The sequence below is a fragment of the Amblyomma mixtum genome, chromosome 3 (assembly GCF_055824585.1).
Source record: "Amblyomma mixtum isolate Tamu chromosome 3, ASM5582458v1, whole genome shotgun sequence".
In the NCBI taxonomy this organism is placed as follows: Eukaryota; Metazoa; Arthropoda; class Arachnida; order Ixodida; family Ixodidae; genus Amblyomma; species Amblyomma mixtum.
This window is the reverse complement of record NC_143014.1, coordinates 244,730,352-244,961,276: the sequence shown is the minus strand read 5'-3', so window position 1 is coordinate 244,961,276 and position 230,925 is coordinate 244,730,352. Positions and strand designations below refer to the sequence as shown.

The 230,925-nt window shown below is 47.6% G+C and overlaps 4 protein-coding genes and 1 pseudogene across 7 annotated transcripts; 4 read left to right on the top strand and 1 right to left on the bottom strand.

Annotated features, from left to right (window-relative positions):
- Positions 1-29,586: 29,586 nt before the first annotated feature.
- On the top strand, positions 29,587-38,765 carry LOC149354224 (uncharacterized; annotated as a pseudogene).
- Positions 38,766-49,667: 10,902 nt separating this feature from the next.
- LOC149354223 (uncharacterized) lies at positions 49,668-51,628 on the top strand (the record flags this gene model as incomplete). The annotated part of the gene is made up of 1 exon (XM_089575951.1): positions 49,668-51,628. A coding segment is annotated over exon 1 (1,662 nt), but the record flags the coding sequence as incomplete, so codon positions are not given.
- A 13,759-nt stretch (positions 51,629-65,387) lies between these two features.
- Positions 65,388-73,995, top strand: LOC149354222 (uncharacterized). Of its 2 annotated transcripts, XR_016291242.1 has the most exons (5): positions 65,388-65,466; positions 68,108-68,652; positions 71,753-71,962; positions 72,040-73,622; positions 73,832-73,995. XR_016291242.1 is itself a non-coding variant. In XM_089583184.1 (4 exons), the coding sequence occupies exons 2-4, from the start codon at positions 68,110-68,112 to the stop codon at positions 72,748-72,750; spliced, it is 1,464 nt and encodes a 487-aa protein (XP_089439310.1). In that variant the 5' UTR covers positions 65,388-65,466; positions 68,108-68,109; the 3' UTR covers positions 72,751-73,995. The 2 variants fall into 2 exon arrangements, 1 of the variants encoding a protein (XP_089439310.1); XM_089583184.1 differs by having other exon boundaries at positions 72,040-73,995.
- Positions 73,996-88,644: 14,649 nt separating this feature from the next.
- LOC149354220 (uncharacterized) lies at positions 88,645-229,891 on the bottom strand. 3 transcript variants are annotated; one of them, XR_016291241.1, is made up of 8 exons: positions 229,209-229,891; positions 202,097-202,271; positions 198,062-198,294; positions 196,179-196,349; positions 104,674-114,168; positions 100,343-100,400; positions 99,773-100,045; positions 88,645-88,825 (listed from the first exon to the last, which is right to left on the bottom strand). XR_016291241.1 is itself a non-coding variant. In XM_089583183.1 (5 exons), the coding sequence occupies exons 3-5, from the start codon at positions 198,137-198,139 to the stop codon at positions 190,845-190,847; spliced, it is 270 nt and encodes an 89-aa protein (XP_089439309.1). In that variant the 5' UTR covers positions 198,140-198,294; positions 202,097-202,295; positions 229,209-229,863; the 3' UTR covers positions 174,932-190,844. The 3 variants fall into 3 exon arrangements, 1 of the variants encoding a protein (XP_089439309.1); XR_016291240.1 differs by having other exon boundaries at positions 202,097-202,295; positions 229,209-229,872; XM_089583183.1 differs by lacking the exons at positions 88,645-88,825; positions 99,773-100,045; positions 100,343-100,400; positions 104,674-114,168 and adding an exon at positions 174,932-190,865 and having other exon boundaries at positions 202,097-202,295; positions 229,209-229,863.
- Positions 169,458-180,171, top strand: LOC149354221 (uncharacterized). Its single transcript, XM_089583171.1, has 5 exons — positions 169,458-170,359; positions 173,208-174,154; positions 174,895-175,133; positions 175,813-176,017; positions 176,790-180,171. The coding sequence occupies exons 2-5, from the start codon at positions 173,447-173,449 to the stop codon at positions 177,183-177,185; spliced, it is 1,548 nt and encodes a 515-aa protein (XP_089439297.1). The 5' UTR covers positions 169,458-170,359; positions 173,208-173,446; the 3' UTR covers positions 177,186-180,171.
- Positions 229,892-230,925: the final 1,034 nt, after the last annotated feature.

The window sequence follows — 230,925 nt, the reverse complement described above, 5'->3', positions numbered from 1 at the left end:
ACATGCCAACTTGCCACCGGTGCACCCCACAGTACGCTATGATCAAGTTCTGTGAAATTTACAGAAAGCAACAACGGGAGAGGAAGTAGGTTGTATAGGCATATCTAGTGCATGCTGTACAGATAGCTTCCTGCCTTATTATAGCCTGGCCCCTCTGTTTATTATCCTTCATCACCCAGCACCTATGGCCCTATTTGTGTTATTGGCATGTGCTGCAAATCACCAAACACATTTCATACTCTTGACCCTGCTAGATTGTTTTGGCCCATTAAGTTGTTTGATTCAAATCGGCAAGCTTTTAGAAGACATTTCTGCAATAGCCAACTTTTTCTTGTTCTTCACGACATGCACCGTGACTGCAACATCCCCCTATGATGCTTTTGTTCTTTGCTTTGAAAAAGCATGCATTTCCCCTATTTATGTGAGGCTGGTTTTCTCGTGCTTTAACTTGCATCCAATAGCTCTAAACTGGATCCAAGCTTAAACAGCCAGCCTTCGGCAAATTTCCCTTGCCAATTCTTATGTATCTTGCCTTTTCCTGCAATCTCGGACGTCCGCCAAGGCACTCCTTTGGGCCTCAGCTTTTCATTACTTGCATTATTACCGTTCCTTCAGTGTTTTGTCATATGCCTTCACTGACAGCCATATGGTGTGTGCCATATTGCAATCAATACCAGCATTTCAGTTGTTCAAAACAACAATTAGCATGCCCTGGATTGTCCTGTTTGCTAATGTTACTAAGAATGCAGTAATATTGTTTTTTATTGTCAGCATTACATTTTGCCAACTTATAAGGCCTTCGATAAAGGTATATTCACTGTATACTGGTTCAAATACCTAATAATCCTCATACACCCACCCACAACCTAGGATATTTACACCATGACGTGTTGTTAGTATCACCGTCTTCCAAGTTACTTGCATTCAATTCCCCTGTGTGTCATCAACTTGGGTATTCTAATGGCACATGGCACAAATCTAACTTAACTAGAATCCTTGAATTAGTTCAGTCCTGAGCCGCTTGTTTTATTTTCTCAGGCCATTTTTGAAGGTCCAGTGTGACAGCACCAAAAGTGCATATTTGAATGTCTTCATCTTATGCAGGTTTTTTTTGCTCCTTACCAACACGTCCCCAACTAATCAGTCCCAACTTGTAGTCTCTCGTGCACTAGGTGCACTAACACTCTTGTGCCTCGTTTAGCTCATATGCCACTGAATTTCAAGATTCGTTTTTGTTCGTGCCACAGAAGGCTGTAACGGTCTTGCATCCCACAAGGCTGTGTATCTTACTGTCCTGCGAAGTGGTTACTGCAGAAATCATGCTATAAATTACGAACTCACTGAGCTCCTACCTGGCACACCATTTTAAAGCTCGCTACTAAAGTAACGTCATTTAGGACCATTGAGGTGTGATAAATATGAAAACAAATAGATCTGATATAGTGCTCAGTCACTCGGTCACCTCGGCAAACCAGTACAATGCTCTCTTATGCATAACGTGTTCATTGAGAACTATCGGGGCAGATTTACACAATAGTAGCATTTGGGCTAACTTTGCGCAAGCTAGCTCTAGCTACCTACATTCGCTCACTGCAAAGCTAAACATGCATTAGTGCACCCACCTGTTGTTGACCAGGCTTCTCTTTGTGCTTGTCTGTTCTGCTCAGCTGAGCAACACACTGACTTCATGATGTGGCTCAGTGAGAATTCTACATCTGTATGCTTATGCATGTAACTTGTATATAGTCACATGTACTAAGGATAGTATTAACTGGGCAATTGGTCATCATCAGATTGCAGCAAAGAGATAGCAATAAAAGACAAAAGTCATCACTGCCTTTCTGTTTTTCTTCGTCATCCTTCGGCCTGACTTCAACTTGGTTTTTTTCCAACTTCCTTATGACTACTGATGGCTCAGTTAATTCGTTTCCTTGCAACCCAGACTGGCAGTGGAATAAGGATATTTTGCTAAGAAATTGGTAATTAGTAACTAGTACGACATCATTCTATATATAACAAGTGGTGCGGATATCGATTAACAAATACAGATTCTCTCTTTTGCTTGCTGCTTTGGGAATCATAGTTGCCCTTAAAATTTCTCATATTATTTTTTACTGATCAGAAAGGACGTACCTTCAAGATTGCTGTAGAGCTTTACTGGAGAACTTAAGCATCTATGGCCCACACATACTTCAATGGCTTATTTTCCAATTCATTCTGTCCTGAGACATCATAGCTCTTATTTCTGAAAATTAGCTTTTTCGCATTCTGGTTAATATGATTGTGTTTGTTTGAGGTAACTGCAAAATATGAAGCAGTTCCCGTTCCCTTGACTATACAACGCATTCTATCCTAGTCTCCGCCAATATTTGCTATGTAAACTTTCCAAATCGGTTCTTGCATTTCCTTAACCTCTAGGCCAGTGTACTTACTCCCTTATCTAATTATGTATGGATTAATGAGGATGGCACATGTATACTTTTCTGAAATATGAAGCAACCACTTTGTTTTAAATTCATGGGACAGTTATGAATGCTTTGTGGTCGTACGCACAATACGCCACCTTGTTTCTGTGCATGTCAACATTGATTGGCTCTCAACAAAACTTTCCACACTTGTTTACTATGCTGCATACTTGTTTGCACAATGTTCACTGCAATGTCACCTCAGGAAGCACTGGTAAAAGGAAGCGGCCTGCCCACTGTCACTGCAGAACAAAAGCGTGCACTTTAGTACAGTGATGCGCACCATATCCGCTTTGAAGCCACTGAGCGGTATTTCTATTTCGATTTTCGTAATGGTGTGAAAAACATGACGAAAAAAAATCAGAAAAGAAATCAGTATTATTGCGTCGTCATTTTTCTGTGATATTGTAAACACCTGCGGTTAACACTGACCTTCCATATTAGTAAAGGTTGAGAACATTGTAATTTCCTCATGTATAGATGCATTCATATCTGATGGTAACATGCTAAAATATGCTGATTTTTTCATGCATGCATAATACACACATACACATACACCTTTTCTTTAATGAGAGACAGTGGCGTGTTTGATGTCATTTGACCACACATACTATGATGTGGATAGAGTTGAAGTACGGCGGGAGTGAACAGGGACACAAGAAGAATGATATACAGGTGATGCTGGATTTCCCACAGCTGAAGAACCAAGCTGGGCAGAAATGATCTGGTTTGGTTTGGTTTATGGGGTTTAACGTCCCAAAGCGACTAAGGCTATGAGAGACGCCGTAGTGGAGGGCTCCGGAAATTTCGACCACCTGGGGTTCTTTAACGTGCTATGACAGAGCATTGTTAAAGGCTGTGAACAAGCAGTCCACATCAGCAGCAGCAGATGCCCTCTCTACAGATGCAACAACCAATCTTGTCAAGGTCACCTTGACGTCAGAAGCAGTAGCATGGACTAAGCCTCGGTACTATTCCCTTTTATCTAAGAGCACACAGAGGCATCTGCTCTACGTCACCTCTTGTGTAGGACAGTCCAGCATACACTGTTCGTGATATCGCTTTGGACAGTTGGCAGTATCAGTGAGGTGTTTGTTGCGGGTTGTCTCTTTTTGTTTCATGTTAACTATGCGTATCTATTCCTACAACAAATATTTTTGTTTGCATTGAATTGGCATCTAAGCTCAGTCAACAACCAATGTTCAGTTTTGGTTTTTGGCTGTCAGAACATGTTATCACCGAACACAATAGTCAGATTCAATTTAAGTCTGCAGTGAAGCTCTGCCATCTGGACCGCCGCACAGAATTCTTCTGCGCCAAAAAAAGTAGTCCGCTGTCAAAACTTTTATTGTATACTACCATAAGAAGCTTATTACAAGAAAAAATGATAACTTCTAGAATTCTGATACCTGGATAGATTAATAAAGTCAAGCATCGAACAACTAATTTTGTTATTGGTTAATGGAGTAATACAGGATGCCTCGGGCCATGACCGAGTGCTAACAACTGCTGTTTCTTTTAAGTTTTATCCTACTATACATGAGGTACGCGGTATGTGAACCAGAATCATAAAATTTCAGTCACAGCAATTTCATCTTGCTCAGATGTTTGATGTGTGTTCCACAAGGTCACCATCCTCAAATCCAGCAAACCATTGTCATGAAATGCACCATTATTTTTTTACTTGCAGTTATGTTGTAGGTAGGTAGCCAACGTCTGTGTTAAGGTACTCCACTCAGGATGTCGGTTTGCTTCTGCAAACAATGGAAACTCACTAAAAGCATGTGTTTGATTGCACAGACGGTTACCAGTTGAAAATAATAACAGTCATATTCACCCGACATCACTGCTATCATTCAGCAGCACAGAGAACCCTATGCAACAATTTTGTGGCAACAAACGACAGAGTGCAGGAACCACTGTGTATACGCATGTATGGAGTGCATGCTGCACGTACTGTTTCTTACTTCAGAATGCTGGCCTTTGCCAGTTACCACCCAGCAGCTATTGCCCCATTTCCATCACTATGCAAGATCAATGCTCAAATGCATGTGCGGTAATTAGTATCCAACTGTACAGCACTGCATACAAGAATTCCCAGTAAGTGTCAGCAGTTCACCCATGATGGCTATCATTAATCCTGCTTTTCAATTATAACCTCAGGAATGCCTTCAGGTACTTTCCCTGGGCCTTTTCACACCTCTGTCCCATTATGGGGACAGTGCTTCTAATTAGCCCCCTCAGTTCATCCATCAATAACTGTTCCCTCTTGAGGCTGTTCACTGGTACATGTTCCTCCATAATGTCATTTTCCACCTGTCTTAGTTGTTTTTTGGGCTTCTCCCAATAAATGCAGACTTCATAATCTCTTTTGTCAGTTAAATTGTTATCCTTTGTCATTGTATGACCGTCGCAGCATTCCTTTCTGAAAATTTGACATCCTTCATTTTAAATACCCCTAGTATGCGGTCTTGACATTGCGCGCATCCATCCCGGCATCCGTGGGATTGGTACGCGTTACAGATTCCGCAAATATGTGCTTCCGAATTCGCTCACGCGGATATGTACAGGTCACAGCCTGCCTTAATTTCGAGTGCTACCATACTGTACATGCGCCCGTTTCTTCGCCCTCCATCACGTGCCCCAGTAGTACGGAAGCTCTTTCGCAGCGGCTCAATGCGCGGGCACAGCGGGGAATCAAGGCATCAACCCACGAGACGATTCACTTTGAAACCGGTTCGCATCTCCGTGGTTCGCCGCGTGGCGTCACCTTTGCGTGTGCAAAGTTCTTCGTCCTGTTGCCGGCTGAACTTCGGCACGCCATGGCTATGCCGAAGTTCAGCCTAGGTGCCGGTCGCCGAGGAGCAAAAAAAGACCACGTTTTCGCGCCGTCTAGGTTGCCAACAGGAGCATGCTATTGGACAGACGGCAATCCCGAGCGCGCCAATCGGAACGCTTTAAACCATCCGCCTCGTCCGCCAGCTCCAAAATGATCGTACAACACCCATTCCGCCCCACGCCCGAGCGAAAGCCGAAAGCGAGCGGTTCGCTCGCTGGCGGATCCGCCCAAAAACGATCGTACAACGGCCTTAAGTCTCTTGCAATGCAAGTATGTCGCGCTCGAAACGCGGGAGGAGCTGCACCAGTTCAGCGTGACAGCGGCGCAGGGAACGGCAGTTCCAGTGCCTTATGCGCGGCCTGGGAGTTCTCGGCGGCCAGTGGCCAGGCCGCAACCTCAGGAGTCGGACGAGTTGAGATTCTCCAGTCTCTAGCACCAGCGGCCCGCTGCATTTATACGGCGACGCAGCCTCCTTGCACATGCGCAGTAGCGCCCACCGTGCATGCGCACAGCTGGCGAGGCGGCGGCGGACGTAGTGACGTCACTCGGCTCCTCGCCCATGCGCACAGCTGGCGAAGCGAAGCGGTCGGAGTGGCGGCGAGGCGAGTGGCGAGGCGCACGGCGGCTGCGCGCTGTGTCGTCACTCAGCTCCTCGCTTATGCCCAGGACTGCACCAGTTGGAGGCACGCGAAACGCCGAAACTGTGCCCAATGTAGCTCTCGGTACAAAAATATTAGTTTACTTATATTTGTATGCTTTGTTGATCCCGTTTCCTGAGATTTCACGCGATCGGAACGGCACTGAGGTTGTTTCTTACTCAAGAAAGGAAACGAATATATATGAGCCGCTGAGATCTGCCAAATTTTTTCTCGAGATCAGTGGTTGATCCAGCGGTGGCTTTTGAAAATGTAATGCTATATGCTTGCGTCGAATTATTTCTAGCTTGCTGATGTGCAGTTTGATTTCAAATTTTACCGTGAAGAGAGCAAATTGACATAGTGATGACAGTGAACAGGCTCAATAAAATTTGGCTTATTAAGAAGTCTTACCGAGAGAATTCAATGGATTCTTTTTTGACTGCGAACGGAGCGATTTCATTTAGCGAAGGCACGAAACAAGCTTTATAAAACAGAAGCATTATGAAGCCTTACCGAGTCAATTCTACAGAGCTTGTTTTGACTGCGAACGGAGCCAGTTCAAATACACCTCCTTCACCCCGCGACGTCACGAATATGCGGTGGCACTGATGTCAGTAGCGACTTTCGCGCGGTAGACGAAACAGGTTCCGCCTGCCCATGCCTACCGCTGCTGCCGCAGCTAACGGCGGCTGCATAGCTGCATCATGTCTGCGCACTGCAGAAGCAGCATGTAGTGACCAGCTGCGTCACTGCTGGATCCGCGTAGTATCATAAAACGGAAAATTAGATTAGCCTTAATAGGTTTCTCGCAAATAAATACCGCATTAGGAAATCTCGGCCGCAGTAGTAAAAGCGCGAAGCCTGTGTGTCGACCGGCGCTGCCAGTCAACGTACTTCATAGCAGGGAAATTGCCGCGCTCATCCACGTGAACAACAGCATGGTACGCTTAAAATTGCGCAAGGAAAAAAAAAGCATGTATGTAGCTGCGCACGCATTTATCACCGTGAGCTGGTGTGCACGCGGCGCCGGCAGGGTCACTCACCGCCAAGCATCGCGTTATTTTGTTGATAGCAGATAATGTTTTAACGTGTGTAGAACTTATACAAACGTGTAATGGGGGGTTTAGGGCATTTAATATATACTTGAAACTATTTCTTAACAAGCCTGATATAATTATTTGATTCTAGTAGAAAGAAATCTGGTAAGTTGTGACAATCTTGCGCGGTCACGTTGGCATGCTTCGAACAGCGAAAAGCCACATGCTTTTCATTGCATCATCCATGTGTCATAAGCTGCAAGATCACGAAGCCTGTTTGGAAAGAAGCAACCGCAGGCGGGCTGCCAACAGAGGCACGTAGCGAGATTGACAGGGGATGGGGCAATAGAAGTGTTTTCTTTATTGCATGAGATATGTAACCAAATTTGGTGCAAATATGAAATTCCTCTGCTAGCTTCAGTAATGCGTTTTATTTTCAGCTATACCTGGTACAGTTATTGGGTAATTATAATTAACACCGTCGTCAAATCACCCCGGGTCTTGAATAATTAAGTGGAAAGTGCGGAAATTGTTTATGCCAGCATGTTCCCAAAGCCCTGTTCTCTATTATGGCGTTATTACTTTTTTTTAGGTTCTCAGTACTTATGCACGCATAGTCACATGAAAACTTTTTTTATAAAAATAACTAACATACTACTGCTCCTGTAGGAAAAAGTCTAGAGATTTGTTGCACTCCTCAACGTCTCTGGAATCGTTCGTGTCAAATAGAATCATTCTGTTTCCATTCGTTACAAATTTACGAAGGGGCGGGTAATGCCAATCGCAGAAAATATGCTAGATCACAAAACAAACCTTTAAGTTTATTCCCTCGTTTACGGCTTTTTCGCTTTCGCTTTGGTTAAAGAAGTGCTGCACTGAAATCAACGAAACCGCTGATCGCTCTTCATCGAAGTGATGCGACCATATTGTGGTGATCCGTCGTCGGAAACCCGCAGCGTTCGCGACGTGCCAGGACGATCAAAAACCCCATTACCTCACAGTTTTTGACGAGTACAGATCTAAAAACCGTAATTTTATGAATTTCTACTGAATATTTTGCTGTAATTTTTCGTCACCAAACAGAAGATACAGGGCTAGGAAAGAATATAATTTCAGGAATCCATACATTTCACCAAATCGGCTAGTTAAAAAAGGGGAGAAGTCGGCCTGGCTGGTGCCTGATCTGACGGCTAAAACCAGCGGTTACGCGAGACAGATGAGATCGGGACACGGCAGACGCTGTCCCCGCTTTTCGCACTGCGTGACACGTGCCAACAGACGGTGAGCACACGTAGGCTCTGCCGAAAAAACGCCAGTGCTACCTCACTACAGTCCCGAGGTAAAATCATTCTGGCTAGTGCAGAGTGTCAAAAACATATTTTATTCCATGCCTAGGGTAGAAACCAACTGCAGAAACGCTTTCTAGCTATAATACAATACACTGTGGCGAAATACGCCGTACATGGCCAACGCGAGCACGTGTACTTCGAGGTATGCTAAGTTGAAAGCATCACCCATTGCTATGATTCCCAGAAACTCAAAACGCGCCTACAAGCCTTGAAAACCGGCGCTGCAATACCCCAACTCGACTCCACTCCCTGGCTTCTTGCCTATTGCGAGCCTGCTAGCGACTGCAGCGCCTCCTCGCTTGTTTGTAAACATGGAGGAGGTCTATAGCGAAGGCACAAAACACGCTCTATAAAATTCGACGCATTTTGAGGCCTTACGCAGGAGATTCTGTGGAATTTGTTTTCACTGCGAACGGAGCGGGTTCGCATAGCGAAGGCACAAAATAAGCTCTGTAAAACTCGGTTCATTATGAATTTTTACCGAGTCAATTCTATATAATTTGTTTTGACGGCCAACGGAGCCGGTTCACATAGCGAAGGCACAAAGCAAGCTCTATAAAATTCGACTGATTGCGAAGTCTTGCGGAGGCGATTCTATACAATTTGCTTTAAATTCGAACGGAGCGAGTTCATTAGCGAAGGAACAAAACAAGATCTATAAAATTCGACTCATTATAAAATCTTACGGAGATTGAATTTGTTTTGACTGCGAACGGAGCGAGTTCATATAGCGAAAGCACAAAACAAGCTCTATAAAATTCGACTCATTATAAAGTCTTGCCGAGGCAATTCTATTGAATTCGTTTTGAATGCGAACGGAACAAGTTAATATAGCGAAGGCACAAAGCAAGCTCTGTAAAATCAGTCACATTACGAAGTCTAACGGAGGCAATTGTTTTGAATTGGTTTTACCTGCGAACAGAGCGAGTTCTTATATTGAAGGCACGGAACAAGTTACATAAAATTTGGCTCATTATGAAGTCTTACTGAACCAATCCTAAAGAATCCCTGTTGACTGCGTCCAGAGCAAATTTTTATAGTTAGGACTCGTTAAAGAGTAAATGGACTACTTATAATGGGCTGGCTCGATAGCCAGCGAGTTCATATAAAGACCCTTTAGAATAATTAGGCTCTTATACATGTCCAAACATGTCCAAAAACAACCTTATGTTCATTTTCCCGCTAAATAATGGCAAAGTCGCCAGGGTTCTTACCTGCAGTAATGGATAAGCATGGTGCCAACACGTTTCCGTCTGTCACAGACAGTTGCATCACAGGTACACTTCGCGTTGTCCACGGTGGATTCCGTAAAGACGTTCGTCTGTAAGCGCGATTTTGCGAGGATCGACAACCACGCCGTCGCCACAAATTCGGCCTGAGAGTCTGTGGTGCCCTTAGAGAATGTAAAAATTAAGTGCTGAGCGTGAAACACGCGGTTAGCCCCCACAAAATAGCGCAAATTTTGAGTAAAGCAAGGAACGCCCACAAATTCATAAGCGACGAGCTATGCGCGGACCTCCGCTAGGGCCATGTTGCCAGGCTTCACAACACCCCTGAAGTTCAGTTTGCTCGCGAATAACCCGGATTTTTGTTGGTTTGATACAAAATAAACAACAGGAAAAATTTAGGCGGCGGTACATGTTGATTGTGACGATAGGCATGCTCTGGATCCGCCGCGGTGGCTCAGTGTAATAAAGAAAAAAAAAAGCCGCGGTGGCTCAGTGGTTATGCCGCTCGGCTGCTGATCGGTAAGACGCGGGTTCGATCCCGGACGCGGCGGTCGAATTTTGATGGAGGCGAAATTCTAGAGGCCCGTGTACTGTGCGATGTCAGTGTACGTAAAAGAACCCCAGGTGGTCGAAATTTCCGAAAACCCTTCAATTACGGCGTCTCTCATACGCTCAGTCGCTTTGGAACGTTAAACACCATAAAAAGCCTAAACCAGCATGCTCTCGAACACAGCGTCGTTCATGGATGTTTAGAGTGCCGCGGGGCTGCAGCTAAGGAACAGTCGGTAGCTCCTTCAGCGCTCTCGTTTTAGACGGATGATTGAAAAAGGCAACCCTTGCTGATGTCTGAAGACTAAAGTCCGAAGACGACTGTAAGCCGGCACTCACAACCTTTTATGGCGCGATAACGTAAAGGTAGTGTTATCAGACCGTAGTGATATCAGAATGTGCTAATTGGTGCTGTACCCAGCTCGTTTAAAGCACCACTAAAAGTAGAAGGCAGAGCGACAGAGCGAAGTAATTATGAAATGGGGATCGTCTTCCGTCGAAATCCACTTTAATTAAACAGAACCTTTAGGATCCATCCCAGCTATTTCCACAGTGCGTCTGACAATGGGCAGAAGGGTTTGAAGAGAAGACGGAGAGGAAACCTGGAGAGGAAAAGGAAGAGGAATTTACTTTAACGAACGATCATCCCTGGTTTTAAGCCTTTTTTTTTGGTGTCTGATATCTCTACTGTCTACACGAAATGACATCATGCCCTCGACGCTTCATGACACCTCGGCTACGGGAAAGCGGCGGCCGCAGTAAGGCGTTTGCCGGAACGGTGGATCTTCGGTAGTGCTGCTGCGTGCGCTCATCGCTCGTTGCTGTTTCGGTCTGTCCCGGCCGGGGAGCCAGAATTACGGGCAATGCAGCCCCAATGAGAATTGCGTTAGTGAAAATTTATTGCACCTCCAGATTTAAATCATTGAGTGCAACGAGGTGCCCAATTCTGCTGATAGTTAAGAATTAACTTTTGTAATTTAGTTAACCAGCTTAAAAGGACACGACAGCTCAATGCAGTTATGGTTTTCATTGCATATTAAGTCTCTGGCTCCTTGTGGCTATTGTGACGCTCGTCCAGCTACAAAATACGTGCGTAAAGCATGGAAATTGCATTTAAAGATACTCGCGTAAGTCAATTTAAACTCGTGGCGTCACCGAAAAGGCACCGTGATGTCACCGTAATGAAGTGAATGACGGTGGAGTGTAGCCTCCGAGATCCGCACCGAAAAGGCCCGACACCCGCGTTGCATTGCGCAATCGTGGCGTGGTGGCGACACCTGTATTTCATTCTTTGGTCTTTTCTAGCTTGAAAAAAAAATAAAAAAACATTTTTAGATGAGAGTGGTCCGTTTATGATTAGAACGTCGTGCCATGCCGATAAAGCCTGACTACATCCGCTACTGCTGACAGGCTAATAACGAAGTGACCGTCTTTTTACCCCCCAAACTGTTGTTACGGATTGCTCTTGACTAATTTTTTTTCACCGTGTTATTTTGTTGCCGTGCTGTTTTGTCAACGCGCTGCTTTTTTCATCGTACTGTTATGACGCGTGCTATTTTTTCATGCCCTGTTTATTCACCGTGCAGTTTTCCGCCTCGTGCTTTATACGCCGCCAACGCCGCTGCTCAGTTTGGTTCTGTGCTATTTCGACGCGTGTTGTTTCTTTCCATGCTGATTCCTTACACACTCCAAAATGGCGAGCTAGCTGTCGAGGGAGTTGGTGTGACAAGCCGAAGAAATTGAGGCGGGCGTGGTAGGCCAGTTCTATTCGCCAGCGTTTCATGAGCTATGTAAATACATCGAGTTGCTGACCTCCGCCATTCGCCTCACCGGGACAGCGCCTGCCTCTGGGCCGCTGGGCTCCAACGCCAGGCGGTCCACACCGCCCCGAATCGTCCGGATCAGAGCGCCGCCATTTGCGTGAAATACCGGGCACCTTAGCTCGCGTCCACGCATAGACTCTGCGGGGGTATCGAGCCGAGCGTGCGCTTTCAGTGACCGTTCGGCAGACGCTTATGTTCGGCCTATTGCAACAGCGAGTCTGTAAGGTAACTTCGCGGTTCGTCATCCAGCATGAATCGCCCAGTGCAAGCGCTTGTACTGGTGGGCATACGCTGCGCTTGCAGTTTTAGAAACATTGCGGAGATATGAGGAGCGCTTGTGTGTACGCATGCATGCGGGGTTATACGCAAAGCGCAGATCTTGAAGCTATCGTATTTTCTCTTTTTCATCTAATTTCAAATCAGCATGTCGGCAGAGGCCCGCCAAGCCTGAGTCGCTTTGGGACGTTAAACCCCATAAACCAACCAACCAACCAAAATTTCACGTACGTGGTGATTGATATATCTCTGCTTCTGTCGAACATTGCTCCCGTAACGTGGCCAAGCGTTTCTCGAAAGCCACTGTCGGTCAACACAGTACCTCGATTCTAAACTCCGCTTCAGACATCAGGTGCAGCGCTGTCAAAGCTAGCGCTCTTGTTTGCGCTGTCTGCATCCGCGACCAGAGTAATGCGCTCCTTATGGTGAGCGAAACATAGTAAATGCTTTGCCTGCAGGCTTACTACATGGTACTTTTGTCATGAGCTTGATATAAACCCACTCTTATTGCTGACGACACGCTGCCGCTTTCTCGTGTTATAGACCGCTGCGATACAAAACAAGCGCGGAGTAACACGCCTCCCTTTATTTTTCTGCGCGGACTCCTTCCGTACCTTTCACAGCGTTACACCTGATGCATGAAACGAAGTATAGAGTTGGACTATACACGCTCTCCATATGGCTGAAGGGCTATATGCTGACGCGATCTCGTCCTGGACAGCACACACGCCCAAGACAATTTTGAGGTGACCATTCAACGGCCGTTTTCGACTACTGGAGCTGCCGCAGATGCGTCGCCAGTCAATGCCACCCGAGCATGCATATAAGCGCCACAGGATGCGCCCCTCTGAGCTTTGGTTTCGGCGATGTCGGTGTCCATCTGACTGCGGGTGCTGACATGGACCGGCTGCCTGGTCGGCTTCCTCTGTCAGACAAGCTCCATGCTGTCTCTCTTCTTCGAGTAACCGTTCTCAGTGCCACTGAGAATCTACTCTTCTATCCTCTACTGTTGTATCCGGCTTGAAAAATTCACCGCCGGGATACTACTGTAACGTTATCAGGATGTTTTAGCACAGCGTTCCTACCGGTCAGAGATGTGCACGTACTATCGGAGACAAAAGTCTCGAATTCACCCTAGAGAGGCAACCATAGAGCATAAGCTTTGTTATTAAGGCGAAAGCCTTTAATGCCGCATCGTTGTCGTGAGCAAAATGTGTCCTGCTTTTGACGGGTGTCCACCGAGATATGTGAGACAGTTACTGCGTAATTTCCTTTCCTCAAATACAATTTTCATTTTCTTCATTACGGCCCCTTTTTTCTCTTTCTTTTTTTCGCTCCCACTTCCTCCCTTCCTGTACGGTGCGGTTCAGGTGTCCACCACGATGACAGAGGATTACAATGCCATTTCCTTTCCTCAAAAAGCGTTGCGTTCGAAGGGCCAGGCATCGCGCCGAACGGGTGGTGGCGTACCGTGGACTCCCTGGCAGCGCTACAACACGCTCTCGCGTTCCACTCCTAAAGGCGAATATTAAGCGTCATTATTTGGCAGTTAATAAATGTACCAACAGAATGTGAAAGTGTAGTCGCTCACTTTACTCGTGGCAGCATTCATCGCTACATGCGCAACAATCGCGTAGCAGAATGCAGCACTCAGGCTTTCGCCTTTCACCACTTTAGTCGCTAAAGTTCCTCGTAATTGTTTGCCTGGTGTGTTTAGAAATTCCACTTGTAGAGGCGAAAGTTGGACTTTGCTTCCTTAATGTGCTGTATAGTAAAACCAGGCCCTATTTCGAACCTATCGCTGCAGTATCCCCAGATCGCTATTTGAGCGTTCAGGATGCTTTTCTCCCAGATAGGTGCAAAGCTGCAGGCACGGATGGTAACAGAACACTAAAACGTTATGCTGTTCTCTTTTCTTCTCGAGGCTCCCAAGGGGGACTTCAAGCACCTAAGTGCGCATTCGTGCCTGACTCCACGGAGCTGTCCTTTGCGAAGAGGTGCGCTCAGGGTTGAATAGATAAACCTGAGCCGTGATTGAGACTGGGCAGTAGCGAAAGGCCCTGGGGCGTAACGTTCGGAGCACCATTCCGGTGATACTTGGGATCTCTCTGGAAGGTACCCTTGAGCGGTCGGGCGTTTAATAGGCCTTTCCAGAAGGACTTCCGTTTTTGTTTTTCCTGTGACGCCACATCCGCAAGCAAGTGCATCGCGAAAGGGCACTGGGAGCTCAGCGGGCGAAGACTTAAAGGTGCACTGAAGAGGAATCTGAACTCGTCTTTTTGCCGCGGGAAGTCGATCTACACGTTCTGAGCATTCTTAGAAACCTCGATTTATTGCCCTGTGTGGCTGATTTTCCTAATGAAATCGAATTAACGTCCGGCTCCCGCCTTTTTTTTTAATTCTCCCTCGTACGGTCTCCCTCACGCCCAGGAGATGGATGAGGACGGCCTCAACACCACTGACTCCGGGAGCCCGGTGAGCAACGCTGACGCGGCGTCCGCCGAAGTCGACGCCGAGTGCTGAAGTCGACACGAGAGCCTTCGATGACGTGTCTTTCCCCCTATCCACCGGTTGGGAAACGGCGTGGCATTCCTTTCCCACGAAGGCGCTGGACCGGCCAATTCGACACGACAGTGTTCGGGGACTGCTCGCTTTACCTCTTCCCACCGACCGATCTGCAAGAGAGCGACAGGGTTCAGCACCGCCCCCTGACGTGGGTGGTATCGCCAGTGCCCACAACTGACCACCTGATCGGACATCGATCTCCGAACTTTATTCCCCAGTCAGGGATCTGGGGAATACGAAGGGTATTTAACGCGATGTTGTTTGGTGACCGAAGCATTCCCATCTCGACTGCAAATACGTAAAATAAACCTTCTGTACAGTTTCCTCGATAACGCAGTTCGACTCCGTCCTTCGGAGCCGGGACCTGCGGGGCTGAACGAGTCAGTCATCTTCAGGGCCCCTCCGTCTTCAAATGTAGGAACCGTCCTTTTACCTCCAAAACTATCTTTACACATTACTAAAGGTCTTTACTGTTCCTTTTTCTTTCGCCGTGTTATTTTGTTGCCGCGCTGCTCTGCTTTTTTCTACGTAGTGTTATGACGCGCGCTGGCTTTTCATGCCCTGTTTATTCACCGTGCAGCTTTCCCCCTCTTGTTTTTACGCCGCTGCGCAGTTCGGCTCTGGGCTCGGTGTTATTTGGGCGCGGGCTGTTTCTTTGCGAGCTGCTTCCTCAGATACTAGAAAATAGCGAGCGAGTTTTCAAGGGAGTTAGTGTGACAAGCCCGAAGAAATTGAGGCGTGCCTGGTGAGGCGTGCCTGTTTATGTTCGGCCTATTGCAACAGCATGTCTCCAAGATAACTTCGCGGTTCGTTATTTCAGCACAGATCACAAGCGCGTGTACTGGTGGGCATACGCTGCGCTCGCATTTTCAGAAACAGTGCGGAGGTGTGAGGAGCGTTTGTGTGTACGCATGCATGCGTGGTTATACGCACAGCGCAGGTCATGAAGGCATCGTATTTTTCTCCTTTGCATCTAATTTAAAATCAGCATGTCGGCCTAGGCCCGACAAAATTTCACGTACGCGGTGATTGATAGATCTCTGCTTCTGTCGAACATTGCTCCCGTAGCGTGGCCAAGTGTTTCTCGAAGGCCACTATCGATCAACACAGTACCTGGATTCTAGAGTTGCCGGTCTCCATATGGCTGGAGGGCTATGCTAACGAAATCTCCTCCTTGGACAGCACACACCCCCATGACAATTTCGGGGGGACCGTTCAATGGCCGCTTTCGTCTCCTGGAAATCGCCGCAGATCGGTCGCCAATGCGACCTTCTGAGCTTTAGTAGCGGCGATGTCGGCGCCCATTTGCCTGCGGGTGCTCATATGGACCGGCTGCCTGGTCGGAATTCCTCTGTCAGACCAGCACCATGCTGTCTCTCTTCTTCGAGTATCCGTTCTCAGTGCCAATGATCGAAGACGTCCGCAAGAATCTACTCTTCTATCCTCTACTCATATCCGGCTTGACAACTTCCCCCCACGGATACTGTTGCGTTATCAGGATGTTTTAGCATAGCGTTCCTAGCGTTCCTAGATGTGCACGTACTATCGGAGACAAAAGTCTCGAATTCGCCTTGCAGCCAACCATAAAGTATAAGCTTTGTTATTGGCCGGTGTGTTTCGAAATTCCACTTCTGGAGGCGAAAGTTGGAGTTGGCTTCTTTAATGTGTGGTACAGTAAAACCAGGCGATCTTTCGCACACATCGATGCAGTATGCCCAGGTTTTTATTTGATCGTCCACGATACTTTTCCCCCGGAAGGTACACATGTGCAAAACTCCGGGCACGGACGGCAACAGAACTCGAAAACGTTGCCCTTTTCTCGTTTCTGCTCGATGCTCCCCCGAGGAGGACTAAGCGCCAAGGTGCGCATGCGTGCCTGACCCCACGGAGATAGCCTTTGCAAAAAATTGCGCTCAGGGTTGGGTGGATAAATCTGAGCCATGATTCAGAATGCGCGAATGGAGGGCGGAACGTTCGGAGTACCATTCCCCTGCTTCTTGGGATAACTCTAGATGGTACCCTTCAGCGGTCGTGCGTTTAATAGGCGTTTCCAGAGGGACTTTCCTTTTTGATGTTCCTCTATGTCCCATCCGCAAGCAAATGCATCTCGAAAGGGCACTGGGAGCTGTGTCCAGTGCCTGCCGGTGCTTGTGTCCGCTGCTTGCCTCTAAGCGATGGAGAAAAAAAAGTCGCCTAATTCTACACGTCACTCAGTCTCATTGCAAGGCATTGCAACATTGCTATTATCTGCAAATTCCGAAAACGCGATTACATTCGGCGGTAGGTGACCAGTAGTTAGTAAGCTGCGTCGTTAAATTCAAACTCATCAACGGTCACTCTTGGGCACCTCATTGTAATCAGAGATTTGGAACTGGACAGCAGTGATAGCCCGGTTAGTTTTTGGAATTATGCGCACTTTAATTCTCATCATCGCGGACATGCTAAGTATCGTGGCTTTCCGAGTGCGTTGTATAAAAACCACACTGCCAAAAAGCGCGTCCTGCCACATCGAAGAGCACACGTCTCTGGCCGGCGTACTTGTTACTCGCCGTTTCTCGCGGCACCTGAGCAGAAAGGGAGAGCCGCAGACCTGTGTCTATTTCCACGGTGCCAAGCAGCCAACAATATGACAAACGGCTCGCCGTGCCAGCCATGTGTCACCGGGAACGGCGCATGAAGGGCATGTATACACGGTATACACATTGCCGAGTGGCGTGTCTTTGGGGGCGCGGTTGCGTGCGCTCCTCGGCCACGATGTCTCGGATTATCTGCCATACCCAGTATGGAGATCGACCCAGCATCATTATTTTCTCTCTACTTTCACCTGAAATCGGAGGCAACAGGACAGCCGTAACTTACCGTCTGAAGTGATGGGCAGACGTTGTTTGACACGACAGTTGTTTTAAAACTCTCCTATTGTAGAAGTGGCCTTCTTTATAAGTTGACAAGATTTTCAACTCTGCACGGTTTTTAATCAACATAGCCGACTTCTGTAGAAAAATGCTGTGCATGTGGTATGAGTGTTTTGATCTGTACAAGCATAAAGAAGGTCGAAGAAAAAAATTACACTCAAGGATATACAGTTTATGAAACCTGTTTTGACTTAGTAACGAGAGCTTAAACGTCATACGTGATTTTAATGAATAAGACGCAATCGTAAAGTTTTTCCTTGTGAATGGCATTCATTCAAGACGCAAAAATTCAAAACTCTTCATTATAACTTCCCACGAGATGCTGGTGAAGAATCAGGAGTCTATAGGAACCATTTATTGGTATAGTCGGAAGCAACCTAAGTCTGCAGTGAAGCTCCGCCCAAATTCAGCCTCCGTGCACAGAATTCATCCACGAGAAAAGAGTAGAGCGCTGTTTAAACGTTTTTTGCTTTCTAAACAAGAAGCTTATCACAAGAAAAAAATTATGAACTCTAGAATTTTGACGCGTGGATTCATTGGTATAGTCAAACATTAAAAAGCTGATTTCGTTTAATGTTGCGATTGGCCTGCGGAGTAATACAGGGCGGCGCGGACCGCGGCCTGGTGTTGCCAGCTGCTGTTTTTGTAAGTTATATCCTACTAAGGGAGTAATTACTCATTGGCATCCACCCAAGCGCAGCCATACGGCTACAAAGGAAAGCTATACAGCTTTCTCAGAAACTTCGTAGTTAAAGAAAAATTCGTCCTAGTCCGGGGTTCGAACCCGGGACCACCGCTACACCGGAGCAGTCGCTCTACCAATTGAGCTAACCGGGACGGCAAGCTTATGGTAGGGCGAGAGCGAATTGATCAATAACTCGAAGTGGGAACAGTGTTGGTCAAATGTTTAGGGGAATCCCCCAAGGTGGAGAATCTCCTCCAAAGACCTCAAAATGAGTAGACTTTTATGGAGCTTGTTCTGTGCCTTCGCTAAATGAATTCGCTCCGTTCGCAGTCAAAACAGAATCTATTGAATTCCCTTGGTAAGACTTTTTAATAAGCCAAATTTTATAGAGCCTGTTAACTGTCATCACTATGTCAATTCGCCGCCGCGGTGGCTCAGTGGCTATGGTGCTCGGCTGCTGGCCCGAAAGACGCGGGTTCGATTCCGGCCGCGGCGGCTGAATTTCTTTGGAGAAATTCGAGGCCCGTGTACTGTGCGATGTCAGTGCACGTTAAAGAACCCCAGGTGGTCGAAATTTCCGGAGCCCTCCACTACGGCGTCTCTCATAGCCTTAGTCGCTTTGGGACGTTAAACTCCATAAACCAAACCAAACCAAACTATGTCAATTCGCTCTGTTCGCGGTAAAAACGCGGTAAAATTTTAAATCAAACTGCACATCAGCAAGCTAGAAATAATTCAACGCAAGCATATAGCATTACATTTTCTAAAGCCACCGCTGAATCAACGACTGATCTAGAGAAGAAATTTGGCAGAAGTCAGCAGCACGTATACAGGGTGTCCCAGCTAACTTGGGCCAAGATTTATAAAAAACTAAGCGTCCTTCAGAACTCAAATCGGGTGGATGTTGTTAAGGTTTATCTAAAGTTACAGTACAATTTTTTCGGTCCTCCTATTTTAATAATTAGTCGAGATAAAAAATAACTTTTTAAATATAGCTTGAAACGTTCAGGCGTCAACAGGAAAGTTGTGGAGCTCCACAATATTGTCCAACCCAGGCACTTCAAACGAGATAGACTTAGCGTGGCCGTTTTTATTCGGGAATAACGGAAGCCCACGGAGTTTGAAAAATACGTGACCGCGCGCTCCGTGAGCCCGGATGCGCCGCGATTACAGCGCTCTCAACCGTGCTTTGTAAAGAACTTAATTCGCTTCGCGCCTTTCGTGCTGCCCAGGACAGGGCTTCACGTTTTGCTTGGTTCTTAGATAAGCGCCAGTGGGCTCGGGTGACAATTGAAAGAAAGTGCGGCTCCTATTCTTCAGCGTAATTCACACGACGTTATCAGGCTTGTTATATGCGTCTTTGCTTGTTGGGATCTTGCTGCCGAATTCCAACTCATGAGATTGCCATCGTTCCTCCTCATGCATTCTGCTAAAGTGACAGCGCAATTATCGCCGCAGAAACGGGAGCCGTGCTTTCTTTCAACTGCCACCCGTACCCACTGACGCTTATCTTCGAACCAAGCGCAACGCGAAGCCCTGTCTTGGGCAGCACGAAAGGCGCGAAGCGAGTGATGGTTGTTACGAAGCACGGATGAGGGCGCTGTAATCGCGGCGCATTTAGGGTGCCTTGATGCCAGCGCCGCTTTTCAGGGTGGAGACACCCACTCCTTTCGGCGCCATCTTGGTTCTTTCTAATGCGCTGGGTGTGTTGCAGCGGCAGGTTATCTATCGATCAGAGAGAAGGGGACGGGCGTGCAAAGCCAATACCACCGCGATGTAAATGTAAATTTTCTTCTCTCTCGTCTGGTTAGCAGTCTGCTTACATAAACAGTTGGTTTCCAAAGAGGGTGTGCGACACATGTCCCGTGTACCGCAACCTGAAGGTGGCAATATTTTCTTGCGAGGTTACCCCTTTTTTATGAACATTTTTCACTCGTATGCTTCTCACAAGCATCACTGGAATTATTATTACAATTATTATTACACTTGGATGGAATTTCGTGTTCGCAGCACTTTTACTAATAATTTCATTTCATATTATAGATTGCTAATCATATTTATGTGACTATAAGAAAAATGACACGCTGCATAAGTAGGCCGACAGCAGTTAAAGTGCCTATTGCAGAGGAAAAAGATTACCAAGAACATTTTTCAGCAATCAAACACAATTTATTTGCAATATTAAGTAGTCATTTCACATTATAAGCTCTCAGTAAGATTATCTGGTTAAAATGTGCTACAGTGTTGCTAGCGTAACACTCGGCTGGTTTTTCAGGAGTGTTAAGCCATCGCAGATAGATGTTGCCCTTTCACGCTCGATCCAGTGAACAGAGGGACACAACAGCCAGTCATGTTGTGTTAACAAGCACGCACATCACAAGGCGCTACACAAAACACGAGCTATCGCTCCACAACGCCACCAGGACAGCGAAACAGAACGCACGCACGCAGGTCCGTTCAGGTCGACGGCCGGCCGGAAAGAACCAACATGGCGCCGAGAGGCGGCGCAGGGTGATACAAAGGGTGTCCCCACCCTGAAAAGCAGCGCTGGCATCGAGGCACCCTAGGCGCATTCGGGCGCACAGAGCGCGCTGTCCCGTGGTACTTTTTAAAGACCGCGGGCTTTCGCATTTCCCGAATAAAAACGGTCACGCTAAGTCTATCTCGTTGGAAGTGGCTGGGTTGGACAATATTTGTGGAGCTCCACAACTTTCCTATTGACGCCTGAACGTTTCAAGCTATATTTAAAAAGTTAATTTTTTTTATCTCGACTAATTATTTAAACAGGAGGACCGAAAGATAGTACTGCAACTTTAGATAAACCCTAATAATATCCACGCAACTTCAGTTCAGAAGAACGCTTAGTTTTTTTTTTAAATCTTGGTCCAAGTTAGCTGGGACACCCTGTATATTCGTTTCCTCTCTTGAGTAAAAAAACACCTGAGTGCCGTTGCGATTGCGTGAAGTCTCTGGAAACGGAATCAACAAAGCATACAAACATAAGTAAACGAATATTTGTAGCGAGAACTACATTGGGCACAGTTTCGCCGTTTCGCGTACCTCCAACAGGTGCAGTTCTGCGCATGCGCGAGGAGCCGAATGACGTCACAGGGCGCAGCCGCCGTGCGCCTCACCACTAGCCTCACCGCCGCTCCGACCACTTCGCTTCGCCAGGCAGTGGAACTGCCGTTCCCTGCGCCGCCATCACACTGAACTGGTGCAGCTCCTCCCGCTTTTCGAGTATGACATACATGAATTGCAAGACACTTAAGCGCGCGCGGAGGAGCTGAAACTGCTAGGAGTCATTGGCTAGAGCGGCCCAACGAGGTGTGCACTGGCGGCAAGCCAAGCAGTCCTGTGTCGTGACCTCACTCACCGTGACGGAAAACCTCGCACAGCCCTATATGTGAAAAACACGCTCCCGCACGTTATCATCCGGGTCGAAGACATTGTAAACGACGCACTTGAGTGCTGTGCTGTCATAGTGTGCATTCGTAACACCGGCATCACAGAGTCAAGTGTATACGTTCAAGTGTATACGCTACACAGAGGGATGCAAGTTTTCTCACCGCGCTCACAAATCGACTCGGAAACGATTCCATCTTATATTGGGTCTTCAATGCACAAAATGCCACCTGGGGATGTGCTAACACTGACCGACAAGGACGCCAACTCCTAGCAGCCGCTCACCAGTAAAAACTAAACATTATGAACACTGGAAGCCCCACTCGCGTGCAGAAAGTGGTCAAACACAGACTTAACTCTTGTCTCCGGAACGTGTTCCTACCAGTGGATGTACGAAAGAACCGGACACTCAGGGCTCTGATCACCTTCCCATAGTTCTCGTCCCTTCATACAGCGCCCATGCAGCAACTCGCACCTATAACGTTGTGAAGTGAGATGTGTTTCGCGGTTTGTGCAGTGTTCCGCAACTCATCACGACAGACATTTTCACCCACATCGCTGCATGCGCGCGTGCGGCAATCGTGCGCTACACAGTCCCAGCGGGCGCACCGGCGCCAGACATAAAGCTCCTCAACCGAGCGGCACGAAGAGTAGCGCAGCGTAGAGCTTTGCACACTCAAAAACCAGAGCATTGGACTTTATGCAGCAGGCTAGATGCCGCCTGCCACTGGGCCCACCTGTGTCCAACTCTCAACCACACCCGCAGACCTGGACGGGTATGGAAAATTCTTCGTGCTATGTTGACTGCCCTGGCCGAAGTCATGGCAGACCACTTCTGAACACCGAACGGTGCGTCGTACAGCCTTGCGCCACAAAGCTCACCTGTCCCGGCTATCACTGACCAGCTTGCACACATCATTGATGATTTGTGCAGTGTCGAAATTGCCCCGCGCCGCACGAGCTCAACAATGTCCTCGAACGCCGCCGAAGATGCAGCCGCAGTGCCCCTGACGCCGATGGGATCACGTATCAAATGCTTCTCAACATTGACAGCAGCAACGACCAGCAACGACCCTGTTCGCAGCATACAACAAAGTTTGGAACACTGGCAGCATTCTTGGGAAGTGGCGAAACGCACTCGTCGTTCCCATTCTCAAACGAGGGAAACCCGCCCGAGCATTGGCATCCCTGACCGTCCGTTGCGGAGAAGATGCTTGAGGCTGTCGCACTGCGCCGCTTGGAGTGGATAGCTCACGCCCGAGATGCCCTCGCCCCTGAGCAGAACGGATTCCGAGCAAGACGATGCACCGCCAACTGCATAACACAGGTTTCATCCATTATCGAAGAGGCTAAAGCAAACCGCCGGGGGGCCTACCTCGTGTTGTTTCACATACGAAGTACCTTTGACCTCCAGCCTCATGAAGCTATCATCTCATCCTCACACTGGTTGGGCATCAAAGGGAAGCTCCTGCAATACGTCATGGCATTCCTCAGCGACAGGATATTTCAAGTCCGAACTGGCAGCACACACAGTTCTACTCGCGCTGTAAAAACAGGGGTACCGCAAGGCAGTGTGTTCAGTCCCTTTCTTTTTAACATGCCGCTTGCACAATCCAACACTTTATGGCCTACAGATACGGCGCGATCTACAAGCAGCTCTAAATGCCACAGTGGAATACCTGAGCAAAAGTGGGCTTTCTCTCTCTCGCCAGACAATCTCTCGCTATAATGCTCCACCCTCGGGCGGCAACTTGCAAAACGACAACACCTCTCCGTCTCCAAGGCAACCCCTTGCCTTGGAAAGTCAGTTCAAAATACCTGGGCGTAATTATCGACGTCAAGCTTGCCTGCAAATAGACAATAGACAGTCTACGGACAGACAACAAGCGCATTGCAGCAATAGCAGCACACATCCTAGCCAAGAGAAACGGCACCACCCCCTTACTACCACTCCGCCTCTACGAAGGCATCGCCTCGGCTCGCATATTATATACGCTCCCACTCCTCCGCCTGCGTTCAACACAGTGGAAGCACTTTGAAGTTGACCAGCGCAACGCTATGCGGCGATTTGCGAGACTCCCTAGCACCTCGCAAATAGGCCTCACACACACACACACACACACACACACAGCTCCGAGTGGGGCCCATTTCACTTCGCGCTGAACGCACCGCTCTGAATCACATCGAACGATTGCACCGCGCCCCTGGAACCTCTCACCTTCTCGCTGATTTGCGCGCTTCGTCGCGATCACGCATGGGACAAGCTCTTTGTGACTTCGAAATCGTCATTCATGCAGATCATGCACGAGTTCCGCAAGGCTTGCCACCACATATGAAGCCTTCATTGAAAATCTGCCTATACCTAACTGGCGTCCGCTCGAAACTGCAAACACCACACTGCGGACTGGAACAACAAGCGGCGCATCGAATAGAGATTGACTTTAATCAAAGAACACATCTCTACACCAACTCCTCTGTAACTCAGGATGGCAATTCTGCTGCAGCTGCATGAGTCGCCCCCACACTGGGCATTGAGAGGCAGTGTCGCCTACCTTTCTTTGCCCCTTCAACGACAGCCGAAATCGCTCCCCTTCACCTCGCCGCGGACATCATTGCAGAGCAACCTCAACTGACGCGGGTGGCAATGTTGACCGACTCACGCGTAGCTCTCATGCAACTGCAACACCCGGAACTGCAACCTGTGTGCAATGGCTTCATCACAAACTGTGTGCTACTTGTGCCCGAGGCAGTCATCCTATTCTTCAATGGATACCGTCACACGTGGGAGTGCCTGGGAACGAGTCTGCTGACAGACTGGCCGAGGCAAACTCCTCTGCCCTAAATTCGGACGCTATTTAGGCCTTCGATGTGGCTCGCCACATCATCCGCTACAATGCAAGCCTCTCCCACCCGGACGCACGCGTCGCATCGCGAAGGATGCCTTGTCCTCTCCCACTCCACGCGTTCGGGAACGCAGCCCTTTCCGTCCTCCTGCGGCTTCGAATTGGATGCGTGTGGACGGCGGGACGCCGCCAACGCCACACCGGAGAGGGCGACTCTCTCTGCGCGGAACGGCGGCGACATCGAAACTGTGAGAGAGAGAAAGGAATTTTAATGAGGGAAAGGTGGAGAGGTCGGCCGGTGGTAACATGGCCCTGGCCTGCTACTCCACACAGGGGAAAGGGAAGAGGAGGAAAGTGCGACTGAAGGCTGATGATGGCATAATACAATGAGTTTCACGGGTGATGTCCAAACACACACACACACACACACACACACACACACACACACACACACACACACACACACACACACACACACACACACACACACACACACACACACACACACACACACACACACACACACACACACACACACACACACACACACACACACACACACACAACACACACACACACACACACACACACACACACACACACACACACACACACACACGCGCGCCACACTGGCTGGCACTCGCATCGCGGTTAGTAGACGCACATAAAACTCGTAAAACTGGTGTCTGCAACACAAACACCGACACATGTCATTAACTATGTAGGTTGTGCACAGGCAGTCACAGACGAGTATTCAGGCCTGTTTCACACAAAAAGTTGAGGAGGGCCTTTATCACACGCCACCAATCAGAACGTCTCGTCCTGGCGCCCAGAAGAGTTTCCTCAGAGAGAGGGCGAGAGTCCAGTTGTTTCACGGTCGCCTCCAATGTTCTTGCAGCAGTATAGTTCGGGCACTCGCAAAGAAGGTGTCCAATAGTCTCTGCAGTGTGGCACTGTGCGCAATTTGGGTTACTTTCGATGCCAATCTTGTGAAGATATTGTTTGGTGTAGGCAACGCCAAGCCGTAGCCGGTGGTGTAAAGTCCCGACGTCGCACCACCATAGATGGCAAATGTAATCGTGAGCCAGCGTCAAGCTTACAGACGCGGTCCTGTTGATGACTCGAATCATGTCAGTGCGACTGCATTGCCGCTTGCATTAAATGCGCCAACAAGGCTCCAATGTCTGATCTGGAAAAGGCTATCTCAATGAAAGCACCATATATGCGCCGGGTTCGTTGGGGCGCGGTGGCAGCGGCCGGTTACGAACGGCGCTGCAGCGCGTGTTGTTTTGCCAACGTAACGCAGCGTGTGCGTGCGCGCGTTACGTCGGACTACATTGCCGCCTGTCGTGCATTTCAAACGTTCATGCTGCGAGTACGCGGGTTAAAGGCCAGGTCACATAGATGCTCCAGGCTGGACCTAACAACACTCCTTTAATACGCGAACTCAGGGCTGAAGTAGCACAAGATGGCTGAAAATTCTGCAGCGCGACACACCCGGCACAAAAATTGGCTGCGGTTTAGCTCTGGTTAAACCTGGAGTGACGCGGGATTTCCGCCGAGCCGCGTACTTACACAGCTGTGACACCTCTCTCCCACTCAACACAGCGCATGCGCACAGCTGTTGCAGTTCGGTTTTGCCGGCGTGCCGCTTCGCCGGCAGCCGCAGCTGCTCCCCACCACGTGAGACACCGGCTCAAGGGGTGCCACGCTACAAAACAATACACGTAGGCTGCTGCGCACGTACGCTGCTTTAGCCAAATATCAGCCTAGCTTGTTAGCGAAGGAGATTGGGTAGGAAGGCTATAGAGTAACACTAAGCGAGATGGACTCGCACTACCATTTTATGAACTGTGGCATGTGGCTCCATCTACCGGGTGGCACGGACTTTGCACCAACCAGCCGCTATCTACTCTCGCTTGCCGACTGCGGCAGATGCCACAATAACCCGCCAGGTGCCAATGAAACTGGTCACGTTTCGGAAACGTGCATGCAAGGCTTCGCTACACGCTTTCATTAGAATGCGTTCGGAAGCTTGTGCATGTGCCGCATGTGCATGTGAAACTTGTGCATGTGCATGGTGCTGCGCGTAGTGCCGCATCCAGCGACAGTGATTTCGAGTCCAGTATGGACTAACTTAAAGGTCAGTTTTCATGTTCCGTTGCTGGGCGCAACAGAACAAGAAGTTAGTTTCACAAATATGAGATTTATATGTGCGTACTTGCTTGAACTTCGGAGCATTATTATTCCGTTTTCGTCATGTTTTGCAAAATTTCCAATTTTTCAAGGAAAAAAAGCCCTGAAAATAAACTTTTTTTTTCAAGCCATTCAAAGTTTCCTGATATCTTACATCTCTAGTTGTCATGCGCACGTTTATAAAATTCGTTAACTAATATAACGAGGAAATATACCGGATATAGCGAAGGTGCCTGTAAATAGCAATAGTAGTGCAAAATCCCTGAGATAGATGACGCTGCTTGGGTCATAGAAGTGGTTTTCCAAAAACATTCGCTGATGTTTGGATTTGGCCTTCTTCACGTTTGCTGAGCACATCGATGTAAACATTTGAAGCTCCCGTAGCTAACGCTCTCAATTCGAACACTGAGGCAGTGTTGGCAGAGAATTTTTTCAACCTTGACGCTAATAGCAGTCCTCCAGCGCAGCTTAGCTGAAACATCCACAAACGTCCCGTGCTCCAATCTACAGCGTTACAAAACATCTTTAGTCAAACGTCGCTGTCCATGACGGGCGAGCTTCCATGGCGAGCGAGCGTGTACACGTAACAAGCGATGCACACCTCTCGGTGAACAGCACTTCATGCTCAGGACAGGCGTTAACGCAATTATTAAAAAAAATAAACCTAATCCACCTCAGAATGGGAGTGTGCATTTCCAGAGTCGCCAAGAAAATCAAGCTCACCCAGAATTAACGCATAGTTCCATTTCGGCCGTAATTCACGGGCTAAGAGATACTTCCATCTACATTGCAGCACACACACATGCAAAAAACAGCAGACAGCTCGCGCGGAGCGGCTGGCCATCATGGGTTTCTCATCGACTAAGTTAGAGCCAAAAAACATTAGTGATCACTGCGGCATTGGCATTGGAGAAATGCGTAGGCATGACATCACATTTTATGACGTCACACCAAGACGTCGACGTAAAAAAAAAAATGACATCAGTTATAGGGCCAAAATCTACCATCAAAACATTGGAGGTCACAGTGCCAAGCTTACGATTTTGTGAAATATATTTGCTCTTTCAGTTGTATACAAAGCGTTCTATCTGCTCAATTAATTAGCCTTAAATGAAACAATCTAAGCTACGCAGGCTATGCTCCAAGCTTTGTGAATTTGCAGTGCACCTAATTGTGTAATTGTGACTACTATTTAATACTATGTATTGTGCTCTATTATATTCACAGGCCACTCGAAATCAAGTGGGGACCTCTCCAGAGTAGGCGTCCGCCATTCCTCATTTTGCTTGGATTGTGCCTGCACCTTGGCTTTGTCACAGTGGTGGGGTACCTGACTGGGTAATAAAGATACATAAGAATAATGGTGGTCTTGCCCAGTGCTTTGTTATATTGACACAGCATCATTACATTCAGCGCAGAACACCCGGCACCTCCCTCCACAACCCACAAAAATATTGGATGAATATCTATTCAGCATCCATTAAATATCTCAGAGTGACCATATGTGGCCAAAATATGGACATTATATAAACATCCACTGTTATCAAAATGAAGCTCATATGGATATTTTATGGACATAATATGAACTTGTGAGAATATTATATGGACATCTGATATTTTATAAATTATATTATATGGATATCCCCTGAACATTACTTGGTTGGCGAAATTTCCGGAGCCCTCTACTACGGCGTCTCTCATAGCCTTAGTCGCTTTGGGACGTTAAACACCATAAAACCAAAAGCCAACCAACCTTCCTTCCTTCCTTCCTTCCTTCCTTCCTTCCTTCCTTCCTTCCTTCCTTCCTTCCTTCCTTCCTTCCTTCCTTCCTTCCTTCCTTCCTTCCTTCCTTCCTTCCTTCCTTCCTTCCTTCCTTCCTTCCTTCCTTCCTTCCTTCCTTCCTTCCTTCCTTCCTTCCTTCCTTCCTTCCTTCCTTCCTTCCTTCCTTCCTTCCTTCCTTCCTTCCTTCCTTCCTTCCTTCCTTCCTTCCTTCCTTCCTTCCTTCCTTCCTTCCTTCCTTCCTTCCTTCCTTCCTTCCTTCCTTCCTTCCTTCCTTCCTTCCTTCCTTCCTTCCTTCCTTCCTTCCTTCCTTCCTTCCTTCCTTCCTTCCTTCCTATGGGAAGCATCGCGACTGATCGACTGATAGTATCAAAGAGCTGACATCTGCCTAGAGGTAAAAAGAAGTGTTTTCTTTCTCCTCGTCCACTGTGGGCGAACAAGTGATACTGGAAGCTGCATTGTGGCCACACAGTATGAAAGCCCCCACTCCGAACAGAAAATGAGCCGAGGTATCACATGACTCATATGCCTAAAGTCAGTCTGCAATGAAATGCACTCGTGAAACTTCCGGGGTAAACGCGATCGACGTAGGGCGGGACCACAGGTATCAAATTTTTTAGAGGCACATCTGGTTTAATTAAGATTTATTGCACATTAGGAGAACCCGGGAATTCCGGCTTTCAAAACATTAAACTAAAGTGTACACCGACAGTTCCAATCAAAGAACAAAGGTTAATCGAAGTTATCTAAAACAGGCGTGAAAAGTGGGAATTACTGTGGTTATTCTGTCTTAATTGCGTCTTTTGTGACAGTAATGAGATAGGTAAGAGACGCTGTTCTTTTTTTTTTTCAGCCGACAATGAAAATCATGGAAGAGTAGCTCCGGCGGCTGCACGAGCCGCATAGCGGTCAACTCTTGCTCCAGAGGGCGCTGTTTCCCCACAGCGACACGCGCTCCACGAGGGCTGCCTCCAGAAGAAGCTGAAGACAGCTACGATGGAAGCTAGGCCTCCGGGAGAAGACCCACTTTCCCCCGATGACGGCGGTCGCCCCGCGACTCGGACTCCCATCCTGCGAAGTAAGCGCCTGCAATCGGCAGGCACCCGCCTCGGCTGCGCATGCGGGGTCGCTGTGCCCACAGCCATCGCCGCGCTGGCCTGGTTCGCTGTCCACTGGTCCGCCCAGCGGATCAACACGAGTGACCCCGGGTCGACGTTCTGCTGCTCCAGCGAGGCAGCCACGCTGTTCGCCGCCATCGACAACAAGCAGCAGCCCTGCACAGATTTCTTCGCGTACATCTGCAAGAACGCCCTCGAGGACGGCCTCGTACAGCGTGACGTGGCACGCGATCTTGCTGGTAAGCCATTTGCGCACGGGGACTACACTTGCTAAAATGTTTAGGGGAATCCCCCAAGGTAGAGTAGGTAAGTAATAAGGGAGTAATTACTCATTGACGAGGACCAGGGCGAATTTTTTTTAACTATGAAGTTTCTGAGAAAGCCGTATAGCTTTCCTATGTAGCCGTTTGGCTGCGCTCGGGTGGATGTCGGTAAGTAATTACTCCCTTATTACAAATCTACTCTACCTTGGGGGATTCCCCTATACATCTGACCAACACAGTTCCCACTTCGACTTATTGATCAATTTGCTCTCGCCCTACTTTAAGCTTGCCGTCCCGGTTAGCTCAGTTGGTAGGGCGACTACTCTGGTGAAGCGGTGGTCCCGGGTACGAACCCCAGACCAGGACGAATTTTTCATTAACTACGATGTTCCTGAGAAAGCTGTAGAGCTTTCCTTTGTAGCCGTTTGGCTGCGCTCGGGTGGATGTCAATGAGTAATTACTCCCTTATTACGGAGACTACACTTCTTGAAGAAACGCAGCAGCAAGAAAAACGGAGACGAAATAGACACATATACGACAGGACGAATGCTGCACTTCCGACTGATTTTTAGTTGGAAGTCCAGCATTCGTCCTGTCGTATGTGTGCATTTCGTCCCCGTTTTTTTCTTGCTGCTACGTTTCTTCAAGATGGATCAATGCCAACTGGCCCAAACTTCAATGCTTTTACTACACATCTAGATTCAACGAGGGTACACAAGCAAACAAAAAAGAGCAAAAACTAGAATCGGATACAACTCAAGAACGCAGCGGGTTTCCCCGCTCAAAGTACCCCCTTCCAGCCAGTGGCTTTGGCCGATTATCATGAGCCTGCTAACGTGACAATGCAGAGGGGGTCCCTTTTTCTGTCCGTCCTTGTTTGGTGTGCGCTGCTAACACCTACATCATGAAAAACCAACTAACCCAAGAAAAGACGATTCGGGTGTGTCCCCGTACATAGAGGAAAGAGGAAGAAAGCCAGGTGAGCGGATGAGACTAAGAAGTTTGTGGGGGTAAGGTGGATGGCACAAGAGTAGGTGGAGAGTTATGAGGTAGCCCTTTATCCTGCAATGGGTGTAGTTAATTAGGCTGGTAACTATGATTTAGGAATTTTAATTTTTCTGCGTACCGCCTGCGGCATACTCGGTAGTTCGCCAAAATGAAATGGAGAAAGCGAGTTCCCTGCTAGTGCTAGTTGGCAAGTTCGGCCGCAGTTCTGGAGTGTTTAAGCGCCCGAGTTCAAAACTTACGCTGCACTTCACTCTAAGCCGCCATTTCGAAGCCGTTGTTCGCGAACGTACTACGGTCACACGACCTGAGTTGACCAATCGCAACTAGCGCCCATTTCCTTAACCACGAAGGTTAGGTTTTAATTTCCTACCAAAATGAACGCGGGGGTTTTCTCATTTGGCATGGAGTAAGGTTGGCAAGGCCCTTTTTTACCCCGGGCAGTTTCGCGGAAGTACTGGACAGTGCCCTTCCCGATTCATATCAGTCAACCATAACATGTATGGACGTCTCATCAACAGACTAAAAAGCTGCTACAAACAGGAACGTCTGTGCGCTGCGGAATGAAAGGTCCAATTGTTGAGACACGTGGCAAACGAAAACACTATCTTCGGTTTAGCATTTCTCAACCTTGTCCTTTTGTTTGTACTGCGCTTCCTACAAAACACCACACAAAAGATTGCTTTTGGCGTCTATGTTCTTGATCTCCACTAAATACCTTTACCTCAGTGAATGACCCAATGATGTAACGCGAGTGTCCTTGAGGGGCCGTGTTTCGGTAGAGGTCGGTTCCTGCAGCGCATCTGTGTAAGTTTCTTAACAGATCTTTAATGAGGCACTTGGCTCTGGGCCACTGTTTTCTCTCTGTAGTGGGACATCACCTCTGACATCATCAAGGGAACCCAGGACTACGGGAGTGAGGCTGCAGCCGCACTCCACACCCTTTACACATCATGCGTCAAAGAGATGTGGCAGGAGGACCTGCGAGCCAGGGACGTTGCGGCGACCGTGCTAGAAATCGCCAACAGCACCACGCGAACGAGTGGCAAAAGCTTACTTCGCTTGGCCCTTGCAATGGATAAGCGGTACCACCTGCCGTTCATCTTCGAAGTAAGGAGCTTACCCGGCCAAACAACCCGGCTCACGTTCGCTAGGGGGACACCTCGAGTCGCCGACCACAAACGTAAATGCGATGCTTCCTGCTACGGCGTCACGCTCTCCGCCCTTAATTCGCACTTTGACACTAATTACACCAGTGAGGACATCTCGAAGTGGGAACAGCAATTGCCTCCTAGTGTCCGAAGACGAACATCCGTGTCTTTGAGAGAGATTAGCGAAGCTTTGGACCATCTAGAACCGTCCCAACTCAAAGCCATACTCTTCGAGTACTTTATTGATGTTGACCGTGTGAAAACAATCTTGGTCATAGATAAAAATGGCCTCTTTGCGGACATTTGGCTTCTGATAGACGCGCAGCATCAGCCGTTGCCGTTGTTCTACTCGTTGCTTCTTGTCGCTCTGGAAGCCATGCACTACATTCAACAGGGCAGCACGCTAAGTTCACCTAATATGCGTAGCGAGAAAGTCTGCCAAAATCACGTGCACTTCAACTTCCACCTATGGCGCATTACGTACGTGGCGTCGCTAGCGAGTCCTGCTAAAGACAACCAGCTGCACAACATCTTCGAGGCCACGCGGCGACGATTCATTGACTATGGCCCACTTCGGCGGTTGGTGGCGGCCGGAAACGACAGAGCACTTCGGTCAATAGTCGGTAACATATCGCTCATGCTGCCTGGCGACCTGGTCTTCCGGGAACCAGCCGGGCCGCACATGACCTCCCGGGGCTTCGCCCGGAACTTGTTCTTGGCTCTGAACTTCGAGTTGAAGCTAAAAAGGAGACGGTGCGACGAGGTGTGCCCTGGTTTCGAGACAACCCCGACAACAAAGCTGCGGACCGCATGTTCTTTGCGGATGAGACCACTCTGTACGTGTCATCACTGGGCTACGGGTGGCTGAGTTCGGGTGCCGTCGACCCGCTGCTCGCCGACGCTGCCGTGATTGCGAGACGCATGGCCGCCATGCTGTGGATTAAACTGGTCGGCTGGAAGGGCTGGTCACGAGAGACAAAGGCGGCCCTACAATCGCACAGGTGATGTATATTACTCGGACGTTAATTCCGAAAGAAAACAATCGCTGCGTGCAAGAACGCTGAAAGAAAGGGTTCTTGTACTGATCAGGCTGTTTTTGTTACGGCTTCCATCACATTCGAGATGAAATTTGGGCTATTTTTAGCATGCTAGAACGTGAAAGCCGTCGCGCTGGCTCAGTGGTTATGGCGCTCGGCTCCTGACCCGAAAGACGCGGGTTATATCCCGGCCGCGCCGGTCAAATTTCGATGGAGGCGAAATTCTACAGGCACGCGTACTGTGCGATGTCAGTGCACCTTAAAGCCCAGGTGGTCGAAATTTCCGCAGCCCTTCACAACGGCGCCCCTGATAGCATGAGCACGTTTTAAGCACCCATAAACCGAACCAGCTAGCTACGTGAAAATGGTTTAGAGTTGGTGGTGTCGGAGATAAGCACCTTCGCTTCCGACGTATATTCGACGCCCCTCGTGCATCGCTTCTGGCCGATTATAGAAGCTTGACATTATAAAAGCCACGATACACATTGCGTTGCTATAAGAGCTAATCCTTAATCGCTTAAGATAGCATGCTTTGCTTTTGAGCCATGAAACTAAAACATACTTCGTCTTATAAATTGTGGCTGTAAAGCAATCAGCTCTTCCTTTCTCTGTTTTGTCTTCTCGCCTTTCCCAACAAGCACAAGACCTCCCCATGTGCTCCTAGCACGGTGTAGCTCCTAGAAAGGATGGAATGTCCCAGTCCCAGTACAACGTTTCTCAAACGTTTCCAGACCATATAGGCAAGACAGAAACACAAGCAAAAAGGCCGTGCTCCCACTAAAGGTCTAGAAACGTTTTTTTCTGGAGTTTTAAGCAGCAACAAAAGCGAGTTAATGGATTTTGGTGCCAGAAAGGTAACGGGGCATAACGTTTTCGGGACCAATGATTTTCAACAAGAAACAAAAATCGACTGCTCGCGTTCTTTTCTCTCTCCCTCGCGCCACAAGCTGCGGCGAGAGGAGGTTTTGCTCTTGCACGCGTCGTTTTGAGAGATGAAACGGCAGTTTCATTCGAACAGCCGAAGGAAGCGGTCAGCCCCGCATCTCTCTCGGCGCATGCGTTTCTTGCACGTGGGCCGTCGGCTCCATGCTGCAGGCAGGTGACGGCGGTCTCCATTTTCATCGCGCCGCCGTAAGCGGCGGTCACCAACTTTCCCGTCTTCTAGCGTTTCCCCTGCTGCCGTCCAACTGCAACATTGTGTGGTGGCCCCTCCAGGCATCTCCGGATATCGGCGCTCCTAGCTGCGCCGCTGTCTAGCAGAAGTGCAGTAATGGCCTCCCGTCGCTCGCCCGGAAGCCATTTTGCGCGCTGTTATTCGCGCTGCTTCAGCCGTTCGAGCACAAGCCCCAGCGCGCGGCAGTTCTTGCTCTTCTCACTACGCCAACTGGGCTGTCGTGGACTTCGTAGCTACGGATTCACGGCAGTTTTCCCGCGCATCTCGGCGTGCCCATACCATTCCTTTTGGAACTGATGCAGCGGCGGCGCATCGCAAGATCTTTGCGCAGCTTCACGGCCCTACTGATGCCGCTGTTCGAGGCGGCATTGGCGGCGGCGGAGTTCGTGGCAATAGGCGACTCCTCATACGCACCTGGATTCCTCAGCGCCTCCGACGACTGCAGCGCGTTGGTGGTGGAAACGTGGCCCTCTACTACGGTCATAGGCGGGAAGGACCCTCGGAGACCCACCACTCTCTTTCTGCGAGTGCCCATGGATTAGACTGCTCTACCTACTTCGCCACCGCCCAGCCATCCTGTCGCAGCGGTGTAGTTTGTGCAGTGTTCGCGTGGCTATATTGACTCTCCCGCACCGGATTAATCGTGCCTTGATCTCGACTCCCACGCCGGACTGTGCCGCATGCGCGGTCTGCCGCACCATGGATGCAGCGCGCCACCGCACCTGCCTCAAGACGTCCCCCCTCCCGCCTAGCTTTAAGCAGTCTTATCCCCACACTTAGTCACAAGAAAATAAAACTCCCAGAATCGTTACGAGGGTGTAACGCGTATGTTTGAGCCACGACTGGCTTTATTACTTCGAGTAATAAAGCCGGTCGTGGTTTGAGCGTTCGCTGTGCTGTGAGAAGGCGCAGGACAGAAGGCTGCGTATAATTCATGGTTTCAGCTGTTGCAGCCTCCTATTTCATCCCCGGGTTTCCGTAGGCAAAGTTGTCAAGGTATGTTGGTTTATTTTATTTATTTATTTAAACATACTGCAGGGCCTTTTCGCACTTTTTTTATTTTCGCCTGGTAGAACTATTTTTTTTCTGTTTTGATAACATGTCGCTGAAGCTTGTTCCGAGAGAGGGGGTTTCAACTTGAAGAAAATCCATGACCTGAATCTACTGAAACTGCGTGTCTGCAGCGTACGCTCATCTCGCCTTTTGTTTTGTCATCCAAGTTGCTATTTACGTACGTTTGCTTTTGTGTGTGCATGTCTGCTTTTGTAGCCCTTAGAATACTTGTTTAAGGTGCATCAACTTCCAGCCCATGTTCTGTTTTACTTTCTTCATTTTGCAGATTTCTCAGAGCTAGAGAAAAAAGTGGCCATCATTATATGCATGGCGCCATAGTGCTATGTACAAATTGTGTATTAAAAGGTGCCTACGTTTGCTTCTGCTGTTTGTATTCATTTTTGACCGGAAGTTTTGTTCAGCACGGACTTTCAGTTCTTCTGTATTGTTTTTCTTTGACTTGCATTTTGATTGTGGTGGTGTACGTATAGTGCTGTTGTCGCCGGTATACATGGACAATAGGCTACAAGTCGCATGGGCGTCCGGAAGGGGGGGCAAGGGGGGGCGGTCGCCCCCCCCCCCCCCTGGAATTACGGATATTATTCATGCACTAGTTTCTTTTTGGTGCTAACCTACCGCCGCCCCCATCCCCGGACTTCAGGTGCCCCCCCCCCCCCCCCTGGAAAAAGTTCTGCGGACGCCCTTGACAAGTCGTGCTAAGAGTACGGCTAGTAAACGGAAATGACTTCTGTGTGGTGCTGCTATTTGTTCTTGTATAGGCAAGATGGCGTGACTTTTTGAATTCATATTTCCTGTGTGTAAAATGCTAGGACATTTCACAGTGCGCAACGGCCGAGCCAGCACGCATTCACACAAGTGGACAGGTGAATTACATCACCTGTAAAGTAAGTATGCGCCTGAAATTTGGCAAATATGTGCACTTGGATGTCTGCAGGCTGCATGAAAAAGGAGGAATAATTTTATTGAACCAGAGCCGAGAAATCGAGCATTAACCTTTTGGGGCTTTCCGTGGGACGCACAACTTTTTGGACATCGCTAGTTGTGGGGACGTTTTTTGGATGTGTTCGGGAAAAATGAGCACCTCCTGGGGAGATTGCAAATGTCCGGATGGGTTATTTTTGGGAGATTTTGAGGAGGTTTTGTGTTTGTTGGGTTGTAATTCGGCAGTGTAGACCATAGTGTATAGATTCTTTTTGCACAATGATCGAATGACTAGACATTGCGTGCAACAGAAAACTGCCCTGTGTATTGCGTGGAACTCAGCTACTCACGAGACCGTGTAAGAGAGTTACTACAATCAGACACGCAGTGATTGAATCTAATTGAGCTCACAGTTCGCTCATTAAGGCTCTCGTACGTAGCGCAATGACGAAGCTGATCTGGTTGCGTGAAAGAACCTCTGCCAAACGCAAAGAGAAAACACGTCGCTCCCGCTCTTATTACTATATAACGTCCGTGTGCTAACAGCGCTGCATGCACATGCGGCACTGCGGTACTCTGAAATCCACTGAAAGCTGTTGGTGTTTCATTCCGTGACTGTACAAGCGGATAACTGCCATTTCAGCAGCCTTGATGACGTTATATTGTCACGAATACTACACGGCACACCGTTTGATACACAAGAACTGTTCCAGTCTGCCGAGCGGTCACCAGCAAGAAGGCGAGGCACTTTTTCCTCGTCACAAGCGAGATGGCGGAGCACTTCTTCTTCGTCCACTTCTGACCTGTATCAATATTAACCTCGCACACCACCCACTGCTTGTAAAAGCATACAGTAATACATCTAGCCGCAAAATATGTCGCCTAAAGACGAAAGTTATTAATTTAGAACCTACGGAAAATGAACACAGTGAGAAGCGCCCATGAAAGCTGTTTGTTGTTAGTGGCTATTTATTAATGAAATAAAATGGAAGGAAAAGATTTTGTTAGCCTTGGCATCTGCCATCGAAACCTGAAGCTCCTGAGCTGTGGCTAGCGGGAATAAAAGGACAAAAAAAGAACAGATGGCAAACAATTACGCCCGCAACAACTTCTGACGGAAGAAGAGGGCATTATTGCACTATAATATATTCAGAAATAGCTAATAAGCCTTTTATTTCCGGGATATTTTCAATTTATACGAAAACATTTTAAATATCAGATCTTTTTGTACATTACCGAGCATCTCCTTTCACTACAAGCCACCTATGCGGTTTCAAGACGCCGATCGATCCCGAATTAGGTATAAGGAGCGGCGATGCTCGCGTGAAGACCCTGATCTTTCCCTGGCGTTTTTCGAACTGCGTTCTGAAGTAGTGGAGCCATTACAGCAGGGCTCGCAAGCCCTCGGCTTTTTCTAGCGCGCACGAGCTTTCTACAGAAACATCTTTCCTTGACCTCACCTCAGAATCATGGCACAGGAACTCTTTGGGCCGTACGCTGACTTTAAGACGCGCATTCTTTCAGTACTTGTGTATCCCATTTCCGGTTCCGGACAGTGAGTTCAGGAGCCATTTCTTGTGAGCCATGTCCCATTTTGTTCAACTATGCGGGCAAACCGCTCGAATCGCGTACGAGACGACGGCAGGCTGCCGCCGGAATGGTTAGGATTTCTTTCAGCTCGTCAGTAAACAGGAGCAAGCAGTACGTGAGAGAAGACTTTTAAGTGCTACTAAACAACCAAATTCAGGAACAAAAAAAGAATGCTGAAATGCATTCGAAATATACACAAACAAGGTTATTGATGTTTTCACTCGGCAAGGAATCGTGTAGTGCGTGGTAGGCTATACGAAATGGGCAATGGAACTCTTTCGCATGTCCTGCGGACGTCTTGAACGTCCGCTGTACATCCATGGGAGTTTTAATGTCCAGTGGGCAGTCTCTCATTGGCAGTAACTGGAAGGTGCTAGTGACAGCAAAGTGTGGAAAATTGAGTGAAGTATGCGCATGTTTCAAACTATGTTAAGGTTATCTCTATCAATGCTTTTCATGCAGGGAATGCGTGCTGAGCGCCTCACGCGCAAAGTACCTCGTGTCCGTGCACCCCGTGGTGGAGCTCAAGATGGGGCTACAAGTCGCCGCCATTGTCGGGGCTACAGGTAGTGGCCATGACGAGGCCGCCACACCAGCGGCCGCCAGAGCTAGCTGGTACACGATGCAGGACGCCTGGAGCCTCTAACGGATGTCGGAAGCCCAGTTCTTCTGCGCCCACTTCGCCTACTACCGTTGCAGCACCTCATCGCAGGCTAGAGCCTTAGTGAACGAACTTGTAAGGGGCAACATCGACTTTGCCACAGCGTTTCAGTGCCCGCGCAACAAGTATGTGGTTGAACAATTAAGGTGACTGCGTGAACATTACCGTGCAGAACCGTTGACACCGATTGATGTGAGCGTGAGGTTGTGAAGAACCTAAGCGCCTTGTTATGTTACTGGATCTTTTTCAGTGCCCGCCTTGCGCATCGTTTATTTTTGTCTTCATTGGATACGATCTGGGTTACTTTGCAAATGTGTGAACACAAGACTCTAGTAGATATCTAGAATAGCATTATTATCTCATTGCTGTTTCCAGTTCATGTATGCTGCTTACCATTATTCAGCTGTATTTTTTTACATTTACGAGGCATCTCTCATTTGTTATATCCACGAAAGTTTATTCAGACAATTGTCCATTTCTCGTCACGGGCTATTCCACCCCTTGAGGTTGCTAGAAAAACGTATCTGCTTACGTGGTCAACCGCACGACGGAATATTGCAGCATGCAGTTTCCGGAAATTAGGAGTGTGAAAATAACTCTTCACTTAAGTTAAGATTTGTCATTTTTTTTCAATACAGCTGTTCTCACGATTCAGCTTTAGTGACCTCCTTTCTTATGAGGCTTCAAATATGTCAAATTAATTTTCCCGCTTTTGCAGTGTTCATGTGCTGTCGTCGAATTCTGCCTCGTGAACTTCCGCTGGCTTAGGACGTCCAGCGTCAGAGCGTTCCAGTGAATCTCATCCTTGTTCCTTAAATAACTTCTATTCGCGCTGCCTTTCAGGGCTCGTTTAGTCGCAGGTACTACTGGACCTTATGTGGCTTCAATAATGCAGGTTACACGTAAGATGGAAGGGACATATTGAGCCTTCCACTAGATCTGGGTTTTAGGGATAGTGGAAGCAAAGCTGACACACCTGCTATAGAGACGAGCAAGAGAAGGCTGGAGTATTTCCCCAGCAGCGCAGATAATCGATTCAATATTGGAAATGTATTGGCAAAGGCCGGTACTACTAAGAACCAGTATAAAACCATATTTTGATATAATAATAATAATAATAATAATATCTAAGAGCACTTGCTGCTGGGCTAGTTGGTTTTGGTTCATATTTGAATAGGTTTTAGGCGCAAAAAACAGACAGACACATAGGTAGGTAACAGGACGAAGCGCCACTTCGTCCTGTTACCTACCTATGTGTCTGTGCGCAAAGTGAGTGCGGTGCGCTGTTGCGAACGGCGTCGCAACGTCCGATCACAGCTCGTCGCCTGCGTGCAACTTGCTAGATGTCAACGACGAGCCGCGCCCGGCAGACACAACGACGGGAAGCGGGAGCCAAAGCGAGCGCGGAGAGCGGCAGCGTAGGGATGACGTACTACAGCGCGCCCCTCAGGGCGCTCGACGCCGAGCCACGCCGGGCCGGCCTGCTGCAGCCTTGATGACGGCCGCCGGCGACTGAAAAACGCGCTAGTATTGTTTGTTCACGTTCATAGCAAGCCCTGGGATAGATAAAAATTCATCATTTCTGACGATCGTTGGCCATTACCGAGCTGATCGTAAAAGTGATGAATGCGATACTAGCAAATTTCATCCCATAGCCGCGTTGGTGCTGCTGCGGCGCTTCGCCTGCCGCCTGCTAGCGCCGTTGCTGAAGGTGTGGAAATCGAACATATCTTCTATTATGCGATGAGTTCGCAGTAAAGCGATGTGAAGAGTAGGCCTTTTGCTATAGCACAGCCTGCACAGGCGACTTCCGAAGCGCCGTCAGCAGCGGCTGCGATGCGAAACCAGTTAGGCCTAGCGACGACTAGGGCAGCCTGGGATCAGCGCGCAGTTCGTCGCCCGGCGTTGCCGCAGTCGGTGTCGTTGCCGAAAGATCCACTTCTGAACAGACACGTTGTCGTTGCTCGAATCTAGGTAGCATCATCTCTGGTAGAATGGCTGTTTTTTATTTCCTTGTGCGAACGTCAAGTACACCGCATGCCGGCCGGCCGGCCGACCAGCCTGGATCCCGTCTGCCGGCGTCATAAAAAAATGAGCTAAAGATAGTTCTTGACGTAGATAATAAATCCTGGGACAAGAAATGTGAAAAATGTGGCATATTTGAGGATCGCTGACCAATACTGAGCTGCTGGCACGGAGATAGAGGCTGCTGGTAAAGGTAACAACTGTGATAGGAGCAAATTTCTGGCCAGAACCGCTTTGCAGCTGCCGCTGGCAAGACGTTGGGGTCCGGCTCGCCTGGCAACCGTTAGCTCCGCCGCTGAAAACGCCACGGAAATTGACCATACTATTACTTTATTGTGAAATGATGTTGCTGACAGTAAAGCGATGTGTAGAGTAGGCCTTTTGTTATATCCCAAGCAACCACGGATATCCGTCGGACGTACGAGCTAGATCCGAACGTCCTTTGCCGAGATCGGACGTCCATCGGACGTACGAACGCAATCCGATTTCGGATATCCGTATTCGTACATCAGCCGGACGTACGGACAGTGTCCACTTTTGTATATCCGCATGAGAGACGAGGTGTACGTCCGAAGGATGTAAGGCTGAGTATTTTCCCAGGCCATGAGTATATATGGACGTTTTTTATTTCACAGAAAATTCGCGTCTTTCGTGTATGTATACTGTTTTATTTACATCAGTTGGAGGGTTTGACCCGAAGATGTTTGTAAATTGGTGCGATTCCACTCCTACCTGCAGTGCAAGAGCCGCCAACGAGCTAAATTTATCTAAGAGGAGAAGCAGGTGCTGCACCCAACAAACACAAAACCTCCTCAAAATCTCCCAAAAATAACCCATCGGGACATTTGGAATCTCCCCAGGAGGTGCTCATTTTTCCCGAACACATCCAAAAAACGTCCCCACAACTAGCGATGTCCAAAAAGTTGTGCGTCCCATGGAAAGCCCCAAAAGGTTAATGCTCGATTTCTCGGCTCTGGTTCAATAAAATTATTCCTCCTTTTTCATGCAGCCTGCAGGCATCCAAGCGCACGTATCTGCCAAATTTCAGGTGCATACTTACTTTACAGGTGATGTAATTCACCTGTCCACTTGTGTGAATGCGTGCTGGCTCGGCCGTTTCGCACTGTGAAATGTCCTAGCATTTTACGCACAAAGGAAATATGAATTCAAAAAATCACCCCATCTTGCCCATATATAAGAACAAATAGCAGCACTACACAGAAGTCATTTCAGTTTACTAGCCGTACTCTTAGCACGGACTTGTAGCCTATTGTCCATACCGGCGACAGCACTATACACCACCACAATCAAAATGCAAGTCAAAGAAAAACAATACAGACGAATTGAAAGTCCGTGCTGAACAAAACTTCCGGTCAACGGCGCAAATTTGAATGAATACAAACAGCAGACGCAAACGTAGGCACCTTATTTAATGCACAATTTGTACATAGCACTACGGCGCCATACCGTAGTGCTATGATGGCCACTTTTTCTCTAGCTCTGAGAAATCTGCAAACTGAAGAAAGTAAAACAGAACATGGGCTGGAAGTTGATGCACCTTAAATTAGTATTCTAAGGGCTACAAAAGCAGATATGCACACGCAAAAGCAAACGTACGTAAAGAGCAACTTGGATGACAAAACAAAAGGCGAGATGAGAGTACGCTGCAGACACGCAGTTTCAGGTCATGGATTTTCTTCAAGTTGAAACCCCCCTCTCTCGGAACAAGCTTCAGCGACATGTTATCAAAACAGAAAAAAAAATAGTTCTACCAGGCGAAAATAAAAAAAGTGCGAAAAGGCCCTGCAGTATGTTTAAATAAATAAATAAAATAAACCAACATACCTTGACAACTTTGCCTACGGAAACCCAGGAATGAAATAGGAGGCTGCAACAGCTGAAATCATGAATTAAACGCAGCCTTCTGTCCTGCGCCTTCTCATAGCACAGCGAACGCTCAAACATACGCGTTACACCCTCGTAACGATCCTGGGAGTTTTATTTTCTTGTGACTAAGTGTGGGGATAAGACTGCTTGAAGCTAGGCGGGAGGGGGGACGTCTCGAGGCTGGTGCAGTGGCGCGCTGCATCCATGGTGCGGCAGACCGCGCATGCGGCACAGTCCGGCGTGAGAGTCGAGATCAAGGCACGATTAATCCGGTGCGGGAGAGTCAGTATAGCCACGCGAACACTGCACAAACTACACCGCTGCGACAGGATGGCTGGGCGGTGGCGAAGTAGGTAGAGCAGGCTAATCCATGGGCACTCGCAGAAAGAGAGTGGTGGGTCTCCGAAGGTCCTTCCCGCCTATGACCGTAGTTGAGAGCCACGCTTCCACCACCAACGCGCTGCAGTCGTCGGAGGCGCTGAGGAATGCAGGTGCGTATGAGGAGTCGCCTATTGCCACGAACTCCGCCGCCTCGAACAGCGGCATCAGTAGGGCCGTGAAGCTGCGCAAAGGACTTGCGATGCGCCGCCGCTGCATCAGTTCCAAAAGGAATGGTATGGGCACGCCGAGATGCGCGGGAAAACTGCCGTGAATCCGTAGCTACGAAGTCCACGACAGCCCAGTTGCTGTAGTGATAAGAGCAAGAACTGCCGCGCGCTGGGGCTTGTGCTCGAACGGCTGAGGCAGCGCGAATAACAGAGCGCAAAATGGCTTCCGTCCAGCGAGGAAGCCGGGCGAGCGACGGGAGGCCATTACTGCACTTCTGCTAGACAGCGGCGCAGGCGCCGATATCCGGAGATGCCTGGAGGGGCCACCACACAATGTTGCAGTTGGACGGCAGCAGGGGAAACGCTAGAAGACGGGAAAGTTGGTGACCGCCGCTTACGGCGGCGCGATGAAAATGGAGGCCGCCGCCACCTGCCTGCAGCATGGAGCCGACGGCCCACGTGCAAGAAACGCATGCGCCGAGAGAGACGCGGGGCTAACTGCTTCCTTCGGCTGTTCGAATGAAACTGCCGTTTCATCTCTCAAAACGACGCGTGCAAGAGCAAAACCTCCTCTCGCCGCAGCTTGTGGCGCGAGGGAGAGAGAAAAAAACGCGAGCAGTCGATTTTTGTTTCTTGTTGAAAATCATTGGTCCCAAAACGTTATGCCCAGTTACCTTTCTGGGACCAAAATCCATTAACTCGCTTTTGTTGCTGCTTAAAACTGCAGAAAAAACGTTTCTAGACCTTTAGTGGGAGCACTGCCTTTTTGCTTGTGTTTCTATGTCTTGCCTATATGGTCTGGAAACGTTTGAGAAACGTCGTACTGGGACTGGGACATTCCATCCTTTCTAGGCGCACATGGGGAGGTCTTGTGCTTGTTGGGCAGAATTTTGCAAGAACTAATGACTAGTTTTGTATTTATAAAACTTCTCCAAATTAGTGGAGTTGTGCGACATGTCCACCGTTTTGCTAGCTAAACTTGCCATTGAAATCATTCGTAAGTATCAAAACTCCCGTGCATTCTGCTATCACCATCATCATAGATGTCAGTTCGCGGTCAGTCCAATCCAATCCATCAGTACGGCTCCGTAGCGCTGCGCTGTTGTTGATTTGCTGCGTAGTGCTGTCGCGCAGAGCTTTATAGCTCTGTTATTATAATGTGTGGCTTTGTTCGGTCTGTGGACGAAAGTAGCATGTAACTTAAGCAATTCGAAAGATACGGGAAGCGCCTGAAGCTCTTGTGGAACACCGGAATCCCGTACTGCGTCGACCTTGGTTTGAAGAAGGCTTAGTGCACATGGGATTGCCTACGAAGGTATGTATCCAGTACACTTCTTGGAACTTGCTTCTAGGGCAATGCATGCTCATATAACATTCGTTCACAGGACAGTGGGAGCAGTAAGCGCGAGGAGATGGCTTCCACAAGTGTGTGCTGTTCTCACTTTTGGGAGCCTACATCACACAGCTGCGGGAGCCCTCAACTCGCGCGGCTAATTCCCACTCCTCTTCAAAGTTGCGGGACGGAGTATTTTAGCATCTTGTTAATTTTTAGGGCGTCGCTAGGTTCACTGTGCCTATATAAAGAGTGACAACGCGCGAAAGGCAGACCATATAGGAAGCACGTGTAGTTCGCAGTGGTTCGCAACGGAAGCTTTGCGGCTTTCTGTGCACAGTCGCGTACAGTGCTGCGCTGGTTAGTGCCCTAAGGCCCATGAGAATAAATAAAGAACAGATACATTGTCAAATATGGTGTGGAAAAGTGAGAGCTGTTATTGCCTTATACTTATTGAGGTGTTTGTTAAAGTGCATTGTCTTTTATACTTGCAGCATTAAACACTTCTATTAATTGGTTCCAATATGTTTTTACTTGGGCTGCTGCATTGTGCCATTTATTTCACATGACTGATGTTTGCTGCGCTCTTTTTATTTCAGAAATCCTGTGGGTGGGAAGATTACGGATATGTGTCCCAAGCTTGCCACATTTGAAGAGTCACATTTAAGAAAATTTCCGAATGTAACCCATTGCTCTGCTGGTGTATCATCAACCAGAATAAAATATGCGTGCTATGCATCAAATTGTTTTTGGTTTTATTGCATTGCGCGGAGTGAAAAAAGCACTCATGCACCATATATGCGAATATTCGAGGAAGATCCGCCAATGGACGTACTCAAATGGACGTCCGTCTGCGGGCGAACCGTATACCTTTGGCCACCTTTCGGACGGCCGACGGACGTCTACCGGCTATTTGCGGATGTTCAGCGGACGTACAGAACATCCGAAATAGACCTCTGTCGGCCGTCCGAAGGATATCGGTGGTTTCTTGGGATCGCAGGCGACTTCCGAAGCGCCGGCCGCTGCGGCTTCGACGCGATACGAGCTATAGCCCTAGCGACGACCACGGCAGCCAGGCAGCAGCAGAGCTCGGAGAGCGCGCGAACGGTGCCGTTGCCGAAAGCTCCCAACATAAGCAGGCATGCTTTGTCGCTGATCGAGTATAGCTGGCAGTCTTTCTGATGACGATCGGTGCGGCGCGCCGGCCACGTTTTCGCACATATGTCTCCCGCTTGCTGCTCGAACGGCTTGGATCCGGAGCTCGAAGCGCGGCTGCGTGCAGCCACCGCTGAGATGGGCTTCGAGCCTTTCAGTACACGCCATATCGAGACCCACAGGGCGACGACAGCGGCGACTCGTCGACGCAGCTAGGAAACTCGCAAAGGCGGGCGCAAAGATTTGACGAGAACACGTGCTTTTGTGAGCAGACGGATTTCCTTCTCCACCGGAAGTACTACATTAATTTCAAGAAATGCGCTGGATTCTCACCTCTGTATACGTGTGTTTTAAAAAGTAATAAGCATTCAATAAAATAGTATTTCAAGGAGCATCAGTGCTCAGTTTCAAATGAATTATTGCAAAAATTGCGCGTGACGTCATTGGGCAGAGCCAATGGGCCTCTTCGATTAACCGCGCTCGGGCAGCCCGCTGGCGGCCCGCAAGTTCGTCTCTGACAGGAAAACACATCATGGTCACGTGGGCTGGCGGCCACCGGAACCAGCTTTTCCCGGCAATCACGGCGGCAAGCATGTCGCGGATCACGGAGGGCAGATGTTCTCTAGTTTCGCGTTCTGCTGCGTCTCATTGCTACGCACGCGAACGGCAGAAATAGGCTGCTTGGTATCGAAAACAACGACTTGCAGTTATTGAGGGCTGCGTGCCGCAGACTGCATAGCAAGCAGCTAATCAAGCTCGCACTCGTATACATCGGCAACGACAACGCGAGCGTGTGCCTTCGGTGCATTGTGTAAGCTTCAAGAAATCCTCAAAAGCATGCGATGAGCAATCGCAATCTAACGTGTTTCAGTCGACACCACATAGGACGGAAAAACTGCCCGTGCGTTGTTTATCAAACGACAAGCCGTACTCTCGGATTATTGCGTGTTTGCTTACTACGCAGTAAGTATATATGACTGGTATGACCGCCGACGATCGACCCTGGTGGACTCTGCCGTGGTCGTTGCGATTTCTACGCTCGTAACCTGCTTCCTGTAAGCTGTAAGCAGAAAAGAATCGGGATACGTTTCGTTCAACTGTAGTCTGTCGGCCGCCGGCTTTTGCTGCGGGCAAGGAACGCATAATAATCTCGGCAAAAGCGCATATCAGCTTGTTGAACGTCCACCTAGAACAAGCGGGTGCACTGTATAAATTTAGCTGCGTATTATCGTTTCTGTAATAATACAGCTTTATAGCAGAGAACTGGCACTGGAATGAAAGGCGCTACAATAAAGCCCTGCGTGTCGGCGCCTCACGTTCCGCGTGTGTTTGCATGACGATCAGCGCTAGAGCTCATCTTCATCTCTTTTTTTTTTAAATGAGCCAAACGCGAGGAGGTGCATGCCTGCGGTACTTCTCAGCTATTTTGAGAATGTGTGGCAGAAGGCCCGAGCAACGACAGAATCAGCACTTATTGGTCGGCGCGACAACTGTGTGGCCACATATATGCCCGCAGCATGGAGGAGTTTTTTTTCCTCCATGGCCCGCAGAGATGTCTCAAGCAATGTGCTCGTGAGGGCTTTTAATAAAGGACATATGTTTCAGTCAAGCGTTTTTAAAGCATATCCACTTTTGCACTGCGCCAAACGCAATGAAGACCGGCCCGTATCGCGCTCAACCAACACTTCGTAAAACACGGTCAGCACATGCATATATGCGCGCGTCTGAACGCGTACTCGGAACTGGAATCCGGCTGCTCTCGTGAAAGGCCTCGAACACCATCGTAATATCCGCCGGGCGCACGAAATTAACAGCCGAAATATTTTGTGAATCAGAAGTATGCGATCGTAATATGAAGCGAGAAATTGTGCTTGCGAGGTGGTGAGACGATCGAAATATGGTCGCGCATACGCACGCAAAACATATCAATAAACAGCGAGAACTACCACAAAAGGTGCCATTGCAGGCGACACAGTGGATATGCACCTTGGCCTAGTCGAAACAAGCGCCTGCATCGCGCAAAACATCGCATGAAGAACCGCGGTCCTTCTAGTCCTTATAAAAATGGCCGCGCGAGCTTCCCGCTACCATACACCTCTCTGTCGTCTGCTAGCTGCCCGAGCGCTGCCAGCACAAAATCGTCCTGGCGAGTTTGGCCGCCGGCTGGCAGCCCGAAACCGCCCAGCCAGAGAAAAACGAACGCGTTCCGGGCAGCCACCGGAAGTGGGCGGAGCAACCCGAGAAAATCGAGCGCGCTCGGGCAGCCCGCAAGCAACCCGCGGGCTGCCAGAGGCGGATAATCGAAGAAGCCCAATGATAAGGGCCGCCCAGTCCATGGCCAAGACTGCCCAGTTTACGTCACAGTGGTAGGGGCGGCTAAAAACGCGCGGTGAGGTGTCGCCCTAATCGGCTGTGAGCGGCAAGTTTGAAAAATTGTTTGCAAATTAATGGTTCTACGCGCAGCTTTCTGAATCAGACTAGAATACTCGCAGAGACTTGAGCATGTAGAAAGAGCAACTGAGGAGGTTCAGGTAGATGACTCCCAAGATAGAATGGACAGCAGGCTCTTCAGCATGTACAAAAGGAAGGAACAGCTAAATAACCAGCTGAAATGCCAAAGGAGGAACAGAAACCTAAGGAGGGAAATAGCTAGACACAATGTAGAATTAGAAAGGTATGCTCGACAGTTGGAATCTCAGAGATGGGATAATAGATGCGAGGAAATGGAGAAAAGCATGGGAAAATCTAGTACATGGCAGTTGCTCAAATTTCTTATAGACCCAAATAAATCTAAGACGGCTATGAGAACTGAGCAAATAAAAGCTAGGTATAAGTTTAATGGCACAGATGAGCAACTTATTGACACGCTCAAGTCACTGTATATTGCTCCCCCTGGGGCCGCTAAATATGACGACTATAAGGGACAACCAAATGAGGAGTTGGATGCCCCCATATTAAGAGCCGAGGTCAGGATGGAACTGCTGAAGCTAAAACGAAGGTCAGCCCCGGGGCTCGACAGAGTAGAAAACAGAATGTTGAGAAATCTGGATGAAGAATCAATAAACAGCCTCACTAGGTATCTCAACCAAGTGTGAAAAGCAGGCGCTGTCCCCGAGGAGTGGAAGAAGGTCAAGATTACGCTTATACACAAGCAGGGCAAACCTCCGAGCTTGGAGAACCTCAGGCCGATCTCACTAACATCATGTGTAGGGAAACTGCTTGAGAAGGTCATCCTGACCAGACTGACCAAATACATGGAGGATAACGGCCTCTGGCCAGATGAAATGGTCGGATTTAGGCCTGGGCTCACCACCCAAGATACAATGCTAAGACTCTATGGAGATATAGTAGATCAGCTGGACCTCGGCAGCCTGAAGGCGATCTTAGGTATAGATCTTAAGAAAGCCTTTGACAATGTCAGCCATGACGCCATCCTTGATGGGCTAAATGAGATAGCTGTAGGAAAAAACACCTATAACTACATCCGATCGTTCCTAAGGGACAGGACAGCTATCATTACCTTTCAGGGCATCACATCCGATGAGTTCCCCATGGGATGCAGAGGAACCCCACAAGGGGCTGTACTCTCCCCATTTCTCTTTAATCTGGTAATGAGGGACCTTCCCCGCAAGCTTAGAGAGACAGAAGGCTTAAACATCAGCCTCTACGCAGATGATGTAAATGTCTGGCTAAACAAAGGAGGCGAATCAGAAATGAAAGAAAAGCTACAGAAGGCAGCGGATATCATTAACGAGCATGCGAAATGCGTGGGTCTCAGCTGCTCTCCGCAAAAGTCGGAGCTATTTGTAGCAATGAGCAAGCGCAGTCAAAGGATACCGGCAATCGAGGTTACACTTGAAAATAGAACGATACCAATTGTCGAGGAAATAAGAATACTAGGCATGTATATTAACAGAAAAGGGAAAAACAAAAGTACGCTAGACAAGCTCAAAGCGCAAGCTGAACTTGTCGTCAGAACCTTCAGAAAGGTATCTAGAAGGGGGGAAGGACTCTCAGAGTCCAGCAAACTAAGACTCACGCAGGCCTTCATCGTTAGCAGGATATGCTACGCAACCCCATTCCTGAAAATAAACAAAACCAAAGAAAAGGCATTAGACACAATCATCAGGAGAGACCACCTGTGGTAGCGGAGGAGTGCGGACGTGCGTCGCATGGGCTCCGCAGATTTCAATCCCCACGGACTATCTCGACCCACTGGGCCACCAACGTTTTGTTGGATCTGAAAGAACTCACAAGCTGGATCACCCGGACACCGGTTTCAAGACGGTAGGACCATTTTTGGCAATATTACCGGACTTTGAAGCCCCGCGTGGCTCGGGCGACTTTTTGGTGGGAAACGCTCGCCGCTGAGCCTACTTAGGCTTAGCACGACTACGGGCGTTCGCGGGCAGCCACGCCCGCTGAGCAACCGCGATGCAGCCTGGAACCGCCTCCCGCACCGCAGAATACCAAAATTTTGAGCCCTCAACGAGCAGAATAGCCCCGAATTTGCTAGAAGCACAAGAGATGGACGACGCGTTCCTCGACATCTCCGACTCCGAGAATTCGGCAGGCGGGGGAATCGAGGAATCCGCCATGCAGGAGCAGCAAGACACCCAAAAAGAAGACGAGGCAAATTGGGAATTGGCCCTGACCAAACGCCAAAAGAAGCGACAGAGAAAAAACGGACGGAACGCCGCGGCAAACGCCCCAATTTCCCCGGCCGCACAAGGTGACCTCGGAGGGGTATCCCCGGCGTCTACGCCCACAGCTGGCGTTCCAGCTGCCGGCGCGCTGAAAAAAGACGGGAAAGGAACGCAACGGCAGCTCAGGCGAAGGCTGCCCCCGCTCCCCAGGGACGATTTTAAGATTATTTTGCGACCGAAGGGACTTGTAGTCAAGTCGCTCCAGCAATTCCAAGTGGCCCGGGCCGTAGCCGCGGCATGCAGCAACAAGTTCGAAGGACGAGACCTGATCACCAGGCTCCGTACAGAATCGAATATTATAATCGTGAGCACGCCGAACGAAGAGGCCGCCCAGCTCGTGAGACGCATCACTAGCCTCAAGATCGAAGGACGCTCATACGACGTGAACGCTTACGTGGCCGCACCGGAAGACACCCGGCGTGGCGTGATACACGGAGTTGACCCCGGAGCGACACCGGAGGAACTGAAAGCCGATTTGTGGACGCGCACACAGGGTGTTACCATCCACAGTGCTCGAAGACTAGGCAAGACCAAGACAGCTGTCATCACTTTTGACGGACCCATAACACCGAAACATGTCATCTACTGCGGAGCCGAGTACAAGTGCTACCCGTATCGGCCCACAAGACAAATCTGCTACGTTTGCTGCCAACAAGGTCACCGCTCCGACGTGTGCCCCACACCGGACGCCAAGGCTTGCAAACAGTGCGGGATGCAAAACCCGCCAAAAGACCACCAGTGTACCCCGAGATGCCTGATCTGCGGGGGCAACCACGCTACCGGATCGAGGGAGTGTCAAGACCGATTAAAGAAAGCCAGGGAGCCGCGAGGCAAGGCCAACAGCGGCAACAACGGCGGCGGACGCGAGAGCAGACGTCGCAGCCGGAACGACCGTGGCGAGAAACCGAGGTGGTTCAGCTCGGAGGGGGAGTCCTCCCAGAGCCGCTCGAGATCCCGGACGTCACGGAGCAGTTCACGGAGCCGGTCACGGTCCTTTCCGCCCCTGCCACCCCCGGCCATCAAGGGAGGGAGCCAGCAGCAGCAGCAGCAGCAGCAGCAGCAGCAGCAGAACAAGCAGAAGCAAGCCCGAAAGAGCGGCGGCGTCAAGGTGAGCTGGGGAGCCGAAAACCCCTGGTTTGCTCCGCACTCGGGAGGGATAACTAACAAACAGAACACAAACACAAACAGCAACCGCGACCAACCTAGACAGGAGGACGCGGAGAAAACAGCGCTGAGACGCGAATTAGAACTATCACGCGCTAGGCAGACAGAGCTAGAGCGCAAAATAGCAGAGCTCACGAAGGCAGTACGAGACCTTAAGTCGAACAGCCCTCCGCAGCCACAAACATTACAAACCCGAGCCCAGTCGCAAACAGGCAACGAGGATCTCAGTCAATTTAAGGCAGAAATCCAGCAAATGATGCAGCAGATTGTTACGTCCTTTATTGCTGGTGGCAGGGTACAGACTGGCGGGGAAGCCGCCAACACGTGACACATGGTAGCTCAGGGTTGCTTGGCCCTAAAGATTGTCCCGCTATAACACTCCTCCCCCCTACGTCACGAAGTCCTTCAGATACGCAGGGCGGCTGCGTTGGCGCTGTGGTCGCTGGACTTGAAGGGAAGCACTCGCTTCACGGTCCTCACCACAGGAAGCAGATTCGGTACTGGGCGCTGCAGCCTCCTCCAGTCTTTCTCCTTGGTCCCGTCTTCCAGGGTCCTCTAGGCTTGAAGGAATGCCAAGCCCGGAACACCCTGCCGGGGAAGCAACCAGCGGTTCCTCCTCTTCACACATCCCAGAAGCGAAACTGTCCAATGCGTAGCTGGCAGAACGACTTCTGAGTTGGTCAACATGACGTCTCCATCGACGACCGTCCGTGGTGACGACCAAGTACGACACTGGTCCTGTGACAGCATCCACAATGCCCGGCAACCACTTGGGCCCATAGAGATAGTTGCGCACAAACACTCGATCCCCCACATCAAACAGTCGCACTGCCTGGCTACGGCGCTGCATCACCTGCTCTTGTTTCTGCTGCACACTGGACTGCAGGTCAGGATGCAGACGCTCTAGCACAGTTGAAAGTTTCCTGCCCATTAGCAATTCGGCCGGGCTCTTGCCTGTTGTAGCATGAGGCAGGATATGCTGGGTCATTAAAAACCTAGCCAGACGTGTGTCGATATCGCCTCCAACCATTCGCTTGAGTACTCCCTTGGTTTCGCGCACCATGCGTTCTGCTTGACCATTCGAAGAAGGGTGATATGGGGCAACGGTCACATGTCGGATTTGATTCCGGCACATGAAGTCTCTGAACTCCTCCGAACAAAAGGCAGTGCCATTATCAGAAACAACAGTTTCTGGAATGCCATGGGTAGCAAAAAGGAAACGAAGCTTCGCACAAACTGTAGCTGTCGACATGGAATTCATCCGGCACACTTCCAACCACTTTGAGTGAGAGTCCACCACAATGAGGAAAACTTTGCCTTGGAAGGGCCCAGCAAAATCGATGTGTAGTCTTGTCCAAGGACGCTTGGTGAATTCCCAAGGGTGAATCTTTGCAGCTGCTGGCGCAGACCTGGATTCCTGACAACGTGCACAGTCTCTCACCTTCTGCTCAACATCTCTGTCGATTCCTGGCCACCACACGGCTCCTCTGGCAAGCCCCTTCATCTTGACAATTCCTGGATGAGCTGTGTGAAGAATGTCCATGACATACGGTCGAGCTGGCTCTGGAATGACCACACGACTGCCCCACAGCAAACAACCTTGGTACACCGACAGTTCATGCTTGCGGCTCACAAACGCTGCAAACTCTTCTGGCAGCTTACCCTCTGGCCACCCATGCTGCACCCAATTGCAGACTCTAGCCAACAGCTTATCCCTTGACGTGAATCTTGCCACCTTCCTAGAGTTCCATGCTACTTCCGGCGCCATTTCCAGCATCCCTACTTCCCAAAGACGCTGCTCCTCTTCCTCTGCCCTACTGGCTCTCAGTGGTAAACGACTGAATGCATCAGCATTGGAAAGCTTCTCCGCTGGTCGATACTCAATTTCATAGTCATAAGCCGATAACATGAGGGTCCAACGCAGCATCCGTGGTGATAGCACCTGGGGAATGGGCTTGGCATGGTGCAACAGTCCTAAGAGGGGTTTGTGGTCTGTCACAATTTTGAAATGTCTCCCATATAGAAACTGATGATACTTCTTTATGCCAAAGCCGATGGCGAGCGCTTCTCGGTCTGTCTGGGCATAATTCCGTTCTGCCGCACTCATAGTTCTCGACGCATATGCAACCGGTCTCTCGCTGCCATCTTCGCACACATGACTCAACACAGCACCCAGTCCGTACGGGGATGCGTCACAGGCCAGCACTAGGGGTTTGTTGACATCATAGTGCACCAGAACATGTGATGACTGCAGCAGATCTTTCGCCTGGCGAAATGCTTCCGCCTCAGCTTCCATCCAACGCCACTCGCGACCCTTGTCCAACAGCCGGTACAGTGGCTCCAAGGCATGAGCTGCTCCTTTAAGAAACTTGTTGTAAAAGTTCAGAGCTCCTAAAAAGGCTTGAAGTTCCTTTTTGCATGTCGGCTCTGGGGCCTTGTGAATAGCACGCACCTTGTCTTCTGTCGGCTGCACACCTGCAGAGTTCACACGGAATCCCAAGTAACACACTTCCTCAACACCAAATTGACATTTGTCAAACTTTAGTCGCAGACCGTCTTCATGAATTCTTTTGAGCACTTCTTGTAAACGAGCATTGTGCTGCACCTCATCCTTTCCACCGATCAAGATGTCATCCAAGAACACAAGAACACCATCAATTCCATGCAACAGTTCTTCCATGTACCTCTGAAAGATAGCCACTGCCACTGCCACGCCAAATTGAAGACGGGTTACGCGGAACAGTCCCCGATGTGTTGTAACCGTCAACAAGTCAGCTGTTTCTTCATCAACAGTCTTCTGTTGATACGCCTGTCCGAGGTCTAGCCTTGAAAACTTCGAGCAACCTGCCAGCCTGGCAACAGCTGCTCCGGTGTCGGCAGGGGATACGTCTCCCACTGCACTACACGATTGACTGTGCTCTTGTAGTCCCCACAGATCCTTATCGATCCATCTTTTTTGACAACTGGAACGACAGGTGTTGCCCACTTCGAGTGCCGCACAGGCTGGAAAATGCCTTGGCTCACCAACTTGTCCAGTGCTTCGTCCACCTTCGGTCTCAATGCAAACGGTACTTGTCGTGGCTTCAGAAATCGCGGCGGAGCTGCCGGGTTCACCTCTATGCGTACAGGAGGCCCTTTACTTGTCCCAAGTCCAGGCTCAAAGACTGAAGAATACTTCTTGAGCAAGGCTGTTGTTCCCCTACTGCCAGTTCGACTCGGCTCGTACACACTGTGAACACCACTCAGACTTATTCCCAAAGACTTGAACCAGTCCCGACCGAGAAGTCCGATACTAGCACCCTTAACCACCACCAATCGCAGGCGATGTTCCTGCCCCTTGAATTCCACCTTCACGGTCAGTTCACCCAACACTCGTAGTTCCTTGTTATTGTAAGCTCGGAGATGAAGATTACTTGGGCGCAACGCCCTTTTCGATATTCGCAGCTTCTGCATAGTCCGGTCGTTGATGACTGAACACACTGCACCAGAGTCCACCTCCATCTCTAGGGGACTTCCGTTGACGCGCACTTCCACTCTCACGGCTGGCTCTTCACCAGACAGCACGAACACGTCGTAAACGTCCGACGCAGCATTCTTGTGACGGCCTCCACTGGCCCGTTTTTTGTTCTGAGAGTTGGGTTCAGCCGAAGCGCGAGCTGCCGCCTTCCTCCTGCATGCTCTCACTATGTGCCCTCGTTGCTTGCAGAAGTGGCACTGCATATTCATGAATGGGCAACTGCTTGGCGAATGCGCACCCTTGCAGCGGAAACATACGCTTGTGCTTCCAGGCGAACCAGCCTGCTTATGGGTACCCTCCTTGGCTGTCACTGGCGCAGAGACCTTCGCAACACACGGGTCGAAACGCTGCCCGCTCACGCTGCCAACTTCACACGATGCGGCACTGCCGCGAATTTGCTCGGTCTGTCGCTGCGCAGATTCCATTGCAATGGCTTTCTCCCGAGCTGTAGCAAACGTAAGCTCCGGCTCCGCCAGCAACCGACGCTGAAGGGTCTCGCTTCGCACCCCGCACACTAGCCGGTCGCGCAACATGTCATCGAGCGACGCACCGAAATCGCAGTGTTCCGAGAGACGTCGCAATTCTGCGATGTAGTCGGCAATTGACTCACCGGGCTGCTGTTGACGTGTGCCAAACTTGAAACGCTGTACAGTCACCGACGGTCGCGGCGAGAAGTGGTTTGAGAGACGCCTGACGATCTCATCGTAGGCCACGGCCGACGGCGCATCCGGAGAACAAAGGGAGCGAACGATGGCATACGTTGCTGGGCCGCAAACGCTGCAGAGCGTTGCTCGCTTCTTCTCGTTACCGTCGATGTCGTTTGCTTGAAAGAAAAATTCGAGGCGCTCCAAATACAAGGGCCAAGACGTCGCCTCTGTTGGAACGAATTCCTCAATCGTGCCCAGCGCAGTTGCCATTTTTACCTCGTCGCCAATTATATGTTACGTCCTTTATTGCTGGTGGCAGGGTACAGACTGGCGGGGAAGCCGCCAACACGTGACACATGGTAGCTCAGGGTTGCTTGGCCCTAAAGATTGTCCCGCTATAACACAGATGATGCAGCAGATGATGCAACAAGTGCAACTACAAGTCACAGAACTCCGGAGCAGCATCCGCAAACAGAAATTCGCCGATAACATTAGAGAAAAGGCCTACCACCGGCCCGCGCTAGCAGCCCTCGCCAACTCGGCCACAAACAACACTGAAGCTTAAATATGGCCAACAAAACCTTAGGCAACAAAGAAACCCTAGACATATGGCAATGGAACTGCAGAGGCTACCGCAAGAAGCAGGGCCTCCTCCAACAACACATTCATACACAACAAGCACCGCCCGACATCATAGCGCTTCAAGAGACGGGCACTACGCCAACACTCGCAGGATATACGTGCTACGAGACTCAAGAGAAAGGAAGAACGGCAACCCTAGTCAGTAAGGCGCTCATCGCCATAAACCATGACAAGATTGCCGACACCGACGTAGAACACGTGATAGTAGAAATTATACCAAAGAAGAAAAGAAAGAGGGGCAGCATCTTCCTTGTGAACGCATACAGTCCTCCAAAACAGAGGAAAGCAAAATTCCATGAACTTTTCCATGGCGCACGCAACCTAGCAAAAAACAACACGCTAATCATACTAGGAGACTTCAATGCCATGGACAAAAGCTGGGGATACCAAACAGCTAACCCAAAAGGCAAAGCACTAGCAGCGGCAGCAGAAAACACTGACTGCACCCTCCTCACAGACTCAGACACTCCAACCAGAAACGGAAACAGCGTCAGTACCGACACCTGCCCCGACCTCACATTCATACGGGGAGCGGAACAGGCAGTGTGGGAGAACCTGTTAGAAAATCTGGGCAGTGACCACTATATACTTAAAACACAAGTAACCTCAGACAGGCTAAAGCGCCAGCTGGGATCGGCAAAAATTACGGATTGGAGCGCTTTTCGAGAGGCATGCGACGGGAATCTCGCCGCGAAAGGGATCCAATCGATAGAAGAGTGGGGAAACATGCTGAAAGAAAAACAGCGCAAGTACACTAAAGAAATCGCGCGAACGACGCAGACACCCGAGGTGGACGCCAGGCTGCTCAAGCTATGGGAAGCTAGACGCGGGCTCACCAAGAGGTGGAAGAAACAAAAGTACAACAGAAAACTAAAACTTAAGATCGCAGAAGTCACAGCGAAAGCAGAAGAGTACGCGGCGCAATTGGCAAGGCAAAACTGGCAACAATTCAGTGACTCCCTCAACGGAACTTTGAGCACATCGAGGACGTGGCATATACTCAAGGCTCTCATAGATCCAACAAAAACCAAGGCAGAAAACAACAAAGCCATCTACCGGTTAATCCACCAGTTCAAGGGACCAGATTCAGCACTCCTGGAAAAAGTACGCGTTAAGTGCTTCGGGGACACACACCCAGCAGCTTACGCAGAGCGCTATCGAGGAAGTGAAAACGACACCTTGGACAGACCCATCACGCGAGAAGAGGTCTACGCAGCGATTCGAAACACAACCAGAAATACGGCCGCAGGTGCAGATAAGATCAATAACGCACTCATCCGCAACCTCAGTGATGAGCTAGTCGCCGAATTAACGGACTTTCTCAACAAACACTGGGAAGCGGAGACCGTCCCCGAGGAGTGGAAACATGCGGAGGTTGTCATGATTCCTAAACCAGGCAAGAAACTACAAATTGAGAACCTCAGACCGATATCGCTCACATCGTGCCTAGGAAAACTGTACGAACGAGTGGTGACGCTGAGATTACAACAGTACATGGAGGACAACGAACTGTATCCCCACAGCATGTTCGGTTTCAGAGCAAAACTATCGACCCAAGATGTACTTCAAATCAAAGAAGAAGTACTTGGGAACGTCCCCAAGAGCGGAGAAAACATAATACTGGCATTGGACATCAAGGGGGCTTTTGACAATGTCAGTCACGAGGCTATCCTTACGGGCATGAACGACCTGAACTGCGGAAGGAGAATCTACGGCTACGTCAAAGCCTTCCTCTCAAATAGAACGGCAACGATTGGCCTGGGGGAGCTCAGATCAGACAAATTTCTTACTCCAAATAAAGGAACACCTCAAGGATCGGTCATCTCCCCTACGCTCTTCAACATAGCCATGATTGGCTTGGCAAAACAGTTAAAAGCAATCGACGGCATACACCATGCCATGTATGCCGACGACATCACCATCTGGGTCAACACAGGCTCGCTCGGAGAGAAAGAAGAGAAATTACAAAAGGCAGCCACCTGCGTAGAGAACTACGTCAGAGAAAGAGGGCTAGCATGCTCCACCGAGAAATCAGAGCTCCTAAGAGTTTGGAGAGGAAAACAAAATCGCACAGTCCCCACTAGCGACGACTTAAAGTTGAACGTCTACCTCGACGGGAAGTCGATACCGGAAAAAACACTCATCAGAATCTTGGGGATGTGGATACAGTCAAACCAACGCTGCACTCACACTCTCGCCCTACTCAAAGCATCCACTCTACAAGTGGCCCGCATGATCACGCGCATCTCACACAGACGTCATGGCATGCGAGAGGAGGACACACTTAAGTTGGTCAGAAGCCTGGTAGTCAGCCGAGTGACATACAGCCTCCCCTACTATAATCCCATCAAGAGTGAGGTACAACAGGCGGACGTGATTCTACGCAAAGCCTACAAAACCGCACTCCACCTTCCTCACAGCACTTCAACTGAAAAGCTCCTAGCCCTAGGACTACACAACACTTTCGATGAATTGAGAGAGGCACAACTAGTCTCCCAACTGCGCAGACTACAACAGACCCCATCTGGCAGGGAGCTCCTAAAGAAACTGGGCCGCGCCGATCAAATTCAAGAAATACAGAGGACAGAAACAATTCCGGACGAATATCGCAACACACTAAAAGTAACGCCAATACCCCGGAACATGGATCCCAACCTACACAAAGCACGCAGAGAGGCAAGGGCTGAATACCTACAAAAGACATTAGCACCCCAAGAAACGACGGTATACGTGGACGCAGCCACATACACCAGAACAGCGGGGCAGCACAACAGCAATGCGGTAACAACGGTGATTGACTCAACCCTACGCGAGATCACCAGCGCATCACTACAAGACTGTACGATAGTCGAGGCTGAGGAAGCGGCCGTCGCTCTAGCGGCAGCGGAGGGCTATCGGTCTAAACCCAACAAACACAAAACCTCCTCAGAAACTTCAAAAAAGGATGGAATGTCCCAGTCCCAGTACAACGTTTATCAAACGTTTCCAGACCATAGAGGCACGACATAGAAACACAAGCAAAAAGGCAGTGCTCCCACTAAAGGTCTAGAAACGTTTTTTCTGGAGTGTTAAGCAGCAACAAAAGCGAGTTAATGCATTTTCGTCCCAGAAATGTAACTGGGCATAACGTTTTGGGACCAATGATTTTCAACAAGAAATAAAAATCGACTGCTCGCGCTCTCTTTTCTCTCTCCTTCGCGCCACAAGCTGCGGGGAGAGAAGGTTTTGCTCTTGCACTCGTCGTTTTGAGAGATGAAACGGCAGTTTCATTCGAACAGCCGAAGGAAGCGGTTAACCCCGCATCTCTCTCGGTGCATGCGTTTCTCGCACGTGGGCCGTCGGCTCCATTGCAGGCAGGCGGCGGCGGTCTGCATTTTCATCGCGCCGCCGGCAGCGGCGGTCAACATCTTTCCCGTCTTCTAGCGTTTTCCCAGCTTACGCCCAACTTCAAAATTGTGTGGTGGTCCCTCCAGGCGTCTCCGACTATCGGCACTCCACGCTGCGCCGCTGTCTAGCAGAAGTGCGGTAATGGCCTCCCGTCGCTCGCCCGGCTTCCTCGCTGGACGGACGCCATTTTGCGCACGCTTATTCGCGCTGCCCCAGACGTTCGAGCACAAGCCCCAGCGCGCGGCAGTTCTTGCTCTCGTCACTGCGCCAACTGGGCTGTCGTGGACTTCGTAGCTACGGATTCACGGAAGTTTTCCCGCGCACCTCGGCGTGCCCACACCATTCTTTTTGGAACTGATGCCGCGGCTGCGCATCGCAAGTCCTTTGCGCAGCTCCACGGCCCTACTGATGCCGCTGTTCGAGGCGGCGTTCGTGGCAGCGGAGTTCGTGGCAATAGGTGTCCTCGCACGCACCCTGCATTCCTCAGCGCCTCCGACGACTGCAGCACGTTGGTGGCGGCAGCGTGGCCGTCTACTACGGTCTGAGGCGGGAAGGACCTTCCGAGACCCACCACTCTCTTTCTGCGAGTGCCCATGGATTAGCCTGCTCTACCAACTTCGCCACCGCGCAGCCATCCTGCCGCAGCGGTATAGTTTGTGCAGTGTTCGCGTGGTTATATTGACTCTCTCCCACTGGATTAATCGTGCCTTGATCTCGACTCCCACGCTGGACTGTGCCGCATGCGCGGTCTGCCGCACCATGGATGCAGCGCGCCACCGCACGTACCTGAGCACGTTCACCTTCCCGCCTGGCTCCAAGCAGTCTTATCCCCACACTTAGTCACAAGAAAATAAAACTCCCAGGATCGTTACGAGGGTGTAACGCGTAGTTTGAGCGCTCGCTGTGCTGTGAGAAGGCGCAGGACAGAAGCCTGCGTTTAATTTATGGTTTCAGCTGTTGCAGCCTTGTATTTCATCCCTGGGTTTCCGTAGGCAACGTCGTCAAGGTATGTTGGTTTATTTTAATTATTAATTTAATTTATTTGTTTAAGCATACTGCAGGCCCTTTTCGCATTTTTTTTATTTTCGCCTAGTAGAACTAATATTTTTTTTCTGTTTTGATAACACGTCGCTGAAGCTTGCTCCGAGTCTCTAAGCGTGAGGGGGGTTTCAACTTGAAGAAAATCCGTGACCTGAAACTGCGTGTCTGCAGCGTACGCCCATCTTGTCTTTTCTTTTGTCACCGAAGTTGCTCTTTACATACGTTTGCTTTTGCATGTGCATATCTGCTTTTGAAGCCCTTAGAATGCTCGTTTAAGGTGCATCAACTTTCAGCCTGTATTCTGTTTTACTTGCTTCATATTGCAGATTTCTCAGGGCTGGAGAAAAAAGTGGCCATCATATGCATGGCGCCGTAGTGTTATGTACACTGTGTATTAAATGGTGCATACGTTTGCGTCTGCTGTTTGTATTCATTCAGATTTGCGCCGTTGAACGTAAGTTTTCCGGCACGGGCTTTCAATTCGGTCTGTATTGTTTTTCTTTGACTGAAACATGAATGCATTTTGATTGTGGTGGTGTATGGTGCGGTCGCCGGCATGGACGACAGGATGCAATTCGTGCTAAGAGCACACCTAGTAAACTGAAATTACTTCTGTATGGCGCTGCTATTTGCTCTTATATGAGCCAAATCGGGTGACTTTTTGAGTTCATATTTCTTTGTGTGCAAAATGCTAGGACATTTCATGTAAACGGATAAGTGCAGAACGGCCGAGCCAGGACGCATTCAGACGAGTGGAAAGGTGGATTACACCATCTGTAACGTAAGTATGCACCTGAAATTTGGCACATATGTGCGCTTGGATGCCTGCAGGCTGCACGAAAAATGAGGAATAATTTTATTGAACCAGAGCCGAGAAATCGAGCATTAACCTTTTGGGGCTTTCCATGGGACGCACAACTTTTTGGACATTGCTAGTTGTGGGGACGTTTTTTAGATGTGTTCGGGAAAAATGAGCACCTCCTGGGGAGATTCCAGATGTCCCGATGGGTCATTTTTGGGAGATTTTGAGGAGGTTTTGTGTTTGTTGGGAACGGTCTCTAAAAATCCTTACAGACTCACAAACAGCATGCCGCAACTACCTACGCGGCAGAATAGGGCACAGAGCGCTCCGCATACTCCGCTCTGGGGGCCACATAACACAACGACAAACAAACGAAGAACCAATCAGGCATACGATAGTATGGACGCCGGGACATACGGGAGTAACAGGGAACCAAGAGGCGGACAGGATAGCTCGAGGGTACACTTATTACCGAGCATCCAACGTAGGCGACCTCGAGGGGAACGAACCTGTACCCCAAGATTATTCGGCGATTCTAAATTATTACAAGGGCTGCAGAAAGCGGTATCCACCACCGGACAACTCCCTTAGCAGAGAGGACTCTGTCGCGTGGAGACATGCAGCTACAGACGGGCTCCTACCCGAACCTACACGTACTCAACAAAATATATCCAACACAATACAATGACAAATGCCCTTGGTGCCAAGAACCCCCCACGCTGTACCACATAACGTGGGCATGCCAGAGGATAAGCGTGGTACCAGTGATAACAAACCCGAGTGCGGAGCAATGGGAGGGAGTGCTCTCCAGCGATCGTCGGGTCGACCAAGAAGGTCTGATTCGGCGAGCAAAACTGGCAGCAGCATCCAGCGGAGCCCTGGACTAAGGGCAACCGACCTTTGAGCAAGATGGACGAAGCCATCTCAAAACCGCCGAACACAATCCGAATCTAGAGAAGTTTTCACTCACTCACTCACAATCATCAGAAAATGTGTCAAACGAGCGCTAGGGCTGCCCATTTCCACGTCCAATGATATACTGGAGAAAATGGGCCTGCATAACAATTGGAGAGAACTGACTGAAGCGGTTAGAACATCGCAAATCGAAAGGCTAACATCCACACCCGCAGGAAGGAAATACCTAGAGCTAGCGAAATGGGCAACCGTAGATAGCACAGTGAACACCAGAACAGATCTGGGAAGAGAAATAAGAGAGCATCTTATTATCGCTCCCATACCTAGAAACATGCATCCCATGATCCACGACAAAGGCAGAAGGAAAAGCAGGGTCGCACAGCTGGCTGCTAAGCTAGGCAAGATGCCACAGGGAACCGTGGCCTACACTGATGCCGCGGTAGGCACGCTAGGAGACACCGTCTCCGTAGCCGTCGGGGACTCAGGCAGAACGTTACGCGTTGTAAGACACCTTGACTTAAAACCCCTTGTGGCGGAGGAGGTTGCAATAGCGATCGCTCTAACTCAGCCAGGTACCAAATACGTAGTAAGCGACTGCAAAGCCGCAATTAGAAATTACAGCAAGGGACGCATCCACGAAATGGCGGCTAAATATCTAAAAGACTTTATCCCAGCCCACAATATTCTAATTATCTGGACCCCAGCCCACTCGGGTCTGGTTGGAAACGAGGCCGCCCACAGGCTCGCCCGCTCCTCTTTACCCCGGGGAGCCGTGGACACCTCATACGAATTCAGCACTAAAGAGGAAACCAATACCTTTAATAGCATCACAGACATTCAGAAAAAGAACAAAAGGATCTATCCTCCTCCGGATAGATCGCTTAGCTCGGCTGAGGCCTATGACTGGAGAAGACTCCAAGCTAGAAACTTCGCATCCCCGCTCTGGAGGAGCTGGACAGGAGGTGACACGAGGGAGGATGCGGAGGTGTGCGACTTCTGCGGGCATACCGCTACACTCGAACACATACTATGGAGATGCCCCAGTGCCCCAGGATATGGCAGAATCAATAATGCAGAGGAATGGGAGACCATACTCAGAAGTGCCGACCTTAGCATACAACGATACGCTACCCGCCTGGCTGGCAGCAGAAGCTGCGCGACTATATCGTTGCTAGTCTTCCAGCTGCGACGCTGCCCCTCCCCGGACGCCTGCGTGCGGACCCGGAGGGGCACGGGTCTTCTTCTGGCGGAAATAAAGTTTCTTCACCCCCTCACCTCTACAGAGTTGTTGCAATAAAATATGACCCAACTGCCTTATCTCTCTATCAGTGTGCATGCTTGATGCTTGCGCACTTTCGGTGCGCGATACGCGTTATGCTAAATGTCTCTAATGGCGACGTTAGCAAAAATATGGGCGGCTAAAATTTAAGGCAGAGTGTAAGGAGCATGCATACGTAACGCTGACGCAAAACACGCCATGACCAAACGCACAAAGCTGGATTTGGTGCTTGGGAAGGAGTTTCGACTGTCTTATGTCTTTTAGTCTCCTGGTTTTTTAGTCACATTAGTCTTTTACCTTGCCTGTTTATTGTTCATTTGCTTGTTAATGATGTTCCAAACAGATGTTCTTTCACAGTCCCCCCCCCCCCCCCCCGCCCCTCTTGTACCCTCTAAGGATGACCATTGGTGTGCTGAATAAATAAATAAATCTGTTAATTGGGCAGTAATAAATTTCGAAAAGTGCTCAGTCATGTGTTTAGAATTAGAAAAGCGCTCGTGTATTGCAGCAGTGTTCCGACAGCCTATGGGCTGTCGCCACTTGAGGAGGTGCGTATTCGATTTCTCGCTCGTGTTGGATTCCACATGGGCAGAAACACGCTCAGCTTTGAGACGCTGAAGTCACGGCATACTTCCCAAAATAAACACCAGTCGGCCTTGCTCAGTGCATTATGGTGTTTGCAGCGCAGTATACGATACAGATGTAGTGAGGGTATACGTATCCCTGCGTGTCGCACGGCACATCTGCACGCGTAAGCAGCCGCTTGTGAATGAGCTGGTTGGCTGTGTTTCTTCCTCACTGGGCTTGTCGTTAACTCGCATGTCCTGTATATCATAAAAAAAAAATTAGGCGGTGATTCGACTTGGCCAAACCGAGTGAACCGTACCGAAAGCTGTGGTGCGAAGCTCTCGGTTACACAGGGCGTTCCAGCTAACTTGTACCAAGATTTATAAAAGAACTAAGCGTTCTTCAGAATGAAATCGCGTGGATGTTGTTAGGGTATATCTAAAGTTACAGTACCATTTTTTTCGCTCCTCCTATTTGATTAATTAGTCGAGATATATAAATTATCTTTTTAAATATAGCTTGAAACATTCAGGCGTCAACAGGAAAGTTGTGGAGCTCCACAAATATTGTCCAACTCCAACGAGATCGACTTAGCGTTGCCGTTTTTATTCGGGAAAAACGAAAGCCCACGGTGTTTAAAAAATACCACGTGAATATCCCTGAATATCTCGCACTTGGGGCTCCATGCAGCCCTTGGGCTCCGATTATTTTTCTAAATCAACGGAGCTGCAACGCTTGAAGCGGACTGCTATTCGAAGTGTCCCAGTCTGCTTGGACAACAGACCAACGTCAACAGCGATGTTTACTTTTTCACGATTCAGCATGTCAATGACACCAGACGTGCTCTCTAACCTGCAGACAGGATGGGTCAGCTATGCTCCAACCCCGAGTTTGTATAGCCTAGTTCATGTTCGCTAACAATATCAAAAGGGAAAATGAAGCGGTGCTCGACACCACTTTCCGGTGATAAGTCAGGCGAAACTTTCCATTTTCCTCCTTGAAACTTTCAAGACGAAAACACCCTAGCGCCAAGCTGTAGGACAAGAGAAAGGGGTCTCCGGCGCGCGCCGCTCCGCGTCCGAGCCGGGAGACGTCAGGTGTGGCATGAGCAGTGGGATTACGACGCCGTTAGACAGATGGCGCCACATACCCGGGCGGTGCTAAAGAGCACGGAAACTTGTACCGGCCGCGTTTTCCTAACCGCCATTTCAAGCGTGGTCGTATTTGTTCCGCAGAGAGATTTCGGCGCGGGTACCCTGCGGAAGCGGTGAGTTTTCCATTCTTTCTTTCACGGTTGTACTGTGGTCACCGCACATTTTACTACCAGCAGGCGCTGGTAACACCATGGGACATGTAAAGCGCGAATAACGGCGCTCCCTACAAAGAACCGAGAAGAGCGAGCTGCGCTGTTCATTCAGTTTGACGTCTTTTCTCACGTGCGCTGTGCTCCTCAAATGGTTATATTCACCGCAGAGGAGTTTTATGGTATGACCTCTTTAAACCGCCATGTTAATCAGAGGATGGATTGCGCGGCTACACCTCGCGAACTCGTGTTAGTCGCGGACTCATGTTGATCGCGGACTCGTGTTAGTCGATGTTGTCGAAGCTACAGTGAACTAGAAGTGTGTTCCTAAAGGCGTAGTGCATGAATATTAGTGCAAGCGCTTTGAGCAATGCGTACATGCGAGAGCACTCCGTGTTTCTGCCACAACGTTGTCAATGCCAAGACCAATGAACCCATTGAACGCCGGCTGCCTAAATTTGTGGCATTTAAGTAAATCAAATGGCGCAGTAATTGTTTCATTTCTCGGTGGCCGCTTTTCTGCCGGAACGCCTGCCTGCCACCGGTTTCTGATAACGGCAGGTTTTCGCACAATGAGCCAAGTAATGCTCTCTCATTAGTATACGTCAAAACAGCACAGGAAAACAGTAGCGCTGTGCGGCGCAGCGTTGTAGTATAGTGCTTATTGCGTAACTATATAGGATACATGCATTGAAAAAAAAAAGAACAGTAGTGTGTAACAGTGAATCAAACAAGCCAGATGTATCAAAATTATTCTGCTTTTTATTTCTTCTAATGATTAGCTTCTTGTTTATAGGCAAGGAGAAGATGTGTTCTGATTTTTGTTTTGGAGGAATTCTGCTCGGTGGTCTCGAATGTGGTTGTAGCCTCACTGCCTGGGACTTGAATTGTATCCGACTATAATGCTTATGCAGTCCTCGCTTGCTGGTTTTAATATTGTTTTTCTTTCTGTATTATGAAAGCAGAGTCTGGCAACGGAGAAATCAAACTGGCACGGACATCCGCCTACATTTAGAGAGAGATAGATAAAGGAGAAGAAGGGAGGCAGGGATGTTAACCACAAAGGTGTTCCGGTTGGCTACCGTGCACTGGGAAAGCGCTGTGCTTCCGCCTTGCGGCGTGAATTTTGGAAACTGATTTTGATTGAGACAGCAGCGCGCAGTTCGTTTATCGTCGAGTACCCGGAATCGTAGTGGTCTGATGCTAACGCATTCACTCTGATTTAAGGCACTAGACGATAACGAAAATGTGAGGTTGTGCTGTCGTACTTTAGATTACGTTAGATTGGACTGCCTAATTGGCGTAGAATGTCCGGAGTGCTATCAAACGATTCAGCGCGTTACGGAGCATAAGATTACTAGTCGAATCAAAGCGTAGCCTATCTTAGGGATTCGCACCGACGACCTTAGGTTCTCTAAGCCTTGACTTCTTGAAACTTCAAATGTCCATAATTGACGTAGGACATCCGAAGTGCTATCAAACGATTCAGCGCGTTATGGAGCATAAGATTACTAGTCGAATCCAAGCGTATCATAGGGATTCGCACCGACGACTTTTGGTTCTCTAAGCCTTGACTTCTTGAAACTTCAAATGTCCATAATTGACGTAGGACATCCGAAGCATTGTCAAACAATTTGCCTTCTTGCGCTGTATACGTTGGCATAAAAAAAATGCATATTCGGACATAACGAAAATTGTGTACCGGATATAGCGATTATGGCTAATGACTCAATATTCATTCGATATTGCTAACGCCCGATACCCATAAGCTGCCTCAGCGTATTGCTCTTTTTATTGCAGATTAAGCGCCCGTCACGCCAAGAAAAATGTATTCGTTTATTTTGGTCGAAACGAACCCGACAAACTTCAAATCATGCTGCACTGTACACTAGCGCAGCCGGCAGTGTCCTGACCCGCTGCCAAGTTCACCGGAGGGGGGTGGGGGGTTGGGCCTCATTGCAAGCGATCCCGTCAAAAGTAAAACACGCCACGAAGCGCCTCGCGCCGTAGCATCTTGGTGCCCTCAAAATCTATGTACTGTGGACTGGGCCGACAGGCACAAAACTGAGGAACGAGCGAGATGTAATGCTCTAAAAGAGACGATTAATCATTACTGTACCTATACGTCAAGACAATTTGTTCTAAGCTGTGCTCACGAAACCTTCTAAAATTAGGAAATAAGAACAGAACCAAAAAAAAATTACAATAGCTTGCGTTAATTTTTTTCCCCTTGTTTTTGTGTCCCCTGACCGGCCTTCTTTTCTCGTTTTTCCTTTCTCTTCTCACCAGCGTTTCTTTTTTTTGACCTCTTTCAATCATCTGCTCCAAGCAGCTTCTATCTATTTTCTCTGCCTACTTCTTCCCTTCTTTCTCTCATTATCCGCTCCCCTCCGTTCGTTATCTCATATTTATCTCCTGGCCGCTTGGATCAGTGACCTCGGACGGGCTTCATCCACGTGACTGCCCAGGGTGGGCTCCGTATAGCCGCTCACGCCGTGAAGGGTTCATATTCACACTTTTACATGTTCTCCTCTATGCATGTCTATCAAGCTGTCTGCTTACGTATGTATATACATCTTGACACCAGATTTCTGCGTCTTCGCAGCCATGGAACGAATTGAACGTTTCGGAGACCCACACGCCCTCCTGGACGTGGAGGACCACGTCGTCCTGAAGCTGGAGACGCCGTGGTCACGGGACGCTCCGCTTCCTCGAGGATGTTCCTTGGGGGACGACAGCGGCTCCCTGCTGGTGACCGACCGTCAGTCCCTGGTTGCTGCAAGGAGAATTCTGCGCGGCACGAGGATCTCGGGGGCTCTCTTCGCCGGATGCATCGCCTTCAATAGCTCAGACTTATTCGAGACCGTCGCGAGAGACATCCTCAGAGATGCTGAGGAGGTGTGCATTGTCCATAACAGGGACAAGGTCTGGAAGCTAGTTAGAATGTTCCCGAACGCCAAGGTTCTCGCCCTACCTCACGACTTTGTCACGCACGCCGTGGAGTTTGACGAGCCTTGCAGGGACCATCGGGCACCGCTGGTCGAGTCCTCGCAGTTGAGACAACTGGTGGGAGGCATCGAGGGTGCGGACGACGAGTGTCTTATTCTCTCTCTGGAAACAGTTCGAGCAATCCTGCTGACTTGTCCCCTGGTATGTCCCATTGTCGCTGCTGTGTGCATGATCTTGACTCCGGTCGAAATTCGTTAACTGTGGTGGTACTCGGCAAAGTAACATTGATAATGGATAGCTAAAGGGCGGAGGAGCATGCCGAGTCTAGTTGCAATTAAAACACATGGCTTGAAATGTGGATATTAGGCATAGCATGTCTTGCTGCATCTAGAACAAATGGGTAAAACATGTGGATATTCATTATTGCATGACTTGCGTTGTAAAATCTCAAGTTTCTGCACAATTTCGTCGCTCAGAGGCCCGTGTACTGTGCGATGTCAGTACACGTTAAAGAACCCCAGGTGGTCTATATTTCCAGTGCCCTTCACTATGGCGTCCCTCATAGCGTGAGTTGCTTTGAGACTTTAAACCCCCAATAAAACAGACAAACAAGTGCTGCCGATAGTGGGAAAATGTTCTGAAAACACTGCAGTGTCTCTACGACTCGCACTTCACAACGGTATGTGAAAAATTGCTGTGTTTTCACGTCTTGAGTAGCAGCTTCGCGTGGATTTGGATGGGGGGGGGGGGGGGGCCTCTGCCAACAAATCCGCCGCAGTGAGATTGTGAAACATTCAACAGACCCAACCTTAAGTAGTGTCTCCTTATGCAGCCTCTATCGAAATGCACTTGGTCCTCCCATGTATCGAGCCAGACCTCGAGCAAAGAACATGTAATCCACTGTATCTACGGAGGACGGTATTTGTGTCGGGTACATGAGACGCACGCAGCGACTGGCGTAGACAGATATGCCATCCGCAAAAACTTTGAGATCACTGCGGCGACCCGCATTGGAGCAATACAAAAGCAAAACGTCGACATACCATATCGACGTCCGTGGCTGTTCTGACGTCCGTGTACTATATCGGGGTCCGTGACTATTTTGACGTATAAGTGTATTTTTTGCATTTAATTAATTAACTAAATACATCTCATCAACCAATTTTTTCCCACAGCAACATTTTATCACACACTATATGTCACAATTACACATTTATCTTCAGAGAACGACGCAATCGTGAGGACAAAATTGCGGACATGTTTTGATGACGTGACAGCCATGTAATGCGCTCACATTAATAAAATGGCGATAAAGCGGGCAGATCTTTGTTTGTTTGTCAGCGTATGGTCTACGGAAACTATCCTTTTTCTGTGGAGCTTTAATTCTTAAGTCGAACTAGCTCGCCTTTAGATATGTACCTCTGCACTCACGTCCACAGATGCTGGACAGAAGATGGTTGCCCGGAAAGAGCTAACAGTACGGGACTTTCCTCCGCCTCGCAATTTGCACTTGTCTCTGCGAACTTTCCACTAAAGCAACTTCAAGACTACCCTTGCCACTCTAGATTATCTCTGTGAAATTTTCACTGCAGCAAATCCGAGTTGCCTGAATTTCTGCGATTGTGTCATTCTGGTTAACGTATAGGGTAATGTACAGGTTGCAGTTCGTAATACTATGTACAACGCCTCTGTGATGGTTTTCTTAATAGCGGGCACCTTCTAGCGGTCTGTCCGTTATTATCTCACGGGCATAAAAAAGAAACGGTTATGTGAATGTAAAACAATTTAGCGGCGATCAGTCGAGATGATGAGGAACAATTGCGATGAGTTTTTCTTTCACTCGCCAATCTGTTCTAATTCTCATTCTAGTTCAAGTCTGATTCCTTTGTTTTTCGCTCACTAATCTATTCTAATTTTGCTCTATTCCAATTTTTATTCGTTTCTTATTCCAGATATAATGTAATCGCTTCTTTTGTTCATTTTGTTTCATTTTGTCACCTGCCAACCGTGACAAGAAGAGAGAGAGAGAAATCTTGCTAAGCACCACCTGCTTCTTGCCATGGTTGACAGGTGAGGGCTCCACACAGACACCGATGCCGGACAGTTTTCGCCTCCATCGCCTTCCTAATCACGCGCCGCAAAACCCGCGTCCGCCTTTGCGACGACGCTGGTTAGAAAAAAAAAGCATCGCAGGAGCAGATAAAATTCCAGCAATGTCATCACTAGCTGTCCCTAGTGTGGTGGCAGTTTCCTCAATGTGTTCACCAAAATTTTGAGCAACCGTTTGTCTTACAGCATTCTGCGTGGTGTCACAGCATATCTATTTGCATATAGCTTACATGTTTTAGTCAAATTGGAGGGTAGCTTGCGACTGGGGTTCGGTCCAGTGACTTCAGTTGCATGCTTTCTGAGACTACATTTTCTATTATGGTGTGGTTGAGGTGTCCACCGAGATGTTGAGATGTGTAGTTGGGGGCTAACTTGCACCAGCCACGGTGGCTCAGTGGCTAGCGCGCTCGACTCCTGATCTGGAGAGGGTTCTTACCCGACCGCGGCGGCAGCGTTTCGATGGAGGCGAAATGCGAAAGGCGCCCGTGTGCTGTATGATGTCAGCGCACGTTAAAGAACCCCAGGTGGTCGAAGGTATTCCAGAGCTCTCCACTACGGCACCCCTTTCTTCCCTTCTTCTCTCAGTCCCTCCTTTGTCGCTTCACTTACGGAGCGGTTCAGGTGTCCACCGAGATGTGAGACAAACACTGCGCATTTTCCTTTCTCAAAATCCAATGTTCGATTTGGTGGGGGTTATGGAGTTTAACGTCCCAAAGCGACTCAGGCTGTGAGAGATGCCATAGTGAAAGGCTCTGGAAATTTCGACCATGTGGGGTTCTTTTATGTGCACTGACATTGCACAGTGCACGGGCCTCTAGAATTTCGACTCCATCGAAATTCGTCCACCACGGCCAGGATCCAACCTGTGTCTTTCGGGTCAGCAGCCGAGCATGATAACCACTCACTGAGCCACCGTGGTGGCTGGGTGCTTCAATTTCTTTTCAATTTCTAACTTGTGACAGGTGTTTAGACTGACGACATCTGCACATTCAGTTGCATGCTTTAAGGTTCATTTGAGGTGTCCACCGAGATGGAGATGTCGAGATTTGAGCGCTTCTGCGCCCTTTCCCTTCCTGAAAAGACATGCTTTGGCATTCCTCCACGGAAGCAGACTTAGGTGCCCTCAGAATTGTCTTCTTTTCTGATTTGCATAACAATCCCCACTCCTGATCCCTAACCTACATCTGCCCAGTTGTGCCGCATTGACTCCATCCACATCCTGGAGGCTTCCGTGAATCAGGGATGCACAGGCGCGCCTGCCGTGCGGTCGGAAATGAGAGGTTTCACCCATCTCCCTCTGTACATTTCGGAGGTCTCTTACCGCTGTGGGCATGCAGTCATGGCGACCGTGGAAGACGTCCGTCATGCAGCAAGGACCTACAGGCACGTGGAACACTTGGTGGTACGTGCATCCGATCTTCACGCATGGTGGTGTACAGCCTTTAGCCCCGGTTTTAATGGTGCACCCCCTCTTTGCAGGTGGTCATCACATCCCAGGAAGCACTGGTTGCCGTCTCATCTTTCCGAAACCTTCGCAGTCTGTCGCTGAAGCTGGGACCTCCACTCTTCCTCACTGATGTCAGTTCGACCCTTCAGCAGGTCTTGGAGACATGGCCTCTGCTGGAGAAACTATCCTTGAAGTTCTTCGCTGGCCTGCGGCTCCCTGCCATAGCAAGGCTTTGTCCACAGCTCAAGAGCCTAAGCTTAGTGGATTGCGAAGGACCCATGGACGAAGTCGCCTTGGGACTCGATGCTTTCCCCCGCCTCGAAGCCGTCAAGTTTAGCATGCGACTGTCAGTGGCGTGTTCCCAGTCACTGTTGGTGGCCACCAGCGGTAGGCTGCGCCAGTTGCACCTGCTCAGTGAAGGGTGTGCCTCATATTTCCTGAATTTCTGCAAGCTTCACGGTGGCCGCATCTCGTTTCCGCGTCTCCAAGAACTGACTCTGAGCACGGATCTGACGGTGCGCAAGTTGGGACTGGAGCCTGAAGACTTGCACTACGTGATGAGGGCCTTGCCCGCGCTGCGCCGCCTGGTGACGGACAGCTACGATGTGAGGCTCTTCTTCGAGAACTACAGCGTTCCGCGCGACCGTGTCTCTCTGTCGTGGTGTGCGTGCATTCACTGCGCGGTACAAGACAAGATCTGCCAGCGCGTAGCCTCTGCGCTATTTTCTCTCAGTGTTTTGTAGTACGAAGGGTTTCCTAAAGGAGTATCTAGTGTTGCCTGTTTTTCCTCTTTGTAATGATGCGCAAGAGAAATGCGCTATTCGCCTGTGAATTGTACGTATATAATAAAACTTTAACGATGCACTCACGACACCGTACGTGCATCAATGCAAAAACATTCATGCAGTCATGGCGGGCGGGTGTGACGTCACCACTCCTACCGAAAGTCGGCAGTCAGTTTCGGTACAGTGAACTAGAATCATCAGTGGCTTGTTCCGGATTCTGTTGTATTATGGATTGGATTGTGGATTTTTCTGGATTGGATTATAGACTTTGGATGTGGATTGGCCAGTATTTCGATAGTTATGGGCCGGCGTTATTGCGACCGGGTGAGAATAACGCAAATCCAAGCCAAAGCGTTATTGCGACCCGGTGGAAATAACGAAAAGCCAGCCCAAAGCTAGGGTGGCTAGACTGGGGAGGTGTGAAGACCGCGGCGCTTTTCCTCGGGCGCGCGTGACCCCTCTGCGCACCGATGCCGCCAGGGGAAATGAGGCGCTGCTATTAGCGGCGCGGTAGGGTGGCTAGACTAGGCGCGGTAAGCTTCGCCTGGTCGGCCTGGCTCAACCTCTCAGCTGCGTCGGTGTTGCGCACATCGTAGCAGTTGTCAGTGCAGCGTTTTCTCATGCGAGATGCCTCCACCAGCAAGAAAGATCGAGCGTTGGTGCTTTGTGCCTGGGTGTGACACGGGATACAGGAAAACGTCAGAGAAAGTCTCTTTGTTCCGTGCCCCTGCCTGCCAAGAAATGTTGGCCAAGTGGTCTCGAGCGATCCCACGGGCCGACAAGGCGTTGGAGGAGAATTCTGCAGTTTGCGAAAGACACTTCGACTCACGGTACGTAGCCAACATTTTTAGCTGGGCTTGTGGGTGAGACTTATTGGAATGTAGAAAGCGTCTAGAATAAACAGAAGTGTGACACGTGTTATCGGCGTGCTGTGTGACGGTACATAACGCATTGCACGACATTCTCGCAGCATGCCCATCCTGCTCTTTCACGCTAGCTCAAACTGATCACCATGGTCTGTTCTTTCTGTTGCCTCTAGGTTTATCGTTCGTGACTTCAAGCACATTATTAATGGAGCTGAGGTCTTGATACCGCGCTCCATTCCTGCCCTCTCAGAAGACGCAGTACCTACTGTATTTCCTACCCTGCCGAAATACATACAGTTTCCCCCCTCATTTGTAAATAAATGTTTTCATGACCAGATATGTGTTGCTTCATTGTCTACAATCGTCGGAGATTGCTTACGTGAGCGTCAAGCTGGCATACATGCTACAGGTTCACAATCGGGGACAACTGGTTTGCACGTTGGGGCGCCTTCAGCCAACGCGACTGCAGTTTCGAGGTCCTACGGCACGCATTACAACCTGCTCTTCTCGCCGTAGTGGCTGCGTTTCGATGGCAGCGCAACGCAGAGTCAGTGCACGTTAAAGAAACCCAAGTGGTTGAAGTTATTCTGAAACCTTCCACTACGGCGTACCTCGCATCCTGGGCAGCGTCTCGAAATGTGCACGCACAAAACGCGCTTCAGTACAGCTATGCAATGCAGACTGGGCTTGTGAAGCAGCATATTCCACGGGAATAATGATGCGAGTTGACGAAACATTATTTTATGGTAAAGATTCATTCTTTGACACTCACAAAAAACGCGCGGTAAGCGAAACAAGCCCATTTTCGCCTCGGTGCTAGAAATTTAGCCTACGCTAGGGTGGCTACCTACGCGATGCGCACATTTCGGCTGCTCACCTTACCGCGCCTCTGCCGTCAGCGCCGCCACACGGCATCGGTGCGCGGCGGGGCCAAGCTTCTCCGGCCGGTTTTCACACCTTCCCAGTCTAGCCACCCTACCAAAGCGTTATTTTCACCCATGGATTGCCTTGGCTTCATTTATTGTTGTCGGACGCATTTGGGCCGCCGTTTTTGCATCGTTGGCTTGTTTGATGGGCCTCTGTCAACGCCTGGGCGTGTGATTTCGGTGTCGCGCTTCGATTTTAGGCGGTGTAGTAAAGTTTCCAGTGGTCATGCAGGCATTCTGCATCATTCTCACCGTGTATATGTGACCTTGGCTTTTGCGTGACGCGTTTTGATCGCTTCATTCGTTGTGAAAGGACTCTTGTGTGCTTGCGTTGTTTGGGTGCTCGCGCTTGTGCAGTGCCTTCTAAGACGCTCCAGCTTTCTCCGGAAAATCTTGTTATAATTAATCGACATGAATATGTGCGCCCATTCGTTTCGAGCATTCAACCTGATTTGTGCAGAGGATATGCAAGTTTATAATGTGAATTCATTGCAACATGGGGCCAGGGTCATAAATACGATCCAGGCACGGTGGTTTTGCAGTCCCCGAGGCATTCGTCATTTGAAGCGAGCAGTGGTTCCGTATGTACAAGGTCGTCCACCCTTAACACGCGAGTGCGTGGCCCCACTCTGGAGGGCCACTGCGTCCGGCACGGCCGCTCATCGCAGCCAAGTGGCGCAGGAGAAGTTGGACCTGGACGTGGTGCTTCACGTCATCTACCACTTCGCTTCGATGCGCGGCCGTGTCCTGCGCAGTGGCTCTCCAGAGTGAGGCCATGCACTAGCGTGTTCGTACTAAGAGTGGACGACCGTGTACATTCTAGACGAAGGGCAGGAGTTTTCAAAACGCACCAGGTGAATATTGCCCACGTGCTAACTAGTGAATTGCGCGGGGATTTTGCAAATGTTGAAGATGCTCTGCCTCGCTCGAAGTTCCCTGGAATCGTTTACCTTGCAACGTTTAATTCGGTCTACATCGGGGGAGACAGCTAGAAACATACCCAGGCGGCTGAAAGAGCATCGCAGTGATGTCGGCTGGAATCGAACAGCTGCTGTGGCAGAACATGCACAATCAGGGCGTGAAATTGCTTGGGAGAATGTGGAAATCTTTGCCATTGAAATAAATTTGTAAGTGTGGCTGCACCTGGAATCCTCTATAATATAGATGATGCTGAAGACAGTCATCAGAACAAAGGGAAACCTTCACCATGCTGCTTTTTCATGACTGGTCCTTCATTTTGAATGAGCAACCTGTTAGGGTTCTGAAATGTCAATCAACGTGTTCGACATGGTCAGTGACCAAAGTTTCATTCTACTATTAAGGCAAAATGGAAACTTCACGACAAAGTGTGCCCTATGCACTGAAGCTAACAGCAGTTGTGCCCTAAGCCCACAATATATTCCACAATTAACGTCAAAAAGGTGGCCAGCTGGTTCGGAATCCTTAATTGTTTTGTACCACTTCTCTCAAGCTGTCTTGCCTGAATCCACACACATTTTGTGTTAGAAAGCATGGGTGGCAGAAAAGACATTCCAGACAATTGGTGTACTGCAGTGGTGTTCTGTGGGAAATCTGTCAGTAGGTCATGCTAGATGGCATGGCAATGGAGTATACCCCCCTTTTAAGGCACATTCATTTACCTATGAGAATGAACGTCTTTTAAGAGATTAAGGTACCGGTTATAATAGCATAGACATGATGGCACATGAACAACTTTCATAACTGGCTTGTCTTGAATTTCTTATTTAATTGCAGTATTGCTTTGCATTGAAGCCATACTAATAATGATTCATTTCTTCCTGTGTGCAGAGCTTCAGCCATGAAATAAATTGATTGGTTGCAACTCATTTCCCATGTTTTCATTCCTTGTTTGTGTTCTTAAACTACTCAAACTGATATGCTTTCCTCAATTCTAAGCCAACTTTCTCAATCATAACTCACCTTGTAAGCAATGCATATAAGCAGAAGTAATTCACAAGGCACATTTCACTTGGCCGTAAGTGTCACAAAGAGAGTCAATATCGGTGACTTCGTATTGGTTAGCAGCAAGGAAAACCTTTTTTTCGTTGTAATAAATCTTGCTACTGTGTAGATATTTGTGTATGTTAGTTGCTGTTGAAATGAGGTCCTCGACGTGAGCATGGTTGGCCGCAATTTCATGGCACTTTGTGCACTGCCAACTTCGTGCTTCCGCTAACAAGGTTTGTTGAAGTGCTGTTCAAAGAGCTGGGGTCATGTATTGTTGGGACCAGCTTAGCAAGAACCACTGGAACTTGCAGAAGCACAATGAGTCCTTCAACTGGGGCTATTTGATCTTGCAGTTTAATGATCATTTTAATGTTGGACAGCTGTAATTCAGCTCTTGCTGTCTTACTAATATGAGTGGTAAACACCTTTGACCATGCCCCGAAATCTCAACTTTACAATCCAGAGGTATGGACACGTTATACAAAAAGTGTTTCAAATTGTGCTTCTAAGTATTACATGTTTCGAGAAAAATTTTTAACAATTTTGGCATTGGCAGAGCAGCAAAGGCGGGTATTAAATTTGAATCAAAATAGTTATTTTACCACTCATTCTAAAACTGTCTGCAATTCTTGTTAAAATTTGGGAGTGATATTAGGATGGCAAGATGTTTTTAACATTTCAAATGCCCTTTTTTTGACGCCAAATTTGTCACGACAATGTTGATATTTATTTTGCTTTACTATAAATTTTTCTTTCTTTTTACCATTCAGTTTCAACACTACAGACAGTCTTGTTTTCTGTTTTACAACTTCTATTTCTTTACTCCGGTGCACTGATGTTCAGCTTTTCACGAGCACTACAATGAGCCCTATATTTCATCACGTAATTAATGACCACATGTTTAAAGTCTGTGTTCTCGCATGTCATATGTTCATTTTTTCCACACACCAGTAGCGACTGGAACCACTCTTTTGCCTTTGTCACTGCGATCGCCAATAACATCGCCTTCAAGAAAGCTGCAGCTGATTTGTTCTGTTAATAATTTGTTCTGTTCACCCATTTTTCTAAATAATGCCCTTGAGCCTTGAGAGTGAATAAGTAAGGTGATGGAACAAAATATTTTAATGCATAATTTCTTCAAATTCTAATTGAATTTTCTTTTCGTGCAAAGAGGGAGCAGCCACAAAAAGCTACTGCTGTCAGTGGCTTGACAAGGTGACCCAAAAGGTGATGAATGCAGTGTATATACTGAAACACTGAATGAAAAGCATGGGCAAGCCGCCATGGTGGCTTAGTAGTTGTGGTGCTCAGCTGCTGACCTGAAAGATGCGGGCCTGATCCCAGTCTTGTTTGCCTCATTTCAATGAAGGCGTAATGCTAGAGGCCTTTTGTACTGTGTGATGTCGGTGCACGTTAAAGAACATCGGGTGGTCGAAATTATCCACAGCCCGCCACTACGGCGTCCCTCATAGCCTGAGTCACTTTGTGACGTACGATAAACCGCATAAAACCAAACCATAGACAAGCATGGGCTCATTCTACTTGGTCATAAACTGCACACACATACTATACCTGAATCACACTGCGCTACCAATTAAACCAGAACACAAATTTTTAGCTGAAACTTTGACAAGAAATTCACATTTCTATCACACATTAACAACCTTAAAAAGAAAGCTTCTCAAGCCCTCAATATCTTAAAAGTGCTCTCACGGAAACGGTGGGGGTCCGATAGAGCAAGCCTTTTACAAATATATCGCTCTCTGGTGCGCTCCAAGCTGGACTACGGGTGCATAGTATATGGTTCGGCAACAGCATCCTACTTAAAAAGATTAGACCCCATTCATAATCTTGGTCTGTGCCTATCATCTGGAGCATACAGAATATCACCAGTAGCCAGCCTTTACGTTGAATCTAATGAGCCTGCTCTTAAGGACCGAAGAATCGCACTTACATGCACATACGTCTTAAAAATTTGTTCTCTTCCGAAACATCTCTGCCATCCAATTGTCACTAAGTGCCCATCTAAAAGGTTATTTATCAACAAACCACATTCTATCAGGCCACTACTACTGCACTTTGAAGATAAATGCAAAGAGTTAGCAGTACTAGAAGATGCCCTACCGAATATTGCACAAAGGAATGAATATTTGCCACCATGGTACAGCCTGCCTTCACTATGTGACTTCACAATGACACATTTAGACAAAAAGCAAATGCCAAATGAGTACATATTACAGGAATTCTTTACACTGCAAGAAAAGCAAATGCCAAATGAGTACTTATCACAGGAATATTACAGGAATCCAATCGTTGTGTGTGCCTTGTCTTTCCTTTGTCCCCGTCTTTTTGGCTGGTTTTTCTTAAGTAAAAGTATGACACCTACATTGAATTTTATACCGATGGCTCAAAAACAGCAAGTCATGTTGGAAGTGCAGTAATCCAAGAAAAAATAAACAGATAATGCAACTACCAGAATGTGCATCGGTTTTTACTGCTGAGTGTTGTGCCATCTTCGTAGCTGTAGAAAAAATAGTAAGAGAGAACATCAAAAAAGCATCATTTACACCAATTCCCCGATTATGCTCAAAGCACTGCACTCCAGAAATGCTGCTGAACCCATAATAGGAAACATCATACATAACATAGTTAAAATCACCAAACAAAAACATAACATTAAATTCTGCTGGGTTCCTAGCCATGTTGGAATTGTGGGTAATGAAAAAGCAGATGTATGCACTGCACAAGCCCGGAATGGCCAAATAAAACAAGTGAACATAGCGAGCGCACAGGGATTGATTGAATTTTATCTACAGTAAACTCGGAAATCAGTGGCAGGCTGCATGGGAAGAGCACGTAAACAACAAATTACATTCTGTGAAGCCCATTTTAGGAGAATGGCAATCATGTAGGCATCAAGAACGTTTTACCGAAGTTATTTTATGTTGGCTCCGCATTGGACACACCCACCTCACGCACAACTTTCTGCTAGCCAAGCAAGACAAACCTCTCTGTGAAATGTGTGGTGCTGAACTCACAGTGAACCACATTTTAATTTCATGTATAAAACTAGAAGAACTAAGAAAGAAATATTTCACAACATTTTACAGGGAAAGCATCCCATTACACCCCATGTTACTTTTAGGTGATCGAGCACTGCTTGACTTCTCATGTATTTTTAGGTTTCTCAAGGAAGGCAGCATTTTAAACAAACTCTGAGTATAAAAAGCTTCACCTTTAACAAAAACTCTAACCTTGTGTTTGGCGCATCATAGCCTCAGTTGCTTTTGCGCCAATAAAATCAATATGACTAACTGCACACACATACTCATTACAACATATTGAACAGCAGAACAAAAGCAAGTGGTCAGCTGTCCTATATACGATACAAAAAAGAAGTAGGTGAATGAGCAGCATTATTTAAAGACGTGGGGTGAAGCAACAAATCATCCATTTAATTTACTCAAACAGAAGAAAGTTGATATATGGCACCCACCAAGCTAAAGAATAGACAGGTACTCCAACATAATCACCAGTAAACAAAATATATTAAGAGGAAAACGAGCTTTCAGGCAAGTTTGTTTGACACTTCAGATGTAACTGCAGTGCAAACACTCACATTCAAATTAAGGAACACACGCATGCATGGATGCTGCAGCAGCCGCATGTGTGTCTGAGAGAGAGAGAGAAACAGATTTATTATGATGCAACATGAAGCGCTGTGGATATCTTGTGCCAGGGTCACCAAAGCCATCTGGTCCATATCAGCTTGTCTGATGCTATGGGTAATGCTGTAATTGAAAGACAATGGGGTTCAGCTTAAGTTAAGGACAGCGCAGCGAGCTATGGAAAGAAAAATGGTAGGTGTGACGTTAAGAGATCTGAAGCGGGCGGAGTGGGTGAGGGAACAAACGTGGGTTAATGACATCCTGGTCGCAACCAAGAGGAAGAAGTGGGCTTGGGCAGGACATGTAATGCGAAGGCAAGATAAGCACTGGTCCTTGAGGGTAACGGAGTGGATTCCAAGAGAAGGCAAATAGATAGCAGGGGGCGGCAGAAAGTTAGGTGGGCGGATGAGATAAAGAAGTTTGTGGGGATACGGTAGCCGCAATTGGCAAAGGACAGGGTCAATTGGAGAGACATGGGAGAGGCCTCTGCCCTGCACTGGGTGTAGTCAGGCTGATGATGATGATGATGGGGCAGGAAAAGAGGGAACGTTCCAGATTAGCATAGGGATCATAGCAAATGGGGCATGCAGGGGAAGCTCTGAGATGGTAGGATTCACTGAAGAAAACGAAGTTGGGGGGTGGTGAGAGGTTTGTCAGGAACAGGAAGGCTGCAAAGGAGATCCTCTCATGTTGTTATTTTGTGCCTTCATGCGAATGTGAGTGCTTGTGCTGCAGTTGCATCTGAAGTATTTTAGAAGCATTTCTTAGACATAGAATTGTTTTAATGCATACAAAGCATTATCATCATTGTTACTGTTATTATTAATTAAACAAAAAACTCTACAAAGGAGTCGCAGATTAACCCTCTTCACAAAAGAGATAAGGTCTCTCAATGCACTGATGGTTTGCTGAATAATCCATCATAAAAAGCTGATAATTTCAATCAATATCTTAGGCTTGCAACAAGAATGGCAATAACTCAACATGACACCACTTGCGCACTAGCAGAAACTTTCACCTGCTTTAACATACATTCTGAGGCTCTCGAAGGGCGATCTGGCCAGGTTAGTGCACTTTTAGGTGAAATAAGCCCACTTCATTGCTACCATGCTCTTGCAAACATTCTGTTCTTTTTGACTGAACGGTTTCAGGAAAATTCTGCCATATGATTTGATAAGCTTTAAGGCCACTATTAAAGGGAAGGCACAAAATGCATTGAGAACTACTGATCAATTTACCTGTTATTGACTCCATATCAAATACTAGAAAAATTCCTATTTCAATGCATGACAAAATTTTTTAACATTCTCTGTTTTTTTTTAATCATCAGGAAGGTGATATTACAAGAAGGGGCATTGCATTAATTCTTGACAAATTTGCAGCTGAGCTGTATTCATCATTTGACAAATTGTTTAACTGTGCTTTTTTTCTCAGTGTTCAGAAAATCTTTGATTTGATGAAACATAGGATTTTACCAAGCAAACTGTACCTGCTTGGCTTTTGAGCTCCCTTTTTCGCTATCCTTGAGAATTTTTTGTATAGTCGTTCATTATTAAATTAAATAACCAAACTGAGCCTGGTGGTGAACTGCCAATATATAGAGGCTGGTAAACCGCTGTATTCTATTTCATCTTCCATACTCTTTAAAAAAATTTGATCACTAATGGTTTCAGCTCGATGACTTCAGGTGCTTGGTCTTCCAGTGCATGGACAGCACAGTTTTGCCCACAGATCAAGTACACTTTGAGACAGCAATGCATTATTACAGGAAAACATAAATCATATGCTTAAATTGTTTTCTGACAATGGAATTTCAGTTAATGCAAAAAAAATGATCTTTTTCAGGAATATTTCAAAGGCTAACAAATAGAGTGGTATGTTACTTAATCGTGGTTCTCTCTCCTGCAGCTGTAGTTCAATAGAATATGTGAACTGAATCAAATATCCTAGCATATTCTCTTATACTATAGTGGTAGCTTATTATGGTATGTTTGTGTCACATTACAGAAGATTCTGTGGTTGCTCTTTAATGTGAAATCCTTGGCTCTAGTATCCATGAAAAAAACAACAATATTAGAAATCAGATATGAGGTATTACAATATTTGTTTCAACTCCTTGATGTTTGCCATGTGGGCAATATAGCTCGAAGAATGTTTGAAATGTGTTTTGAATAGCTGTCTTATGTCACCAAGTGTTTGCATTTTCCTGTTTCTAGGTCTTTCCATAGTCTTTTTTTTACAAACAGACATCACCATTTTTTACAAACAGGCATTACTCATCACCATCTTTAGATATGAAACTTTTCAATAAAATCCACTTCCCTTCGAAAGTTGCGGAACCACAAAATTTAGCTAGGTACAGGAAGGCAGCACACTGGCATATATGTGCCTGACAACTTTGGTGGATCACACAAAGAGCTCTTTACTGTACCATCTGTGCACAGCCTAAAGGGCCAGCTGAAGCTGCTGTATTATTCTTCAGTGTTTTGCTGCATTACCACGTGCAGTCTTCTGGCAGTGAAAAAGATGTGCGTGTGTGTGTGCAAGTTAAATGAAAGTGCCTTTTCGAGATGGCATCTTGGGCAAGAACATAAATAAGGTGAGGCTGAAAATGTTTTATCACAGCACAATAGAATCTATGTCATGAATAGCAATTCTACTTGATAGCACACTTCTTGAAAAATATCATTCTCATTATTGACACACTATATGATCACTGTAACATTTCAAAAAGAAAAAAAATTAATCTGTATTTGTTGTGCCTGTAATAATTGTTTCTTGTAGCTTTTGCTTGTTTTGATTCTTTTGCTTCCGGTAGGAGTAATTGCACAGTTTGCCCCAATTCTCAGGCTGTTTTAATCTTTAATTTAATATTGTGTGAATAGAAGAAAAATAGCAAAGAGGTCTGTTACAGTGTCAGGTATTCATGCCTTTTCAAAAATGTGTGGACAGAACGAGTGCAGTGCATTTTATTTGTTCTGCTCAGTAAATAACCTGATTTGAAACTTTGCAAGCATTGTTCTGAACATATTGAATTATGATTGATTTCTACTGCAGTCTGGGCATTTAAATTCTTCTAGAGGGGCTGTTGGCACTTATTGTACTGTCTGCATCATTTTTTCATTGAGCACAGGTTCATCTGATGGTATGCTCTTCCATGCTTCGCCTTCAATGGGTTAAAATGTATGCTTTACACAATTTTCTTGCCTCAGCAGCTTTGATACCAACTAAAGTCAAGAGCTTTCAACCTGACATCTTAACAATAAGCAAATTATTTCTACTTCTATTTAATAAGAAAAGTTCAGCTTTCTGATGACCAAGTAACCATACGACCCATATCCCACATTGCAGTTCTAATCCCTACTGTATCTCTCTGCTTGGTGAAAATGCCATCATACCTTTCAATGAAAATTAAGTCTGTCTTGTACTAACATTGCACTTACTTGAAGGAGCTTTAAACCTTTTTTTCTACAGTCATGAAGGCAGTAGCTGATAAGCTATAGTTCAGGTGAAATATAATTTGCTTTCACTGGGCAATTGCCATCTGGATTTACATATGTGCAAGGGAAACATCCTAAACTTAGAATTCGACATAGTTGCAGCTGATATGAACTAATATCACCCAGTCTCAACCAGAAATCTGTTGGCCACAGTTTCAAATTAAGAATCATAGCTGTTTGCTAATATATGATGCCACACCTTCTCTAGCAAAGCAGCTTCATTGTTAAAGCTGGAACCAAGTGAAACTGTGTAATCAAAACTGAGGTGTGCCTGAAATATCATTGCAAATAGTTCTAGTTAATGACATAATAAAAGCCAAATGTTTGTCCTGGACCAATAGCAGGTCAACTTCACAAGCATGGCAGATTTCGAGTGGTCACCAGCTATGAAAACCACAGGGTTGTGTGTGATCTCAGCAGGGGTCAGTTGGGATTTGTGAGACTAAACTGTCTACATTTTCAGTTGATACCAGTCAAAAGCCTGCAGGTATTTTAAGGCTTCTGCTGTAATCTTTCTGTGCATGGTATGTCCCAGCTGGGATTAGTTCTTTTATAAGGAATTAACAGCTCTTAAAGGGATCTGCTTTTACACTGGCTAAGCTTGAAAAACAGTAGTAGGGAATAAAGTGTGTATACACTTTAGTGACCGCAGTGGGAACTGCTCGAGGAAAGAGCTGGGTATGCATTCGTAGGCGTGGCTGCGAGTGCTCCTGGCCTATGCAGTTTCGCCCATTTGGGCACCCCAAACTCGGTGCACTGCAGCCGCGATGAGAATCACAATTTGAGAAATCTCAAAAGTGATGCGGATATTACGGTCAGCTATAATCAACCTCTCAATAAATGAGGTGCATTACTGTAACTGGTAAAAAGTTAAATATTATATATTAATTTACAAGCCTGCGGGTTAAATAAATATCTTAGCTGTATTTAATCTATTTAAAAAATTGCCACATCTTCAGTGAAACACTCTGTAGGCCATCACTTTTGGACTAATTATAGCTTGTAGAGTACTTTCTCGAAGATAAATTAGGATTGGCATATATACTTTGCAATTGAAAACTCTCACATTCACCAGCTGAATTAATTTTATTTTATTTTTTTTGTTTCTGCTATACACGCTTTTCTTATTTTCTTCTTCAGTGACTACTACAAATTTCACATTGCAGTAAAAACCAGTTCAGCTGCAAATGTCGGTGCACATACTACGACACATTTCGCCAGTGATCAACCTGTGCCAGCTCGCCCCGTTACCCCTGCTTCTGGCCGAAAACCTCAACTGCAGCAATGAAATCAGCATTCTTGAATTCTTGAATATGCATGACATTTATGGTCATGTTGTCCAGGTGGTGATGTACGTGATTTGTGTGCATCTGGGAGAGACAATATGAAGTTAAATTTTTGGGCTACATATATGCCTGTACGACCTAAAGTGAGAGTTGAGAGTGCACTCAAGTGTCCACATATAGTTGTTAAATGCACCAGAGCATCGAATGCAACAAAACACATTGCTGCAGAGTTTTTCATAGGGCCATAAAAAAAAAAGTAACAGCCAGGAAACGTAGCAGATGAATGTTTAGCGTGAAAAAAAATTGTACACCGTTGCCTGCAGTTTTTTTTATTATTATGACGTGTGCGCCATATTCTTCTCTGGAATTAGCAAGGCTGTGGGTTCTCACGATCGTTCTGCATGAGCAAAGAAAACCAAACAACACAAGTGATGAGTGTGCTATTTTTTCCATGATGCTATGCCAACTATATATACAGCTCAAATGTCGATTCCGTTTCTGAGCAGCTGTCTGTGGAAGGGTTTTAGCAGGTAAGAAGGAGCAGCCTAGAGCGTGCGAAGCTGTGGTACGCGTGCTCCTCTTCGCTGTTATAGCGGTGGCCACATTAATCCCATAGGATCATCGCCTATTGGAATCTCGAAATTGTGTATCTTAAAGTGCAGGTGACAAGAATAAAGCGGATGGCAAAAACAAAACCGTCGGAGCCAACGCGTGCAACCGCATCTCGTAGAGTGCTGCTTGTGCCGTCTGCCGCGGCATAGTTTCGTTTTCGCGCGTTAGGGTCGTTCGCGCTGGCATCACAGCGGCGATGTAACTGTGCCAACAGCCGCACCAAAAATCACCTATTCTGTAAGCGTGCTCGCTTTGGCGTGGGGGCTTCCCGCCAGAAGTTGCCTAACACAGCGGCGGACAAGCACCGATAGAGTGTATAGTTTCGCTTTTTCTACCCGGCCGGCACTGACATTGCACACGCATTGAACAAATGCCGGAACGGTGTAAACTATCACCGCGAGGCGACTTCCGCGGCATGCGATGCGGAAATGATGCAACAATTGCATTATGTAACAGATACAGGCGATCGAGTTTCAATTACGTATACATGGGCTTCGATCTATGGCAGCTGGACTGGCTCATAAAAACGAGGTAAAACGCAGCAACCGCGAACGTAACAGTGGGGTTCTACTCGAGGTTTGTTTTGCAGAAAAAAAAATCAATCCTTCCACTTTTGATTGTGATGATAGAAGCGCCAGCTGCGGAACAACATATAACGCGTGCTTCCATCTCGTATCGATATCACCGTTTAGCTGTACCGCATGCAGGCACCACGATCAGTGCTTTTAGTGGCAAAACCTATTGTGCACGACCCTTCCTCAAACACACGCACTCACGGTGAACTCTCGTTGTTTCGTGCTCGCTTTCTTAGCTCAAACTTTTGGTCAAATTCTATTCGAACTGAGGGTGCCAAGAGTGGACACGTGTGTGCGGCACAGTGGTTTTGTAGCCGCGTGCTCTCTTTGAGCAGTCTTATATTTATGTTTGTTGCGAGTAAACTTTTGAGATTTGCGCCAAGACTTTTGAAGATGAAGACAAGGACCATCACGTTTAGAGCCACATTGTGCGCGCGCCACGAAAAGGATATATATCGTTGCAACGCCAAGCACCAATGGTCGGGCATACCTCGACGTCTAATACTTCAAACTGTTAAGGGTCTGAAAATTTGTTCAAATCATGCCGATTTGAAATTAAGGGTAAGGGGACCGAAAATAGTTCTTGACACAGAGTTCGAAATAAAGAGAGCCCGACCAGAGGGTTTAATTCATTCACATTATGCGACCGCTCATCAGCACTGGCAGCATTAGCGGCGCCTCATGCGATGCCACTCGATCGGCCTCGCATGTTCTAAAATAAACTGGCCCCACGTCGTGACAGGAGCTCAGGGGGAAAAAAAAGAACTGCAGTGAAGCAGCCGCAAAGACCACAACCCACACCAAGCAACGCGCGCATAGTGCATGTAATGGCCTTTCATAGGCTATCGGTCCGGGGGCTGTCGAAAGCACGATGGCCGCGTGCAGCACGCTGCATTGCCATGCTTCATCATCGGTCAGGACAGGTAAACTGTACGGCCGTTGAATAAGCGTGTACTACCGGCAGTTTTGTCGCAATGAAACACGAGATTTTGACGGGACCGAAGTACCTTTTCGTAAATACCGCAGATTTGAATGAAGCGATTTCCGTGTGTGTACAGTACACACCGTACATACCTCTCGGGCAATAATGGCCCTTAGTAGCTGAGAAAGGCTAGAGCAAAAAAAAAAAATTAAATCTGACATTAACAAGTGATGCGAATTCAATCAGCCACTGTTCTGTTTGAGGAAAGATAGGTCAAAAACGGTAATAGAAGACTGTAAATCGAATTTACCAAATATCATTCTAATCATTTAGGGCCTTTTATTAACATGTGACGACCAACATTACCCAGTTTGTGCACCCAAAGCATCTGCATGAAAACAATTCCTGCTCAAAAAGTGCCTTCAAAAGAAATATAGTTTGCAAGAGACTGAAGCTACCGTATAGAAATTGGCAGATGTCTTGAACCTGAAAACAATGGATGAACTAGCCACGTGATGTTTTCCATGTCATGTTGCATGGCATGAATTAACATGGAAGAGTTTTCTTTATGCTCTGTCAGAGTGCAGTTTAGGGAGATACCAATTTCACTAACTACCAGCGAGAGCCAAGCGCTACAGAATCTGCCTCATTTGCAGTAGGTCTCTTCGATTTGGCAGCACCAGCTGCACCAGTTCAAGGGGTGCAGCACCGTTGTCCTCGTTTTTCCGGTGCCGCGCGCGCCCCCTGCACTTTCCTCCTCGTTTTGCCAAGGTGCAGGCCTAGTTCTGCACGAGTTCTTCGCCGCCTTGCACTCGGTCAGAAGGTAGTGCAGCATGGCGCGCCTGCACTTGCGCCTTCGTTTTGCCAGTGGCTGGTGCGCGCTAGTGTACGGGCTGTATCTGCACTTGTTGAACTGGCGCTGCACGCTCACGTGACTGCTTGGTGCCGCTGCAGAACTAGTACAGCCAGTGCAAGCCAAATCGAAGAGACCTAGTGGGTTGGAACCCCAGTAGTGCTAGGACGGTTGCCTAGCCTTATTGAAATACCTACAAAGACCATCCAGTTAAAAGCACCCAGATTACAATATTCAGCAAGAGCTTTCCTAGCACTGTCAGTGCTGAATGAGGTGGAGGTATAGGCAAAAGCATCCGACATCAAGGGATGGTGCTATCAGAAAAGGTGTACCTACCTGTAAAAAAAGTTGAAATTCGTCCCTCCTATGCATTGAAAGTACACGTGCAGCACCCACAAACATTCATTACCTGATCTACATTTTCACTGGGCTTCAGTACCCATTTAGCAGTAGTCTCAGAGCAGCTTGCCAGTGAAATTTCTTTTCCTCTTTAACTTTGTGCAGCATTTTCTGCTGCAGGGGCATAAACAGAAAGGCAATATGCGGCTCTGCAGAGGAAACAATGTGGAGGCTGGGTATGGTCTCAACCGACTGTTTTGTAACATGATTTTTCTATAGGGCCAACCAAGTTGTTAGTAACCTATTCATATGCTTCATTAATCACCGACAAGGCACGTTGGTAGGAATACTTTATTTGGCACAGCAGTTCTGGCAGCAATGGGTATATTGTCATTCTGCTTGTAGGCCAAGGTGCAGACTTGTGAGCACGTTCTTGAGCCAGTAGCCTGGAACGATGGATAGGTGCCTTGGACCAGAGAATGCTGCGTCATGCAAGGTCGGTTGCTGCAGTCCTTCCCCTAGTGTCAGCCATATGCAGGGTTGGATGCCATGAAAAGAGAAAACAAAAGTGGGCAAGCTCAGAAAAGTAAAATGCAACTAATAAACCACTAAGAGAAACCACACACACACAAAAAAAAAGGAATGCATGCAAGAGAGAAAAAAGATAAGGGCATCTCCCAACTGTGTTCAGGAAAGTAAAAACAGCGCTAAATTCTACACAAACCACACAGAAAGACGGACAGGACGGACGCTGCCGTCTTTCTGTGTGCCGTCCTGTCTGTCTTTCTGTGTGGTTTGTGTAGAATTTAGCACTGTTTTTACTTTCCTGAACACAATGTCACACCAACTAGCCCAGCAAAAGGTACTGTTAAACATCTCCCAACCGACTATCGCAGCAGCCTACGCACTCCTGTAGTGGCCTTGTGCATGGACATTTGAAAGATCCTAAAAAAAGGATAAAAGCAACATTGTTGAAGATGTGCTGGAAGAACCACACTCAAAAAGAAGTGTGCACAGAGCTCAAGAGAGAATGAAAATAGTCAAGACAAACAACGAAAGGGTTTCACTGGGTCAGACCAGTACTCATTAAGAGAATGAAATTATCAGGTTCCAAGCCTTGGCAGTTAAGCTTGGCCAGCCCACAACACTGCCGCATTTCCTTTTGCGGCTTCCGACGCTGGCACCACGGTGGAAGAAAGAGACTAGGTGTCTGAACGCGGCTGCCGCGCCGGCGACTTTTTTGCTCGTAGTTTACGCCTCTCTCGGCAGATGGCGTGGATCGTTGGGGGGTGAACTGTAGCACCCGATGCGGCACGCGGACCTCCACAAACATTCACACGCATGTAAGAATGACAAGTAAATTGCCCGATATATGTCTGTATACTATATTAAACGTCCGGCAAGCCTTTAGAAGCAAGCTTAGGTATATGCTCATGATTATTTCAGCTTAGAACTGCTATTCATACCTAAGCGTGCTTTGATACTCGTAAACGTCCAATATATCGACCACAGTGGAATCGCCCGCGTGTTTACTAGAGCTCAGCTTGTACAAACGCAAAACAATCTGGCTTGTGCGGAATGCAGAATTCTTAAAAAGAAATTTTCAAATACGCGCTATTAAGATGTCAATAAATCCTAGTCACGCATGTCAAATATGCTAGCTTCCGATAACGGAAGGTGATCGTTGGTTCCCGCTTGGTTTTGTGTCGGGCATTATTGCTCACGTAGATGCTGGCTTTCCAATTCCATATCTGCGCGAAAATAGTGGCCCAACGCAAACTGCGGGCTGCCGCGTGTTCCTGAAATGCACTGTCTCCACCTCTGCTTTGCCGCCACAAGCATACAGGCACGCGAAGTAAAGTTTGAAGGCCGTGCTCTCGAAATGTCTCATAAAACAACCGGCTAAGACGGATTTTATTTTTCAGATTCATGCAGACGTCGCCAGCACAATATCACATCGGCGGCCGAATTTCGATGAAGGCGAAATTCTAGAGGCCCGTGTACTGTGCGATGCCAGTGCACGTTAAAGAATCACAGGTGGTCGAAATTTCCGGAGCCCTTCACTACGGCGTCCCTCATAGCCTGAGTCACTTTGGGACGTTAAACTCCCATAAACCAAACCAAACCTAAATTCAGGACTGCTGTGCTTTTCAAGGTGTTTGGCATTCTAGACAAGCCTTGAAGGCTTCCTAAGATGTACTGATCAATTCGCGCTACAAGGGACATACACACGGAAACACAAACGGACGAAGCGCATGCGCTTCATCCGTCTGTGTTTCCGTGTGTATGTCCCTTGTAGCGCGAATTGATCAGTATGAAGCACCAACTAGCCCCCGCTCTTGCATTCCTAAGATGTTGCATTTTCACTTTCGAGTCAATTTTTGTCTGTTTGCAGACCTGCGTCATTCGCATAGCAATGTAATAGTGAAACAAATTTGCCATCATATCTTCTTTATGCTCCACACATGGGAACGAGAATGTATGCTTTGCTAGCATTGCTTCAATTATTACCTCATACGCATTCATATGTGTGGCATTTTGCTGAAATTCTTTTTCAGCGATCTGCAGCAAAGAAAAAATCCTGAGATTTGGGTGCAGGAGCCCACCTCTTGTCTTACATTGCACAAGTATGCTTTCAGGCTGAGCATGGACCTCAGTTTCTTCAACAGCCCTTCAACATTTTTCTGCACATAAACCCAGCCAGGTAATACACAATGCAGTCAGCAGCCTCTGGCTCTGCGCATACCTCACCAAACGCTTCATCGCACTCAACCTCCGCGGCAACCAATCCATCCAGTTTGCATTTTAGCTGCTGAAGACGAGTCTCTTGTTTTCTGTCCATTTGGAACGCAAGCTTTAGATCAGCCAACGTAAGCACATGTGTTTCCCGAGCTTGCTGCTCTACCTCGCAGTTCCCAAGCTTGGGTGGTTTGATCAGGCTATACACTGAAAGCATGTTATATAGCTGAAGAAATGTGGGTAATAAGGGATGGTCATTCTGACCGCCTTCTTGGCGGATTGTCAAAAAAAAAACACTCTAATACATCCTGGTTAAATTTTCCAGACAGTACGTACTTGAAGCCACACTGTTTGAGCAAATATCTTGTCAGTTCTAAAGCTGACAAAACTGTGACACGCAAGCCTGCTACAGTCTGCTCTGTCAGAAAATGATCGCGAGATATCCTTCCAACCACCACTTCCCCCTCCCGCTTGTTGAACCAGTACAAGAAGGAGGCGAGAACTGAGATCTTTGCTGCCTGCACTGATGCCTTCTTTGGAATGATTGCGATTGAGTGCGTCAAACAGATCGTTAAATTACAAGGTGAATTCTACTGTGCCCTTAACATTCTCCAGTCCCACTTTTTTTTTCTTTGCTAGTAAAACTCCAGCCCGCTGGTCACACTTCAACTGAACAGTTGGGAGCGAGTTTTACGCGCATCTCAGATTAATATGGGTATGCATATGTGAGCTTGTGGCAAACACGCAAGTGTCCAGGCTGCTTTTGGTCTTGAACAAAAAGCTTATCATAGTGTGTCCATTGTACACGGCCACCAGGAAAGTTTAGAACCTTTTGGGAATGCAGACGGTTGCGCAAACATTTCATAAGATGCGGAGCATCCGAAAAGACAAATATGCTACGCTTGTCATCAACAGGGAGGGACGAAACAGCTTATATAATGGGCAAAGAAAGACACGTGGCACAAAAACAAGCGCAGCGATCACTCCAAATGCAGTTGCCGGCACACACGCCGCCCACACGCCCGCTGACCCCCTAATCTGCTAGCGCCATCTCACGACGCTCCCAGTAAACACGAGCGGATGGTCGTCAACATCACCTGCTGGAAATGCACTGTCGTTCAGACACCTAGTATATTCTTCCACCGTGGCTGGCACACAGGAGGTCAAAAGCTCCATATGCTAAACCCAAAACCTTAAAGGGATACTGAAGCAAAATCTGAAAATTGAACAAAAACGCTGAAAATAGATTCTCGGAATGTGATTACACCGAAATCTAGTCGTCACTGCGCATATTTTTCAGCGGATGGTTTTATTTTCGATGTTTCATGAGCGCGCGCCAAGCCCTCCCGGTCAGCGCGAGGTGAAGAGCGTGACGTCATGGCACCCTCCCGCGGCGACAAGTATGGCGGCGCCCTTCGATGCATGAAACTAATGAAACCTCGCTTCGGACTGGTTGCGTCGTTGTTACTGGCTTCTTCAGCGCGGTCACTGGCCATAAATGGGCCACCGGTCTTTCGCTTCGTCTCCTGTCGCCCATAAGAAAACTTACGAGTAATAAATTTGCTTTATTTTTTACTTAGAGTGACGATTCTGCCTCCTTTAGGCTAAGCGGGGTGTCGGTTTGTTGACAACAATGCTTCTCCTCCTAACCGCCAGATGGCGCCACTAGTCTGAACATCGTCGCGCTTCGGTTTTAAAAGTGAGAATGTTAGAAATGGCGTAAGGTCCGGAAAAAGTTGCTGCATTTAGCGGACGTAAGCGTGCATACGGTTATGGTATGTAAACAGCATCAATTAACATTTTGACATATCTGTGTACGCCGTGAGTAGCGATGGCAATCGTGCTTCTGCGGGAACGGTGGGCGCGCGGGTGTAATGACGTCTAGTCGCAGCTTCCACAGGCGGCCGCCAGGTGCAACAATACGGCAATAAATAGTGAAAAACAGTATGTCATCCACCTTTTTCGCTAAAATGCTTGTCATAATTATCAATTTTAGCAGACAAGCTCTTGTTTACATGCAAAAGAGCAGCTCCAAAAGTTTGGTTCAGTATCCCTTTAAAATTATGGGGACACCAAATTTTTGGTTGGCGTCTTTGTTTCAAATATTGCATTGCCCCAGGGCACATACACATGACACATGCTGCACGATTCATATATGCACTATAAATAATTTATTACCGCATTACTTATACTGAGCGGTTTCGCTTTCCGAGCGCTGGGGTGCGTTATGACGTCACTCTCAAAAGCAGCAACCCTGGTCACGCGGGCTCTAAAAGTAGACAAAGGGACTGCTGCGTCGTCTGCTCTCGTACACATGCTGTACATAGCAGGGCTTTTCGAATTGCCGGCCGGTACTATGACATGCTTAGCAAAGGCAAGCGGGTGAGGGGCAACGTCGAGTTCTGAAACCAAGCAGCTCACTTGGGACGATCTCAGTCAGAATACGCGATTTCAGCGTTGTATTTAGCTTTGGAACACTCCGCCCATTCCAAAGGGATAAAAGGGTGCAACAATTTCTGGGAGTCTTTGGTGATCTCGCGAGTATATTGTGTATTCATAAGCAGATAAAATTTGTTTTGTACAATGCATTTTTAAAATAAATATTTGCTTTCCTTGTGCTTTGCTGCGTATGAAATTAGAGCTAGTTCTCAGCAATGCTGCTGTTCCTGTTGCAGCTTGAATAAGCCCTTGTGATCTAGATGCCAACTGAAAGCAGCATCTGCTTGCATTGGATGAAATGCTCCCAGTGCAGTGCATTGCTGCTATCCACATTGCACATAAAAGAAGAATCTAATCCCACTCAAACAAATATCTTTCCGCGTGGTTTACATAGTAGAGTTTCCTTGTGGTGTGGACGGAATAACAAAAATCTGCGGACAAAAAGACTAAAATGTAGCCGTTAAATGCATTCCTGAATTATATATGCTATCTAGGCGAGCTGAAGCATTCAACAAAAATTAAAACTGGACGTCCAGCAAGCTACTCATTTTGAATTCCCAACGGCCGAAGCGAGAAACATAGTGGCGATAATAATGGACAGTATACATGATCAATTCACAGAAAAAAATGAATGAAGCCGCAAAAGCTGCATTGAAAAGAGATTTGCTTCCCGTGTTTGAGAAAGCTCCTTTTATGAAGTCAATCTTTTTATAACAGGTGGCTACCCTTTTCTTCTTTCGTCCCAGCATTTGATGTTCTCTGCGAAGTGCGTGTCAACATCAAATTTTTCATTTTGAAGCAGATAATAGTAATAAAATTCAGAGCAAATACAACTGAATAATCTAGAGTAGTTCAGATATCAATACAGGTAGTTAAAATTACAATACAAACATGCTTCCTCAAAATGCAGCAATGAAACAGAATATTCCACACCAATATTTTACTCCTCATAATTTATCACATCCTAATGCTTACTGACTATCTCAATGAATGAGGGGAAATCATGTAGAATGGTAAAATTTGCCTAAAGCATAACTGTGTGCAGGGAAAAACCTGACAGCTTGAATTTGCAAGCTGGCAAGTGGAGATGCTCTTGCCACAGTTCGCACTGAAAAGGAGTAGGACGTGATGTGGCACACTGCTGAGAAACAAAAGATTATACAAAAAATCAATGAACAGCAGCTTAAGCCACAACGCGAGTGAGAGCTTTAACACGACTGCGTCTTCCACGCTGCCTCGTGACACCTAGAGACAGGTCCAACCGTGAAATGCTGTCCCAGATGCATCATTCTTGACGGGACATGGCCCGCTGAACTCTTGTGTATGGGTTTAACCACACTGGAATCCCTAGCCATAACGGGCCCACAGATGCTGGCACATTTCAATTCGGAATCTCTGCAGCAATTTTGGCAGCTGTTTTCCTTCTCACCAGACGAAAAGTGCCTCAGTGATCTGGGCTCTTAGATTTGGAAGTTGCTTAAAATTATACTCACAAGTTCCTGCTCTCTTTTAATGGTTCATAAGAGTGGTGGCCATATGTGCTTTTACAGAAGAAACAAAGAGCACCACTTTGAGAAAATGCTGGAAAATTATCTAAACGAAACACTCCGCATGCTTTCATGGGATTCATAAACTGCTCATTATACTGCCAGAGATTATTTCTGGCTTTCAAAGGTTGATTTTTCCATCAGTGAAAAGTACTGTCGTTTCCTGCCTTTCTTTCCCATGAAGGCATCCTGTGCTCACTCTGGCATCCCTTTAGACAGCAGCAGTGCCATGGGACAAGCACCAAGAGATTTCCATAAAAAATATCAGCTTTCTATGACCTTATCACAGCTCGAACCGCAAAGAAACTAGCCTCTATTTGTTTGTTTCTGCAATGGCCTACAAGATTGACGAGGCCTGAGAGCAAGATTTCCAGATTGATTTTGATGCCACACTAGGGTGGCGTGGCTCCTCGCATGAGTACATTGAAAGTGCATGAATTCTGCACATTGCTATGACTACGGCATATTCCACAGAAAATACTTTTGAATGCAGCTATGTCTATCCATATGCACCAGCCCAAATTTACTGTCGAGTCCGGGAACCAGTACAGAACGAACCAGTATATACAATGCTCACATCATGGACGACAAGGAAAAGACACCCAAAACAGACAGGCTGCCATGCCTTATACATGTTAGAAGAAAAAATATGCCACGCCAATGTGAACAGACCGTGTGCTGGGCACTCACAGTACCAAAGAAACTTGCGGCAGACCACTGCGTTAATTTCAGTCAGTCCTTTTTTCCAACCTGGCCACTTTCTTGATCGTATCCCTCAATTCACTCATTTTTACAGGTAAAGAACATTCCCCTGATGATTCAAGGCTGCTACACACCCTGTAAAGCCATCACAGCCCTTCAGAGAAATATAGCAGAACCTTGCTATTCTGTTCGTGGTTGGTCTAATCTGCCGTATAACAAACCCAAAACTTATGCGTGTAACGCTATTTTTTTTCACAATATAAATCCTGGATAACTTTCTGAAACGATTCCCTGGTGTACATGTCCATAATTTCATCAAATTCTGACGGCATGGTGCATTCAGAGACCAAGAGGACATGCCAGCCAAGCTAGTCATCATTTTTCGATACTTTGCCCAAATGCACTTGAGCACTGCGGAGAAGGCTATGAAAAAAATGAAGGAGACAAAGCATCTTAGAAGCAGCGGCGGCTTCTCCACACTACACAAGTGTAATGGGACAAAGTATCTGAAAATGCCAAGGAATAGTTGATGGACTGGATGTGCCATGAAGCTCCAGCCCCATGAAAAACGAATATATGGAAAAAACTTGCAAGCGCTAGAAAAGGAGCTTTCCAAAATTTGTGCCACCACACACACACAAAAGTTTTAATGAAGTGAAAGTGCCAATAAATGCCAGGGTTAGGAAATGGCGCAAAACCTGGACATGGAGACAATCGTGTGCAGACCAGCAATCAAATTTTGCGAAGCTCCTAATTTAAGCTTCTTGCATAAAACAGCACTTGCAACATCCAAGAAAAAATAATAAAAGAAGGAGACAAAAAAAAGGGGGAGGGGGGGAAGGTGGCAAAAAAATTTGCAGACACCATTGCGTCAGGATTTTGCATTCATTGAAAAGCAGAGTGCAATCACCTTGAAATCAGTGGGTGGCCAAGCGGCTGCCTAGGAAATTTCTCAGTGCCCTTAAGTTCTTACGCAAACGATGATACACCACCCAGCTTGCCATATGTGACAATGCCCATGGAAAAAAGGAATATTACACACCACACAACATGTGCAGAGGAGGGAATGGCCACGAGCATTTTGGAGCAGTCTTTGTCGCAAGCCAAAATTCCATTAGGAGCAGTTTTCCAGTTTTGTAGCAGGTGACCAATACTGAGAGAAGGTAAAGATACGGATGTGCCAAGGTTTAAAAAACTACTGGCTGCACTGAAGACGAACAGTACACCGTTTTTTTTTAAATGCATATTATTTAAAAGGAAAGTTCACAAGTGCTCTTAATGCATACACCACAATGACATAATAAGACATGTTGGTGACATGCCTAGCCTACTTGCAGCTGCTTGACTGTCTGGAAAGAGAGCACTCTTCCCTCCCATTTTAAGGAAAGGGGGGTGCCTGCCTGTCCTCCCCACACCCAAGGCCCGTCACTAACCTGTTTGCAGGTGCTGGTGTACGAGCAGCCATGACCCTAGCCATGCAGATGTGCCCACTGCTATAGCTACTGCTTCTCGCTGTCACATGACTTGGCCTTTCTGCAGCAGATTTCAGTTTTCCTCCATGCGCCGCACCTACCATTGCTGTGCTGCTGGCTGATCTGCGCCACTGTGCAGCTGTGGTCCAGCCCCATCTCATTGCGTTCTCATATTACCAACATTTTCATGGATAGCGTGCTTCCCAAATGAAATAAGCTGCAGTGTGTCTCACATCAGGACGAAGCTCTCAGTATTGACAGCCACGCTGCCTGTGAAGGGCTCTTTGCAGATGTTCTGCAGCAGGATGGCGGTGTCATCATTATCATCAGCTTGACTACAACCACTGCAGGGCAAAGGCCTCTCCAATTAACCCTGTCCTTTGCCAGCTGTGGCCGCCATATCCCGGCAAACTGCTTAATCTTATCCGCCCACGTACCTTTCTGCCGCCTCCTGCTATGCTTGCCTTCCTTAAGGACCCTTAAGTACCAGCGGTTATTTTGCCTTCGGATTACATACCCTGTCCAAGCCGCGTTCGAGGCTGAACGGTAGCTATGCAGTTAAAAGGTTTCATGTGCACATTTTAGAGCGCAGCTCTTTGGCGTCCGTTCCTGGGTTTCGCGTCGTCGTCGGCGTTGTCGTCGGCGTTGGCCTCGTAACCTGCTCCGCCCCCCTTTCATCCGCAGCTGGGGTTGACTCACTATCGGCGTCAGCGGCATCAGTCAGTCGCTGCTATCTCTTCCCTCCTCCCTTTATCGTGTTGTCCGCTTGCTGCGCGCGCTTCTGCCCCCATCGTTTGCCGCTGGGTGTACACGCCGCCCCCCTCCCCCCTCTTCCTGCGAGTCTCCGGTTGTCAAAGCGCCGGCTCGAACTTAATTCCTTTCTTCTCTCCTCCTCCAATGCAACCCCTGTGCGGTGGCAATCAGAGAGCCAGATCGGTGGCGGCGGATCTGTATATGTGCACCGCCCGAGCCGAAATTGCCGCTGCCGTTCGCCCTGTGCGGTGGCAATCAGAGAGCCAGATCGGTGGCGGCGGATCTGTATATGTGCACCGCCCGAGCCGAAATTGCCGCTGCCGTTCGCCACTGCGAAATTATCTGCCAGTTCTTTCTGAGCCATGAGCGAGACGACCGATGGAAGTCCTCCGTCTGCTAAAAAAAAAATTCTGTGATAGCGCATACATGTGTTGCTCGATTTCTTTGCCTCAATCTATCGAAAAGGTGAAACAGCTTATTTGCTGCGCTCAAATTTCGCATTAGGAAGTAACGTAATCGTCGGTAATTTTTTTTTAAAAATTGATCAGGAATCATTTTTTACCAGGTAAGTGGATGTATTCAGGCCACTTTCAGTTTCGGCATACTGCCGCTTTGCACATAGTTTTTCTGCAGTGCTGCGAGGTGCGCCTTAACGAGGTTTCACTGTACTTATCAGTAGTAAGGTTGCTGAATTTGATGCGTCTCAATGTGAAATCTGAACTGACTGATACAGCTCCAGCAGTGAGGCCCATGACCCAACTATAAAAGTGAAGTTCTGATCTACTGCTATACGATGCATTCAGAACAGGTGCTGCCCTTGATGGCCTCACAGATAACTTTGACAACAATGGCAACACAGACATCAAAGTTTGCTCTCCACCATTGGTGCCATGTTTGCTGCTGCTCTAATGTCATTTTCCACAGTGGCCCACTCACAACTCACCTCAATTCTGACCGCGGAGCCAAACCAGCAAACAACCTATAAGTGGTACTGTGCGGATGGATCTTATGGCCATGCCACTGCTCTAATAACATCACATCACTTTCTCTCAGTCCCATGGAGGCATTCCTAGCAATGGTGGGGGAATGAGGAAGTTGGAGCACTACAAAAGCCAAATGTACAATGACCTCGCTCAAAGCTCTTGCCCAGAACTCAAACAGCACAGGCATTTCTGGCTGAGCTTACAACTTTTGTCACACCCAAGTTGACAGCTCACCAGCCACACACACACCGCAACAATCACACACGCCAACAATGCAAGATCTGGTGATATGATGTTAAGCCATCTGTGTTTTAACCAACCTGAAATTCTTACCACTCAGTCCAGTAGATGAACTCTGTTCTCTCCGGCGATACACCCAGCCATTACTGTTCACAGCTATGGTAAATTATCATTTTGATGTCTCAGATTTCCTCATCAAGAGGCATGAGGGCAATTGATTAACTGTTTGGTTCTTGGGACCAAGAGGCATTAAGCAATAACTACAATTTCTGGGTAAACACTCCCTGAAGGGCCACAGAAAATCCTCCACCAAAGCTGCAAATTATACTGTTTGAACAGGAACTAGTTTTTGTTGTTTATCAGTTTATCTGTACCTCAACGGCCCACCTCCTTCAGGCGTCTCTGCAGCATCACCTGTAAAAAGGCTTTAAGCTTAGAGGCCTCAAAAGGAAGCTTGCTTTTCCAGTTGCCTCATGCGCTCCATGCTAGTTAGCTACCTGGGTCCAAGCACCTTCCCCATGTAAAGCCGATGCTCAGTGCAGGTGGCACAGCACTCGAGTTATAAAATTCACAGAAGGTGGAGAGCTCACCCTGTGGCGCCTTTGCTGCTTCCACATTTTATCGCCTCATTTGTTCAGCCTCTGCACCAGCAAGCGAACGCCGGACTCGAAGCAGGAATCGGGAAGGTCCGTGCATGCGAGTAAACTGCATTTCGGTTTTTCAAGTGCTGCTACCTGAAATGAAAATAAATTTAAAAAAAGAACTAGTTTACGCGCTCCAGACACCGCAGCGTAATCGCTTATCTCGCCGCAATTAGTGTACCTGTTTCGGAAAGCGGCTCGTATGGATTCACAGCAACACAACTGTAAAATGAACCATTAAGTCAGTATTCGACACACTTTCCTAGCAGCGGGGCCACAAAAAGTAGGACCCCGTACAAAACTCATCGCATAAACGGTTAGCTCAACTGGGCTGTTAAAAGTTTTCCGCCTTTTATTCACGCGCGCGCTGAAGCTGGTAATCATGCGTGTTTTACATGAACAAGAGTTACGTTGGGTCGTGCTGACAAAAGGTACAAAAACATACTCGGCGCATATTCTTTTCTGTCGAACTGCACTGAGCTTTTGAGCAGAACTCTGGATAAAAGAGACGAGTCTCACCTTTAGGGCCTTTGTGCCCACTGCCGGGCAAGCGGGCTCAGTGCTAGTCCTAGGTTATCTGCAAACACAAAATATTTGGGCGCAAGGAAGTTGACAACGAAATGCCGAATGTCAGATAACAGGCAGTCACTCAATGCATACAGTAAGTACAGGGGTAGTCAAAAAATCCCAGGCCGCTCCGAACAGCCGCGGAGCGGCTGCTTTCCGCGCTCGGGTTGCGAGGGTATCCGCTGAAAGGAAGTGACGCTCCCTCTCTCTCTCGCTCTCCATGATAACAAAGCAGTGAAAAAGACAGTGAGGCGCGCGCCTTCACGCCTGTGCTGTTCGAGATTTCCGCACTCGGCTGCGGTGCAGCGCGTCGCGGAGCAGACGACCATTTGCGCAAAGTGACGCGCGCTGGCGGCCGTATTTAAATGGATTTCGCCTGCTTCTCCCAACTTCTCGGCTTCCTGGCATACGATATAATGCATTTACCTTCACCTAAGCTCTGTTGCGGCTCTCTGAGCACTCACTTTGAGTTGTGACGTGCTATATTTATAGCAGTCTTGTTAAACTTTCTGGAAATTTAGTACACTCGAATACGATTTCAGGACGCATTCTCTGCCTGAAATTCTCAAGGGTTTTTATTGCTCCGTTATTGCCATGTCGCCATGTCGAGTCTTGTATTAATGAGTAGGTTTAATGCTTTAGCGCAGGTAAAGCAGGCAGAGTCGGTCGTGTGTTGGGGAGTTAGCACGTGTTGCTGAAGCTTTGGCGAGTATTTCATGCAATGCTATGCAGTATGCTCCAGCTAAGAGGTTTACGTTTCCGGCACTTGCACTCCTCCCTCGGCGCTCGCGAATTCGTAGCGAGAATGAGTATTTTGTCACAATGTCAGAATATAAGCGCCCAAGCGTGGGTTTCACGACATGCCGTCATATATGGGCAATCAAAATTATAGAGATTCAGCCAGATATTCTTGCACCGTTCCTTCGATTTCAGGCACCGCGCTGCTCTTAGACGCGCCAATATACTCGTCAACTCTGGATAGGCGTAAAGTCGGCATCTGTGATTATCTGCCTGTACTCGGATGTGTTTGTGGTTGGCTTGCCGGACTGCTATCCACTTTGCATTCAAAGATATTGCGTTCGGCTTCGGAAAAAGAGCGAATCATTTCGCGTCTGGGCACTTGTACGCATCTCTACTATTTACGCGCGGTGTCCCTGTCAGGGAACTTTTTTTGCTTCTGCGTCCTCACTGTTTCATTCAGGAGCGCAGAAATGGTAGGAATTTAATATGTTTAGCCGAATATCATATACGAAAACAAGCTGTTTCTTTGACAAACTTCCAGTTTTTTATTCTTCAACGGCGGACTCCCGCTGTATCTGTCGTGGAGCTCTTACTATAAGCCAACTGTCTCCGCCGTTGACGTCAGTATCTGGCCTTGCGTGCTCAGCTGTAGTGGAACTAAATTGGTCATGAAATCTGTGTAGCTATACTCCATCCGCAGCCATCGTCCGGCGAGCTGTTCATAGCGTCAATTCATTTCAGAGGTAAAAATATTAAGCTAACATAATTGAATTTTCAGCGCCAACTGCCATTTCCATCCTAAGACAATTCCATCAGCACGCGGGTAGCACATCCTGGTTCATCATATTTCGTTCCCATCTTGGTTCTATTCTATAATTATAAGTGGTCGCGGACGTTATTTCATTTCATTTCATTTTAATACCTTAAAGACCCACTGGGGGTATTACATAAGGGGTGGGTACAAACAGTCAAATGAACAAGTGTTATGTTGAAAAATGGTTGGTAACAGCTTCGGCGAATGTGGATGGGCATGAGATGGTAGCGATGTCATTGGAGAGGTCGTTCCAGTCTACAGAAACACAGTCTACAGAAACGTTATACGTATAATTACTGTTCAACAACTTTTTTTTACCTCTGAAATGAATTTACGCTATGAACAGCTCGCTGGACGATGGCTGCGGATGGAGTATAGCTACACAGATTTCATGAGCAATTTAGTTCCACTACAGCTGAGCACGCAAGGCCAGATACTGACGTCAACGGCGGAGACAGTCGGCTTATAGTAAGAGCTCCACGACAGATACAGCGGGAGTCCGCCGTTGAAGAATAAAAAACTGGAAGTTTGTCAAAGAAACAGCTTGTTTTCGTATATGATATTCGGCTAAACATATTAAATTCCTACCATTTCTGCGCTCCTGAATGAAACAGTGAGGACGCAGAAGCAAAAAAAGTTCCCTGACAGGGACACCGCGCGTAAATAGTAGAGATGCGTACAAGTGCCCAGACGCGAAATGATTCGCTCTTTTTCCGAAGCCGAACGCAATATCTTTGAATGCAAAGTGGATAGCAGTCCGGCAAGCCAACCACAAACACATCCGAGTACAGGCAGATAATCACAGATGCCGACTTTACGCCTATCCAGAGTTGACGAGTATATTGGCGCGTCTAAGAGCAGCGTGTTGCCTGAAATCGAAGGAATGGTGTAAGAATATCTGGCTGAATCTCTACAATTTTGATTGCCCATATATGACGGCATGTCGTGAAACCCACGCGTTGGGCGCTTATATTCTGACATTGTGACAAAATACTCATTCTCGCTACGAATTCGCGAGCGCCGAGGGAGGAGTGCAAGTGCCGGAAACGTAAACCTCTTAGCTGGAGCATACTGCATAGCATTGCATGAAATACTCGCCAAAGCTTCAGCAACACGTGCTAACTCCCCAACACACGACCGACTCTGCCTGCTTTACCTGCGCTAAAGCATTAAACCTACTCATTAATACAAGACTCGACATGGCGACATGGCAATAACGGAGCAATAAAAACCCTTGAGAATTTCAGGCAGAGATTGCGTCCTGAAATCGTATTCGAGTGTACTAAATTTCCAGAAAGTTTAACAAGACTGCTATAAATATAGCACGTCACAACTCAAAGTGAGTGCTCAGAGAGCCGCAACAGAGCTTAGGTGAAGGTAAATGCATTATATCGTATGCCAGGAAGCCGAGAAGTTGGGAGAAGCAGGCGAAATCCATTTAAATACGGCCGCCAGCGCGCGTCACTTTGCGCAAATGGTCGTCTGCTCCGCGACGCGCTGCACCGCAGCCGAGTGCGGAAATCTCGAACAGCGCAGGCGTGAAGGCGCGCGCCTCACTGTCTTTTTCACTGCTTTGTTATCATGGAGCAAGAGAGAGAGGGAGCGTCACCTCCTCTCAGCGGATACCCTCGCAACCCGAGCGCGGCGAGACACGAGTGCGATAACAGCGCCCCGATAGCGGAGAGCAGCCGCTCCGCGGCTGTTCGGAGCGGCCTGGGATTTTTTGACTACCCCTGTACATACCAAAAGAAAGAAATAACAGAAATTGCTCACGGGCAAGCGCGCGAGGCTCCCACCGACGCACACCGACCGGCCATACAGCTACTGCAAGCAATGCTCGGCTTGGCTCAAACATGAATCAAACAACAAAAAAATGGCCGGACGTGACGTTTTTTTAAACCGGATGCGACGTCACGGATGGAAATAACGCTTGCGTTATTTCGACCGGGTCGCAGGAGACACTTCCCAAGAAATGTTGCCGATGAGTTTCGCTTCAAAAATAACTTGCTGATCAGTCTCCGGCGTTGTTCGCTCATAGAGAGTTTTAAGCATTTTGTATGCACTGGCTTTGATTAATTGTTTTTTGTGGCATTTCAAGCATACTTTGAACTGGTGCAGTATGAACCTTTACTAAGAAAAAAAATGGTAACACACTTTTACACCTTCCAGCATGTCGCTGCACTGCGCTGCGAATGCTTTCATTTTTGTAATTGCGAACTTTGGGCTGCACCATCGCAAACTGCATGTAATGTTTTTGACTGTGCTTTTAAATATTTTTATTTCTAATACTCTATGCGTGCAATGCTGACGAATGCAGTTTTGCCAGAGTTCTTCAATGAGAGAAGTACTGAGACTTGGATTTCGCAGAGATGTGTAGTTGGAGCTTCCACTCGCTATAGTGTCGTGCTGTACAAAGATTACTATTTTACATTGTGTTTTGACGTGTCTGTGCTTTTGGCACTGATTCATTTGCCTGGCTATATTATCATTGCTTTTCTGCAGCAACTGGAACATAGTTTTATTGATCTCCCTACCAGAGCTTGAGATTGTGGGGTTTTAATGTGTGTCTATAACAGAATGAAGTCATTTAAATGGATGCAAAGGATTATATTGGCTAGCAGTTTAAAATAGTTATGTGACATTGTTAATACACATTCTGTCTTTCTACAACTGTGTCAGCAGTGTCAACCCAGCATCTGTGGAGAAGGAAAAATAAAAGTTTTCTAACTGTAGCAGGATCAGAATCCATGAAGTTCTCTCCAAAGGGGGTCGTTCGGTGTCACCATCTTGTCAGATGCTTAGTGAGTGCAGTTACTGTGTTTGAGGAGAAACCCAGATGTAGACGCTTTGTGCTGCCTGTGAGCTTTTCAGGTTGGGTCACAGCTGTTCTCACTGTTCCTAATTTCTTACTGCAATTAACCAGTCACTTGCAAGACGCAGAAGGTGAATTAGATTTCTAAAACAGAAGGTGAATTAGTTTTCTAAAAACAAGCGGTTGTGAATGTCGCTGCATTATAGTGGCAATAAATATTGTTATGCATTAGAAGAATAGTGTTATAGGCAAATGTAATAGTTATTATTTTTTGTAATGAAATATTCCAATATGGCAGGGGTAGTAGTCAGAGCTGGATGGTGTTTACAGTTCTTTTGCAAAGGAACATTTCATTTACTTTGAAATAATATTTTCTGTGTTGTGCTGTTTGCACTCTTTGCAAACCTAGATGACCAGAGTGCTACTGCTTGGAGATACTAATCTGATTGCTGCTTCTGTTTGCATTAGTGTGAAAGCAGTTGTGTACTAGGTCTCACTGACCGTTTTTTCTTTGGCCTATATGCAGACGTCTGGGTACTTTAGACTGGCAAGCCTGTGTGGTGCCTACCTGATACCTCCTCGTCTCTGCACAGACAACAATGATGCACCTAATATTCTACCAGCCAGGTCACATCATTGGCTTACTGCAAGTCATCAGAGCATTTTATGAAAGAAAATACTGAGATCTATGCAATTGAATGATTGTACTGTGGTTTACACACAATGAAGATCACATCCAAAGCTTGGCTGGAAGGGCCGATATGAATTAATAACTGCCTCCTTATGACCAATGTTTATTTTAAAAATAATGCACTCATTTAAAAGATATCAAATACAAGCTAAATATGTCTGCTGTACCATGGTTAGAAAGGAAGGCCACATATTGGGCATATGCATGTTTAAAATGTGTGCTTTGAGTTCTTTTTTAATATCCCTGCACACTTATCATCCTTACTATTTACTACAAAGGAATGAAACGCACATCAAAGAGATTGGTTTTTGAAATTTTTTATGAAATATTTCCTTTTTTTCTCCTCTAGACCGTGTATTCCTTTTGTTCACATTTTTCTTTTATTTCACTTGATGACTACAACATGTCATGCCTTTCTTGAGCAATAAATTTGGCAACCTGCTTCTGATGACCTCAGATTGGTGCAAGCAAGCTACCCATTTTCAATCCAGGCAGCACTTAAACGTAGCTTAGGAAAGCATGTGCATAGGTATAATATTAGTTGCTTGGTGACAGCAGGAGCTCACTGAAAAAAGGGGGCTGTAGAAGATGCATAAACAGCTTCTGTTGTCACCTAACAAGGACTATCGAACTGCTCACTGTAAAGCGTCCTATTCTGGCTGCCCTCTATTCCCTATGGTTATACAAAGTTGTACATGTAAAGCCATGCAGGAAAAGTCAAGTGATGGGTACGTAAGAAAAGAAACCAGAAATTTTGTTGTGCACAGTCAGGGATTTTGTGTACAGCTTTTTGTGGTTAATAGCGGGTAGTGAAACAAGGCATAATTGAAATGCCAAACAAGGCACACCCTTTTACTATTGAGTAATATGCATGATGGTTATCTGGCTTATTACTGCTCAGTATCAGACATTAAGTACTCCTTGAAATTTGAATTCTCCTGAGATGATTTTTAGTCATGTAGAGTAGAAATGATTATTGCACTTTTTCTTTTGCTCTAATTAATAATTTATTCCTGCTTAAAGAACTATAGATGCCTTAATTTTGGGTGAGCATTTTCTGCTTTGTAATTATGAATAAGGCATTATTATACATGTACTATCATATGGTATTCTGGTACGACCACTGAATCATTTTATCGAATTTATTTCTCTTGCTGTTTCTGTTTCAACTTCTGAACGATGCCTGTGACATCAATGTGTGCTTATAGGTCACATGAGACAAACTGCGGTATAATCACTGCAATGCCTTAGCCAGCCGGTCTCAACAGCCGGAATGACAAGAAATGGAGAAGCAGTGATTTGCTGTTTTTTTCATTTGACCTCTGCGCACACTTTAACGTTACATTCGTTGTTTGGCTGTTCAAACGAAGCAGCATGACAGAAAAATTCAATTATAAATTATTTATTGGGCTTAGCTGAATACCAACCGGTGATCCATGCCTAGTAGTGGCTTCCGCATCATTGTAGAGAACAAAACATTCCACCAAATTAAGGTGTCTTTACTCTTTTAATAAGAGGCAGTTTAATACTGAACAGCAGAGCTTGCATGTGCTCGTTAAAACAATTTTGACCCCTTCATCATGTTCAGTTCTTTATTGTGCTCACAATGCTTGAATAGCTGTAAATTTTATCCTTTCAGAATGCTACGTAAGGGTACAAGGGTACACAGTGCTTTCTAACTATAATTCTCACAGAATGAACTTGCAGCTAGCCTTTTGCTGTGGTGCGCCACCGCGGTGGCTCAGTGGTTACGGCGCTCGGCTGCTGACCCGAAAGACATTGGACCCCGGCCGCGGTAGTCGAATTTCGATGGAGGTGAAATTCTAGAGGCCAATGTGCTGTGCGAGGTCGTGCAGATTAAAGAAGCACAGGGGGTCAATTTCCGAAGCCCTTCACTACGGCGTCCCTCATAGCCTCAGTCGCTTTGGGACTTTTAATCCTCATAAACCTTTCGCTGTGGCTCTGACTAGGATTTTGCACGTTATGTAGGGCATAAATGAATAAAAATTAAGGTAGGCTCATTCTAAGTGGTATCCAAGCCGAAAGGCTAAGCAGTATTTGTTTTCAGTTGGTACTCCGCTGCTTTTTCACCAAAACATGCTCCCTTTAAAATCTGCTCTTTGTAGCACAGTGGTGCAGAAAATAATTGTAATCGAAGTTACTTGGTTGTCTCAAAATAAAATGTGCTGGTACTGCTTATATGCCATGCCTCCTCTCAGTTATTTCATCATAATTGCTGCAAATTACTAAGGCTCACCAGGAGCTGTAAACATTCATTTCCATAAGCTTCTATATAAGTTGCTAAGTGAAATATAGTTCACATCATGTGGAGTGCTGTAGCTCCGTATAATTTCTTGTATGCTTGCAGCAATAACAGTGGTTACGTCGTGTATGTACAGGCTCTTTTTCTTCCCACCAGGAAACAGAGATCAATGTGTAATCCCATTCCAGAGCAATGCAGTGACCAAATGCCTTGCAGAATTCCTTGCAGATTCAAAAGAAGCAGTCTGCAGCAAAAAAAAGTGTGAAAAAGGATTCATAAATAACTCCCCAGGAACGTTCTAGAGTCTTACAGTGCGTCTCTTCAAAGCCATTAGCTAAGCTTCTACAGGAATGTGGTGGCCAATTAGTTACTGGAACTCATTACTCAAATAATATTCGGTCAAAAGTGTCATGTTCAGTGAAATGAATGCTTTTAAATGGATTCCTATGAAATACTTTTACTAGTTTCAAAAGTGAGTTGTTAGTGTTTCTTTTAAAGGGCATCAGCCATGCTTGTATAACAATATGTTGACCTGTTAGTTATTGAAACATTTTGCCGAAATTCTACATAGATTCATAAGCAGAACATTAGAATGAGACGAGTACACTGAAAAAGGTTTCTACACACACTCTCAAGGAGGCTCTAAAGCAAGTCATTGCAGTGTTTCTTTTAAAGGACGTTAGCCGTGTTCCTATAACACCACGATGACCAATTAGGTATTGAAACTCTGGATAAAATTCTGCTCAGATATAAAAGATACACATTACATACTAATTTTTAAATTTGAAAGATTGTTCTAAGCAATTGCTAAAGCAATTTTTGTAAGGGGTGACTCCAGTTGTGTTTTGATGTGCCGCGTTTGTTGTTGCTAACTTTTTGGTGGCAATTAGCAATGGACACGTCGAGGCGACGGCCTGTTGTGTTTTCAATGAGACTGCGGCTATGTGGAGGGAAGGGCCAGCGGAATAAATCAGGATATGAATGTGTGCAACATGTTCCCACAATGATATACATGCTTTCAAAGTGGTTAGGCCTTGTGCTTGTTTAGAGCGTTCACCGTAAACGTGGTTTAAGACATCCTAGTCTAACAGAATGGAAAGCTGGGCTAGTTGTAGGTTGTTCACGATGAAAATTTGTGAGCGCGAGCAAACAAAAGATAAGATAAGATAAGATAAACTTTATTTCCATCAAAAAAAGACAGAGAATAAACCAGAAGAAAGGCGCTTGTCCTGTGGTTTCCTCTTTTTCTTTTGTTTGTTCGTGCCCACAAACTTTCATCATGAACATCCTAGTCTAAATCAAGAGGAAGAAATAGGCTTCTGCAGGCAACCATAGCAGGTAGCAGCACCAAGTTAGGTAGCCAGTTGAGATTAAGAAGTTTGCAGGGATATGGTGGCCACAGCTGGCAGAGGATAAGGTTAATTGGAGTGCCATGGGAGAGGCCTTTGCCCTGCAGTGGTCGTAGTCAGGCTGATGATGATGAGTGTGACAAAATTTTTGTGTGATCAGTTGTGTCAGTTTCCTCTCTCGATATTGTGAGTTTGCCTGTATTAATGCTAAAGCCGAAATGGCTACCCTTCAGAGAAAGTTGACAATGTGGAGGTGACAGAGGTCAATCAGTATACATTGTGGATGTGGGCATATGCCGTGACAACGCGAATGTAATAGGGGACACTCGCCAAAAGTCCATGTTCTATGTAGCCTTTTTTTTTCTTTATATATCCATCATAGCTATCGGACAACATATACATGTTCCCAATCGAGGGTCTCAGAAGCTCTCCCGCATGCATTCTGCTAAGCAGCCCACCAGTAAACGGATGTTCACATGTGACTCGAACGACATACATCGAAACATACAGGGTTTGTTCTGAAAGTAGTACGACTAATTTTTTTTTTACAAAATTTCTTCGAGAGAATAGTACAAACGATTAGAATTTTTCAAAGTAGCACCATTCCACACTTACACGCTGCTGCCAATGAGTTTTGGAGTTTTCGTGCGCCCCCAGGAATGCCTGAACCGGAATGCTGTTTAGCTCCTTCGTCACGGCCTGTTGAACCGCCTCTACCGATCCGTGATGTTTCCCCTTGAGCGTCGATTTTATTCTCCGGAATAGAAAAAAGTCTGGCGGGGCCAAGTCGGGGCTGTAGGCGGCCTCAGGCAGCGTTGCCGCCTTGTGCTGAGCAAAAAATCGGGGTCCTCATTCACATGATGAAGAAGATCCTGGCAGATCGCTTTCCGGTTGCCTTTTGCTCCTCTGACAACACTCCCGGCACCAACTTCGGGAACACTTTCTGCATGGCTAAGTTTTCTGTCACAATCTAAAAAACTTGGGTTTGAGGAATGCTCATGTCATCAGCAATCATTCTGAAACTCATCCTACGATCACTGTTCAGTAAATGTTTCACTCGCTACACATTTTCTTTGGTCTTGCTGGTCGAAGGGCGTCCGGAGCGGTCGACATCTTCCACTCTTTCCTGACCTTCTCGGAACCGCTTGTTCCACTCAAAAAACACCTGATCTACCCATGGCAGCATCACTGTTAGCCTCCTTAATCATGTCGTGAGTCTCTTTGCCCGTTTTACCAAGATTTACAGAAAATTTGATTGCGTATTGCTGATCCAGTAAACGCTCTGTGATTCTGCGTGACAAGACGTTTCGACAGGGGTTCACAGTACAAGCGACCTGCTCTCTTCAACGGCCGAGAGCCGACTGCCGATTTTCCCCATCATTCCCAATATGCCCCTTCAATGATCCTGCACACGCAAACCGCCTCTTGTCCGCCCGTTTGCCCAGGAAAAAAACAGTCCTACTACTTTCAGAACAGACCCTGTATGTTGACAGAAGCTTAGAGAAGCATAAGTCTATTGTCTGTATTGTGGGTGGACCTATGGGGGCATAGTCTGTTGTTTTTCTTTTCTGAAACTTCACATAATTTTGGTGATGAAATTACAAAAAGTCATTATTCATAGATACCCCTCTTTTCCTAATTGTGTGTAAGCAGGGACGGGTTGCAACGTGGAAAAAAGATCATTAGTACAACTCATTTGGTTACAAAACAGTTAGTTCCACACTGTTATGGTTCTTGCAGTAATGAATTTACGTAAGCGTTTGTTCACCAAACCAAATTTTTTCACCGAATCCACTTGCCTACCTCTTCATGGAGTTTTTGGGTGTGTAATGCATTTTTAATTTTTATTAGCCATGAAAGCAGACAGGTTATACGCCTTGATTATTTGCCGAGGTTTTCTTCAGCCACAAGTTTTTTTATGCAATTTTTGCAAACCGTAGTGCTCTTTCGTTTGCAGGTAACAATTTTCAATGTTCTGATTGTGACTTTTTTTTGACAGTGCAGCTGAAAATGCCTGTCATTCATGCCCGACTACTTTGCTAGAGGAAGCTAAATAGCATATACAGAAGACTGGAAGATATCCTGAGGCATGTGTATGAAATATATAGCACACAAAGTGGCCAGAGGCAAATCGAATTTGTGACATGTAACATTCTGTAAAGTGGCTCAGATACCTAAAGGGCCTCTTCACTGCAAGTACTGCTTATAGATTTTTTGTTTGTGCAAATATTCTTCCTGCAAAATTCACATCACGCATCTATCTATTCCTTACTGAGATCAAAAGAAGTGAACCTATCTGCACCCTAGCTGTGGCTTCTTGAACCACGAAAGATAACAGTGTATCTGTTTCATAGAAAAATGGCAAGAAATAGAGCCAAGGTCTTGAGATGTGCAAGATAGGTATCACTTCAGTTCTCTTGGGGGTGCTCTCCTGATGGCGTCGGCCATTTCTCATGGAGGTGGTGTGGGGGGCAAGAGATGGTTTGAAGACCATATGCCCACTGAAGCTGCAAAATTTCTATAATAGTTACCTTGAATGGCACCATATGGAAGAGGGCCCTCATCTTCTGCAGTCAATACCTTTGCTATAGTGGTGTACATTTTGAGGCCACTCCATTCCAGGCATTGAAAACCTTGATTGACGAAACGTACATGGTACAAGTCATGTCACGGTTCCTTAAGGAAGTAAGGTATTTGGCATCCCTAATTGATGCTGGCTTTCACACAGGTAGTTCATAAACTATTAATTTTTCAGTAGCCATCCTGCACCTTAACACAGCGTGCATCCACATTGGTAAATACTGCATAAATTTACCCGAATATATGCAAATTGTAAACTAGGGCCACGCTCCGCGTATGAGTTAAACCTGTACAGCATACACTGAAATACCACCAGAATGAATGCCAATTTATCAGTTAAACATTTTCTGGAACCTCATGTCCATCACACGTTATATCTGGTAGGCTGTAGTTTGGCTTCATAACTTCAGAATGACTTATGCTGTCAAGAAGACTTCATGTGGCTGTATGAAACCTGATGTCACTTTAATGCCCCTCAAATTTCTTATCTCATTTAGATATTTTAGATATTTGCTTTCAATCTGGTCGCTGTTTGTATTCTGTAGCTCTGCAAGGATTCACATCAACAATGTTTTCGTATTGGTGCTCTGTAATTCGTTCAACTGAGGTTTCACTGTGCTTGGATGTTCATCAGTGTTGTGTGGATACTGTTGGCGATGATTGGTATGCATTCTCTGCACTGGGCTCAAATAAGTGTGTTAAAGTTTTGCAAGTGAATGTGTGTGATTGCTGTGAAGTAGTGGTTGGAATGGTTGAGATGAGAATGCCATAAGACGGCAGTGTAATTTTTTCAATAATAAATATCACTTTGCACTTAGTGTGAACACTAGTGTCATTTATTTATTTATAAAACTCTGCTGTTTGATGCAAATGATATCACTGACACTTAACTGTACTGTTCCCTCCCTGCTTAAAACTAGGAGAGGGCTTTGATGTGTTTGGCACAGCCATATAAGTGAAAACTGGTGTGTAATTCTTCTGTGGTTTATATTAAAAATATTCCATGCATAGTGTCTGTGTGAATATGCTTACTCATGAAAATACAACATAATTTCTTCTCAGTACAAGCTCATTATAATGGTACTTTGGTCGAGGCAGCAGAACACTACTATAAAAACTGAAAATTCAAGAAAATAATCCTGTGTACGTCAACTCGAAGTGCAGGCTTAAGGTAAGCGCAGCTTCAGTGGTGGTGCAGACTATGTGGGTAAGTAGCAGCCATTAGCAATGTTAATAACCTTGTCTGTGTGTGGTTAAGTTTTTCATTTGATGTAAGCTACTGTAGAGCAAGCCATAACACATGCTTGTGAGTAATGCCACATGGCTTCTGTATCTTATTTTCCCCAAACTTACCATTTTATTCTCAGGCACAACTCGAACATTGCCACACTTGCTGCAGTTGCCCACTAAACCTTAGGGAGAAGCAAACTACGAAAGTGAGACTAGCCTAGGAAATGATATCAAGAGAAGTACGTTGGATGCAGATGCATTATTATGTACAGCAGGTCCCTACCATGGGGACACAGAAACACCAGTGCCTTGTTACGACAGTGTGCAAATCTACTGACAGGAATTCCTGACAGCCTCCTTGGTTAACTTGCTGCTGAGACAGTGTGCCTTATTATTCAGTGCTTAGCAGGTTTTTAACATCAAGTGTGGCTTGGTATGAATGTTAGAACTGTTCTGCTTGTGGGCGCACATCAAATCTTGAAGGAGCTCCTCCATGCCACCGTGACACCTCCTTCTCAGCGAGTAACGCATGCCTTCCAGCGCGCGTCTCTGCTTACCCACTGCCGTGTGCGTGGACTTGGCTTCTAGGCGTGCCGTGTCGGCTAGTCGTAGCTTTGGCGGACTCCACGCAAAATAAATACGCGGCTCATGTCTCAAGGGCAAACACAGTCCGTCGAGCGGCGCCGAACATGCGATCGATCGCGCAAGTGACGCTCGTCACAGTTACTCGTGCAGTCCAGTATTGAGCCCTGTGCCACTGGCTCGTTGAGAATATATTCGGTGAAATAAGCAGACAATCATAGATTGCTCCCCTGCACGCATTTAGCGATCGCTTTAACTTAACAGGACGAGCTTGAAGTGGGGTATGATCCGTGTAGTTCCAGTTCTTTATGTGCACCGACGTTGCGATCGCAAAGGTGAGTATGAGCACAACAGCTTGCAAGAGTTTCGGACCTTAGTAACCTTAGGGAGGGGATATTAGATACTAGGAAAGGTGAAATCGTACCCCCAGAAGTGGCGAAAATAGTACGGTTGGTGTGACTTTTACCAAATCTGTGGAAAATTGCAGTACGTCCAATCCTCCGGGGCCGATCGTTAGCACGAAGAAAATTTATTAGACGATGTGCCACTGCGTCGACACGGACTGCGGAAGGGTGCAGATTTGTGTTTCCCTTCAATTTTTTCGTATTGTTTTTTTAGCTCTATGAGCATTATTCTAACGTGAATCCAATAGGCTCCCGATGGTCGTCTGCTACTGGACCTCCACTCTTCGTTTCTTTTGCCTGCGCCGCCAGGTGCTGCATGGACAAGTTCATTCGCGAATACCACTCTAACATTCTGGAATCAATGGTACACTGAAAAGAAATTAATAGAAGAATCGAATAAAAATGAAAATATTAGGCATGCAGAATGATGGCAAAAAAAGTACTTGTGTGGTCATCTTCCAAGTGTAACGAATAAGAAGCAGCAGCAAAGTAGCGCGTGGCCACGCAGCGCGTGCATCACTCGCTTCATCATCATCATCATCACTCGCGCGACAATGTGTCATCGTTCCTTCGACTCGAGTGCTGCGGCCGTCGTCACTCTCCAACGGCCAGTGACTGCAGCAGGACTCGATGTGGGTGAGTGGCATTTCTCTTCTTGCTGGTCCTCAACTGACTGCCACGGCGGAACCGTTAGCACCGTTTCTCAATTCTGCGCTGTCCTAATTATTCGTGCTGATTTAGCAGCATTCCCCAAGGCAAACTTTCGAGGAGTCTTGCTTTCTCGTACCGCGAGTTCGAACGCCACCCTCACCATCCTATTGTGATGCAGTGCCACGTTTCACAACGCATGACAATCGACTTGAGCCTTTAGCGCTGAGCGCATTGGCCTCTGTTCTCAGAAGCTGAATGTTTTTCAGATGAGGCAGCGAAAAGAACTGTTAGTTCTGCAGAGCACTTTGAAAAGGGACTTCGCGTTCCGGTGGTCGATACCGGGCGCTCTTTTTACATTCGGCTGCCTCGCAGCATCGCCCTCCAGCATGCAGCGAGGCAGACTGGATAATTTCATAGGCTATCTCGTCGTCTATAGCAGATCTAACCTTGAAATGCAGCGCAGGAAAAGCGTGACGTATTATAGAACTGCTCATATAAGTTGGTACCCACAATGGAGTCTTGAATAGCAGCAGATATTAGCCATTTTGAACATTCAGGCTTATCTCTTCGTTGAGAACAGACGCACAGAATGCACTGCAGGAAAAGCGTATCGTATTACAGAACTGCTTACAGACACTGGTAGCTGCAATGGAGTCTTGAAGAGCCTCCGCGATTACCCACTTTTTCTTTCGCACATTTTCTCTTGCGAGCCAGAGCGCGAACGGTGGCATCCTTCGCCGCTTTCTTTGTGTGGCGACGCGCGTGGCAAGCTGTCGCCACGTGCCGAAGAAGGGGGTTGGCGCCAGCATGTGCTGCACAGAACGCTGGGACGTTCGCCTAGGGCGGGCGCCGCCGGGGCTGCGTCGACGGGCTATAGGTCGCGGTAGTGTGGTAGAACACGAAGTGATCCAAATTAATCATGAATCATGCACTACGGCACTTAATTCATCCTTTCTCTTCTTCCCCTCCTTTCCTGATAGCATTCCCCACGGCGTGTTCAAGGCATACACAGAAAAGAGACAGCTGCCATATGTGCCCATTCCTTTAAAAACCAAATTTTTTCGTCGCGGTCTTCGCGAAAAATTACTGCGCCGAATGAACGGATGAAACACAAACTTTTAGATGGGCAAAAGCTACCCTGCTTAATAATTAAATAATTCAAATGTTTTTTTGGGGAAAGGAAATGGCGCAGTATCTGTCAGACTTACCTCTGTGGACACCTGAACCGCGCCGTAAGGGAAGGGATAAAGAAGGCACGGAGAGAAAGGCAGGAAGAGGTGCCGTAACCGTAGTGTAGGGCTCCGGAATAATTTCGACCACCTGGGGATCTCTAACGTGGACTGACATCACAGAGATTACGGGCGCCATTTTGCGTTTCTCCTCCATCGAAATGCTGACACCGCGGTAGGGTTCGAACCTAGTACTCTGGATCTGTAGCCGAGCGCCTTACCCACTGAGCCACCGCGGCAGGGCTCGCTTGCTCGCCCGCTTCGGAACGAATACATGACGCCACTGGATTCCTTGACGCCATAGCTCGCTCAAATGGTAGCGGTTCGGTTATATTACGCACACGCTCGCCTGCTCATAGAGGTATAAGCGATAAGTTAGCCCTGTTTTGCAGATAATTTGGCGAATTTCAAGCACTTACGCGTAATTAAATGCAGCGTTTTCCTTGTAGCAACGACACCTGGCGAAGCAGTTCTGATTCAGGTTCTTTTAATTTTTTACATTTTCTTGTAATCGTGTAAATATTCTTCTTGGAACAAAAAAAAAAGGCTCGCAATGCACCCACTCTCGTTATCAGTAATTTAAAGGGTCAGTCTACTCACCGAGATGAGTGTATAAATAATGGCATATTCTGGTAGTTGGCACCCTATAACATCAATAACGAGGGGGTCTGCGACCGGTTTAGGCAGGAATTTATATTTTATTTCAGCGTTAAAAGTCGCGTAAAAAAGCACGGTGGCGACCCCAAACGTTCATTTTGTTCAAGAAAGTGGTAGTCTTTTTTTGTAGAAGCATAAGTGAATATACTACGTACCATTTGTATGCCCCAATGTCAGAGAAACGCACGTTTTGTTCTAGTAAACTGTAGAAGGCGTACCGCTCGCTTTTTCTGTAAATCACATGAATATTTATAGTTACACGTACGCAAAACGCAGGCACATTCCCACTTTTCGTTCAGTGTATGCTAGCAGAGACGCAAAAATAAACTCAGCCTATAGTGGCGCCATCTGGTCGTCAGGACGGGAACCATTGCTGTAAACAAACCGACTCTCCACTTAAGCCTAGGAGCGGCAGAATCGTCACTCTAATTATTAAAATAAAGCAAATTTATCTCTTATATGTTTTCATATAGGCGAGATGAGACGAAGCGAAAGACCGGCGCCCCATTTATGGCCAGTGAACTCACTGAAACAGGCAGCAACAACGAGAATTCAGTCCGAAGCGAGAGGTCCGGCTTCGACGGGCGCCGCCATGTTTGTCGCCGCGCGGCGGAAATCCAGATGGTTGCCAGATGAGACTACCATCTCATACATATGTGTTCCCACATTAATAAATTCTATTTTAAAATGTTCTACCGCACTCCTTGGCACTACAGCTGTCTAAACGGTAATTTGAGTAAAGAGCTATCGGTTGCCGCAAAGAAAATATGGTCGATAAAATTCAGTAGACTGACCCTTTAAGTACGACAATTTCTTCAACACAGCATTGATGCGCTTTGACGTGTTATCACTAGATAGGGCTACCATTTACCCAGGGGCTTTACCCATGCCCATGGAGGAAGCCCATGCCTATAGAGTTTCTTACGATTACCAAGAGGGAAAGCTGACAACCCGTCTATGGTAGTTTGCATGGAGGCCTCGATACCACTTCAGCCACCATGGGCGCTCAAAGCATCATGGGGCGGTGAGCTACCGACTGCAGAACTACAACTTTTGGCCAAAAAATAATAGAAAAATAAAGCTGGTCAATAACTACGAATGTCCTAACTTCAATATCCTGTCTGCAAATTGCAACAAACGAGCAGAAAAGCGTGTAAATGCAAAGTTTGCCCAAAGTTAGAGATGGCTAGCTTTCCTTTGGGCCAAGTAAGGCAACGTTTCTAGATAAAGACAGTTGGGAAACTTCGCCGGCGAGCCAGGGAGCAGAGAGGCCCCACGCGATCGCCGTCTAGGCGGTGGCGCTGCGGTTGCTTTAGGATGAGCGCGTCGTCTGCTACTCGCAGCTCAACGTTTTTAGATAATATTATCAACATAAACTACGAGGAGGGAAGCGGTACGTCATGTTTCTCTAAACCGCGGAAAGAAGGGCTTCCAGTTTTTTTCCGATATTTACAGCCAAAAGCTCAACCTCGAGCATCCTGCACTCACGTACCCCAGACGTAGAGCGCACGCGGACTTCGCAATTCGTGGATGAGCGCGGCTAGAAGCAGCCGCCCCCGGCGCAGGCGATGCGAGGCACGAGCTAACGTTAATCATTCGCGAAGAAATCGTGGCCTCTGAGATCAAGCGCCATGTTAAAGTACCGATGCCTGTGCTGGTCACGGCGGCCATGGGAAAACAAACGCGGTACTCCCACCACCCGCGAGATGGCACTCGCATCTTTGAGATGAAATCGGCGACAGAAAGGGGCCACATACCCGGAGCAAGTTTCCCAACTGTCTTTATCTAGAAACGTTGAAGTAAGGAACACTACAAAAACTAATATTTCGTAATTAACAGGCGCGCTTTTAAAAGTGAATATGTTTTCAAAAAAAAAAGTTGTTGCTTAGACACTTTAAGAGGTTTTTTAATGGTACTTCGGAAAAGTGAAACCTTTCATAGGCGTCGTGTGCTATTGCGGTTTCACTACTATGGCTTTTGCACACTGCGTTCGCGGGAAAGTCATCTGCGCCATGGGGTGCGTTCCAATACTCCCAAGTAGACGTCTACTTGGACGTCTTGCCGGACAGCGGCCATTTTGAGACTCGTTCCAATTTTCACGAAGCCGTCCAAGAAGACTGCTTCGCCGAAGTCATGGAGGAAGGAAAGAAATAAGGAGAGGCCCTGACGTCACTTTTTGTGAAGCCGCTCCGCAACCGGAAGTTGGCTCGGCTCTCCTCACTATCTTCTTTCTCCACCGAGCTACGGGGCGGGGATCGCGCGCGGCTCGCAAGCGCTTCGTAAAAGAAAGGTATCAAAAAACCGCGCCGCTTGCCGCTACACTCCTACACCTTCCTCCCCACAAACACGCACCTAGACACAGACCGGCGCACAGGTGCGGTGAACCTTTTCCGACGCCAGGCGAAGAAAGACAACCTCGGGCTACCGTACACCCGCCGTGTGGCCTTCGAAACGCAGCTCAGCATCGCCGAGAGCGGCTTCATGTTTCTGTGCTGTTTGGTGAGGTGCGCAAGTTCGCTGATCAAAACAATCAACGCTTCTTCGCGTGTCGAAGCGCGGTTCCGGAGTGCCACCTTTTCGCGAGATTCATTTCAATGCATCGATCGCTCCGCGTAGCGACACCAAGTTTGACCAACAAAATATCAAATGAGCGGTTATTTGCTGCATTTAAAAGCAATCCTAGATGCGTGCGTAACGTCACGACGCCAGGCATGTAGACTTTAATACGCAAGGCCGAACACACCGTGCCGAAAGCCCGTCCACCGCCACCGAGAAACACTCGGGCCCCTAGCAACAACGACGCTAACGACGCCGTACGCCGTTGCTAGTGGCCCGACTTTTTAAGCCTAAATTTTGACGTCACTTCCGCCACATTTTCGCCAATGCATTGGGAATACGAAGGGCCTCTCCTTAGTTTTCCTTCCTCCATGGCCGAAGTCCACATCGATGCAGGCTAACTTCCTGTCTAAAGATGGCGGAGCAGTTGGTGCAGTCAGAGCTGAGTGAGCCGTGCTCTTGGCGGGCACTGGAGCCCGGAGACGCACCATCTTTCAAGTGTCAGTCATTCCGTTAAGTTGATTTTTATAGGAACTGGTGGCAAATAAAGCCGTCTTTGTGGACCTACGATTATATTTGTGAATCGAGCGAGAGGAAATCGTGCGGGTGAGATCGTCTGCTATGCAGGTGAGATCGTCTGCTGAAGCGGTAGCGATGAACGCACCATTATTGCAGAAAAAAAAATAAAATAAGAACTAGCAAACTACTAACAGCGCGTTTTTAACTTGTTTTATTAAGAATTTTTAAGAACATAGGAGTGCAGCTATTCCCAAATGTTAGTTCAGTTTATATGCCGCAAGGTGGCGCGTGAAGTAGACACGTTCCAATATCTAGACATGTAGACGGCTTCCTAGACGTCACACTAGACGTCTTGTCGGACGTCTAGAGAATTGGAACACACCCATGGTCTGCGCCATAGACGTCTGTGCACACACGAACAGCATTTTCGGAATGACACAGTTTAGTAGTGCCACTCTGTGTTCCCGAAAAAATACGACTGTCCCGCAACAAGTAGCTCACCGCCCCATGATGCTTTGAGCGTCCATGGTGGCTGAAGTGCAGCGCCGCAAGCTTTCCCTCTAGGTAATAGTAAGAAACTCTATGCCCATGCCCCTGCGGGACGTCACCCACGGCCAAGAAAAAGTTTCGTGCTAACGCTATTTACAGCGTACGCCCGTCTGCTGCGCGATGTCAGCGCATGTTAATGAACCTCAGGTGGTCTGAATTAACCCCGAGCCCACGCCAGGGCTGGGGCATGTTGCAAGTTGCGCGTCCGCGCCGAGGGTGGCGCCCCGGTCGAAACGATTGCAGCGATCCTGGTATCGGCGGTAAACGGGGCTGCAGTTAAGCCTAATAAAAGTGAAATTTTTCGACCACTATCACTAATAAAAACATGCTTATGAACTAAATTATAGCCAGCCATAGGTATTAAAAATAAGACATCAAAGAAATTAGTTGCGAAGATGACGACGCGGGTAACGCGGCAGCAGACGACAAGCAGACGACGCACGGTCAGCCGCGCAAGCGAAAACGGCGACGTCGGCGACATTCGCACTGCAGCAGCGTCATTGGCGTCATGTCGAGTCACACAGTGAGCTTTTCTTGGAGTCTTTATACTAAGAACTAGCACTGCAGCATATTATGTTGTCCCTAGCCCAACGCACTGTGATTTCTTCTACACGAGTCAAAGGTTGAAATTTTTCGCTGCCTTTCTCTGCGTGTGTTTATTCATAGCCACAAACTGATACGTTTCAATACAGGTCAGATGTTTTACTTCCCTGCTATTTACCTAAATCTCTTACAAAGTCGCGTACAAACGTATATTCAGTCATGTAGCATTTTATTATGTATACTGTACCTTGATACCTTTTTTATCCCCTATATATTCTCTGTGCGCTCATGTCTTCTAGGTTTACATAATGGCGTTTTTTTATTTTGATTTTTAGGATGCCTGTTACTGATACTGCAATGTCACTCATACTTAAAATCCTTTTTGGACATCGATTGTCACTGCTGATGTTCTTTTAATAAATTGTTCTTTGTACAAAACCATGTACGCTTTTCGTTCTCGATCGAGCGCAGCTGCTAAGCAGTCGCGCCGCTCGCCACCATACACCATGCTACATCAACAGACACATCGAAATACAAAAGCGAGTGAGCAGATTCCGTAAGTACTTAGGAAATCAAGCGTGAATGCAGCGCGGGATCAGTTAATCACCACTATTTACAAAGCTTGGAACGAGCTAGCGGCCGCCAGCACCAGGAACGCACGAGTACAGTGCACTGTAGCGCGAGCAACCGGCCACAACCAGCCGCCTAAAAGCGCGCCGCCATATTGGATTTTTGATGCGTTTACCGCCTCTCCCAGGTGCCGCCACCATCGCTTTCGAAAAAAACGTCCCCATTGGCTCTATGAGAGTGTCACTCCCTTGCCCACGCGTCCCTCATTGCTCGCCTGTCACTTCAGGGTTCATTCGAATGCACGTGAAACCGGCGGCGGAGATTATGCGCAATTCGAACCCGCTCGGCGGCAACGATAGCACGGGCATTTCGTTCGTCGCGAGACCGCCAGTGTTCATTGAAGGGCATTCACGCTGCTCGTTCACCACTGTTTTAATACGGCGTGCGCTACGCAGCGGTTGTCGGTGTATTGTGCGGACGTTTCGTGCCTGTGTGCAGTGTGTTTGTGCCATTCGCGCTCTCGTATCCGTCGCCAATGAAACCTCGTTGCTACTTCTGAGTGTTTTGCAATGCTCCGGCGATTGTGACTGCTGTTGACTATAATAGAACTGCCATTTTTTGCTCTTCGGCGATTGCGCTTGCTTGAGCGGCGAGGGTGTTGACATGGACAGAGAGTGAAATTGTAAAGGAAGCAGCTGCGCTCGCTTTGTTATTAGCATACAGAAACGTTGTTCTATGCCCGTTTTTGAAGCGGGTAACGTTTGAAGCGTCTAGCGAGCTATTTGCCTCTGGGACGTGCCGGGCTCAAGTGTATTCGTTCATATCGAGGTCAAGTCTGTATTTTTGGTCGCGCGCGGTTTTTAGATCCGTTCCTTGTCGAAGGTTTTGCAATTGCTTTTCTGGCTGAGGTCATGATCAAGAAGTGCGAAAAAGGCGGAGCATTTTCGCACATTATGACAGCGAAAATGATTCAGCTGTAAATAGTTTCTGGGTTGCTCTCAGCTTTAAAAGTGTAATAGAGGCCTTTTCTCACAAGTGTTTATTGCGCCCATGTCCTGTGATAGTGTTATGTACTGTAAAAAAATACCTGAAACGGGAGTGCACATGTGCATTAAATTTCCATGGTTCCTGTGGTTATGTTGAAGCCATTTCATATTGTTGATCACAAGCAGCTACTGTGCAGTGACATTACCAGCTAGTATTTCAGCAAGTAAATTAAATCGGTGTGTACAGCTACAGCTCTGCACGTTAAACATGAACCACTGCACTAAAATACTGCACAACGCCGTGAAATTTTACTACAGCCACTTGGTACCCATAAACTTCTAGAAGCAGTCTGAAAAGCTGCGGTCATATATATTATTCAGCAAACTATTTGTGCCAGTGTGAAACATGCTATGTTGCAGTGCTGCAGGGTGGATTTATGAGTCATCCTTAAAGGGGAGGCTGGTTAAAAAATTCCAGGCTTTCGGAGGAGGGTAACACCACCCCCATAAATCCTCTGCCGTGTTACTATATGCACTGTCGCCCTCGCCGTTTTTGTCACCTCTATGAGTGCCTCTTGGAGTTGTAATTGTTGGCACTGCCAGCATTATCAACCCATTATGATACGAAATTTTGCATTCAGGGATGAGAACCCAAACTTTTTAGTATATTTGCCCATCCTCTCTGCTATATGAGAAAGCATTCCTGTCATGGCGAGCCACACAAAAACATGCTCTGAAGATAAATACAGTACTCAAGACCAATAACAATATACTGCAGGTTTTTCTTGTCCTGACTGCTGCAGCAGAAGGCACTCTTGGCACAGCAAGCTGCCCAAACATACCCAATGGAGGCAGGATGCAATATTCAACATCAAGCGCAGCATTATAAGGCAGGCTGATTTTTCTAAGCTGTGGTGTGACCAGGCATGGCAGCATTGTTGATGACCTTGCCGAAAGCAGGCCCATGCACACTTATTCAGCACAAAACAGATGGTTATGCTATCCACCAGAGAGCGTGATTAAAGTGTGGCCAGTATGTGGGCCACATTTAGGCGTGCATAGCAGGCAAACAACCCGAGATCAAAAACCTTGCTCAATAATCTCATGCATGAAGTTCTAAATTCATTCTCGCAAATCAATTTTTTTTTACAACCTCACGGGCACATTTAACAGCTCTCCTCACAAATATCATTATGCTCACAAATACGAAGCCTCCTTGCTTCGAAGCTGGACATGGAAAGCTTCCAGGACAGCTTTTCAGGAAGCTTAAGCTTAAAAGCAGTACTTTTCACTGCATTAATAGTTGGTTCGGAAGCATCATAAAATACACGGCATGATTTAAGACGCACAGTATGTAAAGAAAAGGAATGAAATATCATACACAGCACAGAGTAGCAAGTTCGATATGAGTGGCACCATCTGTAACAGTTTTTTATATAAAAAAAAACACAAACAAGCTTTCTCTTCAAAGTGTACGCTAAATTTTGTTTCTTCCCATCTTCTATATTTTGGCAGCAGCTGTGTATTTATGCACAATTTCACTGAGCGATAATTTTGTGCCCTTCACCTCATTTGGTGAAATGAACCTGCTAGCCCTGCGATTAACACGAGACTACGATGAACCTGACGTAAGTATAGCAGCATATTTCTTCAATTGCGGCCTGCAAGGACCCCAGGGAAGCATACCTCCACCGTCGCTAAACGAAGCAGGCAAAAATGGCTGAAGACATTGCGCACCATGGTGGGCTACCGCAATAAGTGAAATTTCCTTCCCGCGCTTGCCGCATTTGCGATAAGTGCCTTCGTCGAATGCTACTTGATTATGACGAAGAGCGGACTGTTTGGTTCGAATAAGAGAGAGAGAGAGAGGGGATGATGCCTAGGCGACGCTGCCCAGAGCAATAACTGGAAGCAGCCGAGTGTCTCGTACGGATATATTTCCGGGCCTACCGTGATAAAGAACGGCCACAAACCAAGCGTCCCTCGCACTGGAGTGTAGGATAGCTCCTTCGCTTGGTTTGAAATCCAACGAACCGTCTAATATCAATCATTAGAACTTCGGTTTTTCAGTGTTCAGCCTGTTGAATGCATTTGCGGTGTATAACGCATGACTGAAATTTCTCGTAGAGCTTTTCCTAGCGAGCCGAGGTAACAGCGTTGAGGCGGACATGCAGCAGTTTCTCGACGCCACTTACAGTCGCATAGCTCGAGGCTCCGGCATACGTGCCCTGGCCCAACCTTACGTGGCGTGCTCGCTGTCGTAACGTGTAAAATGCTGTATAGTGTTGGTTTCCCGAAAAGCTGCTCTGGATGACACATTTGAGGGAAACAGTGGAATGACTGCAGCGCAGGTCCTTGCCATGTCTACAATGAATGTCTTATAGATGCCCGTGTGATTTGCTGGTGGCTGGCGAGAGGTGCTTCTGGAGAATAGCTGGCTTTCCGACTACGTCCTTGAATTCAATTTCGTCGTCGCTTTTGATACGGCAGCATTTAGGTCGTCGTCACACTATACAGAAAGGAGAAAAAGGGAGTAAGCTCTTCGCCAGCGCACACCCTCGTTTAAAAGGCTGCACCCAAGAGGAGAGCTTACTCTCTTTTTACGCCCATATAAGCGTATTCCTGTTAATAGTGGGCGCAGCTTCCGGTGTCTTCGCAACGAAATTCCCTGATTCAGTCACGTGACCGACCTTGCGGCAATCATCATCAACCCGCCCACCGTGGCAGGTGGCAACCTGCTCACCGGGTTGTGAGCAAACTGCCCACCTTTGCCAAATTCAATGCATTTGCCGCCTGCCCACCGAGGCGCTGCGCATGAGCCTTACCGGAGCTTGGTAAGAGCAACCTGGGTCTGTTTTAAACAGCCACCTGCCGGAGCAGTGGGGCTTCGCTTAACCGTCGAACCACTGCACCAGTAGTGAGTGCTACGCAGACTCACCGCGATCTAAGAATGCGTTTCAAAGGGTCGTGACGTCTTCAACACCACAGGACCATCGATGGACTTGTCACAAGGCACCGCCAAATATGAAAACCTAAGGCCTTCAAAATATCAAGACAGCAGTTCGAGAGACTTAGACCTACTTTGAGACTCGAACCGACGGAACTGCGACTGAAAACATACACAGGAGAAGTTGTCGAGTCGTGCGGCGTCTTCAAAGCAGCTGTAAGGTACAAGGATCAAGTCTGTGACCTTCCGTTGTACATCGTAGACTACGGCGGACCAGCTCTTCTATGACGCGAGTGGCTCGAAACTTTGCGCTTGGACTGGGACGAAATCTGCCATTTGCACAAGCTGAACAGGTTTTGGTGCGCAATTTCAGGAGCGGACCAAGATGGCTCAAAGCAACTATCGGGCAGCGCACCGGGCCAATGTCGTACGAGGTCAAGGTGCAGACACCCCACGGATCCTGCATGTGGAGGCGACACAAGGACCATTTGCTACGAGCCTCAGCTACGAACACGCCGTCACCATTTGCGGTGGGGGAGGAGACCGACATCTGTCATCCAGAACTTTCAGATTGTCCGCCACCCTCATCAACCGCTGTCTCCGCAACTAGCCCTGCACCCGTGGCCAGTGGAAACAGCCCTACGAAGCGGTACCCTCAGCGAGTCAGGAAGCCGCCTGACCGATAGCAGCCATCGTGACTCTCCAAATTGCGGTGGAGGAAGTGACGCGCGTTCCGGCGTTCTGTGGGAGCTGAGAGAGACGCGTGCCGGCGTTCTGTGCGAGGCGAGACGCGGGCGGGCGTGCTGTGCGAGCCGCGTGAGACGCGTGCCGGCGTTTCGTGTGGACCGAGTGAGACGCGTGATGACGCGCCAAGTGACGTCAGGCGTGGCTCTACAAAAGCGAGCACCTGCATGAGCGCCGCCGGGAGAAAGCATCTCAGCTGTTGCCCAATAAAGCACTACGCAGTGTTCTTACCGCTTCTTACTTGCCGGGACCCGAGAACACCACAGGCGGGCATATTGCACGTACGGCCTCTGTCGTCCGTTGGTGTGCAAAAACATCAAGGCAATCCGACAGACGATGCACAGACATTTCCTGCGCTCATTGAAGGCAATGGCGATTGGTAAAATTATAAAGAGCGCTGGTTTTCTCGATGGTTTCCTCACCCAACTGGATCAAACTTGTCGATCGCGCTCCGCTAAAACTTCCTGCTAAGACACCTGTCCTGCCTGCGCGGCGCTGCGGTTGTTCCAAGGCACAAGGAAACCCAGAGCCGTATATTCCCTTCGGGAAGGGAATATACGGCTCTGAGGAAACCGATAACTATCGCCGCAACCATTTCTGAAGCGACACCACGCGTCGTATCTAGAGGCGGCCCCGTCGTGAACTCTCGTGCCTCGTGTTCAGGTTTGACTGGTGGCGCCACGGTGATAGTGGCTTTTACAATGGAAATAAATACATTCCCTTTCCGCAATGGACCACCCAGTGTAAGCTCTCTAGCCGTATACAGCTTCAGCGAGACTATTGGGGCTATGTATACGCTCGGTCAAAACTAGTCCAGCCGCATGGTCGGCTCTTATGAGCATTATAACTGAGGATTCATGGCATGCTGCTGGCAACGGCTAGATTAAACGCTCCTCTTGCCTTATATAATTTTACAGCTGGAAGGGTGCCTAAAATCTCCTACGTACAAATAGACGCAAAGCAAACCCTGCGGGCGGTAGACTTTTGCCGGGTATTGTACAGGTGTGGACAAAAGTAAACGGAGCACGCAACTGTCTTCGAATATTTTTCACGCGTCACCTAACTGAAATTTCCAGCAGTGGTATGCGCATGCTGGTAGCGGAGATTAGTGGGCTTTCTTGTAGACAAACAACCCTTCTTCATTACCAGTGGAGAAAGCGTGATTGCACTTCGAACGCAATAACGTGCTCCGTTAACTTATGGCCGCGCCTGTACATGTCGCCTCCTCGCTGTTGCATGCAGTCCTTGCGCCATTTGCGTTTGCCACACGTGCGTTTAGATTCGCTCTGCCTACCTGTCGCTGCTCTGACCGCACGGCCTGTCGTACACTGTAAATTTCCCATTGGGCAACGTGCACTGCAGTTCTGGCGGTGAGGCGGAGACTTTTTTCTCTGCTTCTTCATCCTGGCGTTCTTCTGCTCGTGCAGACCGCTGGGAGCACTAAGCGATGCGCTCGACCTCGCACTCTTCGGTCTGCCGGACAGGCCGTGTGCTTCGATCCCCCCGTCTCCGTTTTTGGCGCCATTCACCCTTTACATTCTGTATGCATACTGATCGCATAACATTCTATGCGTGCTTTCAAACGCATCAAACTGTACCCTTTATTCTTCGTTTTTGTACTTGGCGCACCGCTCACACAAACGTGTGCAACATAAACATGTTTGTCACTGTTGCTTCTCGACTTCGACGTCATTCCTAGCTTACGAAAGCCTCGTCATTTCGGAACGCTGTCCTTCCAGACTAGCTTGAACTTGTGTTTGCCTATAACGGTGCTTTAAATTAAAGAAAGATAATTGGTTCTGCCAGCAGATGAGCCCAATTGTTACACTGCGCTCATGTGAGTCTGTTCAAATTTTCAGGTGCTTTTTTTCCCTTTGCAAGCCGTCGTCGGCATGAGCCCCCATCACCACCGACGGGACAGGCCCAGTGAAGAATCCACAGAGGGGACCGTCCGCTCCATGACAAGTCATCATCTCATCTCCAGCAAGACGCGGAGGAGTCGGCTGGCGCCGCCTCTTGGCTCCCAAGCGCCAGCCACGGAGCCCGTGGCGAGGGCCAGCCGACCAGGCAGGAAGCTGATCCCGGAGTTCCTTCAGAGGCAAGAATCTCGCTGTATTCGTGGGATGCTTAAAGGGTTACAGACGCAAAATTTCGAACGCACACAAGCGACATTTGTTTCATGGGCGATGCCTTCTAGAAAGCTTCGGTCGAAAGCATTAAAGTCGAACATAATTTAATATGATATTGAATGTTGTCCGAGGAGCCGCTAAGGTTTTTAATCTGAATGGAGGGACGTCAAGGTCCACCTGCTCCAATTCTGCTGACGTCACCGAAGCCAGTGGTTGTTCGAAGGAGCAAGCAGTGGTTGCCCGCGATGCCGGCTTCCTTCGAAATGTGGGAGCCCACGTTGGCCGGTCGACCGTGATGTCAACGTGCACTTGAGCGCTAGCGCCGACCACGACCGAAACGGGCAGTAAAAAATTGTTTGTAATTATTAAATCTGCGCCCTGACATTTTAAGCCAATTTTCATTGTTACAAGCCCGAAAGGCCTTTTTACAAGGCGAATATATGGACGCCCCAAAATCATGTACCCTTTTCTGTGCTCGTTTAAAGGTGTACTGAAGAGGAATCTGAACACTTTTTTTTTATTGCTGGAACTCGATCTACACGTTCCGAGCGTTTTTGGAAACTCCGAAGTATTGCCCTGTGCGGCCGATTTCCCTAATTTAAATCCGATTAAAGGTCCCGGCTCCCGCCTTTTTTAATTCCGCAGACGGTGGGAGGAGTCAACCAACCTTTTAACCAGTCCCGTGGCGGCTTGCCGCTCTGCCATCGGCGGAATGATACGTAGTGATCAGCGAAAACAGAGTCCACGGGTATTTTATTTTCGTGGGCCTAATTTGCAGCTATGTAGTCTCTGACTAGATCTATTTATTCACGGAAACCTAAAAAACACAATAAAAGCGAAAGCAAAGCCACCACGCGACTGCCTGAAACGCACTCCATGCGCTGGTTGACTCCTCCCACCTTCTGCGGGGTATTAAAAAAAATGGCGGGAGCCAGTCGTTAATCCGATTTAAATTACGGAAATCTACGGCACAGGGCAACAATTCGAAATTTCTAAGAATGCTTGGAACGTGTAGATCTAGTTCAAAAAGACTAGTTCAGATTCCTCTTCAGTGCACCTTTAAGAGTTCCCGCTGCAAAAAGACGAGTTCAATTCCTCTTCAGTGCACCTTTACAGGTGCAGTGGAGAAGAATGTGAACTCGTCTTTTTGCCGCGGGAGCTTGATCTACACGTTCCGAGCATTCTTAGAAACTTCGACTTATTGCCCTGTATGGCTGATTTCTCTAATTAAGTCGGATTAACGTCCGGTTCCCGCCTTTTTTTTAATTCTCCCCGTATGGTGGGCGGAGTGGACAAACGCGTGGAGTGCCTTTCAGCCAGCTCTCTGGAGGCTTTGCTTTCGCTTTATTTTGTTTTTTAGGTTTCCGTGAATAATTAGTTTCATTCGCAGATAATATAGCCGCAAAATAAGCCTGCAGAAATAAAAATACGCGCCGACTATTTGCTACTACGGACTACTACGCATTACTCCGCCGATGGCAGAGCGGCAAGCCTCCACGGAGCTGGCTGAAAGGCACTCCACGCGTTGGTCGACTCCGCCCACCGTACGGGGAGAATTCAAAAAGAAAAAGACAGGACCAGGCCGTTAATCCGACTTAATTAGGGAAATCGGCCACACAGGGCAATAATTCAAAGTTTCTAAGAATGCTCGGAACGTATAGATTGAGTTCCCGCAGCAAAAAGACGATTTCAGATTCCTCTCTACAGCACCTTTAAGCTCGTTGTGCCTGCAGGCTCTCACCGGCGAGCTCTTTTGAGAGCGTTAGAACAACGCTGCTTCTTGTGTTTGATACACGTCGGCGGCACAAGCACACTGCACAGGAAGAATAGCTTGCTGGAGGCTGCGCCTCGTCTCTTTATTTCTTCCAGTATAGGCAGCGTACACGACTGCAAACAATAGCCAGCTATTCTCACGTGGTCATGAGCATTCCACACTTCACATAGTCTGGAAATCCATATTCGCCTCCAGCGCATAGATTTTGCCCTTCGTAAGTGGGTGGAGGCGACACTGGCTCGGGGAGGTCAGCGTGCACTGCAGTTCTTAGCCACATGCTATGGCCTATCTCCTAACTGTAGGCGGCAGCTAAGGGCCTTGAAATTCTCGACCAGAGCGCGCTCTGGAACCCGACTTCCGCATTTTGTCGCATCTCGTAAATAACTGAACACAGCCAGCCATGGTTCCGTGCTGTCGCCAACTGAAGTAACGGTGTTCTAAGAGAGAATGGCTATTTGAGAATTTGATGCTTTGTGAAGGCGTGACGTTAAACATTTCGCTTAGCGCTGGTTTTACTTGCAAGGTTCGCCACTGCGAGTTGCGCCATTGCGATTGTGGTACAAAGCATCCATGGGGCGGTGGATATACCGATTGTCGCGCGTCTCTTTTATTTCGTTTCTTTCTATGAACACTGTACATGAATTGATCACGTTAGAACTCGATTTGGTTAGCTAGATTCCGTTCACCGAGGCAATTAAGTCGCTTGCAGTTCGTGGGTAATCGCTTGCATCTGACCTGTGATGTATTTTTTTCTAAATTTTCCAGAAAATTGTATCTATGCGAAAACACTTGTTATGCGACGTACCTGCTGATCACTGCCAGATTAAATAGTAAGAGTGGATTCTCGGTTATCGAATCCAGTGATAAAATAACCAAATGTGGACAGAAGTTAGCAGAAGCAATGAAATACGGAATGGAAAATCAAAAAGGTGTCCATTACTCTAAACACATATAACGCCACAGCAACATAATAGCTCTTGTTCAGTCTGTACTTGTGCCCTCGAGAGCTGCTAATGCACTGTCGAGGAGGTCTCTAATAGGGGCCTTCGGTGGGCCCTCCCCCCCCCCCCTTTTTTTCATTTTTTTTATTTTCTCCTTGCTTCACTTCGTTCAAGCATTCTTAGGATCGTAGTCAGAATATTTTAGGGTGCTCCTTTAACAACTATTTTTGGGTGTGCACTGAATGTTGTGTACCTAAATCTATCTCATTTGAGAACGTACAGTACACTTCCCGTGTGGTTCGGGGAATCAGAAGAGCCCAAACATATTGCAGCTGCTCAAAGGTTCTAAACTCGAACCTTACAGGCAGTTTTTTGAGCCAAACATATACAAGCAACAAAGCGTCCTCCGTTTCGAACGCCGTACGCTTTCTGGCACTCTGCCTTACAGGTGGCAGAAAAGAACTGCAGCAGCTTCTGCCATGTCCACCGCTTTCTGCTGGTACACCCGTTCGACACGGAAGCGGAACCGTGGACTGCAGTCCCTAGCGGGGCGCAAGACACACGCCTTTGCGGCTGTGGCTCCAACGGGTTCCACGGACGTATGTGATGTGGCGTCATCTGGCTTCTATTGGGCCCCGTCTGGGGCCCCTGCCTTCCGTAGACGCTTTCCCTCTCCTGCCCCAAGTAAGTGAACGTTCAAGAAATGGGTTGCACACCTTATACCCGTGCCACACGGGCAGATTTAATGCCATTAAGGGCTTACTGCCTTAAGTTTTAATGGCATTCGTGCGGTGCCACACGCGTAAATTTAATGGCATTAGCCTTACTGCCATTCGCGACCTACTAAGTTCGCCACAACTCATTCGCCTGTCCAATGCGTACTCTCGTCCCATTCCACACGCAGAAAAGCATGCAGTCTTGTTAGTAACAAATTCTTAACCAGTAGGAAATGTTAATTCTTAACATGAGGCATCTACACCGTATTTTCGATGCGAAGAGCGCCATTTTCACCAGCCTTATTGACAGGTACTCTCGACTTGTGTGCTGACATACGAGTTTATGGCTACTTTTTCGACTTGTAAAACAGGAACAGCCGTATTTTCTGGAAAATCGTTTTTACATTACATTTGAACAAAATTCTCGATGTATTGTGCTAATTAGCAATGTTTATATTCAGATGAAACTTTTGACTACCTTGAAAGCGTTATCGTCATCGCCACTTTCGATAATGGCATTAAATGTGGACGTGTAGTACCAACTCCGAAAATAATGGCATTAACAAACTTAAGGCCTTAAGCATTTACTGCCATTTCTTGTGCGCGTGTGGCACGGGTCACCTTAGTCTGCTTTCTTCCAGGACACTAAACGGTTCATATGAACACAGTTTAATTACTGTAACTCTTATGGCTGATTCGTAGCATATGCAAACGAGTTATACGCCGGATTAATTAGGCTGAATGGGCCGTTTTTTCTTCTTGATTTTATTGCGTAAGCATATTACGACAGGTTTCAGCCCTTCGCGTCGGGGCGGCCGCGAGGCACGTTTGACCTTGAAGGGTGGCGCAAGGCGCGGCGCACTACAGCTGTAGCCGCGCCGCTGCCGAGTGGAGGCGCTGCCCTCGCCGCACTCTCACCAGCTGCGGAGTGTGGAGAGGAGGCTGGAGAACGAGGAGGGGGGGGGTATAAAATGCGTTTGCTCGCTAGGAGGAGGTGAGGCGATTCGGTTTGCAGCCTTCGGGCTGCGGCCGTGTATCTGTTTTTTCAGCCAGCGTCCGTTCTGGCGGACGCGGTTGTTGCGACGCGCGTCTTTACTCTCTCTTTTACTCTGTCCTCTTATATCTTTCAACTCTCTTCTATCTGCACGCGGCAGCGGTCGTGTCTCGGCTTAAGCCAGTTGGCAGGCCCGTGCACTTTTCCTTTTCATTCTTCTTTCAGTCGCAACCAACCAACCAACCGCCTCCGTCGTCATGCCGCCTGATAAACAGAAAGGGAGGCTACATCGGCTTGACGAAGCCAGGAAACAACAACGGGCTTCGGAGACAGACGAAGAACGCGAACAGCGCTTTGCTAAGCGGCGCGCTCAAGACGCTGCTAAACGGGCGCACCGTGCCTCTATCGAAAACGAATCGTCTACAACCGGTGATGATCCCGAATCGAACGCTATGGATGCTTACGCAACCTACCAAGTTTAACCAAAGCTAAACCCCAGCAAGTTTTTTATTCTGCATTGTTAGACTTTTGGATGTCCATTTGCAATCTGAACCCAATGGAACTCAGATTTTAGGATATAGTGTTAATGAAGTCTGAAAATTCTCCATCAGATGGTAACAACGTTGATCAGCTGGCTGGACTGCAATGTTGTTATTTATCGAAGTTATTTCGTGGATTTGCTTTCTCTAGTACATTCTAGATCATCACTGACTGTTTCATTCGATCAGGGAAACGTCTTTGTGGGCGCGCATGGGTGCGCATCATTGAGTGTTGGTAGGCAGCTACAACCGCTTGTGATTGGTGAATATGCTAGGTTTAGAGGTGCATAGAAAGCAAAATTTTGCTGGCGTGTCTTCATGTGTGAAATGACAGTTTAGACACTAGTATACTTGGATCACCCTGTGGTACTCCCGTACGATGGCTAAATTAACTATATTTGTATTTCTTGATACTTGGATCACCCTGTGGTACTCTCGTACGATGACTAAATTAATTATATTTTTATTTCTTGATACTTGGATCACCCTGCGGTACTCCCGTACGATGGCTAAATTAATTATATTTGTATTTCTTGATGCTATTTCGTTTTCAGTTTCATCGCTCATATGTATTATCGCTAGTATTATCGCTCATATGTGATTTCAAATTCACTACAGCAGTTTAGCCAGCCTGCTTCAAGAGGAAAGACAACGAACGACGCATCATCGATGATATTTCTAGTTTTTTTGTGCTTCACGTTACCTAAAGCCACTTTTCCCGCCACATTTATTTCGGTTGATGAAATCGAAACCTAAATTTAATGGTCGCAGGCTAATAACACATGACGATCCAGGTATACTAGCGCTTAATGCGTCATTACAGACAAGAAAACATGCAACCGAAACTAGGTGTCTTTAATTAAAGAACCACAAGTGGCCAAAATTTCCGCAGCCCTTCACATACGGCGTCCCTATTTGCCTGAGTCGCTTCGAGACGTTAAACCCCATAATCCCAGTCTTTTAACAATTTTTGAGTAATAAAAATCAAAGCACTAACATCAGTAGCTCCCACTATGCACACCAAACTTCTCGGAGTCATTGGCAAAGATATGCAGACGAGGATTGATGTAGTTGCAAATCAACTCAGGTCTAGCCGCTCCTGCTGCTGGGCTAAAATAGAAAACGTCGTTTTCAGATTTTCATGTCTGGTCGTCGTTAATGGCGCTTCGCGCCGGCAGCTGGATATTCTGTGGAAGGATGAATCAGCGCGAGACGCAAGGGGCAGAAAATAGAACGGGATGCCATGGGATCTCTTGCTTTATATTCCTTGTGTAATTTGTTCTTAATTTTCGCAACACTTTCTATTTCAACCCTAATCTAGGGCGTTTCCTTGGAGCAAGCCGACGTGTACCAGTCGGTGCTACTCCGAGCTGTACTTCAGCAGCACAGGGCTACAGCTCGGGCCGGATGACATGTGCTGCTGGCACGCAGCCCGACTCCCGACCTCGCACTAGCGCCGTAACAGGAGCGGGAAGAATCCCTGCCATCCGTGCGTGCCGTGCGTGCCATCCGACTCCATGCGCCGGCCACCGATTGGGACTTCATGAGTGCTCTGGCCATTCCTTGTGATTTTCTTCCCCTGTATTAATTGCGACAGCCAACGAGAACTGTCAGGAGCTGCTACGGGGCACCTCGCCGGTGTCTTGCTCGAAGTTTGATGTCTGGCTAGCGAAAAAAAAGTCACACAAAAAATTACCGAATAATCAGACAAAACGACGGAGACCAAAAATAATGGCGTCCTAGGCACGAAAAACAGTCGCGTAAACCTTTTTTATAACCAGAAATTTATACAAAAATTACCACTTGACGTTTTGCCAGAAGCTATATCAGCGGCCAGAAAACCGGCGATGGACTTCGTGAAACGAGGCGGGATCTAATATTGTGTCCTCCTCCTCCCGATCAACACTAAATAACACAATGAAAAGAAAGAAAGGAATACAATGCGCACCCTCCTCCCCACACAGTCAGCTTGCTCAAGATTGGCTGGAACACACAAGACTCGACATGGCGTCGGCGTTCCGTTTTGGACCCCCTTTTGGTGTCGCACTTTTGCAGGGCCAGCGGCCATCGAGTGAGCATACCGTATGCGGACTTGGTACGATGAGGTAGCGGAGAAGATTATGATTGGTGATGGTCGCTCACACCTTAGTTCCAAACAACAACGCCTCGGGCTTTTCCAACACTATGCGGTGGCTCATGTGGTTATGGCGCTCGGCTGCTGACCCCAAAGAGGTCGGTTCGATCCCGGCCGCGGTGGTCGAATTTCGATGAAGGCGAAATTCTAGAAGCCTGTGTACTGTGCGATGTCAGTGCACATTAAGGAACCCCAGATGGTCGAATTTCCGGCGCCCTTCAATACGGCGTCCTTCATAGCTTGAGTCGCTTTGGGACGTTAAACTCCCTTAAACCTTTTCCAACGTCCGAATAATTGCGTAAGCCTCCCTTTCAATGGCAGTCCAACGATCCTGGGCCGGCCTCAGTTTCCTGCTCAAGAAAGCCACGGGGCACTCGTTACCCTCCTCGTCGAGTTGCGCCAGACACGCGCCGACGGCGAAGCCGGACGCGTCGATGGCAAGAACATATCGCGTGGAGACTGGTGTGCGTAGGGTCGTCGCAGGACTCAGCCTAGCCTTGACTTCGTCGAATGCCTTCTGGGCCTCGTTTCCAGGGGAGCTGCTGCGGCGTCCGCCTCGTAGTGGGGTTTGTCAAGGGAACCACCACCTGCGCGTAACCCGGTGCATACTGACGGTAGTAGTTGGCTAGCCCTAAGAAGCTCATCAACTCTCTCTTCGTTTGGGGTGCGGCAATTGCTTCGATCGTTTAGCCTTGTCTGGATCAACGCGGTGTTTACCCGATCCCACAAAGTGCCCCAAAAACCGTACCTCCCTCTTTTCGAAGTGCCACTTACTCGCATTCACGGTGAACTCCGCTGCTCCGATATCGCAGCGAACACATTCTCTAAATGCTCGAGATGATCTTGCCATATCGCAGAAAATATCGAAAGATCAATAATATAGGTGGTATGCACTGGCACACAGCCGGGCCGCGGCGCTGCGGTGCACCGCCGCCGGCCGCCATGGTTGAGGTGCACGTAGCAGACGAACTCCTGCTCCGCAAGCACATTTTCTTCGCGTGTCGCATTCACACTGTCGTTTGAAACCAGCATGCATCAGAAATTCGGCCGGTAAGTCACCGAGCTCTACAGCCGCACGAAACTACGTCGTAAACGAATACCAGTTGGGAAGCTGTGCTTGTTAGCGCTGCTCGAGCCGGCCGAGAAAACAGGCGCAGCGACGAAAGTTGGTCGCATGTTTAGTTCCCCTCGATTCTGGGATAGAAGCTCGGATAGCAGCCAATGACAGCAGCGCTTCCGTGAAACTGGAGAGCCGCATGTAGTTCAGGCACATGGGGTCGACTTCATGAGCCCACGAAACGAGTGCCAGTTGGATGGTCTTGTCTGGCCTTCTGAGGAGTTGGTTCCATCCCTCCTCGGAGGGAGCTGGCAGTAAGGTTCGTGGGGGCGGTTTCCCGCGCAACTCCAGGGGATATACGCCTGGCAGGCGATTTCTCCGTGGTTACAATTTTGGCACACGGAGTCGTATTGTCGTATTCTCCCTCTGTGATGAGTGATAGTATATAATGGCTAAGGATCGAGTGCGTCTGCAACCTGCGGAGCATGGTGGCTTGCGCTCGATTTAAGTCGGGGTGGGTTGGCAGGAACAGGCGCCTCGTCTCTCTGTGGAGGTTGGTTATTTCGGCAACACTCAAGGCAACTGCATCGATTAGTGTTCTCAGGAACAGTTCACTCGTTGGCTATTTCCTGCCAAGTTGGGGTACGAACACACTAGCGGGAAAACTCGCAGCACGCTTCTGGCGGCAAAATCCCCGCCGCGAAAGGGACGGCCATACCGGCGGCGAGGAGTACGCGGAAAAGCGCCACCGGGCAAAGCTCTCTTCATGCCAAACCGGTTGAGGTCCGTGCAAGGCGCTTGCCGTGAAACATGCCGGTTGATCTGCCGCGCACTTGAGAATCACGGACCTCGACCGGTTTGGCATGGAGATAGCTTTGCGCGGCGGCGCTTTTCCGCGTACTCGGTACTCCTCGCCGTCGGTATGGCCGTCCCTTTCGCGGCGGGGGTAAAGCGGGGGTTGTGCCGCCAGAAGCGTGCCGCGACTTTTCCCGCTAGTGTGTCAGTACCTTTAGTCGTCTGCTACAGTGCGCGGTTCGCGCTGTTTGTGGACTGCTTTGAACGTAAACCTTGCCACCGATTGAACGGCAGGACTATTTGCGAGGATATGCTGCGTGCGGGGCAAAATGTCGGACTACACCAGAAGGTTGCGCGATTTGGGGAAACACCCGCTTGGTTGTTCTTCACAGAGTGACATCATCGATGCACTGTGAAGTCATGAAGCAAGTTTGAAAAAACCCGCCACGGTGGCTCAGTGGTAAGGCGCTCGTCTACCGAGCCGGAGTACCCGAGTTCGAACCCGACCGCGGCGCCTGCGTTTCGATGGAGGCGAAACGCAAGAAGTGCTCGTGCGCTGTGCGATGTAAGTGCACGTTAAAAATCCCCAGGTGGTCGAAATTATTCCGGACATCTTGACTACAGGCACCTTTGTTTTGTTAGTTGCTGCCAATATATGCAATCAAACAAACCTTGAAACCTTGTACGGGGGCGCAGGCGCGCAATCAAGCTCCAGTGAGAGCTTTTTGTCTGCGCCCCTAACATCTGGATGATGTAAATAAAGATTTGATTTGATTTGACTACGGCACCTCTTTCTCTCTTTCGTCTTTCACTACCGCCTTCCTCCCTTCCCTTACGGCGCGGTTCAGGGATCCGCCGAGATATGTGAGACAGATACTGCGCCATTTCCTTTCCTTAAAAACCAAATTAAAACTTTTGCTTCCATGCACTTCCTATGGGCGCTAAGCCTACTTTTCACCCCCAGGCGAGTCCGCCTTCCACTCTGTTTGTAAACACGGTGTTGGTCTATAGCTTATGAAAGCCCCGCTTTCGATGTGAATGGTCTCTTTGTTATCAGAACGTGGTGCTGTATGAATACACGCCGAATTCCATTTTTCCTCCGTGTCCCTTTAACCATTGAGCCACCGCGGTGGATAGCAAAGTCACCTCGCTCCTTCGAGGCACACGTTATTTGGTGCGGGAAGTGTCGCAGACATCTAGACGATGGACGGACAATACATGGAAATGTTGAGGAACTGGGCATTATAAAACTTCTACAACGATAGGGAAACATATTCATACAAAAGCTGCAAAAAATTCACAGCCAGCTACCACAGCAGAACTCACAATTTCCCATAAGCCGTGGTTGTCTACTTCGCTTCTTGAAAGACTGACGATTGGCCCCTACTACTCAGATACCGAAGCAGTAATAGTTGCGCTGGCTGTCGTGGCTTGGTAGGGGTAATGCTCTTTCTTCAGCTTCCGCTTCGCTGTGATCACGGCTCGGAGCCAAAATACTTGTGCCAAAGGCTTTCACTTCACCACAGGGCCAAGGCCGTGCGATGGGACGCACTCACTGGCGCGCGTGCGCCTTCGTGGGTATTCCACAAAAGGTCTGAGGTTCAATCCGGCTGAATCTAGTAGACGTGCGAAAGAAAAGCTGGCGGTATTTATAGCGAAGAATGGTGTGACGTCATTTCTGCGTCATCGCATGACGTCACATCAGGCGATGCGAATCCCAGCTCTAAAGGCTTTAAGGTGAAAGGTCAGGTGACCACTGGTCTTCGGTTGCGTGGTTGCTGGTCATTAGCTATGACCATACCATATAAACATACCATGGCTACGCGCAGCAAGACACATAATCATACATTGTTAGTCTTGAGGGTATGCGCTTGGTTTGACCTTTGTCGGGCTTTAAGGTCAAACGCGCAAAGCCAGGCGAATCTCTGAGTTGTACCTCGCGCTTTCGCTCTGAAATATTTTTTGATTTTCTCCGGCGACTGAGGGACAATACTCACCAATATTGCTTTTTTCTCTCTTTTTTTGTGAAAATAAAAATCACGCAGTTCCTGGTCGATTTTCGTACAGGGTGGTCAAAAGTTCCCAGGCCACAGCGTCTGCTTTATTTCTGTACATCAAGCTTATATCAGCTATCAAGGGTGTCAGAGCTTAGAACATTGCTTTTATTACCCTATACAAATATTTGGAGCCTCGCAGGTGTCGTAACTGCCTGACTATGCTGCTCGAAAGTAGACCCTGTTGCCTTGGAAGTTTTGACCGACCCCGTACATTCGATTTTTGCTTTCTGTGCCCCGACTTAATGTCTACCGGTAGGTATTTTGCTCTAAAGAAAGCAAAAATGGGGAAGTGGTCTGTTATGTAATGACGTCATATACGCCAGTTTTGATGTTTTGGTCACACAGGATGCGGTCTATGATGGTGACGGATGTTGGTGCCTTCCTAGTGGGTTCTGTAATTAAGTTTCCGAAATTACACGAATCAACAGCACCATATAATCAATGTTTCCATCTCCTGTAGTATCAATATCATCTGTAGTTGTTACAGGCCGTCTGTGTTTTTTGTTCCGAGTAGCAAGAATGTTTTTCATTTCGTCTAAAAATTTGTCTACATTTGAGTCAGGGTGCGGGAGGGGGGGGGAATAGGGGGGCTGTACACAACATAAGCCGTTATACCGGGGAGCAATGTGATGAAAAGATTGGTTTGGTTTATTGGGGTTTAACGTCCGGAAGCAACTCCGGCTATGAGGGACGCCGCAGTGAAGGGCTCCGGGAATTTCGACCACCTGGGGTTCTTTAACGTGCACTGACATCGCACAGCACACGGGCCTCTAGAATTTCGCCTGGCGGATCGAACCCGCGTCTTTCGGGTCAGCAGCCGAGCGCCGTAACCACTGAGCCACCGCGGCGGGGAAGTGTAATGAAGAGATACTATGTCCTCATTATTGAGAGAAATGTCATCGTGAACAACGTATCGGAACGAAGACTTCACAAGAAAGCACACACCCACCACGGGTTCTGCAACTTCTACAGCTGGAGACCAGGTGAAATCCGAAAATACGAATGTGTTCATGTTCCAGCCAACTGAGGTTTGCAGTTGTCTCCGGGCAACTTGCTCAGATATGGTTAGGGACTTATGCGGATTCGGATAATAGAGAGTGATCTCATGATGTGTAACCGTGCCCTCTCTCGCCGTCGGAGGCGCGGGTCAACGAATCCTCGGGCATGGTTGTGGGCTGCGTGTTTCCCGAATGAGAGACGTGGCCGGGGACCCACATGATGTGTATTGCCTGCTTTAGTGGCTTAGCTTTGGCTAGGATGGACAGAGCTAGTGTGCGAATTCTTCTTTCAGCGAAATTTCTGATTGCAGATTTGGAATCGCTAAGAATGCATTCGGCCTTCGAAACGCTTTCCAGATCGTGATATTGTCACCGATGCGGAGCTCGCCTTGTGTTCTTGACTTCATGAAAAAGGCTTTCATTGTTCCTCTTTGTCTTCAGCGTGATTTTTCCAGCGTCGTATACGTGTTCTCGAAGTTTGCTCTGCCGCAGCATGTCGTCATAGGTGTTCCGAGCCTTCGTTCGCTTGTCTTCTTTTCTTCTCTTAAGCTGTTTTGCCTACCTTTACCACACAAGCGTTTGGCAACCGCTTTTGCACCGAAGGTGTTTATACGGACAATTCCATTGGCGAATGCCATGATGTATACCGCCAACACCCGGTCACGTGACAGTCACGGGTTCCTGGTCACGTGTCATCACGTGACCAGCGCCAGCCACGTGACCGCTCGCCCGTTGCGGCAGCACAGGTTGCCACAAAGTTTATGTCACAAACTTAACTGTACGCCCGAGGCAAAGCGACAGCTTCGTCCGAGTTCAGCACGTTATGCTGCGCTAAACTCTTATTTCTTTCGCATTAGGCCGTAGCGCTAAGTTGTGTCCTCCCTTTCTTTCTGCACGTGTTTCGTCGTCCTAGAAATTTTTCACCGCACCGCTTATAGAAGATTGTGTGATCAGCTAGCTCACGGTGAACATTTTGTCGCCGAAGGAAAGAGAGCGGCTGTGGCTGCCGTCGCCTGATGCTACCAGCACATCGAACACCCTATTACGCTACCTCTTTGGTACCCTCTAGAACGCTTATTGGTGCACTATGTACTTTTTATACGGGATTCTAAAGCCCAGTCATGGGTGCCAGAAGGCTAAATGAAATAAAATGATATGATCTGCGGGGCTACCTGGACCTCTTCGAAACGAGATCGTTGTAAAAATGGCGTATACGAACGCGTTAGTGAGTTTAATTTGCTTGGTATGTGAGGTATCAGCGTGTGTAGAATGGCAGCGTCACAGTCCGTTCACTTCGGAAAAGTAAATGATGCCCCACTCGTAGAAATTTATACTCACAACGGAGCGGTTTCGTTAGAAATATCGTATCTGCAAGCCAGAAGACCTAGAAGCGGGCAGACTGTTTGTCGGCTGTCTTTTTACTTGATGGAAATTCCACACTCGGATAAAATGCACGAACGAGTTAATCGATGGTCGGCGAGCTATTCGTGGACTGCTGTTGTTCCAAAAAAAGTTTTTGGTGAAGCCACTGAGCGTCCCTCTGAAACAAGGTGACTTATAATCGACTCTGTGTGCGTGTGTGTATGCGTGTGCGTGTGTGTGTGTGTGTGTGCGCGCGCTCTCTCTCTCTCTGAGAGGGTTAATGTGGCACCACTTCGGGCAAACTGGTGGTTGCGGCTGTATGGGTGGTAGCGCTTCTGAGTTGCTGCAGAGTGACAGCGGTTGAGTGGGCAGCACCTTCCGCGCATCTGCCAAATTCTGCATACCTGAAGGCCCAGGGTGGGCTCCGGATAATATAGCAAAAAAAAAAGAAAGATCCTCTACCCATGCATTGTGCATAAGCAAGGTAAGCGCCAGCAGCTATAGTGCCCTGCAGGAGCGGCAGTAACTGCAGCGTGCAGTTACATGATTCATAAAACGTTCTGTTATTTATTCACTGTGTCTGTTAAGTTCTGTTTCTATATGCTGTGTTGTTTCGAGAAAACTCCAGGCGAGCGTCTACAGAAAACAGTTTTGAGTTATACAAAGTATTATAATCTGACCTTTTTATGCTTGCAACCTTATATTGCTTTCTCTTGTGCTCTGTCAGGTCGATTACAAAGTTGATTTTGAAGTTCTTCTACTTTTTGTGCTTACCACTGCAGCTATACACCAGCCAGTAACGCTTGAAAAAGACGCTGAGGTTCGGATTTTGCATTAAAATCAGTGCTTCTTTACTGCAGGGATCGGTTTGCCATGCGCACCGAGGAAACAGGCTCGTCAGAACAAATGCCCTGGTCGCAGAGCTGCGATGCCAGCCATTCAGGAGAATCACGCCGACCCCCCACTGCTGCCCACGCCTCCATCGTCAGCCAGCAGCTTCCAGTTTCACCGCGGTTTGATACCAGGCCAGAGTCGCAGTTGGCAGCTTCACTGTAATGAAGGTGCTAACGACACTGAGGGGCTGGAAAAAACTATTGCAGTTTTCAACCATGGTACAATGAAGACGCCGAAAACCAGGGTCAAGATCATGTCAATTCCTCGCCACGGTGGAATGAGGAAAACAGTGAGGAGCCCTGTGAAGGTTTAAATCATGTAGGTTACCCGCAATAGTGGAATGGGGGAAACAGCGAGGAGCCCTGTGAAGGTTTCGATCATGCCTGTCCCCCGCCGTGGTGGAATGAATATTGTGAGGAGCCCTGCGAAGGTTTCGGCTGTTCTCCTTCATGGTATAATCCGACCACTCCCTACAACAAGTGGCATCGTCGAGGTCTCACTTCCTTCCGTGCCGGGGAAAACGGGACCGTGGAATGGAGCCAAGAGCCGAGCGAAGATTACGGTCCTATGCGACTACGTTACAACCGGCCCATGGGCTGGAGACCACGTCATGGTCGCGGCAGTTTCAGACCACGGTTGAATCGAGCTCATGGCTATGACGGGAGACGACGTGGAGCTGGTGGGAATTTCCTGCCTTACTGGGATAAGCGCACTCCGCACAAGGACTGCTCATATTCAAAACAAGTTGACCAATGACGTGAAACGACTTTCACTGCCGAACAAGAAAAGCCTGCCGAAAAGCAGCGTTCTGTGGGAAATAAAGAACCTATTGAACAGCAGCAGCAGCAGCTTTGCATCCATGGTTCCACAACCGCCGATTGTCAGGCATGTGACAGTCCTGGAGAGCACCCGTGCGCTACTACGAAAGAGCATCAAACCACTTCAGTGTACTTGGAAGGCAATAATTCAGGATGCGTACAGGCAGCATGTGAGGAAGATAGTAAGGTTGTCTCAAAACAAAAGACGGAAGTTCCGGAGGCCATGCCACATTCACGCCTGTTCAAAAAAGTGGAGCAAGTGGAACTGGAGTGCCGTGATGAGTCGCTGGCTTCTGCATTGTCAGTCGAGTCACTACTGGATGATCGTGAGCCTTGCGCGATAAAAGAGCAGGGACATGAGACGGATCAAGGAAGCACTGCTGGTTTGCCAAGCAAAGACACGCAAAATGAGTCTCTGGTTTCCGGAAAGGCAGAGGCGGAGCTTGAGAAGCCACTTGGAATGTCTATCGCCTCAGCAGAGCGCCAACCTGTTTTGGGAAATCAACAGAAATGCCTCTCAAGCCAAGAAGACAGTTCCATTAGTCCGCCGGCGAATGCAGGGTCGTCCCCAAACGCACCTGTTGTGCCTGGCGACCCGACATGACTGCCGTGCTCTGCACTCGAGCACCCAAGTTCAGTGTCCGTCCGAGACATCGACGATCCAAGTGAAGCTGTTGACGTAACCGAGAAAAGACAGCACAGCGCAGACTTGTCTCCAATGCCAGCTTTCATGGCCGGAAGCCAGTCATCATTGCCATGCACCGTAGACGAGTGGCGAAGCCCAATGTCCGTCCCAGTGGTTGAGAATTCAAGTGCGGGTTCTGACGTGGCCGGCTGGAATGTACCAGTCATAGACTAGAAACAAGTGCAGAGTCGCCTCCAAGACCAGCCGTCGTATATGGCGACCTATCATTATGGTCATTCTTCTTTCCGTGCCAGGCAATCCCGATATCCGACGAAGTTGTTGATTTACATGAAGGTGCTGACCTACCGTGCTGGAATGCATGTGGAAAAGACGGGGAACGAGTGCATAGTGCGCGGTCGTCTCCAAGGCCAGGCGTCGTCGCTGATGACCCGTCGTCGTTACCATGGGATGCACTGGAGCAGCCAGTTCCGACGTCTGCCCTAATGGCTGACGAGTCAAATGTAGATACCAGGGTGTCGAACCGGAATTTTTTTGGGTTCGGTTCAGGTTCGGGTTCACACCTTTCGGGTTCAGTTCCGGGTTCGGCTCCAGAGTGACATTCCGTTCCGGTTCGAACCGGTTCGGACCGTACTGAACCGGTTAAAACGGGTTAAAACGGGTTTAGAGGAAAAAAAGTTTAGAACGTAGATGTGTTTAATCAACCTTGTTATGGTGTTTACTTTTTCTGTGGCATCGATATATAACATAAAAATGAAAAAATTTGTTTAATGCAAGATGTTCTCACTTTACCCACTTTATGTATTGTCTGCGGCCAAAAGACGAATTACGGCAAGAGCCGAACAATGAAATAAACTCGAAATATAATGTACAGCTATGTGTATGCTATAATCCTTCTGATGATGTATATTGCGAAAAGCCGGTGGATTTTGCATCTACACAACTCTCCAGCTTGGCACGCTAAAAAGTGGTCTCCTTGAAGCTCGAGTCAGTCCGGAATTTTTCGTACGCAGTACACTTACGCGGGCGCCGACATGACCGCTGCACCAGGCCTCTACGTTCCCGCGCACTATTGAGAAACGAAGCTGACATGTATCGACACCTATATACAGACAGACACCTTTTCGTCGTCCCAAAATCGAATTGCAGCCCCCCCCCTTCTCCCTTTCCTACATGTTACGAGAATATGCGAGAACCCCTCCACCACACATCCCCCACCGAACGAGAGCCTCGTGGGAGCACCAGCTCTCCCTAACACCCTGAGCACACCAAAACATATTTTATTGAAATCTGCTCTTCGATATAGCCTTTGTCACTCGCTTTATATATCTCGAGCCCCTGTTTCTCAGTATCTTCAAAAAGACAGCTAGTCGTGGATTCTCGCTAGTACAGTGAGAAATTACGGCTGACTTATTATGATGACGTCGACCTGTTTTATTCTGATAAAAAGAATATGATAAAAGAAACACACTTGGATAGGTTAGGTTGATACGCTTCGTTTCTGCAGACACAAATTGGTAAGATATTCGTAAGATATTCGTTGCAAGTGCAGCATTCTGCTAGGAAAAAGGTGTACTTGCACTACGTAGAATTTTTGTAACTTTTCCTGGGGGCTATGAAAGGGAGCCTGTGCGTTTACAGAATCCTTTGCGCCCTTGATGGAGTGTGGTGAACCTGTCGTGCACCATTTGTCCACCAACTTGTTTCAGGGCATTTATTTTCAAAACTACAAACAACCACTTTCTGGGAGCTGTGCTTAATAGGCGGTTAAGTGCTCGTCTGTCTTTTCTGGACATGTTCGTGAGATAACTTTATGCTGATACATTCGGTTTTCTCCCTCTTCGCTTTTCCTTGGGATACCTGTACGACCTCTCCACAAGGCAGACGATGAAGGTTGTGATCGGTTATTACTTCCTCTACCCATATATCTGCAGCCTTACCTAGACTTTCTTGATACGAATTCAGCGGATGTAGTCCAGCCTAACGGCTGAAGATATAACGAACGCTCACTTATTACGAATGGGTGCGGTGTTACCGTGAAAATATGCATAAGGGAAACGGCAATTCGTCGCAGATACAACGAAAAACTTTGGCCGCACCACTCGGTTATAGCGAACGAGCAGGCGCCGTAAACTACCCCCGAATTTTAAGAGGTCGTGCTTCCAGTAAGCGCTCAGTGAAAGAACGTCTCTCAACCTTCACGACACCGCTTCGGAAAGAACATGTCGACCGAAAAATGCGATAAAAGACGGCACTGCAGTGCGCAGCACTAACCGGAAAATCCAGCGTCTGGGAACACTGCAAACGGTAGCGTAAACACGGTAACGATATGCTATAACTCCCTATTCAAACAGTAAATAACCGCAGGCCAAGCCCGCATCGATGGCCTACGAGGGCAATCATTGCCTGCGTGTTCGCCGGCTGGGCAAAGCCTCTGAAGTGGAAGCGCGGTGCGTGTGAGAAAGGGGCATCGTCGAAAGCGAAGCTACTGACCATGGTCGTGAATCAAGTAACAGCAGCGATTTGAGAATTTTTAAAGCCTTGCTAACCATGCGTGCTAGCCACGAGCTGGTCACGTGGCATGCATAGCCTGCCCAGTCGGCTCCATCTTTTGCGCGGCTACCATGTGCAGGCAGCTTCACACAGCGGACAGTGCAACTGATGCACTCAGTGCCGCGAGCGCTGCGCTACTTTTGTCGCTTCATGAGTACACGAACTATAGAAGCCGCTCGAAAACACACGTGACCGGACGCATGTAGATGTGTGACAAAGCTTCGTTGATCCATGGCTGGCCAGATGTTTCCTCAGACAACTACGCTCCTGCGGACCACAAAATTTCAGAAGCGCGGGCTGTGACGAAGACGAACACCAAGAACAAGCACTCCCGTACTCTCAGTAACTTTGTTTATGTGGCTGACCTGCCACCAGCTGCCGTCGACACTTCAACCACGATTAGTTATTCCCCGTCGCTAAATTTGATAGTTAGCAGCAAGGGTCTCCACCAGGATTGACTGACCACCCTAGATAGCCTGGAAAGAGTCGCTGGAGGATCTGCTTTGCACAAGTAGGAGCGCATAAAGTAGTTTTATAAGAAATAAATGCCACTTTTAGTGACCTTAGTATTCTTGGCTATTATACGAAGAGTCCACCTACTACGAACATCAGATATAATGAACGGAATCCGCGTGACCGTCAGGTTCGTTATAAATGGGCTCGACTGTAGTTTTAATCGGCCGCAAAAACCTTGTTCACGCTTCAAACATGGACCTTACACGTTAGGACGTACCTTCGCCCTAAGGAGGCGTTTGTGCCGTGGTCAGTGAATTGCTACCTGTGAGAGCAACGAGAAATCACTGAGCAACAAAATAATTGTTTCTTTTTGTCGTGATGCTGCCTTTTTGGGGCATACTTCAGCATTGTCTTAAAATAGAGATTGAGATCATGTACTTCACTACAAGATTTCTGTGTGCGACGAAAGACTCCGGAATTCTGTGCGAACTTTTGGTGTTCGTATGACAGCTTAGCGTGTGGAACACCCGCATGATGGATCAACACGCAGAACCGCCGCGTTCAGTGAGGTCGCTGTTCAGAGAACAGTGCTCTTTACCACTGGAGGACTATATGTTGTTCAATTTCAATCTTCTGAATCATTCCGAAATTTTGATGTGCGGGCGGAGTAAGGGAGCCACGGTGGCGTAAGGACTTATGCTGAGATCTTTGAATTCGACGAGATAAAGCAAGGCACGAGGAGGGTCACAGAGGTTCCTAGTACTTTATGCAACAACGATAAAAAGAAGCCTCGGAGACGGCAGAGTAGCCTAAGGCATCTCTAAACGGAGCTTTTCTGTTGCGCCTCCGCTGGTACGAATCCAACTCGGAGTATGCATACTCGTTTAGTTGTCCGTTAGCAGTATAGCATCCCTTCCCAAAAATAACCGCATTGGTGCGTGTGCGTATGCGTGTGCGCGCGTGCATGTGTGTGCGTACGCGTGTGTGTCGAAATTGAGCGCATGCATTTGCCCTGTGGCCGTCCGGAGCGCCTTCCCTCGACCCTGCATCTGGGGACGCAGCCTCGGCGAAGGACTTCATCGGAGGGAGGAGTCTGTTGCGTTGCAAGACACTGCTGGCGTGTGAGCCCGCGAACTCTGGAAAACAGTTTGTGCCACGAGCGTTCCGGCCTATACTCGGCGCCGAAGGGGCCGGCCTCGTCGCGGACGCGGGGCTCATGTTCAGCCGAAGACGCACCCCTCTCGAACTTGACGTTTATGAGGGTCACGGCCCTCCCTTATCCTCTCGCAATTTAACTCGGGGTGGTCTGGATTCGGTCCCCAAGGACGGTTTCTTCCAAGAAACGCGGCTTGGTCACGTAACCACGGCGTTCGAAAACTCGACCGTCAATGGACAAAGCGAGTCTTCCTCCAGCAGCGGAAGAAAGCAGCTGCTCGGGGAAACAATCTGTAGCTTCCAAGGGCCTGGGGCCCTCTTTCCTTTTGGGTCAAAGTCTCTGAATAAAGACCCAGTTCCTAGCCTTCACTGAGTCCGCAGCCGGCACCTAGCAACAGCATTCTCAACCGGTGCTCGAAGGACTGTGCAAACAAATTTTATTGCGTGTTTTCTTCTTTCAAACGATGACTTACGTATTAGGATATCTGGATCACTATGCGGTATTCGCCTACGGCCGCTGAATAATTTAGAAAAGAATTTATTCTCACATGTTGTTTCGGTTTCATCAACCGAGAAATGTTGTGACTTGTAGTTGAACTGTCACGTGAGGCGTGCAAACCTGTGACATAGACGCTGATACTTTGATTTGGCTCACTACTGCATATAAACCAGCCTGCGTCAAAGGCTAGAATTACAACAAACGAGTTATTGCCGTTTTATTTGGTGCCTCATGTAACCTAAGTTCAACTACATGTAACAGTACTCGTTCTGCTGATGAAACTAAAACAACGTCACGAAGAAATTCGAATATAAATTATTTATTGGCTGTAGGCCATAGGTCGGCACCATGAGGAGTGGCTCACTCACACTCGCACTCACGACCAATCGCACTCATATCCACTCACTCACACTCACAACCACTCACATCCATTCACACTCACAACCACTCACACTCACATGCACTCACTCACACTCACACTCACGGCCACTCGCACTCACAACCACTCACATCCACTCACACTCACAACCCCTCACACTAACATCCACTCACTCACACTCACACTCATAACCACTCAAGTCCACTCACACTCACATCCCCTCACTCACACTCACAACCACTCGCACTCATAACCACTCGCACTCACATCCACTCACACTCACGACAACTCACACTCACAACCACTCATAACCACTCACATTCACAACCACTCACGGCCACTCATAACCACTCACATTCACAACCACTCACGACCACTCATAACCACTCACATTCACAACCACTCACATCCACTAACTCACAACCACTTACATCCACTTACTCACAACCACTTGCATCCACTCACTCACACTCACGACCACTCACGCCCACAACTACTCAACTTCACGACCACTCACGCTCACAACTACTCACATCCACTGACACTCACAACCACTCACATCCACTTACTCACAACCACTCACTTCCACTCACTCACACTCACGCCCACTCCCATTCACACCACTCACACTGACAACCCTCACATTCACTACCACTCTCGCTCACAACTACTCACATCCACTGACACAACTGCTCACACACACATGAACTCACACTCAGCATTACTCGCACTCAGAGCCACTCATAACCACTCACATCCACTCACTCACACACGACCACTCACGCTCACATCCACTCACACCCACGACCATTCCAGCTCATACCGCTCACATCCACTTACACTCACATCCAATCACTTGCACTAACATAGGAGCACTTACGCTTACAACCACTCACATTGACTCAAGACCACTCACGCTCGCAACCACTCACATCCACTCACTCACATTCACAGCCACTCACACTCATACTCTCACTTACGATCACACTCATGTCGACTCACATTAACTTCCAATCACCCACACTCTCAGGCACTCATACACTCGCTCACAACCTATCAGATTTATATCCACTCACCCATACTCTTAGTTATTGGTATACACTCACTCACATCAAACTCACGACCTCTCAGTGCGCTCACGTTCACAGCTGCTCAAACTTGCATCCTCTCACACAGCCACTCACACTGGCATGATCACACTCACATCCACTCACTACTGACGATGACTCACCACACCACTCGCAACCACTCTCACATGCATCCCCAAAACTCACGTGCACTCACTCCCACTCACCACTACTGACACTTATCAATGGACAACTTGCAGAATAACGAGCGCCCTCTACAATTTTCCAACCAAAAACCCTCGTACGCAGACGGCAATCCTGCATTCTTCGAAAAGGGAGAGGAGAGGCGTCCCTTTATCTGTACTGGAGGGAAATTGTTGAAAGGACACAACAGAGCCGAGGCGCGAACGACATGAGCGAGTCGAGACAGGTACTCGTCAAGGGAATGCATCATTGTAACCTTTGCACCACTTTCCTTTACACTCTACCTCGAAAGCTGGAAATGTCCTGCGGGGCTTCAGGTTCACGAAGATTTGGCGGCAGCCGGCAGACTTTTTCGAAGAAGGACACAGTGCAGGGCTGCTGACTCATCTCCCCTCGCGGTAAACCCTTCATGCAGCATTGCAGGAAGCGAAAACGTGTCTGTGAACGAAAGTTTTTGGCTGGAGAACATCTTCCTGTAAGTCAGCTTTCCCGCAATTTGGAAAGTTGTCCATTCACCAGACCTGACAGTAATTCAATTACTGTAATGAAATTATAGTAAATAATTTACTCTTCTCGGCAATTTGCATTTAATTCACTACTTCTCTGAGCTGGTAATTTAGAAATGTAATGAACTACCCCCTCCCCCAGGTAATTTGCACGCACGCGCACCAAGTACTCTTGACGACCACGTACGCACGGCGTAGCACCCCGCATGTATTTCCATATCTTGTATTTGTACATAGTGTACACTGCCGCTCTACCCTTATCGTTTCTATACTATCGCTCCCCCCTTTCCCTTTTCCTGTCATTTATTTCCGCTAGCCGCAGCTCATGCTTCAGGTTTCGATGGATGATGCCGCGGCTAGGAACATCTTCCTTACATTGTTATCTTTATTATTAAATAGCCATTAACAGCAACAACGACAGATTTCTGTTGGAAAATTGCAGAGGACGCTATACATTCTGCAAGTTGTCAATGGCAGGCATTAAAACCTAATCAACAACACGCTTGTTTTGATTCATATTGTGGACCAGCGCAAAACGGACAAAGGACTAAGGAAAGAGAAGACGACACGGGCGCTTCTTTCCTTGGTCCTTTGTCCGTTGTTGCGTTGGTCCACAATGTGAATTACTTCCAACTTGCCCTGCAAAACGTATTGCTAAGCCTGTTTTGATATCGCTCAAAGTGCACCATGTTTAAATTTAGGTTTATGGGGGCTTACGTCCCAAAGCCACTCGGGCTATGAGGGACGCCGTAGTGAAGGGCTCCGGAAATTTCGACCACCTGGGGTTCTTTAACGTGCACTGACATCGCACAGTACACGGGCCTCCAGAATTTCGCCGCCGTAGAAATTCGGCCGCCGCGGCAGGGATCGAACCCGCGTCTTGCGGGTCAGCAGCCGAGCGCAGTAACCACTGAGCCAACGCGGCGGGGCAAAAGAAAGTGCGCCATGTATATTGCGCGAACAGCGAGAGCTTGTCGCCGGTGTATTCCCACGGCGCAAATTGCGGCTTGGAGATTCGACTGGTTAACCGAACAATATGCCTACATTTTTTTTTTAGAGCGCAGCTCTTTGGCGTCCGTTCCTGGGTTTCGCGTCGTCGTCGGCGTTGTCGTCGGCGTCGGCCTCGTAACCAGCTCCGCCCCCCTTTCATCCGCAGCTGGGGTTGACTCACTATCGGCGTCAGCGGCATCAGTCAGTCGCTGCTATCTCTTCCCTCCTCCCTTTATCGTGTTGTCCGCTTGCTGCGCGCGCTTCTGCCCCCATCGTTTGCCGCTGGGTGTACACGCCGCCCCCCTCCCCCTCTTCCTGCGAGTCTCCGGTTGTCAAAGCGCCGGCTCGAACTTAATTCCTTTCTTCGCTCCTCCTCCAATGCAACCCCTGTGCGGTGGCAATCAGAGAGCCAGATCGGTGGCGGCGGATCTGTATATGTGCACCGCCCGAGCCGAAATTGCCGCTACCGGTCGCCACTGCGAAATTATCTGCCAGTTCTTTCTGAGCCATGAGCGAGACGACCGATGGAAGTCCTCCGTCTGCTAAAAAAAAAATTCTGTGATAGCGCATACATGTGTTGCTCGATTTATTTGCCTCAATCTATCGAAAAGGTGAAACAGCTTATTTGCTGCGCTCAAATTTCGCATTAGGAAGTAACGTAATCGTCGGTAATTTTTTTGTTTGTTTTGCGTTAAATGGAGTTGGCCTTAAAGGGGCTGCGAAACACTGCTTGGGGGATACTGGCTATACTTCAGGTGGGTTCTTTATGTCACACAGATGCTGACTTAAAGAGAATTACAGGAATCGATGCACTGGAGCGGGAGTTTTTCAGTGAAGAAATTTCAAAATACAAGCAAACAAAACGCTGCCCTCAACTCGATTTTGCCGGGGCTTCCCACTCCTATTTCGCTCTCCCAATGACGGCACCTGGCGCAACCAATCAAAACAGCCAGCCAGAGCACGTCGCGGAAGTTTGTACTCCATGGTTGCCTGCTCCCTGTAACTCGTTCTTGCTGAGACTGGCAGCGTCGTTTCCTGGCCAGAGCGCCCCTGGTGGTGTATTTTTATTTTACTTGCTTTGCAGGGCTTTTATCTAAGACAAACAAGTTGTTTTTGTTGATCTAATATAAAACGCAGACAGGTGCAAAATGTGTCTATTTATTCACACAATTTGCAGTATATTTACTGTTTGTCCGATCATCAAGCTCGCGCCAGGTGATGTCATATCCGCTGCTAAAAAACCGCCACTGTGTGGCGACACCATCAGAGCCATGATGTTGTTTTTGGGAGGACATTAAAATATTAAAAAACGGAATATACGCGGTATTACCGACGCTAATAGCACCATTATAACTCACTGTATGCAATCAACAGGCAAAACAGTTAACTAAGATTATGTTTCTGGGCCACTTTAAGGACATATTGACCAGTCTACGAAGTGTATTTTAGAAAAAAAAATATGTAGATAAAAATCGGCGAGTACCTTTTATCTGCAACAATAGAAAGCAAGAGTGCGATGGACTTCTGCCATGTGGGCGGGCACACTTCCAGAAGAGAAATTGCGTCGTTTATTTGGAAATAGCTGCCTTCGTCACGGACACCAATTTGTGGTGCCTGTGGCCCGCGACTGGTTAGGACATTCACTGCAACTCGTGCTGCCAGTAGGTGTCCCAGCTAAAATTAGCCGAAGACTAAACATATACCAAGAAAACTTAGACCATATTGTTGATCATTGTATGAGTTACTCAGTCCTGTTGTATTTTTCAAGTGAATAATGAAATAAATTGAAAAATCAAGCTTTTAGTTATGGCGCATCTGGCAATAATTCTGGCGCCGAATTTTATAGCGTGCCAGAAAACGTCTAATCCGTCGGTTTTTAATTTCATGTGTGTTATAGATTAGTTTATCCTGCGTTGAAAAGACGTGCCTCATAGCCCGTGTCGCTTTGGCAAGTTATAATCCCCAAACCAATCCACGTATAACACTTCTCCCCTGCCGGTCATTTTGGCGTGTCTGTCCGGGCACGTCGCCGGCGGAGCACATTGAGCCAGCAGCCTGTCGACTGGTACGCGCGTGCTGCTCGCGCAGCTGGCACTCTCTCTTTCATTGTGAGCACGTGCCGTCCTGCTCGCGGGCGCACAAAAGTGGTGTTGCCGCTCGCTGTGAATTTCGCCACGTTCTAAGAAACTTGTTGTGTCTGGGGCTGTCACAATAGTTCTCTGAACGTCAACGGCCAAGGACTGCCCGTGTAATTCTAAAGATTTCCTGGTGATGTCCTACATTCTTGGGAAAAAAAAAATAATATTGGAAAATTGTAACGTACAGTAACGGAAATATTGAAGGTAATGGTCCACCCTTTCTATATGCAGCAAAATCTTAAATATTTTTCATCGCTCGTATCAAGCAGTTGACGATAGGAAAAACGTTAATACGAAAAAAAATGCAAGCCTATCGATGGGAGATTGCTACAGTGAAATCTTCCAGTATATGAAAAAAAATGCGGTCATACATTTTTTACTATACAAAAATGTTTTTGTCCGGAATTGTTGGGTATTAAATGGATGAGAACGAGAAACGGCAGGCCTCGATAATTGCTATGGGCAGGGTGAAGTAAGCTTTTTCCTGTTACTAAACGCGTTGGGTATGTTGCACGCGTAATATTATTTCTGAGCAGTTTTTGCTGTAATTCACTAAGCATGCAGTGCTTAGTAAAGCTCGCGCTAACGAAACTCATTTTTTTTGCCGTTTTTTATTTTGGAGACTGACTACAGCTAGCGGCATTATGCAGACGTGTGTGAGGCAAGGTCAGTGATCGCCTCAATGTTCCGACTTGTGACGCCGGGCTCAATTTTCGAAGTGGCTTTACATGTAAAAAATTTCAAAACATAAAAATAATCAAAATGTGTGCTTGCACATGAATGAGCGTTTGCATATGAGCGATGACTCTGCAAATAAATTGTTTTGGGGATGCGCGTGCGCTGTAATCGGAATTAAAATAAATATACCAACCGCTTATCTCCGTTGTAGCGATTGACAAACTAGAGCATTTTTTCTCTTAGCCGTATATAGCAAGCAGCTGGTAGGCGCATTTCGTGCGTGTTTTCGTTTTTCTCCTCAGCCTCGCGTGTCGCCTTGAATCCACTTTATTTTAAGTTAAAATAAAAATTATTTCCATTATTATTCATCGAAACACGTAACAAAATTCTTATTATTTGGCCAGCAAACCTGCATACACCGAAGTGCTTAGTCACCCAACGAAATTAAGCATCTTGCGAAGATGGCCGCGCCAAAAAAAAATGGTATTTACCTCGAATTCCACGTCTTAAATGATCTCGTCATTTACTTGCGATACACATTTCGCCGTTACGGTACCGGTTTTTTCGTCAACAATCTGCTTCACGTAGTGGGCCTGATCCACTAGCAGTTCTTTTTTCAAGTTCGCAGCGAAAAAAAAAATCAGTGTCCACTATTTCTTTTAACCTACATCTCAGAGCGTACTGCCGCGACCGAAAGAAATGCGAACAGCGCAGTGCCTAGGCGCTCCGCTGTTGGAATTTATTTTCGTCACGCTTATACTTGGCTTGCAACACAAATACGCTAGAGACATCCGTGATACAATAGTGCACCACTCTAGCGTCTTTTTGTTACTACCGAGATAAAAACGCATTGAAGATCAATTCCGACTGCGCAGCGCGTGGGCGCCGTGCTGTTCGCATTTTTTTCTAGCGCCCCTGTACATTTTGCTAATCCTCTGAAGCTCGTCAGCGTTCAAGCACGAGGGAAAAAGCTCGGGACTGCACAAAGAGATTTGCAGGCTGGCCAACACGTGCAAAGTACGTGCAGAACTGGCTTTTTTTCAGGGGAAAGCGCGCTGCTCGCGCAGCTACTCAATGGGAGGGGTGACCAGTTTGCCCGGACAAAAATACGGAGTCGGCCGGAGAGGGCGCTTTTCACTGGAGTCCGCAGCGCCCCCCTGCGAAGCTGCAGTCCCCTATACCGGGAACCTGCGCGCCCAGTGTTTTTTCGGCACTGAGCGAGGTCAGACGTGCGACTTTTCATTTAGTCCACATCGTTGTTTTCCGTCCCGTTACACTCTCGGCACCATCGAACGCGGCGACGTTCACGATTTTTTTGCGTGTGAGAGCGCTGCTGCCTCTTCATGGCATTGGGCCGTGCACGACGCCTCCACTCCAGGGAGGCCAGACGCCTCCCGCCCAACTTCTGTACTGCCGTTTCTCACAACAACAACAGCAATGCATTAACGGAACTTCCAAACGCGTCTGTGAAGCACGCAGTATCGGCAGAAAACATAAATGCAATCGCATATTTAGTCTACTGCAAGGGTTTAACTTTCCAATCAAAGGCGAGAAGGGGTGGATGATCAAGTTGATCAAAATCTCAGTACGAGAAAGTCAGTTAGTCATCAATAAAATTTTAGGCAGCGCGTTGAAACAGGGACAACGAAGAAACACAAATTACAGCAATATCACCGTAGCTGTCCTGATGAACTGCGTTCAATCATCCTCGTTTTTGCCTATGGTTTTGAATTTGCAGCATAATTAAGGTTATCACTGAAAAACCTGTGTCCAAGACTGTGACAGTTTTCAGTGCGCTATGTCCCAATTATTTCTGCTAGTGTGCCACTGGTTAGCATAGACGTTGATTGACGACAGCCAGATGCGACGGGGCCACTGACTGCGAACAACTTGAAACGCTGGCGTCCACGAGAACCATGATTAGAATAAAGCCGGAAATTTTCACAGTATATCCGTTTTCTCCTTTGATTAGAGCAGCTGGGTTACATGTCGCGCACCTGCCGCTCAACACTGTCAGCACCCGAATGTTTTGCATGTCAGACCCGCCACACATGCGTCCAGCGATTTCTATCGCCCCTGCGGTGCCTGCGCACAGGAGGCTTGTTCGCTGACTGGTGATATCGGGCACATCTTAGAGCCACAGCACAAAGCAGGGCCTGTATTGAGAGCTGCTTCGCCTATAAGAAACATACTCGCGCGAACATTTCAACGCAGCCAGCCTCAGGCAGCACAACACAGCTTAGCATATGGCTAGCTCAGCCGCCGGACCATTTCCGCCGCGGGATCATTCTTTCGGTGATTCTCGAGTGTTCACAGTTAAGCCGCACGTGTGGGCAGGCATGCAGCATAAAAGAGTAGAAAGTTGGGCTAGTTGGTTCATATGCATACTGAAAAAAATTGCTCAGAAACACGAGGACACAAGGACCAGCGCTAACTCACAACTGAAGTTTTATTCCAAAAACGTGCCCAAATAGATAGGAAAAACGAAATAAGACCAGAGCAATGCTATCATAATGAATATCACGTCTCGCCCCTAGTATACCCGAGTAAGTTGGCCAGAAACCGAGACTCCCAATTAGAGAATCGGACGGAAGTCTGACTGACGCATTTATCTCCACTGATACGCACATGAAAAGCTTCCATGAGCTCAATCGCGAGTTGATCCCTGTGCCTGAATAGAATTGCTGTTTTGTCGAAGAGCAGTTTACATTGGATCTCCTTATTGTTCGTACCACACGTGCGGCAATGTTTTGGGAGGTTATCAAGGGAAGCTCACCGAATAATCTTCGGTGTTCTCCCAATATTTCATTTACTCATCGCCTGGCTTAGGGAGTTTCGGTTTTTGGCCAACTCACTCGGGGGTGGCTCGTGATGTTCATGATGATAGTCTTGCTCTGGTCTTGTTTTGTTTTTCCTGTTTATATGTGCATGTTTTTGGAATAAAACTTCAGTTATCCATTAGCGCTCATCCGTGTGTTGTGTTTTTTCTCTGCTTAGTTGTCGTGTTTCTGAGCAATTTTTTCAGTATGCAGCTGAAAAGTGGTTTCCCTTCATGCCCCTTTACTTCCCCCGGCCCCAGGACACTTGCAAACTGTTTAGCGCTCTTTACAATATAGCTCATATTTTTCAAATCAAAACCCTCTTTCACAGATGGCATTTCCGTAGTCATGTTTCAAAAGTAAGGGAGAGACGCCTCTTCATCTGTATGAGAGCGAAGGCGCTGAAAGGACACGGCAGAGTAGTCCACAAAGCCTTCCAGTGAATCCAAAATTTCCATTGACTTAAGGGTGTCATTGCCCCATCCCCTCAGGAGCACTGGTCACTGGCTTATGCCCAAAAAATAGAGACCACTGCGGCGACCCGCATTCAGAGAATGCGAAAGCATTGACGTCTCCACGGCTCTCCTTGCCTCTCTTTATCATTTTCTATTTTGTTAATTTAATGTAACTACTTAATTACCGTAATTATCTTATCATTAAATTAAACATCGACTTATTTACTCTGATTATACCTTTTTTACCTCGATAAACCATTTTGGTTTTCAAATTTGGCGCCGCGGTTGCTTACCCTTCCATTTGATATATCCCCGTCCAGCCTATTCAACCATCCAATTGTTTTAGCTGATAATTCATTAATCTATGGCAATAAAAATTTTTGACCGAATAATTATCACTCATCAAACGCATTTGAATTCATTTCAAACTTTATTTCGCTCCTTCGCCTATTTTTTCACTGTTTTGCCATCCACGGCTGTTTTCCCGTCCGCTCACAATATCGACATCCGCACTATTTCGGCGTTTTTCGTCAATTTTGGCTCTAATTAATTAACTAATCATCCTATCAACATAGTTTTTTTTTTTTTGCGCAGCATCCTCAGACCGTCGTCTTTTGATTACAACCATTCGTTTGATGCATTGCTACCTCTTCTGAGAATGTCACAACTGCTGCGGAAACGTTTGGTGACAGGACCTAGCCTAGAAATGCTTTCCCATTAATAAATGTTCGCTAATAAAGAAACGCGAGGAGTAGGTCTGGTGCAAGCGAATGCACCATTGTACCCTTTCCACAACTACACTCGATCTCGAAAGCTGGTGGTAACTAGTGTGGCGTCACGTTCATGCAGATTAAAGGGGTACCTAACTCTGTCCTTTTCTAGAAAGAATACAGTGGAGGGTGATTATCTACCCTCGCGTTAACCCGTTCTGTTGGCAGAGCAGGAACTAAAAACGTGGTCTTTAAAACATGGATTTCTGGTTTCGAAAATTTTCCGCAAGTAAGCTTCCTTGTAATAGAAAACCTTAAAAATCGCAGGAAATCTGACTTACATGGAAGTTGTTTTCCCAACGAGAATCCTAGTTCACATACCACGTTTTCACCTCCTGCGCTGCTGAGCCTGACTGAAAAGGGTTAATGCGAAGGAAGAAGAGTCAGGCGCCCTCCACTGTATCCTTCTTCGAGAAGGTGAGAGCGCTGCCCCTTAATCTGCGTGAACCTGAAGCCCCGAAGGTGCCCACCAGCTTTCGAGATAGAGAGTAAAAAAAAGTGTTGGAAAGGTTACAATGCTGCATTTCGTCGAAGAGTACCTGTCTCGACCAGCTCCTGGCGTTGGCACCCCCGCTCTATTGTGTCCTTTCAGCAACTTCCCTCTCATACAAGTGAAAGGGCATCTCGCCCTCTCCTTTTCGAACAAGAATGTGAATTGCAGTCTGTGAAAGAGAGTTTTCGGTTAGAAAATATTTTCCTGTAAGTAAGCGTTTCTGCAAACTTGAAAATTGCCGGTTCCGCATGACTCAAGGACCAACTTCTTCGCTGGTCTGACTCGGTCTCTGACTCGGCGGCGGAACCGGTTTCCAGAAGTTCAGAGAGGAGGCGCTTCGCCGCTTCCACCGCGCTAGCGCAAGGTGCCCACTGCTGTCCAGGGAACAATATGGCGGCGCCCAGGGAACCCTTTTTGAAAAGGTCTTATAGACCTTTCCAATAAGGGCTGCACTTTTTTGCCGCTGGCGTGTGCTTGTGGTGGTGGTAATAGTTTATTTTAAATAAAAAGAAAAAAGTGAAGGAGTAGCAGTTGCTAACGCCATGCCAATAACTTCGGTTTCATAGATACTGCAGTGCATGTAACAATACTGTAGAAACATCACAAAATCTTCGCTTGATGCCGTCTATTCGTGCGTAGGCATGCCTAGGCGGAAAGAACATTCGCTATCATAGCCCTAAATATATAACTGCACAGGCTCGGGCCGGCCCGAAAGCCCGTGCCCAGCCCGGCCCGCGGGTCGGGCCGGGCCGGGACATGAGCTGTTTTGCCTGGCCTGGGCCCGGGCCTGAAGTTGAGGGCCCGGGTTTGGCTTGGGCTTAAAGCTGCGGACCCGAGCCGGGCTCGGGTACGTACACAAACGGCTGGTGTCCGACTTTTCATCCACTATTGCAGAGTGAAGTGCACAACTGCGGCATTGGAGCAGCGACACGTATGAGCTATGGGCTATAGGACGCGCTGAGAAAAAAACTAAGCTTTATTCATTGACTTATTTATATCCTTATTTGCACGCCGCGGTGGCTTAGTGGTCAAGGCGCTTGATTACTGAGCCGGGGAACCAGGGTTTGCTCCTAGCCTCGGTGGCCGCATTTCTATTGAGGCGGCAAGAATGACAGACATGTACTTTGTAGTATCATTGCTCGTTGAAGAAACCCACGTTGTTGAAATTATCCGGAGCCCTCTGCTTCGGTATCTCTCACAGTCTGACTCCCCTTGGGCCCTTAAGCCCCAAAAAACATAGCTTTTATTTAATAGCTATATTTTTCTCACGTGAGCAAATCTACAAACTAAAGCGCGTTTGGTTTTCTTTTTGATCTGCTGACCGGAACGTCTCGTAAATGAAATAGCCACAAAAGCTCGCGAGAGTTTGTAAATCTCGTCTCATAACCACATCTATCCCTCCTCGCTTCTTCAGCCTGGTTGTCATGACAAGTGTTTTGCCCTGTAAGTAATCACGTGGCTCGCGCGTTATCTTCTGCTCCACCAGTAAGAGTAAGATTCAACCGCTCTTAATTGGCCATTGATCGTGAGTCATCCCAAAACATACCTATACACTATTAGAAATGCATTAGGGAAGAACATATTAGTTTAGGACGCTTATCATCTTCAAACACACACCGTGAAATACTCAAGCCTTTTAGCTTTTCGTTTCTGCTGAAAGGCGACCAGTTTGGCTGAGTTCAACCTGTGAGATGGCGTTCACTAAAAAAATGTCATCTCTCTGCTCACTGGGCAGCTTTAATATTTATACTTCGCGGGCGGCAAAATATAACTGACTAAAATCATGGGGGAATGCAAAGTAGTCTATTACGCGTGTATGCAGCCCTTTTTATTTGCCTCTCGGAACTTCCCAGTTTATCTTTGCGCACATACACGAGGTCATTGTCCAAAAGACGGGCCTTGCGAGTGCTACTTTTAATCACTTCCTTCTGGGGAAAAAACAAAACAAAAAAAAACAACTTACTTCGACCCAAACTGCGATTTCAGAATCTTTGTCGGCCAGTTCCTTATCTGTGTAGTAGCAGTCTATTTGCTCAGAGTGAGCAGTAAACCTCAAGCGTTACTGTGAAACTGGCTGGGCTTCACTCCGGGATTCACGGGCCGGGCCGGGCTCGCTAGAGCGATAATTTAGCGGGCCTGGGCCGGGCCCGGGCTTGAAGCCGCAGGCCTGAGCCGAGATCGGGCTTCAGGTCTCGGGCCCGGGCCGGGCTCGGGCCTCAGATTGAGGCCCGTGCAGTGCTCTAGGCCGAACAGTTACGCGCTTCGTTTGAGGCGATATCCTTATTGGAGAGCGCCAAAGTTGGCATCCATACAAAATTCTCTCCCTCCTAAAACTGCCTCTATTGTTTTAGAATTAGACTTCTTTTGTTGTTATTCAATAATTTGAGCATATTGCATAGTGACTTAGAAGGACAGCCGCCGCGGTGGCTCAGTGGCTATGGTGCTCGGCTGCTGACCCAAAAGACGCGGGTTCGATCCCGGCCGCGGCGGCTAGAATTTCTTTGGAGGAGAAATTCTAGAGGCCCGTGTACTGTGCGATGTCAGTGCACGTTAAAGAACCCCAGGTGGTCGAAATTTCCGGAGCCCTTCACTACGGGGTCTCTCATAGCCTTAGTCGCTTTGGGACGTTAAACCCCCCAAAACCAAAACCAAACTTAAAAGGACATCGTTTTAGGCCAGTTGGTAGTCGCAACTATACTAATAAGTCATGATATCTCTATCTCTGATAAGCGCGGCAACGACAGGCAAGATTAACATGTGTGCAGGCGCCGTAGTATAAAATTTCACAACGCAGGACAAGGGAAGGTACTCTATCAAATAAAGCGCAATGCCGGCCAAAAGAGGAAAAAAAGAAACAGCACGATACATGCTTCTATTGAAATGAAATTTAAGCGCACACGAAAAACGCACACAAGAGGAGGATACACACAGGACAGGCGCTAGGACATGCCTAGGACAAATTCGACGATACGAGACAGAAACAGGTAACACATTTTATATTCAACAATGCTCTTGGAAGCCCATTCCAGAGTGTGGTAAAGCCTGAACTTTCAACCCACGGATACATCAATGGAGGTGAAGAGGTACAATGTGCAAGTTTTGGTTTATTGTGGAGTAAATGCGAAAAAAAATTATAATTTTGCTGCTCATCGACGGCTTAGACATATATTGTTTCCCAGCCATGGTTTACTTTAATTACTGTAATACTGCTGAAGCAGTTCGCCAGAAACAAACCTGTCGATGGGAACTTAGATGCGTTCAAGTTTTTCTGTAAGATAAAAGTATTGATGGCACCATGCTGTGCAAGGTTCTTTTGCGCTTTTTGGGGCTTTATGAAAATCACTTTTAATGAGACCAAGCATTGGCGATGATTATATGACTTCATGTCAGAGATTCACTGTGTCTATTCCATGCAAAGTTTTCAGAAAAATAGTCTGAAATATTTGTGATGCTGTACACTTTCAAGATGTGGTCCGTCTATTATATGCCGATCTCACCGGCAGATGTATGAGGCTGAATGACACGCGTTGATATTTAACACTATTCAAAGACGTGCCCTCCTTGGTGCACCACCAACCAAGAATTGTATTGAAATTGTCGCGTAGCTAGGCTGTTGACAGGTGTCGAATTGCTCACTTGTCTTCGGCTTTACTTCGGTAATCCTTTATATGTGTCGAATTGCTTAGTTGTATTTGGGCCTCACTAAGGTAGTCCTTTTTTTTATCAATGACTACGAATTAGTCGCGCCACGGTGGCTCAGTGGTTACGGCGCTCGGCTGCTGACACGAAAGACGCGGGTTCGATCCCGGCCGCGGTAGTCCAATTTCGATGGAGGCGAAATTCTAGAGGTCCGCGTACTGTGCGATGTCAGTGCACGTTAAAGAACTCCAGGTGGTCGAAATTTCCGGAGCCCTTCACTACCGCGTCCCTCATAGCCTGAGTCGCTTTGGGACGTTAAACCCCCACAAACCAGACCATAACTACGAAGCTCCGCCTTTGTTCGCTAACTTTACGTAAGTGTCCAGTCAGTCCATAGGCGTCTGCAGTGCTTTTCGTTCATGCATCGTCACGTTCGGGCAGTAAGAGCAGAATTTCTAAAACTACGAATGGATGCCTTTTTGAACAAGTTTTTTAGTAGCGCTCACGAGATGGCGCCAAATTAGTGGTTGATTGGAGTTATACGTTCAATCAGGATTTCGGTCTCGGCTAGTTGGTTCATTGTTTTTCGTCGACAGATTAACACAGCGCTACGAAACACGGACACAAGACACGCAAGACAGGACGGGCGGTGACTACCCATTATTCATTGCATCGAAAGAACAAGCTCGTTTTATACTATTTACATTGGACCACGTGATACCGTCAGCCACAGATCGGCGAGTGGAACGCCTCCAAAAACGCTTTGAAATCGCTGCAACGCGAAAAAGCACTTATGATTATGAAGCGTGCTAACAAAACTGGCCAAACATAAAAAAAAAACAACCACAGAAGGCAAGGCGCGAACAGAAATCAGTGAGAATCCCACATTATAAAGAAAAAGAAAATGTGGCAATCTATGGAAGAAAAAAAAATTGATGGGAGCACAAATGCCTTCTTTAGGAGTGTAGGTGAGGCTGGACAAATCTGAGGCCCTTTGACAGGGCCATGTATTCGTTCTCACGCGGCTCCTTAGAGAACATAATTACAACATGGTTACGTGTGGCAGGTTAGAATACTTTTGCTATTTGCGATTGCAGCCTGAAGGAGGTGAGGTAGTTTCTAACTCAACAGTAGAATTAGACAAAGCGTTTCTCTCAGAAGCAACTTTTCCTCCTCAAGGACCGAAAATAGGCGTTTTCTGGTTTGTACAAACAACAGTATTTAGGGATTTCAGAATCCCTCAGATGAACGTGGTTTCATCATTTGTGTTCTTTTTGTAGCAGAATGAAAGGCTAAACTTCTCATGCTTGGCGGAAATTAAAAAAAAAGTTGGTCGGATGCCTTCTCAAGTGCTTTTTTGCTGATCTGCGTTCTGCGAGGTTAGAAATCAAAGGATTAATTTTAAAGATAATCCTAAGCCTAAGTATTAAAATAGAGATAACCACTGAAGATTTCTTTACATTTTTACTCATTTTTTCCCACCTCGATTTCTTTAATTTTGTTTGTTTACGAATTCATTTTCCATTTGTTGTTCCCTATCTTCGTCATCTTGGCTTCTCAATTTTCCAGCGCGCCCTCCACTACGGCGTCTCCATAGCCTTAGTCGCTTTGGGACGTTAAACCCCATAAACTAAACCAAACATAAGAAATGTTCATTTGTCTCTGTGACAATATGCTGCTGTGAAAGAGATCTTGGGATTGACGGCAGTTACTTGGGATTGAGGCTCTAGTTACTGGAAACAAGTTACTGGTACCGATAGCAGCCGGCGAATCCACTCTCACGAGACTACTACCCATTGCTCTTACTAGATGAAACGCGGCCCTGGGGAAATTGTGACCACGCCCGCGTGTCGCTGTAGCGAAGCGTTCAGATTTCTCGAGAACTATAACTGCCGCTCCTCAGAGTGATAAGATGAATCCAATTAGAAACCGCCAGATAATTCCAAAATATACTCTAAACATAGCTGAATGTTGAAATGCTTCGCCTCTGCATCGTACCTTTTGTGTTTCAGCTCTTTCGGGTGGGTTACCTAATCCGTACATAAGTGTTGGATGCGCGATCAATGGCTATCTCGCCATGAGCACTACCATGCACCCATGTGCATGGTACTTTATTCGACCCTACTGTACTCGACCCGGCTAGCAGTGCGGGTGCGACATGATGGGAAACAGGGGGTTTCAACGCCCACGCAAGAGCAGTATTTTACGTTCATCTAGTAAGGGTGACCCCGGCGACACGGGCTAAGCATTTGACATCATTTATTTCCATGAAAGAAATAACAAATGTTCTCAATAAAACATCATGAACTTATTTTTCTGCTCTCTGGGATGTGCCCCAACCAAGAAAAAAAATACGCCAGACCAACTAACTAGATCCTAGCGTAGTAGTTTTAGTAATTTATTTAAAGAAACAAAAGGAACGAAAAGATGTTGCCAGCAGCGGCAATAGCTACTAAGCACTTGAGCTGCGACCGGTGGAATCAAAGGGACAGGGAGAGGATATGAAGGAGAAGTACAGAAAGGAGCGATAGAAAGGACAGTAGGGAGCAATATGAAAGAAGCCAACAGCCACAGAAACCAAGGGGCACAGGGGATTTTTTAAATTATTTATTTATTTTGTGGTGTTGATCAATTTAGAATATTACTTAATATGTTATCGCTTAAAGCTAATTGATTAGAAAAGCAGAAGAAAAAACAACCACTGCCGCCGGTGGGATCCGCTGATGAACACTCTCAAAGTTAGGCTACTTGTAAACATAAATACCCCCGAAAGCAGAAGATTTGACAGCCGTCACCGTAGCTCAGAGGTAGAGCACCGGACGCGTAATTCGGAGGTCGTGGGTTTGGATCCCACCGGCGGCAGTGGTTGTTTTTTCTTCTGCTTTTCTAATCAATTAGCTTTAAGCGATAACATATTAAGTAATATTCTAAATTGATCAACACCACAAAATAAATAAATAATTTAAAAAATCCCCTGTGCCCCTTGGTTTCTGTGGCTGTTGGCTTCTTTCATATTTATAACGAGCCCCTCATTCCCCTTCCCTAGTAGGGAGCAATGTACATTATCTGCATAACATAAAAAAACGAAGCGTTGTTCTTTGCAAGTAAATATTGCGCGGAAAACAAAATTAGGCATACAATACTGTGGGGTTTAAAACTGGGGGGGATAAATACGTATTCCCCGCTTAAGCGCGGCTGACACAGTTCAAAACCGCGCTGACCCCACCCCGTGGTCGCGTACGCTACTGAGCGCACGCCGACCACGGCGGGCCGTGCTCTACGGGAACAAAGGAACGACACACTGGCTGACACAAACAAGGCATTTATTGCTATAGCAACAATAACGCCAGCTAGCAACAAAATACACTGAGGAATCTAGGATGTCCGACTCACCAGCACGGCTACGAGCGAACGTCCGCCCACGGTAGGGCAAAGGGAACTCCGAGTTCGAGCGGGACGGTCTCGGCGGGAGTAAGTTCCGACCGAGGCGCCCGTCGACGAAGAGCGAAGCTGCGAGCGAAACGTCCGTTCGCTTCCCGTTGCCGAGGGAGAAAAGGCCCCGTAGCTCCCCGCGAGCGCGCAGCAAAACGCCATCCGTGGCGCTGGTGTCGCTGCGACGCGAGCGCCCTCCCCTGTTAGTGGAAAGTCACCGAACCGAGAGGAGTGCTTTGCGGAGGAGCTAACCACAGGGAACTAGCGCGTTGAGGGAAAGCGAACGCAGGGGACGAAAGCGTCCCCACATCCCCCCAACCTTAAATAGACCTACGCGCCTGCAAGTTACATGCTATGGAGGAGTCTCCTGGTCTTCATGCACTTGAGGCAGGTCGTGCAGCGGAGGTCACGCCGACAGGGTGCACGCAGTCTTCCGCGGTATTCCGAAGGCGGCGTGAAGGTCTCCGCTGGGACGACTCGCATGGCCCGCGGGCTAAGTGCCCGCAGGCCCGCGAAGAGGAGGGCCGGTTGACCACTGCAGGCCAAGATTCCGCAGTAGTCGCCAGGGCAACAGCAGCCAGACGTGGCTGCTGTCTGGTCTCGCCACGGCTGCCCCGGATGGATGCGGCGAACAGGATACAGGCCGCTCCGTCGCAGCAGGCGGCAGCGAGACGATGTGCACAGGACAGCAAGCCGCAGTGGCTCCGCTGGATCTGAAAGATTGCCAAAACACACTCCGCATGCCTTTAACGTAGGTCACGGGAGGGGAAACGGCGTACACAAAGGCCTGGTGGCTCAATGCTCAACTCGCTAGCAAAACGTGTCGGGCGGCTGTGCAACGCAAAGTTCGAGTGAACAAAGCCCTTTCTTGAGTTGAACGAGAATGCTCGGTTCATGCGAGGTTAAAAAAAACGGGTGGGCCAGCAAAGTGCGCCCCCTCTCAATACCACGGTCCGGTGGTCGTGTCACTTTTGACAAGGTGCAGGCAGCTATGAATAGCCTTAGGCCTCACTACCACTGTGAAGGTCGACGACCCCCAACAAAAAAAGGACCCGAAACGGGTTTCGTGCGCGCAGCCGCGAGGAGACATCAGCGTTGTGGGGTGGTCCTCCCCGCTCACTGCACAAAGCAGCTTGAGCGATCGGCGCCCACCGTATCGGACGGTGTCGGAACGCCCGGTGCCGAGCTGCAATACCAGCGAGCTCGTAACTGCACCCGTGGCCCCAGGCCACCCGGCTCCCAGAGCCGCGACTCTTAGAGTCGAAAAAGAGACAGCGAGAAAATATATACAGAAAACTCGGACCACCCACGCGGCTTCCGTACTCACTCGCTTCGGGCTCGGCAACTCCGCGGGTGCTAGGCCTCGCGCTCCCTCGATGCGGACCAAGTGGTTCTTGAAGTAACTCCAGGAAGAAAACTTCACAAAAAAAACATGCTGAGCATGTCGAAAAGTTCAAACATGCTGCAGCGCAATACACCTCGCACTCAAGAAAGCATGCCGCAGGTCCTAGCGATCAAAATTCACTCTAGGCCTAGCACTTGTCAAGTCCGGACAAAGAGCGTTCCTCGAACCGAACAGACTGTCGTCCAATGTTCCAAGAGCAGGCCCCACGTTGGGCGCCAGATGTGGGGTTTAAAACTGGGGGGGATAAATACGTATTCCCCGCTTAAGCGCGGCTGACACAGTTCAAAACCGCGCTGACCCCACCCCGTGGTCGCGTACGCTACTGAGCGCACGCCGACCACGGCGGGCCGTGCTCTACGGGAACAAAGGAACGACACACTGGCTGACACAAACAAGGCATTTATTGCTATAGCAACAATAACGCCAGCTAGCAACAAAATACACTGAGGAATCTAGGATGTCCGACTCACCAGCACGGCTACGAGCGAACGTCCGCCCACGGTAGGGCAAAGGGAACTCCGAGTTCGAGCGGGACGGTCTCGGCGGGAGTAAGTTCCGACCGAGGCGCCCGTCGACGAAGAGCGAAGCTGCGAGCGAAACGTCCGTTCGCTTCCCGTTGCCGAGGGAGAAAAGGCCCCGTAGCTCCCCGCGAGCGCGCAGCAAAACGCCATCCGTGGCGCTGGTGTCGCTGCGACGCGAGCGCCCTCCCCTGTTAGTGGAAAGTCACCGAACCGAGAGGAGTGCTTTGCGGAGGAGCTAACCACAGGGAACTAGCGCGTTGAGGGAAAGCGAACGCAGGGGACGAAAGCGTCCCCACAATACACATACACACAGTGTACTGTACATAGCTCTGCCCTGGGCCCTGCCCTTTCTCACTGATCACTCTCCTCTGTACATCACATTGGGTGCTAAACATATTTTGGCGATGCTCATTTGTTTTAATAAATCATTGCTCTTTCTACTACCACATGCTACATACTGCAGTACTATCACTCAAGTAAGGAGTGGCATGCCGACTATGCACCTAAGCCATTGTGCGCTCAGACCGATGAGGGCTTAACAGCTTGCAAAACAAAGAAAAAGTATTTCTTCAGCTTCTGCTACAAATTAGCTCCTACAACTCTTTCACTTCCTTTGGCTTTCACTCACTCCTTCATCGCCTCCCTCACGGCACGGTTCGGGAGGCCATATTGAGTGGCCAACTGCTGTGTCTTAAATTCCTCAGGACCGGACCTCTCTCATCCCATCCTGTCTTTGCTTGTTCATGTGCGCGTCAGCATAGCTGTGTTGGCATGAATGCCACAGAGTGCGTCTTGAGTCGAATTTTCTAGAGAAAGAGCAGGTTTTTTGAAGGAAAGACGTGACACTTCCTCTAGTCTTTTACTGGACGCGTTCGGCACTTTCCTTGAAAAAGTGGACTGGAATCCAGTCAGTCGACTTCTGTCGCATTCATGTATACGCGACTGTAGGCAGTGGCAATGCTGTGGATTCGAGTGGCTGGTGTACGCATTCAATTTGACAGTGGTTATTGTTAACTCAGTTGTAGAAAACCAATTCCTGCTTCCAGCAAACTGCTTCCTGCTAGTCCACTGCCTCCTCCCTACCCTCGGTCGTAAAAAAATGAGTAGGAAATGGACAGTTTGCAGAAATCTGTTCAAAAAATCTCGTTCCAACTTTTTGACATTTTTCAAGCGTCAAGTTTCCCCTTCAGAGTAAACCTCAGGAATGTTCCAACTTCCGACGAAAAGGTCGAGACGAAACGCTCACATTCTTTGAGGAAACGAAAAGAGTCAAGTTTCCCCTTCAGAGTAAACCTCAGGAATGTCACCAGTCAAGATGGCTCCGAGAGAGCCCTCACACTAAACTTTCTAAAAATTTCCTGCTGAACAATACCGTCACTGCAACTTCCTCTCTGCACCCCCCCCCCCCTCCCCGCCTCCAGCTATAACAAGGCACAACTTACTACACACGGCACTGCACTGTGACAAAGGACGGACTCTCTCCTTTCACCATCCGGAGCTTTCATTCGCTCGAAAAATGTGTGTGTGTCGTCTGGGAGAGAGACCTTTTGGTTGCAAGACAAGCCTTGCAGAAAAGGCGTCTTACAGGTGTCCGCAATTGGTCAATTCCAAAAATTTTTGGCGCCAACCCAAACAAGACAATAGACCTCTCCCGGCCTACGTCATCAACGCACGTGTTTCTGGTCCGATGGGCAAAACATGCGCCGTACCAGGTGGGAGAAGAAAGGCTGACAGGCGTTTCGAATCAGGGAACAAAGCTGGTGGGGCAGTGCTCGGCACCTGAAAAACCGGTTCAGAACCGAAAGTCGACGATTTTGCCCATCGGGGCACACCTTTTTGACGTCACACTGTTTACATCAGGGAGAGGTCTATTTGGCTACAGCTACCGCAAACCGGTAGCACTGCCGCTGGGCCTTCTCATGCGCATGGGAAGAGACAGGCTCTATGGTGAACCTCACGCTGACGTCGCAGCTGTTTCCTGGAATGTTACCCTGCAGGATTATAGGCATGTTTACGCGAATGCGACACAACATGTCCTAGCCGACTTTTCCAGAGAGAGAGAGAGCAGGTTTTAAGATGGAACCTTCTTGACACTTTTTTTTTTCCTCGACACTTTTGCACTTTCCATCAAAGTCGGCTTTTGTTGTATTCACGTAGACCGGTAACTGGACAGCGGACCAATCCGCGCCACGGAAAGAACAAGGTGACAACGAGCATGAGAACCCCGGGCGGATTGGACGAAAAAGGCGGGAACACGCGACAGAAGCATATTTAAACACGGACGATCGAGCCATTTCTATCATTTCTGCAACGTGTTCCCCTGCGAGTAACTTAGGAGTCATCGACCACCATGGCTGCACAGAGTGCCGCTGAGAACCTGATGCTAGACCCAGGACATCGAATTCCTGCTGACCTGAAAAGCCATTACGACTACGTCGGCAGCACGACCGACCGGCAAAGGACCTTGTACAAGTGCCGGCACTGTGGGCAAGACAAATGGGGCAAGAAGTCCAACCCAAGTAATTTCCGACGGCACCTCGAGGTACGTACGCCAAGTCATCTGATTTGCTTTCCTTTTACGGGCGCAGCCTTGCACATTTAAATTAGGCTCGGCTCGAACTTGGCTTTTGGAAACGACAGCGCGTTCTCTGATGATTCGACTAGGGGAAAGTTGTAAGCAGCCGTCTTGGCCAGGCCAGCTACTCAACATTATTTTCAAACGCAGTTTATTGACTAATTCACAGAAAAATTGGCTACCGTTTGCACTGATTTCAGTAAACGTTGCTCAGCATGTCGAGAAGTCTAACTTTTTCCTTGACAACCTCCGCGTGATTCCTTTTCTAAACCTTTAAACAAAGCGCTAGTTCCATGACGAGCCGGGAACTTCGTTTTGCAGGAAAGATGCGGACACCACAAGCGTTCGTGGTGTCCGCATCTGATGTTTTGCCCTTCGCACCATTTTAATTAAATATACACTTTTGAAATTGTGGAGGGTTTTAAGGTATTTTGGAATGTATTTTTTTCAGTAAAGAATTAGACAGGACGTAGGAAGACGTGTTTGTACTCCGTGTCTCTTTCCTACAATTCTTTGATGAAAAAATACATACCGATTTGTTGCTAATCTGTACTGCTATTATGAATATGAGGCGCATTTTATAACATGCTCATCTGGTGAAAACGAGTGCATACTAACTCTTCAAACAGTCCACAGCACCAGCTTAAATGAACTTCTGCTATGTGGTAGCTTGTCTGCGTTTTTTCAGAGTGGTTATTTCGCATTGACATACAACTGCTAAGCTGCAAGGTGGAATCTGCGTAAACGTAACTGTTTTGAGGATGTTTAATTTCTATTTTTTTATTATTGCTGGTTATTGTTAATAGCTTTCAGCCGTGCTCTAATACCCGTGCCATACTCGTGCAAGAAATGAGCGCAAACGCTTTAGGCCTCAAATTTGTTCAGGTAATTATTTTTGGAGTTGATGCTACCCGTCCAGATTTGATGACATTAAGCGAAAGTCACGATGTTGAAAACTTCTGCAAGGCCGTCAAATTTCTCCTGAATATGAAAAGTACTAATGAGGACGGTATCTCGGCAATGTCAAGAAGACATATTAACCCGGAAATGCCGCTGTTCTTGCTTGATAAATCGAAAAAGTAACCATCACCTGTCGTGTCAGAACACAAGCCGAGAATATCTGTCACAAGAGCTGGAGTACCCTTTGCATCGAAAATGCTGTATATTTGGTTATGAATTAGCGATTTGCGATTGGCTAGGAGATTGTTTTTCATGCCTGTTAAACACGCTTGCGTGTGAACCAGCCTTAAAAGTGGAATGAGGACGAGAGGTTGAGAGGCAGGAATGAGCGGTCAGTATAGTTAGCGAATCCCATGTGTGGCACCGCGCAAATGACAAGGCAGTAAGCAGTAAGAATAAAGGAGCTAACAGTAATATCAACTTTTCAGTACCAGTTAACGAACCTGCTATTAGCACGCCTTGGCTGTATTCAGATGTACTAGACCGATGACAATGCTCTGCCGAAAAAAGCGCTCTTCTCTAACTCAAAAAGCCGATTTTTACAAATTGCGTATAGTATTAGGTGAAGAACTCTGTGTGCTAATGACCAGCCTTCATTACTGATGATTTATGAACGTCAAAATCTGTTCAGCATTGTTCAATGTAAAGAAGCCAGACGTTATAACCAGTGAAATAGAACCAGAAGTAAAAATTGCAGAAAAATCCAAAATATGGTCTAAAAGTAGAAAAACCTTCATTTCCTGCTCTGGGGAAGTTTTTAAAAAATGAGAAAGCTTCGACTGTGAATTCTAGGTGAGGCTGGGTGAAAGGTGAGGCTTGGTGCTTTTGACGCTAATGGGAGAAGAGGTTTTTTTTTATAATTTTAATGTACATCCGTGTTGTGATCCCACTCACCCCGACTGAAGACCTCGCGCAGCCATATATGTGAGAAACACTGATCATTCCGGTCGAGGGCATTGTGATAGGTAGTCAACCAAACTCTAAGCAGCAAATCATTATTTTATTGATTTGGTTTGTTTGTTTACTGGGGTTTAACGTCCCAAAGCAACTCGGGCTATGAGGGACGCCGTAGTGAAGCGCTCCGGAAATTTCGACCACCTGGGGTTCTTTAACGTGGTCTGCCATCGCACAGTACACGGGCCTCTAGAATTTCGCCTTCATAGAAATTCGGCCACCGTGGTCGGGATCGAACCCGCGTCTTTCGGGTCAGCAGCCGAGCGCCGTAACCACTGAGCCACCGTGGCGGGGCATATTGATTTGGATAGCAACTTTTTAAGGGACCTTGCAAAATTTTCGTACGACAGAAAACTGAAAAAAGCCGTGAACGCGAACAAAAACTAATGAAACCAATCGCTTTCAGTTTCGCGCTACACTTTCATGGCAGCGAGCGTTACTGCTCAGGCCGCTGCTAAAGCTGGTCGACACACCTGGCCAAGAAACTGTTTGAGAAAAGCCGAGCAGGCAAAAATGAAGGCAAAGATAGTGCCCGTGGCAACAGGGCACCAGTCACGGTCGGGGGAAACACGGGGAGATGATAGCAAGAAGTATAGGGGGGAGCGATAGCGACAATTTACAGGGGATTGCTTTATGCGCTTTTATAAGCGAGTTCTCGGCCACTGTCCGAATCATAACCGCGCGATAGCGCAGCGTGTGCAAGGCGCGGTCCTGCTTAGCAGCGCGCACTCGCGCCCCAGGTAACTCTTGGGCGCGCAGAGAACTAACCATTAGATCACGCATATTCCTCTCCTCGTCGCACTCAACACATTTGTAATTCAAAGTGATGTTTCCTGGCCCCATTGTATATGCGTACATATACATGTGCGTTCAAAGCATGTCTTTTCTACTTCTCTTTCAGATAGTGCACAGCGATAAGTTCGAAGAACTTCAAGCTAAGCGTCAGAAGACGCTGGATACAGCTGTGGCTGTTTTCAAAGAAAAAGAGCGACAGAAAGAAAAGCTTCCGCCAAGTGACACCATGCAGCAGACATTTAATCGGTATGTCGCCGAAATGGTGGCGTTAGATGGAATCCCATTAAGTGTGACACGAGGCCATGGTTTCAAGCGCCTCGTGGAGTTCTGAAGCCAGAGCTTAACATGCCATCCCCCCAAACAATTGGCAGGCAGCTGGAAGAACTTGCAAAAAAAACTGCCCTGCCCGCTCTTCAGAAACAGCTCAGTGCTGCACCGCCTGGCACACTTCATTTTATTGTGGACTTGTGGTCTAGCCGACTGCGCGAGTCTATAATGGGAATTAGAGTGCAGTTTGTGCACAACTGGGCACTCTATCTCCATACTCTGTCATTCAGACACATTGAAGGCCGGCACACAGGGCAGAACATAAGAGAGAGTTTCCTTGAAGAGCTCTCCTCGCGCGGCATAAACGCCAATCAAGTTGGCACGGTGGTGTGCGATAATGCCTCCAACATGACCAAGGCCTTCAATATGAACGGCAACTTTAACGAAGAGTGGGCGGTGAAAACACCGGATGTAGAAGACTCCGAAGGCGAGGCGGTCGAAGACCTGACGGCGGACGCAGAAGAAGACGGCGATGCAGTGCCCCTGCAGCTGCAGTTCCATCGAGTAAGGTGCGCTGCGCACACGCTCCAGCTCGCAGTGAATGGCTCACTGCGGGCAGATGACAAGGCCCAAGCGCTGCTGTCGCACGTCAACACGGTAGTAAACATATTCCGGAGGTCAAGCTTCTGGACGGAACGCCTTAAAGAAATGTGCGGCAAAGACCTCGTCCCACCTGCGGGCACAAGATGGAACTCCATCGTCGCAGCACTGAAACGGCTCACGGAGGTAAATGTGGCATACAGCGCTTCCCGTGCTGAGTAGTATCTTATTAGCGGTCTGTGTCTGTGCATGAAACCTCCGCGTAGCAAATGCAGCTAGCTCGCATGAGTGACTCCCTGAGTGACTCCCTGGGTCAGTGGAAACCTCATAGCGGTGTTGTCCTGCTGCAAAACGCGCTTTCATCCAAGTTTTCGTGCGTTTGCACGGCGTGTTGCTACTCGGTTCCACCAAGCTTCTAGTAAGATGAGATGAGAGTAATCAAACATTAGTTTCCGTACAGGTATATAACAGGCATAGCTCAAAATGAACGGTAAGGGGGGGGGGGGGGGGGGGTGAAGTGCGGACTATGGTTTACATCTCGTAATAGGAGATGAGGTGCTGAAAGTGGCGAAGACTGATATCTACACTTATAAAGAAGCCTCATTATGCGCTTCAGCATATTAGTCGCTATTAGTCAAGTGGTAGGGCCCTCGGAGTGACGTGCGAAGATTCATTCTTCACCTATACTTTCTGCCTTCTGCGTATGCAGCTTGCGCGACGCAGCTGCAGCCCATTGCGGCAGCCCATATGCTGCAGCTCATGCGATGCCCCGCCGAACTAACTTGAGCTTGCCCGAGTTACTCCAAGGCTTCAGACAAGGTTCTTGGTTGGGTTTGACCGTGTTAAGTAGTGCTTTCGCACTAAAAGTTGGATGTACATATATGGGTATACCGTCCATTCTTACGCAATAATTTATTATTTTCCAGAGTGACGTCTTCAGTTCAGTGATGAACGTCATTGCCGAATACAATGATCATCCGACAACAAAGCATGTCTCGCTGCCACCACGCGAGTTCAACCTGGGGAGGCTGCAGGCCCTTTTGAACCTGCTAAAACCCCTAGCCGACGCCACTGACCGACTACAAGGAGACGGCGTGACGTCAGCGGAGCTGCACCTGTGCCTCAGCAGTTGTTATGCTCAAGTTAGCACCTGCCCTGCTGCCGAGTGAGTGTACACAGAAATATATTTTGCGTTTTGTGCATCTTGTGCTGCTTAAGAACACCTATGTCAGACATTACTTAGTGCACAAAGCTTCCATTTTTTCTATTCTGTTTTTTTGTTGTTTTTTTGTTTTTACAATAATGCGCCAAACACTAGCATACATGAATCGCTGTGTCCAGTAGATTAGAACTTCGTTTTTAGCAGGTGAACAGTGTCACTAGTAGCCACCGTTCGACCCTGAAATCGCAAATGAATCCAGATTTGAAAAGCAGCAAAATCGTAATTATTTACTGGCCTGTTACGTGCTCGTCGATTTTCGTCGAACTTTTAATTCAGATCCAGAAGAAAAGTGAAACAATTTTTCACGGTTTCCCTGCATATCCTTCGAATAATATACTGTTGCGGTTAATGAACCGCATGAATTTAATATATATGGCGCGAGCAGGCGGACCAGGCAAGCAGAAGACATTGATTCTTCTCAAAGTGTATTTATCTAGGATGCAGATGTTCTCGTTTCACTACTTTACAGCAAAAGTGCGCTAAAGGTACAGCGTGTGCGTCACATCACGCTTAAAACTTCCGCAGTGCAGGAATGTGATGCCCTCGGGTAGAGAATAAGCCTTTTTGCCTCCTCTCGTAACCAGTAGCCACCCTAAAAGTGATGATCTGATCCTGGTTTCAGGTTTTCGAAGTTGAGGCGGACGCTGCTCGAGGAAATGAATGAGCGTCTACAAGGCATTCTTGCAGACATCTTCGTCGCAGCAAGTGTCCTGCACCCCCGGCAAAAGTTGCGGGTTTTCCAGCCTGCCCTTGCCCCAGGCCTAAAAAAACCAACGACGCAGGAAGCCCTCGACGCCGTTAAAAGGCTCTTGGAAAAACACACGCAGGTATGCTATGCACTCCGCGCTTGTCCCTTTTTCCACTCCTTGGCGGACATTATAAGTCACCTTGCCTTCAGCTACACAGGCTGTCCCTACTATCGTCACCAATAGATGAGGTGCAGAACATGCGCGTTACCTTTACTCACCGGCAGAAATTCCTGCAATATAACGGGCTACCCGACTCCGCGGCGGCGGCCACCCCTCAAAGTCAATAGCGTGAAAATATTTTCATGTACTCGGAGTTCGATTTGATTCCATTGCTACCCTTTGGGGATTAAGTGACAGTGCTCGGTTTTGGCAGTGCCAGTGTTGCACTTCACTGTTGCCCCAAAGTAAGGCGACGCTGGCATAGTAGAGGAATATCTGCCACGCAGAAAAACTGACTTGAAGGTTTTGTAAATCGTCATTTCAAAAAGCGAACTGTGGAACCAATGTCTGCTGCTGAGCATCGCGTGTCGAGGTTGGGGTACTACGCACGACTAGAAGTAGGCACAGTGTACCACCCTTCCATCTGCAAAATGACGCCGCTAAAAGATGCTCTGGGACGTTGGTACGATTGGGCTTGTACAATGCCGGCGCCGATAGTAAGCCTCGCTGCAGAGAATTTTAACCTGAATGCATTGACTGAAATTAATCTCGGGTAGAAAATATTGTCTCTTGACACTGAGCGCTCGCCAGCATTTGAAACCCTCGCTAGGCGCATTTAAAAGGGAGGTTTGGTATTCTGAGTGATTCTGTGGCTAGGTCTGAGTTCTGACAGCAGTGTTTTATTCCGCAGGTGGATTCACCCGATTCTGCTGCACCTGACGCCTGCGGGCAAAGTGAGCAAGCAAGAAGCGTCGGGTACACACCAGATCCATATTCTGTTTTGGATCTCGTGTGTCCGGCTGAAGAGAGAGAAGAGGTGTCGGAACTCGACTCCTATATCGCCAGTTCTGCGACAGCAGAAAATGTTCTGCAGTTCTGGAGGCAGAAGGAAAGCACGTACCCCCGTCTAGCAAAAATCGCCTCAATTTGCTACGGAGCGCCAGCCTCTTCGGGCGCCGTTGAGAGGCTCTTTTCCACAGCGGGGGCTCTACAGAGAGCCCGAAGAGCATCCCTTTTACCTTCAACTGTGGAGAAGCTCGTTCTGATAGCAGAACATATAAAGTGCAAAGAGCTCCGAAAGGAGTGAGCATTGTTACGTTGCAAGACACTGCTGGCCTGTGGGCCAGAGATTCGGAAACTGTTTGTTCGGAAACGGCGTTTGAGGGAGCAGCAGAGTGAACGCACGGGAGCCAACAAGGAGTCTTCCTCCAGCAGCGGAGAGAGCGGCTTCTAATGAATACCCATTTCCTAGCCTTCACCGAGTCCACAGCCCGTACCTCGCAGCAAACTGGTTGGCAGCGGCGGGGTAAGGACAAGGTTGGTGGACAGCTGCTGACGAGCGCAACGTGAAGGCCTGGAGAGAAGACAACCGCTTAAGGCAACCTCGACGATCTGGGATCGACCAGGCTGCACGATGGTGTAGCTTCTTTAGCGGCGGGATAAGGACAAGGCTGGTGGACAACTGCTAACGACAGAGCGTCTTCGAGGATCCGGGATCTACGGAGCTCCGCTACGTGGATCAGGGAGTCGCCTTCGTCGCAGTGCAGCGTGAAGGCCAGGCGTGGATACAACCGCAAAAAGGCAACATCGACGATCTGGGATCGACGGACTTGGCACTTTCTGTCTTCGGAAGACACGGTGGCCATCGAGGGCTCCTGGTTGGGTGAGTGCCGAAGCGACTACGTATTGCCAGATGATTTAGAACTGGGTTCTATCTGAGCAATCGACTGCATTTATTCACCACAGGGTGTGTTTGCAGATTTTGTAGTCGGCTCTCGCCAACCATGGATTTAAAGAAATTGAGTAAAGACGACTTGCTGCTGTTGGCAGCTGAACTTGGTTTAGAAGTAAACCAACGTACGCGGAACCCAGAGATTCGCGATAAAATTGAAAAGGAGGAGTCTGAAGAGTACGAGATAACTGATGCTTGGGAAAAGATATGCCGAGTGCAGAAGGAAAATGAGCGGAAAAGAATACAAGAGCAACGGGTAGCGGCAGAGCAACAGAAGCGGGAAATAGAGGAACAAGAGCGGGAGTTGAAAAGATTGCAGCTTGAAATTGAGAAGCTCCGAGACGCAGTCAAGAATGAAGGATGCGTAACTTCGGCAAAAGCGGAGAGAGAAAACAGTGCCAAGAACATGCACAGGAAGAATATAGTCGTATACTGTGCGAAAAGGCGCAACAGGACAATCCTGAGAGGCACGAGTCGCATAACCTAGAGGGAGTGGAACGTCCGAGGGTCGTTTGCGCGGAGTTAGTGCTTAGCTGCGATGCTAACGAGATAGTTGCTTGTCAACCCGGAGTGAAGTGTACCCTTAGTGAGTGTGGGGAACCTAAGGAGTCGGTTGTTGGTCCCGAGGTGCACGCGGGAGGCTCGCAGCAAAGAGAAAAGAGGAACGTACCACTGCCGGAGCAAAAACAAATGAAGGGCTATTATCTTGAGTTGGCAGGGCTATCTGTCACTGATATAAGGAAAGATGGGGTTGTCTTAAAGCCTAAAGAAAAGAACCGCATTGCGTGTCAGAAAGCATGTTCTGAGCGTGCGACGCGGGCGGATAGGTCCGAGAACAAACCCCCCAAAATGCCAGGAAGTTGTCGTCCAAAGGCGAAAGTGGCAGTAAGGCCACAAAGAGGCCTCGACATGTAAAAGTAGCACAGTTGTGTTGTCTGAAGAAGTACAGTCAGGATGAGAGTGAGCCTACCTGCTAGAAACAGGGCATTGGCTTCTCGAAAAAAGAGAATAAAAATAACATTAAAGAACCCTGACTGCACATACACTCAACCGAGAGATTCTTTGAAAAAGTGTGGTCAAGGAATGACTAACGCGAAGGGTGACGTCATTCGGCGCGCTTCCGCAGCTGAAGTGATCAGGCGGACGCGACCCCGAAGGGCACGGCTGAAATGTTAATCCCTGAGCACAATAGAGGGAATACTTGTGCTTATCATTTTCTTTTGTGACCACATTGAAATGCAATGTTGCGCGTCGCTTTTGTTGTGTTTTGCCATGTGTTGACGGGAGCCGAATACTTGATTAGCAAAAACAGGCAGGGAGAGTTTTTCTGGCAATCGCCGTCTGGCAGTCATTCGTCGCTTGGGCACCGTCAGCCAGGGGTTTCCGCGAACATGTGTGTGTGTGTGTGTGAGCGCGCGCGCGCGCTCAAAGTGAGCGCATGCATTTTGCCCTGTTGCCGTCCGGAGCGCATTCTCTCGATCCTGCATCTGTGGACGCAGCCTCGGCGAAGGACTTCATCGGGGGGAGGAGTTTGTTACGTTGCAAGACACTGCTGGCCTGTGGGCCAGAGATCCGGAAACTGCCTGTGCTGCGAGCGTTCGGACCTTTACTCGGCATCGCAGGGTGCCGGCCTCTTCACGGACGCGGGGCTCATGTTCGGCGTTCGAAAACGCGAGCGCAAATGCCCAGGGACGCGAACGCGTGGACACGGCGTTCGAGAGCGCGACCGTCAGCACAAAGGGACGCTTCCTCCCGAGAACGCCCAGCTGGGTCACGTGGGCACGGCGTTCGAGGGAGCAGCAGAGTGAACGCCCGGAAGTCAACGAAGAGAGTCTTCCTCCAGCAGCGGAAGAGAGCGGCAGCTCGGGGAGCCAGCCTGTACCTTCCAAGGGCATGGGGCCCTCTTTTCTTTTGGGTCAACTTCTTCTAATAAAGACCCATTTCCTAGCCTTCACCGAGTCCACAGCATTCTCTGGTTAGAGTATTTTAGTTTTTCATTTTTGCTGAAATAAATAGCTGCTGAATACGACGAAGTATTGTCATCAGTATCATTCTTTGAAAGTGAATGAAAAATGCTGACACATCCTACGATTTCAGTTGTCATGCGACGCCCTTTGGAGCATTCATTCATGATGACTTCCAAACTCAATAACCTCGCATGGGTATAACAGTCCTGGTGGTAGTAACTCGCCAAGAAATCGAGTAGGCGCTGCACCGGCCGCTCACGTCAAGGCGTCCTGATCATCCAGGCCGCATACACCTGGCTTGTTCCTGCTACGGAGGCAACGCTGGATCCCTTATTCTGAACCTGAGAGCGACATCTGCGCAGCCAGGCCTGCCACCCGAGCCGAAAGTTTGTGCAATAAAAAGACTAAGTGGCAATTAAAATATGCTGGGGCACCGTAAAGTTTCCTGTAGTCCACTCACCCACTCACATGCACTCAAGTCCGCTCACATGCACTCAAGTCCGCTCACATGCACTCACGTCCGCTCACATGCACTCACGTCCGCTCACGCCCACTCACATGCACTCACGCCCACTCACATGCACTCACGCCCACTCACATGCACTCACGTCCACTCACATGCACTCACGTCCACTCACGTCCACTCACTCGCACTCACGTTCACTCACATGCACTCACTCGCACTCACGTCCACTCACTCGCACTCACACTCACGACAGCTCGCACTCGCATCCACTCACTCGCACTCACACTCACGGCCGCTCGCACTCGCATCCACTCACTCGCACTCACACTCACGGCCGCTCGCACTCGCATCCATTCACTCGCACTCACACTCACGGCCACTCGCACTCGCATCCACTCACTCATACTCACACTCACGAACACTCGCACTCGCATCCACTCACTCGCACTCACACTCAGAGACGTGAGTGTGAGTGTGAGTGAGTGGAAATGAGTGCACTCATGAGTGAGTGTGCCGACCTATGCTGTAGGCAAATACCACAGGGTGCTCCATGTATACCAATGTCGAAATCATCGTTTGAAAAGAGAAAATACGCAAGCAAAAATTTGGTGTCTATACTGCTTTATTGAGTTATATCAGTGCTAACAATTTGATTAAAGCCATACACAAACATGAAAAGGAGGAGAAGTAATAACTCAAGATTTCACATAAACCTGACTTACAATGCTTTAGAATTGGCGCTAGTACATTACAGAAGAGTCAGTTAGGTTCCTTCCCACACATCATACTTCATTCAATTTTGTTGTCTCATATACTGGGCGCCATTCTCCCAATTTCCAGCGCAGACAGCTTTGGATGGGTAAACCTACGCCCTAGGCTGTCTCATTTTGTCTGAAAAAAAAAGAAGTGTGCCGGGTTGCAAAAAAAGTGGGGCTGAACCGAGCTCCGAACCGGTTCGGAACGGTTCCTTTGAATCGTTCCGGTTCGGGTTCAGTTCCAAGATGGCGAAAAAAAAATGGGTTCGGTTCGGCTTCGGTTCCGAGTGAAAATTCGGGTTCGGTTTCGGGTTCAGGTTCGGTTCCGGTTCGACACCCTGCCTAGGGTTCTTTAACGTGCACTGACATCACACAGCACACGGGCCTCTAGAATTTCGCCTTCATCGAAATTCGGCCGCCGCGGCCGGGATCGAACCCGCGTCTTTCGGGGCAGCAGCCGAGCGCCGTAACCACCAAGCCACCGCGGCGGGGCAGTGTGATGAAAAGAGATACCATGTCCTTATTATTGAGCGAAATGTCATCGTGAACAACGTATCGGAACGAAGACTTCACAAGAAAGGACACACCCCCACCACAGGTTCTGCAACTTCTACAGCTGGAGACCAGGTGAAATCCTTGAATACGAATGTGTTCATGTTCCAGCCAACTTAGGTTCGCAGTTGTCTCCGGGCAACTTGCTCTGATATGGTTAGGGACTTAAGCGGATTCGAATAATAGAGAGTGATCTCATGATGTGTAACCGTGCCCTCTATCGCCGTCGCAGGCGCGGGTCAACGAATCCTCGGGCATGGTTGTGGGCTGCCGTGTTTCCCGAATGAGAGACGTGGCCGGGGACCTACATGATGTGTATTGCCTGCTTTAGTGGCTTAGCTTTGGCTAAAATGGACAGAGCTAGTGTGCGAATTCTTCTTTCAGCGAAATTTCTGATTGCAGATTTGGAATCGCTAAGAATGCATTCGACCTTCGAAACGCTGTCCAGATCGTGATGTTGTCACCGATGCGGAGCTCGCCTTGTGTTCTTGACTTCGTGAAAAAGGCTTTCATTGTTCCTCTTTGTCTTCAGCGCGATTTTTCCAGCGTCGTATACGTGTTCTCGAAGTTTGCTCTGCCGCAGCATGTCGTCATAGGTGTTCCGAGCCTTCGTTCGCTTGTCTTCTTTTCTTCTCTTTTTAAGCTGTTTTGCCTACCTTTACCACACAAGCGTTTGGCAACCGCTTTTGCACCGAAAGTGTTTATACGTACAATTCCATTCCCGAATGCCATGATGTATACCGCCAACACCCAGTCACGTGACAGTCACGGGTTCCTGGTCACGTGTCATCACGTGACCAGCGCCAGCCACGTGACCGCTCGCCCGTTGCGACAGCACAGGTTGCCACAAAGTTTATGTCACAGACTTTACCGTACGCCCGAGGCAACGCGACAGCTTCGTCCGAGTTCAGCGCGTTATGCTGCGCTAAACTCTTATTTCTTTCGCATTAGGCTGTAGCGCTGTGTTGTGTCCTCCCTTTCTTTCTGCACGCGTTTCGTCGTCCTAGAAATTGTTCACCGCACCGCTTATAGAAGATTGTGTGATCAGCTAGCTCACGTTGAACATTTTGTCGCCGAAGGAAAGAGAGCGGCTGTGGCTGCCGTCGCCTGATGCTACCAGCACATCGAACACCCTATTACGCTACCTCTTTGGTACCCTCTAGAATGCGTATTGGTGCACTATGTACTTTTTATATGTGACTCTAAAGCCCAGTCATGGGTGCCGGAAGGCTAAATGAAATAAAATGATATGATCTGCGGGGCTACCTGGACCTCTTCGAAACGAGATCGTTTTAAAATGGCGTATACGAGCGCGTTAGCGAGTTTAAGTTGCTTGGTATGCGAGATATCAGCGTGTGTAGAATGGCAGCGTCACAGTCCGTTCACTTCGGAAAAGTAAAAGATGCTCCACTCGCAGAAATTTATACTCACAACGGAGCGGTTTCGTTAGAAATATCGTATCTGCAAGCCAGAAGACCTAGAAGCGGGCAGACTGTTTGTCGGCTGTCTTTTTACTTGATGGAAATTCCACACTCGGATAAAATGCACGAACGAGTTAATCGATGGTCGGCGAGCTGTTCGTGGACTGCTGTTGTTCCAAAAAAATTTTTTGGTGAAGCCTCTGAGCGTCCCTCTGAAACAAGGTGACTTATAATCGACTCTGTGTGCGTGTGTGTGTGTGTGTGTGTGTGTGTGTGTGTGTGTGTGTGTGTGTGTGTGTGCGCGTGCGCGCTCTCTCTCTCTGAGAGGGTTAATGTGGCACCACTTCGGGCAAACTGGTGGTTGCGGCTGTATGGGTGGTAGCGCTTCTGAGTTGCTGGAGAGTGACAGCGGTTGAGTGGGTAGCACCCTCCGCGCATCTGCCAAATTCTGCATACCTGAAGGCCCAGGGTGAGCTCTAGATAATATAGCAAAAAAAAAGAAAGAACCTTTACCCATGCATTGTGCATAAGCAAGGTAAGCGCGAGCAGCTATAGTGCCCTGCAGGAGCGGCAATAACTGCAGCGTGTGGTTACATGATTCATAAAACGTTCTGTTATTTATTCACTGTGTCTGTTAAGTTCTGTTTCTATATGCTGTGTTGTTTCGAGAAAACTCCAGGCGAGCATCTACAGAAAAAAGTTTTGAGTTATACAAAGTATTATAATCTGACCTTTTTATGCTTGCAACCTTATATTGCTTTCTCTTGTGCTCTGTCAGGTCGATTACAAAGTTGATTTTGAAGTTCTTCTCCTTTTTGTGCTTACCACTGCAGCTATACACCAGCCAGTAACTCTTGAAAAAGACGCTGAGGTTCGGATTTTGCATTAAAATCAGTGCTTCTTTACTGCAGGGATCGGTTTGCCATGCGCACCGAGGAAACAGGCTCGTCAGAACAAACGCCCTGGTCGCAGAGCTGCGATGCCAGCCATTCAGGAGAATCACGCCGACCCCCCACTGCTGCCCACGCCTCCATCGTCAGCCAGCAGCTTCCAGTTTCACCGCGGTTTGATACCAGGCCAGAGTCGCAGTTGGCAGCTTCACTGTAATGAAGGTGCTAACGACACTGAGGGGCTGGAAAAAACTATTGCAGTTTTCAACCATCGTACAATGAAGACGCCGAAAACCAGGGTCAAGATCATGTCAATTCCTCGCCACGGTGGAATGAGGAAAACAGTGAGGAGCCCTGTGAAGGTTTAAATCATGTAGGTTACCCGCAATAGTGGAATAGGGGAAACAGCGAGGAGCCCTGTGAAGGTTTCGATCATGCCTGTCCCCCGCCGTGGTGGAATGAATATTGTGAAGAGCCCTGCGAAGGTTTCGGCTGTTCTCCTTCATGGTATAATCCGACCACTCCCTACAACAAGTGGCATCGTCGAGGTCTCACTTCCTTCCGTGCCGGGGAAAACGGGACCGTGGAATGGAGCCAAGAGCCGAGCGAAGGTTACGGTCCTATGCGACTACGTTACAACCGGCCCATGGGCTGGAGACCACGTCATGGTCGCGGCAGTTTCAGACCACGGTTGAATCGAGCTCATGGCTATGACAGGAGACGACGTGGAGCTGGTGGGAATTTCCTGCCTTACTGGGATAAGCGCGCTCCGCACAAGGACTGCTCATATTCAAAACAAGTTGACCAACGACGTGAAACGACTTTCACCGCCGAACAAGAAAAGCCTGCCGAAAAGCAGCGTTCTGCGAGAAATAAAGAACCTATTGAACAACAGCAGCAGCAGCTTTGCATCCATGGTTCCACAACCGCCGATTGTCAGGCATGTGACAGTCCTGGAGAGCACCCGTGCGCTACTACAAAAGAGCATCAAACCACTTCAGTGCACTTGGAAGGCAATAATTCAGGATGCGTACAGGCAGCATGTGAGGAAGATAGTAAGGTTGTCTCAAAACAAAAGACGGAAGTTCCGGAGGCCATGCCACATTCACGCTTGTTCAAAAAAGTGGAGCAAGTGGAACTGGAGTGCCGTGATGAGTCGCTGGCTTCTGCATTGTCAGTCGAGTCACTACTGGATGATCGTGAGCCTTGAGTGATAAAAGAGCAGGGACATGAGATGGATCAAGGAAGCACTGCTGGTTTGCCAAGCAAAGACATGCAAAACGAGTCTCTGGTTTCCGGAAAGGCAGAGGCGGAGCTTGAGAAGCCACTTGGAATGTCTATCGCCTCAGCAGAGCGCCAACCTGTTTTGGGAAATCAACAGAAATGCCTCTCAAGCCAAGAAGACAGTTCCATTAGTCCGCCGGCGAATGCAGGGTCGTCCCCAAACGCACCTGTTGTGGCTGGCGACCCAACATCACTGCCGTGCTCTGCACTCGAGCACCCAAGTTCAGTGTCCGTCCGAGACATCGACGATCCAAGTGAAGCTGTTGACGTAACCGAATAAGACAGCACAGCGCAGACTTGTCTCCAAGGCTAGCTTTCATGGCCGGAAGCCAGTCATCATTGCCATGCACCGTAGACGAGCGGCGAAGCCCAATGTCCGTCCCAGTGGTTGAGAATTCAAGTGCGGGTTCTGACGTGGCCGGCTGGAATGCAACAGTCATAGACGAGAAAAAGGTGCAGAGTCGCCTCCAAGACCAGCCGTCGTATATGGCGACCTATCATTATGGTCATTCTTCTTTCCGTGCCAGGCAATCCCGGTATCCGACGAAGTTGTTGATTTACGTGAAGGTGCTGACCTACCCTGCTGGAATGCATGTGGAAAAGACGGGGAACGAGTGCATAGTGCGCGGTCATCTCCAAGGCCAGGTGTCGTCGCTCATGGCCCGTCGTCTTTACACGTGCATAGTGCACGGTCGTCTCCAAGGCCAGGCGTCGTCGCTGATGACCCGTCGTCGTTACCATGGGATGCACTGGAGCAGCCAGTTCCGACGTCTGCCCTAATGGCTGACGAATCAAGTGTAGATACCAGGGTGTCGAACCGGAATTTTTTCGGGATCGGTTCAGGTTTGGGTTCACACCTTTCGGGTTCAGTTCCGGGTTCGGCTCCAGAGTGACATTCCGTTCCGGTTCGAACCGGTTCGGACCGTACTGAACCGGTGCAAACGGGTTAAAACGGGTTTAGGGGAAAAAAAATTTAGAACGTAGATGTGTTTAATCAACCTTGTTATGGTGTTTACTTTTTCTGTGGCATCGATATATAACATAAAAATGAAAAAAATTGTTTAATGCGAGATGTTCTTACTTTACCCACTTTATGTATTGTCTGCGGCCAAAAGACGAATTTACAGCAAGAGCCGAACAATGAAATAAACTCGAAATATAATGTACGGCTATGTGTATGCTATAATCCTTCTGATGATATATATTGCGAAAAGCTGGTGGATTTTGCATCTACACAACTCTCCAGCTTGAGGAATTTCGGAGACCCCGTCGCACGAAAAATTGGTCTCCTTGAAGCTCGAGTCAGTCTGGAATTTTTCGTACGCAGTACACTTACGCGGGCGCCGACATGACCGCCGCACCAGGCCTCTACGTTCCCGCGCACTATTGAGAAACGAAGCTGCCATGTATCGACACATATATACAGACAGACACCTTTTCGTCGTCCCAAAATCGACTTGCCAGCCCCCCCCCCCTTCCCTTTCCTACATGTTACGAGAATATGCGAGAACCCCTCCACCACACATCCCCCAGCGAACGAGAGCCTCGTGGGAGCACTAGATCTCCCTAACACCCTGAGCATACCAAAACAAATTTTATTGAAACCTCCTCTTCGATATAGCCTTTGTCACTCGCTTTATATATCTCGAACCCCTGTTTCTCAGTATCTTCAAAAAGACAGCTAGTCGTGGATTCTCGCTAGTACAGTGAGAAATTACGGCTGACTTATTATGACGACGTCGACCTGTTTTATTCTGATAAAAAGAACATGATAAAAGAAACACACTTGGATAGGTTAGGTTGAGGAGCTTCGTTTCTGCACAGACACAAATTGGTAAGATATTGGTTGGGATGTTGCGTTGCAACATTCTTGCAAGTGCAGCATTCTGCTAGGAAAAAGGTGTACTTGCACTACGTAGAACTTTTGTAACTTTTCCTGGGGGGCTATCAAAGGGAGCCTGTGCGTCTACAGAATCCTTTGCGCCCTGGTGGAGTGCGGTGAACCTGTCGTGCACCATTTGTCCACCAACTTGTTTCAGGGCATTTATTTTCAAAACTACAAACAACCACTTTCTGGGAGCTGTGCTTAATAGGCGGCTAAGTGCTCGTCTGTCTTTTCTGGACATGTTCGAGAGATATCTTTATGCTGATACATTCGGTTTTCTCCTTCTTCGCTTTTCCTTGGGATACCTGTACGACCTCTCCACAAGGCAGACGATGAAGGTTGTGATCGGTCATTACTTCCTCTACCCATATATCTGCAGCCTTACCTAGCCTTTCTTGATACGAATTCAGCGGATGTAGTCCAGCCTAACGGCTGAAGATATAACGAACGCTCACTTATTACGAACGGGTGCGGTGTTATCGTGAAAATATGCATAAGGGGAACGGCAATTCGTCGCAGATACAACAAAAAAACTTTGGCCGCACCACTCGGTTATAGCGAACGAGCAGGCGCCGTAAACTACCGCCGAATTTTAAGATGTCGTGCTTCCAGTAAGCGCGCAGTGAAAGAACGTCTCTCAACCTTCACGACATCGTTTCGGAAAGAACATGTCGACCGAAGAATGCAATAAAAGACGGCACTGCAGTGCGCAGCGCTAACCGGAAAATCCAGCGTCTGGGAACACTGCAAACGGTAGCGTAAACACGGTAACGACATGCTATAACTCCCTATTCAAACAGTAAGTAACCGCAGGCCAAGCCCGCGTCGATGGCCTACGAGGGCAATCATTGCCTGCGTGTTCGCCGGCTGGGCAAAGCCTCTGAAGTGGAAGCGCGGTGCGTGTGAGAAAGGGGCATCGTCGAAAGCGAAGCTACTGACCATGGTCGTGAATCAAGTAACAGCAGCGATTTGAGAATTTTTAAAGCCTTGCTAACCATGCGTGCTAGCCACGAGCTGGTCACGTGGCATGCATAGCCTGCCCAGTCGGCTCCATCTTTTGCGCTGCTACCACGTGCAGGCAGCTTCACACAGCGGACAGTGCAACTGATGCACTCAGTGCCGCGAGCGCTGCGCTACTTTTGTCGCTTCATGAGTACACGAACTATAGAAGCCGCTCGAAAACACACGTGACCGGACGCATGTAGATGTGTGACAAAGCTTCGTTGATCCATGGCTGGCCAGATGTTTCATCAGACAACTACGCTCCTGCGGACCACAAAATTTCAGAAGCGCGGGCTGTGACGAAGACGAACACCAAGCACAAGCACTCCCGTACTCTCAGTAATTTTGTTTATGTGGCTGACCTGCCACCAGCTGCCGTGGACACTTCAACCACGATTAGTTATTCCCCGTCGCTAAATTTGATAGTTAGCAGCAAGGGTCTCCACCAGGATTGACTGACCACCCTAGATAGCCTGGAAAGAGTCGCTGGAGGATCTGCTTTGCACAAGTAGGAGCGCATAAAGTAGTTTTATAAGAAATAAATGCCACTTTTAGTGACCTTAGTATTCTTGGCTATTATACGAAGAGTCCACTTACTACGAACATCAGATATAATGACCGGAATCCGCGTGACCGTCAGGTTCGTTATAAATGGGCTCGACTGTAGTTTTAATCGGCGAGGCGTTTGTGCCGTGGTCAATGAATTGCTACCTGTGAGAGCAACGAGAAATCACTGAGCAACAAAATAATTGTTTCTTTTTGTCGTGATGCTGTGTTTTTGGGGCATACTTCAGCATTGTCTTAAAATAGAGATTGAGATCATGTACTTCACTACAAGATTTCTGTGTGCGACGAAAGACTCCGGAATTCCGTGCGAACTTTTGGTGTTCGTAGGACAGCTTAGCGTGTCGAACACCCGCATGATGGATCAACACGCAGAACCGCCGCGTTCAGCGAGGTCGCTGTTCAGAGAACAGTGCTCTTTACCGCTGGAGGACTATATGTTGTTCAATTTCAATCTTCTGACTCATTCCGAAATTTTGATGTGCGGGCGGAGTAAGGGAGCCACGGTGGCGTAAGGACTTATGCTGAGATCTTTGAATTCGACGAGATAAAGCAAGGCACGAGGAGGGTCACAGAGGTTCCTAGTACTTTATGTAACAACGATAAAAAGAAGCCTCGGAGATGGCAGAGTAGCCTAAGGCATCTCTAGACGGGACCACAGGACCAGAAAGTTCCGAGTCGCGGCAGCAGTGGTAGACCACATGGGGGAACCAGTTAGCAGCACGACATTAAGAAACTGTACGGTAACGGAGGGGCAGGAAGCTGCCGTAGCTCTAGACATGAGTGCGAGTGGAAGTGGTTGTAAGCACGAGTGGTCATGAGTGCGAGTGTAAGTGGTTGTGAGCACGAGTGGTCATGAGTGCAAGTATGAGTGAGAGGTTGTGAGTGCACATGGTCATGAGTACGAATGTGAGTGAGTGGTTGTGAGTGGACGTGAGTGTGAGTGAGTGGATGTGAGTGCAAGCAGTCGTGAGTGTGAGTATTTGAGCCACCTCTCATGGTGCTGTGGTAGGCCGCTGATATTGGTTTTATTGTTTCCCTCCACGGTTACCTTTCCTTGACATTCGTTTCTGATGTTAAGGTATATGTACAGCCTTCCCACTATAAAGCCAGTTGATATTAAGCACTCTTTCATGGCCAGCCTGTCCATCGTATATATGTGCATTTCATCATTTATGCATCTGAATAAACTGGACCAGCCGGACAGCCTATAGTGCGATTTATTCCTTACGTTTTATTTCTGGAGCATTAAAATTTGAAAATGGTTCGGCTGAGAAGTGCTCATACAAAGAAATACAAAGAAATGGTTTGGTTTATGGGGGTTTAACGTCACGAAGCAACTCAGGCTATGAAGGACGCCGCAGTGAAGGGCTCCGGAAATTGTGACTGCCTGGGGTTCCTTAGCGTGCACTGACATCGCACAGCACAAGGGCCACCAGAATTTCGCCTCCACCGAAATTCGAGCGCCCCGGCCGGGACTGAGCCCGCGCCTTTCGGGTGAGCAGCCGAGCACCGTAACCACTGTGCCACAGCGGCGGAGTAACAAAGAAATACAACTTTAGAAAGAAATAAAACTGAATCTGAATTCTTACTAAACAACATTCATTAAACATGACCCACACTCTCTCAGACATACAAGACACGTCACTCCTCTCATTAGAAGTAATTACGGTATGTAGAAGACCTCATATGCCGTTTTGGTCTTAATGAACTCCCGTTCATTTACATCTTGTCTCAGCATTTCAAAACTGCTCGTTCATTTAAAAGTGTTAAACTTTACCTTCTTTAACTGTTTGCATTTAACACAGTTTTCTTATTCCCTATTTGCTTGATACATTATGTTTAAGGTCTTGTCCGCAGTGTAGTGTTTCATGCAATGCGTGTCTGATGCATTCATTACCTATTTTGTGTTTTTCATTAAACATTGCCCCACAGTGTTGCTGCTGTAAACGTATATCTGTACTTAGGTTTTTTTTCTTGGGGCCCGGGGCCCCGTCAGGCATAATTTATTTGTCTTTAGCTCCGGGCTCCACGATTTTTGACAATCTGATATAAAAATTCAATTCAATTTAATGCACCCATAGTGCTCGACGCCTACTGCAGGACCGGAAATGAGCGGTTTCCTGGAGCCAGCCTTGGTACAATGGAAGAATGTTCCCCCTGGGTACGGCCGGTAGCTGAAGACAAGGCAGCAGGACGCACTGGTCCGAGTGACGCAGCAGCAGCGTTCAGAGGTAGTCACAAGCTATCTGCACACGGTGGCGGCAAATGCACAGTTGTGGGTCGTCGCCGGAAGGGATTAGCGCTGGTGTCGCACAGTTCAGTAACACATCTACCACCCACGTGTGCCGGAAGGGGGCGCGGACAGGAGCTGCATGTGTGAAGGCTGCGGGCTTGGTGATTGTGCTACCCCCGGGTGGCGCCGTGCAGCGAGTTCACCGAAGTCAACAGCACTGATGTCCTTGGGCCGGTGAGATACACAGAGGTTCGCAACCAACATTTGTGGAGGCGGCCACGGGGCCTGCGGCGCTGATGAGAGCTGCGACGAAAAGGGAAGTTCTGCCAAGAATTGGAGAACGCGCAGATGGGGCCCAGCTGTGTGATGGTGCCACCAGAGCGGCGAGAGTGTGCGTGCGATAGTGATTTGCGGCCATCTACGAAGGAAAGATGGAACGTTGCCAGGGGGGCGGGCGATGCCGCCCGTGGGCTGAACCTCGGACCCGATTGCTGTTCTTTTTGGTAACGGTATTTAATCGTGTTTTGATCTGACTTAATTGGGATGCTGACGTGAACAAATAAGTTTCAACCTGTAACCCGATGCTTGTCTGGGAAGCTTCTTCCATGTGCTGACCTATAGAAAGAACCTATGGAGAAGTACAACTGGCGCAGTCGGGCAGAACTTTTTAGGCTGAGCGGAAACCGTTCACCAGGGACAAGCAACAACGACGATGAGAGTGACGGAGGGAGCAACTGGCCTTACGAGGAGAACCCAGCAGACTTCCAGGCTCCCCTGACACAGCTGGGGCACCGACATTGACGCTTTGGTAGCAAGGCGAGTGCCCGTTTAATTTCTGGCGTTTGAGTGCAATGCGAAAGCCTTAGGTTTTGACAAGTGATATAAGAAGTGCACCGGGATGGAGAACAAGGGTGCAGACGGAAGGGGAAGAGGTGCTGTCGCTAACAAGCAAAAAATGTAAGAGGCTACAACAGCTTGCAGCTGCAGCAGCCGCTCAGGGTCGGATACGCCGTCGGAGGAGGACCGAACCCCCAAAATTCACCAGTCTTTTGAAGGGCAACTCGCTGTAATGCCAACTCAGGAAGCGCTAGTGCCGGGTTCGTTCGAACATGTTGAGGCAACTTTGGAATCATATGAGGTACCAACCGAAGGGTGGGCCGGACTTGTGTTCCCACGACTCAGTGAGAGGGCACGGGGCCTCCTTACCCATTTGTCTTCGGAAGGAAGGCGAGAATACGCCATCCTGTTATTATTATTAGTGGTTATTTATTGGTCATAAAAAATAAAAATTGAAGGAACAGATGTTGCCAGCCACGGCATCTGCTACCGAAACCTGAAGCACGTGAGGAGCTGCGGCCAGCCGGAATAGAAGCACAGGGAGACGTGAGGGAGAAGGAAAGAGAGGGGGGAGCGACAGAAGAAAGGATAGGGGTAGGGCAACAATATACATTAACACCATCCTAAAAAGCTAAATTTGGGCAGGCCTCAGGCTGTCAGTTGCGGAATACAAACGTCTATTCCAGTCTTCCAACAACAGGCCGGAAGAGACGTGGGAGCAATTCGCGGTCAGATTGGAAAATTATTTAGAGTACTAAGTAGAAAGCACTGAAGTTAACACGTGGAAAAGTTCATACGGCTGGTCGTCTCAAACCTTCTGAAGGGATGCCTCAGTCCAGACGCGAGAGCACATATTGTGGCTAAACAAAGTAAAAAGCGAGGGCTTCGTAAGCCCGACTATGTTCCTGCAATAGCACAGGCATACGAAGAGATTGTCAGGTGCAGAGTAGCAGTGGGAAGGATGGCAGGTGTGAGTACAATGCTGACAGCTTATTAAGGGAGACCAACAGCTGAAGGGAGACCGACAACGCGCACTTCAGAAAACGCTATCCCCGAATCGCGGTGCAGAAAACAATGCTTTAAGTGCCATGTATGCGGGCACATTGCAAAGGGATGCACGTAGGGTGCAGCACCGCCTAGGCAGGCGGCGAAAAGCAGTCGCAGCGTGGACAGATAGGTCATTGCTCATGTAGCAGCGCCATTTGAGGTCGGTGGATCGATGACGTGGCAGCGCGAAGAACACAAGTAAGTAAAGGCTACTACGGGTAGATCGCCATTCGAGCTGATGTACGGAAGGTTGCAGATCGAGCCGCTCACCATCCCGCAGAAATTTTGGACAGGAGAATGGGCAGTCCTGGACTCATTAGGAGTCCCCGCGGCTCAGCACATGCAGAAGTTACGCAAAAGGATGGCTGAGGCCAGTGCAGCGGCTGACTAAAGTGCAGAAATGGCTCGGCGTGCATATACCGACCCTACAGTCTCAGAGCAACAGCCATGAGTTTCGCTGAGGACGAACATGCATTGTGGCTAAAGCAGGTGGACAGGGCCTGTCAGGGTCATTAAGCAGTTGCACCCAGATACCTACGCCGACAGGTTAGAAGAACGGTCGTGCCATTCGGAACACGCCAATAAGCTGCGACCTTACCACACGCAGGTGAGTGCTGTTGGGTTAATGATTTGAAGGTGATGAGGAATTAGGTCACATGCCAACCTTTCCTTCTCATGAGAACCCAAGCAGCGACTTGCCGCCTGGCACACTGAATCATCTCAGTGTGCCTCAACGTTCGGAGATTGATGCGCTAGCTGGCCAGAAACACACGAGTCTTTGGAGACAGGCCACGCCAATGAAACATAGGCTTGGACAGCATCTAGCTCTAGGTAGGCGCAGCAAGTCTATCCGTACAAGGCACCGACGGCTTTCAGAAAAGGAGTAGAACAGAGCTCAGAAAGTGGGGTCTCGTGTATCCGGTGGAGAGCACGTATGCTCATCCGGTGGTATGAGTGGCGAAGTGGTATGGAGGAGTGAGACTACCGTATAAATGCGTGTAAGGGCCGCACCCGTGTATGGGCCGCACCCCGTTTTCCCGAAGGCAATGTTTAAAAAAAAAAATAAATCCGTGTAAGGGCCGCACACGAACTTTCCATGACCCAGGCGGGAATAGCCTTCTAAATGCACGCGCCGTGGCCTCCGCGATCGGCTCCGGCTGTGCGAACAACGGTGCGCTCGATCGCGGAGCGCTTGATCGCGGAGGCCAAGCACGCGCACAAGAGCTTCCAAAAACCGTCCATGGATGGCGCCCGAGGCCACAGCCATCATCCCCCCCCCCCGCGACTTCCTGCTATCTAATCTGCATCAGTATCGCCAGCTCCAGCCTTTTATGGCGGATTAGTGCATCGCTGTAGTTGTGGCGGCTTTCGCGTGCTGCCCCCGAGTAAGCACCTTATCAGCTACACGGCTGGGAGTTAGCTCTCGAAAGCGGCAAGCGTGCGGCGGGCAGGGAACTCGACCTGGCCAAGAAGTGCGTCCGATGACCGTGCAATCAAAAGGGTGCATTGAGAAACACAAGCTGCAAAAAACGAGCTTTCCGAGGCGAGCCGTGTGAGTTTCCCGAACTGCTCTGCTAGTGATGGAAATACGGAACAACGGCTACGCGTTGACAGCGGACATGCTGCGCGGCTTCTTTGGGATGAGCGGTGCACCAGAATAAATGCCGTTCATTCCCTGATTACTGTGTTTTTGCTTTAAAAAAAATTTTTTTTTTCTAAATCGCGTGTATGGGCCGCACCTCGAAAATTGGCTCCCGAATCTGGAAAAAAAAGTGCGGCCCTTACACGCGTTTATACGGTATGTGTCAACTGCCTCAGACAAAACAGTATCACCGAACTGGATGCATACCCAATGAGCGTATCCGACGAGTTCCTGCTGCGCGTCGCAAAGACGGAGTAATCACCCTGATATACATGCTAAAGGCGTGTTGGCAGATGCGGCTAGAGGAGGCGACACAAGATCTCACCGCATTCGTAAAGCCAAACGGTCAGTAGTTGTGGCGGGTTATGCCATCTGCCTCGGACACGCTGGCTTCATTTTTCAGCGCATAATGAGCGAAGTGCTGGCTCCCCACCGCGATTATGCTTTTGCGTACATTGATGGCGTTGCAATATTTTCTGGGACATGGGAGGATCATCTCAAGCACATAGAGAAGTTGTTCAAACTGGTCAAACTATCCAAGAAATTGCCGCACCCCAAACGAACCGTAAGCTGACGAGCTTCTAAGGTTAGCCAACTATTATCGTCAGTATGTACCGGGTTACGTGCAGGATGGGGTTCCCTTGAACAACCTCACTATGAGGCGGACGCCGCAGCAGCTCCCCTAGAAACGAGGCCCAGAAGGCATTCGACGAAGTCAAGGTTAGGCTGAGTTCTGCGACGACGCTACGCCCACCGGACCCCATGCAATAATATGTTCTTGCCACCGACGCGTCCGACTTCGCCGTCAGCGTGTGTCTAGCGCAACTCGACGAGGAGGGTAACGAGTGCCCCGTGGCTTTCTTGAGCAGGAAACTGAGGCCGGCCCAAGCCCGTTGGACCACCAGTGAAAGGGAGCCTAACGCAATTATTCGGGAGTCGGAAAAGTTTTAAGGGAGTTTAACGCCCCAAAGCGACAAAGCTATGAGGGACGCCTTACTGAACGGCTCCGGAAATTTCGACCACCTGAGGATCTTTGATGCGCACTGACATTGCACAGTACACGGGCCTCTAAAATTTCACCTCCATCGAACCCGCCTGTTTCGGGTCAGCAGCCGAGCGCCGTAACCCCCTCGAGGCGTGGTTGTTCGGCACTAATGTGCGAGTGATCATCACTGATCATTGTCCTATCCGCTCCTTCACCCTGAGCAGTCCGCACAGCGCTAAGCTCACTCGATGGACGATGGCTTTGCAAAAGTGCAACACAAAAAGGGGATCCAAAACGTGCACGCTGACACCATGTGGAGGCTTGTGTGTACAGCTAATCCTGAGCTAGATAAATGAGTGGGGAAGAGAGTGGACTTAATTTTTTTCTTTCTTTCCCTTGTGTTATTTAGTGTTTAGCAGAAGGAGGTGGACACCATATTAGATCCTGCCTCATTTCACGAAGTGCATCGTCAGTTTTCTAGCTGCTGATATTGCTTGTGAGCAAACATATACTGCTAGTTTTTCTATAAATTTCTGGTTAGAAATAAGTTTTAGGTGGCTATTTTTCGTGCCTACGACGCCGTCATTTCTAGTCTCTGACGTTTTGTCTGATTATTCGCAAATTTTTTGTGATTGTTTTTTTCGCTAGCTAGACATCAAACTTCGAGCAAGACACCGGCGAGATGCCCCGTAGCAGCTCTTGCCTGCTCTCGTCTGCTGTAACAACTAATATAGCGGAAGAAAACCAAAAGGAATGTCCAGAGCACTCAAAAAGTCCTGATCGGTGGCCGGCGCAGGAAGTTGGGTGCTACTCACGGATCGATCGAAGGAATTGTTCCCAGTCCTGTTATGGCGCCCCTGCGAGGTACCACGAGCCATGCGTACCAGGAACCCTAGTCGTACGGCCCGCGCTGTACCTCTCTGCTGCCGAAGCGCAGCCTGGAGCATGAAGAACCGGTCCACGCTGGCTTGCTTGGAGGAGACACCCTAGAATAGGGTTGAAGGTGAAAGTTTAGCGACAATTAATAACAAATTACGCAAGGAATATATAGCAAGAAATCCCGTCATACAAGACCGTAGGTGGGACCTCCCACTCTATTATCTGCCCCCTTGCGTCTTGAAGCTTATCCATTCCTTCACAGCACTCTCCAGCTGCCTGCGCGAAGCGCCATCAACATCGACCAGACCTGAAAATCTATAAACAACGTTTTCTATTTTACCACAGCCGCACAAGTGGCTAGACCCAGGTTGTTTCGTAACTATATAAATCTTCGTCTGCATATCTTTGCCAATGACTGCGAGAAGTTCGGTGTCCAGAGCGGGAGCTGCTGGCATTTGGTTTTTATTACTCGAAAATGGTTAAAAGGTTGGTGCTTTGGAGATATGGGGCTTAACGTCCCAAAGAGACTCAGGCTATGAGGTATGAGGGTCGCCGTAGTGAAGGGCTACGGAAATTTCGATCACCTGAAGTTCTTCAAGTAAAGAGGTCAAAGCGCTTCTCTACAACACGTTCTGGGCGTGTTTTGGGATAAGCACGCGATATCTAGTGATAACATTTGGTTCAGTATGGTCTGGACGTCAGCATTTGCAGTTAAGCTCATAGGATTTCATCATCATTTTTTGCCTTCCTGGTCATAACTGCTTTGGGAGTTATGTGACAGATATTTCAGTCGTTCTAGGCATGTGCTTTGCCCTCTGTACATGCACTTATTTTTAGTTGCATGTTTTATTCTCTGCACTATGATGCATTAAACCTTAGGACACCTAGATCATCGCATGCTATTTGCCTGCGACCACTAAATTTAGGTTTCCATTCCACCAACCGAATGAATGCGGCGGGACAGGTGGCTTTAAGGCACGTCAAGCACAAAAAAACCTGAAATACCACAGCTGATACGTCGTTCAATGCCTTTCCAGCTCTTGAAGCAGCCTGGCTTAACCGTTGTAGTGACTTTAAACCACATATCAGCGATAATACTGCAGTTTTTTTGTGCATCACAAGACGTAAAATCACCACTGACTTCAAAGCCATTGTTCAATTGGATGAAGCTGAAACCAAAACAGCATCGAGAAGAAATTCAAATATAATTTATTTAGCCATCATAGGGGAATACTACAGGGTGATTCAGGTATAATGTCTAAACCATCATTTAACAGAAGAAAACATGCCAGCAAAATTTTGCTCTCTACACACATCTAAGCCTAGCATGTGCACCAATCAACAGAGGTTGTAGGTGTCTACGCACACTCACTGATGCACACTCACGCACATGCGCGAAGACGTTTCCCTTTGCCAATGAAACAGTCGGCGATAATCTACAATGCAAGAGGGAAAGCAGATCCGTGAAATAACTTCGATCAATAATAACATTGCAGACCAGCCGACTGATCAACATTGTTACCATCTGATGGAAAATTTTCGGTCTTCCTTAAAGAATACATCAAGCATTCTGAGTTCCATTGGGTTCAGATTCCAAGTGGACATCCAAAAGCCTAACAATGCAGAATAAAAAATCAAGACGAAGTGTTGTCAAAAGAAATATAAAAACCAACCCATTTCATTTTGAAGCCCGCGTGTAACGCATTTCCTTGTGCTACGAACCAGACATAAAAGTTACGGTAAGTAACCTGCGATCATATGAACCGTTTGGAAGAAAGCAGTTTCAGGTGTGTAACCCATTTCGTGAACGTTCACTCACTGGGAGCGGGAGAGGGAGAGCGTCTACGGAAGGCAGGGGCCCCAGAAGAGGCCCAATTGAAGCCAGGTGACGCCACATTACATCCGTCAGTGGCACAAGTTGGAGCCACTGCCGCAGAGCCGGGTGCGATGCGCCTCGCTAGGGACTGGAATCCATGGCTCCACTTCTTTGCCGAATGGGTGTCCCAGCAGCAAGCAGTCGGCAGGGCAGAAGCTATAGTCCTCTTGCCCCGTCTGTGAAATAGAGTGCAAGAAAGCGTTCTGCTTTCGAAACGGACAACGGTTTGTTGCTTGTCCATATCTGCTTTAAAAAAATGCCTGTAAGCTTTGAGTTCACAACCTATAAGCAGCTGCAATATGTTGGGGCTCATCCGATTCCCCGAACCACACGGGAAGTGAACTGTACGTTCTCAAATGAGATGCAGTTAGGGGCACAACAAAGAATGCACAGCCAAGAATGGTTGTTAAATGAGCTGATTGATGATGATGATGGATTTTTATGGTGCAAGGGCATCTGTAGCCAAACAGCGACATGGCAAGGTGTGCTCCTACTCAAGGTGGGGTCAAAGACCCATTTCCCAAGCATTCCACCCTAAGCAAGCCGAGCACCAGACCAAGGGAAAGTTTGTGCCCATTGTATAACTGGTGGGTACCCGGCGGCACTGGTGATCGAACCCCGCACCTTCCGCATGCTAAGCGGATGCTCAGATCACTAAGCCACCGCTAAAGGTGGTTGTTCAAGTATCACTGTACACAATTTTCACTGCGATTCTCAGCTCAGGATGCTTGAATGAAGTGAAACCAAGCGAGAAGAAAATGCAGAAAAAAGGGGAGGGGGCCCACCAAAGGGCAAATCGCATTTAGTTCATCAGATAACTTAAGAAGCGTGTTAGCAGCTCTCGAGAGCAGACCTACAGACTGAACAAGAGCTATTCGTTTTTGTGCAGTTAGTGTATGTGTTTAGGGATATGGACAGTTTGAACAGGTTCACGACACCTTTTCATTTTCCCTTACATACTTCATTGCCCCTGCTAACTTTTTGCATAATTGGTTATGTTATTACTCGATTCGATAGATGAGAATCCAACCTTACTATTTAGTCTGGCAGTGATCAGCAGGTATGTTGCATAACTAGTGCTTTTGCAAAGACAGAGCATTTCTCTTTCTGGAAAATTTAAACATACATTAGGGGTAAGAATGAACTGATTATTGACGAACTGCAAGACACTTCATTGCCCCGGTGAACGGAATCTACCTAACCAGTTGAAATGGAGTTCTAGCATGATCAATTCATGTACAATGTTCATAGAACGAAATGAAGTAAAAGGGACGCGCAACCTTCGGTACATCCACCACCCCGTGGATGCTTTGCACGACCGTCGCAATGGCGCAACTCGCAGTGGCGCACCTTGCAAGTGAAACCAGCACTAAGCAAAATGCTTAACACCACGCCATCACAAAGCACCAAATTCTCAAAGAGCTGTTCCCTCTTAGAGCACTGTTCCTTCAGTTGGCGACGGACAGAATCATGCATGGCTGGCTGTATTGCATTATTTACGAGACGCGACAAAATGCCGAAGATGAGTTCCACAGCACGCTCTGGTCGCGAATTTCAAGGCCCTTAGCTGCTGCCTACAGTTAGGAGATCAATAGGCCATAGCTGGTGCGTCCCCGTTTTCGCGTCTGAATTTCATCGCATGTGGCTAAGAAATGCAGTGCACGCTGACCTCCCCCAGCCAGTGTGACCTCCACCTACTAAGAAGAGGGCAGAATCTATGCGCTGGAGGCGAATATGCATTTCCAGACTATATATAGTACGGAATGCTCATGACCACGTGAGAATAGCTGACTATTGGTTGCCGTCGCTTGTGCTTGCTACTGGAAGAAAGAGACAAGGCGTGAGCTCCTGTAAGATATTCTTCCTATGCAGTGTGCTCGGGCCGCGACGTACCGACGTGTCTCGCAAACAAGAAGCAGCACTGTGCTTTGGTTATTAAAAGAGGTCGCCGGTGAGAGCATCCCGGCACAACGAGCTTAAACGGGCACAGAAAAGGGTACATGATTTTGAGGTGTCCCTATTTTCGCCCTGCAAAAAGGCCTTCGGGCCTAATGATCACTAAAATTAGCTCAAAACGTCAATGCGCACTGCTAACTACAAACGATTTTGTAGTGGCAGTTTCGATCTTCGTTGGTGCCAGCGCTCAAGTGCACACTGACGTCGCGGTCGACCCGCCAACCTGGGCTCCAGTGCTGCCAACCCTAGAGATTTTTCCCTAGATCTAGGGCATTTGGACGTCATTTAGGGCAAAGGGGATTGTTTGTATAATCTAAGGAAATTTCATTTGCTCAGAGAATTAATTTTTTCTCCCTCAAATTGTGAAGACAGTACAACTTTTACGTTCTTTTTCCTCTACAACTGACGGAGGCCCGCACAACACCGCCACGTGCTCGAGTAAAGCCTGTTTCACATGGAGGTGAAAACTCTTTGTTGCTGCAGCGCAAAAGCTGTTTAGAGCCATCACGGGGGCTCTGCAGCAGTCAGAGCAGCGATGTTCCAACGAGTTACAAATTTTTGCAGCGCTGCGCTTCTCAATTTTCAGTCGCTTGCATGCATGTGAACCAGCCTTTACACGGACGTAAGACGTGTATGGTCCCTGACGTGGCCAGTGGCACCCACTGATGTGATCTCGCGCGCCACCGTCTTCTCTCAACATGCGCACCCCTTCCTCATGCTGTATTTGGAGCTCGCTGCACGACGTGAAATTCCTGTTTAGTAAGCATATCTGCATGTTTGTTTTGATAACTAGGAAAGAAGGGCGCCATTTTTTTTATAAAGAAGCACCGTGTTGGAAATCTGAACTGGTCTAACTAAGGGAACAATTCCCAGTCCACCCGCCGTGATGGCTCAGTGGTCATGGCGCTCGGCTGCTGACCCGAAAGACGAGGCTTCGATCTCGGCCTCGGCGGTCGAATTTCAATGGAGGCAAAATTCTGGAGGCCCGTGTACTGTGCAATGTGAGTGCACATTAAAGAACCCCAGGTGGGCGAAATTTCCAGAGCCCTTCACTATTTCATCCTTGATAGCCTGGGTCGCTTTGGGACATTAGACCCTTCAAAATCATAAACCATAATTTCCAGTTCCATCACGACGAACAAAGTGAGTTACGGTCACAAGAGGCATTCAAAAGCCAATCACTGCTTCATTGCTTTTATTGATTAAAACTGTTAAGTCAGCCAGCCTCTAGAGCAATCGCAGCAAATGAACAAGCAGATTTTATATCGCAGTTCCCGTACACTCCTCAAGCGACCTCCAGGCACAGGCATTTTGTACATATCATTCGGCTGTTGTCTAAACAGACACAACATGAGGGAAAAATATTCAATTAATTCCACATGCCGATGCATGTTTACTAATATCTTGCGTACAGTGAAAAAAAAAGACATACGACATAGAGCCTTTAATTTGTAATTTTCAAAGAGTGCTACAGTTTACTTGTAGTTTCATTCAGAAGTTCATTTTACATCCTTCATTTCAAATACACAGCTAATTTACTCAACAAGATCTGGTAATAGAGTAGCTGCAAGATAAAACTTGCTACTGAATTACGCATAAATATACAATTTTACAATATACAACTGAATACTGTTTTTGATGTTTAGAGAAATCTAGGGAATTTTTGGTTGCAAATTGGGGGAGAAGCGGCTCTGGAGGTTGGCAGCACTGCTGGGCTCCCACATTTCTGAGCAAGTTGGCACCGCGGGAGAGTACTGCTTGTTCCTGCATGCGAACAACCACTGGGTTCGGTGACGTCACAATAATTGAGGCAAGAGGACCTTTACGTCCCTCCATTCAGATTGAAATGCTGAGCGTCTCCTCGGACAGAATTCAATATCATATTAAATTATGTTCGGCTCTAGTGCTTTCTACCGAAGCATTCTAGAAGGCATCACCCATGAAACAAATATCGTTTGTGTGCGTTCTAAATTTTGCATCAGTACCCCTTTAGGCATCCCAAGAATACAGCGAGATTCCTGCCTCTGAAGGTATTCCGAGATCAGCTTCCTGCCTGGTCTGCTGGCCCTCGCCGGGGGATCCGTGGCTGGTGCTTGGGAGCAAAGAGGCGGAGCCAGCTGACTCCTCCACGTTCCGCGTGTCGCTTCTTCACCGGGCCTGTCCCATCGGTGGTGGTGGCAGCTCATGCTGATGATGCCTTGAGCATACGAACAAAAATTGCCTGGAAATTTGATCAGACCCACATAAGCGCATTCTAACAACTGAGCTCATCTGCTGGCACAAAAACGAAGAATAAAGGGCATAGTTTGGTGCGTTCGAAAGCATGCATAGAATGCTATGCGATCAGTATGTATACAGACTGTAAGGGGTGAATGGCGCCAAAAACTGAGATGGGCGGATCAAAGCACACCGCAGGTGCGGCAGACCGAAGGGTGTGAGGTCGAGCAGATCGCTTAGTGCTCCCAGCGGTCTGCACGAACAAAAAAGAACGCAAGGATGAAGAAGCAGAGAAAAATGTCTCCACCTCACCGTCAAAACTGCAGCACACATTGCAAAGTCTACCGGCCAAAGGGTTTGCTTTGCATCCATTTAGTACAACATTTTAGGCTCCCTTCAGGCTGTAAAATTCTTTAAGGCAAGAGGAGCGTTTAGTCTAGCCTTTCGAGTCGCTTTAGTCCTTAATTAAGGGTACCGTGAATTCTCCACTATAACGCTCTTAAAAGCCGGTCATGCGGCCAGACAAGTTTTGACCGAGAGTATACATAGCCCCAATAGTCTCGCTGAAGCTATGTACGGCTTAACAGCTTAGAGGCATGTGGTCCATTGCGGGAAGGACATGTATTTATTTTCACTGTGAAAGCCACTAACACTGTGGCGCCATCGATCCGACCTGAACACAAGGGTTCACAACGGGGCTGCCTAGAGAAGATGCCTGGTGTCGCGTCAGAAATGGTTTCGGCAAGTTTTCGGTTTCGTTGCGCATTGGAACAACTCCAGCGCCACGCAGACAGGACAGGTGTCTTAGCACATAGTTTTAGCGGAGCGCGATCCACAAGCCTGATTCTGTTGCGTGGGGGAGCTCTCAAGAAAACAATTTTACCCAGCCCCATCACCTTCCATGAGCGCAGAAAACCCTATACTAAATCTCTCCACTCCCTGCCGCAGCGTCCCACAGGGGCACGCTGCACAGGGGCATGTGTAAACGGTAGCGCCATCTAGTAACAACACATAAAACCACATCAACGCTGAGTTGATTCGGTTTACTGGGGTTTAATGCCCCAAAGCAACTCAGGAGAGACGCCGTAGTGAAGGGCTCTGGAATTTTCGACCACCTGGGGTTCTTCAACGTTCCCTGAAATTGCACAGTACACGAGCCTTTAGAATTTCGCCTCCATCGAAATTCGGTCGCCGCGGCCGGGATCGAACCCTGGTCTTTCGGGTCAGCAGCCGAGCGCCATAACCACTGAGCCACCACGGCGGACCAACGCTGACTTTCATTTTCATTCGTAATTACTAATAATGAGGGTGAGTGCATTACAAGCAAGAAAAACTATGCAAATAAAAGAAAATGTAAGAACTGAATATATTATGAATCAACTGCTGCGCTACGTGTCGTTGCTACGAAGAAAACACTGCATTTAGATAGGCCTAAGAGCATGAAAATCGCCAAATTATCGGAAAAATAGGGCTAAGGTACACTTATACCTGTACGTGTGGACGAGAGAGTGCGAAAGAAAAGCGAACCGGTGCCATTTCAGCAAGCTATCGCGCCAAAGAATCCAGCGGCAACGTATTTATTCCGAAGTGGGAGGACAGGGCGAGTGTACGCCCAACTAAAAGTGTAATATTTCATCCGTTCGTTCTGCGCAGTGAATTTTAATGCAAAAAAGGAAAGAGCCTTTAATGCCCATACTACTGGCCAAAATTCTGTCATACTATCGCTGTCAAGCAAACTGATGACGTCATCGGTGGTGTAGTATGTCCTAGCCTGAATACTAATGTCTTAGTCATTAAAAACGTAACCTAAAATCGTTTAAATCAGCGTAAAATAAAAATAACAAAATTAAGAATAATGGTATAAATATAAAAATTTTCCAAGTAATAAAAAAATAATAAAGAACACATAAACACTCATAAAATAAAAATGAAAAAAATTAGGCAGTGGCTTAGCTCTGGTTAAGCCTGGATATACAAGCGAAAAGCTGCAGTTGTGCTTGGTTCAACGTCATGGCTGTCGCAGTTGGCGCACATGCACTGGGAGCTCCACGATAACGGTGCAGGCGTTCGGCCGTCCACACAATGCCTGTACGGAGGTGGAGGAGACGCCCGTGTAGTGAATATGGTGCTGTCTTAGAAGGTTGCTTTAGAGACGTACTGTGGTGTCCATTCCTTTCGGGTGTACACTAGGATATGAGAGACAGGCATTTCCTTTCCTTAAAACCAATTTTCCTTTTATTCCATTTTCCTTAAGGCCCTTACGGCGCGGTTCGGATATGCACCGAGATATGAGGGACAGGCGTCCTTTCCTTGAAAACAATTTGCTTTTCATTTTCCTTCCCTTACGGGGCGGTTCGGCTGCCCACCGAGATATGAGAGTTTCCTGGCGCACTGTATTTTTTTTTTTGTGCCGCGTGTGACGTCACTCGGTTTCGCGCATGCGCAGCTGTGGCAAACCATGGCTCCGACGGCTCACGCGAAGCGCGGCTGTGGTGCGAGTAGTGAAGCTTTTCGCTTCAAAATAAACACTAAAGACGTCATCGGAAATCGTCGTAACCGGAAATCTACTGGGCATACGCGCGATGTCCCCTACGAACGCCGACCGCCTCTCCAACTCCACCCCACGGCCAGAGGGGGTCGTGCTCCACCATGGAAGCTGCGGGAGCATGCCCGTGACGTCACCTATGACATGAAAACCACAGTAATCGGGGCAGCAACACAGGCAGAAGTTGCTTTCGCCTCATATCCCATTTTAGAAAGGGCCGCAATAGCATGATTAATTTGGATCACTTCGTGTTCTACCACACAACCACGACCTGAAGTTGCATCGACGGGCTGGTCGACGCAGCGGCGGCGGCGTCCGGCCTAGGCGAGCATCCCAGCGTTCTGTGCAGCACGTGCTGGCGCCACCCCTTCTACTTCGGCACGTGGCGACATCTTGCCACGCGCGTCGCCACACAAAGAAAGCCGGGAAAGATGCCGCCGTCCACGCTTTCGCTCGCAAAAATAAAATCTACCAAAGCAAAAGTGGGTAACCATGGAGGCTCTTGAGACTCCATTGCGGCTATCACCGCCTTTAAGCAGTTCTACAATATACGCTTTTCCTGCGGTGCATTTAGTGCTTACATCTATTCTCGACGACGAGATAAGACAAATTCTTTAATCGCGCCCCGCTGCATGCTGGAGCGCGACACATGGGAAGCAGCCGAATGTAAAAAAAGCGCCCGGTATCGAACACCCGAACGCGAGGTCCCTTTTTAAAGCGCTCTGCAGCGCTCGCAGTTTTCCTCACCTAATATGAAAAACATTCAGCTTCTGAAAACAGAGGCGCAATGCGCTCAGCGCTAAAGGCTCAAGCCGATTGTCATAGGTTGTGAAACGTGGCCCTGCATCACAATGGGATTGTGAGAGTGGCGTTCGAACTCGCGGTACGAGAAGCGAGACTCCTCGAAAGTTTGCCTGAGGGAGTGCTGCTAAATCACCACGAACATCTAGGAAAGCGCAGAATTGAGAAACGGTGCTCACCTAGTACGGCTGCGTAGCGGCAGTCAGCGCAGAGCCAGTAAATGCCGCTCACCCACGGACGGAGAGTCTTACTGCATTCGCTGGCCATTGCAGAATGACGGCCACACAGCGCTCTAGTCGAAGCAACGGTGACACGCTGTGACGCAAGAGATGCACGCGCCGAGTGGCCACGCGCTACTCTGCTTCTAATTTTTATTTGTTACACTTGCAAGATGAGCACGCAATTACATTTTTTTAATCATCACTCTGCATGTCGGATAGTTTTACTTTTATACGCTGCTTCTTTTATTTTCTTTTGAATGTAGCCAGAATTCCAGAATGTTATGGTGTCTTCGGCTGGATGCCACTCGTGCAGTGCCGTAAATTCGGGTGGGACGAGCACGACGCGTGTGCGCCACTGCGCCACCGTGGAGACCGCCGGTGGAGCGCAGTGCAATCCCGTCGTGCAGCGCGCGCTAGCAGACGACGCTGTTCACGCTCATTGGTTGACGCAGCATCGACGAAGAGGAAAAACGGGTGAAGCTTAGCAAGTGGGCACATTTTAAAGAAATGTTGAATATTATAGCGGCTGCAATGCATTTATTCGCGCTGCAATCACGCAGGCACCGGCCGGCGAGCCATGTGCCTTCCGTTATGACGAAATTAAAGGTTTGTCAATATTTTTTGTCTTGCAAGTTCTGCCTTAGCTCTTGCAGCAAACGGCATATGCTGTTCATCCGGCATGTGTGCACTTTATAACATCGTACTTTTTGCCAACGTATGCGCAGGTTAAAGGATATCAATAAAGCGACAATGTGGGGCGCTTAGTAGATTGAGAATCACCTGTTGATATTTTCGGAAGTTACTCTAGCTGTATGCACCACACGCCTTGGTGTGGTGTCTTACAAACCTGCGCCCCCATAATTAATTGCAGTATTTCACGAGCAGGCTCGTGGGTCCCGCATTTCCCGCCGATTCTATCAACGCCTGTTACAAGCGCGGTACTAAGCACTGTTCTGAAGAGGCGTTTGCTAATTGTACAAACTGTTGACTGCGCTCGTTGGCGTCGGCCGCTCGTAGGAATAGCCTCCGAGATTTTCGAGGGTCTCAGAGGCCTCGGTTAACAGACGGCAGAAAGAGCAACGGCACTCTGCGAGTGTTTCGCACGTTCAGCTGATGTGCAAGGAGACGTGCCACTCGTGTAATATTTGACGTCACTTCTTCCGCACCGGCACGGAATCAGTGCGTGTCAGCCGAAGACACCATTAGTGTCGTATTCGCGAATTAACAAATGCATGCGGCACCTGGCGGCGCAGACAAGAAACGAAGAGTGGAGGTGCAGAAGCAGACGCCCCTTGCCAGCCTATTGGAATCACGTTAGGATAACGCTTATAGAGCCGCAAAAAAAAAACGAAAAAAGCGAACAGGAAAACAAATCTGCACCGTTCCCCAATCCATGTCGACGGAATGACACATTGTCTCATAAATCTCCTTCGAGCTGTAACGATCGGCGCCGGACGATTGGACGTATTGCGATACTCCGCGGATTTTGAAAAAGTCACACCGAGAGCACTATTTTCGCCACTTTTGGTGGTACGATTTCATCATTCCTAGCATCTAATGTCACCTCCGTAAGGTTTCTAACGTGAGAAACTCTTATGCAGCTGTTATGCTGGTACTCGCCTTGGCTATCGCAACGTGGGCACGCATAAACAACTGCGACAGCTGGGATCAGAGCGCACTTCGATCTCGTGCAAATACGTTAAAGCTATCGCCAAATGCGCGCAGGAGAGCAATCTATGACTGTCGGCTTATTTCGCCGCATCTCTTCTTAACGGGCGAGGACTCTAAATTTTTGCACTTGAAGCATGAACCTCGTATTTGTTTTGTGTGGACTTCAATAAAGCGACGACTGAACGACACGGCACACGTAGGAGCCAAGTCCACGCACACAGCAGCGGGTAAGCAGAGATGCGCGCTGCAAGGTATGCGTTACTCGCTCACAAAGAGGTGTCACGGTGGCACGGAGGAGCTCCTTCTAGATTTGATGTGCGTCTACACGCAGAGTAGTTTTAACATCCATACCAAGCTATACTTGCTGCTAAAACCTGCTAAGCACTGAATAATAAGCCGCACAGGCTCAGCAGCGAGTTAGCCGAGAAGGCTATCAGGAATTCCTTTCAGTAGATTTGCAGACTGTCATAACGCACAGGTGCTTGTGTCCTCATGATAGGGACCTACTGTACATGCTGATGCATCTACATCAGACATACTTCATATTGTTTTTTACGCTAGTTTCACTTACTTAGTTTACTTTTCCCTAAGGATTAGCAGGCAACAGCAGCAAGTGTGGCAATGTTCGAGTAGTGCAGAATAATACAATGGTATCATCAAGGAAAAACAAGACAAAGGAGCCATGTGGTGTTACTCACAAGCATGTGTTATGGCTTGCTCTACAGTAGCTTGCATCAAATGCAAAACTTAACCGCACACAGTGTTGACCAATATTTTTAGGGGAATCCCCCAAGGTGGAGTAGATGAAAGCTGTATAGCTTTCCTTTGTGGCCGTATGGCTGCGTTCGGGTGGACGTCAATGAGTAATTACTCCCTTATTATTAACCGCACACACCGACAAGGTTATTAACAGAGCTATTGGCTGCTACATACCTACACAGCCTGATCCGCCACTGGAGCTGCATTTCTTGCCATATGCATTCACTTTGAGTTGACATACACGAGATTATATTTTTGAATTTTCATTTTTTTTTATGGGGTTTAACGTTCCAAAGCGACTGAGGCTATGAGAGACGCCGTAGTGGAGGGCTCCGGAAATTTCGACCACCTGGGGTTCTTTAACGTGCACTGAACATCGCACAGTACACGGGCCTCGAATTTCTCCTCCAAAGAAATTCAACCGCCGCGGCCGGGATCAAACCCGCGTCTTTCGGGCCAGCAGCCGAGCACCATAGCCACTGAGCCACCGCGGCGGCTTTAATTTTCAATTTTTACAGCAGTGTTCTGCTGCCTCGACCACAGTATGATTATAATGAGCTTGCATTGTGAAGGAATTTTGTTTCTTTCATGACTAAGCATATTCACATAGACACCACACATGGAACATTTTAGAGCGCAGCTCTTTGGCGTCCGTTCCTGGGTTTCGCGTCGTCGGCGGCGTTGTCGTCGGCCTCGTAACCAGCTCCGCCCCCCTTTCATCTGCAGCTGGGGTTGACTCACTATCGGCGTCAGCGGCATCAGTCAGTCGCTGCTATCTCTTCCCTCCTCCCTTTATCATGTTGTCCGCTTGCTGCGCGCGCTTCTGCCCCCATCGTTTGCCGCTGGGTGTACACGGCGCCCCCCTCCCCCCTCTTCCTGCGAGTCTCCGGTTGTCAAAGCGCCGGCTCGAACTTAATTCCTTTCTTCGCTCCTCCTCCAATGCAACCTCTGCGCGGTGGCAATCAGAGAGCCAGATCGGTGGCGGCGGATCTGTATATGTGCACCGCCCGAGCCGAAATTGCCGCTGCCGTTCGCCCTGTGCGGTGGCAATCAGAGAGCCAGATCGGTGGCGGCGGATCTGTATATGTGCACCGCCCGAGCCGAAATTGCCGCTGCCGTTCGCCACTGCGAAATTATCTGCCAGTTCTTTCTGAGCCATGAGCGAGACAACCGATGGAAGTCCTCCGTCTGCTAAAAAAAAAATTCTGTGATAGCGCATACATGTGTTGCTCGATTTCTTTGCCTCAATCTATCGAAAAGGTGAAACAGCTTATTTGCTGCGCTCAAATTTCGCATTAGGAAGTAACGTAATCGTCGGTAATTTTTTTATTATAAACCATAGAATGACACACCAGTTTTCACTTCACAAAGTCCTCCCCTACTTTCAGCAGGGAGGGAACAGCACAGCTAAGTGTCAGTGATATCATTTGCATCAAACAGCAGAGTAGATAAATAAATAAATTAGACTAGTTTTATGCTAATGCAATGTGGTATTTACTGTTGAAAAAATTACACTGTCTTATGGCACTTGCCTATCTCAATCATTCCAACCACTACTTCACAGCAATTACACACATTCACATGCAAAACATCACACTTCTTTGAGCCCAGTGTAGAAAATGCATACCAATCTCCACCCGCAGTATCTACACAATACTGGTGAACATCGAAGCACAATGAAACCTCAGCTGAACGAATTACAGAGCACCAATACAAAAACATTGCTGATGTGAATCCTTGCAGAGCTACAGAATACAAACAGCAACCGGATTGAAAGCAATAAGATAAATATCTAAATGAGAAGAAATTTGAAGGGCATTAAAGTGATATCAGCTTTCATACAGTCGCATGAAGTCTTCTTGACAGCATAAGTCATTCTGAAGTTATGAAGACAAACTACAGCCTACCAGATATTACGTGCGATGGACATGAGGTTCCAGAAAATGTTTAACTGATAAATTGGCATTCATTCTGGTGGTATTTCACTGTATGCTGCACAGGTTTAACTCATACGTGGATCGTGGCCCTAGTTATGTGTATTAGGGTAAATTTATGTATTATTTACCAATGTAGATGCAAACTATACTATGCTGCAGGATGGTGACTGTCAAATTATCAGTTTATGAACTACCTGTGTGAAAGCCAGTGGCAATTAGGGATGCCAAACACCTTACTTTGTGAAGGAATTGTGACACGACTTGTACCGTGTACATTTCGTCAATCAAGTTTTTCATTGCCTGGAATATGGTGGCCTCAAAATGCACACTAATACAGCAAAAATATTAACTGCAAAAGGTGAGTGGCCTCCTTTATATGGTGCTGTTCAAGTAGTACTTAGAACTTTTAAAGAAATTTTGCGGCTTCATTGAGCACATGCTCTGCAAACTATCTCTCGACCCCACAGCACTTCGATGAGAAATGGCCGACACCATCAGGAGATCACCACATGAAAGAAAACTGAAGTGATACCTGTCTTGCACGTCAGTAGTCCTCAGCTCCATTCCTTGCCATTTTTGCACGAAACAGATACAGTGTTATGTTTCGTGGTTCAAGCAGCCACAGCTAGGGTGCAGATACGTTCACTTCTTTGGATTTGAATAAGGAATAGATGTTTGATGTGAATTTCACATGAAGAACATATGCACAGACTACACATGAATAAGCAGCACTTGCAGTGAAGGAGCCCTTTTAGTAGCTGAGCCACTCCAGAGAATAGCAGCTAAAGGAATAAACCTGCGCAAAGGGAGTGAAGAAGAAAACGAAAGAGACCTGAGGACAGGACAGACTGCTCTGTCCTGTCCTCACGTCTCTTTCGTTTTCTTCTTCAATCCCTTTGCACAAGTTTATTCCTTTAATTGCTGTTATGAAGAAACCCGCCCAGATGAAAGTGCTTATGGAACTCTAGAGAATATTTGTCTCGTGCCACTTTCCGTGTGCTATATATTTCATACACATGCCTCAGGATGTCTTGCAGTCTTCTGCATATGCTCTTTAGCTTCTTCCAGCAAAGTAGTTGGGCATGGATGACAGGCCTTTTCAGCTGTACTGTTAAGGGCACAGGGTAAGGTAAAATTAGAAAAAAAAAACGTTTTTTTTTTTCTAATTTTACCTTAGCCTGTGCCCTTAACAGTGCAGCTGAAAAGGCCTGTCATCCAAAAATGTTTTTTTTTCTTTTGCACTTTGAGAAGTTCAATTCTTTCTACACATACTACATGATCGCACTTTGCTCAGAAAGCCATATTTTAGGCTGCAAAATGCTTTTCCCGAAACCATGTAGTGAGCGCCCATGCCCCTTTTCCAGATACCCTCCGCGTTTATCATCAATTTTTGCTACCAAAAAGTCCACCACCTGATTTCAAAGCTTTTCTGAAATAAGCTACATATAAAAAAACCGGGGAGCCGTCGCAGCATCGATCCATTCGTAGCTAAGTACCATCTATGTTTTGTTTTTGTTTTTTTGGGGGTTGATTATGGACTAGAAAGCGGCGGCACATTTAAACAGGTGGTAGGACTAGGAAAGTAGATTAGGAAGTAGGTTTCAGTGAGTTGAAGTTAGCGAACGGGAAGTAGGTTAGCACTGGACCCATGAAGGGTTAGCCGTGAACCTTGTGCTAGGCCTTTATTTAAGAAGTTTTTCCTTTTTTTTTTTCTCTCTCCTTCCCTTTTTTGTGTAATTTGGTCTTGGACGTGCAGGATACTGTTCTGACGGGTGTGTCTTCTCTTTTGAGGGTGTTTTTCATCTCGGGCATGTAGACAGCATATATTGGTGGGGCAGTCCCCTTTGCTCAGGAGAAACATGGGGCGCCCGGCAAAAAAAGTGTGAAACAGTCGCGAAGTTGCAGGTTGGCAGGTTGGGAAGAGGATGGGCCATAGGGCACTGGATTTTTTACAGGCATGCAGGATACCCCTGAGGGCCAAGGAGTAGACAGCAAAGGTGAAAGAAGGAGGGGCAGGACAAGGGCACAGCGAACGAAAAGGAAGCAGCATCTCAATGTTGGGTTCATTAACATGCAAGGGGGAAGAAGTCGAATTAAACGGGATGAAATCAAAGAACTAAAATCTGAAAACATTGGGGTATATGGGGTTGCGGAAACTCACCTGAGAGACATGGAAAAACCGCCACACATTGCAGGTGACACTTGGATAGGGTGTAACAGAAAAGAGAAAGACCGTAAAGGTGGAGGCCTGGGGGCATTAGTAAAGGGGCAAGATTGGGAAAGGGTAAGAGAGACCTGCAGAGAGCATCTATGGCTCCAGGGCATAGTGGGGAGTCTAAGAACAATAATAGGGTTTGTATGCCTGAAAACAGGGAGTGAGTCGAGTGAGGAGAATAAAGGGCATTTCCAATGTATGTCTTAAGACATCAGGGACTTAGCCTCGCATCGGGAAATAACCATTTTGGGAGATATGAATGCTCACTTGGAATACTTTGACGGAGCTACAGATGCAACGGGGAAGATGCTAGGAGAATTCTGCAAGGTCCATGATCTAGTAATAGTTAATACGGAAACAAAATGCGAAGGGAAAGTAACATGGGTAAAAAATAACTCGCACTCAACTATTGACTATTGCCTAATGTCCCACAAACTGTACAACAGGTTAAGGGACATGAAAATTGACGAAGAAGGTATGAAAAACCTGGGAAGCGACCACAGAAGAATCAAAATTAGTTAGTTATATGGGGTTTTATGGTGCATAAGCAACTATGGCTATCATGCGCCAAACACAAGGTTAGATGACGTTATGTCAAGTGTACAGAGGTTACATTATAATAGATTTAAAACATTGGCTTTCTTTAGAAACTTACAAACAAGTGAAAACTCGACAAGTGTTTGCTCGCCTAAAAGCAATGCGGGATGAAATGGAATGTGTTCATTGTAAAATACCGTAAAAAATTTTTTTCTAAGTTCTTCGAGATGCGAACAAGAAATTAAATTGTGATTTACCGTAAGCTCCTCACCACACATTTCACACACAGGCTTGTCTTTTTTTGTTAATAGGAAGTTATGGGTGATGTGTGTGTGACCTATGCGTCAACGACATAAAATTACTTCAATAAAACGCTCTTTATGGCGGCATGATTTCCATTCTTTGAAAATGGGCTTTATGGTATGCAGCTTGTTGTGTCCTTCATTTTCCCAAGAAGCTTGCCACTTGGCTCTTAGTCTGCTATGCACTAACTTCATGTAATCCCTAGGAGGCAAATTCACATTTTTTATTTCCATGGTTCTGGTTTCTGCAGCACACATGTCGGCCCTCTCATTGTCCCTAATGCCAACGTGACTGGGAACCCAGCAGAATTTTATAACATGTTTTTGTGTTGTGACCTTTACTATATTGTGTATGATGCTTCCAATCAGTGGCTCCGAGGCATTTTTGGAGTTTAATGCTGTAAGGACGCTCAGTGAATCGGTATAAATGATGCTATTTTTGATGTTTTCATTTGTTATTTTCTGTACCGCAACACTAATAGCATAACACTCCGCGGTGAAAACTGTAGCACATGAGGGAAGTCGTACTGCATGTTCATTTTTTCCTTGTATTACTGAGCTTCCTACATGAGCATGAGTTTTTGACCCGTCAGTATAAAATGCAGTGTAATTTCTGTATTTTTCTTGTAGTGCTAGATATTCTTGTATTATATGGTCATGTGGTGTACAGGTTTTCCTGAGGCGTGTTAGTGTGACGTCACACACTGTGGGGAGAGTGTACCACGGTGGTAACGCTTCGTGTCTTGGGGCAATATTTTTAATTTCATTTAGTATGTTCAGGGCTTGGCATTTTTCTTCGAAGCGCAAGAGCAACGGCTTAACTGCGTGAGGCTTGTTGTTGAAGAGTATTCGGGATGGGCATTTCGTGACAATTGGATAACAGAGATGTTTGGGCTGAGAAAGGATTTTGAGGATGTATGTACAAGTTAGTGCAGTTCTTCGATCTTCTAAGGAAGGTTCATTCGTTTCCACACACAGACTTGCTATTGGTGAAGTTCTGTAAGCACCGGAAGACAACCTTCAACCAAGATTGTGGATAGGATCCAGTCGTTTTATGTAGGACGGTCTTGCTGAGCCATATACTATGGACCCATAGTCTAGCTTAGAGCGAACCAGAGAACGATATATATGTAACAGGCATGCCCTATCAGACCCCCAGCGTTTTCTTGACAGTAGTTTCAGTACATTGAGGGCCTGAGAACCTTTTTTCTTTAAGCTGTTTATATGTGGCAAGAATGTGAGCTTTTTATCAAAAGTTATCCCTAGAAATTTATGCTCTTGTTTGACAGGTAATTGGGTTTGGTTTAGATATAGTGTGGGGTCGGCCTGTAGGCCTCGTCTCAAAGAGAACAGGACCGCTACTGTTTTCTGAGGGGAAAATCTAAATCCGTTTCTATCTGCCCAGGTAGCCAGTTTGTTTATTGTTATTTGTATCTGTCGCTCACAGGTAGGTATGCTGGATGACGTGCATGCTATTTGGAGGTCGTCTACGTAAACTGAGTACATTATGGATTTTGGGATTACTTTTCCTATGGAGTTCATTTTGATGATGAATAAGGTTGTGCTGAGGATGCACCCCTGGGGTATGCCAGTTTCTTGAATAAAAGTGTTGGAGAAGGTTGCACCTAGGCGGACTCTGAATGTACGGTTGCTTAGGAAGTCGCTCAAACAGTCCAGCATCCTGCCGTGGATACCTAGGTCCGCTAGGTCACGGAGGATACCGAACCTCCACGTGGTATCGTAAGCCTTCTCCATGTCGAAGAAGACCCCGATACAGTGTTGGTTGTGGATGAACGCTTCCCGAACTGTGTTCTCAAAGCGAACGAGGTGATCGGTTGTGGAACATGTCTTTTTAAAACCGCACTGGTGTATATCTAAAAGTTGCTGGGACTGAAGTATGAAGGTTAGTCTGATGTTTAGTACGCTTTCGAATGATTTTGCTATACAGCTAGTGAGTGCTATTGGCCTGTAGCTGGTGGGACTAGTTGGTGGTTTGCCAGGTTTTAGGAAGGGTACTATGATTGCTTCTTTCCATACTTGGGGGATTTCTCCACTCATTCATATTTTATTGAAAAATTTTAGGAGAGCCTCTATGGCACTCTCAGAGAGGTGAGCAAGCATGGCATAATGTATATTGTCTGGGCCTGGTGCTGTCATTTTACCGGATGTTAGTACCGTGTTTAGTTCCTTCATTGTAATAAGCTGATTGTAGTCTTCGTGTATGCATGTTCCAAAGGGAAGTTTTTGTTTTTCTACTATTGTTTTGTGCTTTTGAAATGTTTGTGTGTAGTTGGATGAGCTTGAAACTGTGGAAAAATGCTCACCCAATATGTTGGCCTGTTCTTCTAATGTTGTCTGAGTACCGGGTGTTGTTAGCATTGGAAATGTGAATGGGGTAAAATTTCAGTGAATTTCCGCACCTGCTCCCACATTTTCTTTGATGATATTGAGCTGTTTATGGAGGATATGTACTGTTGCCCTGATGACCTTTCTGCGTTGCGTCTAATGTATCCTGCTTTGGCTCTAGCCCTTTTGAAGATGAGCAAGTTTCCTGCAGTAGGATATCTGCGAAGGTTGCCCCAAGCCTTGTTTTGCTGCTTTTTAGCCAATGAGCATTCAGTTGACCACCAAACTTTATGTGTTTTTCGTGCAATTTCAGACGTTTGTGGGATGGCTTCTATTGCTGCAGATATTAAGCATGTGACAAATTTTTCACTTATTTCTTCTATAGTAAGGGTTTCGGCATATTCTTTTTCTAGTGTGGCCTTCGTTCTGAAAAGTGCCCAGTCGGCGAGGTGAATTTTCCATCGCCGTGGCTTCCTAGAGAGGATGACTGTAGTTGATGTTAGCTTTAAAACCGTAGGTAAGTGATCACTTCCCCGAAGGTCGTCTAAAACATCCCAAATAAAATCATTAAAAACCGATGGAGATGCAAATGCTAAATCGAGGCAGGTCATTTTTCCAGAGCTGGGGCAACAGTACGTGGCTTTTCCCGTATTCATTAAACATATGTTATTCGAAAGAATAAAATCCTCGATGAGCTGACCCCTGGAATCAGTATGCTCACTTCCCCAGAATGAGGAGTGTGCGTTAAAATCCCCAATTATCACATATGGCTCAGGCAGGCAACTGCTCTTGAAGTTCTTCTAGATCACGCATGGCAATTGTGTTGTGTGGTGGTACGTACACAGAGCATATTGTTATCGTTTTATGGCTAATGATGTTTACTGCGACCGCTTCTAAGTTTGTCTTTAATGATATCTCTCTTGCAGGGACATCGCTTTGCGTTATGATAGCGACGCCTCCTGAGAGTCGGCTAGCTTGCACTCGGTCTTTCCGGAAAATATTATATTTTTTAAAGATGTTTGTGTGCTGTGGCCCAAGGTTTGTTTCCTGCAGGCACACAGCTGTAGGTGCCATTGTTTTCAGCATTTCGGTTATGTCTGTGTAGTTTCTGTGTAGACCTCTACAGTTCCATTGTATTATATACGCCATTGTGATAAGCTTGGGATTGGGGAAAGTTATTTATTCTCAGGAGCAGTGATTCGTGGTTTCCCTTTCTTCTCTAGGGAGTCTCGCCGCCGCTGCAGCGGTGGCGAGCCAGGAGTTGAATCCATCGCCACTTTCGTGGCGCTGGACTTCCGCGGAGACGCCGCGGGTGCGTGTGTTTTAGATGTCGGCGGACTTTCGCTGACATCCATTTCCTCCATGGTGGACGTGGACGATGCTTCTTGGTTGCGATGGCCCGTGGCCTTCGCATTCGTCTTTTTTGTTGGCACCGCTGAACCAGTCCCTGCTCCAGCGGCAGAGTCTCTTGGGCCAGCAGTTGCCTTCTTAGAGGGGTGGGGCGACAGGTCCAGTTCAGCAGAGGTGTCCTGGGTGTCTGTCGCCGAGGATGCCGCTGCTGAAAGTGGGGCCTGAGGGCCTCCGGCGCGGATCGCGTGGTCTTCCCGCGAAATTTTCAGCCCTGTGGACTGTGTCACCGACTTCTGTGGTGGGGACTTGGTTGTCGACCCCAGGTCCTTCGGATCGACCTGTGTGCCGACAGAAACTGAAGGCGGCAACAGTCCCCGCGTCACCGCTTCAGAGTATGTCCCTTTCTGTTGGAAAGAGACGCGTTTTTTTGCTTCAAGGTAGGACAGGTTTTCTGTGGTCTTCAAAGTTATGATTTGTTTTTCTGTTTTCCAGACTGGGCACGACCTGGAGTACGCGCCATGTGCGCCATTGCAGTTGATGCATTTTGGTGCCCGTTCGCATCTTTCCTCTGTATGTGCGTCTCCTGCGCATGTGACACAAGTTGGTTTACCGCGACAAGCCAACATGCTGTGTCCAAAGCGCTGGCACTTGAAACATCGTCTCGGGTTCGGTATGTATGGGCGGACTTTACAATGGAGGTATGCGGCGTGGATGGAGTCGGGCAGAGTTGTGGTATTGAAGGTTAAGACAATGTGTTTTGTCTTGATTTCAACATTGTTTCTCCTGACGGTTATTCGTCTGACTGCTGTAACTCCTTGTTCAGATAGTTCTTCTTCCATTTCCGCATCACTACTCTGTAGGAGTTCATATTCAGATATGACGCCCTTTGAGTGGTTCAGGGTGCGGTGCGGGGTTACCTGTACACTTGTTTCTCCAAGATTCTGTAACGACATCAGTTTGGTGCTCTGTTCTTTTGTGTTAATTTCTACAAGGAGATCTCCGGTTCGCTCCTTTTTTGCTTTGTAGTCTTTGCCTACACACCTTTTTAGGTGTTGGCGATCACAAATGCAGACAAGTTTGCTACAGGTTCATCTGTATTTGAGTGAACCATGAAAAACTTTGGAAACGTTTCTGGTTTCTGTGGCATCAATTTTTTCGCATCGGTGCGACCCCTTTTTGGGGGCCGATCAGATTTTTTTGCAAATTTTTCCATACGGCATGTACTGGCTAAGGGTTCCTCATACTTTGTCGCCTCTGATTCACCCTTATACGCAGAGGAAGGTCCCGGGACTCCCCGCCTGGTCCTCGGCCCATCGGCCGAGGATTGACCACTTCCTCAACCGCCACCGTTCAAGGTTTCTTCCCTCCACCTTTCAACCTATCGCCACGGTACGGATGACAGCTTCGGTATGGGGGCTAAGGGTCCGTGGTGGCGCCAAGCACCAACACCTCGTTACACAAGGTGCCCTTGCGGGAGAATCAAAATTAGATTTGGCAGGGAAATACCAGCAGTAGGAACTCAAGGGAGGGAAAGCAAACATAACCTGACTGATGCACAACTGCAGGAAGTGTTGGGGCACATTGAAGACATAGTATCCAAGCGGCCGGATAGGGACTGGACAAAAGATGCCCTAGTGGGGGTTTTTCAAAGGGAGTTAGGGAAGGCCCAAAGCAAAAACGGAAGAAGAAAGGGAAGACACACACCAAAAAGCTGGTGGGACAGGGAAGTGAAGGCAGCCATAGTGCGACAACAAGAGGCATCTAGGGAACACAGATTTGCAAAGAAAAGGGGAGCCCCACCAGGCAAAGTCGATACAAAATGGAATGAATACCTTGAGAGCAAAAGAGAGGCAGCGGCATTAGTCCAAGCCAAAATAGGGAAGGCAGAAAATGATAAAGGTAAATAAGAAAGATAGGAATGCTGCAAAGAGGTTTTGGGAGCACATAAGGCTACAAGAGAAGAGGACAGAGAGCATCCTAAACACTCTAACCACACAGGATGGAAAAAGGATAGAGGGAGAGGAAGCACAAGAATTTATCAGACAAACAATCGAAGCAGCATTTGCAGAGCCTGTGGCAAGCGGACTAGAGGAGAACAGGGATACCAATGGGACAGGCGAGGAAGAGCTTAGGGAGAGGATAGCAGGGGACTGGGACAGAATAGAAGGCAAGGTTCCCATCGGAACAGCGACAGGACCAGACGGCGTACCTATGAGATTAATTACCATACTAGGCGAAAAAAGCAAATTGAAATTACGACAGATGATTGAAAAAGTAGTAGGGGGAGGAGACGTTCCAAAAGACTGGAAAGTGAGCAGGATGAGACTAATATACAAAGGCAAGGGAAGCAGGGACAACATCAAATCCTACCGACCAATTACAGTCACATCAGTTGCATACAGGCTAGCAATGCAGATGGTGAAAGTGAGAATGGAAGAATGGGCAGAGCGTGAAGAGATCTTGGGAGAGTTGCAGAATGGTTTCCGAAAGGACAGACCGTTGGAGGACAATCTATTTGTCATAACGCAGTGTATAGAGATAGCTAAGGCAAGTCGGAGGCCTCTATGAATGGCATTTTTAGACATTAAGGAGCATATGACAATGTGAATCAGGAAAAACTTTGGGACCAATTGAAGAGATATGGTGCCGATAGAAATCTGGTTGACTATCTATAACGTGTATATTCAGACAATGAGGTGGTAGTAACCTGGGAGGGAGAAACTACAAAACCAGCTAAAATTAAAAGAGGGCTAAGACAGGGCTGCCCACTATCACCCCTACTTTTCATGGTATACGTGAGTCAAATGGAAAAGAGGTTGGAAGAGAGTAGGGTAGGAGTTGGCAAGAGTTATATGCAGGAAGGTCAGAAGGTAAACCAAGTGCTGGCTGGACTAATGTATGCGGATGACATTGTACTACTAGCAGCCAAGCGAGATAGGCTGCAGGAACTAGTTAAGATCTGTGGTGAGGAGGGCAACAAGCTAGGACTCCAGTTCAGTAGAGAGAAGTCAGGAATAATGGTACATAATGATGAGAGGGAAGACCCACTAGAAATACAGGACACTATGATAGACCATATGAGAACTTATAAGTATCTAGGTGTATGGTTAAATGAAGGAAAAAAATATCTGGAAGAGCATGAGAGGCTTCTGAAGGATAAAGGAAAAAAGGAATTCAGATATTATGAAACATATGGCACTATGGAACTATAACAGGTATGAGGTGGTTAGAAGGGTATGGAAGGGAAGCATGGTACCGGGCCTCACATTTGGAAATGCAGTCCTATGCATGAAATCAAAAATAGAGTCATGTCTAGATGCCAGACAAAGAAGTGTAGGAAGGCTAGCTTTGGGAGCCCATGGGAACACTCCGAATGAGGGAGTCCAGGGAGATATGGGTTGGGCGTCGTTCGAGGTTCGGGAGGCAATCAGCAAACTGAAATACAATCAGAGACTAACCCAAATGGAGAGAACAAGGTTGGCAAGAAAGGTGTACAAGTATCTATACATAAAAAGTATTAACACAAAACGGACAAATAAAACCCGAAAGCCATGAACAAAGTATTTGCAGGTAAGGGATGGGACGCAGGTAAGGGATGGGACGCAGCAAAGTACTAGCGTGAAAACGGAGGTAAAGGAGAGAGAAAGAAAGATGGGGAAAGAAAGAATGCAGTAAAAATAGGCGCTAGGTATATAAAGAAAACGAAAACAAGACATGAAAAAAGAACGGTTATTCGATAATTCGCGGGGCAGTTCACTGCTTCTTGAGGCTAGGACAGGGACTCTGAGAACAAAAACTTATAGGTCCAAATTTGAAGAAGTGGATATTTTGTGCTCTGCTTGTAAAACGGAAGCGGAGACCATAGAGCACTTGGTTTTGAGGTGCACAGAACTCCGCCCAGCCCTCCCAGAGGGGACGTCAACAAGGGTAAAGCCATTATCATCCATCCATCCATCCTTTAGCCAAGACAATCTTGAGACGCTGCGCACATTTTTTCCATGTTTCTGCGACCTTCATGCAGCTGCGTCGAGTGCTTTCCCTTTTGATGAGTATTGTACTTTGTGCCGGTGTTGGTTGTTGTTGATAAGTTGAGATGCCCAGGGCAAAGAAGGCCATTGTCAGGCGTGAATTTATCGGCAACCGTAACACTCATCGTGAAAAAGCAAAAGGAAGTCTGCGACCTAATGAGACGCTGAACGCACCAGCTCCTCGGCATTGAAGCTTTCAAGATTTTCTGTGTGCTTCCAGGAAGAGGATGTGCTACAGAGCAGCAGCGAATATCCCTTAATGGACATGGATGGCATTTGTGCCGCAATTACACAAGAGTTTTGTGTGTAGACAGTGCGGTGGCAGTGTTGAGCTCATCAAAATTGTGACAAAGCGCATGTGTTTGTTAGGCTTCAGACCCTAAGGATGGCAGCACTGGACGCTGTTCTTCCATTTAATGATGGTAGCATCACACGGGCCAACGTTTTGAAGGCGTGTGCATTGAACCCAGGGCGCAACACCATCAAGTGGCTGAGGAAAGCTGACCACAAGCGTATGTACTTAGCAGACCGAGCAACAAGACAGCTCACAAAAGAGGCCCAGCAAGCAAAACGACAAGCGCAAAAGCGAAAAAATGACTGCGACAGGGACTACGAAGCAGGGGGCTATTAAATCAATGACTATGAATGTGTTTGTGTGAGTAAAAATTTCTTTTTCACATCTTTTTTCACTTTAGGCTCAATTATCTCAAAATATTATTTCTTGCAAAGGTACCGTTATTTCCAATGTCTTCCAAGATAGACAGCAGATTTTCTTTTGCAACCATCTACATAAGTGTTCGAAACTACTGAACTAGAATTAAGCAATTTCACTCAGCAGTTTTTCCGTTTTGATTTTTCAAATGAGCAAAGAAAGCCAAAATTTATGTACTACAGGTAGAAATTCCATTAAAAATCAAATTTTGAACACATTTCAATTATTCTAGTTCAGTAAACAGTGCATGAAATTTGGAACAAAATAATATATATATTACTAGGGTACTCCTATTAGTTCGTGAGAAACATGTACCGTCTTTGTCAAAAGTAACCAGGCTGCATGGTTTGCTTCAAGCTTGCATAGTGCAGCCCTTGTGACTTTCCTAAAGATCAAAAGTTATTAGAAGGTAAGAAGGCCCCCAGGCCTTACCTTTAACGACCATTTCAACTTCAGGAAAGCTGTAAGGGCTCCACTGTACAAGCTAGAAGCAAACCATGCAGCCTGGTTACTTTTGACAAAGACTGTACCTCAACATGGCCTAAAATGCATGGGAAGTATAGGGCTTACCCTGTGCCCTTAAAAAAAATCACGATCAGAACATTGAAATTGTTAGCTGCAAATGAAGGAGCACTATGGTTTGCAGAAATAGAGTAAAAATGAACTTATGGGTGAAGAAAGCCTTGGCAAAGAGTCAAGGTGTATATAACCTGTCTGCTTTCATGGTCAATAAAAATTAAAAATGCTTTACACATCCAGCAGCTCTATGAAGGGATTCCTAAGTGAAATCAGTGAAAAAATTCGGTTCGGTGAATGAACATTTACATTAATTCATTTTTGCACGAACCCTAACGGAGTGCACCGGACTGTCTTGCAACCAAATGTGCTGTAATAATCTTTTTTCCAAGTTGCACCCCCCCTACCCCTGCTTACAGACCCTTGGGAAAAGCGGGGTATCTCTGAATAAAGAATGTCTTCAATTCCATCACCAAAAATGTGAAGTTTCAGAAAAGTAAAATGACAGAGTATGCCTTCGCAGGCCCACAATAAAGACAATCAACTTCTGCTTCTCTAAGCTTCTGTCAGCATGCTTCGGCTTACGTCGTTTGAGTTGCATGTGAACACGTTTACTAGCTGGCTTCTTAGCAGAATGCCTGCGTAAGTGAGCGCTTCTGTGGCCCTGGAATGGGAATGAGTCTATGGCGTCTGATAGCTGTGATGGATACATACACCAAAAAAAGGCTACGCAGCACACGGCCTTTTCGCGAGTATCCACTATTACATTCGCGTTGTCCCAGTACATGCCCACGTGCGCGATCTAAACTGATTCGCCTCCATCACCTCCGCTTTGTCAACTTTCTCTGAAGGGTTGCCGTTTTGGCTTGAGCATTACCACAGGCAAACTCAAGGTATTAATTAAGACAGGCAACCAACACGATCACGGAAAAATATTGTCAAACTCATCAGCCTGGCTATGCCCACTCCAGGGCAAAGGCCTCCCCCATGTCTCCCCAATAACCTTGTCCTCTGCTAGCTGCCACCACCGTATCCCTGGAAACTTCTTAATCTCATCTGCCTACCTTTCTCCCACCGCCTGCTTTACTTGCCTGCACAAGCCCATTTCTTCTTGATTTCGACTAGGATGCCATTAAACCACGTTTACTCTGAACGCTCTATCCCAGCACAAGGCCGAATCACACTGAAAGCGTATATACCGTTGTGGCAACGTGTTGCACACATTCACATCCCAAGCTACTCTGCTGCCCCTTCTCACCACAGAAAGCAGCATAGTCTCAACAGAGAACACAACATGCCATTGCCTCGACGTGTTCATTCCTAATTGCCACCAAGAAGTTAGCGGCAGCAAACGCGAACACATAAAAAGCACAACGCCCGGAGTCCCCCATTACAAAAATTGCTTTTGCGATTTAGAATGTAATGTTTCTTTTAGATCTGTACAGAATTTTGTCCAGAATTTCAAGAACTAATTTTCCACTTGGCTAACGTTCTTTGAAAGAAACACCGTAACAACTCTCTCTTGAAACTAGTTAAAGGATTCTTAGAGGAATCCATTTAAATGCATTCATTTCATTGAATGTGACACTTTTGAACCTGTAATTATTTGAGTAAAGAGTTCAAATAACTAATTGGCTACCACATGCCTATAGAAGCTCAGCTAGTGGCTATCAAGAGACACACTGTAATGACTCTAGAAAGTTCTTCGGGAATTATTTAGGAATCCATTTTCACTCTTTTTGTTGCAGGGTGTTTCTTTTGAATCTGCAAAGAATTGCGTAAGGCATTTGCTCACTGCATTGCTCTGGAATGGTATTACACATTGATCTCTATTTCCTGGTGGGAAGGAAAAGAGCCCGTACGTGCACAATGTAACTACTGCTATTTCTGTAAGCATGCAAGAAACCGTACAGAGCAATAGCACACCACATGCAATCATCTAATTTTATTTCCATCAGCAACTTTTACAGCTTTTTTTTTAAAGAATTCTGTAAGGCACTGCACTTTTACAGCAGCATATGGAATTGAATGTTTGCAGCTCTTGGCGAGCCTAAGTCGGTTTATTGGCGTTTAACGTCCTGAAGCAACTCAGGCTATGAGGGACGCCGTAGTGAAGGGCTCCGGAAATTTCGACCACCTGCGGTTCTTTAACATGCACTGACATTGCACAGCACACGGGCTTCTAGAGTTTCGCCTTCATCAAAATTCGGCCGCCGCAGCCGGGATCGAACCCGCGTCTTTTGGGTCAGCAGCCAAGCGCCGTAACCACTGAGCCACCGCAGCTTGGCGAGCCTAAGTAATTTGCAGAAATTATCATGAAAGTTGAGAGGAGGCATGGCACATGAGCAGTACCAGCACATTTTATTTTGAGACAATCAAGTAATTTTAGATCAAAATTATTTTCCATGTCACATGTGCAACAAAGATCACATCTGAAAGAGAGCATGTTTTCATGAAAAAACAGCAGAGTACCGACTCAAAACAAATACTGCCTGGGCTTCCACCTTGAATACCTATTAGTATGAGCCTGCCTTAATTTTTATTCATTTATGACCTACATAAGGTAAAAAGTGCTAATCGGAACCACGGAAAAAGGCTAGCTCCATGTTTATTTTGTGAGAATTCAAAGTAAGAAAGCACTGTGTACCCTTATGTAGCATTCTGAAAGGATATCATTTATAGCTGTTCAAGGATTGTGAGAATAAAGAAGTGAACATGATGAAGAACCAAAACTGTTTTGAAGAGCATATGCTAGCTCTGCTCTTCAGTATTAAAATGGTTTGGTTTGGTTTATGGGGTTTAACGTCCCAAAGCTACTAAGGTTATGAGAGACGCCGGAATGAAGGGCTCCGGAAATTTCGACCACCTGGGGTTCTTTAACGTGCACTGACATCGCACAGTACACGGGCCTCTAGAATTTTGCCTCCATAGAAATTCGACCGCCGCGGCCGGGATCGAAGCCACGTCTTTCTGGTCAGCAGCCGAGCACCATAACCACTGAGCCACCACAGCGGCTTAGTATTAAAATGCCGCTTATTCAAAGAGTACAGACGCTTAATTTTGGAGGCATGTTTTCTTCTCTACAGCGATGTGGAAGACACTACTATGTATGAATCAGTGGGTGGTATTCACCTATGCCCGATAAATAATTTATAGTTGAACTTTTCTCTCATGCTGTTTTGGTTTCAACAGCCAAACAACAGATATAACGTTAAAGAGTGCTTATAGGTCATGTGAAAAAAGAGCAAGTCGCTGCTTATACACTTGTTGCCATACAGGCTGTACAAGCTGGCTGGCTTCAGCATTGTAGCGAATTAAAATGACAAAGCAGCGATTATATCACAGTTTCTTTACGTCTCACGTGACCTATAAGCACACACTGATGTCACAGTCATCGCTCGGCTGTTGAAACCGAAACAGGGTGAGAAGGAAATTCGACTGTAAATTCTTTAGTGATCATACCACATGATTGTCCATGTATAATAATGTCTTACGCATCATCACAAAGCAGGGAACAGGTACTCAAAAGTTAGTTGTGTTTACTCCTTTAAGCAGGAATAAATTGTTAATTCAAGCAAGACATAAATTACAAGAATGAGCGAAAGAAAATGTACAATAATCATTTCTACTCTACATGTCAAAAAATCACTTCATGACAATGCAAATTTCAAGGAGTACTTAATGTCTGATACTGAGCAATAATGAGCCAGTTAACCATCATGCATATTACTGAATACGAAAAGGGAGTGCCTTGGTTCGCATTTGAATTCAGCCTGGATTGCACTACCCACTATTAACCACAAAAAAGCTGTACATCAAATTCCTGACTGTGCACAACAAAAGGGCTGGTTTCTTTTCTGACATACCCATCACTAGTCTCTTCCTGCATTGCTTTACATGTATAACTTCGTCTAACCATAGGGAACAGAGGGCGGCGAGAATAGGACGCTTTACATTCGGCTGTTCGAGAGTCCTTGTTAGGTGACGACATAAGCTGTTTATATCATCTCTTAGAGCCCCCTTTCTTCACTCAACTGCTGCTGTCGACAGGCAACTAATATTATACCTATCCACATGCTTTCCTGAGCTGTATTGCCTCCATTGACAATGGGCAGCTTGCTTCCAACAACCTAAGAGATCATCATACGCCGGCTGCCAAATTCACTGCTCAAGGAAGGTATGATATGCTATGGTAATCAAGTGAACAAACAGAAAAATTAGAAGAAAAGCAATATCCAGTTTAGAGGAGAAACAAAACAAATATTTCGAAACCCAGTCTGTTTCAAGTGCGTTTCATTACTTTGTAGTAAATAAGGGCAATAAATGTGCTGCGATATTAAAAACCAACTCAAAGCACACATTTAAAATACGCATATGCTTAATACGAGTTCTGCCTTTCTAACCATGCTGATGTGGGCCTACTTAGTTCGTAATTCATATCCTTTAATATAGCGCATAATTCAGAAAACAAATATTGATCAAAAGGAGGCAGTTGTTAGTTCATATCTGCACTTCCAGCTATTCTTTGGTTGTGATCTTCATTGCACATATCCAGCAGTACAATAACTCAATTGCATAAAACTCGGTAATTTCTTACATAAATTGGGCTAATGACTGGCAGTAAGCCAATGATGTGACCTGGCCGGTAGATTATTAGGTGCATCATTCCTGTCTGTGCAGAGATGAGGAGGTATCAGCTAGGCACCACCCAGGCTTGCCAGTCTGAAGTACCCAGATGGCTGCATAAAGGCCAAAGAAAAAGAAAGGTCAGTGAGACCTAGCACAGAACTGCTTTCACAATAATGCAAACAGAAGCAGCAATCAGATCAGTATCTACAAGCAGTAGCACTCTGGTAATCTAGCTTTGGAAAGATTGCTAAGAACACAACACAGAAAACATGATTTTAAAATAAATGCAATGTACCCTTACAAAAGAACTGTAAACACCATCCAGCTCTGACTACTACCCCTGCCATATTGGAATATTTCATGACAATGAATAATAACTATTACATTTGCCTGTGACACTATTATTCTAATGCATAACAATAGTTACTGCCGCTATAATGCAGTGACATTCACAACCGCTTGTTTTTAAAGAACAAATTTAACATTCCGCCGCGGTGGCTCAGCAGTTACGGCGCTGGGCTGCTGACCCGAAAGACATGGGTTCGATCCCGGCTGCGGCGGCTGAATTTCTTGAAGGCGAAATTCTAGAGGCCCGTGTGCTGTGCGATGTCAGTGCACATTAAAGTACTCTAGGTGGTCGAAATTTCCGGAGCCCTTCACTACGGCGTCTCTCATAGCCTCAGTTGCTTTGGGACGTTAAACCCCAATAATCCAAACAAACCAAACCGAATTTAACTTTTTTCTGTGTTTTACAAGTGTCTGGTTATTTAGAGCAAGAAAATTAAATGCAGTGAAAACTGTGTGCACAGCTGTCACTCAACCTGAGTAGCTGACAGGCAGCACAGAGCGTCTACATCTGGGTTTCTCGGACCGGTGCTTCAAACACAGTAATTGCACTCACTAAGCATCTGACAAGATGGTGATGCCAACTACCCCCTTTGTTAAGCAGGAGAGTGCTTCATCGATTCTGATCCCGCTGCATTTAGAAAACTTTTCACCTTCCTGCTCCACTGACGCTGGGTTCACACTGCTGAAACAGTTGTAGAAAGATAGCATGTGTACTAGCAATGCCACAACTATTTCAAACTGCCAGGCCGTATAATCCTTTGTATCCATACAAATGACTTCATTCAGTTACAGACACATTAAAAACACACGATCTCTCGCACTCTGGTAGCGAGGTCAATAAAGCTATGTTCCGTTTGCAACAGAAGAGCAATGAGATTATAGCCAGGCAAATGAATCGGTGCCAAAACCACAGACACAACAAAACAATACGTAAAACAGTAAGCTTTTTACAGCAGGACACTACAATTCAAGTGGAAGCTCCAACTACACATCTCTGCGAAACCCAAGTCTCAGTAGTTCTCTCATTGAACAACTCTGGCGAAACTGCATGTGTCACCATTGCACGCATAAAGTCTTTCAAAATAAAAATATTTAAAAGCAGAGTTGCAAATGTTTCGCACAGTTTGCGATGGTACAGCCCAAAGTGCGCAATTACAAAAATGAAAGCATTCCCAGAGCAGTGCACCGACATGCTGGAAAGGGTAAAAGTGCGTTACTATTTTTTTTTCTTTGTAGAGGTTCATTACTGCACCAGTTCGAAGTATGCTTGAAATGTCAAAAAAGAAAACACAGAACCAAAGCCAGTGCCCACAAAATGCTTCATACTCTCTATGAGCGAACAAGGCAAATCGAAGAGCTGTAGCTACATCGTCAATCCACTTCCAGGCACTGAACGGCTATGAGTACTCTGCGCATTTGTAACGTGGGATCGGCAGACCATGTTTTGTTGAGCTTGGAATTATACCCTGCACACACACACACACACACACACACACACACACACACACACACACACACACACACACACACACACACACACACGCACGCACGCACGCACGCACACACACACACACGCACACACGCACGCACACGCACACACACACACGCACGCACACACACACACACAAGCCCGAAAAACTAAATGCTGGGAACCACCGCCACTGAGAAGAATACGTCGTTCCAATACACAGTTCTTTCCGCGCGTTGGTCCCATTCGTCGCAATAATGAGAGCAACGATATCACGAGATTAAAGACATGCAACTCTATATCAGAACTTCTTCACTGCAGAGAGGAAGTTATGGGCGCGAAGCGACGGTTTCCGTGGTTGCATGAAAGGCTAGCGGTCACGTGAAAACAGCGCACTTGCGGAAGCCGTTGCGCCGAACTCGAACTTCCACTGCACTCCGAAGAAGTTGTCAGACAACACTCAGCAGCATTTACAGCACTTCACGCACCCCACCACAATGCTCTGGAAGATAATTTCAAGGACTCTACTCACATTCTTCCTTCTATGTTGGTGCCAGCTTTGACAGGGCGCGGTGCAAGGCGCAATACGAAGTCCGGTGCACACAAATTCTGTAGCACATTTGAAGAACCACAGCACGAAAAGGCCACACAAAGTGCAATACAAAAAACCACGCCAGCTGGCGACTGGGATTGGACTGGATTGGCTTCGGTAACTTTTTTTTTTTTTGGCATGTTGCCTCGGCTTCTGGCGGGAGTTTCGATTTCTATGGGAGCTGTTCACTCAAAGTTCATTCATTCATTCTGGGGTGCGAAAATTCCTTTTGCATGGCAGAACACACAATTAGGAGCAGTGCTGGCACTTAGTGCAAACATGGTCATAGTACGCATATCTCTCCTTCGAGAAGACAACGTCTGGTTCAGCGTCCTTGAGTCGGGGATCGAGTATCATAAAGCGCGGTAGGCGTCCGCAGGTAGCGCGCACACATCTGTTCGGACTAGAAAAGCGAGCGTTGCTCCTAACGACTAAATACTCAAGGTGGGACCATGCCAACATGGTACAGGAATTTTCGCCGCACAGTAAAGTTGACTCGTAGGCCTTCAACTGGGAAGCGCTTAAAGGGTCAGTCTACTCACCGAGATGAGTGTATAAATAATGGCATATTCTAGTAGTTGGCAACCAATAACATCAATAACGAGGGGTCTGCGTCCGGTTTAGGCAGGAATTTATATTTTATTTCGGCGTTAAAAGTCGCGTAAAAAAGCATGGTGGCGACCCCAAACGTTCATTTTGTTCAAGAAAGTGGTAGTCTTTTTTTCGTAGAAGCATAAGTGAATATACTACGTACCGTTTGTATGCCTCAATATCAGAGAAACGCACGTTTTGTTCTAGTAAACTGTAGAAGGCGTACCGCTCGCTTTTTCTGTAAACCACATGAATATTTATAGTTACACGTACGCAAAACGCAGGCATATTCCCACTTTTAGTTCAGCGTATGCTAGCAGAGACGCAAAAATAAACTCAGCCTATAGTGGCGCCATCTGGTCGTCAGGACGGGAACCATTGCTGTAAACAAACCGACTCTCCACTTAAGCCTAGGAGCGGCAGAATCGTCACTCTAATTATTAAAATAAAGCAAATTTATCTCTTATATGTTTTCTTAGAGGCGAGATGAGACGAAGCGAAAGACAGGCGCCCCATTTATCATAGAGTTTCTTACTATTACCTAGAGGGAAAGCTGGCAAGCCGTCTATGGGAGTTTGCATGGAGACCCCACGTGACCACCTCAGCCACCATGGGCGCTCAAAGCATCATGGGGCTATAGTGATGGGGCGGTGAGCTACTTGTTGCGGAACTGCAACTTTTGGCCAAAAAATAATAAAAAAATAAAGCTGTTTGATAACTACAAACGTCCTAACATTCAATATCTTGTCTAATGATTGCAACAACCGAGCAGAAAAGCATTTAAGTGCAAAGTTTGCCTAAAATAAGACATGACTAGCTTTCCTATTGGCCAAGTGATGAACACTAAAAAAACTAATATTTCGTAATTAACAGGCGCACTTTTAAAAGTAAATATGTTTTCAAAAAAAATGTTGTTGTTTAGATACTTTAAGAGGTTTTTTAATGGCATTTCGGAAGAGTAAAACCTTTTATTGGCGTCGTGTGTCGTCGCGTCTTCACTACTATGGCTTTTGCACACTGCGTTCGCGCGAAAGTTGTCTGCGCACACACGAACTACGTTTTCGGA

Excerpts from the sequence above, each read along its gene's own strand:
- LOC149354222 (XM_089583184.1), top strand. The coding sequence starts at position 68,110 with ATGGAACGAATTGAACGTTTCGGAGACCCACACGCCCTCCTGGACGTG. Across the intron at positions 68,653-71,752 it reads TCCTGCTGACTTGTCCCCTG|TTGTGCCGCATTGACTCCAT; the intron begins GTATGTCCCATT and ends ACATCTGCCCAG. Across the intron at positions 71,963-72,039 it reads GGCACGTGGAACACTTGGTG|GTGGTCATCACATCCCAGGA; the intron begins GTACGTGCATCC and ends CCCTCTTTGCAG.
- LOC149354221 (XM_089583171.1), top strand. The coding sequence starts at position 173,447 with ATGCCATCCCCCCAAACAATTGGCAGGCAGCTGGAAGAACTTGCAAAA. Across the intron at positions 174,155-174,894 it reads CACTGAAACGGCTCACGGAG|AGTGACGTCTTCAGTTCAGT; the intron begins GTAAATGTGGCA and ends ATTATTTTCCAG. Across the intron at positions 176,018-176,789 it reads TCTTGGAAAAACACACGCAG|GTGGATTCACCCGATTCTGC; the intron begins GTATGCTATGCA and ends TTTATTCCGCAG.
- LOC149354220 (XM_089583183.1), bottom strand. The coding sequence starts at position 198,139 with ATGTGGCGTCACCTGGCTTCAATTGGGCCTCTTCTGGGGCCCCTGCCT. Across the intron at positions 196,350-198,061 it reads CTCTCCCTCTCCCGCTCCCA|GGTGTCTCCTCCAAGCAAGC; the intron begins GTGAGTGAACGT and ends ACCCTATTCTAG. Across the intron at positions 190,866-196,178 it reads ACAATTCCTTCGATCGATCC|ATAGCTTGTGACTACCTCTG; the intron begins GTGAGTAGCACC and ends CACCGTGTGCAG.